General features: G+C 37.1%; 28 protein-coding genes across 34 annotated transcripts; 14 read left to right on the top strand and 14 right to left on the bottom strand.

Moving 5' to 3' along the window:
* The first annotated feature begins 556 nt into the window (after positions 1-556).
* On the top strand, positions 557-2,150 carry LOC106136079 (uncharacterized). Its single transcript, XM_013336516.2, has 3 exons — positions 557-768; positions 1,118-1,381; positions 1,919-2,150. The coding sequence occupies exons 1-3, from the start codon at positions 664-666 to the stop codon at positions 2,033-2,035; spliced, it is 486 nt and encodes a 161-aa protein (XP_013191970.1). The 5' UTR covers positions 557-663; the 3' UTR covers positions 2,036-2,150.
* A 545-nt stretch (positions 2,151-2,695) lies between these two features.
* Positions 2,696-3,481, top strand: LOC106136066 (uncharacterized). The gene is made up of 2 exons (XM_013336503.2): positions 2,696-2,863; positions 3,217-3,481. Exons 1-2 carry the CDS (start codon positions 2,739-2,741, stop codon positions 3,479-3,481), a joined length of 390 nt encoding a protein of 129 aa, XP_013191957.1. The 5' UTR covers positions 2,696-2,738.
* A 757-nt stretch (positions 3,482-4,238) lies between these two features.
* On the bottom strand, positions 4,239-5,221 carry LOC106136092 (uncharacterized). Its single transcript, XM_013336537.2, has 2 exons — positions 4,863-5,221; positions 4,239-4,594 (listed from the first exon to the last, which is right to left on the bottom strand). Exons 1-2 carry the CDS (start codon positions 5,074-5,076, stop codon positions 4,254-4,256), a joined length of 555 nt encoding a protein of 184 aa, XP_013191991.1. The 5' UTR covers positions 5,077-5,221; the 3' UTR covers positions 4,239-4,253.
* Positions 5,222-5,362: 141 nt separating this feature from the next.
* On the top strand, positions 5,363-8,542 carry LOC106136091 (replication termination factor 2). Its single transcript, XM_013336536.2, has 4 exons — positions 5,363-5,559; positions 6,353-6,532; positions 6,887-7,096; positions 7,584-8,542. Exons 1-4 carry the CDS (start codon positions 5,491-5,493, stop codon positions 8,085-8,087), a joined length of 963 nt encoding a protein of 320 aa, XP_013191990.1. The 5' UTR covers positions 5,363-5,490; the 3' UTR covers positions 8,088-8,542.
* Positions 8,286-20,911, bottom strand: LOC106136090 (protein pigeon). The gene is made up of 14 exons (XM_013336535.2): positions 20,659-20,911; positions 20,084-20,506; positions 17,762-17,901; positions 17,186-17,317; positions 16,140-16,310; positions 15,634-15,814; positions 15,105-15,409; positions 14,442-14,618; positions 13,798-13,998; positions 13,159-13,320; positions 11,523-11,743; positions 10,758-10,972; positions 10,173-10,379; positions 8,286-9,176 (listed from the first exon to the last, which is right to left on the bottom strand). The coding sequence occupies exons 1-14, from the start codon at positions 20,717-20,719 to the stop codon at positions 9,022-9,024; spliced, it is 2,751 nt and encodes a 916-aa protein (XP_013191989.1). The 5' UTR covers positions 20,720-20,911; the 3' UTR covers positions 8,286-9,021.
* A 444-nt stretch (positions 20,912-21,355) lies between these two features.
* On the top strand, positions 21,356-35,065 carry LOC106136104 (G1/S-specific cyclin-E1). 2 transcript variants are annotated; one of them, XM_013336552.2, is made up of 9 exons: positions 21,356-21,596; positions 22,371-22,424; positions 22,501-22,567; positions 22,653-22,933; positions 23,805-24,003; positions 29,511-29,622; positions 29,969-30,400; positions 30,913-31,118; positions 31,620-35,065. In XM_013336552.2, exons 2-9 carry the CDS (start codon positions 22,411-22,413, stop codon positions 31,794-31,796), a joined length of 1,488 nt encoding a protein of 495 aa, XP_013192006.2. In that variant the 5' UTR covers positions 21,356-21,596; positions 22,371-22,410; the 3' UTR covers positions 31,797-35,065. The 2 variants fall into 2 exon arrangements, with proteins under 2 accessions (XP_013192006.2, XP_060805770.1); XM_060949787.1 differs by lacking the exon at positions 21,356-21,596 and adding an exon at positions 21,906-22,298.
* A 63-nt stretch (positions 35,066-35,128) lies between these two features.
* On the bottom strand, positions 35,129-45,063 carry LOC106136107 (structural maintenance of chromosomes protein 6). Its single transcript, XM_060949773.1, has 18 exons — positions 44,690-45,063; positions 44,418-44,576; positions 43,815-44,056; positions 43,401-43,651; positions 43,089-43,286; positions 42,490-42,683; positions 42,164-42,310; positions 41,340-41,467; positions 41,027-41,222; positions 40,265-40,430; positions 39,731-39,950; positions 38,926-39,096; positions 38,407-38,594; positions 37,498-37,666; positions 37,128-37,238; positions 36,350-36,550; positions 35,572-35,705; positions 35,129-35,221 (listed from the first exon to the last, which is right to left on the bottom strand). The coding sequence occupies exons 1-18, from the start codon at positions 44,907-44,909 to the stop codon at positions 35,200-35,202; spliced, it is 3,117 nt and encodes a 1,038-aa protein (XP_060805756.1). The 5' UTR covers positions 44,910-45,063; the 3' UTR covers positions 35,129-35,199.
* A 2,084-nt stretch (positions 45,064-47,147) lies between these two features.
* On the bottom strand, positions 47,148-51,936 carry LOC132902892 (piggyBac transposable element-derived protein 4-like). Of its 3 annotated transcripts, XM_060949778.1 has the most exons (4): positions 51,645-51,936; positions 50,150-50,284; positions 49,984-50,070; positions 47,148-49,791 (listed from the first exon to the last, which is right to left on the bottom strand). In XM_060949778.1, the coding sequence occupies exon 4, from the start codon at positions 49,175-49,177 to the stop codon at positions 47,591-47,593; it is 1,587 nt and encodes a 528-aa protein (XP_060805761.1). In that variant the 5' UTR covers positions 49,178-49,791; positions 49,984-50,070; positions 50,150-50,284; positions 51,645-51,936; the 3' UTR covers positions 47,148-47,590. The 3 variants fall into 3 exon arrangements, with proteins under 3 accessions (XP_060805761.1, XP_060805759.1, XP_060805764.1); XM_060949776.1 differs by lacking the exon at positions 51,645-51,936 and having other exon boundaries at positions 50,150-50,493; XM_060949781.1 differs by lacking the exon at positions 51,645-51,936 and having other exon boundaries at positions 47,148-50,070; positions 50,150-50,494.
* Positions 51,937-52,015: 79 nt separating this feature from the next.
* LOC106136103 (cAMP-regulated phosphoprotein 19) lies at positions 52,016-57,761 on the top strand. Its single transcript, XM_013336551.2, has 5 exons — positions 52,016-52,210; positions 54,159-54,202; positions 54,435-54,551; positions 54,965-55,123; positions 55,758-57,761. Exons 2-5 carry the CDS (start codon positions 54,164-54,166, stop codon positions 55,788-55,790), a joined length of 348 nt encoding a protein of 115 aa, XP_013192005.1. The 5' UTR covers positions 52,016-52,210; positions 54,159-54,163; the 3' UTR covers positions 55,791-57,761.
* Positions 57,762-58,294: 533 nt separating this feature from the next.
* LOC106136101 (tubulin gamma-1 chain) lies at positions 58,295-64,621 on the bottom strand. Its single transcript, XM_060949792.1, has 10 exons — positions 64,421-64,621; positions 64,146-64,348; positions 63,700-63,846; positions 63,107-63,243; positions 62,748-62,942; positions 61,983-62,103; positions 61,044-61,175; positions 59,854-60,036; positions 59,077-59,263; positions 58,295-58,517 (listed from the first exon to the last, which is right to left on the bottom strand). The coding sequence occupies exons 1-10, from the start codon at positions 64,467-64,469 to the stop codon at positions 58,501-58,503; spliced, it is 1,371 nt and encodes a 456-aa protein (XP_060805775.1). The 5' UTR covers positions 64,470-64,621; the 3' UTR covers positions 58,295-58,500.
* A 416-nt stretch (positions 64,622-65,037) lies between these two features.
* Positions 65,038-71,960, top strand: LOC106136088 (arrestin domain-containing protein 4). 2 transcript variants are annotated; one of them, XM_013336533.2, is made up of 8 exons: positions 65,038-65,176; positions 65,492-65,651; positions 66,095-66,211; positions 66,906-67,123; positions 68,490-68,672; positions 69,162-69,347; positions 69,962-70,144; positions 70,652-71,960. In XM_013336533.2, exons 2-7 carry the CDS (start codon positions 65,531-65,533, stop codon positions 70,127-70,129), a joined length of 993 nt encoding a protein of 330 aa, XP_013191987.1. In that variant the 5' UTR covers positions 65,038-65,176; positions 65,492-65,530; the 3' UTR covers positions 70,130-70,144; positions 70,652-71,960. The 2 variants fall into 2 exon arrangements, with proteins under 2 accessions (XP_013191987.1, XP_013191986.1); XM_013336532.2 differs by having other exon boundaries at positions 69,962-71,960.
* Positions 71,961-71,993: 33 nt separating this feature from the next.
* Positions 71,994-85,826, bottom strand: LOC106136087 (COP9 signalosome complex subunit 2). Its single transcript, XM_013336531.2, has 9 exons — positions 85,672-85,826; positions 84,034-84,228; positions 83,575-83,700; positions 82,843-83,010; positions 81,917-82,091; positions 76,978-77,116; positions 75,354-75,500; positions 74,713-74,898; positions 71,994-73,711 (listed from the first exon to the last, which is right to left on the bottom strand). The coding sequence occupies exons 1-9, from the start codon at positions 85,723-85,725 to the stop codon at positions 73,567-73,569; spliced, it is 1,335 nt and encodes a 444-aa protein (XP_013191985.1). The 5' UTR covers positions 85,726-85,826; the 3' UTR covers positions 71,994-73,566.
* Positions 85,827-87,742: 1,916 nt separating this feature from the next.
* On the top strand, positions 87,743-92,378 carry LOC106136074 (ribonucleoside-diphosphate reductase subunit M2). Its single transcript, XM_013336511.2, has 6 exons — positions 87,743-87,852; positions 87,939-88,175; positions 88,381-88,616; positions 89,723-89,951; positions 90,335-90,553; positions 91,235-92,378. The coding sequence occupies exons 1-6, from the start codon at positions 87,793-87,795 to the stop codon at positions 91,385-91,387; spliced, it is 1,134 nt and encodes a 377-aa protein (XP_013191965.2). The 5' UTR covers positions 87,743-87,792; the 3' UTR covers positions 91,388-92,378.
* LOC106136105 (dolichyl-diphosphooligosaccharide--protein glycosyltransferase subunit 2) lies at positions 91,626-101,431 on the bottom strand. Of its 2 annotated transcripts, none has more exons than XM_060952457.1 (10): positions 101,279-101,431; positions 100,737-100,921; positions 99,906-100,174; positions 99,386-99,547; positions 98,768-98,915; positions 97,891-98,321; positions 97,269-97,410; positions 96,451-96,598; positions 93,619-93,825; positions 91,626-92,971 (listed from the first exon to the last, which is right to left on the bottom strand). In XM_060952457.1, exons 1-10 carry the CDS (start codon positions 101,289-101,291, stop codon positions 92,829-92,831), a joined length of 1,848 nt encoding a protein of 615 aa, XP_060808440.1. In that variant the 5' UTR covers positions 101,292-101,431; the 3' UTR covers positions 91,626-92,828. The 2 variants fall into 2 exon arrangements, with proteins under 2 accessions (XP_060808440.1, XP_013192007.2); XM_013336553.2 differs by having other exon boundaries at positions 93,619-93,828; positions 101,279-101,430.
* Positions 101,432-101,551: 120 nt separating this feature from the next.
* LOC106136071 (ATP synthase subunit g, mitochondrial) lies at positions 101,552-102,273 on the top strand. The gene is made up of 2 exons (XM_013336507.2): positions 101,552-101,712; positions 101,957-102,273. Exons 1-2 carry the CDS (start codon positions 101,676-101,678, stop codon positions 102,214-102,216), a joined length of 297 nt encoding a protein of 98 aa, XP_013191961.1. The 5' UTR covers positions 101,552-101,675; the 3' UTR covers positions 102,217-102,273.
* Positions 102,274-102,510: 237 nt separating this feature from the next.
* Positions 102,511-106,344, bottom strand: LOC106136070 (small ribosomal subunit protein mS29). The gene is made up of 8 exons (XM_013336506.2): positions 106,168-106,344; positions 105,433-105,646; positions 105,079-105,171; positions 104,645-104,790; positions 104,225-104,385; positions 103,440-103,581; positions 102,974-103,066; positions 102,511-102,740 (listed from the first exon to the last, which is right to left on the bottom strand). The coding sequence occupies exons 1-8, from the start codon at positions 106,234-106,236 to the stop codon at positions 102,552-102,554; spliced, it is 1,107 nt and encodes a 368-aa protein (XP_013191960.2). The 5' UTR covers positions 106,237-106,344; the 3' UTR covers positions 102,511-102,551.
* A 312-nt stretch (positions 106,345-106,656) lies between these two features.
* On the bottom strand, positions 106,657-138,716 carry LOC106136065 (NBAS subunit of NRZ tethering complex). The gene is made up of 42 exons (XM_060952486.1): positions 138,517-138,716; positions 138,074-138,171; positions 137,436-137,569; positions 136,990-137,123; positions 136,467-136,561; positions 135,482-135,656; positions 134,913-135,068; positions 134,351-134,581; positions 133,390-133,494; positions 132,713-132,799; positions 132,012-132,209; positions 131,489-131,614; positions 131,014-131,137; positions 130,476-130,615; positions 129,994-130,307; positions 129,394-129,715; positions 128,609-128,764; positions 127,986-128,122; positions 127,399-127,584; positions 126,296-126,398; positions 125,369-125,577; positions 123,884-123,996; positions 122,897-123,029; positions 122,024-122,167; positions 119,494-119,586; positions 118,791-118,908; positions 118,241-118,341; positions 117,740-117,963; positions 116,250-116,452; positions 115,133-115,320; positions 114,235-114,405; positions 113,397-113,557; positions 112,516-112,697; positions 111,995-112,128; positions 111,486-111,575; positions 110,813-110,941; positions 110,273-110,452; positions 109,651-109,907; positions 108,919-109,045; positions 108,263-108,380; positions 107,381-107,503; positions 106,657-106,960 (listed from the first exon to the last, which is right to left on the bottom strand). Exons 1-42 carry the CDS (start codon positions 138,589-138,591, stop codon positions 106,664-106,666), a joined length of 6,591 nt encoding a protein of 2,196 aa, XP_060808469.1. The 5' UTR covers positions 138,592-138,716; the 3' UTR covers positions 106,657-106,663.
* Positions 138,717-139,960: 1,244 nt separating this feature from the next.
* Positions 139,961-142,157, top strand: LOC106136064 (unconventional prefoldin RPB5 interactor). Its single transcript, XM_013336501.2, has 4 exons — positions 139,961-140,124; positions 140,222-140,465; positions 140,772-141,372; positions 141,657-142,157. Exons 1-4 carry the CDS (start codon positions 140,095-140,097, stop codon positions 142,135-142,137), a joined length of 1,356 nt encoding a protein of 451 aa, XP_013191955.1. The 5' UTR covers positions 139,961-140,094; the 3' UTR covers positions 142,138-142,157.
* Positions 142,158-142,593: 436 nt separating this feature from the next.
* LOC106136099 (small ribosomal subunit protein uS11m) lies at positions 142,594-144,417 on the top strand. Its single transcript, XM_013336544.2, has 4 exons — positions 142,594-142,880; positions 143,187-143,418; positions 144,105-144,170; positions 144,256-144,417. Exons 1-4 carry the CDS (start codon positions 142,711-142,713, stop codon positions 144,361-144,363), a joined length of 576 nt encoding a protein of 191 aa, XP_013191998.1. The 5' UTR covers positions 142,594-142,710; the 3' UTR covers positions 144,364-144,417.
* A 3-nt stretch (positions 144,418-144,420) lies between these two features.
* LOC106136097 (proline-rich protein PRCC) lies at positions 144,421-147,691 on the bottom strand. The gene is made up of 6 exons (XM_013336542.2): positions 147,387-147,691; positions 146,587-146,798; positions 146,165-146,218; positions 145,370-145,876; positions 144,850-145,065; positions 144,421-144,546 (listed from the first exon to the last, which is right to left on the bottom strand). The coding sequence occupies exons 1-6, from the start codon at positions 147,478-147,480 to the stop codon at positions 144,460-144,462; spliced, it is 1,170 nt and encodes a 389-aa protein (XP_013191996.2). The 5' UTR covers positions 147,481-147,691; the 3' UTR covers positions 144,421-144,459.
* A 127-nt stretch (positions 147,692-147,818) lies between these two features.
* On the top strand, positions 147,819-150,662 carry LOC106136098 (coiled-coil domain-containing protein 124). 2 transcript variants are annotated; one of them, XM_060949720.1, is made up of 5 exons: positions 147,819-147,976; positions 148,064-148,237; positions 148,660-148,848; positions 149,502-149,608; positions 149,897-150,662. In XM_060949720.1, the coding sequence occupies exons 2-5, from the start codon at positions 148,079-148,081 to the stop codon at positions 150,078-150,080; spliced, it is 639 nt and encodes a 212-aa protein (XP_060805703.1). In that variant the 5' UTR covers positions 147,819-147,976; positions 148,064-148,078; the 3' UTR covers positions 150,081-150,662. The 2 variants fall into 2 exon arrangements, with proteins under 2 accessions (XP_060805703.1, XP_013191997.1); XM_013336543.2 differs by having other exon boundaries at positions 147,820-147,980.
* LOC106136096 (2-(3-amino-3-carboxypropyl)histidine synthase subunit 2) lies at positions 150,643-153,724 on the bottom strand. Its single transcript, XM_013336540.2, has 6 exons — positions 153,471-153,724; positions 153,255-153,367; positions 152,831-153,051; positions 152,115-152,321; positions 151,585-151,844; positions 150,643-151,094 (listed from the first exon to the last, which is right to left on the bottom strand). Exons 1-6 carry the CDS (start codon positions 153,612-153,614, stop codon positions 150,660-150,662), a joined length of 1,380 nt encoding a protein of 459 aa, XP_013191994.2. The 5' UTR covers positions 153,615-153,724; the 3' UTR covers positions 150,643-150,659.
* Positions 153,725-154,985: 1,261 nt separating this feature from the next.
* LOC106136078 (14 kDa phosphohistidine phosphatase) lies at positions 154,986-156,290 on the bottom strand. The gene is made up of 3 exons (XM_013336515.2): positions 156,152-156,290; positions 155,875-156,080; positions 154,986-155,301 (listed from the first exon to the last, which is right to left on the bottom strand). Exons 1-3 carry the CDS (start codon positions 156,222-156,224, stop codon positions 155,107-155,109), a joined length of 474 nt encoding a protein of 157 aa, XP_013191969.2. The 5' UTR covers positions 156,225-156,290; the 3' UTR covers positions 154,986-155,106.
* Positions 156,291-157,986: 1,696 nt separating this feature from the next.
* On the top strand, positions 157,987-161,954 carry LOC106136073 (uncharacterized protein C19orf47 homolog). Its single transcript, XM_013336510.2, has 6 exons — positions 157,987-158,172; positions 158,308-158,479; positions 158,797-158,912; positions 159,856-159,955; positions 160,349-160,428; positions 160,678-161,954. Exons 1-6 carry the CDS (start codon positions 158,136-158,138, stop codon positions 161,217-161,219), a joined length of 1,047 nt encoding a protein of 348 aa, XP_013191964.2. The 5' UTR covers positions 157,987-158,135; the 3' UTR covers positions 161,220-161,954.
* A 3,870-nt stretch (positions 161,955-165,824) lies between these two features.
* On the top strand, positions 165,825-169,035 carry LOC106136063 (uncharacterized). The gene is made up of 2 exons (XM_013336500.2): positions 165,825-165,836; positions 166,108-169,035. The coding sequence occupies exons 1-2, from the start codon at positions 165,825-165,827 to the stop codon at positions 169,033-169,035; spliced, it is 2,940 nt and encodes a 979-aa protein (XP_013191954.2).
* Positions 169,036-169,994: 959 nt separating this feature from the next.
* Positions 169,995-177,827, bottom strand: LOC106136106 (carboxypeptidase N subunit 2). The gene is made up of 3 exons (XM_013336555.2): positions 177,752-177,827; positions 173,773-174,186; positions 169,995-172,221 (listed from the first exon to the last, which is right to left on the bottom strand). The coding sequence occupies exons 2-3, from the start codon at positions 174,153-174,155 to the stop codon at positions 170,367-170,369; spliced, it is 2,238 nt and encodes a 745-aa protein (XP_013192009.2). The 5' UTR covers positions 174,156-174,186; positions 177,752-177,827; the 3' UTR covers positions 169,995-170,366.
* A 523-nt stretch (positions 177,828-178,350) lies between these two features.
* Positions 178,351-183,618, top strand: LOC106136072 (immunoglobulin-binding protein 1). The gene is made up of 7 exons (XM_060952103.1): positions 178,351-178,594; positions 178,811-179,019; positions 179,798-179,918; positions 180,220-180,445; positions 181,056-181,212; positions 182,412-182,499; positions 182,995-183,618. The coding sequence occupies exons 1-7, from the start codon at positions 178,466-178,468 to the stop codon at positions 183,103-183,105; spliced, it is 1,041 nt and encodes a 346-aa protein (XP_060808086.1). The 5' UTR covers positions 178,351-178,465; the 3' UTR covers positions 183,106-183,618.
* An 8,587-nt stretch (positions 183,619-192,205) lies between these two features.
* On the bottom strand, positions 192,206-193,893 carry LOC106129371 (uncharacterized). Its single transcript, XM_013327910.2, has 2 exons — positions 193,646-193,893; positions 192,206-193,452 (listed from the first exon to the last, which is right to left on the bottom strand). Exons 1-2 carry the CDS (start codon positions 193,776-193,778, stop codon positions 192,206-192,208), a joined length of 1,380 nt encoding a protein of 459 aa, XP_013183364.2. The 5' UTR covers positions 193,779-193,893.
* Positions 193,894-223,317: the final 29,424 nt, after the last annotated feature.

The following is a 223,317-nucleotide window of genomic DNA, read 5'->3' as shown; positions in this document are numbered from 1 at the left end:
TACGGCTAGTAGCTAATAGGTACGGCTTGTTTTTTTAAACTTGCCCGCCAAAATGACCAGTTGAGTCGCGAAATATTGGGGACCTTGACCTAAAATATTAAACTGATCTATAGAGCATATTACTACAAGAGCTACCTCTATTTAATATAGAAACATGGAAAAACATTCGATCGTATCACTATGACTAAAGTAGGTACCTACTTACATGTCATAATAAAATTGTAACGGCGAAAAAACTGAATCTCAATTCGATCATTAAGCCATACACCTGAACGTGGTCTACCAGTCTATTTAGATTGTGGGCTCTGTCCACCCTGTAAGGGATAGAGACGTAACTTTGAATATGTATGTACGAATGTTCTTTTAAATTGCAATTTTTAATTACCGTAGTGACATCTGTTGTTGAATAGCGGAAATACTTAATAGGACTAAAGCTGTTCACTTTTTTTACTTACAATTATTAAGTCTATGCTCGGTCTATGCGCAAAATCATCAGGTACCAACTTAGCGATATTATTCAAAATCCATAGACGACTAAAAGCAAGACTGTCAATGTCAGCTCAAAAATAGATGTCAAATCGCAATATTTTGACGATGGTCAAAAAATGTCTTTTTGACTTGATTTGCCGATAAAATTATTAGAAATTAATTATTTTTCAGAACATGGGGGGTTCACAGAGTACTCGGAAAATAAGTGTTGATAATGAAAATGCCATACAAGTGTCTCAAGAAGCATTGGATCGGATACAGGCTCAGCTAAACGCCCAAGTAATAGTTTAAAAAATAACATTACATAATTTTAGATCAATGTCAAGTGTTGTTACTTCAAAATAAATAGCCGACCCATTTAAGTTTACATACAAAACTTGTTTAATAATTTACCGAGGCTCTTGAGTCTTTAAGCCTTATATTTTATGCGCAAATAACGTATATATTGACATCGCTTATAGGTTACATTTCTCACTATAATGTGTACACTGGAGCTTAATATCTGTCCAAACTCGCATTTTTACATTAAATTTTCCAAATTAGATGAAACTATGCTAGGTGCCAAATAATTGCCAGAAATAAAATCAATTCCACTGCATTAGTCCTGACTTACATTATAATTTTCCAGCAAGCAGAACAACCGCAACAGCCTACGCCACAGTATACACCTCCGCCTTTCTATGAGTCCCAAAAACGGCAGCAAGAAAACTCGGCAGAGGAAGCCTACTGGGCCCGGCGTATTGAGAACTTAAAGCGGGCACATGAGAAGATCAATGCCGGGATGCTTATAGAATATCAAAAGACATTAAAAGAAGCCAACGAATTGTTTGATGTGGCCCAAAAAGATAAAGTCGCTAGCAAGCTTCCACCATGTCAGGATGAGAAGGCAAAGGTATAAAAATTGTTTTTTTTTATGCATGTAGCTACATGGATTTATGCATTCATTTATTACATCAAGTAATAGAAACTGAAAAATATCTGTTTGTTCAAGCTTTTAGTTAAATTGCAATGTATGTAATTTTGTTCAGGTAGAATCTATTATACCTTCTAATTAATGATAATAAGCCTTGATACTACTTTTGGGGTTTTTCCCAATATTTAAATGATTTTACTATGTTCATGCCAGTAAGTAGCTGAGCTAAATAAAAATAAATGGCACTAGTTCAAAATATGATATTTTCTGATGGTTGCATCCCCTAGAGAGACTTTCGAGAAAAAGATTGTTTTTTTTTTCTTTTGGAATAAAAACAATATTAAGGTGTAGGTGTAGGTACCAACAGCATAAATTACCATATTTAACGGAATAGGTTGTGACACTTTTTGACTGAATCTTACCTTTAATTTGAAACTCATATTAATATCCCATGCCCAGATAAAGCGTTCATACCAAAATTAAACATCTAGCTAATATAACCCTATTGCATTCCAGGTCCTCGAATGCTACAGCTCAAATCCGGACAAGTCCTTAGTGTGTTCTGTGCTAGTAAGTGAGTTCAATGACTGTGTTTGCAAGAGCCGTATCGCAGCAGTGTCCGCGACGTCCTGAGTGTGTACAATGTAAATACCTAACGGATGATGTCAGCTTGGAATCGGGAACCGCTACAAACTTCTGGATAGTAGTTTTAATATTATTGCTGTATGAATAAACTGTTAATTTGATATTGATGTCTTTGAATTACATTTTGAAGAAGCTGCCACCCACGTAGGAAATAGGATGTAGATACATACATATAGTCGCGTCTTTATCCCTTGTGGGGTAGACGGAGCCAACAGTCTTGAAAAGACTTATAGGCCACATTCAGCTATATGGCTTGAAGATAGAATTGAGATTCAAATAGTGAAAAGTTGGAAAGCCATTGCCTAAAAGAAGATTCCCAAGTTTTTAAGCCTATCCCTAAGTCCTAAATTCCTGCGCTCGTAGCATTGCACGCGCGCCGCGATTTTATCGCGCGAAGAACTCGCTATCTCATTTCACGTCTAATAAAATGCGGGGGCAAAACCAAAAACCTAAAACAGAAACAAGTTGTCTCTTGACCGCAACAAAAAAAGGACATAAATGAAAGGTCCATTTTCCGAAAAAGAGTTGGGCTTCAATTATAAATCCTCTTTGATAAATAACAACACTTTCTTGACAAACTTTTCCATCACCATGGTAACACAGGTAGTAGCAATGGCACAATCTCAAGACCTTTCCTGACCTATTTCGGTTCATAGAATTTAATCAATATTGGTATTAACTGCAATCAAAGATGGCTCACAAGGAGGAGCCCCAAGAAGGCAAGAAGCGCCGGGTGCCGCTATACCCCGGCTTTCCTGAACTGGCCAGATCTGACGTCAGCATTTATCCTTCTTACTCAAAGTTGGCTTTAGCTTAGTAAGTACCGTTTGTAAAATTAACATTTAAAGGCAAACTCAACCTGGACTGACGCAACTGAAAAATTGTCTTTGCCTAACCTTCCGTAAAAGAGGCTTGATTTTAGATATATACTAGCTGTCCCAGCAAACGTTGTTTTACCATATAAACAATTTTTAGTTAAAAAAAATGTTTAGGGTGGACAACCCTTATTCCTAATAGTGACGCCACGCTCATGTTTCTTTAAACAACTGTTTATTTTACAATTCCATCATTAAAGCCATACAGCTGATCGCTTTCAGTCTACAGGACCGTTGATCTACCCCGTAAGGGGTGGAGACGTGATTATATGTATGAATGTATGTTTATTTCAGCCGAGTGGTATGCCGCCACCGTTACCACTTCGCCAAGGTAGCCCAGCGCAAGCAATTCATGAAGGAACTCCTCAGCTTCGAGAAACTCCAACCTAACGCCTTGGACGGCGTCCGCGTTCACCGGGAGTTCTCCCAAGGCATCCTATCTCATAAGATACCGCCGCGGAGGTACATACAGAAGTTGACGCCGGACCCCCTGAACTCGCATCAGAGAATGAGGGTGGAAGAGATTATAAGCGGACGAGTGGATTTCAGCCAGAAATAATGTTAATTATACTTAATCAAAGCAGTAATGAAATAATATTTTAAATCTGCCGCCAAAACTGTATTGTAGTTTGGGAGATTATGTTAAAAATGAAATATATTGTTTTTAATCTGAAGTAAAGAGATCAAAGATCGTGGCAAGTGGAAAGAGGTAGTCTCTGCATACCCCTCCGGGAAAGAGGCGTGATTTTATGTATGTATGTATACTCAATGATTGAGTATCAGCGATGCGATTGGTGAATTGAATTGAGGTGTTATCTAAAAGAAACACTTTGTTGTTGAGTGACAAGCCTGCCTAAGCAAGCTACAAGTTGCTAGCCCATCTCCTAAAAAGATTGATTTTCTACACTACCAGAGCACCATGTATCCTCACATTAAATCAATGTCCTTATTTAATGTAAGGTTACATCCTGGTCTTGATCCAGTTCGACTATCGAACTACTAGTAGGACTAGATGTCTCCTCATAACTTGCTTCTTTTGATATGAGTACTTTGTTCAAATATAAAGAAATATATTTTTATATCTGAACAAAGCAAGCATAGGAAATAGTTAGTGGTTCGACATAAAGTCCCAGGAACTACATATGTTGTAGATTGATGAGAAGTAGATATATCTGACTGCTTTGTTGGCTCTGTCTACCCCGCATGGGATATAGACGTGACCATATGTATGTATGTAGATATATCTGACTATGAAATTTACAACAATGGAAAATTTGTAACAAATTTGGCTCAAATTAAAAAACAACTGAAAATATTAATTTTAATAAAGTTTATTCATCAGGAGTGACCATTTTCTGTTTTTTTATCTTTTTACTCTTCTCAACATTACTCTGCAAATAATGGGCTTCTTTCTTAGCTTGTGATATCTCAGCCCGGAGTCTCTGCTTCATAGCGGCTCTCTCGTATGCCAGTTGCTCGCTTAAATGTATCCACTTGAACTTCGGGATGTATTTGATGTTCCACATCATGTCATAGTAGCGTGACCTCTTTCTTGTGCCTATTTTAGTGTTATTCAGTTTGAGTGCCACTTGTTTAGCAACCTTCTTCTTTTCAAACTCCACCCATCCTTCTGTGAACTGGTTTGGAACCCGCTTACGTTTTTCACCTATTTCTGAAATTGAATTATAGTATTAGAACCATAAAATTATAAAATTTGACATGTTTAGCTAGATAACTTTACGATTTGATATTTACGCAAGGGATGATGGCAGTGGCAGCCCATTATTTTAAAGAAGTTTATAAACCTGTCTCTTTGCATGCAAATACAAATATAGTTTATATAAAAACATATATGTAAAAATAAACCTACAAAAATATTCAAAAAGTACAGTAGTAGTAGCACAAAAGGAGAAACAATAACATAACCTCAAAATACATACTTCCACTTGGTTGAAGGAATATCCTTCCCACATCACCAAATTCGCTAAATATTTCACGGATCTTCGCCACATTCATAAACGGAGGTATTGTAGATAAGTAAACAACCCCTCGTTTTCTAGTTTTCTTAGTAGTTACTTTGTTTTTGCTGTCGGAGTCATTTGAATCGTATTGCGAGCCATTCTCGGGAACCCGCGAAAGTTCCGAAGCAGTCATTGGAAAGAGGAACTTTTCTTGCCACTATATTGAATTGGAAAATAATGTTAATTGAGTCAAATCCCAGAAAAATATGAAATGGTGAAACTCAAACACATGAAGTTAAAACTTTCTTTTCTTCCAGCAACACAATCATGACATAAGGACATTGACAGCTTTTATTACTTTAATAGGTATTGACAGGTAACAGAAAAGCTGTAGGCTACAAGCAATACAATACAAATTATATTTTCTTTATTAAAAAAAATCTGACATTTGGTTTGGCTGACAGTGATTTGACTGAATTTAATTTCGTATTTTGTTGATTCGTGGTTATTTATTTCTTTGTGTGAACGTAGTATCTATTTAGTTTGTGGTGTGAATTTTGATTGTAATTATACTATCTTCCGATCTTCCTTTTTCTTCATTGAAAAGATGGGTTGTGATGGCGGTACTATTCCACGTCGTGATGAACTTGTTCGAATGAAAAAGAAACCCGAACAGGTACATATTGTATTTATTGATGATCATACACTTCGACATCGATCAAATCATACATACAAAAATCACGCCTCTTTTCCGGAGAGGTAGGCAGAGACTACATATTTGCACTTGCCACCATCCTTACATACTTTTTTCGCTTCATCCACATTCAATGACTCTTCATGCAAGGTCGTCTGTTTCGTTTCGGGTACTCTTGACCTGACCTATGCTATAACGTCTCCTATTTGTTCAAGGTACGTTCGTCTCGGCCTTCCCAATTCACACTTCACCTCACAACTCCTTTTATTCATCCTCTCAACATAACCAAACCATCAAAACATTCCCTTTTCTATTCCTGCCACTTTATAACATTCCCTTATCATGCTGTTTCTTATTATGTCACTCAATTTTACACCAATCTTACTCCTAAGCACTCTCATTTTCACTTTATTAATTCTAATGCCTTTTTCTGATATACCCAACTTTCACTCCCATATGTAAGCACTTATTACTTATGCACCGCCACCGCTGCCAAGCATGGACAGCCACTAATTTGTCGCTCATATCAATAGTGATAAAATCTTTTGTTTATAGATATATGTAATAAAATCATCGCCTTTATATGAATCATCACATTTCTTGAGTTCACATTTCTATAATAATAGTCTATTGGCATTTTGTGTACAACCTACAATCTAAAAACCTATTTAAAAGTACAATACAAAGTTATTTATTTCACACCAATAAAGCTTTGAATGAAAATGGTTTCAAGTATTTCCATTTGTCATTTTTTCGAAATGTTTATAATTTACAGAAAGACAAAGATGCAGAGCGCTCATTTAAATGGAGGAACTGTGCATTATCACAGCAGCGGCTCCAGGAGCCAGTTGTGGCGTGTGGCCTCGGGCGACTCTACAGCAAAAGTTCTGTACTTGAAGCACTACTTGATAAGGAGACAAAGCCGGATTCTATCAAACACATCAAAAATTTGAAGGCAAGTTGATTTTAATAAGAGAGTTGTTAGCGTGATTTATTATTACTTGTGTGTTTTTTCCCAAAAATTCTTATTAACGCAATTTTACAGTTTATTTTCATTGGCATAAGCAAACACATGATCTTTAAATAAGAAAGTTCACAAGTGTTGTTTGTCGAAAAAATCTAAATCAGTTACGATTTTCAAAGGTGCTCTATATGAACAAGATTAAAAAGATAAGGACAAGATGAATTTTCGTTACACAGAAAAAGCACACATTTACCAAGGCATAGCTACTCTCAAATTAACTGGAGACTAAGTCGCCCTTTGTTATTTGTCCCGTATATTTATTTATAAATTTCAAATGTCTTACAGGACATCAAAGACCTGAAACTTGTGAAGAACCCTGCCTATGTAGAGACCGAGCATACCGATGGGGCCGTTGGCGAAGGCAATGCCCCATACATCTGTCCTATCAGCGGATTGGAAATGTCCGGGAAATGCCGCTTCATATTCCTTTGGAGCTGCGGCTGTGTTTTGGCTGAGCGAGCACTGAAAGAGGTGAAGCAGCATATCTGCCATATGGTATGTATATAATTTTGAATATAAGACCTGTTTGTTTTCCTTCTTACTATATTTTATCAAGTGTTTTACCAATGACTATTTTTGAAGTAATGTACTTTAGTTTGAATACCAACCGATGCTCTTACGGTGAGGTAAAATATCATGAAGGAACCTGCACATTCAGGCAACTGGATGTATAGCTATGATCAATCCCATACGGATTAGGTTTTCAAAGGTTGTGGAGGTCAAACGGGAGCTATTTCATGTAAAAACCTAACTTACCCAATCCAGAATCTATGGTCAAAGGCATACTAAAAGCAAAGAGGAAGATTTTAGCAAGTATTTTAACAATATTCATAAGCAAATTTATATATAGAAATGGTTGTGATGTTCAAGGAGCAGCTTGCCATTTTATTGATTTTATGCATACCCATAACAAAATTTCTAAAGTAGTATAATTTAAATAAGAAAAAAATATTTAATGTAATATTTTGTTATCTCTTTACAGTGTCAGCAACCCTTCACAGATGATGACGTTGTTGTTCTCAATGGAACAGATGAAGACATTGCAAAACTCCAGGAGAAGATGGCCATCAGGGTTGCCTCAAGAAAGACCAAGAAGCCCAAAGCAGAAAAAATTGATAAAGTGAAAGCCGAAGAGACAGAAGTTAAAATTGAACCCAGCACACCAAGAAATGACGACACAGCTAAGAAAGTCACAGAGGAACCCGAGGCTGGATGCAGTACTTCAGTTAAAAAAGAAATTGACACAATACCTTTGTCTCTGCCCAAATATAATCCTAACAAGCAAGCTAGGGGTCACTTCGGGTCAAATAAACGCGCCCCACATGCAGATCTAGATGACCCGTCGTACAAGAAGACTAAGAAGAACTACAGTGTAGCTAAGGACCCGCAGAGTAGTGAAGTGTACAAGTCGTTATTCACATCGCACAAGAGCGACCAAGAGCAGAATAGAGCGCATTGGGTCACATACAATCCATTTTACAACTAATGTTGTAATAGAGACTAACTAAAAAGATAACAGATCAAGTTTAAAAAAAAAACATTTTTTGGTAGAAAAATGAACACATGACATAAACTTTACAAATCAATCATTATGTACTTTTGCTTTTAAAAAGTTATCTGAATGTTATTTTTATACTTGATTTGTAGCCTTATTTAAATTTAAATTGTATAATAAAACACTATGTAATTTTTATAGTATTTATTACTATTGCTGACTTAGAAACGTAAGATTGCACCAACAAATATTGCACACAATAAAAAAAAAATACCATAAACAATTTTTGTGCTTTCTCTTTGGTACCAAACATCACAATTTAAACAATAATGGAATGATACTATAAAAGTATAATACTTACTCCACAAGTATAATCTAACAACAGCTACTAGGGTTAATATTCTAAGAATTATCCGACAATTCCCCGTTTACAACAGAAAGAAAAAGCGATGTTAAAAGAGTATTGTACACATTGTACTATAATTTCTTTTTATATTCCCAAGTCTTGCTATTACGTCTTGCGTGCTTGCTATTTACAACTACCAGACTACAACTTTTATAATAGTACCTAATCCAAATTAAGTATTTTCTGAACAAAGTTTAGGATAATCATCAATTTAAACAACATTAAAACGGAGCGAAAAGTTTAAGTGTCTTGTGGCGGGAGCTATGATTCGGCTCGACCGCCACCAAAGGGAAGATCTTCCGGCTAGGTGTGATGGGTAATCGCGCGATAGACAACGTTAAGTCGGAGGTTGTATATATGCTGCAATCCGGAAATCTTTATAATCGCGATTTTGGAATCTTCGCTGCTATTGGCTGAGCGCGTCATTTTCTTCGTTATGATTGGCAGATGGCGTGTGACGTCAGTGATGACGCCACAGTCTCATGGAGTTTCTTGGCAACGAATTCCCCGTTGTGAGGTTTAGACTGGGACCGGGTCGTCTTGTTGTAGTGACGCGAGCGTGGCTTCTATGATGAGGTTGAAGTCCAGCTCGTTGAGGCTCGCCTTGGCCGTCAGCAGCGCCAGGAATGTGTCCAGCGGAGACAGGCGGGAGCCTGACGGGAGGGCTGCTATACCTGCCACAATTCATTTTATAATTTTTATATCAATTACGTATGTGTCGCGAGAGCTTTTAAACAGTACCTACACGATTAATTGTAAAGTTAAATCATTAAATCACAAGGGTTGACTGAAAAACCGTTATCGAATTTAATTATGAAGTAAATTTTTGGACTGTTGCTTTAGTTTACAAAATAGAGCTCAAATCTGTAATCATGATTTAAGACAAGTTTAGATTTCCCTGCAAAGGTTGCGGGGGTCAGAAGTAATAAAATACAAATAAAATACAAATTCGCGCTCCTTTCCAGAAAGATAAAATATAACCGGGTCTAACACACACAGCCCATGTAGTACTTATACCGTGTAAGTAGGAAACTCGTGTCATGTGTGTGTTTGGAAATAAGCAACCTCTTTATGTTTGCAAATGGCCACAAAAAAGAGTTTTTCTTACAGAACATAAATAAAAAAAGTGACGATCGAGAGACAAGTTGAAGAGCAAATTGTTAACATATAAGTCCCGTTTGTATTTAATGTATAATGTAATTCTTTTAACAAAAAAACATACAGTTTTAAATTAGTTCAGGAAGAGTGGAGTTTTTGACATGGTGTTGACATAATTTGTACAGTGTGTACATATTATATTTTATCTTTATTTATTTGACGAAATATTCGTATTGAAATAACTAGTTCTACATTCATTCATGTTTTTAATGTAGACAATGTGTATTCGTCCATGATTTAGATTTAACAGATCTATATTTGTACATTGACGTCCGATGAAAATGCTGCAGTGTATTTTGTTCTGCCGCTTCTTCTACACATGCGCTTTGGAAGCGGTAGTAGTTATAATTAGATTTAAGTGATGTGACGTCAATAAGTGATACCTTGTATCCAATTTTGAAAATAAATCTATTCTATTCTGTTATTTTCATTTGTTTTAAAGTACATTTTTTCCCGTAGCATAACATTTTAAAGTGCATGAACAGTGTGCGTTGGATGTGTGTGCCTGTTACCGGTGTCCCTGACGGGGCGGTGCTCCAGGCGGCCGTCCCGGCGCGCGGCGCCGCCACTGAGCAGCGCGGCGGCGTGCTCGCGCGCGCGCAGCGCCAGCGCCGCTCTGTGCGGCCACGCGCACAGAGCGCGGCGCGCGCGGCCCTCACCCGCCAGTTGTATGAGCCGCAGTTTCTCGTTCACTGACCGTTTGCTGTCCTCGTCTTTTACTGCAATTTGGAATTAAGAGATAGTAGGTATATTAGTATTCAAATTAAATTAGCCCAGTTTAAAAGGTTAGGTGTTACTCTTTGTCATCATCATCATTTCAGCTGTGAAACGTTCAATGCTAAACATAGGCCTCCCCCAAGACTTCCACGTCGCTCCGTTATTCTTTGCGATGTGCCTTTTTGTCAGTTACTCAGTAACGGAAGAATTTCATATAAATTTTCTGAATAAAGATTTCGCAGAATTCAAATGCATTAATCAAATTGACTACTTAATATGCGTTCACCTTTATTGAACGATGCATGGAACGGCAACACTCGCAACGAGAACGAAGTAAATTCCGCAAAAGAGGTTTTCATAAAAGGTTACACTACACTCACCCGCTATAATGGCTTTCATAACGTCAATTTGCAATTCAAACACGTTCCTATGCACGTATTGAACGAACGCATGGAACGGCAACGCGCGGTATCCCAGATACGTGAAGAACGAAGTGAAGCCCGCGGGAAGCGGGAACGCGATAGATTCAGCAGAGAGGTAGTACTGTTCTAGCACTTTGAAGAGCAGGAACGCGTGTGTCGGATCCATTTCGTCGCTGAAAGGGTTAGGTTTTCGTACAATACTGTATATATATGTTTTGAATAGAACGGAATGTGTAAATTTTTGTACAAATAAAACTATTCTTCATCATCTTCTTGACAGGGTTAAGTTCCACTGTTGACAGAGTCGTTACATTGAAATCTTTATTACGAAGGTCAGAGCGGATTCGCTTTTATGTAATTGCTCAATCTTATTATAACTGTATCGTGGCTAAACGACCCCCATAACCCATCCACAGAAGGCGCAACTAGTACAAACCTCAGGATGAAAATATGATGAAGTAAATATCGACTGTAAGACACAAATGAAGTTATGGCTTAAATAATATTAATTCATTTCATATGTAAAATAATAAAACACACAATAGGTATGTACCAATAAAAAGCCCAACACTATAAACAAAATAAAATGAAAACCCAAAACGATGCCAACATAAAAAAAACAAACCTACCAAAAGAAAATCGAACCACACACGAACACATAACGAAAAAAAATAAATAAACGCCAGCTACACATCAATGAATTTCGAATTTCGAACGTCATACATGAAGGTGAATCCTCTTTGCTGGTTGTGTGTCGGCGTGGCGGCCATTGCCCGCGTGACTGCACGGCAAAGGGCACGTGACGCGTCGAGTTGAGCCGCGGCCCACCGTGTGGCTAAAGCGTGGACTCCACTCTCGAGGCCCCCAGAGTTGCCAGTGGCCCCGGTACCCACTTTTTTGTCGCCGCTTGACTTCATTAGGTGGACACTCACTTCGCGGAGATTCTGTTGTTATCAAAATGTTATGGGTCGAACGAAAAACTGGTATCATATTCTATGCAGAAAATTTTATGTTAGCAAACTGATTGAATATGAATTAAAAGTAAGCCTAATTACCGAGTGCGGACGTTGTGGAGACCTGTTTTAATGCACATTTACTGTATGAAAGCCGGTAGTACTGAATGAAAGCAGGATAGCTTTTTTGCTTAACCTTCAGCAAGAGCATCAGTGGCCTAATCGGTAAAATGTCCGGTTAAAATTCGTGATGCGCAAAAAAGGCACAAGTTTAAATTCCACCTCGGCCATGTACCGATGACTCTTTTCGCTTCGTGTAAAAACCTGACTCACACAATCCTGGATCCATGGTCAAAGGCACACCTCGGGCTCCTCTCCAGAGTGGTGTGGATGCAACCGGGACTAAAGCAAGGCGAAAAAGAATTACCTTCAGCAAGAGCATAAGTAGCTTTTTACCAGCTTACTTTTTTTTAGGCATCACTATTTTTGGGTTTGGTTTGAGATATATCTTTCTAAATTTACGTCGTTTAAAAAAAACGGTTCACTTTCGTTCGTTGCGCCGCTTCTTCTTCACTTGCTTTGGAAGCGTTAGTTACTTATCCTATATAAAACTTAATGCTACAATGACGTGTTTCCTCTTGTTATCAGTACTGACGTCGGCCCCGAAGAACGGTAGTAATTCATGTTGCCTTCAGAATTATTGTAGACATGGGAGCTACCATCACTGTCTTTAGCAGATCTATCTTCGTCATTATTAGTCATGTTTTATATCAATAAGTGAAGCTACATATATGTATATACTTACTGCTGCAATGACGTGTTCCTGCTTGCTGGCAGTACAGACGTTGACCTCGAAGAACGGTAGTAATTCATGTTGCCTTCAGAATTATTGTAGACATGGGCGCTACCATCACTGTCTTTAGCAGATCTATCTTCGTCATTATTAGTCATGTTTTATATCAATAACTGAAGCTACATATATATACTTACTGCTGCAATGACGTGTTCCTGCTTGCTGGCAGTACAGACGTTAACCTCGAAGAACGGTAGTAATTCATGTTGCCTTCAGAATTATTGTAGACATGGGCGCTACCATCACTGTCTTTAGCAGATCTATCTCCTTCATAATTAGTCATGTTTGATATCAATAACTGAAGCTACAGATATACTAACAGCTACAATGACGTGTTTCCTCTTGTTAACAGTACTGACGTCGGTCCCGAAGATCGGTAGCAAATCGTGTTGTCTACAGAGTCATCACTGTCTTTAGCAGATCTATCTCCTTCATAGTTACTTCTAACTCCTTCCTTTTTATTTTATTTTTATTTTTTTATAGTAAATCATGTTTGATATCAATAACTGATACTACTACACTATACTACTACTACTACTACAGATATACTTACTGCTGCAATGACGTGTTCCTGCTTGCTGGCAGTACAGACGTCGACCTCGAAGAACGGCAACATGTCATGCTGTACCAGCGACGAGCGACGCTGGGGTGCTCCAATCTGACCGCCCGGCGCTATCGGAGACATCGGGGTACTGCATCGTGACAGGGCTTCCGGCTGATGGAATGCGATTTGATTTTAGGTAAAGAAGGTTGTAAATTAATAAAAATATTATAGCCCTCAGTCACATAAAACAAACAATAAAAGGTATCAAGAACCGCGCAATATTTTTACAATAATTTACGCGCGCTTACTTAAATAACTTGTATGATTTAGAGGAGTGCCATGTGATTCCCAGTGCGGAGCGATGATTCGGCTCGACCGTCACCAAACGGAAGATCTTCCGCCAGGCTAGATGTGACGCCTGGGGAACCGCGCGACAGACGATGTTGTGTCGGAGGTTGTATATATGCTCCAATCCGTGAAATCCTGTTTCCGCGTTTTAGACTTTTCGCTGTTTTTGACTGTTAGCGTCGCGAGATTGGTTGTTGTGACTTGTCGCGTAGAGATGTCGCCACACCAGATTTTTTAATAATAGGTAGCTATACCTACAACAATGTTATCACTTTGCACACCGCGACCACCACCACCCACCTGGTAGCAGTGCAGGCTGACCCTCAGCTTGTCGAGCACGGCTGCGGGCCGCAGCCGCGCCGGCCGCGCGCCGCTGAGCGCCGCCCACAGCCGCGTCCACGCGTCCTCGGCGAACTGGCACACGCGCTGGCGCGGCGAGAGTACCACGGCCGCGCTGTTCCACAGCTTCTCTTGGGACACAGAGACGCACATGTCGCGGACCTGATGGAGTAATTAAAATGGTGAATTTAAATAAATAAATGTATATGGGGCATATTGAACTGTAATTAGGGGGCGTAAAGCATGAAATACTAGTATGAATTTAACTTAGTATTATGTTCTTATACTGCTGTATGCCATAGAACGGCACGTCTAATGACATCAAGGAAAATAATTCGTAATGTCACAGAATAACATCATTATTCACCCTAACAGCAGCAAAATTTAGATACAAAGTGAACGGTAACATTATCATTAGTCTGACAGTAGAGGCCGGTAACGCACGCGTTTTACAGCGCAACTTATGACGCACATCATATCAGAGCAAGAAAAAATCAAAAGGATGAATAGGATAACAATACATAAGAAATATTGACGGTCAACTAAAAAAAAAAACCCTAACGCATGTCATGTCATAAACAGAGCGGAATTAGGTGAATAATCACCTTGACATCAGCAAACTTGAGATGCAAAGTGAACGGCAACATCATCATCAAGCCGACAGCGGAGGCCGGTAACGCACGTCGCGTCAGAGCGTACGTGGTGCCCACTAGGTACTCCTGCATGACGCGTTGCAATGCGCCGATGCCGTCGCGTTGGTTGACGCACATCCATGATATCAGCTGTAAAGTAATTTTTTTTTTTATCTGCAGCCATTATATAAATTATATTCCATGGTCGGAACTTTGTGGCAATTTGGTTATATAATAATAAATCTTTATTTTTCCTCTCTCACAAAGAATTGCACAGTTAAAAAAAAATAAGAAGTAAGATGAACCATGCAGTTACAAAAAAATGTTATGTTATGTATATACACACGCGTCAACCAGCAAAATATAAAAGACTTCAAAGACTAGGGCCATCACCCGAGAAATAATACAGACTCATAAATAGAAAACATGTGGCCTTAGGCATATCATAGGCAGGACAATGTGACAATACGGTCTAGTACTGGCTCGCCACAGACGAAATAAGACAGATTTCTATAAACTGGGCCCATAACCCGAGATATAGGACATGCTTTTTCGCACAGAAAATAAGACGCACGCTGTCTTCCATTGGTTAAATACCCCACGATTTATGCAAAAAAAAAAAAAGAATTTCCTCACCTCTTCCGCCAACTCAATATTCCCTTCATGCTGTATCAAATAATGCATTATAGCTAACTTATTCTCCACGACCGACTGACTCTTGAACGTGGCTGCCAAATCCTTCTCAGCTACGCTCATAGTAATAACATCTAATGTGTTCAAGTCGACCATAACGTGGGGTCCCCAACCCAGCAGTGGGGCAAGGCTGGGTCCACTGTCAGACTCTTCCATGGGTAGGACGATGTGGCAACACGGCTCGTGGGATAGGCTGATGTCGATAAGGTGGGTGAACAGCATTGGTATGGTAACGAGAAGGTGGTTGTCTGAAAATGTAATTGTACTTATTTTTTTATGTAATAACAAGCGTCCCGCCCCGGCTTCGAACGGGTAGCATTTATACATATGACCTTCCTCTTGATTCACTCTATCTCCATTAAAAAGTGTAGTTTGGAAAATTATAGATAAAGACATAAAAGTGAAGAAAATTTCTTTGTAAATTCTCTTTGAAATATTTACTTAAAAATTGATCAATAAATAGGGATCTTACCTTCATAGAGCACATACGATGGTCTAAGAGACTTGGCTCGTATCCAAGGCAGGTCGGGTACGACGCAATGCACCACGCACCCGTGTTGGAGCAGCGTTATAGAGTACGCGAAGTTTACGCCAGAGTCCTTTAAATCCGCGCTGTCTTCCAGTACGAGGGACGTCGTGGAGTCGTCTAGAGGCTTTAAAAAAATAAAGAGACTTCGTTTTATGAAAATAATATTTACTGGCTGGCTACAAATACCGTCACCATTAAAAAATAACAACCTATTTTTCGCGGTAACATTTAAATTGAATTTGGAATCTGTTAATTCTTTGAGTTTTCTCATTAGCCGCGCTAATATTTTTGTAAACAATCCTTTTATTTTTTTATATTGACATATACAGTTTCATTAAACAAATCTTAAACTGATCGAGTTTTGGATTGGCCAAGACATATTTGTCTAAATAGTACGTATGAAAAACCAAAGTCATAGTCATACACACTATGTAGGTACACAAACTTACTTTATAAAGATAGTGATGGCAGATGCACAGTATCCCTCGCTGGTCGCACACGATCTGCAAGTCCAGACTGCAGTCGTGAATGCGCAATGGAACGGGATCATCTTCGTATGCACCGCAAGCCGCCCCCTCGCTCGAACTCGGCACGTGAGGGAGGTTCAATGGGATGTTTAGCTGTGAAACAAAAAAAAAATGTTTCTGAATAAAAAGTAAGGGAAGACGATGTATCAATAAATAAAGGTAAAAAATAATACTTCAAATTCAAAAATTTTATTCAATATTATGAGACTTATCAAACATCATATCCTTTGGTTTCACAACATGGGTTGATGTCAAATAAATAGCTTAAAACTAAGTTTACTGCCGCCTTCAAAGCGTCCATGCGAGGAAGAGCAAAACAAACTGCACTGCAGCATCTTCTTCAATAACCTCGACTCCCATAATTTCGGTAATATCATTTTTGACGAAGTTTTGCTTTTTGTTATTTAAACTTTTTCTATATGACGTATTGTTATCGAACAGCCACAACCACTAACTGAATGTCACTTGAATCTGCTAGAAAGTTATAAAGCTATTAGTATACCGCTGAGGAATTACTTTTGGGTGTTCCCGCGCGAACGGACTCTTCAGCTTGTTGGAAATCAACTTACAACTGTTTTATGATAGAAGGCTTTGCTGCGCGGAGAGTTTTGGAGACACGAGGTAAGGGGTAAGGGGGTTTTGGTTTTGGGGGGTTAGGGGTTGTGGTGGTGGTGAAGGGGACTTCACTTCTTTTTGGAAACCGGTGTAAATGTAGCACTTACATATGTACCTACATACACAGCACAGGTATCAAATAAACTAGATGTTTCGCACAGTAGTTGGTGTTGGTGCCTTTGGTACCGGGTTCATTTCCGGTCAGGTCATGATGGAAAACGAACTGTTTTTGGGGTCTTTGATCTATATAAGTTTTTGTAGGTATTTATTATTGTTATATCGTTAAGTATCTCATCAAAAAGTTTTCTTTGCCGAATTTCTTTGTTCTGTCTGGTTATAATAATTTAACTCACCACAGTCTCGTGTGGAAGATCTGCGTGGAACTGAAATGCGGACAGTGTGGGCGTCATCTCAGTCGGGGACTTGACTTCCTCCCCCTCCGCGAAGCTTTGAGTGGGGGCTCGATGGTGGATGTAGTGTAGGACCTGAATATCATAATACCAAGATTGATTCATTTATTCATACATACATACATACATATAATCACGTGTAAATCCCTTGCGGGGTAGAGAGAGTCAACAGTCTTGAAAATGCTAATAGGCAACGTTCAGCTGTTTGGCTTACTGATACAGGTTGTAAGCCCGTCGCCTAAAAGAACAATCTCAAGTTTATAAGCAGTCATAGGCAAGAGATGGTGTAGTCCTATTCTTCTTACTATTGGTGCCGGGAACCACACGGCATTTAATTTTCATCGATCATACTTATAAATGTGTGTAAGTTTGTCCGTCATTGAAGTCAAAACCACTGAACCGATTTTGAAATTGGGGAATGGGTTGGGACGTCTGAAGGAGTACTAAAAGAATTTCCCGAAATTCCCATAATTCTATTATGTTTTTTATTTTATTTAAAATTAAAAATTATGCTCTCACCTGATTGGCACAATCCCACTGCGCCCAAGAGAACACCTTGACAATGGTCTCGGGTTCTGTGTAGATGCCGTCGAACCCCCACTTCTCGGAACCGTCGTCGCATTCATTCAGAAACATTGGGGTGCGGTAAATTTTTATATCTGAAGTAAAGAAAAAACATACTTAATCACGTCTTTATCCTTTACGGGGTAGACAAAGCCAATAGTTGGAAAGACTAAGGACACCTGCGGCTTGATGATGGACTATCAAGTCACAGGTCCATACATACATATATACAATACACGTCTATATCCCTTGCGGGTAGAAAGAGCCAACAGTCTTGAAAAGACTAATGGCCACGTTCAGCTATTTGGCTTAATGATAGAATTGAGATTCAAATAGTGTCAGGTTGCTAGCCCATCGCCTAAAAAAAAAGTATCCCAAGTTTGTAAGATTTGGTTTGTAATTATGGTTTTCACCACTTTCTGTGAAAATGATAAAGAAAATATCTACCTAGTACTTAACTAATTATACGTGTCATTATAAATTACATCATTAGTAAATATCAGATAGTTGCGAATATTACTAAGCACATGGTCATTAATGAAATGTTTATATATTGCTCTGAAATCAAACAAATAACGACAGAAGTGTAGTGCGCGTTGGAGGCGACAGGACATTGTTCAATTATTCTTGAAACCTTTAAGAAGAATCTCTGTTAAGAGCCACATTATCCTACACGGAGGAATTGGAGGCAGTCGCCATGTCATACCGCGAGGTGGGTGCGACGCCCGGACACAAGGTAATATAATATTCTATTACTCATTCATTTATATAGCTACGTCTATATCCTTTTCGGGGTAGACAGAGCCAATAGTCTTGAAGAGACTGATAGGCCACGTTCAGCTGTTTGGTTTTAAGATAGAATTGAGATTCGATTAGTGACAGGTTGCTAGCCTATCGCCTAAAATAAGAGTCGCAAGTTTACCCTTAGTCACCTCTTACGACATCCAAGGGAAATGAGATGGAGTGGTCTTATTCTATTATCGTTGCCGAGAACCACACGGTAATAAAATATTCTATACTAGCTTTTAATTGGCTCAGGTCGCGTATAACGATATTCTTGACAAATACTATGGGATAATTTACTTTACGACCTTCCTTGATGTTGGAGTGGGAACTAGATGAATATTACTAGATCAAAGATTAAGAGTACCGGAAACTGATGAGCTTTAATGAAAAGAGTTCTTAATGTAGATGAAACGAAGGAAGAATTGTAGCAAGTGGAAAGTTATAGTCTCTGCCTACCCGTCTAAGAAAGAGACGTGATTCATGTATCACTACATAGTATAAAGCAAGGTCGCTTCCCGCGTCTGTCCCTCTGTAGGTTTGTATGCTTAGATTTTTAAAGGAGATACGATTGAGTTATTTAAGAGGAAGGGTTATATTTATAAATGCTAAGCTGGGGCGGATCGCTAGTTTAACAAATATATGCAAATTCATTTTCGCTTTTATATTTGTTGGGATAAATTTCTAATGATTTTTCTTAATATTATTTTATTTATTTTATTTTATTTGGAAAACATATAGTCATACATCTTGTACATTGACAGAATGAGAACCGAATGAAAACAAAATAGTAGTAAATTTAATTGTGGTCCCTAAATATTTCTTGCATAATGTCTAGACTAGAAAACAAGGACTACATAATCTGTCACAATGGTGATGTAGGCACTCATGGGAATTGTTGTTGATTATCCGATTTGGAGGATGGATGGATGTACCATTGCCAAACAAAGGGCATTGGATGTACTCCAGTGTACCATACCATACAGTGTGTATGTTTGGGCTTTATTTTATTTTAATGAATTCATACATATAGCCATGTCTATATATCCCTTATGCGGTAGACTGAGCCAACATTTATTTTAAGTAATATTAGTAATTATGAGGATTTTATGTTCAGTGTTATAAGTGTTAAAAATTTTGTAAATTTAAGTGAACAATAAAGGTCTGACCTTTTTTTTTGATTCGAAAATAAAAAAAAACATTTGCCAGGCATTTTTCGTATAGCAAATGTGAAGTATTTTTTATTTTACTTTATAGCTCGTGAAGTATAAAGTAAGTATAGTGTAAAATACTCGGAGCATCATAATGATAGTTGAATATATAAAATAATAGCCTTTTTCCTGGATGGGTAAGCAGAGACTACTTCTTTCCACTTGCCATGATCCCTGCCTACTTCTTTCACTTAATCCACATTGTAAATCCTTTTTATGGAAGCTCTTCAGTTTGAATACTCTTGACCTGACCTTTTTACAACACTTAGACAAAAAAACTTACATTCCAAATGCTTGAGCAGTAAAAAGCGATCATTTCTAATCCCAGGACTGTACTTGTTGCTCTTTCCATAAACATATTGGACCATTATCTGTTTCGTAGATCCATCTTCTATCGGTACAGGAGTTCTATCTTGGTCTGGTAGCAAGCATATCAAATATGGACAATACACTGGATCTTTAGCATCATTTTCTTCATTCGGCAGGACTTTGACAACATATACTAAGAGACTATGAGTGGCATTCACAGATGCTTGGACAATGTTCAATTTTTCATCAAAAGTATGAAGAGTCGATAATGTTTTGGTTTTGTTGGTGTATACACCAATGTTAAGTATTTCTTGATCTTCCTTTGCTGAGATCCAGGATAGTAGTTGAGAGCCGTCTTGCTCTTGTCCAAGGAGACGCCATTCTCGTGCTGTTACCTCTGTAAAAAGGAAATGTTTCTTATTTGCTGTGTTTTATTGCTTTACAAGAAAATGTTAATAGTGAATAAATGGTATTGATATTTTAATATTTTCTTTAAAAAATGAAAATTTAAAAACAAGTGATCTAAGTTTTATAATACAAATTATACACCTTTTTGTGTTTGTGCTTGCAAGACACCGCAAAGTTTTACTGCAATGTTTTGCACAGCCATTCTGTCAAAATATTTAATTACATTCAATAGTTTCACTTGACAAAACTAATAAACGTTTTACTGATTTTCGTATCTTTAACAAAGAACACTCCTGCCTTTTAAATGAGAAATATTGACTTTTCGTTTCTATTAATTTTCTATCCGTCAAATCAGCTGGCACTCAGCTGTATTACAACATGAAGTTATCTTTTTCAGGGAGTACCAATCGTGAAAAAACAAAAATTGTCTACAAGCTCCCATCCTGTGGCGCTAGTAGTGATAAATTTACCAATCACAAGTTAGCATTATTTTGATCTTATATTCCGTTTCGCATTGTCTATCAAAATCGTAATTTTTTGCTTTCATAATGTAAACATTATTAATTTCAACGAAAATAATTAAATTGTTTCTCATGTATGAAATTGACTAGTAATATTACTCAATTAAAAGTGTTTACTTCATTTGAGATATTACTAAAATGATAATAATTTTTATCGGTTCGTTCAATTAATTTAATAAATAAAATTTGGATATAATAGCGTTATGAGAGTCTTTCCATAATTATTGCGTAGAACGACACGTAAAATTAGTGACGTACAATTTCAGTAGAAACAAACGTGAAGTTAGTTTCATTTCCAGTTGAAGCAGCATCGAAGTTTTGCCGCGACATTTTCGCGCGGAAAGCCGGGCGTTATCGAGCCGTGAAAAGCTAAAATAATATGGTTTAATTGATATATCCTTAAAGTTTTACTATCTTTGAACTATTAAGTGTCTGTTTTATAACGTATAATAGAGAAATTACAAAAATCATTAGTAAATGTAACCAGATTGACAATTTCATAAATAGTGAACAAGAACATCTTATTTTGTGTATATTGAATTCATTGTGAATGATCAGGTATGTTTTATTTAATAAATAAGCATCTACATTATATTTCACTTCTAGATCATATGAAATATTGTATAATTAAATCTAATATAATGCTACAAATAGGTTAGAAATCATCGGAAGGCGATAAGCCAAGCCATCTACATTTGTACCGGTTTAGTAAAGTATGGCCCACATATTTTAGACATTTCGGTATTTTTTTAGTAAAATAGTATTTTGTAAGTCTTACGATATCACAAAAGATCTATTTTTACCAATGTCCAAAAGCGGATGGGCTTAGAAACCTAAGCTAGCGACGTGTCTAATGGCGCTGACGGAGGATTTCGCGCGCGATTGTGACGGATTCGTGGCATTTTTTTCGACAGCTGATTGATTTTAATCGACTATTTTATATTACTCAAGTAATATTAATGAACTTTAGTGATTATAAAATACGTTTAAAGTTCCAAAATAGTGTTATCTCGTTGCTAAAATCGTCTCTGAAAATTTTCTCCCGCGTAATCAGCAGGGGGCACGCTATGAATATAACGTCTCAGTTGGGGTCAAATACAGTTTAAAATATATTTATTCATGGCTTATTTCATTCAAATGTATTCCACTATGAAGTGAATACCTCAAATATTCCGTTGATATTGCGAATTTGGCTCAAATATGGTTGTCAAATGACATAACCCTATTTTTACTTTGGGCATGACATGCGGTCTTTTTCAGGTCAATAGTCCTTATTTTAATATGCATGTACATGGAATTAAGTTGTGATATTAATCGGGCACCATTTTCCAGGCATTGGCAGTGAGCTGGCAGCCGTGTCCCTGCTTCTACAATGGCTCTAAATGGGTAAGTAACCAGTGTCCCACTGCTGAGCTCTGTCGACCTTGGTGCTCTGTTTACTAAACTGTGACACCTGTTTTAGCTCTTCTAGTGAAGACACGGAGAGGCGTATGAATTTGAAAAGGAAAAGAAATTCAACTGATGATGAGGTTGGTGTTGAAATCCTTTTATGGGAAGAAAATTATTACAGAGCGTTGGAAGTGTGAGTTAGTAAAGTTATTTTTTCTGTTTTAGGTTGAGAATATGCCACCTGTGAAGATACAATCTACCATGGAGGAGGAACTAATAGATCAACCCGCCCACAATGTAGTGGTAGAGACATCTTGCTCTAGTGATGACGAGGGCTCTCAATATGGGGCCATAGAGCAGCCACAGAGTGTATTCACAGAGATAGATTATAATCCTGATAGTTTCCTAAGCCCACCGAGTATACCTGAATTAGCAAATTGTGTGCTGAGCCCCTTAGAAAATGTGGCTAGGGGCGAGTCCACACCACATTCTAATAAAAGACCTAGGTAAGATCCACTGAACTTTTGACACTAACTATATCACTATCTAACTTGAATATCAAATACCTTCACCAACCCTTTACACTCTTATACATTTAAAATAGTCTTTATACTTAAACTTCAAGGATATAATAAACATATTTGAAGCACCTCTGCCTACCCCTCCGGGAAAGAGGCGTGATTTAATGTATGTTTGTATGAAGCACCTATTTTATGCAATATTTTGGCATATAAAAGCTGTAGTGCTTACTGATCCAAAATTTAACACCAGCAAGGTCAAAGTGGAGGTCAGTAAGCTAAAATGCGGTCAATGAACTCGTCATAACTTAGAATAATTAGGGCTTTGCATAAGATATTTTTTATAGGAACTTGAATGGCTAGTGTATTAATAATACACTGGTACATATAGTTTGGTATGAAACAGCTGATCTTTGTTTTCATAGGATAGGGTTGGCACTGGATATTTATTTTGCACTTGTAAACTTAATTGCAAATGTAAACAATCACGAAGTATTAACTCTTTATATTTCATGGAATTAATCAAGTACAAATTAAAATCCGCTGTTCTTATTGATACTAATACAAACTATACTGCTAGTATTATTTTATTAGCAGTAAATAGGGTTTACAATATGGTCTTAATAATTAATATCATACAGATCTTAGAGCTAAATCTAAATAAAATGTATAAAACCTAGTTATAAAATAATCTTAAGGCTCACCTTTGTAAAGAGGAAAATAAACGTATTTTATTATTATTATTATAAAAAATGATATCAAATGCTCTTTTTCTGTTTAATCCGGAATTGGGTATCAAAAATAAATTATAGTGTTTCAATATTTAGACAGAATTTCTTATTCTAACATACAATTACAGCACCATCAAACCAGAAGTATCGCTGCCCAAACGGAAGTGCCCCCTCCCGGTGCTATCCTGGGCGGACCCCCAGGATGTGTGGAATGGGATGTGCGAGTGTGATGCTCGCTCGAGTAGCAACAAGAACCCAAACATGTTTGACAAACATCCCAACCTTCAGATAAGAATGAGGGCTATCCTACTGGACTGGCTCAATGAGGTATGTTATATTTTTATATAGTTTTTAACCACATTTATAAAAAGGTGATTCTCATTTTGACATGTATGTATGTGTGTTTGTCCGCAATCATCTCGCGTTTCGCTGAACCGATTTTGATGCCGGTTTCAGCAAAGTGTTTGTTATACTAAGAAGGTTTTAGAAAATCAACCCACTAAAAAAAATGAGAATATCGTTTGAAGGCGGTTCTTTTTTGACAGAGTACGTCCGCGTAATAAACAAATATTGTTCCTGCGGGATTTCGGGACATCATCTCTTAGTGCACCCCTAGATATAATACGTGCCTAATTACAAATCTCTAGACCCAGCTGTTTGGGATGTCCATTGTATATCAGTTAGTCACTCACAGATTATTAAGTAGGTACATATATTTAGAAGTATATAGATACTAATATAATAAAATATTATGATACTTTTTTCTATTTGTGCCGTGTACCTCCCAGCAACAATAGAAAAAAGAAAAGGATAGATAGATAGATAGATAAACACTTTATTGCACCAAAGAAAAAGAAGAACAGGAAAAAAAACACAGGTAGTCAATGAGGTACAAAGGCGGACTTATCGCTACAGCAATCTCTTCCAGTCAACCTTAGGGTGGAAGGAAATTAAAAATAATAAGGCGATTGGCGCAGTACATATAAAATAAAACGCAGAATATAAATATACCTAAACCTAATATAAACACAATATAAATACATACTACATTGAAATATACCTACATAAATAATAACTTACCAAATATGTCCCTACCAATGAAATACATAATTATGACAACCTACAAATATATACAATATATAATATAAATTAGGAAAGTGTAGAAAGATAGTGAGACTTAACTTGATTTTTGAAACTGCCTATAGTCTGGGCTTTTCGAATGTGAACACGAAGAGCATTCCACAGGCGGATAGCCACTGGGAAGGAGTGAGAAAAGAATTTAGTATGGAAAACAGGCAATCTAAGTCGGAAAGAAACCGTACTACGCAATCCACGTGTGGTGTCTTAAGCATCGCTGTAAAAACAGAAACGCTCCCTTAAGTAAGGTGGAAAACAAGGGTTAAATAAGATGAAGTACAGAATAGTCACAATGTGCAAGTTGCGACGTGACCTTTCAGTCTTTTCGAGGCTGTTGCCTCTGTCTACCCCGTAAGGGATATAGACGTGATTATATGTATGTATGTATAATATATGTACCTACAGTATAGGAACCTGTAATAAAGGAAAAGACAGTGAGTGTGGCTGCGCTATAATTATTACTTGAAAAGTGTGTGTAATCTGTACCAATGGAATGTCTATGGAAATATTGTTATCTTAAATCACACTGTCTATTGTGTACTTCCTAATATATTACCTGCTCATTATTTACAATGCTATTATTTAATTGTTTTTACTTATTATCTGTTACTAAGTAGTAATGACTGTCATTAAAATTAATTTCGTGTAAAATAATAATAGAATAGATATTATTGTATTTTTTATTATTGCACGCTGCATTATAGGGACAGATACAACAAGGTAAGTGAGTAAGATTATTGATGAGTTATATTTATTTATCCGCACTTGTAATAAAGATAAAATATTTTTGTTTGTTTGGTACGAATAAACTCAAAAACTACTGGACTAATGTTTACGAAATTTGACAAAGATATAGAATAGACCTAAGTGACATAGGCTTCTTTTTTCTAGAATTTTCCACGGGAGCCCCGCGAAATAACTAGTTTTATAATATAGATGAAAATAATATTTTTAGGCGGATAGGTAAGCAGCAACCTGTCACTGTTTAAAGCTCAATGCCATCATTCAGCCATACAATTGAATTGAACCTTTCAGACTTGCGAGACTATTGGCCCTGTCTACCCCGTATGGGATAAACACGTGATTATTGTTTGTATGTATAAAAATAATTAATGAAAGGCTGGTGTAATAGCGATGGAATGATGTTAAGATTTCCGGCATAGTGAATAAAAATGATCGTAGTAGAAAAGTAAGAACAAGTCGTGAGTATGCTACGTAGGTTCAGGGTACCTGAGCAATGCTTTATTAGGCGGACCCTGGGCTCCCCAGGTTGGGCGGAACAATAATTTTAACAGAGGCGATATGATTTCTTACACATATGTATTGATTTTTGATGATATTGGTGATATAGGGAAGTACCTACGCAAAATTGGGATCGATGACCCCTTTACCACTTTTGTCTAGCGTGTCATTGACCTAACAAAAACCAACTCGTTTTGTGGCACAGTTACTGAAACTTCAGTAATGAAATTAATTTTCTTTTATCTATGATATTTTCGGTGTGTGACTATTGACATTTAGAAAAAGATTCGTCTGACTCCGGAATCCAGACTGTTATTTGAGCTTTTTATGACTTATGAAACAACACATGGGTATGGGTTACTCCATATGCATATTTTGGCGGGTCACTGCACCATGTATATCGAGGACTCCTTGGAACAAATATTGTTTTTACCTTATAAGTACGACCTTAATTATTAAGCTTTTCATCCAGCGAGTATCAGTTCAACGGATACTGCATGCCATATTTCAGTAATGTTGTTATTTTTGAAAATCGAACACATTCATATAGTAATGAAATATCTTAAGTACTTCCACTTGCTTTGCATCCGGCTTATACATAGTAATCACGCGGAGCGATTTCTTTTTTTGTCATAATGGTTCAATAGCGAAATCTATAAAGCACGGAGGCCCATAGCGGGGTTCGTGGCCCGCGGCGTGAATAAAAAAAGCTCGTCTGCACTAATGATGTCCTAAAAATAACGCGTGATATTTGTGCCCGTGTTTCTTGACCGTGAAATTCCTTAATGTGCATAATTTCTCCTTTCAAAACCATATTAACCTTGTCCGCTCCCTTAAATTTTTTCATACAGTTTTTCGTGAAATTAATCCCATGTAACAAAAAAGTTTCTTCTTGTCCCATACAAGCGCTACCTTTTATTTAGTTTTTAAGATAAAAATGTTATTGGTCCACTCATGTTTTGAAATGCGGCTTCGGCATCCAAGTAACATAACCATTGACCAACTTCAACATCACTGCATATTGCATTGACAATGCACTATGCGGGGATATTAACGGTATATATGTACATGTGTATTTAAACTAAACATGTTCTAAGTTCTTACGAAACTTCTGAAATGATGGCATTGAATTATAGCGAACAACCACAAGTTATATACGAACTTCGAAGGTGATTGTAAAGTGACCTTTACAACTAGAATTGCCACAAAACATTCGATACTGAAGACACATCGAGACAGTGAGAGGCACAGACAGAATGAGAGGATACGACCCTGTGGCATGTAACGACTTCAGTCAGTTTGTGCATCTGTCGCGCACACCTCCAAAACTTTATCACCATCAGACATGTATCTACGAGTACATATCTCAGCAGAATGGCTTTGTGGTTTGTCGACATAGGTCACAAGTATACGCCCGTGTATAAAGAAAAATCCCGTCTATTTCCGTTCCCGCGGGAATTGCGGGAAATCTTCTCTCAGTGCACTCCAAGACTACATAAAGAACTTTCATGCCAAATTGGGCTGAGCGTTTATATGCGAATCATCTGATTTTACTTATAGAAAAAAAAACTAGCTGTCTCGGCAAACGTTGTTTTGCCATATAAATAATTTTTAAGTTATTTATATTTTTAAAAAAGTTGTTAAGAGTGGACAACCCTTATCACTAAGGGAGGTATAAAAAAATAGATATTGGCGGATTCTCAGACCTACTTAATATGTTCACAAAATAACATGAGAAATCGATCAAGCCGTTTCGGAAGAGTACGGGAACGAATATTGTGACACGAGAATTTTATTTATATAAGACTAGAGGCCGCCCGCGACTTCGTCCGCATGGAAACCCTATCAATCCCGCGGGAACTCTGGGATAAAAAGTAGCCTATGTGTTATTCTGGGTCTTCAGCTATCTACATACCAAATTTCATGGTAATCGGTTCAGTAGTTTTTGCGTGAAAGAGTAACAAACATCCATACATCCATACAAACTTTCGCCTTTATAATAGTAGTAGGATTACCCTCTTTCCTGCTTGACGTATAGGACCCGTAAACCTATATCTGAAAGCGATTATTATGTACCTATCCAACCTAGATTCCTTTACTTACAAATGAGTTTCATAATCTGTAAATGCTGTGCAATTTTCAATATGTGTTAGGAGGAAACATTATCGCCTCACGGCGTCAACTGATACGGACTTAAACACGCTGTATGTGTGCCAACAACTAAGCTTTTTTTCTTGATTTTTAATGGCAAATACTAAAGAGAGAAATAAGTTTGTAGTTGTTACGAATCGTCTCGATGATTTAGGACCAATTTTGATTAAAGACAGAGTCAACAATCTTAAAAATACTGATTGGCCACATACAACTGTTTGGCTTAATGATAGAATTTAGACACAAATAGTGACAGGTTGCTAGCCCATCGTAATAAAAAAAATTTCCTAAGTTAAGCCTATCCCTTAGTCGACTTTTGCGACATCCATAGGAAAGAGATGGAGTGGTCCTATTTTTGTATTGTATTAGTTGTTTTTTATTAGTGCCGGGAACCAAACGTCACCTGTCTACCCCGCACGGGATATAAACGAGACTAAATGTATATATGTAATTTTGACCTATACCACAGAGATAGAACTTCAAAGAACCAGATACGAGCGACATAAAAAGATTATGTTTCTTCGATTTTCCGTTAACGCGGGCATTATAGCTATCTATTAAGATTTAATTATTATTGATTAGCCAATAAAATTAAAAATGTAAAAACATGCATGCAAGCATGATATTATTGTACTACGACTATGTCTGAAAAAAAGTTATTGTCTTCTAGATATCACTTGACACAGATACTGTTGCTACATGTGTATGACCTAAATAATAATAATAGCCGTATTATCGTAATCATTGTGTCACATCGTGAAATTAGTCAGAAGACGGCAATTTTATTCCCTATAGGAAAAAATCATATCTTGATCAAATTAAGGACGTCCTGGTAAAGGGTCAGGTCAAAAGTACCCGAAACCGCCGAGCTTGCATTAAGAGAGTTATGAATGTGGATGAAGCAAAGGAAATATGCAGAGATCGTGGCAAGTGGAAAGAGGTAGTCTCTGCCTACCCCTCCGGGAAAGAGGCGTGATTTTATGTGTGTATGTAGGAAAAAATCTTCTTTAATTTAAGACCTAACTCTTGTCGGTGGAGTTCCTTCCTCCATTAATCTCTTTTGAAAGTCGTACAGACATACCTACCTATTTAAATATTGGTACTTCTTTCTCCCGAGAGTTGGCTAACAAAGAACTTCCACGTCCCAAGGATTCCTATCTAGGGCTTGTCAAGAACGGCATATGTCTCATAAGGGCTCTCCTATAAGATTAAGATTGAAGCTTTGTCAATTTTGTTTGAAAGTCCTACTGCCTTCACATACACTTATTACTATTTTGAATATAATTCTATTTTTTTGCCATCAGGTATGCGAAGTGTACAAACTGCACAGAGAAACGTTTCACCTGACAGTGGACTACATAGACCGGTACCTCACCAACACAGAAGACGTGCCGAAAGGCCGGCTACAACTTATAGGTAAGAAAGCTTTCGTTTTGAATTCCCTTCTTTGAGAGAATACAACAAGCATGTCTACTATCGAAGGACTAATTTTTGATCACGCCGAATTTTGGTGAAAAAGACAACACATGTTTCCACGCCAATTTCTTGATTCACACGCGGTTACTTTTTTTATAGTAGGAGGCTTTCGACTACATCGGCCTCGTGACTTTTATGCCTAACACATCAATTGGTCACTGACTCTGCTTTTAATTTTAAATGAATTTGATTAATTGTTTTCTTTTTCGTATGCAAAACGTAGCATCACCATTTTATCGATATTCCTGTCTACATGATGACAAAGCAATAACTTATCACATTCCAGGTATAACATGCTTATTCATAGCAGCAAAAGTAGAAGAAGTTTACCCACCGAAAATAGGCGAATTTGCGTACGTCACCGACGGAGCTTGCACCACCGAAGAAATACTACTAGAAGAGCTTCTTATCCTCAAAATATTATCGTGGAACATCACGCCGATAACCATAAACAGTTGGTTGAACATTTATATGCAGTTGGCTAGTGAAGGAAGAAGTGCTAAGCGACGGCTTTTAGGTGAAAGTGATATAGGAGCGAACGCTCTGAGAAGTTATACATTCGTGTTTCCCCAGTATTCGTCGCTGGAGTTTGTGATATGTGGACAGTTGATAGACTTAGCAGTGTTACATGTGGACGTTAACCTGTTTCCGTACAGTGCGGTCGCGGCGGCCGCTATGGCGCACTCGTTCAATAAGGAGCTGGCGTTGAGGGTGTCAGGTGAGATATTGTTTTTTTTTTTTGCCTATTCAAAGCTATATTTTACATATTGATAATGTAGATTACTTGGGAGAAAATATAGCATGTAGAATTGACAGAAGTGACGGTTAACAGATTGAGTAATTATGTAATTCTATTTTGTGTTAATCATTCGATTTGATTGCGTTTTCCCTAGCGACAACAGGGGAAACGCTTAGGACTGCGATTCATTAATGGGAATGTGAAGTAATTTTATCAATTCTATTTTATATATTTTTTATGCGCCATACATATGTATACTATACCCTCTCCCGTCTCTTTTTCCCGGAGGCGTAAACAGAGACATTGTTTCACTTCATCCATATTCGTTATTCTTTCCATGCAAGTTTGTCAATTAAGTACTCCTGACCTTCAAGTCATTACTGTAATATGTCGACACTAGCAATACCATCGTGCAGACTACAACTGGGAGGGGTTTGCCTATTCCTCTCGACCTTGAAGTGAGTGATTACTGTGAAGTAACATGCCCGCAGGCTACAGCTGGGAGGCCCTGGAGCCGTGCTACGCGTGGCTGGCGCCGTTCGTGGCGGCCGTGCGCGCGGCGGGCGCCGTGAGCGTGGTGCGCGGCGCCGACGGCGAGTTCGTGCAGAAGGCGGCCGGCCTCGACCTCATCTGCCCCGACGTCAACCTGGACGAGAGCCACCGGATACAGTCGCACAACGTCTCGCTCGATATGTTTGTGAGTGGGACGACTGTTGATTACCGATTCTTTCATATATACTTTTTGCGTACAATTGCTGCTGAATAATGTTCACTAAGAAAATATATATAGGACAAATTTTATAGATTGAGCTAGCTCCGAAGTAAGTTCGGGACTATATTTTATGAAAAATACTTTAAACAACAACACAGCGGTCAATCAAAAGTTTTTTATTCACCATGATTTGACCAGAGATCAAATCCGCGACCTAATGGTTCAGACGCGATCCAGTCAGCCAACACCAACCAAACTGTCACAATAATAGCACGTTAATAAAAAATGGTTGCCTACCGTGCTTCAGGATTCAGAATCAGCTTTCAGACACTGCCATCAAACATCTTGAGTTTCAATACCATATACTTCCATAACAGAACATATTCGATCTACACCACATGAAAATTTTAATAAGCAATCCTGCCCCAAGTACCAACCCCCCAAAGTATAGACAAATTCACCAACGCGTCTATTCCCTTTTTCCAGGATAAAGTGTACCAGCAAATGCTAGAGCAATCCCAGGAGGCGGGCGCGCACGCGTTCCCGCCCACGCCGCCGCAGTCGGGCCACAAGAGCCCCGCCGCGCTCGCCGCCACCCCCTCCACCACGCCCGCCGCCACGCCCTCCACCAGGCACCCGGCGGACGATCAACATCTACAATGAGCGGTATACAGCATGTTGTTACTTCTGATAGTGTATGTCACATGCCAGGCGGAGGAACGGAGGTGTATTTTATTGTTATGTTGTTGATCATACTGATAGTAGTTTATTACAGTAGGCGATGTTGAACGTCTAATCTCGGATTGGTAGAATGATCATATTTTTTGTTAGTCATCATTCAAATGTACAAAATCTTTTAAAAATTTAAACACCAATAAAAATATCAATAGTACTTTTCTTGTATGTATCTATCATTCAAGTTTATGTATAGATCAATGTGGATCTAAAGCTCCTTTGGATGACAACTCCAGGATGCTCCAGTATCATCTAAAAATAACATGTACCTCAGAAAGTGATGAGTTATCCCACCATAGATTTTCATCATTTCAATCGTTAACAGATACATGTTCTAAGGTATTCTTTAAAAAACATTTTTAATCATTGCAATTGTAGTATTACGGATAATTAAAACATGTCCGACGTCGTATTGAGAAATGATTTGAGATATTGTAAAAAAAATCGAATCACAATCTATATTGCAATCCGTCATATCATAATTCACCATCAGTATCAAACAAACCCTATAATCAAAAATTTTGAAACTTTTGGAAGTTTTTAAAGACCTTATTACGTATTTTTTACGTAACAGAAAGTACGAATTCTTATTGTGAGAACAAGCTTCAAAATTGACACAGAAATATAAAATTTGTAATTACATATTTAGTAAAAGTTCAGAATATAATTATCTCGCGTCCTCTCGACGTGCACTGCTGAATGGTAATTTGTGACAAATTTTATTTGTCTGTGTTTTTGAATCCCTTTTATTATATTCTTACTTAAACATCGATAAAGAAAATATTTTATTGGCGTACGGTCTAAGCGCCAACGTACACTGAACCCCCTGATTTGACAAATAAATGTTGCATTTAAACTTATGCTACTCATCAAGGAATTTAAATTCTCCATACTAAGAAGACGAGTGTACCATAACATTCAGAATGAAATAAAACGATGGAAATTTAATATTGTACTTGAAACAATAGGAATTATGTTATGATGATAAATCTTACATTCACCAATACTTACCACTTCTATAGTATTATCATTAATTATTTCTATTTCTACGAGTGTAAAAATAAATCGCAACAGCGCTGTTCACGTTTGTGCAGCACTCTTACAACATTCAAAATGACACGAAATAAAATGGACGGCTCGTTTAAATTGAAATTAAATTGCTCAGTCTAGAATGACTACGAAATATAAAAAAATCTAACCAACCTATTTGTTATGACTTTTGTTTGGATTTATCGGCGAATAAACCATTAATGATACTAACAGCTTAGCATGAAACTCACGTTATATTTAATAGTTATTCTAGATTGTGAAACCTACCTTACTGTAGTCGTTTTATGATTTTTAATATGATTTTACTGAAAAAACTTAACGAGACGCTTTTGATGTCTCAGATAGACATGTCATATGAAATCTTCGTTCCTACATAGGTATTTTAAGGTGAAAATTATACATTACATTTAATTAAATGCGATCCTGTACCGGATGTCGGCCTTTACATAATGTGATGAACATTCCATGCTCGTTGTTATTACATTTAAGTAAATTAACTAAACTGTACTTTTTTATTTGAATTAAACTTCGTCTCTTGCGTAATATCAATGTTTAGATATTTTTTATTGTTTTTTTACAGTCTTTATATAAGAAGAATGCATTTCAATTTAATCTGTCTCAATCAATATTTTGTATGGAATTAATTAAATATCAATGTAAGAGCGCAAAATGTAATGTACGCTTAAGAAATTAACGCAAAGTGGAAACCTTGCGCCGGTGTTTCTCAATTTATTGCATCGTCTCATTCATTTGAATCAATTGAAATCTGATCGCCCTGAAATCGAATGTGAACTATATTTCGTACTCTCATTAATAATTTAGTTATTTTTCTTTATTTATAAGCTTAGTTCTTCGTTTTGTCTAAATTAATTTTGTAAATAAATGTGATTGTAAATCTGTATTTATTGCCTGATAAATGAACGAATTGTTCATGAGACTGATTCGCGGACAATGCTCCGTTACGCTATGAAAATTATTATATGGTATATTTTAGCTGCACTTTTATTTAAACTTATTTTGAGAAGCATAGTAACCAAAGAATCTTGTCCTAAATCCTGAATAAATAATATCGCAGGCAGCACATCGCCGCGACGCTGGTCTATATATAAATACTCGTATCTTACTTGAAAGTCTATTATTTTGAACTGTATTTTTACTTTTCTGTGCCGAGCCTTGAACAAAAATCGCTTATGTTCTTCCATGTCTTTTTTTTCTGAAACGATCTTAAGCTCTTTGTTAAAATTAAAAAAATACCTATGCATCTAAAAATTATCAATGCCCAATGTTTTGATTTCCTTGCGTTACATGGGATTTATTTTAATTATAACAAAATAATCTACCATTCATTTTATACCGTTACAATTGAATAATAACTTTTATTTACCATCTTAGTAATTTTGTGAAATTACAACCTTATAGTATCAGTGATTTAAGCATACTTACTATGCATTTATGAATTCCCGATCAAACTTTAAAATTTGTGATTTTTTTAAATTTTATATCATTTTTATTTTAAATACCTAAATGACTTTTAAAAGGAACATTAAGTTAAAAACCTAGTATCGATTCAAAGATTTTTTGTATCATTAAAAAAAATTAAATGATTTTGTACGAGACACTAGTTTTGTAGCTAATGTAATAGTCACGTATAATTTAGTGACTGACCAAAAATTATAAATTGAAATATTTAATACTAGTATCTCTGCGAAATTTCTATTTTAATAAAGTGTGATTGTACTTTGTAGAACAAGTGGTCGATAAGATTAAATCCGAGTATTGTTTTCGTTTGAAAGATTGTAGATTAAGCTAGCATCGGAAAACATTACGCTTATGGTGAAAACTCGCCTTACTTAAGACTTTAATTGCTGTTAAATATAATTTAATAATTTTTCATAACAGAATAAAATATAGGTCATTATTAAGTAGGATATTTTTTATATAAAATGTATTGAGAACTAATATAAAACTTAATTTAGTCTTTTTTTTTGTCAAATTATATTCCATATGGTTTTTGAGTGATCTCGAGTACAGTACATAGGAATCAATGTGATGTTTGGTTCTGTTTGATGTCGTCACTTGTGCAATATAAAATGCATTGAACACTTATTGTACCTAATACATGTTGAGCAGGCTGTATTGAATAAATGGTGTCCATGAATTGATTGTTTTCTTTCCCTTGGTAATTTTTGTTATTAAAAATACTCGAAACAATTATCAGAAATTATTTTTATTATCACAATAATATAAATCTCACTGGATTGTATACAAAATATCTTAAGTTCTATGGTCGCGGATCAGCCATCCTGCAACAAAAAGAAACGGGTAAATGTTACATATTACATACAAATTGTACCAATAATGACACTTATACATTTATAAATACACACCAAAACATAACCTTAATGGCACAGTCGAGTATATTATACCAAATAACTATTATATTATTGCTATTGCGCGGAACTTCGCTCCTACGGGAAAATCCAGAAAAATAGCCTATGTCACTCCCGAAGGTCTATTTTATATCTGTGCCAAATATCGTAAAAAAATCAGTCCAGTATTTCAGTTTATTAATTATAAACACATACAAAAAAATCTTTTTATTTCAGTGTAAATAAAAAAACAGTAAATCTCTGCGAGATATATAGTAGTTTACCGGTGTATGCTGATCTGGGGGCCGGCAGTCACTGAGCTGGCGTCCTGCGGCGTGAGGAACACGAACTGGCGGCTCGTGTTCTTCAACGCGTGGTCTATGAGCAGCTCCATCACTATCTTGCGGTTCACGTTATCCTGTTGGGATAATAATAAAATTACCTATTATATTGTTATATAGACGACCTCTTATCCAGTATATATTTTGGTAAAACTTTTATGATCTTATCATAAACTTGATTAACTAGACGGAGCCTAATAGTAAGTACATCATGGTCCGTCTATGACAAATGCTTGCTAGTCTTTAATCTATGGATATTTTACATTTCCAACAAAAATTACTAAAATAACGCTCTGCCTTTTAACATCTTAGATTCTTAAAAAAAAGGCTATATTAATGTTTGTTAAGAATGTTTACCGTAAATAAATTTTACTCATCCATGAAGTAGAAAGGCAGCTCTATGCACCCCCACATCATCATTCATCTTCAGGGTTTCTTTTAATGCCATCCCCCCACCCCCCGAAAACATACTTTACGTTCATAAGTCACCATTTACAATATCTCCATACAAAATATTTCCCGTTGGCCACTTGCGAAAGAAAATTTCGACCGGACATTAATCTTCAGGGTATCTTTAACTGTAGTCATATCAAGGACACACTTAACCCTCAAAAAGCCCTATGTACGCCATGATTGAGTCTAAGCTAGAATAGGAGACCCCACCGCCCCCTTTCAAAGACAAATAACGTACATTAGTAATAGAAATAGCTAAAAATCTCACCATAAACACATCGAACTCGTCCATGAAGTAGAACGGCAGCTCTATGCACTCCCACAGCGCCATGATGAAGGCCACCGTGGAGTACGAGCGCTCTCCCCCCGACAGAGAGGAGGTCGTGCTCGCGTGCCGCTTCTCCCCGGAATCCCGGCCGGTGCATTTTATTTCTAAGGTGCCTTTTGTTATGTCTATCTCCATACTGCCCTGTAAACATACATACATAGTCATTGTGAGATTCTAAGTGACAGATTGCTAGACCATCGCCTATGAGAAGATTACAAAGTTTATTAGCCCTTCCCTTAGTCGCCTTTTACGACATCCACGGGTAAAATATGGATTTGTCCTATTGTAAGGTGCCGGGAACCACACGGCTGTTGGTAGTCTATCTAAGTAGTAAACTAAAGAAATTTTTCAGAGTTCAGAAATCCCCCGTCTAACCTAGAAGACTTAACGAGGTTCCTGTTTTTAAATAGGACGACTGTCATCTGACCTCTGCAACCCAAAAGTCTTATCTTACAAAACCCTAAAAAATCTGAGGTGACCAAACATTACTCTTGTAACCCAGAACTAAACGTGCATTCCGAAAAACAAAATATTTCTTTTTTAGATAGTCAGGAAGAAAACATGCATATTACTTGTTAAACTTTACTTATATCATGACATTCCAAACAAATATTAACAAGTAATCCTGACTGATCAATATCTTTAAGTTGAGAAGAAATTAAGGAATATTCTAGTTAAAAAAATGTCTTCCTACAAGTAGTATAAGCGTAAGACTTACTGAATAATTGCGAAGACTAAGCATGGACTGGAAGCAAAACTTAACTCTTCTTATAATATGTGTCTGCACGATCTGACAGATTTTCAAGTGCTTCTCTGTTGTCGATTTTACCTGGCAAAACAATATTCGTTATTTAATTTACCAATTAAAGAGAACAGAACTTTCAAAAGGGAGTCAAAATCACCTACAAAAAGCAACGAATTAAACGCCATCTACAAAAAGCGTGGAATTTTACGCCACCTACAGGTTTATCTCAAATGTTTCAGATCCTTTAATTTTTACCGGGATGAAAGGTAACACTATCCTTCTTCAGACTCTTTAATTATATAATTTTTTATTGGTGCCGGGAACCACACGACAGCAGTCTCACCTCGTCAATAAGCCGCTTGAGCCTGTTGAGAGTGTGCGTGGCGCGGCGGTAACGTTTCTCCACGTCTAATAACCGCTCGCCCACCTCCGCTTTAGACAGGCCATCGTCTCGGATGGAGCTTAGTTTCAACTGGGTCTTCTTCAGCTCTTGGGTCACTATGGCGCGGTCTCTGATCATGAAATAAAATGAAATTATCAATCACAAAATAAAGTTTGAAATCATTAATTTTTTGCTGATGATGGCTGTATAGTATAACCAACAGTCAAACAACTAGGCTAAAAATTCGTGATTGGATCTCTAAACCTAACCTTCTTCCCGGAAGATCAGCGTTGGCTGTGTAGCATATTGTTTACAGCCAGCATTATGCTGAGGGGGTACTCTTTCGGGGACACATGTAGAAACATGTCTATTTTTGTACATATTCTTGTTTGTACATATATTTTTTTATTGTATTTTTTTGCTATGGTGTTTTATGAATAATTCTTGTTACTTTACTTTAAACCAATTTACATTTCATGAAGAGTGTATATTTAGTAATTAAAAAAAAACACGACTAATTATCTGACATAATATCAACGCACAACCTAAACTGCTTGTTGTAGATTTGACATTTGGCATTTAGGTTTCCCATGCACAGAACTGATGCACTAAGAGATGATTTTCCGAAACTCGTGAAAAAAGATGAGAGAGAGAGTATTTGTTGAAGAAAATCTGCAGTGCAGTTTGTTACCGCTTCTTCTGCACTGACGCCTTGGAAGCGGCAGTAAACTTAGATTTAAGTAATTTATTTGACGTCAACCAATGTTGTGAAACCAGTCGTTTTGTCAATTATTAAGAGATATGAAGTATCCTATAATAATGAAAAACAATTTTGAATTTGAATTTGGAGTAAAAAAAGTTAATACATACCTGGCGTTCTCAACTCTAGGGCACAATTTGAGAGCCTCTTGCGTCAACTTATGGATGTTCGCGCGCTTCCCCTCCAGTATGACGTCCACCTGCGACAGTTTGCTCTCTTCTTCTTTGAGTTTCCGACTCAAGTTCTGCCGCTCGGTGGCCCCTTGCTCGATCTTCAACTTTTCTTGTTCTATTTCTTCCTAAATAAACAAAATAAGATTTATAATAAGGCATTGTGCTTGTGTGTTTTAGACAGTGTCGAATTTATAATTTGACAATTGCTGCACTCCTACTTACAATCAGTAGGTCGCATTTCAGTAAAACAGTGTAACTTATGGGCCGTTTGGTTCCCGGCACTATTAGAAAAAAAGAATAGGACCATTCCATCTCTTTCCCACGGATAAGCTACTTTTTATCCCGGAATTCTCGCGAAATTGATAGGGTTTCCATGCGGACGAAGTCGCGAGCGGCCTCTAGTTATGAAATATGCGTACAAATCTCAGTTATAAGCTAATATATCTATATTCTCACCACGAGAGCTCTTCCAGCCGTAGTGACGCTGGCGAGTCGTTTCTTCACGTCTCTCACCGCGACGTCCGACTGGTCTATTTTGTTCCTCAGCTCTTGCTCCTTGGCTTTTAAGGTCTCCATCTGATTGCTCAGAGTCTCCAACTTCTCTTTCGTGATGTTGAGTTCGTCGACCTGTGATAAATAATAAAAAGTATAATGTATTAAAATTTACGCACACCCATTTTTTTATGAGCCAGTTTGGAGTTGCCATGTTGAATAAGTACAAATCAAAATCAATATTTTATTCAGAAAATAGCTCTTCGCAGGCAATTATTCACGTCATTTTAAACTTCAATGAATTAAATAAATAATTGTCAAAAATTTACAAACTAAAGCACTAAACCCGCTTAAGGCTTGTATCCCTTTTAGAACAGAACGCGATTGTAGTCACAAGATTAATTTATCACCTGGGAAGACGCGATTGAGACGAGGTTCAGGAAAATACTGCATGATGCAGATATAAGGCTACAGCGGCTGCCCTCTTAACTTTTTCTGAGGTAAGTACAGATTTTAGTGACGCCACAAGCGCTTGATGCGCTCGCTTAGCACTTTGTAGCTCACAAATACTACATGATCAAAGCCTGATGCTAATCCAGTGCTGCAGCTATTGCCTTTTCTGCTTACTTTGCGTTATGTCTTGAAGCTTCAAGCACTTAAAGCGCACTCAAGAATGCTTCCTTATTGTCTCAAACAGTTAACTATCTTAATGTCTTTAATAAATATATTTATTCAGTCCATAGCAAGTGCAACATAGTCTTCAACTCACCAACACAGCATGGTGCGGCGCCTGATGCTGATCCAGCGCTTCAGCGGCTGCCCGCTCAGCCTCCTCGGCGTCATGTCGCGAAGCCACAAGCGCTTGAAGCGCTTGCGACGCCGCTCGCTCATCGTCTCGAGCGGTTCTCGCTTCGCTTTCCAATTCTTCCGCTTTCGCTTCGAGCGAGCGGAGTGTTGCCTCGGCTTCTTGGATTTCGGCTTTTAATTGCCTGGAATAAAAATATATTTAAAGTTCCGATTGCGTGAATATTTTTCTTGCAATGTGTGTGAGTTGAAAAAATACTTACATAAGCAAACTTTAAGCGGGAAAGTAAATTTGAAATTTTGCCGTAGACCGAGTATGCGAATTAAAAAAAAAACGGAATAACAAACATAGTTCAAACCACTGGGTCTCGACTTGAAAATTTGTCACGTAGATTCCTTGTGGTCTAGGGGTGCATTAAGAGAGGATTTTTGGAAATTCCCGCCGCAACTCTGCGCTTGTATCTCAACGTGGGTCACTTACTGTCCGCAGTATACTCACAGTTTCCTCTCGGCAGTGCTGGCCATGAGGTAGCGACAAGGTTTGGCAGAGCCGCCATAGCTGCGGTAGTTCGGAGCCGGGTAGTACTCCTTGTTGTCTCTGGTCACAATCTTACTGCAGTTTCGTGGCACGTTCTCGATTGGGTTCGATAGACGCATCGCGTCCTCTGTTATGACGAAAAAAACAGTTTATATTAATACCAGCAATTTTATCTGGTCAAGCGTATCTTGAAAGTATCTGAGGTAACCTGCAACTAGATGTGAATCCATGACCCAATACGGGTAAGTTTTCTCTGCAAAAGTTTCAAAGATCTGGTGGGAGTCGTTTCATGTAAAAAAAACACTCAATCTTGGAACAAAAGTCTCACTGGCTCCTCTCCAGTAAGGTGAGGATAGAATAGAAAAGAATAGATTTATTTTCAAAATTGGATACAAGGTATCGCTATTTGACGTCACTACATAACTTAAGTTTTATTACATCTACTACTGCTTCTAAAGCGCATGTGTAAAAGAAACGGCGGAACAAACTAAATTCCAGATATGTCACGGGACGTCAATTTACAAATATAGAACTCTAAAATCTAAATCGTGGACGTACTCACATTCCATGTCCATGATAAAAAAAATGAAAGCAAAAAAGCTGAAAATAGTAGAACAGCTAGGAGGATGAAGAAGAGAATAGTACGCTACTTGTAGGCAACCTTCTTGGTATACGCCATAGCAACGGTTGCCATGATGTTGTCTACACTACATATATACTGACTCTCGTCGTGCACCAGCAGTATGCGCTCGACGCCCACGCTGTCGATGAGGTAGTTGGCCACGGCGGGGTCGGCCGCGTGCAGCGCCGCCAGCGCGCTGCCGAAGCCGCCCGCGCGCACCTCGTGGCGGCTCACGTCGTGCGGCCGGGCCAGGAACTTGCTGCACGTCACCGCGGGCTTCGGATCCTTGCCGTACACCTGGTTGGTCATGTGGAGAGAATGAATCAAGCCGCATGATGGCGAGCGCGACGCTGTTATATGAAATGGTCCTTCGAGCCGGATATTTTTTTTAATGTACTGCGGCTCTCCTCTCACCTGGCCCATGATCTCGAACAGTTTCCTAGAATCCTCCGCGGAGTTGACGCAGAATGATGTGATGCCACCGCCGATAATGTGCTCTAGGGCGCCGCCCCATTCTTTCTGCTTCACCTTTATATATGCACCTGTGGACAACCATATACTATAACATCATCAACCTATAAATTTTACTTAAGCTTATAACTCTTTTAAGGAATATTATCGTTGAGTTAGTATCTCGTAACACAAATTTCGAACTTACTACGAAGCTTACTCAATCTGTGTTATTTAAAAAGGTAGATATTGCTTGGGAGACTAGGTACCCTAAGAGTTAGCCTGCTCGATACCATCGGTATAGCTTCGCTCAATGGCTTAAAGGAGTAATCATACGGCCCATCCAGCCTTCTACCCAGAAGGGAATCTAATTCGTGGTCTTAATATGTTGAAATGGTTCTCTGTGACATCTCAAACGTCACACGCCACCAAGTCTATCACAGCGCATATGCGAAATCGCGCAAGTGAAGATTTCACGGATTGGAGCATAAATGCAACCTCTGACTCAACGTCTTCGGAGCCGCGGTTCCCCAGCCATAAAACCTAGCCTAGCCGAAGAATGGTTGAAGAAATGATGTAACGATGGCTTGATTCTTAATAAGTTATATTTCAGAAAAAACTCATGTAATGATACAATGTCGGTGCAAAAACATATCGTCAATTGTTTTCCTAAGGCTCTGTCATATCCTTTTTTCACATTGACAAAATACAAAATTTATGACTCTATACAAAGTCAACAGCGTGGCCGTCGCTAACAGTGCTACTAAGAAGTCTTTGTAATAACTTACCAATAGGTCCTTTCGGTGGTGCGCTGAACTGATTTCTGGCAACAGCTTTTCGTACACGGTCACATAATTCCACCATCTTGCTACCGTACACCGCTAGGGAATCATTGCTCTGGGACTCCAAATCTTGGAGAAGACGCTTCAGTTTCTCTGTTGATAGTTGTAACAAATGTTAGCGGTTGAGCTAACCACGGAAGGATGAGATATAATAGAAATTATTGATTCGTGAATTTAAAAATAGTTATTTTGAGGCGTAACTGCTGCGGTTTTTTAAAAAATGTGTAAAATAATGGCGCAAGTATATTTGTAGTATGGTACAATATACGTACGCAGTTCCCCGCGCTGGCTACGCGCGCGCAGCTCGGCGTCGTCGGCGAGCGCGCGCGCGCGGGCGGCGGCGGCGCGCGCCTGCGCCGCGCCGTGCTGCGCCGTGCCGTAGCGCGCGCGCGCCGCCTCGCCCGCCGCCGCCGCCGCCCGCGCGCGCCGCTCCAGCTCCGCGCGCCGCGACGCCGCGTCGCCGGAGCTGGTGGGGATCACATCACAAACATTCAAAAGTAAACACAAACCACGTAAACAGACAGATACAGAGCGCACTTAGTCGCATACGACATTCATGGGTAAAATATTGAGTGGTACTATTTTAAAGTGCCAGAGGACACACTGCACAAGAAACATAAGTTTCTCTTACAGAATAAACAATAACAAGAGAGTGTGCCGCTGCGTGGGCGCACTCACCACGCGTTAATAAATGAAGCGCTTCCCACTCCTTTGGTCCACCTTAACTCACATATTTTTTGTTCACTGCACAGATTTCTGGATTCATGGCAACTATAATACATACATATAATTACGTCTAAATGACTTGCAAAATAGGCGTTCATCTGATGGCTTAATGATGAAACCGAGATTCAAATAAATTCAAACTCACTCAATATTGTGTATCTCCCGCTCAAGATCATTGACTTTTCTGGTCTCCCTGGCCAGCAGGTCACCCTGCTTGGTGACCTGCGCCCGCGCAGAACGGTGAGCTGTCTGTGTGTCCCGTACTTCAGCTTCCAAGTCACGGAGCTCTTGTTCCAAGGCAGCCTTCTCGAGGTTTTTCTCGTCCAATTGTGACTTCAAGGTCCTGTTAGGGTTAATCAATTACATTTTCAAAGTTTGTGACAAAATTGTTCTGGTTCAAATGTAGATGTGGCATGTTGAAAAATTGTTTTGTTTTTTATCAAATTAAAGCACTTACTCAATCAAGCCCTTATTGTTCCCAAAATTGTCAGCCATTTTAGCTAGCTTCTCTGTAAGCTTTTCAATCTTGAGCTTCTGCTTGTCATACTGAGCCTGCACTTGCTCTGCTTCTCGTTCGTAGTCGGCTATCTCGCTCCAATAATACTCATTCTGTAATGCCTGCTTCTTTGCTTCAATCTCATCTCTTGATTGTAACTGCTCATAACTCAATCGCCATTTTTTGTATTCCTTCTCTAGTTCTTGACAGGCCTAAAAAACAAAAAAAAAATCTATTTGAACCTCAATTTCATAAATAAGTCACCCGCTTTTGGCTTGGGGTATAGACATAATCATATAAATATTATGTATTTATGAATGAAAGTTAACAATAAAATAGAAACATAAGCTTTTGAAAGATTTTCTGTGATCTTACCTCATTTTTTCTGTTCCAAATATTGTGAGCCTTGTTACAGTTTTCTAATGCCCACATATAATTAGTTTCGGTTTGGTCCAAGTTTGTAGCCTTTCTGAACAAGGAGTACTTCTTCTTGGCATCAGATGCATGGAAACTCCTGGCGTCATCCTGATTCAGCACTGATATTGGATTGTCTACTTGTATGTCATGGGCAAGTATTATTGAATTGACTTCCTCAAACTTTGTTGATACTATTTCTCCTGTAAGTATTTACTTAACTTTACTGTTTGTAGCTCTTAATTATTGTTAATTTTGATTTCCTCGACACAGGCTTGCCTAGTGACGAAGTCATTGATGTTAAACAATGTTTTTTCGAAATCCTGTAATACTACTTATGCTGAAAATTACCATTTAAGTATGCAATTGTATATGTGTGGATGTATTGCAGTGACATAAATATTTTTATCTTATCTTTTATCTTTGAAATATTTGCCCTTTTTTATTTGCCCTGTAATATTTTGGCTTCATATTAAGCAAAGATAGACAGACTTGCTCTTCCTTAATTTGACTTATGTTTGCATTAAAAAATTGTTAGAAATAATAATGAAAAATGATAGGTACCTGAAGCAGATTTAACTTTGTAACCACCTCCACCAGAGGCATTTATAGTTCTCACTATAGTGATGTAGTCTCCATACTCATTGTGCTTATAGGCCCTGGGACTATTATTTTTTATTTTTATCTCAACTGTTGCTGAATTAGCACCTTTTTTAATGAAAGCTGAAAAGATAAAAGTAAAATGTATTTCTTGAGTTACTACTATTAAATGGGGCCAAATGCTTTGCTTTTTTAAAAGCATATAGAAAGCCCTGAGTGAGATCAATTGTACTTACAATGCAAGTTGTTTCCTCTGTTGGTGGCGGAGGCCCTGCCCCCTAATCCAACGACTAGCGCCGTCAATATAGCACTTTTACCACTACCGTTGCGTCCTATTATAAAATTTACATTCCTATTCAAGTTGATCTCTAAGTTATCGTGGCAGAAGAAATTGCGGACGTGAATACTGTGAATCGAACCATCTTTATCTTCCTCTATGATCTCTTCTTCATCCATTTTTTGTACATTAATCAAATATGTTATTAGCAAACAATTTGCGTTGCGTTGAATAAAATCAAAACCACAAAATACCGCTGGTCAGATAAAATTCGCGCGAAAAACGTTAAGAAACAACAAACAAAACAAGGGCAACGGAGAAAACTTATTTCCAAATGTGACATGGATTGGATTTGATTGACAGCTGTCTGACATGACATTGTTTTTTTGACATTGAATTTTGAATTTTGAGTCTTGCTTGCTTCACATTGACTTTTCTAGTAGGGTTACCCCTTAAATAAATCTGCTCAATCTTCATACTACAAATCAAAATTGAGTTCAAAAATTGCACCCGAACATATCTACCCATTATACTTACCCATACAGTATTGCAAGTTAATTATTAGCATGAAAAATTAACCCTTCAGCTGCGGCGGCTATACGCAAACTGCGCACCTCGTCTGCGGCGTTCAAGCGCCGCGGCGGACGGGCGCGCAGTGTCTTAGATTTTGTTGTATATCTGTATATAATTATTTGGGACCTACCCAAAAATTTATTTTTTTTTAAAGATATATAAATGAAGAATCATATGCAATAAATTTTGATGCGAAAAAACACTTGCGTTTATTATATTTAGGTCACTGAATTCAAAACTTACCGAAAAATTATCCATTGTAAATATTTTACTGATTTTGCAATTTACATCTTTCATATATTCTGTTTTTGTTTACTATTCCACAAAGTCCAATAATTGAGGAATTTAATGGTGCCAAAAAGTTATTATGTCCCAAGTAAAATTCTCTAAAATCGTCTTCACAAATAATCCAGTAAGAATCACGATTTCGCCATTTTGCAACTTCTACAACGCAAACTTTATACTTCTATTACCATGAAAATATTGAAATGTAGATTTATTTGAGGCATTGTAATCGTAAATAATGTATTTGGCTTCACAAAACAACAAGTAAAATGTATCTAAATGTCTTAAAATAGTATATTTCTACTAAAAACTGAAAACTTACCTAGAAAACTATCATTTTTTCAATTGGCTCGTTCATTCACTTACATTTGTCTTTGCTCAACTGTAAGGGCAGTGTGGCAAACACGAAAAATTGTAGTTTCGTTTTTATATCAGACATATATAGCTTGCCTAGAGAAAATGAGCGAAAAACCATAGCCAAAAACTAGAAAAATGTATGTCTGTGTGCGTGACTTGTTTGCCTTGCTTGTCTGCTGATGGCCGTATCTGGACAAAATGGCGGCATGTGGTTAACGCCTAACTGCTGATGGCCGTATCCGTCCACTGTCAATGTTTGTCTAACTGCTTTAGGTCGGATCTGGGCATATCTACAGGATGTTTGTTTTTAGTTGTGCACGTTAGTAATTTGGAAAAGAGTGTCTTGTAAAAATAAAAATAAAATGTTGATTAAAATGTTTCTTTTATTGGAATACAAAAATGTACAATGTTTATTGGTTTCCACTACTCTAAACCTATTCAATTCATAGTACATACTAGTAATTATTTTTACCAATGATTCATAGTACATACTAGGAATTATTTTTACCAATGAAAAAATAAAAATAAAATTACAATTTTGTAAAAATAATTACTGAACTGTTTTTGATAAGTTTTTTTTTTCAATAAATCTATAATGATAAGAACTATGTAATATATAAAGACTTATTGAAAAAAAATACTTTCATCAAAATCGGTTCAGTAATTTTTGAGATAGGGAATAGTGTTGAAGTCGGTTGTTTTGTAAAAAAAAATACTTATTTTTAATGAATTATGAATTCAAATTAAACAAAAAAATTTTGCGTAGGAATCGAAATTTTAGATTCCCATCATTTCACTTTACTGATAACAACAACGTTTTAAAAGGGTGTTATTTAAACAGTCTGCAGAATATTCATATGCAAAAAAGTTTACACAAATTCAGAAGCGCAAGTGAAGAATAGGATAACAGAAGAATAGGCACCAAACTGCACTGCAGCAGTGTCTCTAAATGACGTCAACTTAAATTTTAAACAAAGCATGTTTGGACTCAAAACACGCATGCGTTCGATCGAGCTCAAGCCGACTGTAACCAAACTCAAACGTTTATTCAGAAAATAGGCCTTTGTAGGCACTTTTTTACGTCAAATTACATGTAAAAATTATCGATTTAGATAAATTAAATAGATATGTATTCAAAACTCAAATTTAAAATTATTAATTCTTTCAAAGCTAAAGACTACTAGCGCTTCGTAACCGACCACTGCAAGAGAAGAAACGCCGAAAGAAACTCTTTTCAACAGTATTGGTCGCCTACTCGCCTGAAGGGCTTTGAATTTTTTTTTTTTTTATTTTATTTGTATATTCATTCTATGTATCTTATAACCCGTAGACCAAACCAGTGCAGTCCTAAGAAAGAAGGGATCAAAGAGAAAAAAGTATTTTTAAACAATAATCCTAATATTAATATTTAAAAATAAAATAATGTATACATAAATAGATAAACACCCAAGATCAGAAGTCAATATGAAAAAGATAATTTACCAACTTGACCTGACTGGGGATCGAACCCGAGACCTGGAAGTAGCAGTCTGGTGTGTTGACTACTACATCACACATTTTATATAAATATATAACTAATATAAATAAATAGATAATATTTAATTATATATTTTATATATATGTAACTACAGAAGTAATTTACAAACTATAGATTTTCTAAAGTATGATACTCAAGCCAACATTGGCCAACACAAATATACACCGTGCAATGACTGCACGCGATGTTACATTTTTGCCTGCATCTAACACAACGTCCCCTCTTAAATTTATCTTGTTTTTTGGTTCGCTCCTCGGTCACCTCATTATGAACAGGGAAATGATTAAAATCCCTGTTCAGCCTGCTACAGGTGGGGATGGGGACCTGGCGCGAACGTGAGGAGACGTTTTGTCCGAATTCTAAGCAGAGCTCTTCAGCAAGCTTGAAACGAAATTGGCGGTGAGTCATTTTTTTATGCTGGCCAATGTTAGCACAATATATAATATATGCATTTAAAATAGATATATTTAAAAGACGTCTAAAAACTTTAATATACCATTTGATTCCCCTCTTTCTTTCTAATAAATACATGCTTAGCTTTTGATCTTTGAGATCGACGCCTCCCATGTATTTATTATATTCATGGACCACGACTGGTTTGGAGCAGGGTTGGCCAGCCCTGTGCCCTGGAGCCATATCTGTTTTGTGGTAAGTAGATACAGTGGTGACAAGCTTCACATCTTTCCATGCTATGACGGATACATCACCACAGTGTCTACTTACCACACTACCCCTAGCCATCCTTTTATCCTGCAAATTTTGGATTTCTACGGGCGTGTCTTTTCGGCGACGGTTCAGAGTACCGACTACGTCAGTTTTATGTTTTTTTAGAAATTGGGTCAGAGGAACAGAATTATAAAAATTGTCCATGAACAGGGTATATCCCTTGCCTAAATAGTTCTTGAAAAGCTCAAGGACTATTTTGGCAGTGGATGTAGTAAACCCGTAAACCGTTTCTGCAGTTGTCGTGCCTTTGCCGGCATACAAAATTAAATTTACTACGTATCCAGTTACGGCCTCACAGAGTTCATAACTTTTGATACCGAATCGAGCTGCTTTGGAACGAATGCATTGTTTCCAGCTTAAATGACCCTTCCAAAGCAGCAACGATTCGTCTATCGATACTTCTCTGTGAGGCACGTAAATGGACTGGAATTTTTTATTTAAATAATCTATAATAGGTTTTATTTTAGCTATTTTCTTATCACGCCCCTGTACATGTATGTTGTTGTTATCAGTAAAGTGCAAAAATTTTAAGAGCATTACGTAATGATCCCTTGACATCAGTTTTCGAAACTCCGGCATACCCATCACACCCGTCATCCAATATTCCTCTAACCTACTTCTTACACATATTGACATAAATATCATCACACCTATAAGCCTATATAGTTCGGAAACCGAAGTTTCCACCCAGTCGTTCATGCGAGATTTACTTGGCATGGAGTCTCCGGTTTCAAAGAAACCGGTTATTGTTTCCCAAGCGTAATGATTCGTTTCGTGGACAATAGAATCCATCAGAGGCTGGTCCCAAATTTGAGTAAACAAGCCTAAAGGACTTGTTCCCTCAATTTTAGGACCAGCTTCTTCGTTGAAGTCCTCCCTGACCCCTCTAAATTCGTTAAAATCAGATGACCAAGTCAATGGCTCCTCACTAACTTCATCTTCAATAAAATCGTCATCTGATTCCAACATCTGCTGTAACTGATCGAGAGTCAATTCTTCCTCGGCATCCTCATCACTTCCAGAGTCGATGGCTAATTCTTCAGCCAGCTCAGGATCCAGTATGTCTTCATCCTATTAAAAAAACCAAACCCTAAACCACATGCAAGCATACACACAAACATAACAAAAGCGGGTATTGTTAGAGATGCCAACCACAATATTTTTATAAAAAGGAATAATTAGTGTATCCCAACGATGAACAGGAATAGAGATTCCTGTTCATTTTTATTCAATTAACTTTCAATATATTCATGCCATATTGCCAATTTCGCTGAATTACGTTATTGAGCATACACCAAACACCTTTATATCAATGAAGTTACAATACATTCATACCGCATTGCCAATTTTAGCAGAATTGTGTTATTGAAGCACAAACCAAACACCCTTAGTTACATTACCTTAGTTACTGGATGGACTAGATTTCTATCAGATAGTCCGGTGCACGATGAGAGCGGCAATAAATAAAAATCCCTTTCTCAATGCAAGTAATTTATACTTTCAAAGAGTGTTATGAAAATGAAACTTACAGGTTCTCGGCCAAAAAGATTACGCGGCTGACCTTTCGTACGTTCCTCTGGTACCTAAAAAATAATTATTTTGTAAATAACATTGCATGTTGTGATAATAGGTAATATTTTGTTTCGATAATCCTTACAATAGACATCAATAAGTGAGCAATAAGTTAGTATACATCTCGACATATTATTATCTTGGTAGTTAAAAAAAAGTTGAACATCTACTAAAGTTATCAAAAAAAAGAAAACCATTCTTACAGCAGCTACTTTTTCGCCGCCATGGACCAACTCATCCACGATCTCTATGGCTTCGCCTTCCACAGATAAATTTTGGGGCCGCCAAGGCTGTAATAAAATATACGAAATAATCAGTTTTTGTTTTTAAAGTAAAAGGGAAAGTTAACAAAACTGGAAAATAACATACTCTAATCCTCCCTGATCCAGATGTCTCCAAGACTACATCTCTGCCCCGAATAAGGGATCCCTGAGGAGTTCTAGTCACCTCCAAGCCGACAAACATGCTTCTGGAAGTACTTGGGGTTTGGGGTTCCATTTTAATCTGTCAATAAAATAAAATTATTAGCATGTATTCAAACCAGACATCGATGTCATCAGAAAGTGCTCACGGAGACAAAACTAACGAGCTAAAACACAGCGCGATACGAGTTACCGGAGCGTAGATCCTGTATACCACCTTCCGACTGCATCATCAGACCCTCGATGTCACTTCATCAGAAAGTGCTCACGGAGACAAAACTAACGAGCTAAAACACAGCGCGATACGAGTTACCGGAGCATAGATCCTGTATACTGTATACCACCTTCCGACTGCATCATCAGACCCTCGATGTCACTTCATCAGAAAGTGCTCACGGAGACAAAACTAACGAGCTAAAACACAGCGCGATACGAGTTACCGGAGCGTAGATCCTGTATACTGTATACCACCTTCCGACTGCATCATCAGACCCTCGATGTCACTTCATCAGAAAGTGCTCACTGAGACAAAACTGACGAGCTAAAACACAGCGCGATACGAGTTACCGGAGCGTAGATCCTGTATACCACCTTCCGACTGCATCATCAGACCCTCGATGTCACTTCATCAGAAAGTGCTCACGGAGACAAAACTAACGAGCTAAAACACAGCGCGATACGAGTTACCGGAGCATAGATCCTGTATACCACCTTCCGACTGCATCATCAGACCCTCGATGTCACTTCATCAGAAAGTGCTCACTGAGACAAAACTGACGAGCTAAAACACAGCGCGATACGAGTTACCGGAGCGTAGATCCTGTATACCACCTTCCGACTGCATCATCAGACCCTCGATGTCACTTCATCAGAAAGTGCTCACGGAGACAAAACTAACGAGCTAAAACACAGCGCGATACGAGTTACCGGAGCGTAGATCCTGTATACCATCTCCCAACTATCATGACATCATGTCATCAAAACCAAACGACATTTTGACTAAAACCAATAAAATAAATTTCGTAGATTTAGTTTCAATCAATGAATAAATCACAGAGGCTTTTGAAAGCATGCTGTATATTAGCGTCGCGATACAATACACAGACAGTGTACGACACAAGTAAGATGGCGGACATAGTGCGTATGTGTGCGTGTAACGGATTCTCAGTCTTGAAAAATATAAGATATTTACAAAATCCATGTATTTATTGTAAAAAAGTTAGTGTATTTCAATAGTATAATAAATTTACTATCTAAAACCAATTATATCCATTACAGAGGTATTGGATATAATGCATAAACTAACACGAAAGAAATATGTAACACACTCCATCTACTTTTGAAAAAGCTAAAATCCTTCTTTTTTTACTAAATCTATAAACTTTTACACGTAATTGCTTCGAAAGTAACTATATAATAACGAAATAAAAACATTTACATACCTGTTTGTAATTACAGCCAAAAAAGACGAGTTTTCTCACACGTTCTTCAGTCACTTTGCAACACAACGAAGTCACAATTTGAAATGACTTGGTTAGCTAAATGAACGGATGAAATTCATATTTGACAGTTGTCTATGACGGCTTCATTCGTTAGAAATACATTTCAAATAATAAAACACCTTATTTCTTGTTATTAGATATTATATTTGTGTAAAAACTACGACGAGTGCATTTGGACGGATCCGGAACAAAGCATTCCTAGTACATGCCCGGATACGGCCTAAAGCTTACGAAGGGTTAACGCATTCTTGAAAAATTTGGAAACAAAGAAAGGATGAAACTAGAAACGCTCCATAGTATTTGTCATGTTGTACTATGGCAACATTTATAAACGCCATTTTTGTAAAAATCAAGTTCAACAAGAATCAAAGAATTTTTCCATTCTCATTTATTTCAGTTTTCAGTTAAATATTTCTTCTTGTCTTGTGATATTGTGATTTTCTGCTCTGCGGCTATATTCCGTTATCGTTACTTAAAAAAAGAAGTACACAATCACCGACATCAAGGTAAACAACTTTTCAGTGCAAGTGGATAGGTAATCGAATTTAATTATTCAATTCTAAAATCATTCGCCGAATGTTAGGTACCTACGTGAATATTGATTGTTAACACAAAAAGTATATTTCGTAGAGGATGTAGGTTCTAAACTGTGAACTTGTCATTGTTTCATTTGTGTACCTATCATCAAAAAATTACTGTATCACATGTTTTGATTGGGTGAGGGTAAACATGAAAACATCCGATATAAACATTCGACTTTAATGCTATAGCTTTTATTCTTTATAACTTAGCATTTTGTCGTTTGTTCCTCTTTCCACAATCTCTTCATACTTATTTTGCTTCATCTGCATTCATAACTCCTCATGCAAGCAATTGTTTGGAGTACTCTTACTTGCAATGTTTCCTTTTGTTCTCTTACGTACCCTTTACGTATTAATAAAGAAGCAACTAAGCTTGTGGTTAGGGTATACGAAAGGGTGCGCACTTTTTGGGACTTAGAAAAATTTCGCCGATTTTTTTTTTGCCCTATTAAGCCCTATTTTTTATGATGCCAGGGCTTAGGTATGACCAAAAGCATCCCTTAAGGTCATATAAACTTTTGCGCTGCATGCGATATTTTCGGAGTTATACTCATTTTTTCGTCAATGGTTCTCAGGACAGAAAAATTTCGCCGATTTTTTATGCCCTATTAAGCCCTATTTTTTATGATGCCAGGGCTAAGATGCGACCAAAAGCATCCCCTAAGGTCATATGAAGTTTTTCGCTGCGGGTCATAGTTCCAGAGATATGGTCACTTCTTTTACATAATCCTTATTTAGGGGGTGAAGGGGGGGGTTTACAAAAAAGTGTCCCATACAAACGTTGCTGGCCAAGACCACGTCTATGCATTGGCGATGTAAAAATGGGGGCTCATCATGACATCGCAACCTTCGAAAATATGACTAAGTCCTGTGCACCCTTTGCTACAATAGCTCCGACGAGGCGACACTTAGAAAAAAAAAATGATTTTTTTTTACTTCTATTAAGACCTATTTTTTATGATGCCAGGGCTTAGAGGCGACCAAAAGCATCCCCTAAGGTCGTATGAAGTTTTTCGCTGCGGGTCATAGTTTCAGAGATATGGTCACTTCTTTTATATAATCCTTATTTAGGGGGTGAAGGGGGGGGGGGGGGTTTACAAAAAAGTGTCCCATACAAACGTTGCTGGCCAAGATCACGTCTATGCATTGGCGATGTAAAAATGGGGGCTCATCATGACATCGCAACCTTCGAAAATATGACAAGTCCTGTGCACCCTTTGCTACAATAGCTCCGACGAGACGACACTTAGAAAAAAAAAATGTTTTTTTTATGCCCTATTAAGCCCTATTTTTTATGATGCCAAGGCTTAGATATGACCAAAAGCATCCCTTAAGGTCATATGAACTTTATCGCTGCGGGTAATAGTTCCAGAGATATCGTTACTTCTTTTACGTTATCCTTATTTAAGGGGGTTTACAAAAAAAGTTCATAGGTCGGACCCTTAAAAATAATTTCTTTAACACCTATATAAACCTAACCTATCCTAACCTTTTTTGACTGAGTTCGATCGCTCCGCTCGCTCCGCTTTGTGTGGTTCATAGCCTAACCTAACCTAACCAACACAGTTGGGTTTGTGTCCCACAGTCCAAGTCCTAGTCCTGAGAACCATTGACGAAAAAATGAGTATAACTCCGAAAATATCGCATGCAGCGCAAAAGTTTATATGACTTTAAGGGATGCTTTTGGTCATACCTAAGCCCTGGCATCATAAAAAATAGGGCTTAATAGGGCAAAAAAAAATAGGTGAAATTTCCAAAAAGTCCCAAAAAAGTGCGCGCCCTTTCCGACACTCTGACCAAGCTTGTTTTGTATCACTGCTATTAAAAATCTACATATTTGATATTAAAATTAATATAATTTCTTTGTTTTCAGGAACAATGAGTGACTCGCCAGATCAAAATGAACCACCAAAAGATGTATGTACAAATGGAATTACACTCTTATGTGTGCAGTTGTTCTATAAGTGCTTTTGTGTTATGGGACTTTGTTCCCAGCACAATTTGTAAGACTAAAAGTAGCTTATGTTACTCCTGAATTCAAAACAAAGTTCATTAAATTCTAAAGTCTTGTATTGTAAATTTAAAATGTAATGTAATCTATGTTCTTTAAATTGAAATGTTACCTAAGCCTTTTTTACTAATTTTACAGCCAAAAGAATTGGAAAAGTTAGAAGAAGCAAAACTAAAGGCCAAATTCCCAAATGCAATGTTGGGAAGGGGTCCAGGAGGCCATTCGGCATTCCTTCAAAAGAGGCTTGCTAAAGGGGTAAGTTTCTTTATTTTAAACATAATTATAAACCTTTTTATTATATAATTTAATTGTACTTGTTCCTGTTTCTGAATAAATATTTTTTAATTTGTTAGTTATAAAGGTGTTACAGTACTTTTATATTTGATACTAGCAGCCCGCCCCTGATACACCCATGGTACATACATGGTTTATAACTTCCATAAATAATGAAACTTTTCAAGGTCATTTCAGTAAATCAAAGTTATGAACTTTACCTCTTTAAATATTAGTATAGATATTGGTAAATACTATATTTCTTGACCCTTAGTCATTTTCAAAAACTGCACTTCGCTTCATAGCCTTCATGCATCAAATGCAACAAAAAAAAACTACCAATCACATGGTACATACTTCGCAGTGCATCGTCTGATCAACACATAAATTTCCAGCAAAAATTCTTCGACTCTGGTGACTATCAGATGGCGAAGCAGCGGCCGGCGAACCTCGCGGCGCCGTTCAAAGCGCCCGCCGTCCCCGCCAAGATTCCCACCGGAGACGCCATCCCCACGCCCGACACAGTTCCCGTTAGAAAGACGTCTATCATACAGGTAGAGTTGTTATGTATTGGCATGTGAAATCTAATAGGTAAACCTAAAAATACTGAAAAATAGTGTAAAACAAATACTTGAAAGACTTTTATCTGGAAATTTGGTATTGGCTTTGCTTCACCTATCCTAACTTAAACTTCTGAACTCACAAAATATGTGTTAACCACCAGTGCTGTTTGTGGTTGTAATCAAGTTTGGCTCTAAAAGCCAAAATTTAAGCTTGAGGAGGTGTCAGAGACTACATAATTTCATTTTCGATTGATTGTGATAAAGCAAAAACTTTTTTGACAGCCTCTGTAGCACTAGCCATAGTGTGTTTGGTCAAACAGGTTCAACATACATACTCGTACATATAGTCACGTCTATATCCGTTGCGTGATCAAATAGTGACGGGTTACTAGCCCAATCGCCTTGAAGAGGAATCCCATGTTTATAAGCATATTCCTTGGTGGCCTTGTAAGAAATCCATGGGAAACCAAACAGCAAACAGGTACAAATTGATTGAAATGACATTTCCAATGGTCAAAATGCGCGCCCCAATCTCCACTCCAAAAAGGATAGGATGTAACAGGGATTAACCGTCATGACTAAGAGTATAAAGTCTTGAATTTATATAACTTGTTTTTATTTGCAGCCCAAGTTCCAGCCACCGAGCCAGACATCCTAGCCCGTCGCGGTGTCGGTTGGCGTCCGCACGCGCCTCTCATAATTACATATTATCATTTCGCTTACGCGTCGCATTACGACATGCTTTTCATTCTATCAATCGAGCATAAAAACCCCTATTTACAATGATCATTCATTTATATATATTTCAAGTAATATCAGCTATGTTTTTATTGATGAGTTCCATTAATCAAAGTTTTTAGAATAGAATTAAAACCACGTGACTTATAATTCGCCCAATGGCGTCGTACCACAGATACAAAATGATAACTTTTATTGGCGGAATAACGAGTCACGTGATGTTTTTTTATTCATCCACTTTTAAATAGCTACAAGTTTTGTGCATTGACACCTCATCCTTAAAGTGACTTGTATGTTTTTTTGTTATCTAGACATGTTTTCATTAAAACTATTAAGGCAACTTTGCAGTGCAGTCATAACTTCAAGCAACAAGGTAGGTTTTTATACTCATTATCGTATCAATGTCTGCACTCTATTGTAGTATTTGTGTTAGTTTAGTTTTCATCACGTATCTCCTTTAGAGCACAGAATGTTTTTGACCATGTGATTCACAATTATTTCGATGGTACATATAAATGTTCTATGTTGAAATTTTAACGAAACTTTTATAAAAACAACTGTTATATTAATGTATAAATTTAGATATAGTGAAGTGGGTGGGGATGTGTGTATTTCTGTTGTGCAAGTTACATTCGTTTGCCTAAACTGTTGTTGTCAATATGGATAGAAGTAATAGAGACGTGCTTACTTTGGAAAATTATTTATGCGTATTTTTCATTTTAATAAAAGATTTTATATCAAACTAACACATCTTGTTACTTCTCTTAAATTTAATTTTCTCCTTGTTGACGCCCAAGTTATAATACCTGCATTCAATATTTCATTGATATTTTTAATAAAATGAAAAACATTAATAAATTCCTCATAGCATATCCATTTCATGTAACTTCGCTGTACATACTCGTAAAATGTGTGTCCTTATAGAATCATTCGAAAATTATGAATTCATTGAATGTCATTGTAGTACATTAGGATCATATAAACTTGTATTGCATTATGATGATATCTCAAGGTTAATTTGAACTCATCCAGTTTTTGTATGCGATCTGTGATGTGCATTCTAGCATTGACCATTAATATAAATTGATTGCTTGTTTGTAATATCTTTATTGCACAGAAATTTACACAGTTCAAGAAATAGTAAATATTTATAAAAGAAATAAATCACTTACTTATTTTAACATTATCCAAAATTTCGTTTTTGGCCACACAAAGCTATGTTAACAATGAGTAATTTTTTTTAAATCCAGCACAATAACTGGATAAGTCTACATTAACTTTTATAATTGATTGTAAAGGCAGTATCACAAGGTCTCTGTACATAATTGCCATAAATAATAATTGATAATGTGTTTAAAGTAAGGCGATAAATTGTTAGTTCTCTAGTACAGCTGTGGGATGTATTTAGATAGATATTGACGTCATTGAAGAATTGACTTTATTTTTGTAATGAACGTAATATGTCGTTTTATTAGTATATGTTAATTGTTAAGAGCACTATTATTTTGGGTCAATATAAAGAACAGCATTACGCCAGTCATAAAACTTTCGCTAATATTGTCACAGAATTCAACGAAACACCGATTTATTACTACGCCTATTGGATGGGCCAGTACCCAGTGAACGTGCTAGGCGAGGCAAGGTGTCCTAAATCGGCCCAAACTTGAGAAAAAATTTTGTAAGCAGACAAGTCATTGTTGAACCTTATTCCATTGTAATTTATATCATTTTTCTTTATTATTGTCTTGTGTTAAATATAGCAATGATAGGTAAATCCCAAGTTGCACAGAGGCGTAAAATTGTTTCATGTGATCGCACAGGTGTGATATATGTACCGGAGTAAGGGAATGTCGGAGTTAGGGTGTATAATTAAAATAAATTCTTGGTATAAAAACAAAATGTTTTATTTTTATTACATCATAAATGGATAAACTGTCCACAGAAATCGGAATAATGTACAAAGTTCTACATATTTTTTTTTATTTCTTTCATTTGGTGAAACTAGAAAAAATATCTTAGATGATTTTTAACGTTGGATTTATTTAAAGTTAAATAAATTTACAACGAGGAAATTTGTAAAAATCTAGATAAGTTAATTACTATTTGGAATTGTATTTACAAGATACCTTTTTTGTTGATAATATTGATTGATGATACTGCTATAAAAAATAACACTAGCGGGAGCGATAGTTCGGGCTCAACAAAGGGTAGATCTTCTGCCAGGCTGGTGTGATGCCTGGAGAACCGCGCGACAGACGATGTCTCGGAGGTTGTAAATATGCTCCCATCCGTGAAATCTGCTTGCGCGATTTAGACTCTTCACTGTTATTAGAGATGTCGCCACAATCCTAAGCTGATTCCGCTAGTAGTTACAGATATGCACTCAAATCGCCAAAATAGGGGTTTTAGAATGAAAGAATAAACGAAAAATTACTGTTTTATTACGTTTTTAGTAATATATTCGAGCATTAACAATGTTATCGCATGATAATGATAACAAATTAAAATGGCACTTGTCTACACATAAATTAATAACGAGTGAGTTTACATCCTCCATTTTCCGGGCACCCGGCCCTGTTCATCTCGTGCTGAAGTTATAAACGTTATTCCGTTGTTCCGTTTACCGTTTGTTATATTTGGCTGCTCTCTGAAAAACGAAACAAATAACATAGTTTTAGGTCTTCTTTCTCCTGGCTTTTAGTCTCGGTTGCATCCTCACCGCTCTGGAGAGGAGCCCGGGGTATGCCTTTGACCATAGATCCTGGATTGGGTGAGTCAAATTTTTACACGAAGTATGTAGCTGTAGTATTTTATGTAGCTTTAGGTATTTGTCTATAAAGCACCAAATTCACGGTCATTTGCGTATCACGTTAGAGATATTGATTGGCGTAAATTTATGTTTTCGGGTATTTTTTTGTTATGAGGGGCGGAGCATACACCACGCCCACTCAGGGATACACCGCCATATTAAGCTGAATACATTTTTACAGATGTAAAGTTACATGTGTGTTACAGTCGTTAATCTGTGTACTCAATAAACGGGACAAATAACACAGATTGAGTTCGAAACTGAATCACCATCATCAAACCTGGTCTATAAGACAAAACAACATGTTTCTATTATAACTATGTACTTACTATTTTATGTTGTACTTGTTACTGTGTAAATTTCTATGCAATAAAGGTATCTATTACAAACAACTGACCCGGGCTCCAGTGCACGTAGTCGGGCGTGGCGGCGGCCTGGTACTCCTGCACCAGGTCGTCCACCACGCCGCGGGACTCGTCGAACTCCTCCAGCGACTCCTTGAACATCGGCTCCTTGCGGAACTGCTCCAGGAACGCCTCGCGCTTGCGCAGCTTGTCGTACTGCTGCAGGCAGCGGTCGAACAGCTGGAAACGGGTTTATTGGTGAGTGTCACACAGGGGGAAAAAATGTCGAAAACTCAATTAATGTAGGTGGGCGGAGATTTAAAAAAATTAAGAAGCTCTATACATATACAAGTATAATGAAGTTTCGTGGTTAACTCAATCTGTTTACTACAAACATACATAAATATAATCACGTCTATATCCCCTGCGACACCCTGTGCCACAGTCAAGACAGAAAGATACGACATGACATTAAAATAGTGACAGGTTGCTAGCACGTCGCCTAAAAGAAGATTCCCAAGTTTATAGGTAAGTCCCTATCCCTTAGTCGCTGTTAGTTGTTACCTTATTACTCTGTCCCATATAATAAATATTTTTATTCACTTACCGTGGGAAAACCTAGACGAACGTATCTTGATCAAATTAAGGACGTCCTGGTAAAGGGTCAGGTCAAAAGTACCCGAAACCGCCGAGCTTGCATGAAGAGAGTTATGAATGTGGATGAAGCGAAGGAAATATGCAGAGATCGTGGCAAGTGGAAAGAGGTAGTCTCTGCCTACCCCTCCGGGAAAGAGGCGTGATTTTATGTATGTATGTATGTATTCACTTACCGATGAAATATTGGTGTGGTTGGCCAGCAGCAGGCCGGAGACCTTGTGGGAGGCGTGCACGTAGGGCGAGCGGCGCGACAGAGCCACCTGGATGGAGGCGGGCCCCCACGGGATGAACGACGCCAGCTTCCGCTCGCGGATCCGCTGCAGCGACTTGTGAACCTGCGACGGGTCTACTTCACCCTGCACAATGGCCACTTGTTAGTCTGTTAACTTGCTGGTATAATATAGAACGCCTTACTAAGATTACGTGCACTCACATTTATATGTGCCGTGTGGCTCCCGGCACCAATACAAAAAAGAATAGGACCACTCCATCTCTTTCCCATGGATGTCGTAAAAGGCGACTAAGGGATAGGCTTACAAACTCGGGATTCTTTTTTAGGCGATGGGCTAGCAACCTGTCACTAGTTGAATCTCAATTCTATTGTTAAGCCAAATAGCTGAACCGGCTATTGTTAAGCCAAATAGCTGAACGTGGCCATTCAGTCTTTTCAACACTGTTGGCTCTGTCTACCCCGCAAGGGATATAGACGTGACCATATGTATGTATGTATGTATATTTATATTTATTGTTCATATTATTAGCATTATGGTACAGTTACACATGCTAGTTAGTAGCACGAAAGCATGCTACTTTTGAGCAATTGCTGCTTAGTAGTCCACGTATTGTACTTTGTGTGTGTTTGAGGCTAAATAAAATTTTAAACGAATAAAAAAGTTCAGAGATTTCTATTGAAATAAGTAGCACCTTTGTACTAGAATTACTGTATTAAATGCTCCTGCATATAATTTTGTGTACATAAATATGTATACACACACACATAAACCTATAATGCATATATGTACAAATCTACAACACACAAATAAAATGACAAACATAACATACATATAGTCACGTCTATATCCCTTGCGGGGTAGACGGAGCCAATAGTCCCGAAAAGACTGATAGGCCACGTTCAGCTTTTTGGCTTGATGATAGAATTGAGACCCAAATAGTGACAGGTTGCTAGCCCATCGTCTAAAAGAATCCCATGTTTAAAAGCCTATACCTTAGTCGCCTTTTACGACATCCATGAGAACGAGATGGAGTAGTCCTATTCATGTCATTTTATATTTATAAAAAAGAATACGACTATATTCTTTTTTATAAATATTAAATGACATCCTTGTCAATAATAATATTTTACCTGTATAATGTTGAGTATAGATATGTAACAGTGCTGATTGGTCCTGTCCGGGCTGAGGGACACCATCATGTTCTTTGGCTGCAGTAACCTTTGCATCACGTCCAATACTGTCGTTTTTCGGATCTTCGGCGCCTGAGAAAATAGCATTTTTTTTTTGTTTAGAACGAAACTATGATGTATGTAATGTATCATACATAATGATTCCGGCTTGCCCCGACCAAAGGGAAGATCTCCCTGTAGGCTGGTGGACCGCGCAACAGACGATGTTGTGTCGGAGGTTGTATACATATATACTCCATATCTGTAAAATCTTTGCTTGCGCGATTCAGGCTCTTCGCTGTTATTGGCTGATAGCGCCGCGTCATTGGCTGTTGTGACTTGTGGCGTAGAGACGTCGCCACAAATATAAGTTGATTTTGATTAAAAATCCTTCAAAATCTTTACAACATTGTTTATTTTGTATATGTACTTTCCAACTCTTGCGGGTTAGACAGAGCCAATAGTCTTGAAAAGACTAATAGCCCACGTTCAGCTGTATAACTTAATGATAGAATTGAGATTCGAATAGTGACAGGTTGCTAGTCCATCGCCTAAAAGAAGAATCCCAGATGGAGTAATCCCAGGTACATACATATGGTCCCGTCTATATCCCTTGTGGGGTAGGCAGAGCTTACAGTCTTGAAAAGACTAAATGGCCACGTTCAGCTTAATGATGGAATTGAGATTCAAATAGTGACTGGTTGCTAGCCCACCGCCTAAAAAATAATCCCAAGTTTGTAAACCTATACCATAGTCGCCTTTTACCACATCCATGGGAAAGAGATGGAGTGGTCCTATTCTTTTTTTTCAATGGTGCCGGGAACCACACGCCACCTAAATCCCAGGTAAGTGGGTGTAATGCATGGAATGAAGTTTTTGGAGTGTTTCTATAAAACTCACTGTATTAAGTTCATGGTCGGCCGTGAGCGGCGTGTACCCTGTCATCAGGAAGTGTAGCCGAGGAGTGGGGATGAGAGGCGCCACCAGGCTTATTAGGTCATTGTTCATGTACGATGGGTACCTGCAAACATAAATAAAATTTTAGAAGTTCCATGATGTGCTTTCAAGTAGTTAAAATGGAACCACTTCATATCTTTCCATGGATGTCGTTAAAGGCTACTAAGGATCTAACTTCTAAACCTGTCACTCTTTGAATCCATCATGGAGCCATGCAGCTGAGAGTACCTTCAATGAATTATATAGGATATCAGAAACAGCTCAACATTGTCCTTCAGACATTTCGAGAGTTCTTCGAGAGAAGTTCTGTCATTTTTGTGAGATAAGGTTAAAGACAGGACGGGACACTAGTAAAACTAATATCCAGAGAACCCAACTTTCGATTATATCAGTGATATATATGTATATTATAGGTAATTCAGTTATTACAAATCCCAATGTCTTTAAAATTGCAACAGCAGTTTATGAGTGGTCTTTTTTTAATACATACATACATAAAAATCACGCCTCTTTCCCGGAGGGGTAGGCAAAGACTACCTCTTTCCATTTGCCACGAACTCTGCATACTTCCTTCGCTTCATCCACATTCATAACTCTCTTCATGCAAGCTCGGCGGTTTTGGGTACTTTTGACCTGACCCTTTACCAGGACGTACTTAATTTTTTTTTATATGTGAATACAAATAAGAAAACACAAACAAAACCTTACCTTAGTGTAGCAGTGCTGGCACTCATAATAGTCGAGACAAGGGTATTGATTTGCGCGAACGAAGGATTCTGTATATGTAGCCGGTCGCTGGCGATCCTGTTCAAAGCAGTGTTATCCAGCACCATGACGCAGTCGGCGCTCTCTGTGAGCCGCTTCAGGGTGAGAAGCGAGTTGTAGGGCTGGACCACCACGTCACTGTAAGACAATTCATTTTTGACATTATATCAGACATTTCCAGAATGAAATGTTTAATTTTTGTGGCACCAGGCAGTTTGTTACCAGTGACTCGTATGGTGTACTCGATATGATAACCCCCTTTCTTGTTGTTGTTAAAAAGCTGGCAAGAAAGAAAGAAATACCTTATTTCGTCCAGGTTAGGGAACACACTGTAAGTTTGCACCAGCTTCTTGGGGAACCTGTCTGAGAGGTGCTCCAGTATGTAAGAACCCATGCCGGAGCCAGTGCCTCCGGCTATTGAGTGACACAGCACAAAGCCCTGAAAAGGAAAACAAGTGATGCAGTTCTTCACAACAGTTTTAACTGAAAAGAGTAATTAACACAAATCTACTCATCACTATTAAGTAGCCAAATTAAGTATTCAAATTAGCAATAAAAATTGTTTTTTCTTTTTCTGTAACAGAGTGGTACAATATAACCCAGTGTTTTGAGACTACATATTTGATTTCTAAAAACATAATAAACATAATATTTGACTTGTGTTGTATGTTAAACATCATGAGGAATCCTGCACATTCAGGCAACTGAATGTGTAACTATGAATCCAATACATAAGGCTTACCAAAGTTTGTGGAGGTCAGACTCACCCAATCCAGGATCTATGGTCACAGGCATACACGGGCCTTCCAGAGAGGTGAGGATGCAACTGGGATTAAAGCCAGTAGGAAGTAGACACAAGACTTTATAAAGAAATTCAATGAAGCTAGGTACATACTTCCAAATTATCACTGCCATCAGCTTCCCTGTTGATGATATCAAACACCTCCTCATTCAGTTTCTCCCCTTGAGCGAACCCTGAAGCCCAGTTGTTACCTGCTCCACCGCCATGCTTTGATAAGTATACATTTTCAGGGTTATACAGCTGAAATAAAATTTAAAGTTTAGCTGTATTATTAGTACTAATCTTATGTCAGATTACCCTGCATAGATCTATTTTAAAGTGGTAATAGAGGTAAATTAGCAGTGAATTTGATTGGATAGGTTTATATGCTGTCAACCATAGATACAATAATATGGATATGTGCAGGTAGATCTACTTACAGATTATACTGCTCAAAGAAAATCAAATCACTCATTAAATAGTCGTAATGTTAAGAAGAATGCAATGATCATGGAAAGTAGATGTATAGTTTCTCTCTGGAAAAGAGGTGTTATGTGTACCTTAGCATACGGGGAATTCATTATAGTATGAATAACACGAGGTTCCAAGTCCAACAAGACAGCGCGCGGGATGTAGTGATCATCGTCCGCTTGGTAGAAAAACACGTCCTTCCTATCAGAACCAGCGGACGCGAACTCCTCCAGGATACCCTCCGGAGATATCCCATGTTCTATGCATAGTTGCTTCCAAAACTCGAAGCCAACTGCAATAATGTAAAAAAAGAATTTAACGTTTGTTACTTTTTAGTAATAGATGCTAACGGTTTACAACTTACTTTGATTGCCGCACTGGCCAAGTTGGAGCGTTATCATTTCACTGGGCATTTTGATTCTAGTTCTCTGATTTTCCTAAATAGATAATATATAATATTTAAACCCTATTGTAAATGAACAAATATTTCCAACCGCCTTCACCGCCAATCAACAATTTGTTTTCATATTTTGCAGTTTGATTACTTTTGCTTTGGTTTGGAACTGACGCAACTGACTTATCGAATCGAAAAATTAACGACGTCAATGTCAAAATGGACTGTCATTTAGTAGACAAATGAAAACTAAGCTAAGTTTTGTTGAAAAACTCCAAAAAGAAACAATCTCGCGATTGCAGAGGTTCTTCTTTCTTTTCTATATTATGGCTTCCACCGGACAGAGTCAACATCTTTCTTTCTTTTTTTTGTACTATGGTTTGAAGAGACATGGTCGATGGACGGTTATATGAAAGGAGAAGGTTAACAAATGTACCTACAAACAAGAAAAAACAAACTTGTGTTTGTACATTTGTGAGTAGGTATTGTTAGTAAAAGAGGGACAACATCTTTGTTTATCCGGCCGATAAAAAATAATTACTGTCAGCTGCCAGACTCTCAATTGACAATTAATGAGAATTGTCAAAAGTTTGTTGCTTCTTTGTCGGAAGTTATATGTTTTATTAATTTTTAACTAGTTTTGTTATTTTCAAACATGAAATAAAGTGAATTATCTTGTTATTTTACAATAATCTACACCCAATATTCATTTCATTGTTTTTTAAGGTAAGTAATTCGTCCAACAAGTACTGCTTGTAGACATTACGACTAAGTTGATGGCCTTCGATACACATTATTTCTCAACTTTGTTGTCCGCAACCTACGGTCGCCGTGTGAGAAGTTTTACTAATAAGTTACCGTGGGTGGGACTTTCGTAACCACAAGGTTCTTTTAATTGTTTTATACCCATAAAAGACATTTTTCAGTCAAACTTGCAATTCTTAAAAATAGAAATTATCTATCTGCAATAACTTTTACACTAAAAATTCATCTTTGTTAATTAATCAAACTGAATAACTTCAATGTTGTATTATTCATCAGCATAAATAATACAGTCGGACGCGGTAATAGACAGTGAAAATGCCGAGAAAACTACTCAAGTTCCTTATCGTGTTTGACAACACTTCCTTACTCTACTTTCCTGGTCAGTTTTTATCAGGAAAAGTGTTGATGGAGCTACAAGACGACACACCTGTGTTAGGTAAGGTCAAAACTCTGCAAACATTACTCAAGTCACATATTTCATTACCTATTCTTATTTGGGTTTAATAATTTTTAAGAAATGTGCATTCTTAAGGTCTTATTATACAAACTTTCTGTGCCTTAACCATTCTTTGAATTTCTCACTAACTGAATTTATATGGAAGAGCTAACTTCCATACTATTAAGGTTTGCAATGTTCCACTATTTTTAAGCTATAATTATATTCTATAAGCCCAGAAATGCTGAAAATGTGAGTTTAGCAACCTAAGGCTCAGTCACAGATAAATATATTTATTATTATGCTCAGTCTACCCTGTTAGTGGCAAAGGGGTTGTTTACATTTGCCTTACCTTAATTGTCCTACAATAAAGGCAGAAAAAAAAATAAGTAGCACATTATGTCAGTTTTATCATAAATTTATAATGAGTTTTGTAATTGCAGGTCTCCATTTCCATGTGATTGGTGAGGGCGTTGTGAGGGTGGGGTCAGGTCGCCATGAACGACTTTATGATAAAGAAAATTATATTGACTTCAGGATGCGTCTGTTGGGAGAGCCTGGTAAGTGTATTATTTCCCTTTCATTATATTGCTGAACTTTAACTGGTTTACACAAATACAAATGCATTATTTGAAATTTTAACTAATATATTGTCAGGATGAGTGGGTACACCGCCTTAAAATTTAAGGATTGTCTGCTTGGTATCAATCCCGCGGGAACTCTGGGATAAAAAGTAGCCTATATGTTATTCTGGGTCTTCAGCTACCTACATACCAAATTTCATTGTAATCAGTTCAGTAGTTTTTGCGTGAAAGAGTAACAAACATCATGTTTTGCTGTTTGAACTACAATTATTTTATTTTCTACCCACTAAGTGTTCGATTTTATTTAAGTAAGCGCACTTTAACATTGTACATAAATGTTTGTTTTTTAAATGTTCTCATTGTATTGTGAATGTAATTCTTTATGAGAAATAAAGTTCTTAAACCACAACATCCATACTCACAAACTTTTGCATTTATAATATTAGTAGGATTTTAGAATGAAACTGTTTATTGCAGATTATTAATACATGTGCAATAAATTTATTAGTACCTGATGACTCTAAGCTAAGCATAGGTACAGTGTGCCACATAGAAAATTATACAAATATTTTTATAAGTCATCCATATTCAGATGCCTTAAAGAGGTATTTATTTTAAATTTTATTCACCAAAACCTAACTATTAACATACCAACATTCCTCCTCCACAGGTCATGGCACATCCATCCTCTCTCCAGGCATTCACAGCTTCCCGTTCAAGCTTGGTTTACCAATGGGCCTACCGTCCACATTCCTAGGCACCCACGGCTGGGTGCAGTACTACTGCAAGGCCGCATTGAGGGAACCCAACGGCCTGACGCACAAGAATCAACAAGTGTTTATAGTGATGAATCCAATTGATCTGAATATGGAGCCCCCTGTACTGTCTGTGAGTATTGAGATAGTGCAGATTTTTGTTTATAAAATGTATAGTTGACGGACTAATTAAATATTTATGGAACAGCTTCAGATAATTAGGATGATGTCATCTACATACATATGATCACGTCTTTATCCCTTACGGGGTAGACAGAGCCTTGAAAAGACTGATAGGCCACGTTCAGCTGTTTGGCTTAATGATAGAATTAAGATTCAAATAGTGACGGGTTGCTAGCCCATCGCCTAAAAGTAGAATCCCAAGTTTATAAGCCTATCCCTTAGTCGCCTTTTACGACATCCATGGGAACGAGATGGAGTGGTCCTATTCTTTTTTTTTTATTGGTGCTGGGAACCACACGGCACAGCCATGTGTAATGTCTGTCATCTACTAAAAAAAAAATTTCCTAAAAGAAGTAGGATAATTCTTTAAAAAATCATTTTGTTTTGGGAATTAAGCCAAAAATAAATTTAATTACAGGTTGTCTGAATGTGTAGAAATGATCATCAACTTTTTAAATAATTATGAAACTCCTTACCTCCTCATAGTTTTACTAAATTCATCAAAATAGTTAATTTAGTGTTAAAAAAGCTGGAAAATCAATTTATGATAAATTTTGAAATAAAATCTATAATTCCTTAACTTTACCTTCAGCTTCTCAAGAAATATATTTAGAACTATCTATGGGAAAAATTCTAAATAATATGTCAGATGTATGTCAGTTACCTCTTCATATATATAGAAGAACGAAATACTTTATAAAGAGTAAACAAACTCGCCCTTAAGTAGTAGGCCTTGAATGTCATTAGATCATGCTTAACTATTTAACACTATTCAACTGTATCTTACAACTGTTGTTTCTTTAAATTCAATATTTTATTCAATAGTTGTTTGCTTAATATATTCACTTTAGCTGTTTGGCTTTATTGTGAATTGAGGAAGAAGAGTACCAAGTTTATAAGCCTATCCCTTAGTCGCCTTTTACGACATCCAAGGGAAAGAGAGGTAGTAATCCTGTTCTTTTTTCTATTGGTACCGGAAACCACACAGCACTATACAAATACAAATAAACAAAATAGTTTCCTTATATTTGTATCAATATTTTATTAAATAATTGTAACAGAAAAGGTACCGGTTCTTAAATTGAAAATTTAAGTTTTTAAAGTTTATTGGTATGTAAGATTTTATTTTGAGCCTGCAATTTTGTGCTTTTGAACTTGCTGGTTGGTCACAGTGATACCTATAATTTTATTGTTGACCAATTTTTTTTTGTTTTTACCTGTGTTTCACAATAAAGATGTTTGATTTGATTTGATTTCAGTTCAGTAATTCTTATTGAGCGAGTATATAGTGAATTTATCCGTGTATTTTTTAACAGCAAGAGTTCGAGTGCAGCGTGGAGCACCGGCTGGGCGTGGGCTGCGTGGGCGGCGGCGCCGTGTCGTGCCGCGTGTCGCTGGACCGCGGCGCCTACGTGCCCGGCGAGACCGTGCTGCTCACCGCGCACCTCGTCAACAACTCCAAGACCACCATCAGGTCCACAAGGGCATCTCTGACCGAGGTGAGGTGATAGCTCTAACAGGAACGATGTTTTGAATAAGTCCGTGGAAACTTTGCTTGCGCGATTTGGAAACTGTGACGCTATTGGCCGGCTAATTGTGTCGATGTGTCCATTGTACAAGAGACTGTTACAAAGAAGTAGAAAATTTCACATAATGAGTCTGGTAAATGTAGATCTAAATTTTGGCCGTTGTAAACTAATCATAATGCGCAGCAATAGGTATTGATTCTCACTATCATTAAAAGAAGTATAAAAGTAGCTTCCCGCGTCCATTCCTTTCTCTAAAGGTATGAATCCGAAGAAAATGGATCAAAATCCGTTATGTTTTCTTTAAAACACAACGGATTTTGACGGATTAGATCAATTTTTTTTATTAGATAGAGTGATTCAAGAGATATGTCAATAAAATGTACGAATGCTACCTGTGCTAAGGCGTGGCGGGCCGCTAGTAGTTTATATGTATATGAACTATTTTTATTTTCATCACAGACCATCCAATACTCGGCCCACGGCAAAATAGCCGCGAAGGAGGTGCGGTCGCTGGCGGAGCTCCGCCACGGGAAGACGCGGCCCGGGGACAGCGACACGTGGCGGCGGGAGCTGCTGTACGTGCCGCCGCTGCCGCCCACCAACCTGCGCGGCTGCCACCTCATATCCGTGCAGTACGACGTGTTTGTGAGTACCCCTTGTTTGTTTGTTTGTTTGTTTGTTTGTAATATCTTTATTGCATAGAAATTTACACAGTAACAAGAAAATAGTACAAAGTTATAAAGTAAACAAATCACTAGCAATGGCAAAAGCCTCTTGTTTTATCTTCTTCTTGTTTTCATGATTCTGTGGGTAGTTTGGCACGCGCGACGCTGTTTGCATCGCGCTGTTTCGCTTTTTATTTATGAAGTGAAACGGGACGAAACGGTGTGAGTTCCGGTTATATCCTGTTCTCTTGAGACGAGCCTGGGATACGCCTTTATGATCATAATCCTGGCTTGGGTGAGTCAGGTTTTTACAGGAAGCGGACTCCCATCTGATCTCAACCGTTGCAGGGGAACTTATCCGTTTTAGATCATGGTAACACGTCCAATTGCCTGAATGTGCAGCTTTCCCCCACGATGTTTTCCCTCACCGTTAAAGTATCAGTTAGTAGTAATAGTAAGGTTAATTTAAAATGATTGTAATTGAGGCTAACGCCAGGAGGAAGAAGAAGAAGGGTGATCGATAAGTCAACCTAAAGCTGCACATTCACTGTGTGTTGTCCTAAGAAATGTATTCATACGCCTTCCTAATTCCAGTTCATAATCGAGCCGAAGAGTCTCGAGAAGGAAGTGAAGCTACAACTGCCTATCCTGCTGGGGACGTACCCGTTCAGAGACAACGACGACTCGCCGCATCCCCCCACTATTTATCCCAGTACATTGCCAATTTTCAGACCTTGGCTGCATGAGAAACCGGCCAATTGATGAAGATATGTTAAGGTAGAGATTTGATCTGAAATGTATAACTATTTAATTCGTTCGGATACTTAAGAATCTCTATATTTCTCTACCATTTACCCGAGTATACTGCCATCTTCAGATTTTGGTTACATGAGAAAACGGCCAATTGCTGAAGAAATTTTATGGTAGTGATGCGATCTGAAATGTAACACTAATTTAATACGTTCAGATACTAAGAAATCTCCGTACTTTACTACCATTTACCTGAGTATATTACCATATCTTCAAATCTTGGGTACATGAGAAACCAGCCAACTGATGAAGAGTTATTAAAGCAGGCCATGTAACACATAACTTTATTAGTTTGGGAGACTAAAGAATCTCTACTATTTTCCTTCCATTTACCCCAGTAAGCGGCCCATTTTAAAGACCTTGGTTGGTTAGATGAGAAACCGGCCAATAGGTGAAGAGTTAATTGTACATCTGAGTGTATTTTATTCATACAGATAATTATTAATCTCTGTATTTCTCTATTATGTACCCAAGTAAACTGCCATCTTCAGACTTTGACTGCACGAGAAAGAGGCCAGTTGATGAAGATCTACATACATACATAACATATAATCACGTCTAATTAATAAGTTATTAATTATGAAGAGCTAATTAGGTAACATCTCGGAATTCAATCAAAAGCTTAATACTTTAATGTACTCATTAAAGTATTAAGCTTTTCCCTGGACACGATCAATCATGGTTGAGGAAATAGGAGCATTGATCTACCACAAGCTTACATGCTTGTCTGAAATTGATTAAGAAAAACTTGTTAAAGATAGGCACCACAAGACCCCACCATCTCATCATCATCCCACTGGATTTGGTAGATTGTCCTCACAAAATAAACAAATCCATTGCAACATCATATTGTTAATGTATTCTAATGAAATGAAAGTCTAACTTGTGAAATTCTAGGATTAAGTAACTCTACATCTTCCAGAGTTGATATTAATCGTTGGAATAATTTTGTATTTAAACAATATTATGTGCCGAAACTCTATATAATAACTCTTGTATAGTAGAAATGGTATAATAGATGTAATTTTAATATAAAAGTATTTAGTTCTAAGCACTACTTTTTCATATTTTTATAGATATCTACTAAGTGATATCTAATAGGTCTTTAACAAGAAACTCACCCAGTTTTAAAAATTTACTATAAAATGTCAGTTTCGCAAGACGTCATGGAAAAATAGTATTTGCATAATATTTTATGCATTTTTATGCCATTATTATAAATGATAGTGGTTAGTATGGATTCGTGGAATTGTTATTTTCAAGGAAGAATAGTATATTAAAGTTTGTTATGGAAAACGAGGAAGGAATTGGAGAAGAAATAAATTAAACAAAATATGACCTTTTGCGAATCAGACATTCTGTGATGACATATATAGTAATTTTTTTTATATTATCTTATTTATATTTTTCTATGCTTTATGATGGTGTTTAAAAATTCGTATATTTATGAAATAGCTTTGAGGCTATTATTAAAAATTGTGTTCAATGATATAACACATATCAATGAGACATATCTAATTTTATCAAAAATGATATAGCTTATATCTTTTTCTAATATATTTAGTGCCATTTTGTATTTACTTGAACATTGTTCATAAAATTTCCTAAATGTATATTGATAAATCTTTGCAATAACTTATAATATGGAGTAGGTAAAACCTACTACAGATCCGAATTGACTTATTTTTTGTATTAATAATGATGAATATGAGACTAACCTGTGATATATCAGTCCGTCCAACTGTACATCGTCTATACAATGTTTACACAATAAAGACTATATTCATAATGGATGAGTTTTAATGAAACAAATATAATAAATTCATAGTATTGTATTTCCTGTATTTAATGTTCAAACATATTGGAGTTATATTATTTTTTACAATATTGCTGTTCTAAAAATATTTTACAAAAGTGATTAATTTAACGACATGACAATCGCTTACACTTATTTAACTGGGCGGTTACAACACAGTATCGCATTTACCGCACTACGATACGAAAAACGGCGTACTAAATTGCATATAGTAGCAAAATGCCATCTTGGAGTAAATAATCGCGAAATGCTATAAATTATTTTATTTTTATATTGTTATAAATGGTTAAGATTTCGTGAATGTTAAGAGGTTTTTCCATAGTGAAAAACTACTTATTTCACTCATTTAAAAGATGACATTTTGCGAAATTGGCATTTTAAACGAAACAGATTTTAAATTTTTACTTATTTTCACATTACACCTGTTTGTCGTACAACTATTTGTTATTAGTCAGTTGTGTGTCCCACTGGTAAGCAAAGGTCACGCCTTAGACATTTAAATTAATTAACATTGTATTTTTCATTCACGAAAGCAAAGAGAGGAGTAGGACTTTATAGGCCTAATCATGAATGTAAAAAATCTTCATAAAGTAATTTTCGCAATAACTTTATGAAGATTTACATTCAAATAGTCTCTTAATTAATGGTTTGAAACATGCAGTGGACTCAGGAAAACATCTCTTATCAGATGCTTATCAAAATTTACTTTAGATCTTGTAATAGTCACTTAATTGTTGGTATTTATCATTTTCAATACATTATAGACAATTTTTTTTAACTAAAATAAAACCGCTCAATGATAACCATCAATGAGCAGTTTTATTTATTTTCTCAAATTGACAAAATATACATTGTTCAACTTTGCGCCATTTGATTAAGCATTTAGTTATTGTTCACAGAAACGACTTTAATTACATCAAGAGTTTTTACATATGGAGACAAATAATTTGCCAAAGTCACGAATAGAGTTTTGGTGTCTTCATGTCACACCTGAAGTTTCTTAATATCTGTATATTTAAACGCATAGCGTATCTCTGGTTAGCTCATGAGTGACATGTTAATATTTTCGCGATGCAATGTTAGGGCTGTTTATTGTAGACAAGTATTTATCTTTTCGATGCCATTAATAATTTTAGTTGATGCTTCATCGGTTTTTTACTAAAAATAAAAGGTAGAATTTATTTTTAAGCCTTAAATGAAAGTGTATCATAAAAGTACATAGTATTATCTAGTATCACGTGTAAAAAAAATTCAGAATCCAGAAATATTTGAAATTTGCGATTTTTCTCTTTAATTTTGTAGTGTCTAGAGTGAAGGTGAGCTTACAAACATTTCAGCCTAACGTGAGAAACATCTAGACCTACGTCAACTTGTTGGCGTGGCTGTTTTGTTATTTTACCAGGTTAATAAATTAAGCATCGTTAAAAATCTTTTTAGGGTAGCAAATAAAATGATGAATGGTCGTAAATCAGCCGTAAATGTTGTAGTAGGGTGAATGTTATCAGCCTTGCACGTAGTATAGCTAACGTTTCGTCGCCGAGCGTCCCCCGCAGCGTCAATGTGGTGCCGTGCCCTAGGCCATCTTGGCGGCGAGGCTGTGGTGCAGCGCGGCGAGCTGCGCGGTCCACTTGTCCAGCGCGGAGTCGCGCGCCGCGCCGCCGCAGCCCGCCGACAGCTCCAGCACAGAGTTCACCTGGTCGATGCGCCCGCTGATCGTGCTGAACGTAGACACACACACACATTTTCATTCGAAGAGCCATTTCACGTTATTCAAACAAGGCAGTGCTAGTCCTCATTTGTAATAAATAATTTTATTTTAAAAAAGACAATGACATGTTACACAAGAAAGTTGTGTGGGAGGTTGCGTATGCTCCAATCCGTGAAATCTTTGCTAGCGCGATTAAGACTCTTCGCTGTTATTGAAAGCGTCGCGTGATTGACTAAGGTGACATACAGATGTCGCTACATCTGGTAATTTAATGTAGAACATTTTTAATTTTCGTCTTTGTTTTTTGATAAAATTATTTATTTAAATTGAGGACGGCACGAATGCGTTTGACCTTAAATAGTTAGATTTTGTATGGAGTCAAGAAAGGATGCGCTTAGAGAACAAACACGAGAGCAGCGCACGGAAGATTGGTAGAACCATGGGTGGTGGGTTATTCTGATGGTAAGCAAGATAAGTTCTATAGTATTAAATATTACGTTACATCCTCACCTAGAGAGGAGCCAGGGACGCCATTTAACTATGATACTGGATTGTTAGATCATAATCCTTGGAAGTTTTTACACGAAGAACCTCCAGACTGACCTCGGCAACCTTTACAGGGGAACCAAACCCATATTCTATCAAATCCAGTTGCCTAATTAAGTAGGTTTTCTCGAAATATATTAACATACATAAATAATAATACATATAATAATATTGTCACGTCTATATCCCTTGCGGGGTAGACAGAGCCAACAGTCTTGAAAAGACTGAATGGCCACGTTCAGCTATTTGGCTTTATGATAGAATTGAGAATCAAATAGTGACAGGTTGCTAGCCCATCGCGTAAAAAAAAGAATCCCAATTTTGTAAGCCTACCCCTTAGTCGCCTTTTACGACATCCATGGGAAAGAGATGGAGTGGTCCTATTCTTTTTTCATTGGTGCCGGGAACCACACGGTACAATTTACATGATGGAGTTATTTAATAATTATTTTTGTAACCACTCACTTGTCCAAAATGCATGTGACTAGTAGATTCTCGACCTCCTTCTCATCAATGTTAAGCTCCTTGGATATGAACGGGATGTGTATCCTGGTGTAGGGCCCGATCAGCTTGATCAGCACTTGCGTCCTGATGTTCCTGAGGAGGTCCTCGATGTGCTCCCGGATGAACGGGTCGTCCATTATGTTGTTCCTGAAAATGTTGACAAATGTTCATTTTAGAACTACAAAAATAAATCTGGAGGACGTCAGGTTGAAATATTTTTTTTTGCAGTCTTGCCTGATAGTGTATGTTTCCTCACGATGTTTTCCCTCAGCGTAAGAACATCGGTAAGTATAAAAACTAATGTACTTAACTTCGAAAACAGTCATCGAGGTGGGAATCGAACCTGGGCCCTTTTCACGCCACACGCATTTTAACCGGGCACCTTACCGATTCGACCATCGATACTCATACGTTCCCGGTTACTGTACCTATTATAATTCTCTCTAATTGACTTGTATTACGAAAATATCAATTATATAAAATATAAAATGAATAAGTTAATGCAAGTATACGGCAAGGTCTTACAATTCAAAAGTTAAAAACACGTTATTAACTTATATTCATATTAAGAACTTGTCTACAGCCCTAACAATACAACATACCTATTGTGTTTGAGTATAGATTCGAACTCGTTGATGTCGTTGTTCTGGTAGGCCGACACCAGGTTGGTCATGGCCAGGATCTCCGGGTCGTTCTTGTAGGGCTTCGCCTCTTGCGAGTCGAACGGGTTGATGCCGGATTTCATTAACCTGCAGACATTTTGAATTTTTTTTTTTTTTTGTAAAAGACGCAAAAAAAGTAAAAAAATAAAGAAAATAAAATGGATTTTGTTTGTGTGGTTAGAAAGGATTTATGGCTACTCGTCATAAATGCAAAATAAATGCGTAAAAAAAAGAAATTAAAATGGACTTTATACGTGTGGTTAGAAAGGATTTATGGCAACTCGTCAAAAATGCAAAGTCGTCACCAATGCGCAACTAATCAAAATCGCAACTCATCACGATTTATAATGTTAGTGTAAGTACTTACTCATAGTTTATGTATAAGTGCCGTGTGGTTCCAAGCATCAATATAATAATGAATAGGACCACTCCAACTCTTTCCCGTGAATGTCGTAAAAGGCGACTAATGGATAGGCTTATAAACTTGGGATTCTACTTTAAGGCGATGGGCTAGCAACCTGTCACTATCTGAATCTCAATCCTATCATTAGGCCAATTTCAAAGCTGCAGGCTCTGCCTACCCCGCAAGGTACCGCAAGGACGTGATTTTATGAATGAATGAATGAGACATGTAATAAGCATTTCGCATGACGAGTTGCGAATATGACGAATTGCGCATGCGCGACTAGTTGCGTTTATGACGAGTCTCTACCATTAGTAAAAGTAACCGTTATAAGCAGCATACGGATCTTAATACGTTGTATTATTTTTTAAACTGAATTACTTTGTACATACATAAAAATCACGCCTCTTTTCCGGACTAATTACTTTCACTAATCAATTTCACTCTTTCTTATTACTTTGTGGCGATATCTATAAGCCACAAGTCACGAAAATAAAAAATAATCACACAACGCATCACGCAGTCAAAAACAGCGAAAAAATCTAAATCGCACAAGCAAAGATTTCACGGATTGCAGCATATATACAACCTCCGACACAACATCGTGTGTCGCGCGGTTCCCCAGGCGTCACACCAGCCTACTGGAAGATCTTCCCTTTGGTGGCGGTCGAGCCGGATGCATCGCTCCCGCTACAACATACACAAAATCACGCCTCTTTTCGGTAGGCAGAGACTACCTCTTTCCACTTGCCACGATCTCTGCACACTTCCTTTGCTTCATTCACATTCATAACTCTCTTCATGCAAACTCAGCGGTTTCGGGTACTCTTGACCTGACCATTTACCAGGACGTCCTTAATTTGATCAAGATACGTTCGTCTAGGTCTTCCCACTCCGACTGTTCAATCTTATGAAACTTTATTTTTGTTTTTGGTCTACTAGATGGCGGTGTGCTTTATTATTACGGGCTATGGTTTGTCTCTTGTCATGCATATAGTGTTTTTGATAAGTGATGTCTGTTTTGGCCTAACTGTTTAAACCCATGCAATACACGGTCGTCTCAAATTGAAGTTTTATTTATTTCAGTTGAAACCTCTTTGTGTTTTTTGACAATCAGCAGATTGTACACCGACATTTCTTTCCCTCCACATCGACACTCACATGTTAGCTAGAACTAGATACTTCAGACAGGTGGTCCTCCTGGGGCTCCCGGACTCGTCGTAGTTCTTGAACGCCTCGAAGAAGTCCGTGTGCGCCTTCTCGAACTCGCCCTCACGCAAGTGCATCTTACCGCCGCACTCTGTAAGGAGATACCGAGTACATTTATTTTATGTATAACTAGCGACCCGCCCCGGCTTCGCACGGGTGCAAAATTATAAATGTTATTATACATAAAAACCTTCCTCTTGAATCACTCTACCTGTTACAAAAAACCGCATCAAAATCCGTTCCGTAATTTTAAAGATTTAAGCACACAGACAAACAGACTAAAATAGCGACTTTATTTTATACTATGCAGTGAAGGGCCGAACACACCAAACGCAGGTCACATGCAGCGCAATTTGAAAGTGGGACCGCAACAAGTTGTAATACAAGAATCACTTTGAACTCGTCACATCAAATTTAAACTCGAACTACTCTGCCGGTGCGGTGTAAGGACATTTAACATACATACAGGCATATAATCACGTCTACATCCCTTGCGGGGAACACAGAGCCAACAGTCTTGAAAATACTGATTTAACATTAAACTAATTTTTATATTACAATAGGGATGTGGACTGTACTCAAATAAGTGTAAAATTTTACGACGAAAAGGTAGTTTCTATAGTAAAAATAATAAAAAACACAATATTTTCCTGAATAAACAAGGGATTATTTTATATTTAATAAAATGTAATAAAATATTTCACCCTCAAGTCACGTGACAATGAACACCAATCAAAACGCGTGATGTCACGCGTTGCAATACAAGAATTTTCGCTGTCAAGTATTATGGTGTTTGTTGATATTTGGATCATATTGTTACCGTGATTTCCGTCCGATTATCTTTTTGAATAAATTTTTAAAGGGTTTCCCATAATGGAAAGTGGATATATCCGTGGCGCGCGGGAAGATCTTGACAACTAGACCTACATGTTTTTTTTTTATTGGTCCAAACGCTTTCTAAGCCTATTATTCACCTTGTCAAAAAAAAAACAGCCAGATTGGTAGAATAATTGCGGAGATATTGCATTTGGTAGTATGTGGATAACTCGATAATTAGGGTTTTTTTCTTGACAAGACTATATATCAATTTTCGAATTCTCAGAATTTTTGCGAAAATTATTACAAGTTGTTTTATCAACTTACGATCTGAAAACAAATGAGGTTCCTAATCTGATATGTGAATTTGTTCCTTTAGAAATTGTACCTCCTTGCCCGATGTAAACTGATAAAACGAATTAATCGGTTATACTCGATTTATATCATACGTACGTTACTTAATATTTTGATTAATACATTTAAAATTTATTTATTTTTTTACATAGTAAATTGATATATTCAGATAATTAGTTAATCTAACGCAAGTATAATTGTTTTCTAGTTTGGTAGGTACATAACTTTGATCAATCTCACAATATTTTTATATTTTAATAAATATTGACTTTCGTACTAGCTGTTGTCCAAAGCTTCGCCTGCGTAAAAAGAAACTCACATCAGGCTCCATCGAATACAATATACAATAAAAAGATTTTTACATTTGTAAGCATTTTTGTCACTAGCTTTTATTTTTAAGGAATATAAAAAAAGGAAAGATTTGGTTAAGAAAGCTGTGATTAGAAAGAAAAAAGAGTATAAAGAGGAATTTGATAAAAGGCTATCAGAAGACTTTCAGTCAAATCTGAAAGTATTCTGGAAATCCGTAAGGTCAGCCCGAGGAAAAACTATAACCAGAGAGCTGACTAGGATCCGATGCCAGGATGGTAGCGTTGTGAAAGGAGAAGAATGTGTGCTAAAGATATGGAAGGAATATTTTGAAAGTTTATTTGAAAAAAAAGGACATAATAACGATTTCTGCTATAGCGAAGAAAAAGAGAATGAGATGAAAGGCCAAATTGAAATTTTCGAAATTGTGGAAGCACTTAAGAGTATGAAAGCAGGCAAGGCTGCTGGGTATGATAGTGTCGGTCAAGATACTAAAAGCAGGAAAATGCGTAGTAGCTAGTCAGTTGTACTGCCTTTTCAATTTGTGTTGGAGAAGCGGCCGAGTACCTACCAAAAGATTGGTGTAAGGCTGTTATCGTACCACTTTACAAAGGAAAAGGGTCACAACTGGACTGCAAAAATTATCGTGGTATAAGCCTGCTTAGCGTCGTCGGCAAATTGTATGCTAAGGTATTGATTAATAGAGTCAGGAATGAAACTGATGATAAAATATGGGATGCTCAAGCGGGATTTCGAACGGGAATGGGATGTACTGATCAGGTCTTTTCTTTGCGGTGCATAGCCGAAAAGTTTTTGGCCAAGAGTCAAAAAGTCTATTGCACATTCGTAGATCTGGAAAAGGTCTATGACAGAGTTGTGAGGAATGAATTGTGGTCAGCACTTTCTATGCATGGGGTGAGCAGTCTCTCAATACGAGCACTGAAATCCTCATATGAGGATTCGAGTGCTTGTTTTAGGATAAACGGAGCGCACACTGAGTGGTTAAGATTGAGAAAGACGTTAGGCAAGGATGTGTTGCGTCACCGTGGCTGTTCCACCTATTTATGGATAGTTGTTTGACAGATTTGAAAGAGTCTGAAAGTGGATTAAGGATGAATGAGTTACTCGCCAAATGTCTGCTCTATGCCGACGATCAGGTTATACTGGCGTCATCAGCAGAAGAGTTAGTGGAGATGGTAAACTGTATGCATGAAGATTTAAAAGAGAAAGGAATGAAAGTGAACGTAAGTAAAACTAAAAAACAAAAGAAATGACAGCATATAATATTTTGATTGGAGGAGAAAAAGTTGAGCAAGTGAAAGAGTTTGTATATCTAGGATCAAAGTTTACATCAGATGGCAAGTGTGATAGTGATATTGAAAGGAGAGTGAACACGGGGAACATGGTAAATGGAGCTTTGCATGCCTTTATGAGCAGTCAGAAACTATCCAAAAAGGCTCGACTAGCTGTGCATGGCGTGTTGGTCCCGACATTAATGTATGGGAGTGAAAGTTGGGTATGGCAAAAGAAGCACGAAAGCAGAATAAATGCAGTGGAAATGAGAGCGTTAAGGAGTATGATGGGTGTGAAATTGAGTGACCGGATAAAGAACACGTGATAAGGGAATGTTGTGATGTGAAAGAAGATGTAGTTACAGGAATAGAAAAGGGTATGTTAAGATGGTTCGGTCATGTGGAGAGGATGAATTAAAGCAGGTTGACTAAGCAGATATACAAGGAGAGTGTGGAGGGAAAGGTCGGAGTGGGAAGGTGGGAGTGCTAAAGGGCCAGGTCAAAAGTACCCGAAACCGCCGAGCTTGCATGAAGAGAGTTATGAATGTGGATGAAGCGATGGAAGTATGCGGAGATCGTGGCAAATGGAAAGAGGTAGTCTATGCCTACCCCTCCGGGAAAGAGGCGTGATTTAATGTATGTACATATGTAGTAATAGAAATATGATGATACAATAGAAAATAATGTTCTGGGGGTACATTTTTAATAACAGCGGCCCAGTTTTCGCAAGCAAGTCAAGGTCGCAATGTATGCAGATGAAGTTGCTACCCATCCACCAAGGATTTTAATAACAGTTTTGGTTTAAAATTGTTGTTTACTACATAAAAGACGAAATATAATAGATGAAAAACTTGATAACTCATCTTTACATTCTGGAAAATATATTGATAAGTGGATAAGTCACTTGATAAGTCGTCGGTACGCATATTGACATGTCGATTATTTCAAAAACTAAGAAAAATTATGCAAATTACTGTACGTTATTCGAATCATCGTAAAAAGTTTACCTTAGATAAAGTATAAGTTATAAATGTAACAAACATATGCATTTTCCAGAGGAAGCCAAAGTTTAAAATGGCCGCCCTGTAAAATTGCTTTTTTCAACATGTCAAATTCTTCCCGCGGGGCACGGATATTAAGGCAGATATTTCAAATTTGCCAAGAATTGATTGCTTTACGGTGGCTAATTTCTTCGCAACAAATAGTAACTTCTGCTCTGCTGAATTTAGAAATGTGAAGACATCCATGTAAGTAATATACTTACTCAAGATACATTATTCTAGCAATAGTAGGTATTTTTAAATTATAAGGTAAAAACGAAATAATATGATTTTGCCATATCATTGCCCAACTATAATGAAAGAACGAAACATTGTTTACATTATTTCTAACCTAAAAATTCGAGTTATCGTCTTTGAAAACTTGAAGAGAAAAAATATTTTAATATGTACAAGTAAATGTAACAAATATTATCAAACTTACATCAAAATGATCCTCACAGAAATACATTTTACTTTGTGTAGATACAAGTGCCGGATCCCGACGGGCTAATTGAAGCCACTTTTTCCGCATTGTTTTTGTACGTGGAACGTGAATAAACAGTTTTCAGGTGTTTTAATAGTTGTACTTTTACACTGCGGCACAATGTTTATAAAATTTTGAATTCATATTATTATCACACAACTACGAAATAACTATTACATACATACAACTTCGACAATATTTTATAACGCGTGACGTCACAGCGGCCGTTTGACAGGTATCTGCGTTTTGGCGCGATATTTTAAATGGAATTTTAAATAAATTATTTTAAAGGAATTACTTGAAATAAAAAAATAATAATAAATAGTTTGGGTTATATTTGGTACTTATGCATGGTTTTAAACACTTTCCCAAAAATAGTCCACATCCCTATTGTGTCGACATCTCTACGCCTCAAGTCACACCAGGCAATCACGCGACGCTATCAGCCAATAACCTCGAAGAGTCTAAACCGCGCAAGCAAAGATATCACGGATTGGAGCATATGTATATACAACCTAAGACATTACTATGAAATGTATAATATTAAATTAACACTCTGTTACAGTAATCAAGTGACATTTTAAATATGTACTCACCTCTGATGACGCCCATGATCAGCGGGTGCGGTATGGCAGACTTGATGTGCAGCGACTGCTCGTACAGCGCCTTCAGTTTCTTGTTGTTCTTCTGCGCGGTGTACATCTGTATCTCCAGCGCGTATATCTCGAGCAGCTGCGTGCCCTTCTTCAGGTCATCCTCGCCGTCGTCTGTCTGTAAAAGATATTTCAATAGATACATCTCTGTGTGTCAATTTCATCATAAAGCCATACAGCTGAACGTGGCCTGTCAGTGTTTTCAAGACTGTTGGCACTGTCTACCCCGCAAGGGATATAGACGTGACCATATGTAGGTATGTATGGATGAACATCTGTGTAATCTACTTTATATATAAAAAAAAAAAAAAACAAGAGTAAGTGACTTATCAACACCCAATGTAAAGTACGGAAACTACAAACTTGAAATTTGGACAACAGCTTTATGATACCATGTAATGCTGAGGTTTTTGAAATTTAATCCATAAAGAGGTTGAAAATGTATATACTAAAAGACTGCCGTAATAAAAAATCGAAAAGCAACAGTTCTTGGTCTAGAATCTGTCAACCTTTGTTAACGCACCTTAACTCTCTCACGCAAATATAAAAGGTTACCTGTAAGAGATTGCAATAAAAAAAAAGAAACTAAATATTTTTCTATTTGACGGCCTCTGTGGCTCAGCGGTACTACGCTTGTCTGTGACACCGGAGGTCCTGGGTTCGAATCCCGGTCAAGGCATGATGAGAAAAGAACTTTTTCTGATTGTCCTGGGTCTTGGATGTTTATTTATATAAGTATTTATTATAAAATATAGTATCGTTGAGTTAGTATCTCGTAACACAAGTTTCGAACTTACTTCGAGGCTAACTCAATCAGTGTAATTTGTCCCGTATATATTTATTTATTTTTTTTTTATTTATTTCAATACCTGGCAGCTCTGATGCAGCTGCTTGAGGATCTTGGCCAGCTTGTTGAAGTCCCCCCGGTCGTAGTACAGCTTGCCCAGCTTCGTGTTGGTCTTGAACCACAACCTGTCGTTCTTCGCGTCCTTCAACGCTTCCAATGTGGTCTCGTAGAAATCTTGTAAGAGCTCCATCTGAAATTAAGTGATATTTTATCGCGCCTTAGTTAGGTTACATCTGATCTTCCAACTTTTCATTAGTATTATTATTTTTGTCCGATCTGATCCACTCTGTATATATACACATATGTATATATATATGATTTTGATTATTTGAGAATCTAATAAAAATTTATAAAAATATCCATCGGAACAGATCCACAAGAGTATAGATTTTGGCAATCAGATCGGAACAACTCGCGAATTTAAGTATAGGTTTTGTACCCTGTCCAAAACATAAATTACTTAGTCATCATCATCCTCGGAGGCCGGTTTAAGTCCTTATTTACTTTCAAAATTCACTTAACATAAAGTAAACCAAAGTAAAATGATTTGCAAAAAATTCATATATATTTTTTTTCTTATCCTTTATTTTTACGTTCACACACAGATAAATAAGTGACCATTTCCAACTGGGCAGGGTTTTTGTAATACATACATTGTAAACTTGTTGTCTGGAAATCATTTTATTCAGTAAATATCTCTCTACAAATAACAAAACAAAATATGGCACCAACTATTTATATGTAAATAACTTACATTTCTCGATGTGGAGATATAGTCTAATATAGAGTTGATTGATTTTTCAGAGTGATTCCGCGTGACTGCACTCTTGATGTATGTGAGCAGCTGTTTATACCGCACCATCATTTCTGTGAAGTTTCCCTGTAGAAATAAAATTTTATATTGAATTGAATTTAATGTACATTACTTCAAAAATAACCATTGGTGCATGGCTGAGGTGGGATTTGGACCAGTACCTTTGGAAGCACCTAGTATTTTAACCAGGCACCTTACCAGTTCAAACACCAATGCTCTAACTATACCACAATTTTTGAATTTGAATTGTTTGGTTTTAGCGACAAAACACTGCTGTTAACCCCAATTGTGTCCTCTCTGAAGAGCTCGGACTCCTAATTTTGACCATGTTCCCAAAGCAGATAACACAAGTAAAAATATAAAATAATCCCCGCCTGGCTAAGAGCACACTTCACTTACTAATTTAAAGTTAATCTTGATCATCTGCTTGAGCGCCTTGAAGCCCCACTCGCCCTTGTCACCACCTTCCAGCTCCAAGACCTTCTGGAAGCTGACCAGGGCGGCCTGAGGCTCGTCCTCCTTCAGCGCCTTGCTGTTGTAGTACTGGTTCTCCAGGTCCACATCTGGCTCAGAGTTACTGTCTTCTGAGTATTCCTGTAATGGAAATAAAAGTTAAGAAAAAAAGGTACCTTAATAATTTTTTTTTGTGTATAAAATAAACAGTCATATTCATGACTCAAAATTACTATCTTCTGAGTATTCGTATCAAGAAAAAAAATCTATACTAATATTATAAAGCTGAAGAGTGTGTTTGTTTGTTTGAAAGTGCTAATCTCAAGAACTACTGGTTCGAACTGAAAAATTCTTTTTGCATTGAATAGACCATTTATTAGGAAAGGAATTAGGCTAAATAACATCACACTGTACTTATGTATAAGGAGCAAAAAAATTATGGAATATGTGTAAAAACAGGGAAAATTATTCATCCTTGAATGCTTCAATGATGCCCAAAATAACAATTCCACGCAGACGAGGAAGCACAGCTAGTTAAGAATAAAAAAGGTAACAATAATTTTTTTTCATAGCAAGTTAATCTGAAAAATATTTATTGCTGTATCGGATCGTAAATCTATTAGGACAATTTTTTTAAATGTGGTATTTTGTATTGTTGGGCAAAGAGAAAATTTTTATGGATTGAAAAAAAGGCAAACTGTCTATTCAGCCATCTTTTGCTTAGAGACTGAGAAATTTAAAGGCACAATATTATAAGTTAAACTATTTTTTGGTGGTGATGCAAATGTTGAAACTTATGGAGAAAAGATTATCCCCCTCTTTTAGTACACATAACAAATTGTAGTAGACAAAAAAAATCAGATAATACAATTTTCAAGGTTCTGAACTAAACTACACATTAAAAAGCAGTGTACATACCTAAACAGATTAAACAAAAACAATTTAAGATATGATTATAATAATACTTCACAACTTTTAATGAAATAATATACTACTGATCTGATTAAGCTATGTATAATACATAGTTTATTTATTTATTTCTATCATAGAAATTGAGTGATCAGCTGATACAACTATGTACATACACCCTAATTTTTTTCATATCTATCATTGTTAGCAGTAAATATTTTTTAAGTAATAAAGTATTGCCAGATGACCCGAGCATATTCAGTAAAAATGTGTGACGCTGTGGTGCTGCACAGTGAATTCTTCATCCACTTAGTGCTCAACACCTCAAGCAATAAGGTTTGCGCCGAAAATTAATTCCTAGTCATTTACAACTCTAAGAGATGTAGAATAATAATTACAGGTAATAATGCTAATGAACTTTCGGTCAATATTAAATTTCGCTTCATAATTTATGACATATTTAGAGTAACAGAATTTAAATACAAATTAAATAAGGTTAGGTATAACTTAAAAAAATTATTTGCCAGAGTTGACACTAAAATTTATCTATGGTGATTAAATTAGTTACTTATGAAAGAAGTTAATATATCTAATGCCGTGATGCTCCTAAAAACTGTGAAGCACAAAGTTTAGCAGATACAAATTGTTTACGGTGGTAGTTTCATACGAACTTACCAAACCATAGTCCTCCTCCTCCTCGCACATATAGTCATCGTCATTATCAGACATGTTAATTTTTAATTATATCTTTAGTTTATTCCTCTATTTAATTAAAATAGGTATTTGTTATTTATTTCATAGCAGACGAGACGATTCTGAAATGACTAAAAGACTAAACTGATTTGACAATTGACTGACATTGACATTTGGCGAAAAGGTTGACGAATCCCAGAATACCAAGATAAATTTGAAACCAAAGAAATATAATATGCCTTAAATGTTATAGAGGAGAGATAAGCGAGCCAAAGTTATGACTCAAAAGTCTTACTTTTGAGTCATAACTTTGGAGTCATAAATTTATCTTGGTACTTTGTTTCTCAGACTGCATATGTGTTGACTACGTTGATCAGAAACTTAGTCGACATCGCCATAAACTTAAAAAGTGAATTATGTGACATGGCAAAAAAAGGACAAACATTAAAAAGCATAGCCCATGCATAACCCAACGCTATTACCAATAGTCCGTTTCTTAATTTCAGAAATAAAGGTAGGTAAACAATCTCGTAACGCTTAAACATTTATAGTCTCGGGGCGGATTATCGATCTCTAGCGACCATTTCATACGGAATCACATATATTATGGGAAAAACGAATTTCCTGAATGTGGGGCCCATCTAGATTAGGTATTTATTTATATGTAGATACTTAGTATGCTGTTGAAATCGCGCTGGTGGATTCGGATGGGGAGAGGCTGGTGCGTCGTGCAAACTCCTAGAATATGACACCCCGTGAAGGTTGAAAACGGCTTCACCTGCGACCCCAAAATACCAGTTTAGCTTAAAAAGCAGGACTATAAATCTGTCATTAGACCTGTCCTTTCATATGGTAGTGAGACATGGCCAGTGTTTGAGCGGCACAAGCAGGAGCAGTGTGTCACGGAGATTAACATAATGTGCTGGATGTGTTTCGTGTAGAGACCGCGTAAGGAACTTACTTACTTATTTTATATTCAGAATTATATTGTAAAGGTCATAGTACAAAATGACGATATAAGTCGTGAATCATGAATAGAATAAGGATCTCTCTCTCCTGCCAAAATTTATCGCCATTGGCTTAGTAGTTTTTTAGAATTCGTAATCAATAAGTGTGTTTTTTCGCTGTTATATACATACAAATAAACGAGTTTGGTAGGGCCGTCCCAACACTAATGTATTGGGAGAAAGTTGGGAACGGCAGATGAAGCACGAAAACATACACTGTTTTGATTGTTTGCCTACGTTTTTGTGTACCTAGTGTGAATAAGTAACGTGAATTTAGTGACCCTGCATGTAAAGATCTGCACTGTATGATCTACTGAGAAGTGAGGCGCCTCTTCCATTCAGTCTTATTAAATTCTGTGGTTTACTTTCTCTATCTGACGCACATAATCCTTTTATGAAACAAAAACGTTTATATGATTGGTCAATTTAAAATACCAATAGAATGAATGACACAATAAGGGAATTATTATAGCGCGAAACGAATTTTGCGTTATATGAATCGCAATTATTTTTTATATTGTTAACTTACTCATGTAATGTCTGCCTATATGAAATACAATTCTAGAATTGTTGCTTTTGTGAACTTTGCAAAGTTTTTTGTGATAGTTCTACTCGATAACTTTTACAAAAGGAAGGGATAGATATTTTCGCGCCATTATGTAAAAATTGCCACGATTGGTTGATAATCTTTATTTTTTAAATTTTGTTTTTTGTTCCGAGTGGCATCTTTGAACACCAATAATAAAATTAATATCAAGCGATTGAACCTAAGAAAGGGCACAATTAATTAATTAATTTATAAAGTAATTTTAAAGCAAAGATTTTTTTAATCAATATTCTGTAGTTGAATACAATATCTGTAAAATGTCACGTATTGTTATTGTTTTAAGTGTACCTAGAAATCATTTGGAACAGCAGTTTTTCCCGCCTTTTGTTGTTTACCAAAATTGCTCAGCTGTCAAGTCACTTGATTGCAAGTTTTAGTAAGGTCTTCATTATTTGTATTAATTATTTCGTGATTCTGTCTGGTCCACTTCAGCGTCGTCGAACCATAATTTTATTTCCTATATTTTCTGGATTAACTTAGTCAAACATAATGTCTCTAGTTAATGATAAAGAAAATATTACCAATGCAATTAATAGTGTTCACATTAAGGTTTGTATATAGGCAAATTTTGAAGCGGCTTTAGTTCGAATATTTTTGCGTTGTTTTTTCAATGTCTATAATTTATTTATTTACAGTCTCCCGTTAAAAATACTGTTTTAACTCCGCGTAACGGTAACGTGACCGAGGAGAAAATGGAAGTTGAGAAAAATGAAAACACCACGACGACGGAGTTTGATCCACAACTGGAACCATTGCTTCGGGACAACCCAAGACGATTTGTAATATTCCCCATTCAGTATCCCGACATATGGAAAATGTATAAGAAGGCAGAGGCATCATTTTGGACGGTGGAAGAAGTGGATTTATCAAAGGTAACAGTAGACATAACCTAATACCTGCACCTGTGCTGCGCCCAATGTTTTTACTACCCACTCACAGGCGAAAAAATAAAAACAGAATATTTGTTTGGAAGTTTGTGTTTCAATTTATATAGCTTTTTGGGATTGCATCATATTACAAACCTATTGCAATTCATTATAACAAATTTATTAACCTTAATACATTATTTGTACACAGGATTTATCAGACTGGGATACACTGAAAGACTGCGAACGACATTTCATCAAACATGTGCTAGCATTTTTCGCAGCGTCAGATGGAATAGTCAATGAAAACCTAGTAGAAAGATTCTCACAAGAGGTCCAAGTGACGGAAGCTAGATTTTTTTATGGGTTCCAGATTGCTATGGAAAATGTACATTCTGAGATGTACTCCTTACTTATTGACACATATATCAGGGACCCGAAAGAAAGGTAAGACTGACTATTAGATTAAAATTATGTGATGACTATAAGTGATGTGAAGCCTTGTAACCAATTTTCTACTAATAACATTTTATAGCCACATTTACATTGTTCCTTATTTGGTATGGAAGTAGCAGAGTATCCATGTAAGGTTACTCATGCTATCACTGCCCATGGCAATGCTCTTCTAGCACTCCCTCAATTGACGGTTTTTTTTTTTTCTGGTTCAGTCGGGATGGGCAACAAGCATGAGCAATTGATAATATTTACATTTTCACTCAATGTGTCGTAAAACTGTATAGCAGTTTTACGACACATTGAGTTTCTAGATATTTAATCAGAATGATTTAGATACTTATATAATGATAAGAATAGATTTGTATTTTTGTATGTGACAAGAAAAAATAAAATCAGGACCAATTTTGATAATATTTGGCAAAAGGACATATTCTTGAGGAATAGCATAGGCTGAAATTCTCTCCTCCCATCTTATAAGTTCAAGTATGTGGCATGGGACTGCTTTTGGGCGGAGTAGTAGAAGCTATGTATTTATGGGATTAAGTTTGATAAGATAGAGCATGTGGCGGCAGGCACGTAAGTGTTATCAGGGTGCTGTTATGAGTCATGCCACTATGCAGTATATGCATGCTATGTCTGCATTGGATAGGTACCAAATTCAAATTAAAATTCAAAATTTTTATTCATTATTATAGGATACTATATATCGCTTAATAATTGTCATATGGTTTAACAACATTGGTTGACGTCAAATAAATTACTTAAAAACTGCAGAAGAAGCGGTAACAAACATTAATAATATAATAAATCAAAGCATTCTATACAACAACCTATAGCAATATGCTTATGAACAATATCTAAGGGATAGGACTAGGATAAACTTGGGATTCTCCTTTTAGGCTATGGGCTAGCAACCTGTCACTATTTGTATCTCTATTCCATCATTATGCCTATCAGCTGTACATGGCCTGGCCATGGTATCAGCCTTTCAAGACTCCTGCTCTGTCCACCCTGTAAGGGATATAATATAGATGTGTCTGTGTGATGATATATGTGTGTGTGTATGTATAGTTAAGTAAAACAAGTAAATGCAACAGGGACTTCCTGTTCAATGCCATTGAGACCCTGCCCTGCGTGAAGAAGAAGGCCGACTGGGCATTGCAGTGGATCGCCAGCAAGACTGCCACATTCGGAGAACGCATTGTGGCTTTTGCAGCAGTCGAAGGCATCTTCTTCTCGGGCAGTTTTGCTTCCATCTTCTGGCTGAAGAAGAGGGGGCTCATGCCTGGGCTTACTTTCAGCAATGAACTGATTTCTAGAGATGAGGTGAGGTTCTGTTATGATATTAGCATCAAAGTGCCAGCTTCACACGGATAGATAGATACTTGTCTGTAATGTGGCCTATTATTAAATTATCAGATTACAGCTAAGTTTGCTAAAAATGTAACATTTTACTCTCTTTTTAACCGCCTTCATAAAAAAGGTGGTTCTCTATTTGACCTGTATGTTAGTTTGCGATTATCTCTCGTTTCGCGGAAACGATTTTGATGCTGTCTACAGAAAAATGCTTACTACACTTACGAGAACGTTTTAAAAATTAAACCAACTTCATAAAAGGAGGATATTATACAAAAGTTGTCCCTGGTCATTTACGTTATCGAAAATATGTTTATGATGAAATTTGATAATAATGAAAACATATTTAACAGGGTCTTCACACAGACTTTGCTTGCCTGATGTTCAAGCATTTGGTACAAAAGCCGAGCAAGGAGCATGTGCTGAAGATCATCAAAGATGCAGTGGTGATTGAGCAGGAGTTTCTCACAGACGCCCTGCCTGTTCGTCTGCTCGGCATGAACTGTGACCTGATGTCGGAGTACATAGAGTTTGTGGCTGACAGGCTGCTGGTAGATCTCATTGGGGAGAAGGTAAGCATTATATACATACATGCAATCACGTCTATATCCTTTGTGGGGTAGATAGGACAGTCTTAAAGACTGTAAGGTCACATCCTGCGTAATTAGGTTATTAGTCTTAAAAACAATAGCTTGGTTTATAGGCTAGTTCTATTTAAACTATACCTAAATAGTAACAGTTGAAAAACACATTGTGTGGTTAGGTTTTATTTTAAATAGCAGTATAACTTCTATTGTTCTTTGTAGGTATTTTTATGAAATCATCAACAAGAGGCTTTGTATTTTGTATGGAGGAATTGTAGCCTGGATTCTCTGAATTCGATAAGCACGCTTACTGAGTTGCTAGTTGTTTACATGTTTTAGGCCAAATGTTATCAAAAGTTTTAAATTTTATTAGGGCAGAAGATAAATTGTTGTTATCTTAAATTTTTTTAACGTAATCTTGCTCTACATAAACGTGCAAAGACAACTTTATACACGATCACTTGTTAGATTTCTATTAATCTTACATTAGCAATCCGCCCCGGCTTCGCATGGGTAGCTATAAACGTTCCTCTAAAACAGTATCTTTAAAAAAATCTGCATGTATCTGTTATGTAGATTTATAGATCCAAGCAAATATACATACAGACGCGGGAAACGGCTTTGCCTTTGAAATATGTAGTGACTATTCAATACTTCTTTATTTTGCAGCACTACAACACAAAGAACCCATTCGACTTCATGAACCTGATCTCCTTGGAAGGCAAGACAAACTTCTTTGAGAAGAAAGTGGGCGAGTATCAGAAGTGGGGGGTCATGGCTAACCGTATGGACAATGTGTTCACTCTGGACGCTGAATTTTAGATTCTAAGACAGTGCCTAGTCTGTGTTGACTGGACATTACAGTATTAACTATTCCAATGATAAAATAAGCGCTAAGATCTTTGTATCGGTTGAACCGAATATCATGTGACTATATACGTGTACCTGCAATCCATAGTGCCTGGAGGTGGATCAGAGAGGATTGATTGTGAATGACTGATTTAGACTACAATTTAATTCACAGTCAATAATTACGCCTTTGGACATTTTTCTTAAAATGAAAATGTATAAATAAAACTTAATTATACGAAATAATGAAACTTAATTTACAACAGAACAAAATTTTAAAAATTCACGAATATAAAATGCCAAGACATTATTTTTATTGCCATAATTTCTTTATTTTTGACCAATATATTTTCTTGACTTAGCCTTTCTGACACATTTTGCAACTACTTAAGATTATAGAGATATCTGTATTTTGATGAATTGATAAGGAATATCAATTAAATATAATTATATGCTTAATATGCATTTAAGTTTAAGATTTTGCAAGATTTTTTTAACTCTTTACGTTGTAAATTTAGATATAATCATTGGAGAATGATTTGTATTTGTGTGATAGTAACTATATGTAAGACAATAAACTTAATTTCAATCCTAAACAATTTGTTTCGTATTTCGCTAGTACCTGGGTGTACATTTGGGTCGTGAAAGGTTAAATAAAAAGAAAAAAATATAACAAATCAGTTTTTATTAATAGATATATCTTATTGCATAAAATGGTATTCTTTGTTACATACAGATTGGAAGGACCACTTTTATCACGTACTACGTAAAAGTGGACCTTTCAATGATTTAACACAAGTGTGGACAAATAAGTTTAAAACCGACATTCAAAACGTAGGTACAAATAATAGTTATCTCAAACTGACATTCTTTAGTAAATACCTACATCACTTAGAAGTAATTCACACACACCCTTTTCACATTGCATTCAAAGTCTAGGACCAGTCTTTCAAAATGTAGAAGTTGTAAAAAAAAATTGTGACAGTGTGAGCAATCCTTTCCGTAAAATAAAAGGAACAACTAAAAGTTAACTATCATTTGTCTAAATCCCAAATATTCAAAGTACAAGCCTTCAGCATTTTCATCATGTCTGCTGGATGAGTTTATTATATGAATAATTATTGGTAGATAAATATTAAAAATTGCATTTGCAAATAATGTTTTGGTGAAAAGTTGGGGACACTAAAACTGATTGGCTTACATTTTCTATCCCTCCAGTAAAGAGACTGTCGTTTTTACTATAAATATATTGAAATCCTTTTAGTAGAAAGATGTAGCCTCGGCCTAAGCTGCCTAATTATATGCATGTATGAAACCTTTACAATCACGTCAAAGCAAAGAACCTGCGGGATCTAGACTTAATATATCAACTGCTAGACTTATCATAACATGTCCCAGACTTTATTTCGGTCGCCTAGCGCGACTGCTTGTCGCGCACGAGCCGCCGCAGCAGCCGGTGGCCGGACAGGAAGCTGAGCGCGGCCAGCGGCAGCAGGTAGCGCACCGTGTCGAACATCGTCAGCCGCAGCCAGAACACGCCGTACAGCGATAGCGACGCTGCGGGGCGTTACCAAAACATTTATAAAGAGGACACATACGTATGGTCACGTCTATATCCTTTGCGGGGTAGACAGAGCCAACAGTCTTGAAAAGGCTGAATGGCCGCGTTCAGCTATTTGGCTTAATGATAGAATTGAGATTCAAATCGTGACAGGTTGCTAGTACATCGCCTAAAAATGAATCCCAAGTATGTAATCAAATCAAATCATCTTTATTGTGGTACACATGTTTTACATAGATCTATAGCCTAAGCCTATCCCTTAGTCGCCTTTTACGACATCCATGGGAAAGAGATGGAGTGGTCCTATTCTTTTTTGTATTGGTGCCGGGAACCACATTCCTACATTCTGGGCGTTAGTTGCGTCTTCATCTCTCAGACGGGATGAAAGACCGATTTTTACCTTTAAGTACTAATTCAATACGGGCAACTGGATAATCATGAACCAATATGGATTAGGTTTCTCATACGGAGGTTTATAGTTGATTCGTTTCGTGTAAAAATTGTGCTGAGGTCAAGATGTAATCAGGACTAGAAAAAGTTTTAAATTTTTACTTTCCGTCTTTGTTTTTAATATAGAATTCACCTCTGTAAACAAAAGACACGAGTAAAAATATGTCCATTAACAAATATCTCAACAGCTCACCTCCAAGCGACAAATGGAACACGAGCGCGCTGAGAGTGAGCGGGAAGTTGCCGAAGTTGATGCCGAGCCGCGCCCACAGCAGCAGCAGCAGCGCGAGCGGCGCCGCGCACGCCGCCGCGAACACGTCCGACACGGCGCGCGCCGGCCGCGGCGACGCCTCGCGGAACTGGTGCCGGATCTCCGGCAGCGGCCCGGCCGGGGAGCGGGCTGCTGTGGGATACATAAAAATTTTAAAATTATGTTTTGCAAGGGATTCAGATTCAAAGGCTTCGCCCGAGTTAATAAAAACCCGTTCCGTAGTCCTTTGAGGTTTTTCCATGATGCTAAAAAAGTCCATTTTATAAGAATTATGAATAAAGTAGCCTATGTCCTAGACAAATGTTCAATCTTAAGTTTCATAGGAAATATAGGATATATTTCACCATAGTGCGGCTTAAAAAGTAAATTTAAAATATTTAGCTGACAATATTTGTACAAACATAAGCATAACCCATCACTATTAAATAATCTGTCTTGCTTTTGTTTCCTTTTATTACGTATCTTCTATAACAAGTCTGTTTAAACACACATTAAATCACGCCTTTTCCCCGGAGGGGTGGTAGGCATAGTCTATTTTTTTACAATAAAGCACTATTGTCAAATCACATCACTAATATTGAACTTGACATAACTATTTGGTGTTGCTTACTATAGTAGAACCGCCTAAATGAGTCCTCGCCCGCGGAGTACAGGGGCGCGGGGGTATGACGACGAAGGGGACCGAGAGAGGTGCGGGCGGCGGGCGCATTCTTGTAAAAACTCAGTTCGCTCGCTACGCGGTTAGCGATCACACGTGTTGACAGTTGCGGACGCCTTGTGAAAATTATACATGAGATTACATTCTCAAGATGAGTCGAAATATTTTCGGACATAGAATTAATAGTCAGTGCAAACAAATGGCGTTTAACGTATATGAATATTTTAGAAAAAAGAAACTCGACCCAAATTCTGATGAATATAAACAAGATATACCTTTAAATAAAACTGTAGCAGAAGTTACTGGACTATCAGAAAAGACTGTATCTAGAATTGTACAACAAGGGAAAGCATTAAATGACAACGAGAGATTTAAATCACCGAGAAAACCAAAACAGGTTCGTAGAAAAAGAGTGGAAATAGACGATTTCACAAAAGGAGTGGTAAGAAGAAAAGTCACTCAGTTTTACACAATTTTCAAAAAAATACCTACTCTGAAAACTTTGAACGCTGTACTTAGAGAAGAGAATATATTACACTGCGGCAGGGAATATTTAAGGCTATTATTACATGATCTAGGTTTTAAATTTAAGAAATGCGGATCTAGAAGGAAACTCCTTATCGAACAGCCAAATATCACATCGTGGAGGTGGAAATACCTAAATACTATTAAAAAATATCGTAGAGAAGGAAGACATATTTTATACCTTGACGAAACTTATGTAAACGCGTCTCATAACGTTTCAAAATGTTGGCAATCAAAGGATGAACTTGGCGTTCTATCTCATATTGGTAAAGGGGACCGTTTGATCATCGTACATTGTGGAGGTCAAATTGGATTTGTAGACGGAGCCCTTGTGATATTCAAATCCAAATGTAAAACAGGTGATTATCACGATTCTATGAATTTCGCAAATTTCAGTAAATGGATAAATGAAAAGCTCATGCCTAATATACCGCAAAATTCTGTCATAGTAATGGACAACGCAGCTTATCATTCGGTTCGAGAAGAGAAAAAGCCAACTATGGCTTCTACCAAGCCAACTATGCAAGAATGGCTACGACGACATAACGTGCCTTTTGATGAAAAACTTAGAAAGGATGACTTATATAAATTAATTAAAAGTAATTTCACAGAAGATATTTACAAAATTGACGAGGTATTGAAAAGAAACGGACACGAAGTATTGCGTTTGCCTCCATATCACCCAGACCTGAACCCAATTGAGTTGGTCTGGGGTGATATCAAAGGACAATTAGCACAAAAAAGTATCGACTCTAATTTGGACCAGAAAAAAGAAATATTAGAGAGATTATTTGCTGAATATCCCAAAGAGAAATGGGAGAATTGTGTTAAACACGTGATTAAAATCGAAGACGAATATTGCAAACATGATGGAGTCCTAGATGAAGTTGTTGATTTTATTATTAATGTGCAAGACGATTCTGATGATTCTGATGATGGCTGTTGTGAAAGTGAAGAATCAAGTTCCAGTGATAGTGATATTATGGACATAAGTGATTGATTTATAATTTTGATAAATTTTGCATAAATAAATATTACATACATAACTTTATTACCTTTTTTTTACCTACATATCATACCTATATATCATAAAATCACATTTTTATCGAATTGTTTTGTATGAAAAATAAAAATTTGAAAATAACAATAATCGAAAAATGCTTATGCTATTTAATTCATGTACGTGGTCTCGTTGATACCATGGAGTTATGGGATAACAAAAGGAACACGTTGTATAGTTTACAGTTGTTTCATTCAAATTTTGTATAGCCATTATTATTTTTTTAATAAAAATCTTCACCTGTTTGCCGCTAACCACTATGACGTCACATATCTCAAGAAATGTCCAGTAACATTTCGCCCCTTGTATTACACGCTACGCTCGACCGCCGCCCGCACCTCTTTCGTTCCCCTTCGTCGTCATACCCCCGCGCCCCTGTACTCCGCGGGCGAGGACTCATTTAGGCGGTTCTACTATAGCCCTCATTGATATATCTGTTAAATTTCTGGCCAAGGTCAAGTATAAATTTGAAATTATTTTAGTAACTTTGGAAAATTAATACACTACTCACCGACGGCAGTGGGTTCCTTCTCGAACTTGAAGTGGATCTCCCCGAGGTCCCAGGCTATGGGGTTGGACACAGCGCTGTCTCCGAGGAAGATGCTGACCTGATAGGCGCCTGATTGATGACCTAGATGCTTGCCGATGGCGCCCACATTCTGGTATAAAAATTATAATAAAGATTGATTTTTATATTATTCTATTGATCTTTGCCCTTCTGTGTTCCACTAGGGAAAAGCCCAGAGACCGATCTATAATCAATTATCAAGGAATTGGTAAATCAGGTAATTACTGAAAGCAAATCATAACAAGGAAAACCCAGTCAGGCAGCCTGAAGGTATCTTGACGATGTTTTTCCACATTGATAAATCATCAACCAGCATTGAATAGCAGTCGTAACTTAGGAAAATGGCCGAAATAACATTTCAGCCGTTTAGGGTTCTTTGGTATAAAAAAAATTTCAAGTTTCTTTTTTCGGAATTCTTAGGTCGGTCCACAGATTTCGTAGAATGGACTTATTCTGGGTAGGGAACAGCCACTTGGCCCGTTTCTATTGCCAAATGCTCATCCCTTGAAGTTTTTCCATGATGCTAAAAAGTCAATTTTATAAGAAACAAGCTTTTACGCGATTCTTCACTATATTCGAATTTCAACAAAAAAATCCTTATTTCACTCTCAAAGATCTATTCTATATCAAAATTTCGTTATATAAAAAATCAGTCCAATATTTTTTTTAGTTTATTCTAATGAATAAACTCAAAAATCCAAAATCTTTTCTCTCTATTAATAGTATAAATAAACATCACAACACAATTAAAGGAGTCTCACCAGCTCGACCCTGTAGGCCTTCGCGTTGTCGGGCTCCGCCACGAACACGGCCTCGCGCCCGCGGTCCCCGACGCGCACGAACGCCTGCTGCACCGACACCGGCTTGCTCTGTCTATCCCGCACCGTGAACTTCAGCGACAGCCTGGATGGAGAACATTAAGGTTCCATAATATCCTACTTCACTATTACTACATAGTATAAAACAAAGTCGCTATTTCAGTCTGTTTGTCTGTATGCTTAAATCTTTAAAATTATGCAACGGATTTTGATTGTGTTTAACTTTCAACAATTCCACGCGAACAATGTCGCCTTGATGATGACACATTAAAATTGTTCATCCTTTACTCATATATTTATAAATGCTAAAGTCTGTCTGTCTGTTCCGCTTTCCGCAGCTAAACTGATGTACCGATTCGAATGAAATTTTGTGTGCGTTTAACTATACGTTTGTAACGTATTGTTAACTAACAACCCGCATTCTAACATAGGACATTATATATTATAAAATGGAAAGTTTTTATGAAATTTATCATTAATACGAGTAGCATTTAATAAATCATAATTTTATAGAATGCTATCAATGCGAAGCCGGGGCGAGTCGCTAGTAAATAAAGAAACTTACTTTTGCATATGATCCGCCTGCAGTTCATCTAGTAACTCTTCCGGATACGGCACATTAGTGATCTTCGGGCTCGTGGTGCCATCAACATCTCCCAAACCCACTTCACAATTCGTCACTTGAATCTCACCAAGCACCGCTACGTTCAAACTGGCAGTTTTACTCCCAGCACTTAAAGCAATTTTATATAAACCGTATTGAGACTTGATCTTGTTCAGATTCAGCACGAATGTGGTTGCATCTCTCTGGGTTAGTGGCTGTTTGGATAACACAACCACGTCGTCAGCTAATCGGGTGCCTGATTGGGCGATGACGTCCTCCGGTTTCAGGCCCTTGACGGGCCGCTGGAGTAGGTCCGTGATGGATATCTCGATGTTGTCTGTCTCGGCTGTCACGTACTTCTTGCCTTTGATTGTGATCGCGATTGGTGTGGGCTGTTGGAATTACGAAGGTAGTATGTCGATTTGAAACTTTCGCGTTGCGATACATTACATACATAATCAAGTAAGTAAGTAAATGCTTTATTGTTCACTAATGGAGTAATACAAATATAAACAGTACAGTACAAAGGCGGGCTTATCCCTAAGTGGGATTTCTTCCAACCAACCTGACAATAAGAAAATAAAAGTAGTTTAAACTTTGTCATTGGTCTAAATCCTCATTAGCGAAGACATAAGCGCTTTTTAACGCCAGAGCTCATACAAATGGAAAGAAGAAGAGTTGGAATAAACTACAATGCAGCATTTTATTCAGCAATGTCAAAGGTATCTTATGAAAAAATATTTTAAAATAATCTTGCTATAAGAAGAAACCAGTTGGGGCCTCTATCTATTTATCTCTATTATTTTTTAGGTCAATTATGAGTTAGTAGAAAACTGACCTCATCATTGGCAACGGCATAGGCCGCCTCTAGCAGCAGCGCAGCGCCCTTGGGCGAGTTGACGGAGCGCCGCGACAGCAGGTACTCTGCGAATTTCAGCTTCTGTTCCGCTGTCAATGGTGAAGGCTTCTTTTGGCTCTTGTAGGCTCTGGAACAGAGTATGTAATGTATTTCTCTTCGTATGGTCTTCAATCCGTTAGTCATTAAATTATGTAGTTTGTAAATTCTTTTTTCTTCCTCCTGGTGTTTAGTACCTGTTACATTCTCACTACTCTGGACAAGAGAATGAGGTGCACCTTTGATCATACATGGGGTGAGAATCAGGTTTTAACACTAAAGTGTCCATCCACCATCTCATCTCTCTCTAATTTTTACAGAGCAAATTAACCAGTATTGAATCATGATTATAGGCACAATTTTGAATGTGAAGCATTAGTTACCACTCAAACTATTGTATGGTTCAGAAAAAGTCATTGGTACATTTCAGTCATGATTGTAGTATGTAAAATATTTACCCTGGTTTTCTCACTCTATTAGAATGATTTTTGCGGACAGATATGATGATTTTGTGGGACAAGGATAAGATCACAAGCCAACAGGTTGATATTTTAAACTCACCTAGCAATAGTAGAGAGCAGCATTGAGGTGGCAGGCAGGCCTCCCTCGAAATGGAGTGCCTTGCCGTCGCTCTCGTCAGCTGCGAGCAGGACGCCCTCTGCGTGACTGGTGCTCCAGTCTCCGCAGCCCATGTGCTCGCATAGAGCAAACAGGTAGCCATAGCTGCAAATGATAATGAAATTATAAGGTTTCATCTTATGGTAAAATTACTATGTTACTGTAAGGTTCGCAAAAAAAACATTATAGGGAGATATAGTCACTGCATGACAAAACCCCTTTCTAATAATGAAGAATAAAAGAAAATAATAATTGATGATTTATTTTTATCAAACATCAACACAAATAATACATAGTGTAGAAAATTGAAACATTGTATACATTCTTAAGAGAGCATTAAGAATAATTTTCCAAAGTTCTAAACCACTGATTTAGGCAAGGCAAGGCAAAGGTAGACCAGAAAATATTATTTTTATTACAATCCTGTTTATACAGTTAATGAAAAAAAAAAAAGACTTCTTACTTTGCAGGAGAATCATCTTTCTTTAGCACTTGTATGAGATTCTTCAATCCATCTTCTTTGTCATAAATTGAACCTTTTCCGAGAGCCTTCAGGGAGTACACGGCATAATACAGCTCTTGAAGAGTGGCGTCCTTCTTGTCCAGGATTTGTGTGGGTGTGTTCATGACATCTGGTGTAAGGACGTTCTGGCAGCCGGAGAGAGCTGCCGCATTGGTCAGGTAGAACACTTGCTCTACACTCCTGAGGTCATATTTGGACCCTCTGATTTCCTAATAAGAAATAAAAATGATAATATTACAAGATGGAAGAGAGGAGCTTTTGGCTGTAATAGTTGGTAATGTACCATGATTAACAAGAACATAAGTGTATTATGGAAAAGGTATAAAGGTATATTTGAATAAAGGTAAATAAGTACAGTGGAGCGTCGATTATCCGAACGTCGCTCAACCGAACGACCGCTCATCCGAACATAGTACGCGCGGGTCAATGCCCCCACCTCTCACCCCCGCGTCAGTTTTCGCACACTTGTCGCGACTTGTTCACTTCGTTATTGTACGTCCTAGTAACTGCTAGGCGTTAATTTTAATTAGTAAACACTAATTAAAATTAACGCCTAGCAGCACTGTAAATAATATGGTTTTCATTTACCTGTACGTAAATTTGTATGACTGAATCAATATATATGTACATTAGTTTGATTATCCGAAAATACCAGTTTTCCAAACACCCACTTCCCCCAATTAGTTCGGATAATCGACGCTCTACTGTATAGGGAATAAATATAACTTATTATGGTGAATAAATAAAAATATTTTAAAACAGTACACTTACTTGGCAAACATTAGGGATTGCAACATTAATTGACTTTAACCCTTTGATAGAATAATAAAGGCTGACAATATCCTTTGATTTCAGGCCTTCCTGCAGGATTAACTGGAGCTTCTTCTCGTCAATGGTGCCTTGCAGGGTACTGGCATTGCTAAATGCTAATAAGCTTACAGCAAACAATAATAATCCTGAAAAAATAAACAAAATTATTGAATTTGACAGACTGAGACTACCTATTTTATAAATATTTACAAATATTTTGGGAGTCATGACGGTTCATAACATGATAAAACCAATAACCTAGGTGTAGGTGAAGATGCCGTAGAGTAGGCCGGTGCGGCGAAGCTATTGAATGACGTGTCCCAAAACATTTGAATTTTGAATGATTTATACCACATGTAATACAAAACCACACGAATTTCAGTACTTTAGATAATTTCTACATGATTATTTGATAAATAACAAAGGAAACATTGAAAAACATTAATATAATCACACCACGCTCTTGGTTTTAAAAACGTTGTAATATATAATTTTATACTCACCATAAAAATGCATTTTCTTAGGGTTTAAATTGAGGAAACTCTACTTCAAATATTTTTGTTTGAAACACTAGTAATACAACATATATTCATGAAATACCTTAAAATTAAAATGTATTTTGCAATGGACAGCCGGCCAATTTTGACAGAAAGCGATCGACGTAGCATATAATGTTGCCAGATAGGAAAAAAGTGTCAAAAGAAGTCCACTGGTTGTGGCTGTAAAACATAGTTTCTTGTGCATTACAAACAAATTGAGGGCTGTGACAATCACAATTTAATTGACAGATGTTATAGGAGCAGAAAGGGTGATTTCCGTCAAATCCGTCACTTGATTTCCATTCCAAAATTAAAATTTTGTGCTTTTCGGTTTAGAGCAAGTGTTTTCCGAAATACCAAAATGAGCGCCGCAGCTAAATTACCTTCACTTTTGAGCTGTAAGTATTTTTAACCTTTAAAATACCCACATAATAATACAAAATTATATAGTTTTATTACAAACCAATGCAGTTATGTAATTCATAATAAATCTTTTATCAAAACAGTATTCGGTATTTTACTTCTTATTTAAAAAAAAAAACCGAGCCAAATCAAAAAGCATCTGCTACAGTCTAATTCCAAATACATTTTCCAACTTTTCAGTCTGAACAAGTTTAAGGTTAACTGTTTTAATTTTTGCAGCGGCCGTTGCTCAAGCCAGGCCAAAATTCAACATTTTCATGAAATACGCTCGAGTGGAGTTGGCCCCACCTAAACTAAGTGAGATACCGCAAGTCAAAGCTGGTATTGCTAAGCTGCTGAACAGTGCAAAGACCGGAGCATGGAAACAGCTGACAGTAAAGCAAGCGACCTTGAACACCCTAGTTGGCGCAGAGGTCCTCTTCTGGTTCTATGTGGGAGAGTGCATCGGCAAACGCCACATTGTTGGATATAATGTTTAGGTTTTAAGAGCAACTTTGTAGATATTGTAATCAGTGAAATAAATTATTGAAACAAAACTCATCTTTAATAATAGTGTATGTTTTCTTTAATTTAACATATTAAATGATTTATAACATAAGAGAAAGAAAATGTTAGCATACATTTTTCTAAGACAGTTAATTTTCCCTCCCATAAATTTATTATTTTTTAAATCTATGGCTTTTGCATATTATGGATTTTGATTGTATAGAAGTCCAGATTTTTCTCATTGTATTTGGACAACCACCAAAACATTAAAATAAAACTGCTACAAATACTATAAACTATTTTATTAAAAACTATATTTGAACACTATTTACAATGGAGCACACTGTTCCATAAACCTATAAGGATTGCATGCACTGGTGAACTTCAATTCCATTTCGGTCTCTGGAGGTCCGCGCAGCCACAACCGATCCCTGTAGTAGGACGCACATGACAGGAACTCCTTTTCATTATACCTTGTAACTTCAATTGGGACAAAAGGATCTAGGTGCTCGAAACCCTGTAATAAAACACATAAACATAATATTAAAATTACTTACATACATACAGTATAGTCACGTCTATATGCCTTGCCGTAGACAGAACCAACAATCTTGAAAAGACCAAAAGGCGACATTCAGACGTATATCTATGATTTAACTAGGTTTTTAGGTGGGATAAAAGAGCCCTTATAAAAATTAACAAATAAAAGTGGGTGGCAGCAATGACAAATAAATTATATTTTACACTTACCTTTTTGTACAATAAATATTTTGGAAGGAAACTTTCTTGATGTTCATCTGGTACAGCCAATTGGTCTGCTGTCACCACAATCACTCCATTGTTCTGAAAATTGTCATTACTACATTAAAATCTTTGTAAATTACTATTCATATTATATTCGTCAGTTGAATGATGATTTTTATTTGGCGAGCGAAACTAATATTATAAATGCGAAAGTTAGTATGTTTGTTTGTTTTTACTTCACGCGTCACCTTTTGAACCAATCTTCTTGAAATTTCTCATATATATTAAGAATCTGGAGAAGAATATAGGATACCTTACATCCAGGTTAAAACTGTAGTTTCTTTGGGAATTGGTAAAACCTGTATTCCTTTGTAGGTGGCGGTAAATTCGTCGCTTTCATGTAGGTGGCGCTAAATTGCGATCAAAGCTGCGAGTAAAAGCTAGTAAATTCTATAAGTGTACTGTAACCCACCCAGTCACTCTTGGTTAATTCTAAGAAGGAGTTAGTGAGCGTGACTTCTTCCGGCTTCACCTTCCTCTTGGTGGGCGTGTTCAGGCGTGTCAGAGGGTAGAAGAAACCGTTGAAACCGTCGATGGCTACAAAGGTTTTGCATCTGTAATGAATAAATAAAAATATAGCTTAGTACTATTATCACGAACTTTGACGGCGCAGAATAGCGCGACTTACCTAAACGCGAAACTAAAACAAAATAAAATAATGACCTTATTACAAGTATGTTAAACTAGCTGTGCCCGCGACTTCGTCCGCGTGGAATAGTTATTTGGCATCATATTTATTTAAACATCCTCCTCGGCTTTATCAATTTGGCGGTCACGCGTATGAAACGCGTCAGAAAGAACGCTGGTTCGCCGTATTAAATGTTTCGCTGCAAATTGCTTATAACGACTATATCTCAAAACCTATTCGTCTGATTTATATACTGTAAATGGCAATTTTAGTCTACATGAAAAGCCGAAAGTAATAAACATATTAAAATTTATTTGGATAAGGATTAATACTGAATTTAAGAAAATTGGTTGGTTGACGTTTCCCGTAGGAAATCCGGGATAAAATGTAGCCTATAGCCTTCCTCGATAAATAGACTATCTAACAGTGAAAGAATTATTCAAATCGGTTCAGTAGTTTCTGAGATTAGCGCGTTTAAACAAACAAACAAACAAAACAAACTCTTCAGCTTTATAATATTAGTATAGATTTAAAATCCAAAAATAACTAGTCTGGTCTGGTCCACTCACTGTTTGGTGGTCGAAAGGTGTTTGAGCTCCTGCAGGAGAGCCTCGATGACGTCACAGGAGTACTTGACGCGGTTGATGCCGTGGTCCACGAGCTGCAGCAGCGGCGAGCCTGCTTCGGTGACCTCTCGCTTGCTCCACACATACTGCTTGGATGTCTTCAGCTGAAATTGAATATTATGCAATTGGTTATAATTATAAATAATTAAAAATTTGTATAAATAACACCCCTTATAATAATATTATACATAAATAATACAGGGATTCCATTCCCGTGAGTTGATCAAAGGCATAATGAATGTATATTTGTACCTATTATTATACTTATAGTAATTAAAATAATTGTTGTGTAAGTTTCTCCTAACATAAGTCTGAACTTACTTTGGACCTTTTTATACTTATGTATGTAATTTTATTACTTACAGTGTCAGCTTTAAGTAGAGTGTGGTTCTGACTCTTGAAGTGGAGCAGCCAGGCCGCCGCATCGAGGGGCAGGTCGACGAAGCCCTCTTTTGTCTGAGAATTGGACATCTCCTTCAGCCGCGTCACTCGCCGTAACCACTCGGACACTGAAATATTACCAATTATGCATTTTATTATATTGCATTGTTTAACTTTCAATCAACTATAATACTGCATTTAATTTATGAATCTATACATTTAACATATATTAATCTATTTTTGTTATTTATGCATGTTGGCTAGGCTCATAAGAGGATGTTATTTTGCTTGAGTGCTCTAGTAAGATCAATCTTATTTAAAAAGTTCAGACCATCACCATTAATTTCTTTGTAAATGTTGACATCTATGTAATGTGGTGAAAAATTACAGAAAATAATAAATTTAAATTCTCTTACCCCATGGCACGTGAACAATTAGGTATCCTTCTTCATGTGCAAAGTGCAATAAATGGGCCAGAGTCATAGATTTACCCACACCTTTCTCGCCATCTGAATTCATCATGTCAAGGAAATTCATCCCCAGGTCTTATCAAATATTTTTCATAACATGCTGATTTAGGTGTGGAGACATTAATTAACTACATATAACTCACAGTTCCGGATCTGGATTATAGTTTTCAATTACATTATTAACATAAATATTCAGGGGACAAATCACACAAATTGAGCTAGCCTCAAAGTAACATTGAAACTTGTGTTATATCATTATCATTTCAGCAATTAATAAAACATTCATATTAAAAAGGATACATAGGACATATCTGTTGACAGGTTTATTGAAATCTGTAGCCTTGATGCAGTCCATCAAGTCAAGAGCGGGCTGCCGCACCATTATGGTAGTCTCTGTGAATGTTTTCGTCTGTTTCATAAAACTCCTGGGAAATCCTCCATGACCATAGAGCTGCTTCACAAGGTCCTTGTCCAAGGAGTAGAACAAACCAATCTGTTTCTGGTTGTGTTGACCCTGACAATTTGATGTGGTTATTTAGTAAATTATTCATATACTTATTTGTCCATTTTCTTATGGGGAGGGAAAACATTGTGAGGAAACCTGCACATTCAGGCAACTGGATGTGTAACCACGGATTCAATTTCGGGTTAGGTCAGATGGGAGTCGGTTAGAGTGAAAACCTGACCTTATCTAGGATCCATGGCCAAAGGCATAGCCTAGACTCCTCTACAGAGAGGTGAGGAATCTGGACTTCAGCCAGGACGACTTATTTGCCCATTTTGGTCAAACAAAATCTGGACAAAAGTGGTAAATCTTTAGTAAGAGGCGGAAGCTCCACAACAATGTAGTTGTATGCAAGTTCTTTTCGAAGTTGGAATTCTTAAAGACCTTAAAAAACAAAAAACTAATTGGAATATTTGGAAATAATGAGTTAAATGTGAAATAAAATCTTAAATAACATTTCTACAAATTCTTTTCATACTCAATTTTTAGGCAATATTAATTTTACTCTGTCTATCTCAAAATTTACTCACTGGAGAAGTTTCAGAGGTACGAAATGTTGAATATCGCCGACATAAATGCCTCAAGTTGCGAGACATCATTTTGAGTAATTATCTAAGAGCACTGAAATAAGTAATAGTTATTGAATTGTTTTTCAAGAAAACATACAATTAGATTTATTACATTTAATCAAACTTCCAATTTCAATAAAAAAAAGAACTAACCCTTTAAAAAAATAACCTCAAAATTTATTTGTCAACAAGTATGACGGACGGACGCTGTCAATGTCATTTTAGATCTCTTGGCAAGCAAAGACATTTTATCATCATAACATGTTTAGAACAGTCAACATCATTTTCCTGTGGATATCGTAAGAGACGGGTATCGAAATAGTGGCCATTTATCTAGTGCCGTTGAATAAGTAATAAAATAAAACAATAAAACAAAAAACTTTTTCATTGACATATATTAATTTATATTTGATTATAATTCGTACACATAACACCTATTTATCGTTTCGCTTACACATTAGTTTTGAAGCATATTTTTGCAATACAGTATAGATTGTGTGAAGCCGCGCAAAGCCGAGGGCACGCCAATAGATAGGAGGTTAAGATGACCCGCTTCGGCTAAGTAGTTAGCGTTGAGTAGTTGACTAGTGGCCCATTCTACGGTGTATGGGTTCGGTTCAGGATCCCCAGCATGCGTTATGATGTAGCTGATGATGGAACAGTATACCGGTGTGGAAACTAGTTTCATAAACATTCCGCTGTCTAATAACTCTTTAATGAGTTCGTCGTCCATTTCTTGCTTCTGTTTTTTATCCTGGAACAAAATTAAATACCAGTAAAAAGAAGTCTTTTTTTTGATATAAAAAAAATAAATGAAAAGTTTTGCAGCTAGGAATTGTTAAGGAAAATACAAAAATTGAATGATTCTTTGAATATACGTACAGATAATCACGTCTCGTTCACTCCACGGGGTAAAAAGAGCCAACAGCCACGAAAAAACTCAAATGTCATGTTCTCCGTCACGTTCATCCCACGGGGTAAAAAGAGCCAACAGCCTCGAAAAAACTCAAATGTCATGTTCTGTATGGCTTAATAAGTAATCTTGACGTGACTCTTTATTTATGTCTTCCATAAATATTCCGTTTACAAGAGCAACACGATCACATAACACAGAACAAAAATTTAAAACATTTCGAATATAAAAACATTAAAAAAAATTTCTATAATTGAAAACCTTGTGTTGTTGCAGCAAATTCAAGACCATCTCCTGCATATTGTCTCCTTTGTTCAACAGGATTATCCAAAGAACGTTGATGATCGAATCTGAAGTAGCCTTTTCTGACAATGACTTCACCTCCTATAATGTAAAATAACACAATATGAAATGAGGTTTAGAAAAACAAGAGACAATCAGGTGAAGTCTTAAATTTTCACTCAGTTTTGTTATTTTTGAAACGGATTACAGGTTCCATATACTCCTCCCAATCCTTCGTGACAGCTTTCTTATTCTTTACTAGAGGCCGCCCGCGACTTCGTCCGCATGGAAACCCTATCAATCCCGCGGGAACTCTGGGATAAAAAGTAGCCTATGTGTTATTCTGGGTCTTCAGCTACCTACATACCAAATTTCATGGTAATCGGTTCAGTAGTTTTTGCGTGAAAGAGTAACAAACATCCATACAAACTTTCGCCTTTATAATAGTAGTGAGGCCGCCCGCGACTTCGTCCGCATGGAAACCCTATCAATCCCGCGGGAACTCTGGGATAAAAAGTAGCCTATGTGTTATTCTGGGTCTTCAGCTACCTACATACCAAATTTCATGGTAATCGGTTTAGTAGTTTTTGCGTGAAAGAGTAACAAACATCCATACAAACTTTCGCCTTTATAATAGTAGTAGGATTTCAGGCGAGAGTCGCCTGTCAATCAGTTGGCGGTACTTTAGTCGCCTCTTAAAACATCCAAAAAAAGTGATAGAGCGGTCCTATTTACTTGTTCGACATTTTGTTTCGTAATTTTCACAGCAGCAAACCACTTGATATGAAGTCGTTGGTGAGAACTATGTTTCTTGAGATGGATTCTCGTTAAATCATTCTAAATCCAGTAGTAGTGAGTTACCTCATCAGTGAGCACGGGACTTGTAAGCAAAAGCTTGATGAGCACCAAGTTCTGTTTCTGCTCGGCTGGATTCTTAAGCAGAGACTCCAGATGCTCGTACTGAATACTTTTACCGTTACTGTAATTATAAGCATAGTAAAATATCAATCATACTAGATTGGTGTAGTCCCTGCTTATTTCTATAGTAGAGAGTATCTGCTGGAAGAGATTTCTTTTGAAATAAGCAGAACCTTTGTAATTTTGTTTCTTGTGTTTATCAGTCTCGATGTTTTCTGTGTACATAAATTAGTAAAAAAAAGAGAGCAGTTCTGTGTAAAGTTTGTGAGCTTAGTACACGACGTAAAGTGACAACTAGGTTGCGTATGTTACTGACACCGACTCACTTATCAGTGCGTGTGTGAGTGAGGCAATCGTATTTTATAGCCTCCTCTTTAGAACCGGTAGTAGCACACAACCTATATTCCCAAACGGACGGTCAGGATCACAACGGTCGGTCAAATAAGGAAAGCGGAGCCGATATCTAAACACTAGAGACTGTATACTGAGCTGATGATATAACACTATCTCTGAATCTCAAACTCAATGCCATCCAAATAAACTTTGTCTCCACTATTGACTCTGTCTACCTCGTAAGGATGAAAGCCGTGATAAGTTACCTGTCTGGCTGGTGTGGCCAGCAGCTGAGCAGCTCAATAAGCGCTTTCTTCTGCTGCCACGAGGTGGCGCTAGCGCTGCAAGCCGCCACCGCCGAGCGGCGGCCTTCTTCCGTCATTAACATGTCATCTGGAATCAAATACATAGTCAAATATAATTATTTGCGTTTCAGATCTCGCTCATATGAGGCCGCATAGTATATTATAACTATCCTTGCAGCTTATTTAGGTCCTTAAATTTAGTCTAGATAATACCTTAGATGGTAGGTTCTGTAGAATACATAATTTGGTGGCAGAAGTGGGATCTTGCTTTTTGATAGGTAACTCTAGAGTTTTAAAGGAAATTAAAATACAAAAAATACTGATTCACCTATGGAGTGCTTTCATTGAGACATTGCGAACAATATTATACGACCCATCACATTACTGCCTCTCATATTAACCTATATTGTCGTGTGGTTCCCGGCACCAATACAAAAAAGAATAGGACCACTCCATCTCTTTCCCATGGATGTCGCAAAAGGCGACTAAGGGCTAGGCTTACAAACTTGGATTCTTTTTAGGCGATGGGCTAGCAACCTGTCACTATTTGAATCTCAATTCTATCATTAAGTCAAACAGCTGAACGTGGCCACTCAGTCTTTTCAAGACTGTCGTCTCTGTGTACCCCGCAAGGGATATAGACGTGACTATATATATATATGTATATTAACCTATACAGCCTATAGCACTGACCCGTGAGGTCCCTGACAAGCTCAAGGCCTGGCCACTGTGCGCGCAGCACGCCGGCGGAGAAGGCGGCCAGCGCGGGCGGCGCGGGCGCGGGCGCGCGGCGCGGGTCCCGCGGCCGCAGCGCCAGCAGCGCCAGCTGCGCGCCCGCCGGCAAGTCGGCCGAGGCCGCTTTGGCCGAGATCCGCTCGAGGAGGTCTACGGGGAATTTCGCGCCCTCCTTGTGGTATTGAATCATGCGGTCCACTAGGATTTGGAGTTCGCTGAAAATTTAAAACAGGTTTTATTTTTTTGGATCGTTATTTTTTTCGATCTTTATGATCTTCTTGTCTTGGGCGCGCTCTTATGTTATCATGAATATCTTGCGTTAAGGAAAAATAGCGTGTAGAAACCTGCGCATTTTGACCTTTGAACGCTTACATAATGGCGTTTGAACGTCAATGTTAGCATCTTCGCTAAATCGTTCAGATTGAAAAGCCTGTTGGTTCTCAACGTTATTATGTTTCAAGGTTTCAAATCTTTTGCGTTCACAACAATAATAAATTATTAAGTGAATTTTCGCGGATCAGATAAAGATGATTAGTGCTAATAAAATAAATAAATAAATGAACATTTAAATAATTCTTACTGAGGATCATCGACGGTTTCAGCGAGCCTTTCAAACACATACTCCACTGGGAAGTCGGCGTGGAGACAGTTCAGCAACGCGGTCAACACAGTGCGTCTCACTCCCCCCGGAGACGAGAGTAAGAGATGGCCGATCTCGAGCGACAGGCGCGAACGATCGCCGGAACTCATCTCGATGTCGCTGTTACAAAAATATATACAGGCTGGATTTAAGACAAATTATCAAAATAAAAAAAATTTTTATATATATGGGACATGAAAATTTCCAGTATTCACTTTTGGTCTTTCGAAAACGTCAAATGAAGAATTTCCGTATACAGCTGATCGCTCAATTTGTAAGGGTTGACAAGATTTTTCAATTACAATTTCTTTGTTAAGTTAATCAGATTTATTGAAATAAATTTGTTCAGAAATGTTTGGCTAGTATTTAAAAACAACCTTTAATTTCAACAATATTAGTATGACTTTATTTTGAAACATTAGAATAAAAATAAATAAAATGTCTGTCAGTTAAATTCATTGTAAAATGATGGATACTCACGGCCAAACAATCGAACGTGGCACGTCACTACTATCGATAATGTTCTGGACGGGGGGCGAATGAAAATTCTCCAGGAAACGAGCCCACAGACTCACTTCCTGGCCCACTTGGCTCCACCACGTCGGCTCACTGAAATTGAAAGTAAATTGTAAATGCTCTTCGGAATCGGTGAAATTAAAAAACTTTGAAACTTGTCTTACGAGATACTAACTCAACGATACTATATATTATAATAATATATTCTTATACTAGAGAGGCCGCCCGCGACTTTGTCCGCATGGAATCAATCCCGCGGGAATTCCGGGATTATTATATGCTTATATGCTGGTCTTCAGCTACCTACATACCTAATTTCATCGTAATCGGTTCAGTAGTATTTGCGTGAGAGTAACAAACATCCATACTGACATACTCACAAACTTTCACATTTATAATATTTGTAGGATATAGTAGATAAACATCCAAAACCCAGGCCAATTAGCAAATGTTCTTTTCTCATCATGCCTTAGCCGGGATCTGAACCCGGGAAGTGGGCGTGTGTCTCTCCTGTGCCACTGACTAGAGTACTACCATTGCGTCGTCTTATATGCCCTGTTCTGATTGTACAAGGTTTTAGTTAATGTATTATAAATGTTAAGTGCATGCATAAAAAATGTACACAGACATAACTGACCTTTTGCTGACCTTGATCTCGTGGTCATGCTCCTGCTGGCAGTAGTCCACCGCCTGCAGCAGCATCAGGTTGCGAGTGCTGGCGGGAATCCTGACAGTAAAAAAAGTGACATAAAACAAAGACATTATGACACGAAAATACATAAATACATATGGTCACATATCCCATGCGGGGTAGACAGAGCCAACAGTCTTGAAGACTAAATGGCCACGTTTAGCTATTTGGATTAATGATAGAATTGAGATTCAAATAGTGACAGGTTGCTAGCCCATCGCCTAAAAGAAGAATCCCAAGTTTATAAGCCTATCCCTTAATCGCCTTTTACGACATCCATGGGAAAGAGATGGAGTGGTCCTAATCTTTTTTGTATTGGTGCCGGGAACCACACGGCACGAAAATACATGAACCTGTAAAACATATCATAATAGTATTAGCACCTTTATAAGTTACACTGATGTGTCTGCGCAGAACATTAAGGGATATAAAAGTGTCTATACGTATGTATGTACCTCTCTATAGCTTCCTGCGAGAAACATGCCTTTCGCAAGAAACACAGCAGGTCGGCCTTGCTGAGCTTGTTGAAGTAGCTGGCGCACTGTCGGTACTGTTGCATCCACTTCTTGTTACTGGCGCCCTCGGGCACCTGAAAATTAATAATACAAATATATATATTATATATATATATATATACATTGGCCTGGATCTCAGATGATTACCTATATAAGTATTTATTATATAATATAGTATAATATCTCGTAACACATATCTCGAAATTAATTCGGGGCCCTTTCCGAAAGTAATCTTTCTTTTTCCTCTCTCTCCGTTTTTAAGGTCGAGAAGTGCTGCATTTATTTAATTTAATTAATTACGGAGCTACAAAATTGACAAGTGATCTCCAGTGTTGCCAGAGGCCATAAGATGTGAGAGAGACTATTAGGCTCTGTCTACCCCGTGAAAGATATAGACGTGCCATATGAGTGGATGAATATGGGCTGAAGAAGAAGAAGAAGTGAGTGAGGCAACAACTGACAGAGAACAAGTGTCGCGTGAGCCACTTGGCGTAGAGCTGGTTGGGCGGCAGGGGCGTAGCCACGGCGGCGGGGAGGGCGCGCAGGAACTTGCCCAGCATGCCCACCGTCTCCACTCGCATTATGTCCACCAGGTGGTCGGCCAGCGAGGGTGATTGTTCCATTAGCATCTTGTAGTCCAGTTCTGTAGAAGATCGAAAATATATGTTAATCATTGTACGAATATTTACGCCGAGCTTGCACGAAGAGAGTTATGAATGCGGATGAAGCGAAGGAAGTATGCAGAGATCGTGGCAAGTGGCAAGAGGTAGTCTCTGCCTACCCCTCCGGGAAAGACGTGATTTTATGTATGTATAATTACTTAAATAGCCTTTATTTTTTTATTTTGGTTTGGACGATGCAAAAAAGACTCTTTAAGGCAACCACAATAACATTGGAAATGATTATCGATTCATATTTTTTTTTAAAAGGAATAATTTTTATTCTTTATGTAATGTAATGAAGCTCTAACCTTTATTAAGCAAGAGCAGCTTTGTGCTTACTGGCTAATAAATGATAAGTAAATTCATATGTATAGGTATATAAAAGAACCGTTCCTCAGTAATTTTATAGTGTTTCTCGCCTAAATTCTCAATCCCTTGTACCCGTATGTCAAATAACATTCTCATATTTGCAGCACTTTTCACAAAATACTTTTAATTCAATTTCGGCGGCTAATCATTTCACAGTCTATATTTGGTCGTTCGTACACGTATAATACAATAAATATTTACAGTACATATTTACAATGCGCTCGCTATAAACGAAACAATTACACTGAGTTAGCCTCGAAGCATGTTAATGTAATAGTTAATAAACATTTTATCTATAACTATTTTATTACCTGTAGAAGCCGCCTTAGCCTTTTTAAGCAGCTTGATATGGTCTGCTGCAGTCAGGCCATATATAAGCGGTTTCTCGTCCACGCTGCGCAGAACTGAGAAGAAGCTGATCAAGGCCGAGTGGTCGTTGCCCCGTATCAGTGGCCATAGCGTGTCTTTTATACTGCAATCGATAAAAATAGAAGGTAATTCAAACAAATACTAAACAATGCCGTGTGGTTCCCGGCACCTATTAAAATACCAATGGGACCACTCCATTTCTTTCCTACAGATGTCTTTAAAAGGCAAATTAGGGATAGGCTTATAAACTTGAGATTCTTCTTGTAGGCGATGAGCTAGCAACCTGTCACTATTTGAATCTCAATTTTATCAATATTTTCAAGACTGTTGGCTGTTTGTCTATCCCGCAAGGGATTTAGACGTGATTATATGAATGTCATAAAATGTTTCTTTTTCTCCACTAGATTCAGGTTCCACTTATGACCACGATCTTGGCGTGGGTAATTGAAATAAGGCGATTCAATTTACGTTTACTCTCCACGACCCTGCAAAAGAACTTACCTTGAACCGTGAATCAATCGAGAGACGTTTTAATATATGTATATAAATCCTAACTAATAATAATTATTCCAAAGTAAGTTTATAAGTTGTCCCTTCACGTGTTATCTACTGAACCAATTTTCCTGAAATACATAATTAATAGGACAAGGACATAGGGTACCTTTAACCCTGGTAAAAAATATAGCTATCGTGGAATATGCGATGAAACTATATTATTTTGTAGATGGCGCTGTACTTGCGCGGGCGCAGCTTCGGGTGAAATCCTGTAAATTATCATACCGAGTGTGAGCATCGGGTCTGCTTGTAGGCAACACGTCGGCCGCCAAGTCAGCGAACGGCGGCGAGCCCTGCGCACTGGCGGCGGCGTGCTGCAGCCACAGCTCCACTTCGTCCAGCCCGTACTTGGTGCCGAGCGCGCGCGCAGTTCGGATGTGTTCCGGCTCCGTTGATCTGATAAACAAGTTTTTTTTTTATAAAATACATCTTGTAATTGAATTAATTCTTTAAATGTATATACTATATATCAATATTAATAAAATTTGTTAAACATAAAACAATAAAATGTCAATATATCATTTGTCAATAAGTCCGCCCCGAATCGTTAATGATGGGAAGGTAAGGTGCCCATGACACTGACAGCATTTTAAATTGCATACATACATACATATAATCACGTCTATATCCCTTGCGGGGTAGACAGATAGTTACACATCCAGTTGCTTGAATGTACAAGTTTCCTCGCGATTTTATCCCTCACCGTTAGAGCATTGGTTAGTATTTAAACTAATGAATGACTATTTTCAAAACTACGAGTATGTATGGCCGAGGTGGGATTCAAACCTGTACCTTTTTGCGTCACACGCATTTTTAACCAGACACCTTACCGATTCGACCACCGACGCTCTCATATAAGTAAAAGAGTATATGACATAAAATCACTCTCCTTTACTGGAGAGGTAGGCATAGACTTGCCGTGGCAAAGGACTGTGATCCCTGCATACTTCTTTCGATTCAACTAAATTCACAAATCTCTTCATGTAGCTCGTCGGTTAAGGGTACTCTCAACCTGAACTTCCACCAGGACGTACCGGATTTAATCAAGGTATGATCGCCTTAGCCTTCCTCTTCAACAATAAAAGAGTACAATTTAAAGAGTATCACTATACAAAACGTATACCTAGCGACCCTGTAAATCATCTCGTTTCGATAGTCCTCGTCAGCGTTGTACAGCAGTCCGTTGACTTGGAACCCGAGTCTCCGCAGCCGGTCTACCTCCCCCATGCCACTGAGCCGCGCTATACATTGCTTTATCACTTCCATTTGTTCTTCTGAAGCGTTCTTCTCTTTTAGGGTAGTGCGCGCCATCTGTTGAATAGGAATATATACATACAATCACTTCTATATCCCTTGCGGGGTAGACAGAGACAACAGTCTTCCTAAAGACTGAAAGGCTACTTTCAGCTGGTTGTCTTAATGATAGAATTGAGATTCCAATAGTGACAGGTTACAAGCCCATCGTCTAAAAAAAGAATCCCAAGTATATAAGCCAACTTTTTCTAGCAATGTTTTTAAACAGCTTTCTCGCGCACCGGAACTCTCTGTAAAACTGTCACTCTCCTTCAAAGGTTCCGATGAAAACACACTCCGTTCACAACATTTTAACTTTACTCAGATTTTTTTCTCACTCGAGATGGACTGATGACCTGGTGAAATCTGGGGAGAAACGTTAGATGCAAGTCGCCTCCAACAGAGCTAGATGGAAACCATTCGAATGATGACGGTCAGGTGTTAGTGACGTCACGCTGAGCTGTAACTGCTGCACGTGCTACATCACCTCGGCCGGCCTCGCGAGGTACACGTAGTCGCGGAGCTCGGGCGCGTTGCAGCGCACCAGCGGCCGGCTGCTGTGACGTCACGCTGAGCTGTAACTGCTGCACGTGCTACATCACCTCGGCCGGCCTCGCGAGGTACACGTAGTCGCGGAGCTCGGGCGCGTTGCAGCGCACCAGCGGCCGGCTGCTGTGACGTCACGCTGAGCTGTAACTGCTGCACGTGCTACATCACCTCGGCCGGCCTCGCGAGGTACACGTAGTCGCGGAGCTCGGGCGCGTTGCAGCGCACCAGCGGCCGGCTGCTGTGACGTCACGCTGAGCTGTAACTGCTGCACGTGCTACATCACCTCGGCCGGCCTCGCGAGGTACACGTAGTCGCGGAGCTCGGGCGCGTTGCAGCGCACCAGCGGCCGGCTGCTGTGACGTCACGCTGAGCTGTAACTGCTGCACGTGCTACATCACCTCGGCCGGCCTCGCGAGGTACACGTAGTCGCGGAGCTCGGGCGCGTTGCAGCGCACCAGCGCGGCGTACAGCGCGGCGGCGGCCGGCTGCTGTGACGTCACCAGCGCGCTCATGGCGGCCGGCGTCTGAGCGCTGCGCAGCAGGCACGCAATGCTCAGAGGGGTGTCCTTGTACAGCAACTCCTCGGCGCACTTTTGGACCACTGTGGAGGTAATGTTCAATCATTAATACAAAAAGGGTTAAAAAGTAAGTGAGACTTTCTCTTTGAAGTACCACTAATCATTTATCTAACATGATGTTCTTACGGTGAGGCTAAGCATCTTGAGGAAACAAGTTGCCTGAATGTTTAGGTTTCCAATCCAATACGGGTTAGGTTTATCTGCAAAGGTTACGGAGGTTAGATGACAGTCGCTTCTTGTAAAAAACTGTCCCAATCCAGGATTTATAGTAAAAAGCATACACCGCGCTCCTCTCCTGAGTGATGAGGATGTAATCGAGACAAAAGCCAGGAGGAGGAAATCATTTATATAACACTCTTAGTTGGTTCAAAGTCTTTTTCGTTTGCCAGAGCACTCAATTCAGTTCTTTTTTCATTACAACCAATGTACCATTTGAAGGCGGCGTGGTGAGTACTCGCGTCGCCGCTGTCGGGGATCAAGAACCGACCGTAGCCGTAGTAAGAAGTTGAAACATCACGTGAAGCTCTAGGGAGAAATATGTCCAACATTGACTCAATTACCTTCAATTTCGTCCTGAGCGTATTCACCGTCTTCTAGACAGTTCTGGATGTAGTACCACTTGAGCGCGGCGTGACCCGAACTCGCAGCGCCGCTGTCGGGAATCGAGAACCGACCGTAGCCGTAGTAAGAAGTTGAAACGTCACGTGAAGCTCTATGGGAGAAATATGTCCAACATTGACTCAATTACCTTCAATTTCATCCTGAGCGTATTCACCGTCTTCCAGACAGTTCTGGATGTAGTACCACTTGAGCGCGGCGTGGCCAGAACTCGCGTCGCCGCTGTCGGGGATCGAGAACCGATCGTAGCCGTAGTAAAAAGTTGAAACATCACGTGAAGCTCTAGGGAGAAATATGTCCAACATTGACTCAATTACCTTCAATTTCGTCCTGAGCGTATTCACCGTCTTCCAGACAGTTCTGGATGTAGTACCACTTGAGCGCGGCGTGACCCGAACTCGCAGCGCCGCTGTCGGGAATCGAGAACCGACCGTAGCCGTAGTAAGAAGTTGAAACGTCACGTGAAGCTCTATGGGAGAAATATGTCCAACATTGACTCAATTACCTTCAATTTCATCCTGAGCGTATTCACCGTCTTCCAGACAGTTCTGGATGTAGTACCACTTGAGCGCGGCGTGACCCGAACTCGCGTCGCCGCTGTCGGGGATCGAGAACCGATCGTAGCCGTAGTAAGAAGTTGAAACGTCACGTGAAGTTCTGGGGAGAAATATGTCCAACATTGACTCAATTACCTTCAATTTCGTCCTGAGCGTATTCACCGTCTTCTAGACAGTTCTGGATGTAGTACCACTTGAGCGCGGCGTGGCCAGAACTCGCGTCGCCGCTGTCGGGGATCGAGAACCGATCGTAGCCATAGTACGAAGTGGAAACGTCGTGGGACGGGTATAATGAGCGGTAGAATTCTTGCACGTGAACTGAACGCTCGGTCTGGTCTGGGCTTGAGCTCTTGTTTTCGCTGAAATAAAGAGTTAAGTTTTAATTACAATGCCTAGACAAGTATATGCGAAATAATCCAGCTGATTAGCGATTGATCAGATAAGGAAGGTAGTTAGAAAAAAAGAAGCAAACTTATTGTAACTTAAATAAAGCGCCAAAAAATAAGAAACCAGTAAAGACATAGCAAATTTTACAGCTCACTAACATTATAGAAAGAAAGTGTGATTCGCTACTAGCTATAAACTTGTCCTATAAAAACCATCTACTATACTTACCGTATATATTTAAGATATTACCTTTGATAGAACTTGCTTTGGAATGTATCGAGCAAATAATTGAACAGAGGCTTCTTCTCCGGCTCATCAGGAGCTACCAAATCTTTTTTCTCGATGATAGGCTGTAACAAACACGGCCTAATTAATTATTATATTTTTCAAAGACAAATTAAATGTTACTACAAAGTAAAAGATTGGAATACGTCGGTTGGTATAAAAAAAATACTATTTGAATTAGCATCAGTCCATTTTAGTCTTCAAAGATAAACAAGATGACTCGTGATGTAAATTTTGTCGGGGTACTGTACATAGCAAAGAATACTCTGTAATCATTATTTGAAACATACATATACACAAAAAACGCATAATTTTGTCTGTTCATGGAAAGAATGTGAGAATGTGTCATGGAAAGAAAATGAGATACCACGATAAACATACACATATACATACAATCACGTCTGCCTTCAGTAGACAGAACCAAAGGTCTTCAAAAGACTGTAAGGGCATGTCCAGCTTTATGACTCAATGATGGAATTGAGATTTATAAACACATAAAACATTGCAAAATTACCGTGGTGATGGCATCGGCGAAGTCGTCATCGGTGGACGGCCACCGGTGATCCTCCAGCCGACCCTGCTCCTTCAGCGCGGCTCCCATTTGGTAAAGGCCTTCAAGTTCTAGTTCCAACCTAAAAGATAAAATGGCGCCATTTTGTCGTGGTGATACTAGTTTTTGAGTTTTGATAAGACAGTGAGGAGAGGATAAAATCTGACACTCATTCAGATTTCTATGTTTCTCACTCTCTCTGTTAAAATCAAAATGTCTTACGGCCTTGTAACCAGACAAACTTTTTTTGGGTAATAATTTTATTAATTCATACAAAAATCAATTTGTTTTATTTAAGAAGGAAGTTCTGTAAATATGAACGATTATCATGATTTTGAACACCAGGCCCTTAGCCAAATGTCAAACGCTCGAAAGCGTTTCTGTTATGAGCCACTAACGTCTTAGATAAATACCACATTAGATACCGCGTAGCAGTTTTAATAAAAACCATTACCCGCATTTTGAAGCGATGATTGTATAGTATTACTCCATCTAGTGATAAATTTATCTATGGCTATCTCTTTGACGCTGCTCTTTCGTTTGTCGATTGACATTTAGCTACTGGGATGTTCATCCGAATTATAATTACCAGAGGCTCTATATATCAATGTGAAAGAGTTTCGAGATACATCTATATGTAAATGGTCATTGCAAGTAGCCATGTTACCTGCCGCGCAGCACAAACTCGATAGCTTCAGGTGGCGCGTGCGCAGCCGACGCGGCCAGCAGCTTCCTGATTGAGGCGCGATCTGTGCCGCCCCTGATAACATTACAACAGTTTTCAACATGAACACTAATTGATGATTAATCGCGCGAACCGTAAAATACAAATCAACTTGGAGCGAACACAAATTTTTGTATATTATTTATATAAAGTACATATTGTTTTTAAAGCGATGTTCGAACTGTATGTCTGATTTTGATCAAATTTAAAACATATAAAGGATCTTCTAATAAAATTTTGGACTTCGTGGGCCATCGAAATCGGTTAAGTCGTTTTCGAAGCTTATCGCTTCCGCGAACCAAATCACGCTACAGAGAAATTGAAACGCGCTACTTTCGTAACACATGCAAATTATCTACGCACCTGGCAGCGACGCTGGCCATGAGATCAGCGGGTGTTTGTTTGCGGGCGGACGTCATTTCTAGTTAACCTTTAGTTCTACATTACTTATAACATTAACCTCCTATCGTCACTGATTTTTAACAGGGGGCCAACGGACGCCTGTAACTCATATCCTTGTAAACTTACGGTATAATATTTACGGAACCACCTTGGCCATGAGTGATAATACTCGTAATGCCATGAGTGATAATAAACGTGAGAGTGCCGTGTGGTTCCTGGCACTCATACAAAAAAAGAATAGGACCACTCCATCTCTTTCCCATGGATGTCGTAAAAAGCGACTAAGGGATAGGCTTACAAACTTGGGATTCTTTTTTAGGCGATGGGCTATCGACCTGTCACTATTTGAATCTCAATTCTATCATTCAGCCAAATAGCTGAACGTGGCCTATCAGTCTTTTCAAGACTGGCTCTGTCTATCCCGCAAGGGATATAGACGTGACCATATGTATGTATGTATAACGTGAGAAATTTTCGAGGCAGACGTCCGTATCTCACTCCGTAGACAAGTAATTCAGTGCAGCAGCAAGCAGAGCAAGTAAGCAGTATAGGTACATGTATCTAGTGCATGTGTCTAGTCGTGTCATCATCATCACCTGGCCGCGACAGTCCAGCAGTTCGTGTATCACCTGGCGGCGACCCTGGCCAGCGGTGTATGTTATACATTCAGTCAGAAAAGTATCGGGAATGGATTATTTATTTATGGTTCCAAATTCAAATTTTTGTTTTTTTTGTTGTTGTTAGATTGGCACAACTGTTTTCCATTTTGGCGCGGAGTTTGAGTTGCATCTGTTGTTTACATTAAATACAGTGCTAATTTTAGTTATATCATATCTAGTGTGTATTGCTAATTTCATAATGGATAAAAACATCGAACAAAGAGTTTGTCTTAAATTTTGCATTGCCAATGGAATATCGTGTTCGGAGTCACTGAAAATGTTACAGAAGGCTTACGGTGAATCGACTTTATCAAAAACTCGTGCTTATGAGTGGTACAAAGCGTTCAAAAGCGGTCGAGATGTGATGGAAGATTTGCCTCGCTCTGGTAGGCCATCAACGTCTGCAACTGAAGTTAACATCGCAAAAGTGAAGGAAATAGTGACTGAAAATCCTCATTCAACTTTGAGAGAGATAGCCACCGAACTTTCTGTATCTCACGAGTCGATCCGTACCATTTTAACTAATAATTTGGGTATGAAACATGTTGCCGCTCGGCTAGTCCCAAAAGACCTGAATTTTTTTCAAAAACTCAATCGCATGAGAGTCGCTGAGGACATGCTAGAACGAGTCAATTCCGACCCAACATTCATGAAACGCATTGTTACTGGTGACGAGACGTGGGTTTACGAGTTTGACATGCAAACTAGTCAACAAGCTTCGGAGTGGCGCCTTCCAACTGAACCGAAACCGAAAAAACCACGCCAAAGTCGTTCAAAAGTCAAAGTCATGTTGACTGTTTTCTTTGACTATCGCGGTGTTGTGCACTCGGAATTCTTGCCGGAAGGTCAAACGGTAAATAAGGAATATTATTTGAGTGTTATGCGGCGTTTAAGAGAGCAAATCCGACGAAAAAGGCCAGATTTGTGGAAAGAAAATTCTTGGATTTTGCACCATGATAATGCACCTTCGCACAAGGCCATCATTGTGAACGAATTTTTAACCAAACACTCAACAAATACCATCGAGCAACCACCATATTCACCAGATATGGCTCCAGCCGACTTTTTTCTTTTTCCTAAACTCAAATTACCACTTCGTGGCACCCGTTTTCAATCGGTAGAAGACATAAAAGAGAATTCGCGGCGAGAACTGACCTCAATTCCGGAAACAGCGTTTAAAAAATGTTTTGATGATTGGATTATTCGTTGGCGTAAGTGTATCGTTTCTAAAGGAGCATATTTTGAAGGTGATAAAATAAATTTGGATGAATAACAAACAGTTTGTGTATTATTGATCTTTTCCTGCTACTTTCTTGACAGAGTAGTATGTACATGTATCTGTTTGTGTATCACCTGGCGGCGACCCTGGCCAGCGGTGTGGTGTTATGTACATGTATCTGTTCGTGTATCACCTGGCGGCGACCCTGGCCATGAGGTCGGCGGCGGGCGCGTACCGCAGCGCGGCCAGCCGGTGCGCGGCGTCGGCGGCCGCGCCCCGCCCCGCGCGCCCCGCCTGCAGCGCGTACTCCCCGACCAGCACCAGCACTTGGCCCTCGCTGGGGGGGAATATGGTGGCTAACGTCAGTGTAGATAGCAATTAAAATTATGATCGCCATCAACTAACTAGGTATACAATATTAAAATATCTAAATAACTTTATGAAAATAAACTTACTTATAAAAAAAAAACGATTACATACTATTACATATACATATGTATATATAAATTAAATTTAGAAATTGTACAGTCCCTACATAGAAGTTGATGATTGCCATATACTTTACAATATATAATATCTAAACGACTTAATGATTACAAAGTAAAAAAAGATGATAACATATTAAAATTTTATTTACAAATTGTACAGTCCCTGAATAGCATCAACTTGCGGGAGTGTGCCCAGAAGGCTGACAGCATTGCCATTTCAAATGGGAAAAAATGCCATAACACTGGTTTCAGAGCCACATGTTTGATCATTACACATTAATTAAGTGCAACTTTTACCATGATTCAATATGCTTTGCATCCTTTATATCCTCTGCAAAGATCTCGGAGGACAGACGGGAGTCACTTCGTTTAAAAACATGAAAAATTTATGTGAAACAACTACAAAGCAATGGTTTATACATTTTTGATTTTTAAACACTAATATTTACATTTATGTAAAATAAATGTCGGTGAGAAACCCGAGAAACATGCGAGAAACATATCGTATAAACCTATATATAACAATAATTTTTATTTTTTATTTAAGATATATTGTATCAAATGGAAAGTTCACTCACCGAGTTTGTTCATCATCGCCGGCGATTTTCAGCAACTTTGCCAATTTCAAAAGTTTGTGACTGGCGAGGTACGCGTTCGAGTCCGCCTTGAGACAGTCTTCTATCAAACTCATTCTGTCTTCGCACAGACGGACTGGAACCAAGATAATGTATTGTTATATTAATATTTCTAACTAGATGTGCCCACGACTTCGTCCGCGTGGAATAGTTATTTGTGGCATCATTGAAGCCCTCAAGGATAAATAATTCTCCCCGATTTTTTTCACATTTTCCATTACTTCTTCGCTCCTAATAGTTGCAGCGTGATGATATATAGCCTAAAGCCTTCCTAGATAATTGGTCCATTCAACGCAAAAATATTTTTTCAATTAGAACCAGTAGTTTCTAAGATTAGCGTGTTCAAACAAACAAACAAACTCTTCTGCTTTATAATATTAGTATAGATTTGAAGTTATCCAGACGCTTCGTCAGTGTCTATAAGAATACAATACAATCATTTGAGCGTCGGTGGTCAAATAGTTATGTGGCACGACTAAAATGCGTAAATTATGCGCCTGGAGACACAGGTTTACATCCTATCTCGGCCATGTACCAATGACTCTATCGGAATTATGTATACTAGTTTTAGTAAATATAACTTTTTATTATACACCTATTGATAGTTGATAGTGTATAACGTACATACATCTAAGCACGCCTATATCCTTTGCGGGGTAGACAGAGCCAACAGTCTTGAAAAGACTCGATAGGCCACGTTCAGCTGTTTGGCTAAATAATAGAATTGAGATTCAAACACTGATAGGTCGCAGCCCATTGCATTGAAGAAGAATCCCAAGATTATAAGCCTATCCCTTAGTCGCCTTTTACGACATCCATGGGGAAAAGATGGATTGGTCTATTCTTCTTTCTATTGATGCCGCGAACCACACGGTGAAGATAGTGTTCAGATATTTAACAATACGTGCTAAAAAAACACATATTACTTACCTTGAATAGGGAGTAGGGTCAATTCGAAGGAGTTCAATATTTGTAACGCCGCAATGAGATCCAATTCTTCTTCTATTTCCGCATTCCCGTCTTTTATGAGCGACAAACAGCATCTGAAAATTATTCATTTTTATAATTTATAGTTTAAATAACGCCTCTTTCTCGGACGAACAGACAGACAATCCTATTCATATTATAAATGTGAAAGTTTGTGAGTATGTCAGGATGTCAGTATGGATGTTTGTTACTCTTTCACGCAAAAACTACTGAACCGATTACCATGAAATTTGGTATGTAGGTAGCTGAAGACCCAGAATAACACATAGGCTACTTTTTAGCCCGGAGTTCCCGCGGGATTAATAGGGTTTCCATGCGGACGAAGTCGCGGACAGCCTCTAGTTATTTACAATAATTTAATAACTAAAAATTTTATTCACCAATTATATCGTACAGGCCCCTTAACCTTAAGTACCTAACATTACATGGACGGCCTCTGTGGCTCAGCGGTAGTACGCTTGTCTGCGACACCGGAGGTCCCGGGTTCGAATCCCGGTCAGGGCATGATGAGAAAAGAACTTTTTCTAATTGGCCTGGGTCTTGGATGTTTATCTATATAAGTATTTATTATAAAATATAGTATCGTTGAGTTAGTATCTCGTAACACAAGTTTCGAACTTACTTCGAGGCTAACTCGATCAGTGTAATTTGTCCCATATATATTTATTTATTTATTTATTTATTACAAAAAAAAAATTCCCGATTTTATCAAGTTGTAGTATAGTCTAGTTATAAGTGTGAGATATAAATTTAATTGTAGTAACTAAGCAAGTGTCAGAGCAGGTTCGGACAGTGAGGAAGCAGAATTGAAGTATTCCTTGGAAGCAGCTGTCGCAAGTTGCACGCTCCGCTCATAAGAAACTTGTGGGCCGTTGCGCCTCGGCTCGCGGTTATCAGTACTATATGTACATTAACCGATAGAATCATCTATCATACACCCCTCTTCATCGGACCGGCAGAGAGCGCCTACACCTTCCTACTTGCAACAATCCCTGCTTACTTATTTTGCTTCATTCAAATAGTCTTCTCATGCGAGTTGATACTTCCCTAGAAGACATTGTCGATATAAATTCACTTACTTGGCGAGTTCCAGGGCCGGGTCGGACAGTGAAGACGCAGAATTGAAGTATTCCTTGGAAGCAGCTGTCGCAAGTTGCACGCTCCGCTCGTAAGAAACTTGTGGGCCGTTGCGCCTTGGCTCGCGGTCATTAAAACTATATGTACATTAACCGATAGAATAGTTTAACATAAATACACCCCTCTTCTTTGGACCGGCAGAGAGCGCCTACACCTTCCTACTTGCAACAATCCCCGCTTACTTATTTTGTTTCATTCAAATCTATCAGTCTTCTCATGCGAGTACGTAAGTTCACGGTTCTCTTGACCTGACATTTCCCTAGAAGACATTGTCGATATAAATTCACCTACTTGGCGAGTTCCAGGGCCGGGTCGGACAGTGAAGACGCAGAATTGAAGTATTCCTTGGAAGCAGCTGTCGCGAGTTGTACGCTCCGCTCGTAAGGGACTTGTGGGCCGTTGCGCCTCGGCTCGCGGTTATCAGTACTACACGTGAGAACATCGGCAGCTAAACGAATACTGTTCGCATCGCCCGATGTCAGCAGGGATGACGCGTAGATCTAGAATTGTATATGAGAAAATGACATAGGATATTTAGGTTTAGATAGAAATAATACATACATACATATGGTCACGTCTATATCCCTTGCGGGGTAGACAGAGCCACCAGTCTTAAAAAAATTGAATGGCCACGGTCAGCTATTTGGCTTAATGTTAGAATTGAGATTCAAATAGTGGCAGGTTGCTGGCCCATCGCCTAAAAAAGAATACTAAGTTTGTAAACCTATACCTCAGTCGCCTATTACGAAATCCATGGGAATGAGATGGAGTGGTCCCGTTCTTTTTTGTATTGGTGCCGGGAACCACACGGCGCTGATATAAATAAAAGTAAACTAAAGTAAAAAATCTTTTATTTCCCCCAACCAACAATCGTACCTGAAAAATACATAGGTATATAATAAATTGTTGTTACCAACACCAATTGATAGAGACTGGAGACTGATGAAGGCAAGGCCTGTGTTACAGAAGTCCAGTGAACAAGCCAGAAGAATAAATATTTTTGATCCAATTTCCTTTTCATAATTCTGCTGTAAAAACTACATACATACATACATAAGATCACGCCTCTTTCCCGAAGGGGTAGGCAGAGACTACCTCTTTCGACTTGCCACGATCTCTGCATACTTAAAAACTAAAGAAATCTCATATAATGGTACTAAGTTTTCATAGACGAAATTCAATATCATTTCAATTATAATCTTATATTCTAGTACACACCTCATAACATTCTTCTTTAGTGACGCAAGTTAACAGTGTCGATTGTAATTCAAGAATATCTTTGAGCAGCTCGGCCCAGTCTTGTGGTGTAGGTTTTTCATCTCTAAAAGCAAAACATTTTTAAATTAGACAAAGATCCACATTACGCTAGGGACAATGTTGTTGGTTCTTCAGAAAAATTGTAATAACATATTAGCGGTAAAAAATATATTCAAAATATACCTTTTTTTGACTACCAATAGCAGGACAGTATTTTGAGTTATAAAAATATCTGAATTATCACTTATTGACTTCACATCACTTAAATCTAATTATAACTACCACCGCTTCCGAAGCGCATGTGTAAAAGAAGCGACAGAATAAAACTACACTGCAGCATTTTCACCGGACGTCAATTTACAAATATAGATCTCTTAAATCTATCTATATCATTATAATATGTTAACAAGAACATACATACATAAAATGACGCCTCTTTCCCGGAGGGGTAGGCAGAGACTACCCCTTTCCCCTTGTCACGATCTCTGCACACTTCCTTCGCTTCATCCACATTCATAACTCTCTTCATGCAAGCTCTTCGTTTTTGGGTACACTTGACCTGACCCTTTACCAGGACGTCCTTAATTTGATCAAGATACGTTCGTCTAGGTCATCCCACTCCGACTTTTCCCTCCACACTCTCCTTGTATATCTGCTTAGTCAACCTGCTTTCATTCATTCTCTCCACATGATGCGGTTTCGAGTACACTTGACCTCACCCTTTGCCAGGACGTCCTAAACAAGAACATTCCAAATTCTGCGTAGTGAAGCTATAGAAGATATATGTGAAAGCTACAAGCTAAGAGATAGGCTTATAAAATTGCGATCCTTTTTTTTAGGCGATGGCAATTCCATCATTAAGCCGAGCAGCTGAACGTGGCCATTCAGTCTTTTCTGGACTATTAGCTCTGTCTACCCCGTAAGGGATATAGACGTGACTATATGTATGTATGTATGTACAAGCTAAGAGAAGTGAGTGGACACTCACCCCTTGGCCCGGCTCCTGGCGAGCTTCGTCAGCAGCTGCGCGGCCAAGAGAAGAAGAAGAAGAGAAGGACACTCACCCCTTGGCCCGGCTCCTGGCGAGCCTGGTCAGCAGCTGCGCGGCGTCGTGGTGCTCCCGAGCGGTGGCCCGCAGCGCGGCCAGCGGCACTCGCAGCCCGCGGCGCGCCAGGCGCCCGCACGCCGCCACCAGCCGCTCCAGCTCCCCGACGCGGCGCACCAGCTCGCTGCTGGATATGCTGCCGTCGCTGCGGGCAAACGTTTGGTGGTGATGAGGGATCCTGGTACGGTCGCAGTGTAGACATCGTCCAGAGTGTAAAATACATGTATATATGTACATAAGCAGTGTAGACATCGTAAATACATACATACATATGTATGTATTTACGATGTCTACACTGCTTGAATGGCCACCTTCAGCTATTATTAGGCTTAATGATAGAATTGAGATTTAAATAGTGACAGATTGCTAGCCCATCGCCTAAAAAAGAATGCCAAGTGTGTAAGCCTATCCCTTAGTCGCTTTTTACTACATCCATGGGAAAGAGATGGAGTGGTCCTATTCTTTTTTGTATTGGTGCCGGGAGCCACACGGCATCCTCTAAGGAAACATTAATTTATATCCTAGACGTAAGGCAAGTCAACTCACGTCTCCTTGAGAATGGTGTCGAGAAGGTCGCAAGCGGCCGACAGTTGCGCAGTGGAGGTGTGCGCAAGCAGGCATCGCTCAGCCAGTTCTAGATGAGTTCGCACGTCCAATTCAAATTCACTTGGCGATTGGAGTACCTGGGTATTGATACAGTAATAGAAAGATAGATAGATAGACTCTTTATTGCACCATAAGAAAAAGAAAAACAGAAAAAAAAACACAGGTAATGAGGTACAAAGGCGGACTTATCGCTAAAGCAATCTCTTCCAGTCAACCTTAGGGTGGGAGGAAATTAAAATAGGAAGGTGATTGGTGCAATACATATAAAATAAAATGCAAAGTATATTTATACTTTGCATTATTTATTTTATATTGTATTGGTGCCAGGAACCACACGGCCATATTTATGGCCGTGTGGTTCCTGGCACCAATACAAAAAAGAATAGGACCACTCCATCTCTTTTCCATGGATGTCGTAAAAGGCGACTAAGGGACTAGTTGAATCTCAATTCTATTGTGGCCATTCAGTCTTTTCAATACTGTTGGCTCTCTCTACCCCGCAAGGGATATAGACGTGACCATATGTATGTACGTATTATATGTAAGTATATATGTAACCTCACCAACAAAATAGAAGAGAGATCATCAACACTGACGCTCTCGAGGTAGTCGGTAAGGCCGTTGATGCAGGACTCCGCCCGCTTGGTGAGGTTCTCGTAGCGTTTCAGGAACGGGATCACGAACTGTTTGAGGTCCGCTACGAATGTTGCCGGCGTTGACTGCGATAGTAATGAATAAATAAATATATAGGGGACAAATTACACAGATTGAGTTAGCCTCGAAGTAAGTTCGAGATTTGTGTTACGAGATACTTAGTCAACGATACTATATTTTATAATAAATACTTAGATACTTAGATAGATAAACATCCAAGACCCAGACCAATCAGAGAAAGTTCGTTTCTCATCATGCTCTGACCGGGAATCGAACCCGGGACCTCCGGTGTCACAGACAAGCGTATTACCGCTGCGCCACAGAGGCCGTCAAATAGGATACATCTTAAAATATTTGAACGAATATAGAATAGGCAAATGAAGAAATCCATCGTAACTATAATTCATGTACCTCTATCTATCAAGTGAAATAATTTTAAGAATTTTATTGTTGCTACTTAAAAAAATAATAATAACAATATCAAACTAACTATCGGAAGCGTCCATTTATTTACCGAAGAAGGTTATTTTATTGGTATCTCGGATGTCGTTCGTCATGTTTAGGCTTGACTCCTTATCACAAATCTCCATAGTCAGGCTGTATTTCAAACTAGAATATGTCAATATGTTCTCCTTTGAGAAAATATAGTTAAACGGTAACAAGAAACACACATCTTAATATCAAAAATACTAACCATTTTCATCAACATGGTGCAAGTTTCCAATATAGACATGGACTCTATATCTGCAAGGGTCACGCCTTCCACGTTGATGTCGTAAATAAGTGTGTCCAATGTCAGCAGATGGAACATCAGCGTATCCAATCCTGGTACGGCCCCGCCCACTGTTGCTATGGTAACCAGAGTTAAAGCATGCGAAGCTAAGCCACTCCTTTGTTCTATTTCTTTGGCTCGTTTCGTATACCAAATGGCGAAATCTTCACTGGCGTCTGGCATATCTGATGCTGTCTCAGTTTCTGGAGTCGTGTCCTCGGACCAATTGGAGTTCCATATGGATCTATTGGAAAGTTTAGTTTCGTGTACAGCCTTCGATAAAGTTGGTGCATAGTTATAATTAAATTTGATTGAAATGTGTCATGAAATGTTATGAGCAAGACACAAAGCTTAATTAATTTGAGATAAATAAGTATCGACTATTACTAAAGAAACAGTAAAAAAAAAGTTTCCATTTGTCTTTCTGTGGAGCACCACAAGGCTATGTACTACTCTACAAAAATAAAAAAGAAATGACGATATTTTTTTATGATTTTACTTATTACATAACTTAATAATTACCTAAAGATCTCCTTTCTGCACCAATCATTCTCATGTTCAGCCGGCTTTATTTTTATGGGTGATTTCTTTTCAAACCATTGCAGCGGCTGTTTAGTTGGCAGCAAATGCTGATAGTCCAGCGGGTTTATTGTTTCTGGCAATTTCTCCAGTACTGCCAACTGCATGGGAATAGTTTTTATATTCGGCCATAGACAAGTCAATGCCTCTATGCGACCTTCTTTAGCGATCTCCATGGAAGTGTGGACGATGCTGTTACTGCGAAGGCGGTCGTACTCGTCTTTCACGTATGTCGATTTCTCGCATCTAAGGATTGCCTAAAAAGGTATTCAAATTGTTAGCTATGTAGAAGTATCGTCTTGTATAAGGACAAAAATGGTAGTTGAACCAAACGCAGGTTAACACGCTTTTGGAAAAAACTGTCATCATAAAACGGATTTCGATCAACGACTGATTGACAAAATGTTTTTACAATAAATCTTTACCTCATACAACCTAAGTCTTTCCTTATAGAAAAGCATGACATGCCGACATCGCAGCAGTTCACTAGTGTACGCGTTCAGATCCTCCAGTGTGATGTCGTCTGGATCTTTCAGGGTATTTTCATCACGATCCTTATTGATCTCTGCAAAAAAAATTATCCAAAGGTGCTTATGGGATTATATCACTATGAAACAACAACTTTATTGATAATTTAGAAAGCCCATTATAGATTATTTCTACTATAACGCTACATATTGAAAGCGACTATAATTTTAAAACACATACATACATAAAATCTGTAGGCAGAGAATACATCTTTCCACTTTACATCAGAACAGGCTTAATGTTAATAACTCAAAATTTAGTTTGGTCCGTAGTCACTTAACTCACTCCCACCAAAGCGTATTCTCAGTTGCATTTTGAATATACAAAAAAGAAAGATATATGACTCACTTCTGAATAAATTTAACTCAATTTGAAGAAAGAATTTGAAATTCTTTGTCAGTGAAGGTCCTGAGAAAATTAAGAGAAAATACTTACCATCTAAAATTCTCTCATTAGTTAGAGTTAGGCCAAACTGCAGGAGTTGTTTGGCGGCTGGGAGAGTTTCAGGGAGCCGGTCCACACACTGATGCACCGCCCAGATCTTGTGAGATACTTTGCTCTGTAAGAAATCGGCTTGTGAATTTCTGAACCAGCTCGATGGTGTATTAAACTTTATTTTCATCAAAACGCAGTTGTTGGTAGTAGATAAAAATGATGGAAGTCATAAAATAAACAGAATAAAATCATTATATCCCTTATTTATGGGAGGTCCGATGGCCATAAACGAACGAACGTCTTGAATTAATCAGAAATCGACATCAATAAACATTAACCAAATTATTCATGTAGGTGAAATTGTTTATTCATCATTGGTACATTTCGATCTTAACTTAATAATTGTCCTTGACCAGATCGGAGATCGCAGCTTAGCTTATTTCTGGTTCAGAGTGACTACAGTACCAACACGTACCAGGTATTTCTCGATAGCTTCAGACGAAACCGGCGTCCTCCTCCATTGTTGCTGGTAGACAAGGTCACTATCCAGATTGAAGGCCTCGGCCAACGCTAGGGCTTCAGTGTAGTTGCCGCTCTCGATCTGATCGAAAAAATGAGTTGTGAGCACTCTTCTAATACTTTATCTTAGATATGTTTCTTGACAATAAAAAGCAATAACGTGTAACACTAAGCGAGAAACACTCAATTATTTAATTGCATATTTTTGAGAAATACGGGCTTCATATTTCTCAACTACGTTTCTCGTGAATAATGCAATTTAATCAGCATTTATTTTTTGCTACGGCCTTCGCCAACGAGCAGTACAGCTATTTTGCGCTAAAAACATTGGCTTTGCAATTTATGTAGGGTCGATAAAAGAGCTCGCATACATGGACAGACATTATCGACGCACCGTCGATTTGTTGAACAAAAAAAAAAAAAAGTTTTTTGTTTGTCTTGAGTATGGCATGAAAAAGAAAGCTGTTCTAATAACATACCTTTCTAGAAAACAGTTCCTCCGGAGTGGTGCTCTTCAGCGCCAGAAGCCGGTACACCCGCGACATCACGGTGATGGTCTTGGGCCGAGGCTGGAACGTCTCCATGTCCGTGATGCCGTATAGCACCCATTTGATGAGCTCCTTCACCGCTTCGTAAGTGGATTCCTCTTGCTCCGACTCCACTTTCACTACTTCCAACTGTAAATAAAGGTTAGTTTTAATTTAATTTTTAAAATTTCATTGTACGATATCAGGTCGTATGTGCGATTGGGAGGCGATAGAAGAAAGCGTCGTATGGTCAAACTTGATCTAAGTATCTTTGAAGTGTCATCAAACATATAATCACGTCTATTTCCCTTACGGGGTAGACAGAGACATCAGTCTTGGTATGACAGATAGGCCACGTTCAGCTGTTTGGCGTAATAATAGAATGAATGTGTCAATGTAGTAATGCAATAAATATAAAACATACTGACAGCACGTTTTACCTAAACGTTACACACTTTTCTCTTTGACAGCTGCAACGTCTTCACCCGTGTGAGTTCCACGTTAGATCCATTATAAATGGACCATCGATCTTCCGCAACCAAGACAAACACCAGAATATTGAAGTAGCTCTTAAAAGTAAAGCAACCAAAAGATGAGTATACATTAAATAAACTGAAACTAATATATTTTTATTGATAAACATTATAACTTACACTCTCATCACTTCTAGATTTCCTCGCGGGCAGAACATTCGATTCACACTCCAAAGCCATAAACGCACCGTCCTGAGCTCGGGTAACCTGATAAAAAAAATAATGTACCGTGAATTGTGAAATGTCTATCCCGTAAGAGAGAGACGTAATACTTTATTGAACATACATATATAGTCACGTCTATATCTCTTGCGGGGTAGACAGAGCCAATGGTCTTAAAGAGATTAAAAGGCCACGTTCATCTGTGCGGCTTAAGATGGAATTGAGAACCAAATAGTGACAGATTAACAGAGGAATCCCCAAATTTATTAGTCTTTCCCTTAGTCGCCTTTTACGACATCCCAGGGAAAGTTATAGAGTGATCCTATTCTAAAGTGCCGGGAACCACACGGCGATAAAATAAAATTAATGTAATGATTTCCTAAAAGAAATCAAATTTTGAATAGAATAGAATAACTCATTCAGCTAAACTTATGTTTTTAATGCGAAAAACGTATTATTTCAATAAAACGTAACAGGCAACTAAATGACCAAAGCAGAAAGAGTGACAGACAAACAGAACTTCAGCTATACATTTTCACGGTCATTTCCATACACAAGTTTTGATAATTTTGATTTAGATAATCATTTTTCAATTTCTTCCAAGTTATGTAGCAAATGAGTGGCCTCTCACAAACCTTAGGAGCGCCCTGGAAGAATTCCGGCTTCTTTCCGAGTATGTTGACCATGTCTGCTATGTTGCATATCGACACAGCGCCGCTGAAGCGAGACACTATCAGCTCCTGAAGAAAAATAATGCTAATTTATAGTTTTTTTTTTTATTTGATAAAGATTAAGGACTGATTTAATTCTGCATACTTTATACCTAAAAACGATAAAAATTATGTATGTATTACAAGTTATTTTTGAACGTAGTCTATTTTGTCGTCACGAATTGATCACCCAGGTGATTTGCTATTAGGTGATTTCAGTACACAAAAATGTGGAATTTGAAAACAAAAGTGGAATAAACCGAATGTGAAGTTCATTTTAACATGTACGATTTTTCGGTAATGTCATTTGGGGGCGGAGTCTCGGCCACCAAATGACATCAGTCGTGTAGAAACTCAACTTATGGTGTTTCTCGCCTGCCGACGCTGTTTGCAAAGCACTGAGGAAACTACTTTAATTTATCTCCATATCGGGTAGTGCATTAACTGAAGTCAAAATTGATTGTTTCTCAAATTATAAATAAGACACAGTTAAGTGAGAAATGTATTACTTCAATGCACCACCAATCGACACTGTATACAAAAAGCTAAAAAGGTACTAACATTCATACATGTCCATATTGAGTAGAAAATACAAGTATAGTATCATGTAGGCGACTAATAACTAATTTGATTGTTTCTCACAGTACCTATATTAGACAGAATAACACAGCTTATAAGACCACCAGTTGACATCGGGACTCGTGCAGTTTCTCGGCATATTATGTATGTATATAGTAACCTGTCGACGATTTACTAAAGAGGGTCAAATTAGATTGTTTCTCACTGTGAAAATATAATAACCTGTCAACGACTTACAAAAGAGGGTCAAATTCGATTGTTTCTCACTGTGAACACTAAAATAAAATGTAAAGTAAGAAACACGCACCTCATTAGACCACCAATTAACATCTGCGGCGTAGAAACTAGCCTCGTGCAGTTTCCCGGCAGGCGGCGCTTTGTGCAAAGGGCTGAGGAGGTCGTGTTGCGGCTGGCTGCTCAACGGGTGGCGGTACAAAAGGCTGAGCAAAGGCAGGCGCCATATTGACACATCTCCATTACAATGCAGACAGACCATCTTGCTACTGTCCGGCGATATCACTATACGCACCACGTACGCCTGTAGAAGAGAAGTTACTCAATATATTTAACAGAAATGTAGTATTCCAAAATTGATCTTAATGCACTGGAATAAAACACACAATCGGACGAATTTATTTGTTTCTGATACTTTTTCACCTAGATTGTGATTCTAAAGATAGTACTTTAAACTATAGTGAATCTATAAATAATCTATAAGGTAGGCAATAAAGTGTCATAAGATGGCGCCCGCATTAATTTCTCATTAACGATTTTTCCCCCGCATAGACAATACAATGCTTTATTTCCAAAACACTTATAGAAACGCCGGGTTAACCTAGTTTACAAATACTAACGCAATAAAAACTTACCAAATTCTTATTAGTCACAAAGGGAATGTAAAGTTGGAATGGTTCCTTAGCCAGCTGCGCCTCGAACTGATCCGAGACAACAGACAACTTGTAGTAGGGGTCGTCGTTGAGAAGCCTCCAGGCTGTTATCCCGTAACTAAGCGGAGAGGACAAGTCCTGGGGAAATAACATAATGTCAGTAAAAGAGGGTATACGCGTCAACATTGCGCACTTTTGATAATTTCGAATGGTAAGGAAATAATTTTCCAAGAATGCTAATTTTAAAGAAATGCTCGTAGCACGCTGTACCAACAAACACACACGCACATCCGCGCTAGCGCCCAGCGCCGCCTGACGAATTTCCGATCAGGTCACGTGTCAGTACAAGCTGCAGTGTAGTTTATTCCGCCGCTTCTTTTACACACGCGCTTTGGAAGCGGTAGTAGTTATAATTAAATTTAAGTGATGTGACGTCAATAAGTGATATCTTGTATCCAATTTTGATAATAAATCTATTCTCGTACACGATAGCTCTTTCACCACGTAGTTCCCGATCATTATTGACTAGGAACCAGATACGTCACCCGTACCTTGCCCGCCCTAGGTACGCCCGCGTGCAGAAGCATAGAGAAGTGCGGGCAGTAGGCGACCGCGGACGCGCCCCCCGGCGCGGGGAACGTGTGCCGCAGCTTGCAGCCCTCCGTCTGGGACACCACGTACCCGCGGATGTTGCCGTCGTACGTCACCACTATCACCTCCCAGTTCCTGGGGAGAAACGGGTGGTTTTTTTTCTTCTAAAATTGCGAATCTGAAACACCAGTGTGTTTTCAGACAGTCAACTTGATTCACATACATACATAATTTTTCGTCTTAATTTAATTATAAGGCGAAAAATTATAATCGTAAATATTTGAAGTTGCCGTGTGGTTCCCGGCACCAATACAAAAAAAAAATAGGACCACTCCATTTCTTTCCTATGGATGTCGTAAAAAGCGACTAAGGGATAGGCCTACAAACTTGGGATTCTTTTTTTAGGCGATGGGTTAGCAACCTGTCACTATTTGAATCTCAATTCTATCATTAAGCCAAATAGCTGAACGTGGCCATTCAATCTTTTCAAGACTGTTGGCTCTGTCTACCCCGCAAGATATATAGCTTGGCGTGCGCCCGATTCACATACATACATAATGTTTCGTCTTATTTAATTAAATTTAATTATAAAACGGAACTTATAATCGTTCATCTTTGAAAATTTTAATGTTGATGAAGAAAAATAATGTTTTAGAACTATTCAAAAGTCAATTCAAGCAAAAGGCCTTTCAGAGAACAGTTTCAGTTAAAGACTCAAAAGCCGGCCAAGTTCGAGTCGGACTCGCAAAAAGATGCCATCATATTTCATATATTTTTTTATTATTTCTCATATACTTCTCCATCGAATTGGTCAAACCAATTTTACTTTTAATTTTATATGGAATCAATGTATCCAAATTTTTCACAATTTAATTTTATTAATTGTTTTAGCAATCTTCATACTATTTACAAATACCAAAAAAAAATTGTATGAAAATCACCTACCACTTGGTATCTCTGACGTGCAGCGGCGTAAATATAATATCGACAACCGCGTGAGTATTATCTGTGCATTCTAAACCACCAGGCTTGGAGCAGTCCTACAAATAATAACACAATTAAGAATTAAAAATAAAGAAACAAATTCAATCTATCAGACTTTTCGAGGCTGTTGGCTCTGTCTGCCCCGCAGGGGATGTAGCAGTGAATATATGTATGTATGTTGAATTTGTATCAAAACGAGTGTAATTTTACGCCCATCCTACTTTGATAAATCATTGTATCCTGTTTTCGCAAATAATATGATATTGATTGATAAATTTGCGAAACAAATAAACTGAATGAAAATCAAAAAGATAGGTCTGATTAATTTTGAATACAATTGAATATTAAGAAGTACATATTATTTCAAAAGTTTTGAGACCCTTAAGCTTGGAAATTATGCTTTTTTGTATTTCTAGAATATGTAGGTAAAAAGTAATCTTTTGTATTCTATTGAATATATCTTTTTATCTCAAAGTATACTCACAATAGGTATATTAAACAGAACTGTCGCAGATAGATCAAAGAAACTGATCATTCCATTCCCGTAGGCCAGCACTAAGAACAGGCAGTCTGGACTCCAGACTAACTTACGCCATTGAGGATAGGGATCTCGGTTCACTGAAAACAATACTAAGTGTTTAACTTATACCCATAATATTATGTCTTTGTGGCAAACAAGGTAGAACCAATAGTGTTGAAAAAGACTTGAAGACCAGTCTCAGCTGAACTACCTAATAATGTAATTGACATTGCTATCTCACCACCTAAAAGAAGGATACCAAATTTATCAAACTTTTCCTTGATTACTTTTACAATATCAAAAGCATCTGGCGCACATTAGATGAATGTGATTTTTGTTTAGTCACCTTTACAATATCATAGCTGAACACTATTGCATATTTTTTATTAAATATGACAACAAGTACAAACCTGTAGTTCTAGCAGCTATGGTAGCATACTCTGATCTTTTGGTGCGAATCTCTAATATGTTATCTGTGAGTATGGCTATCACCTTTCCCTCATCCCCAAGGGCTATGTGCCACTTCTGCTGACGATCTATATGACTGAAATTCAATAACATATTAATACATTTAATTTTGAATGATTGTAAATTTCCAATCAAACTAGGAAACTTTCATATGAAAAAATTTTATACAGACAAAAAATATATACCAAACATAACATACTGGTGCATATTATGCTAAGTATAAAAAATATACACTTATTTTATTTCTAAATAGAAGAATAATAAAAGTGCCTTTTTTGTATGAATGAATAATACATACATACATACATATGATCACGTCTATATCCCTTGCGGGGTAGACAGAGCCAACAGTCTTGAAAAGACTGAATGGCCACGTTCAGCTATTTGGCTTAATGATAGAACCGAGATTCAAATAGTGACAGGTTGCTAGCCCATCGCCTAAAAGAGGAATCCTAAGTTTATAAGCCTATCCCTTAGTCGCCTTTTACGACATCCATGGGAAAGAGATGGAGTGGTCCTATTCTTTTTTGTAATAGTGCCGGGAACCACACGGCATGACGACACAATGAATAATACTTACGCAGAAATGCTGTCAATCAAACTTTTCTTTGGTCCAAAAAAATTTAACCATCTCCACAAAGCCGATAAGTTTTCAGGCAAAATACCATCTGGTTTTTGCTAAAAAATAATAGATAAAAAAAATATAAAGTTTTTGTTGCATATATAGTTAAGTAGTATTTTTTATAAACAAGTTTGTTAATGATTTTTATAACTTTTTTGTTTGCAATCTTATTTAACTCTTCTATGGATAATATTAAAATATTTATAATATTAATATTATAAAGCGAAAGAGTATTTTTTAATGTAAATAGTGAACTCTTAAATTACTGCATTAATTGTGACGAAGTGTGGCACAGAGATGGAAAAAAGCGAACCCAATGCAAAAGAACCAACTTTCGTTTCCCGGTTTTGCTCGGTGTATAAAAAAGTTATAAGCAAAAAGGCAAAATCCCAAAAACTTACAATGTATTCAGGTTCTGGTTTCCATTCACAATAAACATACAATTCGTGTAAAATGGACTTCATCGACTCTTCCATTTTTCCTGTGTTCTTTTTAACAGTTCATTCGCCAGGATTTGTATTGTATTACTTAACTCCAATAATTTTATTCAAACTAGATCTTGTTCTGTTTATCGACCCATGTTTTGATGATTTTGGTTTGGTTGGCAAATCTGTCTGACAGGTGACAAACAGCTGGCATTCCACCGTCATGAATATAAGTGCGCTGGACTAAATGTTTCTTGTGCGAAACCCCCTACCAAGTACCAGGTACAAGGTAGGTACTCAGTACCTAGTTTTTATTCTAAACTAGCTGACCCGCGCAACTTCGTTTGCGTGTATCCCGCTACTTCGACAAATACAGTCAACGCACCAACACATATTGGATACTAATTTTCAATTCACAATAACTTCTCTTTCCCTTAACCGCGTTTAAAATATTAAAATGTTTTTTGGTTTCTGTGACTCTTCTTTGATCGCCCCCCTATCAGTTTTTGGAAAAAATATTTAAGTAATGTACAGATTTTTTTTTATAGGGACGCTGCCCCCGCCGCCGCGGCCGGCCCGTACCGTGCCGCAATACTAATATCGTGATATCTCCTAAACTATATGTCTAAATAACACACTGTAAACTGCAAAAATAATCTAAATTAAATGCTCGTGATGATGAACTTACTTATTTTGATAAGGATATATGTATTATTAGTTATATCACCAGTTAAACATCACCCAACGAATTAAATGTTTTTTTAATACAGAAAAGTAGTTTTTGTGACTTAAATAAAAAAGCTGGATATATGTCATCGCGGACTTTTTTGTAGAACTAATAAAGACCAATGTTTTTGCGATACATTGTTCTTACTTGTATCCAACGGTATAAGCGGCGCACGCACAAATGCAATCTTCAATTAGATTTTGTTCTGACTTCTTGGACATAAATCGCTATAACTCAGCTAATATAGTTTCAATGTATTTCAATTATATATAAAAACCTGTCGGAGAAAACACTCTTTCTATTAGTGAAAACCGCATCAAAATCCGTTGCGTAGTTTTAAAGTTTTATGCATACGAAGGGACTACAGACAAAATGGGCGACTTTGTTTTATACTATGTAGTGATGATGAAAAATTTAAAATAACACTTACTTTTTGTGCCTTAATTAATATAATTTGTGTTCAAAACGCGTTGTGGAATTACATTCCACAATTATTTTTAAGTTCGTTCATGCCAATAGCGTACATAACTTAGCTCCAAATGGCGAATGTTTTAAAAGTGGTCATTTTAATTTTGCTTATCTTCATAAGACGTTTGCTATAAGACGATCTAGCAGATTGCATTAATGGTCAATGTCTTGTTCGAATTGTCATTTTAATAATGTTAATACAACTTTGACAGTGACAGCAATGCATGTTCGGTTTGTTTTGTTGATGTTATCATAATTAATCACGTCGTGATTATATTATAAGGTTAAGTTTTATAGTTTCTTTATACAGATAATTTTTAAGTTAAAGCTCGTAAAGCTAACTAATAAGAGAACTTGAAATGAATATTCTCAACGAAGCTTATCAGAAGGTAAGGCATCGACGGCGCGAATAACTCCATTTTATTTTTCCTTCAACAAACTATCATCACTATATCTACAATATTTATCAAAAATCATAAATTTCAGTGTGTGTCGAATAATGAAAGGAACCTGCGCTTCTGGGAAGAATATGTTAACAGTTTGAGCTCGCTAGACTTCAGTGTGTTCAGTGACAGGTTAACTGTGCCTGCACTGGTCCCTATCGGCAACCGTATCTTCTTCAGAGGCGAACTGAAACATACCAACGAGGTGACAGTGGCTCTTGGTGCAGATTACTTTGTGAAATGTTCCTTGAAACAGGCTGAGGTGCTGAGGCAACATAGAATCAAAGGTAAGTTGTTGATTAAATATGCAGATTTTACAATGATAAAATGAAGAAGAAATCAACCAAATTATATTGTAATTCATCATCTGTTAAAAGTAAAGCTTCTCTTTAAATGGGTGGTATGTGGTTTATGTAGCCAAGATTATTGCTTAAAGAAGACAATGTAGCAAAAAAAATATCCACAATTCTTTTTTTTTATCAGTTACATTCACAACAATAGATAATTAATTTATCTTTTTTACTATACACAGTTTATGTATAAATCATATTGTGCTACTTATAACAAAACCAAATCAATATTTTATTTTTCAGATGCACAATCTAAACTGGAAATTTACAGAAAAGAAAAAGAATATCTTGAAAATCAGCTATCATTTAGCAAGGAAAATGTTTATGATAACTTGGGACAAGAGATAGTGGAGATGTGTACAGAAGAGGAGGATAGAGTATGGAGAGAAAAGCACAGAGAAAACATGAGACAGTATAAATTAAATAGTAAAGTAGAGTATGAAACATCAGCTGCTGAAGTAATAGATGAAGAACTGTGGAATAGATTAGAGGAATTGGAATTGCAGGAAGAACTAGAAAATGAATTGTCTAATGTTAAAAGTGATGCATATTTAGAACATGAAAAGAATATCAATACATTTATTGTCCCAGAACCAGATGTGCCACAAGTAAAAAAAGATAAGGAAACAGAAAATTCTAAAAGAAAGTCACAAGAAATTACAACTTCACCACAAACATCAAAATTTGAATTGCTACAGCATGTAATTGAAAAACAAAATGAACTGGAACATAAATTAAATGAATTGAGATTCAAAGAGAAAAATCAAACGAAAACTGAAGAAGAATTATTATCACGGTTGGATGAAATGGAAGAATTGGATGAATTAGAAGATGAAATGGACCGGTCAGTATTTCTAATGTTTCAAGGAATTATATCTTTCAACACTAAAGCAAATAAGTTTCAACAAGACCAAGTTGTTGAAACTTATTTTTTTTAGTTACTAGGTTACAAATTTATTAAGTTAAGGACAGAACTGATTGGAATGTCCAATATAGTTATGTATAAAAAATTGCTATAAATACTAATTAATACATATAACATGTCCTTTTTTAAGACATTTTGAAATTTAATCCTCAAGAACCAAGTAAGTAATAAGTTTGCACACTAAAACAACCTTGTTATTACAGATTAGAAGATATCTTGCAAACTGAAGATGTAGAAAGTACAGATGAAGATTCATCATCGAGGCAGTCTTCAATAACTAAAAGAGGGGTCACTTTTGCTGATGAAGATGATGATGAAACCGTAGAAATAATTTATAAACACAGTGCTGTTGAACCTTCCACTGAACCATATGATCCAGATAAAGGAATAACAAAACCCAGTGACATTTACGAAGCATATTCAAATCTTTTTAAAGAAACTACATCCATACTAAAGAAAACAAAGTATGAAAATAATGAAAATGTAGTAGAAAAGACAAAAACAAAGAATTTGAAAAATGTTAAAACTGTTAATGAATCTGATAGTTATGATTTCAATGATGTGAATAGAACTATAGTAATTAAGGATATTATTGAAAAATCTGATGGAAATGTATTGAAACAAGAAAATAGTGAAAGTAGACCTATCAGTCTCTTCAAAAAACAAAGACTTCAAAAGAAATAAAATTTATTTTTTATACTGTCTTTTTGAAAATTTTATTCCTGTCTCATCTCTAAACTAAGATAACGGTAACGTAATTTTAATTTGATGACGTGTGCCTCATTAGAGGACCTCAGTGTACTTACTTACTTTAGTTTAATCTGTAGGGATGTATGGTATGCTCATTCAGATTTTCACATCTTTTTGCATGGTACTTATAGTTAGACAAATTATTTTTCCCGCGAGGTAGGTACATACATTGTAGATAAATTTAATTCTGAAATGATTTTTTTTTCTAAATTCATTCAAAATTACGCATTGCTTACCTAGTGTGACATGCAAAGATTATCTTTTGCACACGCCGCTTTTACTTTCACGTTTTATTTCAACGTTCTTTTCTATCTAACACTTCATAATGCTATCCTAGACGTGATGTCACTGTTTAACTTGTATTCTTGTGCCTTTCATGAGAAAATAATAAAAAAACAGTAATGTCGATGTCAAATTCTGTAAGTTAGGTTACATTACCATTCTTTCAAATTTTCTTAGAAATAAATAAAGTTCATCAAAAATTTTTACCTAAATGAAATAACCAAAATGCTAAGTGCCTTAAGAAATTCATTAAGAGTCCCTGCAATTAGCTTGGGAAGGTTGTTCCAAACGACAGCTCCGACATCTTCGGACAAATTTGATCACAAAAGAATCCCTCAAAACGATGAAGGAGTGCAAGGGGAGAAAGTCGTAGATCTAGATTCTGTGTTGAAATCGTAAGTCTCAAATCATAAAAAGATGATCGATTATCTTGATTATTTAACTTCCGTTACGTAGGCACTGTCGTGTATTCGGTTGCGCCCTCCACAGTAGTTTTTCGGCCCGCCTTTCGAGTGTATGACTTACGTTATTACTTCTTAAAAACCGAAAGAAAATTTTTGGGTTCAGTCTGCTAAATTTTACTCACACTTCCATCTATGATATTGCAGATATCTGTGTTATATCTACCTGGTAACAAAATATACTGCAACTTTAATCTGTAATGGTTAAATAAATTTTGAACTAATTAGCTATTTTTTTAGGAAGCAAAATCTATTCCCAACCCTTGAATCAGACAATATACTGTTTGACGGAGTTCCTTATAAGGATCTCCCTATTTGTAATATTAGAGTAAGCCACAACAACACAATATTCACGCTGACGGATGCTGCGGGGAATGTTAAAGTAATCAAATCATGTGGTATCGAAGGCTTCAAGAACACAAAGAAGGGTACAAATATTGCAGCACAGACAACTGCCATTAGTTTCGCTGCCGTAAGTTTGTAATTAATCTTTGAACTAGCTTTTGCATGTGACTTAGCTCTCATGGATCTCATCCATAAAAAAGTAGCCTTTATCACTCCTAAAGGATCTGTGCTAAATTTAGTGAAAATTGGTCTGTTAGTTTGAGTTTATTCATTACGAAAATACGAATCTGTTTTTGTAATGAATAAACCATGTCTGTCTCATTATTAATAGTGTGAATTGGTGTTGGAGTGTGTTTGACTTAATCTGAGTTAATACTTACATGCACACTCAAATATTGCCTATTCACTTTTACCTTGTAAATCCCTAATCTGTAGGAATGATGAACAGAGAAGCTGGAATATTCTCTATATTTCCTGCTGCTTGCTTCAAATTTTTCATCTTCTAAAAAGTGGTTGATTTTTAAGCTAATTAAAGTTATAAGTTAGGTATGAAAGTAAGATTTATAATAGTTAAGTTCCACCATGGGAGAAATCTAAAAAATATCCAAATGAAAAAAGGGACTTCAAAGTAGTGAAATTCTGGTGTGAACTTTGCTTATGGGAGTGAGAGTTTATGTTTGTTATATTTTTATGTTTTTCAGTTTTATAATATTTACATATAGAAGTTTAAAATTACAATTATTTTTATTTTTATGGAAACTCATGCATTGTTTAATTCAATTTTTATCTCTATTTTAAACATTTTCTTTTTAGAAAGCCATTGACAGAGGCTTGAAGAATATCAGAGTGAAAGTCAGAGGATTGGGACCAGGTAGATTGGTAAGATACATTTTAATGTACTATACATTAAAAAAAAAAATTAAAAAAATATTTCAGAGATGAATAAATTAAATATTTTTTTCAGGCTGCTGTCAAGGGCTTGCAAATGGGTGGCCTACAAGTAATATCAATTACAGATAATACACTTGTTTCCTGGAATCCTCCTCGACCGAGAAAAGCAAGAAGATTGTAATAGTCATAATTTTATTGTAATTTAGTAAATAAATAAATACTATGTAGAAAAACATTAGAGATTTTATTATTTACAATTGTTTGTACTTAAAATATGTTAGAAACCATATTTCGATTGAGTTTGTCGTTTTGACATTCTGTTGTTTGCCCATTGGTTCTGCAGTTCCACTTCATTCGCCTTCGCCTGTAAAGGGAAATTTGAAATTGTAGTCTTCAGTTATTATTCAAATGAATGCTAATTTAGCTATGACTCATGGCAATTTAATCAAAGGAATTATTCTTTTTTAGTTGATAAACTCAAAAAAGAACAACACAGTGCCAGATGAGAAAATCGCCTAAAAGAATAATTCGAATTCAATAAATTTATATTTTATTTTATTTACCTATTACATATTTTATGCGTCTTGCTCTGCCGCAGAGTCATATTTTTTTACCTGTATTGCCTATTGCCAGACTAAAAAATTACTATTCTTTATCAAGTAATTACCTGATGCGCCAAGTAGGTGATTTGGTGTTTCCTCTTTTGCTGATGCGTGGGTTCGTTGCCCCGCTTCTTGCTGGCGGAGACCCGTTTGCTGGTATCGTCCATGAGCCCCTTGAGGAGCCACTCCTTGGCGTCAGCCAGGACCTCTTGCTGGTTCACATTCACTATTTGAATCTCCTCTCGCTTGCGTTTGCCTCGGGCGCCACATAGCTTCATGATCTGATAAAAGGATAATTAATGCATATCTCGAGGACATAGACCTGAGGAAAGGTCTCGGAGGAAAAAGCTACAATTTTGACAGTTTTTTTTCAGTGCGAAGCAAAATTCTGCATTAAAGACTCAGTTCATACTTAAAAAAAAAAAGCGACGGAAGCGTGATATAAAATGTAGCACTGGCGTCGCGTTCGCGTCTTGTCTGTTAGATCTAATGATGCCTGATTAAAATGTGTACTACGCATGGAGGCACAGGTTAAATCGGTAGGTTTTGGTTGAGCATGCAAACAAAAAACCTCAATGTACTTACAGCTTCATCATCCAATACAACATCTCCATTAGACTGACTTTCAACAACCTCGTGACTACTATAACTCGAACTTGACGCTTCACTGCCATATTCACTACCGCCTGCTACTCCATTCATCTCCTCATCGGCATCTTGTTTGAAATATGATTGAATATTTTGAACTTGTCTGTGATTGGTTGGAATTGTTGTGGGTACAGTTTTGACTGCTTTGGGCTTAACGTCAATATCTAGTGGTATATCTTCAACAGGTGGCAATTCTACGGGTTTGTTTATCGAGAAAAAGTCATTTTGAATCTCATCATCATTATCGCTATCATCTGAATATTCTGCTAATAATTTTGTAACAGTCTTAGCCTTTTTCATTGGTGATGGCAGTGGATCTTTTTTCTTTGCTGTAGTATCTGGTTTTTTTGTGAGCACATGTGGTATTAATGTCTTTGTGGTGGCTTTAGTTGTCAACGCTGCATTTTTGGGCTGAGGCAATATGCTTAGTAGACCTGATTTTTTCTGAAATTTTTTATCATAATTCATGTAAAGAAATTTATTATTAACACAATTCTTAACAGTTCAAGAGAAAAATTCGCTAGATTGTACTATGGGGCTTGCATGGCATGAGCGACGACGCTTTTTTTTTAACTTTCGCAGTCCCGTTTCACATCATAATAAAAAGCGAAACAGCAGTATGTTATTGAGCAATAAAATGGGCGTCGCGCGTGCTACGCTAGCCCTCCGAGCAGAGTATAGTGTGTACAAATTTAATGTACAATAAGTAAAAAGAAGAATAATTTTGCTTACCCCATTAGCTGTTTTAGATTTCACACTGGGTGCCACATGATCCACATCTTTGAACTATAAATAAAGAACATTTTTATTTGGATGATGTTAAACATTACGGTTCTTTTTTATGAAATAGACTTTCATAGTCCTGCTTCAAAGAAACAAATATTTAATTTACTTCCTGCATAGCAGCAAAGCCTTGAACAAAAGCAGTAAAGTAAATAAATAAGTCATCATAACAATGACAACAAACCAAAAATTTATATTGCATGGACGGCTTCATTATATGTTTCATATCTGGGCCATTTTTATAAACAGGTACAAAAATAAAAACAAAATCCTCTCATCCCATAGTATCTATTTTTCTGATGAATACTGATAAAAAACATTGGTGTCATAAGTTGACCAATATTCATATAATTCGTCAAATCACCACTCACATCATCCAGTGAAGGCACCATGATCTTAGCCTTAGGTTTAGTTATATTAGTGCTCTCTTTCTTATGTAGAAATTCATCATCTTCCTCTATTGTGACTGGCTTTTTGTTTGTCGGTTGAGGTAGGAGGTTGAAGAGATTTTGACCAGAATCAGAGTTCGACGTTGCGGGGTTTTCTTCTGCTGTGACCTGCTTGGAATCAGGTTTCAGTGGCACTGTAACAAAAAATATTATATAATCTTCTTGATTAATTAACAAAAAAATTTAATGTAAATGCTGTGTGGTTCCAAGCACTAATAGAAACAAGAATAAGATCTCTCCTACTCTTTCCCATGGATGTTGGCAAAGGTGACTAAGGTATAGGTTTATAAAACCTATACCTTAGTCACCTCACTTGGGATCCTTCATTTAGGCAATGGGCTAGCAACCTGTAGCTATACGAATCTCAACTAAGTTGTAAAGTTATTAAGTAATACAGCTGAACATAGTCTTACAGTTTTTCAAGGCTTTCTAACCGTGATATCTATAAAAAAAATCATGTCCATTATCCACTAGTGTGGAATTCATTCAATGATAGATTAAAGAAAATAAATTAAAAATTCCTACTGAACAGGGACAGTGGTCCCACAAAACTACTACTAAACACTGAGAGATCATGTTAACCATAATAGCGAGGTTTAAATAGGTTGCTAGCCTATCAATGGTGAAGGAGCCCTACAAACCTTATGCCATAAAGAAAATTGGTCTTGGCTACACAAGATAAGAAAGAGAGACGTTCGACACAAATGTACTAAGTATAATACCTTTTACGTTTGTGTTTAGAGTAACAACTGTGGTATTATCTTCTGTATCGTCTTCATATTCACTGTCGCTGTTCTCGTAAGCAACTAATGCCATTTTTACGAGCTGAAGAAAATTTGTTTCATTGATTGAATCTACGTGTTGGGAAAGGGCACTTATTATTTTATTTGAACATTAACGAAGATTACAGCCGAAACGAAAGAAAATGTTGCAAATTGAAATCACAAATAATAATAAAAAAATATCTAAGAATTGCAATTCCTGCAATGCGAGCAACCCGTTAGCAATAAATACCCAATTATTGACAATTTGACATTGACAACATAGACATTGATTGGACATGGACACAAGATTGACATTTGTTTCACTATGATACTAGGCTTCGATTGTTTTTTTAATGACAATCTATGTACCTACTAATAACTGTGATGACAATGTCAAAAACTATTAACTGTCAAAACCAAAACATTGCAATTTGCAGAATTTGCAACTGGAGTTGGAAAACAAAATACCTACCCATGAATTTATTAAAGTCACTGGCTTTCTCAAATCTATAAGCTGAATAAAAAATTCATCGATTACACTAGAAGGAGTAGGTATGTCCAATTTATAAAGATTTAATAAAAAGAACCTACTTTGTAAACTCATAACCTAAACCTAATAATAATTAATTTTTTAGCTGTGTTCTACCAAGATGCCTAAGAAATTCGCTGGTGAAAATAGCAAAGCGGTTGCCGCTCGTCAACGCAAAGAAGATCAGAAGCAGGAGAAAGAACAGAAGATGAAGAAAATGATAGAAGACGCACAATGGGAAGACAATGATGATAAACTTAAAAAGAAACAACAGAAAAAGGTTAGCACTTTACTCACCAGAAACATTGAGTGTCAAAACGGAAATATTATTTTGGGTTAAATTACTCTTTCTGTAACTCATAACATAGCATATTGCTTAGTGTATTTATTCTTCCTTGATGATTCTATGATATTGGACATAGCTTCACAAACAATATCAAATTTGCTTCTTTTTATCAACACCATACTTCTGTGATTCAAGTATTCTCATAGGACAGAAGAAACATAATCTATACTTATAATACTTTTTTTTATTTTAAGTTTCCACTGAAAACTAGTGACATGACATAAAGGCCAGTGGTTTTTTCTTTTTCATATATCCTGTCAAAAACAGTGATTTGTTCAAGAACATTTAGCTGTTTCTCTGTCTGACCATTGTCTGGTAAAAAAGCAGAGGTCAAATTCTTTGTTTTATTTTTTAAGGAAGATCAAGAGAAGAAACGTCAAGAGCAGCTCCAAAAGAAAGCTGAGGCGAAGGCTTTACTGGAAAAAGAAATGGAGTCTATAAAAGCTCCTACTAAGACCGCTCCTCCGCCACCTAAAATTACAAGAGCCCAAATTTCTCTCATGAAGGAGAAGACAATTAATAAACAGGAGCCTGTCAAACCTGTGGTAAGTCTAAATGGATTTTAATAATGTACTTCACTCTTTTCCAAATTAATTAAACAGTATAAATATAGCAAACAAATTGTACAGATTGAGCAAGCCCAATTATTCATCAAAATCTGATTCAAACCAATAGAGGTGGTTAATAAAAAAGGTTTTATAAAAAAGTTCGACATTTTATAAAAACCTTTTACCAGGGTGTACGCTAATGTGTGTTTTGGGTCAAAGGAATATCATATGTATGCATGACAACAAACTACCTTTTGTTAGGCTAACAGTATTTCAAATTTAAACCCTTTCAGTTTAGAATGTACAGTTCTCATAATGTGTTAATTCTTTTTTTTTATTGGTGTCGTGTGGTTCCTGGCACCAATACAAAAAAGAATAAGACCACTCCATCTCTTACCCATGGATGTCGTGAAAGGCGACTAAGGGATAGGCTTATAAACTTGGGATTCTTATTTAGGCCATAGGCTAGCAACCTGTCACTATTTGAATCTCAATTCTATTATTAAACCAAATAGCTCAATGTGGCCATTCAGTCTTTTCAAGACTGTTGGCTCTGTCTACCCCGCAAGGGCAATAGACGTGACCATATGTATGTATGTTAGATCATAATAATACAGGTTTCTCATGCTTTCTGTTTATGTAATTTTCAGCCTTCCCGAGTAGTTGTGGAGCAACCACCTCTAGAGGAGAATCTCAATAGGCTACAACTGGATGGTGAAGTGGCACAATCTGTGGAAGAGGCTATTTCTATTCTGAGGTATGACACAATTAATTTCTTCTGTTGCAAAAAGTTTATATAAATAGGTGATCTATATACACTTAAGTCTATGGATATCTACTGCCTTTTGCCATGTAGTTTAACTTACTGGGATGAAACTTTATTTTGTTTGATAACTAATCTTGTCACTTAGTTTAGTTACCAAACAAAAAATCATAAACTTTTGAAATGGCTTCAAGATTACCGAAACAATATGCATGTATAAATAAATATACTTAACTTGTATAAAGAATGAGAACAGTTCATTATTTACGCCTTTTCTTGCAGTGATAAAAATGAAGTGGACAGGCATCCCGAAAAGCGATTGAAAGCAGCATACACCGCATTCGAAGAAGCAAACCTGCCGATCTTGAAAGCTGAGAACCCTTCGCTCAGGCTGTCACAACTGAAGCAGATGCTGAGAAAAGAGTGGCTCAAGTCTCCACAGAATCCTATCAACCAGAAAGTTTGAAATGATTTATTTTAGTCTATGGTAGACTTTATTGTTATCTAATTGGCATGAACTTGGTGGCAATGTGTATTTTATTCATACATACAAACATACAGTCATGTCGACATCCCTTGCGGATAAGTCTTAACAGTCTCGAAACCAACCAATAGGCCACGCTCACCTACATGACGGAATTGAGTTTCTCAAGTAATATCATAATACATTATGCCAGTGATTTATATCCTTAGTTGTACTATTTCATATTTAAGTCTTCTACTTATGTAACGCGGGTCAACATCAATCGAGTCGACGCAATAAATGCGCCGGTCATTTCAAAGCTGTTGCTTGGGGTTGTGGTCAAACAGTCCTGCTCAGCTACTGGTCAGTGTGTGTTCAGGAACACTTGAGAACCCATCTGTTCCACGCGTAAATAGTGTTCAGAGAGTAAAACTCATATAGTTACCAAGTTCATGCCAATATGTTTGTTTGGAAAAGTAAAATTTGTAACTGATGTCATGTGTAAAGTATTTATCGAAAATCCGTACATAGTAGGGACTTCGTATGAGTAATTAAAAAATGTAAATAAATGCAATGATTTTTTTATTCTGGTTCATTTTTATACTGTAAAGGTATCCCTTGTCGCCCCTGCTCAGCTTTCTTGACTTCAGTCTCTCCTAATTTCTGCTCTAGTCCTCTCCAAGTTTTATTTTGAAGATTTGAACCAATATTTTCGAGTGCCCAATTTTGTTTAGCCACTAAGTCGGTACTGTCGCCGGCTTTTAGTCCTAGTTTTGTTTCTCTTATCATTCCAGTCACAAGACTGACATCGCCACCTTCCGCAAGATGTTCTATGTCACAGTAATGTCTTTTCCCTGGTAAGAGTTCATCGTAATCTGTGACATGGGTTGTGAAATATGGTTCCCTTTTCGAATTTATCGCTACTTCAAGTTCATATGGATAAACTATTGGTTTGTAGAAATCTCTGCTGCTGTACAGATCATTCTCGGGACAGGCTATCATCACGTAAATGTCGATCTGAAATGATGGGGAACATAATGAATGATTAAACTATTTATTGCACACAAAAAAAGAATAATATTGTGGAAATAGCAAATATCTAGATGTAGTACAATGGGCGGTCATATCGCTTAAAGCGATTTAAAAATTCGTGTAAAACGTCATTTTCAAAACGATTGGAGAATACTTTGTTTCTGTAAGATTGATTTTAATTGATCAAAGACGAATTTATAAAATTTTTAATTAACACATGTTAACACCATATTCAAAATAATTAAAAAATTATATTTTATTCAAAATCAATGCCAGCTGCACGCCCAAAGACAGTAGCTCAACAAAATAGACAAAAAAAGACTGTGTCAAAGAGGATACAGTGTCCTGACTTCATCAAGTAATATTAAACACCATTTATTTGTAATACTCTAGTAAAGCCAAGTAATTTTGTACTCAAACTTCAAATCCAACTACCAACAGACAGACATAATATTAAAGGCATAACATAACTTACTTCTGGGAAATTCGCCAGCTTAGCAACATTTGGTTTGCCAACAGACACTATATAGCTTTTCTTTCCGTTAACACGACACAGTTGTTTCATCCTGCTTATAATGTCTTTCGTTTGGTCTCCCGCAAGCTTACAGACCAGGATTCCGACAACATTTGCATCTTTACACTTCTCAATAAGGAATCTCCTCCGTTTAAACCATGGTGTTTCTTCCATGAGTTCTAACTTTTGTTGATCTGGGTCTAGTAAATACCATTCTTTAGCTGAAACAGGAGGGTTCTGAACTTAATGTCACCAAATGTTTTGTCAACAAAAATGTTGATTGACACTGATTACAACAATTAAAGGCTCAAATATATAACAATACGTAGCAGACAGATTGTTCATAAGACATACAGATTATACATAATAGAATATATTAAACAGATTATATACTAAGACATATTGCCCTGCAAAAATCTTCAACAGTGGATAGATTTAAGAAGAGATGTAGATAGATGTAGATAGGCAAGTACTTTACATTGAATGCTTACCTGGTACAGATATAGTATAATTAAAAACAGTTTGGCCTCTGGAACCAATGTGGATACAGATGTAGTCTTTTAATTTCTCTAGCGGGAGGACTTCTTCTAATGCATTTCTTAACAGTCTTCCGGAGAACCTGTGCTGTTTTTCCTCTTGTTCAATATATGCTATACAGCTTCGGGGGTAATGTTTGAACCAGCATTTGGATAATTCATCTGAAGAAAACAATATATATTTTTTTTTATTTTAATTTAAACATAAATTGACATAGGTACATATTGATATAATAAAAATATGTTAATGGACTATTTATTACTTTGAATGATTATGTTAAGGTGTTCAATTGAAGCCCTAATTTTGTTATCTGGGTTAATGGCAGAGCACCCTCCCGAGTTGATTTTGTTCACAGTATTTGTTTTAATTGTGACTTAAATTAGTGTTCTAGTTAACTGATACTCTGACAGTGAGGGTAAAATTTCAACTTAAATGTGCACATGGTTTAGGTTCAGAGAGGTAAGGATACAGCCAAGACTAATGCCAGAGGAGTTGTGGGCCATACCCTGCCACTGTATTTGCTTGGCTTCCCTTGTAATTGATCAAAGTAAAAAAAATTGACCTGACAGTTCTCCTCACAGACCAATAACCAGTAGAATAATAAAGAAGCATCAAATAATGACAAACAATTATGATGAATAATCATGTAAATTTTTGAGAAAACAAATACCTTTACAATGTTCAAATTCAGCATCATAAAAGAGACACAGTCTGACATCATCATCAGAAATAAAGTTATCTTTCAGAGTTTTCATAACACCATCTAGATCAAGAGGCCTCTTTGGTAAGACAATGAATACGGGTAGGTTAGTCTTTGAGAAGCAGGTGTGGCCATAATGTACAACTGCATCAGCTTGGACATGCATAGCTGCTACAGTGTCTACGCAACAGCTGGAATTTAAAAATTATTTCAGTCTATAATAAATGGAATGAGTTGTTTATCACAAAAGGAAGCAGAGTGTCTTTTTCACTATGTTAAAGAGTTCATTTTGTTTTAAAAAATTTATTGGTTTCAAACTTCACTCACAGGAGTAAAGTTTTGATCCCAGTAATTTTTCAAATGACTGGTTCATTTAGAAACGTACATTACATACCTGGCATATGATGTGTCACCCATAATGTACAAGTCTACCTCAACTCTCTTTTTTATTTCTTCATAAATTTTTGCGCTTACACCAAGTAATTCATCAGGAAACTGAAGGCAGACCTAAAATATTAACGATGATAAATTGTCAATATCATTCACAAAATATAGATGAGAAATCATGAGCGACGCCTCTAGATAAATTTTAAAACGAAAACCTACATACCTTAAGAAAGTCTTTATCCCTAATCCAAGTGCATGTTTTATCAACATCGAAATGTTCAACAATATCGTCTATATTTTCTTCAACATTCGCCAAAGACACCTCACGATCTATACATATTTTAGCATCAGTTGTGAAATTGGCCATATTGCTGCACAAATTAGAGTTACAAAAAGAACTTATTCTATGAGTATATTAATTCTTCAGAATAAAATAAACACGTATATTTTTGATTTAATCTCAAAAATATACGTATTTTAGAATAAAAATACACGACGTGACGTGACTCATTAATTTCTGACAGTGATTGACAAATTCATAATAACTTTTATTGTGTAGCAAAGATATTCAGTGCAACTCACATAATTTTAATATCAGTTGTCTATACTATACTTACTATACTAATATTATAAAGCTGAAGAGTTTGTTTTGTTTGTTTGTTTGTTTAAACGCGCTAATCTCAGAAACTACTGAACCGATTTGAATAATTCTTTCACTGTTAGATAGTCTATTTATCGAGGAAGGCTATAGGCTACATTTTATCCCGGATTTCCTACGGGAAACGTCAACAATGCAGGTGAAAGTTGAATGAGTCAGCCATCTGCGAGCTTTCCACGCGAACGCTGCGCAAACCAACAAAGATATAGTAAAACAATGTACTAAAGATGTGAAGTACTCATTTTTTGCCACAAAAAAGTCCGCGAGAGCATATATCTATCTCTTAAGGTTTACTTACAATAACCACTTTTATGTTCATTTTTTAAGATTATTTTTTCATTATAAACATAAGTTATTTTGAAACCAATTTTCTTTAATTCAGTATTAATCCTTATCCAAATAAATGTGTTTATTACTTTCGGCTTTTCATGTAGACTAAAATTGCTATTTACAGTATATAAATCAGACGAATAGGTTTTGAGATATAGTCGTTATAAGCAATTTGCAGCGATATATTTAATACGGCGAACCAGCGTTCTTTCTAATATGCGTGACCGCCTGTAAGATCCCACTACTGGGCAAAGGCCTCTCATCTCACTATACGGTCTCCGTTCCGTCGCGGGTAATGATGTGGGCCAAGTCATCGCCAAGTCGCATAACAATTAGCAGCTATAATTGATAAAGCCGAGGAGGATGTTTACAAAAATAAATATGATGCCCAAAATAACTGTTCCACGCGGACAAAGTCGCGGGCACAGCTAGTTAGTTATAATAATAAATGGTTATGATACCTGCAATTTCGCGTCTGTTTTTTTCTACATGGGAAACTAAATTTTGGTAATAAGAAACCCCCATCTGGAGTCATTATTTGAATCTCAATTCTATCATCAAGCCAAAAAGCTGAACGTGGCTTATCAGTCTTTTCAAGATTGTTGGCTGTCTTTCCCGCAAGGGATAAAGACGTGACTGTATACATGGATACAGCATGTATCCATTGCATATTCTTTTGAGTACAAGCTGATAATATCAGGTTAAATAAACAGAGTCAAGTCAATGATGGCTATTCAAAACAACTTCTAAGAGACATAAAGGGCTATGCTTTATTAACCATAAAAATATACATATATTAATTACATTGACACATTTAGATCGATTTATTAAGAATAAAATACATCAACACATTTAGATATAATATCTTGAGCTAATAACCTTCATCGCTGATAGTTATATAGTATCCAGGGTATGCCTCCTTGACAAGTTTAGCAGTTATTTCATGATCAGCTTTACCATAACCTTGAGAGTAACCATAGATATGAATCTTTTTGTGGTCAGGGTCATGAGATATCCTTCCTCCACCCATTGGCTCACAGTCTAGAGGCTCCAGCTTAGTTTGTACCTAAAAATTATAATTTATTATAACAAATATTGTTGTTAAGTTTTCTACTAAAATTTCTTACAAATTTGTAAAATAAAATGATTTAAGTTTGAACACATCCTTGCTTGAATGGAATGAAGCATTTAAAATTGTACTGTATGCTATGTTAGATGTATATTTTTTTACTAAAAATAAATTATAGTAAGTATCCACAAAACATAGCTTTGCATGAATCCAAATGTATCAGTTATTCATTATAACTGATACAATATTTGGATTCATACTCTTGAACATACTATATCCAAAAAATATTAATATATATAAATATTAAGGAATTTGTAACCAAAATACCTGCACAATTTTTATATAAAATTGTGCAAGGAAGTAGATACTTAATGTGGCAATGTGTATGTATGTTGTCCAAGAAATCTTTCTTGGACAAAGACTTTTTCAAAAAACATGCGGGGTAGATAGAGCCACCAGAGTCTTACCAGAGAATTAAGGTTCAAATAGTGACAGGTCGCTAGCTCATCGCCTACAAAAAGAATCCCAAGTTTACTTGGATAACACTGGACACACTCTTAGACAACATACCTCTTCATAAATATCTGAGTGGTAATTACACCTTCTATACCCTCTGACAATGGTAACAAATACTTCATCATCCTCTTTCCCTTTTTCATGTACTCTCAATAATATGTATTTAAAAACTCCTTCGGGATCTATGTCCACTTTAGGAATCGCTGCCAGCGCCGGGCAAACGCAGCTCATGTTTCTGGAGGATGGATTAGATGCTTTAGCTGTAAGAAAGTATTTCGGTTACTATCGAAATTATATACCGACAATTTCAGCAAGATGTTAAATTCTGTACCAAAAGTCAGCTGTTTAGCTAAACAAGCACATTTATTTTTGGCTACTGAAAGAGCCTTAGAAATTGCTGACATTGTTAAAATAATACTTAGATTCGCAATGCAACGTGATTAAAATTACTATGACCGACCGAGTTCTTCGTGTTATCCCTTTGAATTGAACAGAATCCGAAACCGACCTCCTACTCCTACCTCCTACTTTCCTTGAAACAAACAAACAAACCTAGAAAGAAAATCGATACTTGAAATGTCAAATGTCAAATCAATTTAGAGTTCAGTTCAGTAGAAAATACAGAACCAACACAATGCTGTGACGGGCGTGTCTCTATATGAGTGGTTATTCATGCTTCTTCTTCTTTGTTTCTTAAATTCATGGGTTAGTAACGGATTAGGTACCTATTAAAAGTTAACGAGAATTTGAAGCAAAAATGCAATATTTCACTTTTACTCATATTCTTTTAGATAAAAAAACAGAAATCAATGTAATTGAAGAACATAATACAGTGCAGATTTCTTTGCTGTGTCTATCAATGTAGGAAATATACCTACTTTAAAATAAATTTCATTTATTTCAGACAACAAAGATCCATATACAATTTTCAATAAAATCAAATAGATAAAATTAAATCAATATTAAATTAAAAATCGAATCGCAATCAAAATTTAAAAATAAAAATCAATCTATACTTAAATAAATTAATTAACCTTAATATAAAAATACAAATAAAATAAGTTAAAATAAAATAATAATAAATTCAAATGTCAACTTTACTGTGTCGTAATATTTTAGCTTTTTAAATGAGGGACAGGTAAGAGACCTGTCCCTAATTTTAAATAGAGAATAGGGTAGATTCCAGTTGACTGTCCAAAGTGTCTGATTTATATAACACCATCAGTCACTATCACCTAAATTTGAATTAATTACTTGTTATAAAAATCTTTGCTTATTTGTTTTTATAATTACTCCATGTAGACTATTTGGCAAAGTATTAATGCAGATAAAATAAAATCAAATACACCTTTTTCCTTCAAGTGAGATTTAATAATTTTTTTAAATAAAAGTTAGTTCAGGGACTAAAGTTTTCTTTATTAAGTGAAAATCAAAAATAACCAAACAATAAGTAAGTACCTATGTAACATCCTAACGATTTACACGTGTTATGTATGTATTATGTGAAAAGTTATTATATGTAAGTTAAAACGTACGGATCCTTTAATGGAGAACAGGCTCGCACATGTTTATTCTTGGCTGAGCGTCGGTGTTGCCAAGTTAATTAATTTTGACGCTAGAGACTGTGCTGTGCCTTATAAATTTGCAAATTCTTTCTGTGTGATTAAAATAAAAGTTTAATGCTTCTAGGAAATTACCTAGAAGTCTAGAACTAAGTAGTTTTTAAAAAGAACTATAAATTCAGTACTTTATTATTCTAAAGTGCTGTGTGGTTTCCAGTATATAAGAATAGGACCACTCCATTTCATTCCCATGAACGTCCTAAAAGACGACTAAGAAAAATAAAAATTTATGTAGTCATGGTACAAAAAAGCAGTGTAGGTCAATTTAGGTCCTGCTCTGCGTATTCTCAACACGGTTTTGCATAAAATAATTTGAGACACCCTTTCACCAAAAGTATACATAAAAAGGTATACATTTCGTTTGCGAAAAAAACTACACTGTCTGCCTAATAAAAAATTATTAGCCAATAAAAGAAATTGGTGCTTTTTTTATTATCAAGATTATAATGAACGCTTACCGCGTTGTCATGAACAACTGTTAGCAACACTGAAGTTTTTGTGAATTAGCTGTCAATCAATGTCAAAACGGATTTACGAAGTGAAAAAATATTATCTCTGTTTAGTTTGTGGTGAAAAAATCTAATGTCGGTACACGATATAGATTAAATTTATTTTAGGATTTTGCACATCTTGTATAAAATTTTGTTGAAAAAGCTAAAATTTGATATTTTAGCTTTGATACCATAACGTATAATGAGTGGATTAAATAAAATGGATTCTCATTTAACTGGTAAGCGAAAATAAACGACTTGTCTCAAGGTTGTTTTGCACCAAAATTATCTTTTTATTTTAGCCATTTGTGTCATAAAATATCATTCAAATATGATGTTATGTATCATTTTAATTCAAGTTTTTGCCCAAACAGGGATGTGGGTTAGCTTTTTCACCGCAGCTGGCATTCCGTCGGACGTCAGTGCTACATATGCCCTAACGTTTACGGAGAACCGAATCCAGAATGATATGCTTCTGGACCTCAACAAGGAATATCTTCGAGACATGGGCATTACACGAATGGGTGATGTCATTGCAATTCTAAGGTATGTATACAATATTTTATCCGTAAGTTCTTATAATCCATACTCAATCATTTATTGCCTAATTATCATATATCTTAATATGTTCCTTAATATGGCCTTTCAATCTTTTCAAGCTTATCTACACAAGACAGGTTGCTGGTAGGACACGATGTAGTGTAGCAGGCAAAAACCAGAATGGGAACGATTAAAGGAGGCCTTTGCCGACTGGCAAACACATTATCAGAAGAATACACGCAAAACACAAATTATAGAATGAAGTTTTAACAATTGCAATGAAAATCGGAATAAGGGCTTATAAATTTATTATTATTTTTCAGACATGCCAAACAAGTCCACGAGAACACAGCCCGAGACAGGGTTCTCAGCACGGCAGCCCCGAAAGTGCCCGTCGCCGCAGTCACCGGCAGAGCCACAGTCGCACAGCCATCCTCACGTAAGTGTTTGTGAGCTAGTGTGAAAAAATTGCTTTCTATTGTCTATGCCCTTTGATTCTCAACATCCCAACAAAATGTTGAAACAGTCCCTATATTTAATTGGTTCTTATGTGTCATCTTATTGCTTTAAAGTGGAGATTTGTAAATTACTTTGTTTTTAATAAGCTCGCAAATGAATAAATATAGGATTGGCAGGTTACCACACAGTACCAGGTTTGTGTTTGTAGATAGCCTTAGTGCCCGTGCAGCGTGCCACCGACACCAGTCCCTAGTTGTCGGACGGTGGCACTCTAAACTGCGTCGTTTAATAGAATAGAATAGATTTATTTTCAAAATTGGATACATCACTTACTGAATTACAGGGTTTCCCTAAGAAAATAGCAAACAGATAAATAATCTGGTGTCAAATTAAGGAGTGAAAAAAAAACTCATGTTTTATTCATAGACATACATAAATAAGAATATACATAAATATTATTGACATGTGTAGGAGATGATGAATCATTCCGCCATTTGCTTTCAGAAGAAGAGAAAATGTAATTTTAATCAGACCTCAGAGATCTCCCGTGTGGTTCCGGTACCAATACAAAAAAGAATAGGACCACTCCATCTCTTTCCCATGGATGTCGTAAAAGGCGACTAAGGGATGGGCTTGCAAACTTGCGATTCTTTTTTAGGCAATGGGCTAGCAACCTGTCACTATTTGAATCTCAATTCTATCATTAAGTCAAATAGCTGAGCATGGCCATTCAGTCCTTTCAAGATTCTGGCTCTGTCTACCCCGCAAGGGATATAGACGTGAACATATGTATGTATGTATGTATCATTAATTATGCCTGTTGGTTATCCATCTGAGGTCTCTGGGTAAGGCATTCCAGAGTCTTACAGTTTTTAGTAGTGTTGTTAAATAATTTTTGTTATAAATAACATTTGTGTATCCAGCGGCCTCCCGCATGTTGGAGCACTACACGCGGCAGTCTCCCAGCTCCCCCTCACAGAGTAATTCCGCACCACAAGCCAAGAGGAAACTTGCAGACACTGGGTAAGTCGATATATTCTTAATTTAGACTTTGTAATACATGCATACCTATAATAAACGCAAAAACTATTCGACTGTTGTTCACTCCCGCCTCAATTTTGTATGCGATCCTCTTAATGTCAGGTTGGTTGGAAGAGATCCCACTTAGGGATAAGCCCGCCTTTGTATTGTTCTACTGTTTTATATTTGTAATGGAGTACATTAAGTAAACAATAAAGCATTTACTTACCAATTTGTCAAATTTTCCTACAGAGATCTTCAAGTGTAAAATAGGGTACTTATATTTCATCTTTTATTTCGGAAAAACTACTATTCCCATGAGATTTGCAAAGGTAAAGAATATCGGAAAATTACTTTATTTAAAATGGCAATGACAAACACATTTTTTTTCTTTAGGATCCAATCACATGACAGCAACATTAAGAAGTCTCGTCTAATACGCTTCGCGTCCCCCCCGCAGCTTACTGTGAAAGAAGGTTGGTATTTGTAATACATTTGGTTGGTATTAGTATCTCCTAACAAAAGTTTCGAACTAACTCTGAAGACTCAATCTGTGTAATCTGACCTGGATATATTTATTTAATTAATACTTTAAACTTCTATATAATATAAGATAAACAGATTGGTTATTTATTCATTAACATTGCTTCATATAAACAATAGTTAAACTAACTTAAATACCACGTTGATTTCCCTCAAATAAATTACTTTTTCTTTCATTACAGCAACTTCAAACAAAACCACAGTATTTTCTCGGCTCGGTAACTCTGAGCTACCCAAAGCCGCGCCAGCGAAAGCCTCCGTCAAGCCGATATACGAGCGGCTCGGCTCCAAGCCCGCCGCGAAACCGCAGGACTCTGTCATACCCGTCCCTAAAGACGCGCTGAAGTACGAAGGCATACTGAAAAGTACAGCAGTAGTCAAGAAAGTAGTAACAGTCACCACAACGAAGAATGAACGGAAAATAGCCGTCGGGTGCACCATGAGAGCGGACGAAACGCCGCTAAGCGCCAAAGAAAAATTGGCGTTACCGAAATCGAAATCAGTGAAGTTCTCTAACCAAGTGCAGTACAAAGAAATTGAATCTAATCAAAGTGTTGTCAATAAAACAAAGGCTTTCGCGCCAAAAACAGGCGTAGTGTTCAACAAGCCGGAGAGGAGATTGTCTATGCCCGAACCGGAGGGAGTCAAGGCTAGGTTAGGTACAAAGAATGCTAATAATTTCACTATAACTAGGAACGTTTTTAATAGGCTAGGTGATCATTAGGAGTGTTTTAGTTTTAATATGTGTTTTTTCGAACTTCAATAATGATATTATCAGATCTGCATAATGTTAATTTGATATTTCTTGGTTTGTATGGAAGACGCTGAAGTGATTGTGCTTGGGTGAATGTATGTGACTCAACAGTTTTTTTCCTTGACATGTTTCTTTATATATTTTGATGATAAATTACTTTTGAATGTATTTCATTATAAACATTATTTTTTAAATTGTAAGGACATTTCAAATAAAAAATGGTAACTGTTACCGGGCCTGTGAAAATTATCTGATAAATAAGGCATCTACCTCATCTTTATGACTTTATAATCTAAATGACATTAAAAAGTAACTCTGAAGTCTACACTATTTATTGTGATCATGATATCAGAAATCTACAATATACAAGTTTATATTTATATACAAGTTACATTATTGTTTCGTATTTACCCTTAATTTTGGGCGTGAAGAAACACACAAACAAAACATTCGTAAAAATGTATAAGAAGAAAGTAGTATCGAAAAGACTGAAACGTTCACCTGGATGGCAGTTATTATATATGGTGCATAATACAGTTTTTTTTTTAAAGTTGCAAGTACTTTCAATTTTATTTTATTTTAAATGAATGTGTGGTACTAATGCATTAATTTTATAATTGTTATGCTTAAGTTAGAATAGTCAAAGGACATGTGAATGCATGCCAATATATTTAATAGAGAAATAACATTGTAAATATTGTTTTTTAATAAATTAATTACATTAATAACTTAGGATTTTTATTTGGCAAAACAATGACTCTGAAATTGGAAATCAAAAATTTATCGAAATGGTACCCATAGCAATCAGAACAATATAGACAGGTATTCTGGTTTAATGGTAATTTCCATTTTTGTTGCCAGAATGGGTATCAGCATCTCATCAAACTTTAAACAGAGCGTCGGTAGTCGAATCTCTTAGGAATCCGGTTAAAACGAGTGTTGCGTACAAAGGCACCGGTTCGAATCCCACCCGGTCCAGGATCCAAGGTCACAGGCACATCCCGGGCTCCTCTCCAGAGTGGAGAGGATGCAACCGGGACTATAGCCAGGAGGAAGAATGTGGGTATCTTTATTTAAATATTTTATATGTAGATATACCTTATGTAATTTAGATACATACATACATATGGTAACGTCTATATCCCTTGCGGGGTAGACAGAGCCAACAGTCTTGAAAAGACTGAATGGCCAGGTTCAGCTATTCGGCTTAACGATAGAATTGAGATTCAACTAGTGACAGGTTGCTAGCCCATCGCCTAAAAAAGAATCCCAAGTTTGTTAGCCTATCCCTTAGTCGCCTTTTACGACATCCATGGGAAAGATATGGAGTGGTCCTATTCTTTTTTGTATTGGTGCCGGGAGCCACGCGGCACACGGTAATTTAGATTTTAGCGATTGCTTTTAAGGTATCTATTTATCTTTCGGTTCGGTCGCGAGTTAGGTGACAAAATGAAGTTTGCACAGACCGATGCTATTTGAGCGTGCAGCAAATTACTATTCGATGTAACCATAATTGAGGATTTAGCAATACTTAGGTACGCCCGGTTGACAGTTTTGCGGTCAATTATCTTTATATCTATTTGATATTGCAATATTATTCGATACTACGCATTCCTGGCACAAAATATGGTCTAAAACGATTGTACGGTTAGAGTTTAAACTTAGCATTTTAGAAAAGCACAATTCCTTTTTGTTTTCGGTGGTTAAGAGAATATATGTACATGCAACCACCGTGCTCTAAGGATCGTGGCAATTGGTAAGAAGTAGTCTGTTACCCCAACGGGAAAGAGGCGTGATACAAATTCAATTCAAATATTAATTTTTTTTTCAATGTTATGGGACTGTTCAAACATCACATCTTTCACTTCATATCTTTTGATTTCACAACATTGGTTGACGTCTATAATATATCTTACACTAAAGTACTTAGTTAAAGTATAAACAAATTCATCTTTTCCCTTAATTGTAGCTGTACTGCGTCAAATGGGTAAATCCGTGAAATATCTATACTTATAGACGTTTCACTGATTTGTATGTTTATAAACTTTACTATGCGTGTCTTGGTATCTTTACACGCGAAGTTATTCGATCTTTATATGGTCACTGACAAAAGAATATCTTCCGCGGTTACTTTTATCGTAATATTTCATCGGCTTATAAACTTCGTTTCCTTGGCATAGCGGCCTATAAACCGTGTTTTGGCATGACCCCGGTGTAAAGTGCATGGGCACCACAAAACGCAAATTATAATACCACACTAACGTCGATGTTTTGAAATTGGTAGGTTAACATATTATTTATTTATTTAAAACTTTACAATAGGTGAACTTACCTACTAATTCAAATTATGGCCATTCAAATTATTTTCTGGATCTTATAAAACGGGGTTAATACCTGCAGTCAATGATCCATGGTCAAAGGCATACCCTGGGCCCCTCTCCAGAGACGTGAGGATGCAACTGGGACTAAAGTCAGGAGGATAGATACTGGCGTGGAGAAATACTGGCTACAATTTCAAAGTCCAAAAACAATTCAAGAAGAGTAAAGATATTTGATATCCATTAATAAGAGAACACACAGGATTTGTAAAACGATTTTCAGGTACGTAGTTGCGGTCGGGCTGACTCTTAAATCTTTTCACGCCCTTTATAACCTGCTGCTGTCAAGAAATATACTGCGCAATGCCATCAGTAACGCCTCCCGTCGCAATGCAAGCTATTTTTAGTAGCGTTTCTGTTGCAGTGATAAATTATGTATGCTCATTTTAGGGTTCCTAAGAGAAACTTCCGAATTGTCAAGATGTTTTTTTGTGGTCGACACTAACTTTACAATGTAGGTACCTATGGCTCCTTTAAATCCTGATGTTGGGCACTATTTTTGGTAGGTATAAGTACTAGACCTTATCCAGGTTGAACTCCCAACGAAATGCTTCGGACTTCGGGATCCGGGGTCCATCTACAGACTTTATTCTCCACATTTTTCGGTCCAATTAAAATTTTAGCTATTTATATTACATCAGTACTCTAATAATTTGAATGATAACATAGTCACGTATACGAGTATATCCCTTGCAGCGTAGATAGAGCCAACAGTTTTGCAAAGACTTAAAGGCCACGTTTAGTATGACTTTATGATGGAATTGAGATTCATATAGTGACAGGTTGCTTGACCATCGCCTAGAAGAGGAATCCCAAGTTTATAAGAGGTTCAGGGGAAAGATATGGAGTCCTATTTGAAAGTACCTACGGGAAAGTATTGGGTTTAATAAACATTGTTACGAAAAGTAGACTTTAAGTTTAGACGGTGGAGGTGGAGGAGTCAGGGTTGTCGTGAAGAGAACTAACAATATTTTCCGACTGTGACCGAGCTAAGAAAGTTAGCAAGGTATGAAGTGCGAAGTGATGTCAACTGTTACTTCTAATTATTAGCAGCTAAGTGAACAACTCGGTTACATTACCTATGATCAATTGCAGTAATTAATCTGTTGTAGACATGTCTTAAGTTAAAATATGTCGATTTAAACACAAGTAGGTATATTTTTACATTATTCTGCAAATCGCCAATAATGAAAAGAAATTCTAATGAAAATACAATTTGAAAAATAAAATTTTTGAGACAGACGTTAGGTAATAGGCAATATTTTTTAATTTGTCCCTCGAAGAGTTGAACTTAGATACTCAAAGAGTTGAACATGCACAATCATAATAATTATTTTGGTAGCTGGCTCAGAATTTTTTTTTTATTGATTCAACGAAAGTGCTTTCATAGTTTAGAAATCTTTTGAATTTAAGTATAATTCCGATTTATATTAAGGATAAAATAAACATACATAAAATATTTTTTGTTTATTTTTCACAGATTTCTGCCGCAACAAAACAAAAAAAATAACGGTATCTTTGAAGTATCAATTAATGAATGGATTTGCAATTGATTTTCCTTTGTCGAAATCCCGCAATCTGACGCCATGATCAACGTTGCAACGTCTTTGGCGGTAAACCTATTCCATCTACCGTGAAAATCCATTTTGCTTTGCGAGTTTGCAACTCGTGTGTTTCAGAATCGTATAACTTTAGGACCGGTTTATAAACAATAGTATTTATAAGCAGAATTTTCTTCGACGGTTTGATAATTATGAAAAGATATTTTTTATTTCTCATCTGTTTGTTTATTTTTATTATTTTAAAGCAAGATTTTTAAACTGTTCCTTTTGAAATTGACGACGATAGCTAGAAATGTAATCGGCATGGAATTGGTTTATATAGAGAGGTGTAATAAATGACCAAAAAAATTATCAATTAAAAAATTTTCGCCTATTACGATCATTTCGATGGTGATATAACTTTATTGTCCACATTCTTTGCCGAAGGAACCGGCCGGAAGCAATTTGTTTATTTAATTCATTCAGTGATTGACTGCTACTGAAAAGTAAAATAAATAACTGTGATTTGAGATGATATAATGGTGTCTGTAAAGTCGGCGGGCTTTGCGTAGCGGCACCTTCCGTGGATAATATATAAGCGAATCGGGGCGCCGCGCCGCTCAGTGCGCCTCCCACTGTCTCCGACGTAGCCCACAATGGGGAGACAGGTAAATATTGCCTTTTATTTCCCAAATAGGTACCAAGATATCTCCAATCAATTTCCATGAATCGATATTAAGATGTTATAAAGTTTGTTTATTTGTTTATGCCAGATATATTGTCTCTCCCTACCCCTCCGGCAGAGTGACGTGATTTTATGTATGTAAATATATTATGTATGTGTATTGTGTGTGATATACACTTAAGAATTTACAAGATCCGTATCCAGGATCAATCAGTAGATAGATACTTAAACTAAATCGAGTGTTTTGTTCACAGGCGTTATTGGTGGTTCTATGCTGGCTGAAGTTCAGTGAATCGTTAGGAGAGGCAGAGCAGACTACTCAAAGTTTAGTCATTAAAGACAATGTGAGTGAAGAAAGTGCTCCACGACTCTACGGCAATGTGCCCGTTGGTGTGTACGCGAGCGCAGTGCCCTACCCAGCTGTCTCCTACCGCTTCCCCGCATTTGCATCCGGGCTTCTACCGGCCGCGTCGCGCGTTATCCCGGTCAAGGAAGAAGTAGTTCTGCATAACTCCAACGCTTACTTGAAGGACTCATATGGAAATCGTTTTGTGGGTAGTCCCTATTCGGCTTCATACAGGGCCGCGATCCCTCAACAGTTCGTCCAATTACAAGAATTACCCGCGCATTTAACGAAACCATTAACTGTTGCGGCTCCTAACTACCAATTCAAACCATTCGGAACACAGTTTACGTTGGGAACTCCGTTCAGAATACCGACAGTGCAAGCAGCTTCTCCGACTCCTCTAAGTCGTTTCTCCGGTTCGTCACATCCTGTGGTGTATGCTCAAAATATAAGAAGCTTGGCGCCTCCAGCTCCGCAATCTCAACCCCAACAGCAACAGTTGCAGTCGCCGCAGCAGCAGTCAAGTAGTAATCAAGCCGTGTACGCGGATACACATTCGGCACAAAAGTACGGTAATTACCAAAGTGAACCTAAATTTCAACGTTTAGAAGAGAAGCCTTTCACTACATATGGAAACGTTCCAGTAGCCAACACGAAAAATGTGAAACAGGAGATTATTCATGAACAATCTCAAATAAAAGCGAGTCCTGATACGCAAACATACACAACAATCGTTAACGGCAAAAAAACTGTTGTACAGATAGACACAAATCCACCCATTCCTCTATTAGACCTAACATTGTTGGAACCTTTGACATTCGACAATCCTTCACCTGTTGTTCCTCAGATTGCACAATATTTACCTAAAATAAATCAAGCAACATACAAGAAATTACCCGAATTTCACAAACAAAAGAAAAATAATAGTGGGCATAAAATACAAGGTGACGTAGAAGTAATTAAAGGACGACCAAAGGCTAAACCAAAAAAGAAATCGAAGAAACCAAATGTACACGAAATTGACAATACTCACACAAAGGTACCTGTAGAAGCAACTTATGAAGGTAATCCAAATGAGGGTCCAGAACTTTCGTACGAAATAAATAAGCCTAACTATAGGGAAACTTATAAGGAAAAAACTGTGAAATACAATAAAGAGACAAAGAAGGATCCTGTAAGCTACAGTTACGATCATAAAGAAGAGAAAGACCCTGTGAGTTATAGTTACGGCAACATTGTGCAAAAAGAGCCTGTGGTTTACAGTATCATCCACAACTCAAAAAATCCCGGTGATTTCAAACAGGTGCAGCATCAAATTAATGAACAGCCTAAACAACTGATATATAACTTTAAACCGGAGGAACAAAAAGAAAGCGAAGAAAGTAGCGATGGTCCTCCACAATCACCTCCTCAAAGAGAATCAGATGAATCAAGTTCAGCTGAGGTATCAGACGATGACCGACCGCCACATTCACCTTCTCAGTATCATGAAAATAATAGGGAATCCTCGAGGGAACAAAATCATCATGAATATCATGAACAGCCAAGGCCTGTACATCATGAGGTGCAATATTATCAAAGGCCACTAGAGGTCGAACATAGACAACGGCCGCAAGAAGAATATCATAGCGAGAGGCATGCTCAAAAACCTCATTATGATCAAAGACCTCATCATGTGCAGCAGTCTTCACATGAACATGAAAGACCATCTCATCGCAATCAACAACCAATAAAAGTACCAGTTATTTATCAAGAAGAATTACGGCCTATAACACATGAATATGAAGAAGATATCAAATTACTGCCAAATCCTAATTCAGCCGCCATAAAAGTTGATCCTAATCAACATATCCAGCGAGAAGGGCAAAATCCACATCCTTCAGCTCACCCTTATACATCTAACGACAGCAATGAAGATTTTGTTAGCCAGCAGCCACGTCAAAATCATCAGACGCATCAGGAATCATATGGACCTCAACAGGGCCCTATAGTTCGCGAAAAATCTAAGCACATTATTATTCAAGAAGAATCGCCCAATGAAATGCATTCTCATAGAGAAAAAATGGTAGCTGAAATGCTGGAACGTGAAGAAAACAACGAGGAAGATTTCGAGAAAGCCTACAAAAATGCGGCATTTGGTTTTCCAGCTTTTCACAAGAAACCTGAAGATATAGAAAAAGATATCTATAGTCCTGATAGTTATGGTGAATCGCACAATGAGGGTTTTAGTTTTGACCATCGTCCCTTTGAACAGTACCAAGCGCAAGGAGATGAATTTCCAAAATCCGCGCGATTGACTTATAAAGACGCCAATGAAAACAATAAGGAGGATTACTTTTTGGATTACGCTGTAAACAAGCCGACTAGTTTGAGAGATCGCCACAAGAAAAAACAGGAATATTTTAAATTATACGACAGTTATAAACCGGAGAAATACTTCGGTGGAGAAAATAAACAAAAGGAAAAAGAAAAGTATATTGTTTCTCCTTCCTATGTGTATGTGACTGACCCAGAACCAAAAAAGACTTCATTTTTCGCAAGATATAAGGCTGCTCCTCCAAAATTTACTTATACATTTAAAAAGCAAAATCCCCGTGACAGTTCGGCGTTTTCCTCTCGCCCCTACCAAAGTTACACGAGGAAAACAAACTTCGTAGAACCACAATTCCAATACGGCTTTGAACCTATAGCATTACCGCGTCTCCTCGATAGTGAGCTATCGGCGATGGCGAGTAACGATAGTCCTGAAAGTGAGAAGCCAGCGTTGAGGAAAAAAGTCTACAAAGAAAACTGGTATATTAAGAAAACTAGAACGGCAGGCGGTGATGCTAGTTGATACTAGATACATAAGTATAGGTATTTATTACATCGTTATGGTTAGTTGTCATGTAGTATTAAGCGTCTGTTGTAATAAAGTATAGTTTTCTAAAGGTGTATTATTTCAATTGAGTTTTTCTCAAGATGTTAGCTTCTTGCGCAACACCACTTTCCCTATCTATAAGATATATTACGTGACGACATTTTTTTGTACCCAATTTGTGATCCATAGAAATAAAAAGGTGGTTATCGAAATCAGTAAGCGTGGCAGCAAAAAGTTCTGATTTAGCATGCTCTTTGCAAGCGAGCGGATACAGACATTTTGTTCTGCAATACTGAGGAAATACAATTTTCAAAATCTGTAGCAAAAAACATGATTTACTTTTTTGTATCGCCTGAACCGTGAAAATTTAATAGATCTATATTGTTTTTACAATAAAACTATTGCATCAACGAGAGACCAATTTTATTTATGGCTTGGTTAAAAGATTTTGCTTTGTTTGTCATATTGGTAAATTTACCTTATGAACAGTATATTGTTCGGAAGTAACTTCCACATTTCATTACGTGTCGATGGAAAGGCAATAATTAAACTACTTCATAGATGACCGACTCCGAGGAAATAGACAGGCATCCACTTGGTCAGTCGGTCACGCAATCATTTGCATCAGTTTTTGACACGCTTTTATTGAATTTATTTAGCGTAGAAAAATACATGTTTTATTGTTTTCTTAGCTTTTGGTCTCTATTGCGTCATCGCCTTCTGGCGAGGAGAAGAGCTCAAGGAAATATGTGTTATTAGTAGAGTCTCAATTCTATCATCAAGCCTAACAGCTGATCGTGTCCTTTCAGTCTTTCAAGACTGCAGGCATTCTACTCCGCAAGGGATATAGACGTGATTATATTAATGAATGATAAAATATCTGAAAGGGAATAACTAAAATGAGAAAATCTGAGCGGAAAATTAAATAACAAATGTCAGATATTTACAGTTTATTATCACTTTTGGGGACGCTGCTGGTTCGGTGAACTTAGGTACCTATGAATACTGATAGGATTAAATTAATTACACAGTGTATTTATTTGAAAGTTACACCTTCAAATTAAGTTTAACTAAACTAATTAATTATTGTGTAAGACTAGCTAACCAAATCTAATGTAATTGTTTAAACACTAAATCCTTATAGTATTATTTTAAATACGTCACTGGGTGAAAATATAAAAAACTTTATACTTAGTAGAAACAATATATAACCATTAATTTTACAACCTCGCCTAAGCGGCCTTGGGTTTCGATTAACGATTTCACTTAAAATTCTTCATGCAACTTTAATTTGTTTTCATTTTTTGCTATCTCACTTTTCTATTTGTCTCTGTGTCCACTTCTGTTCTTTTCTGGCGTCTGAATAATCTTATCGTCATTGCGAGAGTCATAACACCTAAAGCCAAAGCTAGCATAAGCAGCACTACAGCTCCTGCAGACATGTGACCATCGTGAGCATCAAACAGATCAGCGACGAGCGCTACAGGTCGCAATATCTTCACCACTGGCTCGCAGCCCGATTCTCTCACGTATTTGGCCCAAGTTCTGTTAGCGAACGTCAATTCTCTAGGCTTCATGAATGGCCTCCTACCAGGAACTGTCTTGTTAACGGCTAGAGTCAAATTGCGCAACTGGGTTTCATTGTAATGACAAAACAGATGCTTCTTTTTCTTATTGCCCTTCACGACGATATCTTTTTCAGCACTCTTGGCACCGATTAGAACTTCTAAGTTACCTTTTATCATATTCGCCCAGTCCCACATTTCAGCAATCTTGCAATTGCAAACAAATGGATTGCCAATTAAGTTCAAAGAATGTATTTTAGGATTGTTGACGAACACTTGAGGGTCGATCGTTGTTAAATTATTATTGCTCAAATCGAGCCTCTCTAGCTGGCGTAATCGGTCCAAAAATTCCAAGCTACCGTCTACAGATTTAATTCTATTTCCTGCTAAATTCAGCTCCGTAATATTTTCTGTATTCTTGAAAGCATCTGAATTGAGGCTTGTAATGTTACAGTTACTAAGATCAAGTTTTGTTACTTGCGACAGTTGTTTAGGAAAGACTGGCCCTGCTGCTGGAATGACCAGAGGATTTCCACCAAGCCTGATTTCACGTAAATCCATATAGGTTAAATTCTTGAAGAACGCGTTCGCATTCAATGGTCTTTTCAATCCACAAAATTCGAGTTCCAACGTTGTTAATTGAGTCAAGTTTCCGAAAAGACCGGCTTCTAGTGATAAGAGATCATTCCCGGATAGAACAAGTCTTTTCATCGATGTCATTTTTGAGAAACTGTCAGGCCCTATGTAAGATAGATTACTGTATCCCATGTTAAGATATTCCAAGTGTTCCAACGGGGCTAGTAATTTAGTGAAAACATTAACAAGCGGATTGTGTGATATATCCAGCTCTTGTAGATTATCAAAAACGTTGAAATTGTCTGGAAGGTTTCGTAAACCACAATTACTTAAGAAGAGCCGTTCTAATTTTGGCAGAGGAGCTAATGCTTCTTGTAAATCTGGAGCAAACAATGGATTACCAGAAAGATAAAGACTTTTTAGCCTAGTTGCGTTGGCAAACGCTTCGCCTGCAATAGGGCCCTGTATCTTACAGTTCGATAGATCTAATAACTCTAAATTATTGACACTGTTAACTAATGTAGCTGCGACATCCAAGTCGCGTAATTCATTGTCAGCTAAAATAAGTGTGACCAGGTTAGTGCAATTAGAGAATGTATCTTCAGAAAGTGATGTTATACCCGTCTTTCTAATGTTCAAGTATTGAAGCCTGGTCAGTTTGCCAAGCAACTCCGTCCAGTCAGTATCGGTAAGTTGGTTACCCGCTAATTCAAGATTTTTCAAGTTGCTTAGCGTTGAAAAAATATTTTCATTTATAGAAGTAAGTTTACAGTCATTAAGTTTTAACGTATCTAAACTTGTTAACACATCAAAGATTCCTGCGTCCAAAGTGTTGAGTGGGTTGTTGGAGAGATCGACGGTGGTGAGCGCCGTAATGTTGTCGAAGAATTGAGTGTTGATGGTAGACAGGTTGCAAGAGCTAAGGTCGAGGAACTGCAGAGTGGGTGAGACCAGGAATGGGCCTTCGACTACGCTGATTGGGTTGTTCTGTAGCTCAACATTCAGGAGTCCTCGTGAATCTCTGAAAATTAAAGATCATGCGATAAAATATTTTTATTTACTCAGCTTGGATGATATTATTTTGTTTCTCCATTTAGTTAGGGCTAATAGGTTGATTTTAATTGCTATTTACAATGTGTCATTAGTTATATACCTTACTCTTCAATCGCATTTCTAAAGCAGAATGTTTGTCTGCTATATCGTTATGCAAAATTACGGTACTTAATGCACTATAAATAGCTGCATTTGGATCTAGAATCAAGTTGTAAAACGCTAAGCGAACGCTGTACTTCCTTATTGCGTCTAGCCTATCCCAACGTATAGCAGTCCTATGAAAATTGACATTTAGGCGCTGAATTCAATTTGCATTCGTTGTGTGACCATTATCTAATATTGGCATTACGAGTGGAGTCAATTTGCCGTGGTCCTGACGGTGGTCAACAAGTTCAAAAGTAATTGGAACAATTTTATCATCCGCTTTTGTGCCTTCGGATAAATGATGTGTTTGTTCGCAAACAATGACCGTTCTGTGGGAAAATAAGCCTAATGTGAAACGTAGTAAGAATGAATCATTTAATAATCATGGCAGGAGGTATTTGACAGGCGCCGTGATCGATTGAACATAACCATAACAAAAATGATCGTCAATTATCATTTACAACTCGTAACAATGGTGTTATTCATTTGTACTTAGTCGAATCATAAAATTATAATCATTTCAATAAGTTCTTTTTCTAATTTGTTATTCATATCCTTAGTAAGTAGGTACGTATATGACATGAGGTAAATCGCATTTAAATAAAAGTTTAATTGAATTTTAAGAAAATGCGATTTACTTTTATTAGGAAACTTTTGTTGTCATTTCACGATCTTCACGCGAACGTGACTCAGTGGCTCACAACAATAAACGCACGTCGCGAAGAATTTCATAATTCAATTTATTTGGCAAATTAATTAACGATTTCTTTGGTGCCAGACATTCTATTATTACAAAGTTTCGGTTCAATTACCACTAAGTAGTTATAATTTTATGAAGCCATAAAATTCTGGCACGGTCGTCGCAATCGATGTTTCAGTAAAAGTGACGGTCAAGTTCGAGCCAAATTACGCAGTAGACTAGTAGTATCTTTACTACTCGTCTACTGTGTAATTTGGCTTGAATATTTTTTTATATTCAAATCAACATCGCAGTTAATGGTTTCTTTTTTAAATTTGACTAACTACTTACAAACCTCAAAAAACAAAGCAGAATTTAAAATTATAACATATACATAAGAGCCTTGTAAAGTATAATTTAAAGTTTATTCATTCATCCATATAATCACGTCTATATCCCTCAAGGGTTCAACAGAGCCAGCAGTCTTGAAAGACTGAATGGCCACGTTCAGCTGTTAGGCTCAATGATAGAATTGAGATTCAAATAGTGACAGGTTGCTTGCCCATCGCCTAAAAGAAGAATGCCAAGTTTATAAACCTATCCCTTAGTCGCCTTTTACAACATCCATTTGAAAGAGATGGAATGGATGTATTATTTTTTATATTGGTGCACGGAATAAACTCAGTAACTACTTACAGGAATGCTTCGGGATCCACGTAAGTAATGTTATTCCCAGAGAGGTCCACATCGATGAGATACTCCAAACCCTTGAAGGCTTCTCTGTCGACCCTCGTGAGCCTGTTCTCGGCGATCTGCAGTCGCCTCATCTTGATATCAGGCGGGAAAGCCTTGAGCGTCGTTATATTGTTGCCGTTCAAATCCAGTATATACACGCTCATGCTCAACTCCTCGTAAGGCACCTCAGTGAGATTGCTCTCGGAGCAGTCTGTCACCCAGTTGATTCGGAAATAGTGGCAGTCGCACTCGTCGGGACATTCCAACTCGAAACTGTCCCCATTGAATCCGTAGGTGAAGGAAATTACCGCCAAGTTGATAAACAGTGTCAAAATTCGCGCCATTCTCGTTTGTATTTAGAACCCCATGATGTTTCTGTAAAAAAAATAGAAGTAGATCAATTAAGGGCATGGACCTTAAGATAAACATTCATTCATTCGTATATCCCTTATACATTATAGATTTTATGAGATTATTAGACAGAGCCAGCAGTCTTGAAAGACTGAAAGGCCACGTTTCGCTGTAAGGTTTAATGATAGAATTGAGATTCAAATAGTGCCTGGTTGATAGCCCATCGCCTAAAAGAAGATACATACTATTGTAGTATATATTTATGTAGAGATAGTCTCAGGGATTGGATGGACTGTACATACAATTCGTACGTCGTAAATACGTCTATATCCATTGCGGGGTAGACAGAGTTAACAGTGTCGATAGTAAGCATATTTAAAAAAAGATTTACAATATTTGTGATGATTAACAACTGGCTGAAGGCTCCTGGGCCAATCATTACTGTAAATAAACAGCACGATGTATCGATTACTCGACTGATTATGATCGTAAAGATAATTAAACTGTAAACATTTGCGAACACATGTGAATTCGTTCGTTGTATAAACTTGTAAGGTGTCGTTGTAAACATGCGAGATTGAGATAGAGTAGGTACTTAATTGGCATGAGGTCAATAATATTATTTTTTTATTTTAGAAGTTTGTGATACTGTGTGTTCTGTAACCAATTTTTGATTTTCTTCAAATGTAAAGCTAGAGGCCGCCCGCGACTTCGTCCGCATGGAAACCCTATCAGTCCCACGGGAACTCTGGGATAAAAAGTAGCCTATGTGTTATTCTGGGTCTTTAGCTACCCACATACCAAATTTCATCGGTTCAGTAGTTTTTGCGTGAAAGAGTAACGTCCATACTGACATACAAACTTTCGCATTTATAATATTAGTAGGATGTACTAGGAGTACCTACCTAACCATAATTAAATACCTAATACAGTATTTGATTTTTATCTCAAGTAATAATAACGACAAGGGACAAGATAGATCGAAATTTTCGATCAAGATTTTCGAAATAAGTATGTAAATAACGATTTTCGTTGTTATTTTAAAATAATGTTGCCAGCCTTTTGAGCACAGTCCCACAAATTGATACTATGTAGGGATTGTACAATTTACAAAAAAGAACATATTTTGTACTTGTATAGGTAGGTACTATGAGTTGGTAGGTATTTTAAAGAGTGCATAATGATAAAGACATAAGTGCTTTTTGTTTTTTTAACATTTCAATGGATGAACAGCGTTGGTAATTGCTTGTTTGCATTGGTGAGCGCTAGGTAAATCAATGATTTAGCTAATGAAAATGATATAACATTATCTATACTTAATGAAACGGGCTAGTCCGAGGCCATTCTCGACAATTCTCGAATTAAACAGCCATTGTGTAATCTGGACTGCTGTGACGACAATCAGTGTAATAGCCGCCATCCTGCGGTCGCCGGTGGCAGCCGTTTCCCGCCAGAATTTTCCAGAATTGTTGAGCTATTAATTTGTCATCGGGCCGTACCAATCTTACACTGATTTCATATTAAAAGCCAAAGCCTTTTCTATACAAGGTTCCACTGAAAATCAGCCTATATTGTAACCCTAATTAGTACACATGCAAATGCTGAGTGGAAACCCTCTTTAGTCGCTTAAGAATGTAATATTTGTTCTTTGGTTTTATTTTAAAAGTTACCTACAAAAAAATACGTATTTTTATCAACAGCTATGCTGTTGCGGCCGCGCGAATACGCCACATACCCGTGCAAAGGAAGCGCCACCTACACGCAAGAATTAAGCGCCACCTACAAAAGTTATTGCCATGTTTTTATTATTTTTTATGGTTTTTATGACGTCCACCGAGCACCGCTCGGTCACCCAGGTATTTGTCATCTCATAGGTACGTTAATTCGAGATTTCATTTTTTATTATTTCTGCTTAATGGTGCGGTAAGGAAATCAAGAAATAGAATCATTGCCCATTCCTTTGAATAATTATAATTTTGTAGCCAGTTCGTTATATTTATTATCGTGATTCCTCGTAACAGTTTGTTTTCTTTCTCCTGGTAAATGACTCGCGCTGTCTTCATAAGTCTGTAGATTGTTAGTGGGAAATTGTTGCGAAATCCGGAATAAATATTTCCGACGTATATTGCCTGCTCTATATGATAATGTCACTGTATTATTATCAATCAATTCATCCAGAAGCTTCTGATACGGGTATTATTATTACAGACTAGTTATTATTACAGATATTGTGATAAGAAGCTAAGCGGGGAGTTGTTCTAACGAGTTTATTAAGCGCGTTTTTCGGAAAATTAGAATTGAGGGATTAGTGCGAGTTTTACTCGCTCAAAACGAGTCAATCCAGCTAACGCGAATTTGTTTTGTCTTTTAGAGGATTGTAGATACCATTCCAAGCATTTATTTATTTCGTCTACTTACCTAAATATTTCTGGTAAAGAAATATAAATAGTACTAGAGGCCGCCCGCGACTTCGTCCGACACTAGGACCGACTATAAAGTGATCTGAAGATCGTTAATTCATATTACGTTTTTATCCCTTACGGGGTAGACAGAGTAAAAAGTTTCGAAAAAGACAATCGGTCCACGGGTTATTTTATCAAGATGGTGGATCAGTGCCATTTGTCTTGTTCTTACAAAGACTCATCGCATCAAGTTTGACCCGTGATATTTACCTCCAGTTACATAGGTACTGTGATCCACCCATGCCTTATGGATATATGGAAATTTTAATAATTGCAGAATATATATACTTAGTACTGGTGAGATGAACTGTCGGAAATAATTACGTTGTCGAGAATAACGCGGCTTGCTCATTCTTGGGTTTGAGTCACTGCTTGATTTCGATGTAAGTACCTACATGAATCCAGCCAGGAAGACTTTGTTAAACTGGGAGTTATTGTTTTATGTTAGTTCAACTTCAGTAGGTAGGTACTTTTTTTGTTCAAAAAAAGGCTTGTATGGAGCCCTGTTTAGGGGGAATCTTAAAAGTTTAACGAGAGATTAACCGTCTCTAGAAGAATAGTGGATTCGTTTAAAATGTAACGATACTCTTAAGTAAGTATGTTTTTTTGTCGCTTAATACAGACAGAGTCAATTTAAGTACCTATTAGGTTCACTCACAAAATTAAAAATCTTAATGGTTATTATTTTGATAATTGTATAATTTTACTATAATGGCATCACTTCAACTAGCCAAACAATTAACTGTAACGATTTTGTCCTAGTAAACCCAGGGGACAAGTGACACTATCGAAATCTCATGAACTTAATAGGTTTACCTATTAGTAAGTTTCATAAAGGAAAAAAGTTCCAAACACTTACAGGTAAAGAGTATTCAGTATAAAAAGAGCGCATACATCAACATTTAGGTAATAGACTCATGAGCATAACAAGGTAAAATAGCCAAACTGTGTAAAGTTTCGCATAATCAAAACATAACGACTTCCCAAATTGTTGAAACTCTGAATAACTGCATAATAAATGTCAACATCGCAATTTCAATGGACAAAAACAAAGATCTTCATGTGATACGGCACGAAGGCCGCCCACGTTACGGGCCGGTGCTTACGAAGTAAATCAATGTACTTACACGAGACTTGGTTGTACGTGCTGCCCTGGCGAACTCTCTTGCTCCACTGGGGGCATCGGAGGTCGGAGGCTGACGTGCGTAGGGCCGCGTCATGTGAGGAGTATCGACTCGATAGCTTTTTTGATGACATGTTTTTAGCCTAGCCTTCTTTACTTACATCATTTGCATGGTCTGATGTCTGATGGATATGAAACAGACACCAATGTAATAGGTAGGTAGTTTGGGGTGTTTAGCCGAGTGATGAGGAAGTGGAACCACTGCGTCTTTCTTTAGCTTTTAAACCATTCGTGGACTGTCCTACTAATAACATGAATGTGAAAGTTTGTATGTATGTGTGGATGTTTGTTACTGAAGACCCAGAATAACATATAGACTACTTTTTATCCTGAAGTTCCCACGCAATTGATTCCTTATAGAAAATAGATACATTTATCGCGGGCGGCCTCTTGTGCCTTGTGTAATATAAGTGCTTATATATCTTTCATGATTAGTATATTATATAGTTATAGTTAGTTACACTGATAATTGCCTTTGTTTGCCTTGGCTTTTACATTACATAATTTTATTTAAAGTCATTGTCAAAATGTCATCCAATCAGTCAGTGTCAGATGAGAGTGTCAGTCTATAATAAAACGAAAACAGAGTTGTTTTGCTGGTTATTCTATCTATTTCTAGCAATTCTAGCGAGTTCTTGCGAGTAGTTTTACAAAAAATATGTCTCAAAACGAAGCGGGTCAATCTACAGACGATCGAGAACCTTTAAAACAAATTTTCGACGATGCTATGAAATTGTTTGACACCATTGAAAATGGAAAAGAAGCCACTAACAGCGACCCGGTTCAGGTACACACGGCTCAGGAGATACTTGGACCACCTCGCGTAAACTTATCAAGGCGAGGTGGCACAGATATGTTCTGAGCCAAGCGTAGGCAATACCAAGTTTTGCTTATTATGACGTTCGTTTATTTTGGTACGGTTATGGTTACGGTTTTGTTTTTTCTCCAATCATGATTAAAACAACCTTAACACAGGCCAAGTTTTTGATTATTGCCATTACAGACCAGTATAAAAGCAGCGATATCGAAGTTCGAGAAGGCTACAAACATGGTGTCCATGTTGGGGCTGTTCAGCAAGAACGAGAGCCTGGAAGAGCTGCCCACTGAGACACTGCAGTACCTCTTGCTACCTGCTTTGCTGGGGACGCTCACTTTGAAGCTGTGCAGCCAGCATCGGAAGGAAATTATTGATGTTGCTGAAATTTATTTTAGGTATGTACTCCAGTTAGAAAGTATATACCAAAGTTTGCTTGTAAACTCTTTATTGCACAAAAAAAGAAATAAAACAAATCACAAAACAGTGCCGTGTGGTTCCCGGCACTATTACAAAAAAGAATAGGACCACTCCATCTCTTTCCCATGGATGTCGTAAAAGGCGACTAAGGGATAGGCTTATAAACTTAGGATTCCTCTTTTAGGCGATGGGCTAGCAACCTGTCACTATTTGAATCTCGGTTCTATCATTAAGCCAAATAGCTGAACGTGGCCATTCAGTCTTTTCAAGACTGTTGGCTCTGTCTACCCCGCAAGGGATATAGACGTGATCATATGTATGTATGTATGTATGCACAAAACAGTCATTGGATTAAGAAGAATATGTACAATGGTGGACTTATCCCAATCGGCATTTCGGGGAAAATTAATAATCAAAGAAAAATGATCAATCAATTTTAATTTTTTTCAAAACTATAAGTAAAAGATAAGATAATCTGTTATATAATACCCAAAGTATGATTTATGTCCAGCTTTAGATTTTGTATCTCTGTTTGGAAATAGCTATTGAATCCGTAAGTGTTTTTAGAGATCTTATTTATCCTTTCAAACCCAATACTGTGGCGACATCTATACACCAAAAATATAAATGTGCAATTGAAATTTCTTGACAAAAGAGTTTTATTTATTTTTTATTGAAATATTTATGTTCCAATACAAACAAAAAACCAGAGAACTTATACTAAAGGTGTCGATCATCTTTAAAATTTGATTTCAGAGACTTCCTCCAGAGGTGCAAGGACTATGGCGTGACAGATGTTGAGGTGCCCCAACCCAGCGCTAACGGTGAAGGCACCATCAGCAGAGTGCAGAGCGAACAGGCCAAAATAGCAACTATGGTATATAAATAACTACTTTTCACAATTTTTATTAAATTTGATGTTCCTAAGAACATACAGTAAAGCATATGAAGCATAAAATCTTTATTTGTTCTTCACAGTCTTACAACAAAATGAAATAAAGGCATGGTACAACCATTTGTTACATATTTTATGATTGTGAGAGACAGGCAACAAGAAAGTCCCTCACTTGGAGTAAACTAACATTAAGCATTATTTACTTAATATATCTTTTAAGTTCCAATAACCAAATGAAGTCACCAGAACAGTATTTTTAATAGAAACTATTTTAACGTTACAGGTTATGACAAGGGAAGCTAAAATCAAAAGGTACAAAGAGCAGAAGGAGTTGAAAGATAAACTGAGCACGCTCTCCAAAGCGATGACGTCATACAACGTAGATGACGAGACCAAACGACAATACTTCACCACACTATTGCTGAACTATGTGAACGAGGCTCTTGATGAACTGGCCAGCATCGAGCAGGAGAGGCCGATATTGGAGTATATGGAGAAACATGCTGGAGGTAACATTATACTAAAAATATTAACCTAGAATGAATGTATCTTTGTTTAACCTGACAGTTCATGTGTTTAGTTGAAAGGCTGCAGAACCTTGCGTGTATTGTTTCCCAATTACTTTGACTTTTTTTTGTTATTGTAGGGGAAATCCCTTTTATGAAAGATCCCCTGGGAGACTGTGGGACTCCCAGGACAGTGTTGGACTCCCGGCACCCACTATGCCGCCATATACATGCTAAAACCCCTCTGTGCGCCCTTTTTGCCATTTTGAAGGCATCACGAGGTCGCCGGCGTCACCACGATGCCCTCTGGCCGCCTATGCTGCCGGCTAAACTTCAGCAACAAAATATCTTATACATACATATAATCACGTCCATATCCCTTGCGGGGTAGACAGAGCCAACAGTCTTAAAAAGACTGATAGGCCACGTTAAGCTGTTTGGCTTAATGATAGAATTGAGATTCAAATAGTTACAGGTTTAAGCCTATCCCTTAGTCGCCTTTTACGACATCCATGGGAAAGAGATGGAGTGGTCCTGTTGCACATTTGAACGTGTTTACAAGATACATTTGTACTTTTGTAGTCTTTAATTTTTTTTTTTCTCTTGCTTTTAGAACCTAAACCGCACACAGACAGGCCCCGGCCGCCCCCACTGAAGCCGGTCATCATCACCAAGGACGCCGTTCAGAAGGCGGTGTTCGGGCTCGGCTACCCGTCCATACCCGCCATGACAGTAGAGGAGTTCTACGATCAGAGGGTCAGGGAGGGAATGTGAGTATGGAAAACATACATACATACATATAGTCACGTCTATATCACTTACCTGGCCACATTCAGCTGCTCGGCTTAATGATGGAATTCAGATCCAAATAGTGACAGGTTGCTAGCCTATCGCCTAAAAAAAGGATCGCAATTTTATAAGCCTATCCCTTAGTCGCCTTGTACGACATCCATGGGAAAGAGATGGAGTGGTCCTATTCTTTTTGTATTGGTGCCGGGAACCACACGGCACGAGTATGGAAAATAATAAAATATTTTGCTTTTGCTAAAGAAAAGATGATGCACGCTCAAAATAGACTGTCATTTATTTTTCTTATTTTAAATTACAAAATGTTTGTCCTTTACAAAGGAGTTCGGAACACTCTAAGGAGTTCGTAACAGTGAGTTTGTTGTTTCATGAAACCAGGACATTGAAATGTGCCGTGTGGTTCCTGGCACCACTAAAAAAAAGAATAGGACCACTCCATCTGTTTCCTATGGATGTCGTAAAAGGTGACTATGCGATAGGCTTATAAACTTGTGATTTTTTTAGGCGATGGGCTAGCAACCTGTCACTATTTCAATCTCAATTCTATCATTAAGCCAAATAGCTGAACGTGGCCTATCAGTTTTTTCAAGACTGTCGGACCATTCTACTCTGCATAGTATATAGACATGATTGTATGTATGCTGAACAGTTTTATTATTTCAAGATTCATGCAATGTACGTAGGATGAGAAAAGACAGCACACTTTATTTTTTCTTTGCTACCAAACCAGCAAGTTAGTTTGTTTGTGAATTCTTTATTTCACATAAATAGAGATATAACTAAATATAAAACAGTCATTGGATTGACAAGAATATGTACTATAGCGGACTTAAATTAGCGTATTGTTCTATAGCAATAAATTCGTTGAGTTGTGACCTTTTTGTATTGCTGCAACTCACACCCTAATTAATTTGTATTCCATATTATGAAATTGTAAATTGTTTATAGCAAATCAAATAAATGAGTTATCTATCTATATATCTACTTATCCCAATTGGGATTTCTTCTAGTCAATCAAAATAAAAAGGAAAATCCAGAATCAAAGAGGCAGCGCACATTAAAAACAAGAATAGGAAGTCTTACAATAATCAATTAGTGTTAGATAAGGATTCTAAATTTTAATAAATTCTTGTAAAAAAATTAGTCCTTATTTTTTTTATAGATTTCCCGGCGGCAACAGCTCCAACATCCCGCACACCACTCTACAGAACGCTGAGACCGACGGGGACGAAGCTGACAAAATACAGAAGGTATGGTGTCATTGTGATTTTTATAAAAATTCGTAAAAAATAAATAAAAAAAACGTGCAAAACCGGGACTGGTCACTAGTAGCGAGCCGACCCAGCTTTGCACGGGAGCATTTATACTTTCATAGAGACCTTCCTATTGAATCACTCTATCAATAATAAAAAAATCTGATTAAAATTTCCGTTGTGTAGTTTTAAAGACCTAAGGCTAAATACATACATACAAAGGGCGGGAAGCGACTTTGTTTTATACTATTTAGTAATAATTCTGGTATTTATGTTTGCTCCTTTATTGAGGTGGGGAGGACCCTGGGTCTGTCTATGACCACGTACATACCAAACGAAGAAAGATAAAAAAAGCGTCTGTTATGTACCGCATTAAAAGTTACTCTACATGGAACTCTATGGCGCTGTAATAGAAGCCAATTTGAGTAATTCGATGTGTTGTTGACTGTACTATGTTTTTATTTGTTAATTAAATGTTTTTCCTAACACCAGGAGCAACTGGAAGAGGAGGATGATCCAGAAGAGTTGGCGCGCAAACGCAATATGGACGAATACAAGGACGACCATCGTCGAGGCTGGGGCAACAGATATAATAGGAGTTAATGTAGGCAATATGTGCCGGCGTAACATTGCCTTTCTTTTGTGACAGGCGCATGTTTATTGTAAAGACATTTTGGTGCGAACGCCATTTTGTATGTGCTGTAATATTTTTCCGAAATTTTTGTTTTATCGGATATTAATGTTTAAAATGTGGATATATCTGTATTTGTATCAAGTGGAACACAGAGAACAATAAACAAGTGAGAATATTAAAATGCACACAAAACAATGTACAGTTAATACTAACAACTTCGATCATTAAATACTTGGTGAGTTAAGTGCCTACCTCTTGTTTTGGAAATCGTAAATTTATGAGAGCAATATCTATTGCAAGATTGCTTTTATTTTATTTTACTTATTGAAAGGGCATTTTCATAGGGGAAATTGTCACTTTCCGTCTTTTCAAGAATCTTTGACTTGATGATAGAATTGAGATCAGATCAGAAGACATCTTAATGTACGTTGTACATAATTCATGTAACTGGATTCTATTAAATACATATTGTTTGTATACTCGTGATATGTATGAAGTCATATTTAATTAAATAAATACATATTTAAATGTATACATAATGTATGTGCATTTTATTTACTTTTTCGCTTCCGTAGGAAAAGAAGATTCTGTGTTATAAGGAACAACCAGCCAGGCCGGCCCTATACTTTTTTTAAAGAAAATAAATAGTTAGCCAAGATATAAGGTTAGCCAAAGCTAGGTATAATAGGAAACTATTGCGTTACTAGTGTCTTAGTGTAGAAAAACCCTATCCCACCAAGTCGTAGGAAGATGTCCTGTAATTCCCACGGGAAATAGAAAAGACAGTATTAAATCAACTGCGATGATGCGTGTAATATAGAGTATTATAAAAGTTCTCTAATATTATTGCTGTTCTCACCCGCAGCTATCTATCTATCTAAGTATATATCTATGCTTCGGAGCCTGGGATCTACTTTCCGACTTTTTGTCCGGTATGCAAGTCTTCAAGACTATTTTTGGATCTCAACTATTTACATTAGCTTATTTCGTATGTAATGTATGGTGTATTGATCAATGCACGCCACAGATGCGCCTGCGCACCTGCCGCGCTTTCACTGCCGCCGGCCGACGAAATCGAAAGTGCGTGATAACGTATTGTGAGGCTGTGATTATGGGTTTTGAGCCGGCTATGGACAGCAAATGAGATTGATTGTCACTTCCTGATTGATTTATTTTAATACGCGAGTGAAATGTTTCGGACATGGAGGTAACAACATAAACAGGCGTATGGATAACACAAAATTACTCATGTATCCGGTAATTGATTCGCCACTAAGACCACGGGTCACCTTCATCTTCTTATCGTTCTCGATTGAAGCTCGGATCCATCTATAACCAAGATTTAGGCGGGTAAAAAAGGTAATTACGTTGTGACTTCCGACATCATTATCATGAATGGAGTGATCCCGTTCTGAAGTGCTAGTAAACCGTGATTGTTTCTAGTTAGTCACTCCAATATCGTGGTCACAGAAAAACCCTGGGAGGTGTTCTAAGTCTTAAGAAATTAGAATGTAGAAAGTATACATTATACCTTTATTGCTATCACGAATATAAGAGTTCAATCAAATAGCTGACCATGTATGGCGTAAAGGGAGCAAGCTGTCCTAGCGAAGCGCCTTCCGTGACGTCTGGTTATGGGCTGCGCGCGCGCCGCCGGAAGCCCTTAGAGCCGCCTTTTCCGTTCATTCATGGACTTGGGTACAAGGATTTAGGATACAATGGATGTGGCGTTTTGTAGGTTCCAAAATATCATCTGCTTAAAATTTATTGTTTAAAATAAGAATTGTTCCTTCGTCCTCTTTAAATGGGAAGAAATTAGATAAATGAAAAACCAAAATTAAAATGAACTTTATATATTTAATGGTATCGCTTGGTTCTCTACCGCATTTAGGAATACCTACTATATACAAATGTTTCAATAAGGGTCAGTTAACATTCAACACCGATGTAAGACGCGACACAACATGATAATGATAAAAAGCATCGCATCGGATGTTTTTTTTTACCTTAAGATTACGTGTAATAGAAGTCTTTACCTGATGTTAGTATGTATTTGTATTAAATAAAGTTTAATTTTGTGTCGTTCTATCTCTATTAAAATGTCGCGTTGCCTTAACCTTTAATGTACTACATCAAAGACAGAACTACATTAAGTGTAGGGTACACTGCACCACAAGATGAATGAATGAATGAATGGATGAACACTAACGGACTCTCGCGCCAGCGCTAATCGCACTCTCATTTGCATATCTAGTTCCGAAGTGGCTGAAATGTTATCTATGTGATGTGAGGAAATGTATAGATACTGTGTGCTAATGTGCTTCTACTTCCTAGTAGTATGTTTAACAACCTTGTTGATAATGTTTCTTTTGTTACTTGATTTTAAAATTAAATGTAAGCTAAAAAATAATATTCCTACCTACCAATGAACCATCTTTAACATGTCTGCTGTTGACTACGAGCTAGGAGTGTGTTAGTTAGGTTAGATTTTCTTTGATAAGATTGACAGTTTGCGTGTGACGTAAGTGATGTCGCCAAAACATCATGCTGTGCTTATCTCAATATAATACATACATACATACATACATAAAATCACGCCTCTTTCCCGGAGGGGTAGGCAGAGACTACCTCTTTCCACTTGCCACGATCTCTGCATACTTCTTTCGCTTCGTCCACATTCATAACTCTCTTCATACAAGCTCGGCGGTTTCGGGTACTTTTGACCTGACCCTTTACCAGGACGTCCTTAATTTGATCAAGATACGTTCGTCTAGGTCTTCCGGAGTCTTGTTTGGACATCGGACGAACACGGTCGTGTCCAGCACAATAGACTGCCACATCTGTTGGCCACTTGCAGTGCCGGTTGCAATTAGGCTACTTTGGCGGGAAATTACAAACCTTATAATATTATATAAAGGTTTGCATAAACTGTATTGTGTTGTGTGAAGTGTTGTGTTGTGATGTGTGAGATTAGCTGATTATACGTGCGTTCGTGTGGCAGAAAACCCGGTGAGATCTTTCCTTTTTCCATTGGCTTTCGTCGTACAAAGCAGCCAAAAACAAGCGTCAGATGATAACAATATCTAAAATTCATCTATAGCTGCATAAAGCCAAAAATAATATCACCACTTGATATCGCTTAAGTAATTCTATTCAAGGACGTACCTATAAGATATATTTTATCTATACGTAAGTATATGCTTCTATTTTCTATCTTGAAGACACTTAACGGGTATATTTATTACTAAGACTAACTAGGTTGTTTAAAAACAATTCTGTATGCCCAATCCCCTGATACCGTTACCACGTGGGCTTCATGAACCTAAAATCTTCATATTAAAAATCATAACTAAATCCAAACAATACTAAAATACAAGGCCGCTTGGGCAGTTGGTCAAATAGAAAGTTCCCCTATCCCATTCCAGCTACCTGCTCCACAATGCCAAGGGACGAAAAATCACATCTGGCAAAAACAATAGAAGCTGGGATCATTACAAAAAATCGGTTCTTAGACCGTTTACTAAATTGCGTTTTGTTTTTCAGATTGCACAAGATTAATTATACTAATGCATTTATATTTCCAGACAACTTTCCTTCCACAGATCTTACGAACCCTTAAAGAACACATTATATAAAATAAAACCAACAACACACACACATCATCATCACCGATTATAAAATAATAAAATTAATCTGGACCATCTGCTGCATGGAACCTTTATATAAATTCAAAACCAACGGTCGCCCCGTAGCGGATGGAAACATGACATACCTACCATACATAGTATATAATATTGAATATGATGATAAAACAAATGAAATAGAGACCAAATATTAAGAAAAACAAAAAAAGATAAAGGCGTATCAGAATGGTTAGGTATAATCCTAGCAAGACGCGACAGAAAACACAAAAAGGCAGATCGCGTCAATCTACGCAGCAAGCAAATGTAGTGCGAGCTGAAGAAAATCAACACATCAAAATCAATGCTGGAATCTGGAGGAAATACGACATGAATCAAAATTGAGTGCTGAAAAAAAAATTTAGGACAAATGGAGTATTGAAATCAGTACTAAGAACTGGAGAAGTTAGATTGGAATCAACGCCATGATCTATGATCTGGAGGAAATACTGAAAACCGATGTATATGAACGAATGCTGCGAACTCCAGAAAACAAGACTATTATTAAATCAATGCCTCGAATTTAAGAAAACACGACGTATTGGAATCAAGGCTGTGAATTCGAGAAATCATCATGTATTTTTATAAATGCCACGAACTGATAGAGGTATTGGAGTCAATGCTGCGAACCTGAGGGTACACAACGTATTGGTATCAAGACTACGAATTCGAGAAAAATGATGTATTGGAACTAATGCTGAAAACTGATAGAGGTCATATTGGAATCAATGCTGCGAACCTGAGGACACACAACGTATTGGTATCAGGACTACGAATTCGAGAAAAATGATGCATTGGAACTAATGCTGTAAACTGATAGAGGTCATATTGGGATCAATGCTGCGAACCTGAGGACATACAACGTATTGGTATCAGGACTACGAATTCGAGAAAAATGATGTATTGGAACTAATGCTGTAAACTGATAGAGGTCATATTGGGATCAATGCTGCGAACCTGAGGACATACAACGTATTGGTATCAGGACTACGAATTCGAGAAAAATGATGTATTGGAACTAATGCTGTAAACTGATAAGAGGTCATATTGGAATCAATGCTGCGAACATGAGGAAATACAACGAATTGGTATCAAGACTACGAATTCGAGAAAAATGATGTACTGGAACGTATGTTGTAAACTGATAGAAGTCATATTGGAATCAACGCTGCTAACGTGAGGAAACATGATGTATTAGAATTAATGCTGCGAACTGATGGAGGTCATATTGGAATCAATGCTGCGAACCTGAGGACATACAACGAATTGGTATCAAGACTACGAATTCGAGAAAAATGATGTACTGGAACGTATGTTGTAAACTGATGGAAGTCATATTGGAATCAACGCTGCTAACGTGAGGAAACATGATGTATTAGAATTAATGCTGCGAACTGATGGAGGTCATATTGGAATCAATGCTGCGAACCTGAGGACATACAACGAATTGGTATCAAGACTACGAATTCGAGAAAAATGATGTACTGGAACGTATGTTGTAAACTGATAGAAGTCATATTGGAATCAACGCTGCGAACGTGAGGAAACATGATGTATTAGAATTAATGCTGCAAACTGATGGAGGTCATATTGGAATCAATGCTGCGAACCTGAGGACACATGACTTATTGGAATTAATGCTGCGAACTGATAGAGGTCATATTGGAATCAATGCTGCGAACCTGAGAAAACGCAACGTAGGTATGGAAATCAAAAGATTAAATCCGAGGAAACACGATATATTGGAATCAATGCAGCGAACTGATGGAAATTATATTGGTAGCAATGCTGCAAATCAGAGGAATCATGACGTATTGGAATCAAGACTGCGAATTCGAGAAAACATTTTGTATTGGAATTAATGCTGCGAACTAATAGAGGTCATTTTGTAATTAATACTGCAAACCTGAGGACACACAATAAATTGGAATCAAGAGCATGAATTCGAGAAAACATGATGTACTAGAGTTAATACTGCGAACTGATAGATATCATATTGGAACCTGAGGAAACACGGGCATTGGAGGCGAAAATGAGATCTGGAAAACTACGGTAAGAGAATATACAGACGGCATTGAAACTAGGGCGGTGAACTAGAGGAAATAACATCGGAATCAATGCTACTAATTGGAAAAACATGACGCATAGGCTCCAATGCTGCAACTGGAAGTGCACATACAAGAGACGCGACACATTAGAAACAACACTACAAGCTGAATCAACACCTCAAACTGGAAGAACTCATATTGGACACAACGCGGCCAACTTGAGAGAAAGCCACAGGCAAATTTGGATGACAAGAATAAAGGCTTGAAGGTGGCGCAAGAAATGACTTGGAGAGTGCAGATCTGAAACAGCCGACCGAACCGAACCACAAAAACTATCAAAACGGGGATAATATTCCTACATAATTTATTAAGAAGGCCTCATGAAATCCTGCACTACATATTCTTCAGAATGGGCAGACATCGCGACAAATAACAAATTCATTACAGCAGCATTCCTACGAAATAAATGAAACTGACAACGAACCATTAAAAGAAGAATTAGAAAATAAGAAAGAAGGATAGACGCAACACATCAACGCTCTCCTCCGTCGCAATACCCGTCTTCCTCATTTCCTATATTGGCTATAGGCTGTATAGTCGGTCGATTGTGGTCGACTGGTTGCGGTTGGTCGGCCTTCCTCTCCCATCCCTGAGCGTGTCACTCCCTATAAAATCTGTGCCCCCTGGTGTATCCAGCTAGACTGGGTCAGGCTTTGCTTGGCTGGGGTGGTACCAATGTTCATGTTCATGTTCATGTTGATACGTTCGTCTAGGTCTTCCCACTCCGACCTTTCCCTCCACACTCTCCTTGTATATCTGCTTAGTCAACCTGCTTTCATTCATCCTCTCCACATGACCGAACCATCTTAACATACCCTTTTCTATTCCTGTAACTACATCTTCTTTCACATCACAACATTCCCTTATCACGCTGTTCCTTATCCTGTCACTCAATTTCACACCCATCATACTCCTTAACGCTCTCATTTCCACTGCATTTATTCTGCTTTCATGCTTCTTTTGCCATACCCAACTTTCACTCCCATACATTAATGTCGGGACCAACACGCCCCTGTGCACAGCCAGTCGAGCCTTTTTGGATAGTTTCTGACTGCTCATAAAGGCATGCAAAGCTCCATTCACCATGTTCCCCGCGTTCACTCTCCTTTCAATATCACTATCATACTTGCCATCTGATGTAAACTTTGATCCTAGATATACAAACTCTTTCACTTGCTCCACTTTTTCTCCTCCAATCAAAATATTACATGCTGTCATTTCTTTCTTAATTTCAAAAACCAGTGTTTTAGTTTTACTTACGTTCACTTTCATTCCTTTCTCTTTTAAAGCTTCATGCATACAGTTTACCATCTCCTGTAACTCCTCCGCTGATGACGCCAGTATAACCTGATCGTCGCCATAGAGCAGACATTTGACGAGTAACTCATTCATCCTTAATCCACTTTTAGACTCTTGCAAATCTGTCAAACAGCTATCCATAAATAGGTTGAACAGCCACGGTGACGCAACACATCCTTGCCTAACGCCTTTCTCAATCTTAAACCACTCAGTGTGCGCTCCGTTTATCCTGACACAAGCACTCGAATCCTCATATAAGGATTTCAGTGCTCGTATTAAGAGACTGCTCACCCCATGCATAGAAAGTGCTGACCACAATTCATTCCTCTCAACTCTGTCATAGGCCTTTTCCAGATCTACGAATGTGCAATAGACTTTTTGACTCTTGGCCAAAAACTTTTCGGCTATGCACCGCAAGGAAAAGACCTGATCAGTACATCCCATTCCCTTTCGAAATCCCGCTTGAGCATCCCATATTTTGTCATCAGTTTCATTCCTGACTCTATTAATCAATACCTTAGCATACAATTTGCCGACGACGCTAAGCAGGCTTATACCACGATAATTTTTGCAGTCCAGCTGTGACCCTTTTCCTTTGTAAAGTGGCACGATAACAGCCTTACACCAATCTTTTGGTACTCGGCCGCTTCTCCAACACAAATTGAAAAGGCAGTACAACTGTCTAGCTACGACGCCTTTTCCTGCTTTAAGCATCTCGACCGACACTCTATCACACCCAGCAGCCTTTCCCGCTTTCATACTCTTAAGTGCTTCCACAATTTCGAACATTTCAATTTCGCCTTCCATCTCATTCTCTTTTTCTTCGCTATAGCAGAAATCTTTCTTATTTCCTTCCTTTTTTTCAAATAAACTTTCAAAATAGTCCTTCCATATCTTTAGTACACATTCTTCTCCTTTCACAACGCTACCATCCTGGCATCTGATCCTAGTCAGCTCTCTGGTTATAGTATTTCCTCGGGCTGACCTTACGGATTTCCAGAATACTTTCAGATTTGACTGAAAGTCTCAATATAATGCTGTAATTAATCTAAATTCTCATCAAGTCAAACAGCTGAACGTAGCCTTTCAGTCTTCTCAAGACTGTTGGTTCTGTCCCCTGCAAGGGATATAGACGTGATCATATGTTTGTATGTATGCTGTGATACTTTCCCCGTTCCGTGGCAAATAAGTAATTTTTTTTTAATTCAAATGCAAAATTCAATTTTTTTATTCATTCTTATAGGATACTTCATATCGCTTAATAATTGTCAAATCTTTTGGTTTCACAACATTGGTTGACGTCAAATAAATTACTTAAAACTAAGTTTACTGCCGCTTCCTTGCCTTTTGCAGAAATAGCGGTAACAAACTGCACTGCAGCATTTTCTTCAACAACGTCAACTTCACAACTATCCAAACTTAGAATAGAAATGTGGACGAGAGAATACATTGTTCAGATTAATTTATTTATATGATATTTTAATAATAAATTAAAAAAATATATATACGAATTATGTAGAGTGTACTGAATTTTGATGTAGGTTCAAATCAAACTACAATTCATTACGAGCTTCCTGTGCCAAGGTCAAGCCAGAAGTTTATCAATCGGATCAGAATTTTTAAGTTTATATTCATTTACAAACGTCTTTGCACTTTTTAATGTTGGCATGTTGCGTTCAGACAGTAAACAGTACAGTCCGTTCATCATAAGTTGTCCCCTGACTTCTGAATTGGCAGCATTGTCTACGGTGTTGCCGACAGTATATGTACCATTTACCCCCATTGTCTAAACATGTATTTACCCACTACAAATTAATATCGTTTTACTTGCATAATTTTAAATAAGACTTACCATCACGTCTATTTATCCGCAAAGAGGTAGGTAGAGGTGAGAAATCTCACTCACTCTTTAAATAACACACATTTATAAAACTAAGGAGGTCGTAAATGAAGACAGTTCTTAATTTAAATTATTTATTATTTTAATTTATTCTGACAGAGTAATTATGGTCTAAAGGGACGATTCCAGACAAATCACTATCACTTGTACTAACATCATCATCTGACGCATCCGAATCTGTGCTGCTATCGTTTCCTACTTCAATTATGAAACTATCAGTAACATTGTCCATACAACCATCACGTTCATAAAATTTATCTTCTATATTTTTGACGTGTTGACACTGTTTTTGCCAATCATGGGGGGTTATAGATAAAAAAGCTTCTTCAGTTAGTTTCACAATATTCCCAGCTTCTTGTCTGACATTATTAGAAGCTACTCGTCTCTTTAAAAGGCTCCACATAAGCTCTATAGCATTTAAGTCACAGTGGTAAGGGGGCAACCTTACCACTTGATGGCCGTGACTTATAAATAATTGGTCAGCCTCATAAATTGGTGCTTCTTTGTGCTCTTTTATAATTTGATAGAGTTCTGCTTTCAACATTGTTGGTAAATATGACAATCCCTTATTTGTAATCCAATTTTGCATTTGCAGTTTTGACGAACTCATAGTAGGTGCTCTATTCACTTGTACGGTGTGATAGGGAGCATTATCCATGACGACTAAGGAGTTTGGAGGCAAATTGGGTACAAGTTTCTCTGAAAGCCACTTCATGAAATTAGTCCTGTTCATATCGTCATGGTAATCCCCGGATTTACTCTGTGATTTAAAAATCAATTGAGCATTAGGAATAAATCCTATTTCTCCACCTGCATTAACAATAATCCATCGCGTTCCAGCAGAATCATTTGTTAGTACTCCGTCCTCGCCATCTTTTTGCCAACATTTTTTCACTGCATATGATGCATGAATGTATGTTTCGTCTAAGAAAACTATTGGCCGTCCGTCTATACGATTTTTCCTCATGGTATCGATATATTTTCGTCTCCATGCAACTATGTCGTGTCTTTCCATTAAAATTTTCCGTTTCGAACCACATTTTTTGTACTGAAATCCAAGCTGTTTTAAAATTTTCCACAAAGTCGTTCGGCCCCCAACAAAATTGATGTCATTCTTTAATTCTACAAGTAATTTATTTAAGGTAGGAACAACTTTTCTTACAGTATACATTTCATGAACTTTATTTCTTATAGCGCATAAATCGAAATCATCAAGTTCCACTGTTTTACGTTTCAGACGATGTTTTCCAGGAGACTTCAGTTTTTGTGAGGTAGAGGCAGCAATTTCACCTTCTTTAGTAATTCTACTTACGGTTTTCTCCGACATTCCTGAAATAGACACATAACATTTGTATTCTTTTATAAAATTTAGTTTTTATTTAAACAGAAATAAGGAGAATATCATAACGAGATAAATTAAATTCGTTGAGATATGTACTTTTTAAATTATTTTAGTCTATAAATTATTATTACCCATAATAGAGGCATTGGTGTCTAGAGCTGGTATCCCTGTTTTACTAACCTGTCATGGCGGCGACTCGAGATCGCACTTGATTGAGTGGAATTAACGGGGCTTGGTTTGCCTTTTCTCTCTCACAAAAGGCACGCACCTTCAACACAATCTCTCTTGCACTGCTTTTAAATGACTTCGGCATGATTAAGTCGATAATTATCAAATAATAACACAAAAACGTGGCGAACACTTCACAATACGACAAACTGACAACAACAGATTGACAAGCAATAGTGCCAACATGAGGGGAGGAAACTCAGGGGACAACTTATGGTGAACGGTCTGTAAGTAATAACTGACACCAATAAAACCCGCCCTGAGGAGTGGAATGCACCGGTTGCAATCAGTGCAAACTAGATGCAATTACTATGCAGATCCGTTAGTTTAGTTGCGAGCGAGGATTAGCATTACAAGTGGTCTATGTGGGCCAGTGGAGACACCTTGTGTTTAGTGCGAAAGTGCTTGATGTATGCACGGTTAAGGAAGGCGCATGTCCTGGAATGATACCGGAGTAGGTATTACATACATATAATCACGTCTATATCCCTTGCGGGGTAGACAGAGCCTACAGTCTTATAAAGACTGATAGGCCATGTTCAGCTATTTGGCTTTAAGATAGGATTGAGATTCAAATAGTGACAGGTTGCTAGCTCATCGCCTAAAAGAAGAATCCCAAGTTTATAAGCCTACCCCTTAGTCGCCTTTTACGACATCCATGGGAAAGAGGTGGAGTGGTCCTATTCTTTTTTTGTATTGGTGCCGGGAACCAAACTGCGCACGGTTTCATATGTAGAAGGACCATTATTCGACATGGATGATATGATCTTCAGGTAATGATCCAGCAAATACCGGTAATTCCTCGTAGAGACTATTCAGTTTGGTGCTAAGCCATATTGAAACAATGGAGTTATATAATTACCCCGTGCGTAGAATGATGAGTAAGATTACGCGATCTTACATCATAAGCTCTCTTTTACGCAACTGGCCAACAAAAGGAGGGTCGTGTTTTAAAATGCTTGGTCGATTTCTTTTTTTACCGTGGATATCTTAAAAAACTATTAAGGGTCAGGCTAACGAACTTGGGATTCTTCTTTTAGGCGATGGGATAGCAAACTGACCCTGATAGATGACAGATAGAAAGACTGTCAGTTGATGAATTGAAGCTAGCAGCAAAAGATTTAGATTAAAGTAACTTACTTCTCTACTCTGATATTGGATTTTATGAATTATCTGAAAATTATAACGATAATGTACCTAATTGAAATTAATTTACAATGAATGAAAGCAGGTTGACTAAGCAGATATACAAGGAGAGTGTGGAGGGAAAGGTCGGGGTGGGAGCGTATCTTGATGAAATTAAGGACGTCTTGGCAAAGAGTCAGGTCAAGAGTACCCAAAACCGCCGAGCTTGCATGAAGAGAGTTATGAATGTGGATGAAGCGAGGGAAGTGTGCAGAGATCGTGGCAAGTAGAAAGATGTAGTCTCTGCCTACCCCTCCGGGAAAAAGGCGTGATTTTATGTATGTATGTATAATATAATAAAAAAAAAATCTTTTGGATCTGGATAATAGTAAAATTAAGAAACGGTAATTTTTGTATTTTAGGGTCCTGAAAAAACTTAAATGTTTGTCAATTATAACAGTTACTCATGGTACCACGGATTTAGATTACAACCCAGATAACCTACCTTACCCCTTGCTTACGAGTCTCATTACCTACTCCCTTTGGAACCTATTTTAAAAATAGTTCTCAATTAAGACGCACTCTATGTATCATAATATTACTACAGCTGTACATAGTACATACAAACACGGAAGGTAAACTAATGACAGGAAGCGGTTTCACTCGTATCATTGTCATGGAGTGTGTGTGATAATGGCGAGTACTAATTCGATATTCTGCAGCTTGCTTTTGTGATCGATGTCTATTTTATAGCTGGAAGAAAATTTCCGTGCCGTGAGGTTCCCTGCTATTTAGCGCAGGAGCATTCCATATTTTTCTCATGGATGTTGTAAAAGGCGACTAAGGGACGGGCTAATACGCGTTATTATTATTCTTGTAGGCGCAATTGGCAAACTGTCACTATTCGAATCTCAATTCCATCACTTAAGTCATTCAGTTGAACGTAGCCTTTCAGTTTTTTTCAAGAATGTTGGCTACCCTGCAAGGCATATAGACGTGATTATATGTACGTTTGTAAGAAAAAAATACAGAAAATCAACGTACAGTGTAATTCTGACATATAGGTAAGCTATACTTATTAATTTGCAAAATTTCATATTTGTTCAGTTAATAATTCAAAACCAAACACTTTTTGTAAGTGCAATCGTGGGTAACAAATCATATGAAACCTCTTCTTAGTCCCGTCAAAACTTTTTTTTTGTTATAAGTTACTTGATTTAAAATAGATTTTATTTGAATCTCTTTATGTAATTAAGATTTGGCTGCACACTCATACTCGTAGTAGTTCCACTGACGTGTGTTTAGAGATGGCCAAATGCCCGAGCATTTAAGGCAAATTGGAAAAATTCCCAATAAATGCCCATAGGGAAGGAATATATGGGCATCTATTGAGAATTTTCCCAATTTGCCTTAAATGCCCGGGCATTTGGCCATCTCTAATTCCATTAAAAGCTTTTTCGTTACATAAGCTTGTCTTTTTGTAAATGCAAATTTCCTGTGATTTCAATATACATGATATCTATTCTATATGTTCTAAGAATCACTAAACAAGTACACGACATCTCCCGGATGAAGGTGTGTGTCATACCGCTTTCCACTCGTAGATATAAAATATTCAAAATCATTTCTAAGACTTACTCATCTTAACTATATAAGACTGCTTATCAGAATTTTAAGAATCTCAGTACCCTTTTTTGAAAGAAGTGAAAGTTTTATTAAAATCGGTACAGCAGTTTAGCCTTGAAAGCGACACAGACATACAGAGAGAACATATGTTAATACATTTTGGGAACTAAAAAACTAACTCAGTGTGTTCGCGCGACAGTCACCGTAAGTATACAGCTAGCTTAACATAAAGGCTTGACATAAAGCTATCTTGATATATCGTAAAAGGCGACTAAGGGAGAGGCTTATAAACTTGGGTTTCTTCTTTTAGGTGATTGGCTAGCAACCTGTCACTATTTGAATCTCAATTCTAGGCCTATAAGTCTTATCAAGACTGTTGGCTTTGCCAACTCCGCAAGGGATATAGACGTGATAATATGTAAGTACATTCAGTCAGAAAAGTATCGGGAATGGATTATTTATTTATGGTTCCAAATTCAAATTTTTGTTTTTTTTGTTGTTGTTAGATTGGCACAACTGTTTTCCATTTTGGCGCGGAGTTTGAGTTGCATCTGTTGTTTACATTAAATACAGTGCTATTTTTAGTTATATCATATCTAGTGTGTATTGCTAATTTCATAATGGATAAAAACATCGAACAAAGAGTTTGTCTTAAATTTTGCATTGCCAATGGAATATCGTGTTCGGAGTCACTGAAAATGTTACAGAAGGCTTACGGTGAATCGACTTTATCAAAAACTCGTGCTTATGAGTGGTACAAAGCGTTCAAAAGCGGTCGAGATGTGATGGAAGATTTGCCTCGCTCTGGTAGGCCATCAACGTCTGCAACTGAAGTTAACATCGCAAAAGTGAAGGAAATAGTGACTGAAAATCCTCATTCAACTTTGAGAGAGATAGCCACCGAACTTTCTGTATCTCACGAGTCGATCCGTACCATTTTAACTAATAATTTGGGTATGAAACATGTTGCCGCTCGGCTAGTCCCAAAAGACCTGAATTTTTTTCAAAAACTCAATCGCATGAGAGTCGCTGAGGACATGCTAGAACGACTCAATTCCGACCCAACATTCATGAAACGCATTGTTACTGGTGACGAGACGTGGGTTTACGAGTTTGACATGCAAACTAGTCAACAAGCTTCGGAGTGGCGCCTTCCAACTGAACCGAAACCGAAAAAACTACGCCAAAGTCGTTCAAAAGTCAAAGTCATGTTGACTGTTTTCTTTGACTATCGCGGTGTTGTGCACTCGGAATTCTTGCCGGAAGGTCAAACGGTAAATAAGGAATATTATTTGAGTGTTATGCGGCGTTTAAGAGAGCAAATCCGACGAAAAAGGCCAGATTTGTGGAAAGAAAATTCTTGGATTTTGCACCATGATAATGCACCTTCGCACAAGGCCATCATTGTGAACGAATTTTTAACCAAACACTCAACAAATACCATCGAGCAACCACCATATTCACCAGATATGGCTCCAGCCGACTTTTTTCTTTTTCCTAAACTCAAATTACCACTTCGTGGCATCCGTTTTCAATCGGTAGAAGACATAAAAGAGAATTCGCGGCGAGAACTGACCTCAATTCCGGAAACAGCGTTTAAAAAATGTTTTGATGATTGGATTATTCGTTGGCGTAAGTATATCGTTTCTAAAGGAGCATATTTTGAAGGTGATAAAATAAATTTGGATGAATAACAAACAGTTTGTGTATTATTGATCTTTTCCCGCTACTTTCTTGACAGAGTAGTATGTTGTGTTTTATTTTATTTATATTCAATAGTTCGTTTTTAAACAAAAATGACGCTCTACACAGTCTAACTTACAATCTAGGATCACGGTCCTCGGCCGGTTGTATCCGGACGCCTGCTAATCGTTGTTTATACAGTGTGTACGCAGCTTAAGGTGTAAGGTCTATAATAGGCAGAGACAATGCTAATTTACATTGTGTTTATAGCTCGAAATTACGTCAACATAGAAAGCGCGCGCGATCGCTATTTCAATTTTTATAGGACCGGTTTAGACGTGTTTGTTTATTTATTTTTACAATGTTAGGGTGTGAATAGAATAGTAACGATCATCTTTTTGATTATTTGTATTCGACATAATACTAGTAATGTAATACTAATGTAATACTAGAGGCCGCCCGCGACTTCGTCCGCATGGAAACCCTATGAATCCCGCGAAAACTCCGGGATAAAAAGTAGCCTATATGTTATTATGGGTCTTCAGCTACCTACGTACCATTTCATCGTAATCGGTTCAGTTGTTTTTGCGTGAAAGAGTAACAAACATCCATACTAACATACACACAAACTTTCGCATTTATGATATTAGCAGGATTACATATAGGACACGCACAATGCATTACGTAAATTAGATGTTCTCGAGATATGAGCATTGACAAGCGTGACATCATTTTGAGTGGATCGAAAGAAACAAACCAGAGGAAATTATCTCAAAATTTTGAATATGAAGTATACCTACGTACTGCGCTAATCGCCTTTCTATTTTTTTCGTTTCCTCCCACCCTAAGGTTGACTGGAAGAGATTGCTTTAGCTATAAGTCCGCCTTTGTACCTCATAACCTGTTTCTTTTTCATATACATATACTCGTATATACACTCATAGGTAGGTTACATACATACATACATACATATGGTCACGTCTATATCCCTTGCGGAGTAGACAGAGCCAACAGTCTTGAAAAGACTGAATGGCCACGTTCAGCTATTTGGCTTAATGATAGAATTGAGATTTAAATAGTGACAGGTTGCTAGCCCATCGCCTAAAAAGGAATCCCAAGTTTGTAAGCCTATCCCTTAGTCACCTTTTACGACATCCATGGGAAAGAGATGGAGTGGTCCTATTCTTTTTTGTATTGGTGCCAGGAACCACACGGCACATAGGTAGGTTGATTGTATTAATTTTGAGAAAAGGCTATTGGTCCAAAAGAAGTTTATGGAAGAATTCCAAATTTGCATGGCTTGTCCAAGATCTGTTAGTGTTTTTAAAAATTCCTATGGGACTTTATGCCGACGTGATGGCTTGTCCGGGATCAGTTAGTTTTTTGGATATTTCTATGGGACCTGACGCCGAAGTGATTAAGTAAAACTTGAGCTACAATGGCAGTTACAAAATTGAGAATTAGCTTAACAATGATATTATTTCAAACACGCAAATCAGTGGCTATTGTTGTTTACAACTGACACATATAATCACATAGTTTCTAAATTGCAAAACAAAGCTTTTATGAACAAAACAATATTGTTTTTATACCAAACAATGGACGAACTCAAAATGTCACTAAGAAATCTAATTCTTTTCTTGTAGTGCGCTTGCAACATATTTAAATTTGCAGTTGGTTTAAAAATATTTTAAGACTTTAAGTCTTATATTAAGAGATTTAAAGATTAAAAACAGATGATGTTAAATATTTGTATGAATTGTAAAGTGGTAATTTAAAGAAAGATACATATGGCGAGTTTATCGGCGAGTAGTTTTCGCTCAAGAGTCGATCTTACATAAGTAGGTACCTACTTATTTCTTTTACATTTTTTTTCTTGCTTATACCGTCCGAAGGGTTGATGCAACTAATTTAATACCTGATCTAGGTATACATATATTGCTTAAATAATATTTACTATACACTTTAAAACTTACTATTTGAATCTCAATTCCATTATGAAGCCATACAGCTGAACGTGGCCTTTCAGTCTTTAGAGACTATTGGTTTTGTCTACCCCGCAAGGGATATAGACATGTATGTATTTAAAACCAGAAAAGATGCAGAATGTTTTGACTTTTAGTTAAATTAAAAACTAGAAATACCTTACTTACTAGAATACTAACTAAAAACATCTCTTCATGTGATGATTTTGCATGATCTTGCATCTATTATATCATGCATCTTTTATATTTTGTTTCATATTATAAGTATCTAAAGTTACAACAAAGTAACAATTTAATCATAATTTTACTTGCTCGCCACCTGTTTTCCTCAATCTGAACGAGATTTCTTGCAATAAACTGGTGTTTCCTATGCGTTATTCGCTACTAGCCGAGTTGCTCTGATTGTGGTGATAAATACATTACGTTTTGGTGATTTTGTAATAAACTTGAAAGTGTGATGCGAGAGACAAACGACTATGTATTCTGGATGTTGATGAGGAGGTAAGGTTTTCGTGACGTAACTGCCCGCAGAATTGGTATGAATCGGTATTTCAACCCGAAAATGTCTTAAAGCAAAGCTTTCATATCCTATATTTATATAAACTTTTTCGGATTTTTTTAATAACGATATTGTTGAAATTTAAAATATAGGTGCATATATTATTTACTATAGTTATTGATGTTTATTTATTTAAACTTTATTGTACAAAATACTTAATGTATAGCACAATTAGCGGACTTAATGCTAGAAGCATTATCTACCAGTCAACCAATGGATCTGACAGAGAACTTTATGTGGTTGATAGTAATGTTTGCAAAAAAATGGCAGCAAAAGCTATTTAAAAATCATAAATAATACGATTTGTTGTTTAAGACCAATAAATACAGTTGTCTTGGCACCCAGTACGAGTTCGTACCGTTTGGTGTCGAGACACTTGGTCCTTGGGGCAAGGGCGCGCGGGAGCTCCACAAGGCGCTCAGCAAACGCCTGAGGGAGGCAACAGGAGACCCTCGCGCGGGCAGCTTTCTTGCGCAGCGTATTGCTATTGCAATACAGCGCGGGAATGCTGCCTGCGTGATGGGAACCCTTCCTAGGGGTCAAAATTTAAACAATAATGTTTTTGGCTTGTAATTTAGAATAGTTTTTTTTTATTATTATAAAATAATTAATATTAGTTTAAATTATTTAATTAGGTATATTTATTATTAGTACTTTTCTGATTAATTATAAACAATTGTATGTAATATTTATAAACAAATAAACTTAATAAGATTTGTTGTTTAACTTTATATCTCACATGTGGTAAGTGCTCAAACTTTGAAATCAAAACAGATGAATGAAAATTGCGTGACAATTTTGCGTGTTTACAATTGGGTAATAAATAAATAGGTAGCAGGGGTACAGAAAAACATGTTGTAACAAAAAATGCGTAAACTTTTGATTGCGCAAACGACGAAAATGGTGAGTTCAAGGAACATTATTTGGCCGAAAAGTGGCAGGTTGACTTTAACCTGTTCTTGAAGACTGGATACAACGCCTACATTATTAGACCTGATTCTGGTTTTGTACATACATACATATAATCACGTCTATATACGGTCAAGAGTCAACAGTTTTGAAAAGGGCCACGTTCAGTTGAAGTCCGGGCTCCTCTTCAGTGGTGAGGATGCAACCGGGACTAAAGCCAGGAGGTAGAAAAGTGTTCCTCCTGGAAGAAATTTCTTCAGATATAAGTAATGCATTGCACAGTTTCTCCTCATTTGAATTTCTAGTTGTATATTTATTTCTTGATACATACATAGGTACATGCCATCACGCCTGTTTCCCATTGGGGTAGGCAGATGCTATAGAATTCCATTTGCTACGATAAAAATACATAAAAAATATTTTTATATTTTTACTATTTCTTGATGTACATAAATAAATAAACAAATAAGGTCCAGTTGTGTGTTTTATACTCACAAATCTTTCCGTTAATGGTAAAACCCATACTGTATGCACAGGCGAGACAACTAAAGGAAGATTTTAAGCGCATTAAATATTTATGACTTTGAGAATATTGACACAGTGTTGTGGAATGTGCGGTGTGCATACATTTGCAAAGATCCAACTTATACTTAAATGACACATTGGATGAACGGTTGGGAAAAACATCGTGAGGAAACCTGCTCAGGCCTCAGGCCATGATCCAATATGACTTGGGTCCCTTGCAAAGGTTGCGGAGGACAGACGGGTGTCTTTGCTTGTTAAAAGCTGACAAACCCATTCCACCTCATGTTAACAAGTGAACCACGGGCTCTTCTCTAGAAAGGCGGAGATGAGGTAACAAATAATCAAAAAATAATCACGCTTGATTGAAACTAAATTTAACTATTTTTATTTGATCAGGACTGCGATGGGATGACATTATTTTATACCTTCAACCAAAAGCATATTCAATGCATTCATAAAATTACACAACGTCTTTAGCGAACACACTTACGGCCATATAAATTTTAATACTATTCAGTTTACAATGCTGTTAGCTCTTCCTAATATGGTTTAAATTGTAAACGAGTAGTTGCGATGCACGGACAAACAACATTATAATACCAGCGAGTATTTATACATGCGAACGAGTATTTGCATAACAATTTGCAAGGATGCGAAGTGCGGAGTACAGGGAAAAATTTAAGAGAACACAGAAGAATCCTACTAGGTACTATTATAAAGGCGAAAGTTTATATGGATGTATGGATGTTTGTTACTCTTTCACGCAAAAACTACTGAACTGATTACCATGAAATTTGGTATGTAGGTAGCTGAAGACCCAGAATAACACATAGGCTACTTTTTATCCCAGAGTTCCCGCGGGATTGATAGGGTTTCCATGCGGACGAAGTCGCGGGCGGCCTCTAGTAACTCTTATAAATTCTTCTACCTCCTGGCGTTAGTCTGTACATCCTCACTTTTCTGGAGAGGAGCCCGGGGTGCGCTTTTACGACCATAATCCTGGATTGGACGAGTCAGGTTTTCACACGAAGCGAGTACCATCTGACCTCCGCAAACTTTGCAGGAGAACCTAATTTATATTGGATCATGGTAACACATTCAGTTGCCCGAATGTGCAGGTTTTCTCACGATGTTGTCCCTCACCGTAAGAGCATCGGTGAGCACTCAAATAACTGTTATAAGTTGTTCTAGTTTATGCCTGCAGCTCCATCCGCGGAATACAAGAACTTTTTTTTTTACTTTATCATACCATACATACATACATATAATCACGTCTATATCCCTCGGGGGGTAGACAGAGCCCACAGTCTAAAAAAAAAAACCAATAGGCCACGTTCGGCTGCTTGGCTTAATGACAGAATTGAGATTCAAATAGTGATAGGTTGCTAGCTTGTCGCCTAAAGAATCCCAAGTTTATAAGCCTATCCCTTAGTCGCCTTTTACGACATCCACGGAAAAGAGATGGAGTGGTCCTCTTCTTTTTCCTATTGGTGCCGGAAACCACACAACACTTTATCATACCTACTGTGACTAATCAGCTAATCCACAGATTTGTATGGGAGAGTTAAAACCTACATAGTTTCAATGTCCAAACAAACATGCTGTGAAAATATTCACTTCATATTCACAAAACATAATAGTGCCAAATCTGTGCCTTATATATTTAATACTGCGTGGACCGACACATGCCAAGTTAATATTTATCGACCAGTCATGAACATGTCTACCTATAACTCTTTAACTCTTTGTCTCAAGAATAAGACAAAAGGCTTGATCGTTCAAGGCCATGTAATATCATCATTATTTAAGTGCATCTATAAGCATTAAAGATGTGACGAGTGAAAACGTCACAGGTAAGAGTAATGAGAGATAATTTTAATATCCATAGAATAACTTCAACCTTTATAAGGACTAGTTTTGAAATTAGACTGAAATGAATTATGTTCAGCTGTATGGCTAAAGTTCAAGATGGAACTGAGATACAAATAGCGACAGATTTGTAACCTACAAAAGGAATCCTAAGTTTATAAGCCGATCCCTTTGTCATCTTTTACGACATTCATAGAAAATATACGGAGAGTTTCAATGCTAGTGTCGGAGACCACACGGCATGAATATCATACTGATAAATATCATGCCTCATGTGGTAGCCAACAGTCTCAAAAGACTGGGAAAGGCCAGATTCAGCTGGAAGGTTTATAACAATAATATAATGGCGGATGGAAGCTATGATCGAATGAAGCTCGAATACCTCTTTGCGTATAGGGTCCGATATTTTCCTGCTATTTCATGCAGAAAAGAAAGAAAGAAAAAATGTTAATTTGGTACATAATAATATATCAAGAACAGAAACCTTAATCTATAATAACTTTTGTACCAAAATGGGCCCCCCCTCAGCATTTGTCGTGGTATATACCACAACGCTGGTCTTCCGTGGGCACTAACGTGGAAAATAAAAATTAATTGGGGAACTATGTATATATGTAAATATACATCACCCAATATAAATACTATGAAGACTAGTTACCAGTAGTAATATAATGAAGCTATGTTAGCTACTTTCCTATAAGCGCAAAAAGTACATATGGTCACGTCTATATCCCTTGCGGGGTAGACAGAGCCAACAGTCTTGAAAAGACTGAATTTGGCTCAATGACAGAGTTGAGATTCAAATAGTTTTGTTGCAAACAGGTTGCTTACCCATCGCCTAAAAAAGAATCCCAAGTTTGTAAGCCTAGCCCTTAGTCGCCTTTCACGACATCCATGGGAAAGATATGGAGTGGTCCTATTCTTTTTTGTATTGGTGCCGGGAACCACACGGCACATTAGGTACATTACATTACATTGCGAAATGCAAACGTCATTAGGCACTCGATCACTAACATCATTGTCAGTTTTCATGCTCCAAATCTGAAAAGATTGATCTAGCTCAGATACTAGATGACCGATGACGATTTGATAAAATGACGATTCATAAATAGTTTCATATTTTTAGCTTTTGATGTTTTTTTTTGTCTTAGAAAGTTAGGCTAGGATATACAAAATAGGAAAAAAAAATCGCGGGAAAACCTGCACATTCAGGCAACTGGATGTCTTATCTGCCAATATGGGTAAGTACACTTTGAGCCAGTGTTGAAAACTTGCAAAATTCGTTCTTTGTCACGATTCAAATCTTCGAACCTTTTGGTTTTTCATGCATCTAGATTAATTGAACCTTTGGAGATATAGAGTCACTTGGTCTTACATACCCCGGAGGAAATTTTAAAAACTTTTAACACAAGCTCATCGGTCAAATTACTGGGAGCTGCAATTTGGCGTTTAACTTCTTTGAGGAGTGTAAATAAGCACTAAGAGGGATTTCTCGAAATTCCCATGGGAATGGGAATGAACGGGATTTTTCGTTTTACGCGGGCGGAGGCGCGGACGTCCTCTAGTTAATTTGCAGAGAAACAAACAAAATAAGTACATATACTTCACCAAAATACTTGTGTACCTACAACGATAAGTTTATTACAAAAACTTAAAAAAAATGCCGTGCCATAATGATTGAATAATCCACAAAGTTTTAATGATCATTATTACAAAATGTATGTAATTTGTGCAGAATCTAATTCCGTCCACGCGTATGATAATTGTAATGCCGTAACTTCGCGTAAGTGATAACAATCGAATTATGCAATATAATGGACTTGCTACACACCCAATGTTATATTTAAATAAAGAATGACTAAATATCGTATATTACCATAATACTCATTGAAAATTAAGGCTTGTCCCTTGTTTAAATGAATGTTATGGTGCTTTGAAAATTATTATGAAAATCGCTGTCTGTCCAACTAGGCCTATTGAGTTGTTACCGATGAATCCAAGGTTAAACTCTTGTAAAAACTTTCAGAAATTAAAATAATAAAAACCAGAAGTAAGCGTCTTTTATTATTTAATTTTTATGGTTTAAACATGCCATGGGAATAGTAGCTTCCTGTAGTTTCGGCTGTACTGTAATGTTAATGTATAGTCAATTAGCTAATAATAGCTTTATTTAAATCGATTGTTTGTTATTCCTGGACGACGTGACAAAACGGATTTTCCATAAATATTCATCATAATTCTGAAATAATATTATCTAGTTTCATTGAAATTTCAAAAGGAATACAGTTTAAAATTAATATGGTTCTATATTATTCTGAATTATACTTACATCTACCTCATATAATTTTTAAAAGCCGATGTGAAAGCAGCTTTACCCGAGCGGGCCAGACATTCGGACTCGAGATTTTTTTCTAATTGGCTTCACTTCCGATGCCCTACTTATAAACTGTATTTAAGAAAAGGCAGTTTATAAATTAACACATACTTAATAATTCAATTTAAGATTGCACCGCTGCGTTTAATTTGCACAATGTTATGTCATTTTCGAGAAATTACTTTGTGCATAATATGTGAAAATTAATTAATAAGAATTCAACAGAAGGTGCTTACTTAATATTTTATGCAGTTTAATATATCCGTATCGACAGCTAAATATAATATCAAAAGTAGTTTTTTTTAATATTTTAATATGTTAATGAAACTTACAAATTTTACGTTATTAGAGTCAGCAGTGCTCCTTTTGACCATGTTTGAGATTTTAATAGTACCTAATACTTTATGTTTGAGTACATACCACTTACAATTAAAAGTAAACAATATAATTAATTTAAAATTTAATAACAACAGAAAATTTAATAAAAATGGCCGTATTTATAATGTCATCTAAAAATAAAGTACCTAACCTCTAAAACTTTAAAAAAATTAAACCATAATCCCTATGACTGTTCTTCGTTTTACTTTCGGTCATATTAAAAATTACGTAAAAATGTATCAACCTATTATTTTCAAAATCTGAGGTAGCAGTGGAATATGTATTAAGAGTACATAATTATCACATGCGAGACAAATAACAAATAAGTTACTTAACTCATGTAGATTCAACTAAGACTTCCTAGTACGAATGATGAATATAAAGCATCATACAAATGGCGTCTGTGTAATAATAACAACAATGGCGATCTTTTTCCACAGAACATTTGAAGAATTTTAACATTTTGTTCGCATATTTTATGCAACATCTATACTAATAATATAACATACATACATACATATGGTCACGTCTTTATCCCTTGCGGGGTAGACAGATCCAACAGTCTTTTCAAGACTGTTGGCAGTTCAGCTATTTGGCTTAATGATATATGTATATATATATAATATTATAAAGCTGAAGAATTTGTTTGTTTGAGCGCGCTAATCTCAGGAACTACTGGGTCGAATTGAAAAATTATTTTAGCGTTGAATATACCATTTATCGAGGAAGGCTATATAACATCACGCTGCAACTAGTAAGGAGCAAAGAAATAATGGAAAATGTGAAAAAAAACGGGCAAAATTACGGGCACAACTAGCCAGAAATATGTATGTATTTGTATGATCGTTGAAACATTTTATGTCATTGGCAACTTCGTGCCATAATCTTGTTTCATCATCAATTGAAGTCTTCCATCAATTTTGGATTGACAAAAGTAAGGAATTGGTTTTTTTTTAATAATTTGAATAAGTTTAAAAAGTATTTGAACCTGCGCAAGCATTTTTTATTCGAAAGATAACTTCTGTATATGTACAAGATAACAGAAATGGGACTGCTTGTTTATAAGTGTCGTAAGATGTCTAAAACCAGGTGCATCGCTTATTTCACGTGTTATGCTGTTCAGTCATGTAGGTCGACCGATTAGATATACATACATACATAAAATCACGCCTTTTTTCCGGAGGGGTAAGAAGAGACTACATTTTTCCACTTGCCACGATCTTTGCATACTTCCTTCGTTTCGTCCACATTCATAACTCTCTTCATGCAAGCTCGGCGGTTTCGGGTACTCTTGACCTGACTCTTTGCCAGGACGTCCTTAATTTGCTTAAGAAACGTTCGTATTAAGGATTAGATATGGGCATAGTTATTAATTAATTTTATTAAACGATATACTGATACTATGAATGTCAGTTGTATAAAGCGTCAAGGCGCACCTCGTCCTAAACGTCTCGTATCACGACGGTAATCTTAACTAAAACTAAGAAAATGTTTGAATTACAAGTATGAATGGATGTTATAGCAAGTTGAACCACTTTCTATCATCACACGGCTCATCTTATTCATATTGACAACATTACAGACTGACATATATGCACGTGAGCGGCTTGCTACTCGTATGATGGACAAGAATATCATAAAAACTACAACAAATAGAAAGTTATTGCAAAAAGGTGTCATATTTTTTATCATTATCATCCTTTTTATGATTAAAAGAGAAAGAAGTATGCAGGGATCGTAGCAAGTGGTGTCTTGAAGTGTCGCTTATTATTTTTGGGATTTGTAAAATAAAAATACGGAGCTGTTTTTGAATAAAATTTTGACTAAAATTCGTAAATCGAAAAGTAAAAACAAAACACAATCGGACGTGTGCATAGCGTCAATGCGGCTCAAAAGAGGATGGATATGAGCTTCAACAAGTGGAAAGATGTAGTCTCTGCCTACTCCTCCGAGAAAGGGGCGTGTACCTTTATATTTAAAATGCATTCTTACAAAGTGAATATATATTATATCAAAGAAATCATATGAATACCAGGGTGATTACGTCAGAATAGGGATTTACTTGTTTGCATACAATATCTATATTATACCATAAAAGGTGCGCCTGCGCAAACCTCAAGTTAATAAAAATAAACAGCCTGATTCATCCTGATTAGCAGATGTGTGCATCTGATTAGCGGAGCACGTTTGACCAAGAACCTAAAACCTTGTGGAGTTAGCTGTATGCGCAGAATAATCAAATATCTTTCTAATTATTATTTTTATTTTATTTAAAGGCGATCTCAGTCTTATAACCGTAGTAATAAGTCATACATACGAGTGTAAGTGTATAAATAATAAAGGTTATTTGATATTTGTGTCTGTAGGTTTGTATCATGGTATCGTTAATGCCGTCATTATGTATTAGGCCATAGCTTTAGTTCAATGGGATTATTAACGAACTTATGGCGATAAGAAAGATTAATTTCACTTATATTCATCCTCTCGCTCTATTTGTGAGTTAAAGAGAGAGAGAGAGAGAGAGAAGATAAGACATATCTTGTGAAGGTTTGTAATCTGGTCGCATCGCACCCAAACCGATGGCATCTGTTTCTCGAAATTAAAGAAAATCACAAAAGTTTTAAAGCCCAGTCACCAACAGCTTCATGCAATATACATAATTTGTTTAAAATTCTTGATTTATGAAATCGATTGCTTTCGCAGCTCCTAGTTCAGGTCATCAATATTTATCACAGTACGCACTTCCAATTTATAATACCATGACCTCGCTCTAGGGAAGCAGGTAAATCTTTTCCGCGTTCCATTTTGTTCTCAGAATGGTTGTTGAAATTGGCATATTTTTTTTTTAATAGTTTGATTCCTTCATTCTTTCGGCTTTCAGTTTTTTAATACTTCCTTGTAATAGGCTGTCGGATTAATATAATGTATGATATTAATTGTTTGAAGGTAAACCATGCTAGTACAAAAACAAAAAAGAAAAAGTTTAACTTAGGGGCTAGCTGAATCGGTGTGATATGTATTTATTTACTTACTATCTGTTACCCGCGTTTTTTCTCTTTTCCTTCGTTTTTTTTTCTTTTTTTGTAAAACTTTCGTTCGCTTTAAAACAAAATCTGTGTGGCATTAGTACCTAAGGAATGACCATGTAATACCCCCTTGTAAATTGGGGGACAAATATTTGTATGAAAGAAAATCGCATTCAAAATTGAGCGATAGTTTTCGCGTGATGTAAGCACAAACATTCAGACAGAGTGAAATTAACAAATCACATTTGTGGCTTCTGTTGTTCAAAAATAGAACGATAGAAACCCCAATTCAAGTTTTTATTTAAAAAAAAAACATTATAAATGATGGATATGGATTTTTGCTGAGATCCAAACAGGTCAAATTAAAGTTTACAGTATGAGACACGTTTTATTTTAACTCAATTATTCGTTGCACCTACATAGGTACATTGTATTTTTAAACGCCCTTTGAAGACATAGTGGCACGTCCCATCCCGAAATAATGACAATGAATGATGGCTTCCTACGTGTTCTGTGTTCAGAATAATTATCAGCAACAGTTCTATAGTTCGTTATACATAGCTACATACATACCTACATAAAATCACGCCTCTTTCCCTGAGGGATAGGCAGAGACTACTTCTTTCCACTTACCACGATCTCTGCATACTTAGTTCGTTATGTTGCATTAATTTTCAATTTACATTTTTGCCTTCTTACTAAGCCTGGAAATTATTCGAGAAACAAGTGTGTGGCTATGCCGCCTCCATCGAGCCGAGGTAGAAGGGTCAGGCCTAGTAAATCATGGCTACATGTCGCGGAAGATGATATAGAAGCCTAGTAGCGATAGCGGAAAGCGAAAGCAGGGTAACCCTAAGCCTAGCCAGGGTATAATCATGTCGAATTAATTTAAAATTAGCATTTGCATGTAGCATACAGAAATATACTCACGTCTTTATTCCTTGCGGGGTAGACAGAGCCAACAAACAGTCTTGAAAAGACTGTAAGGCCACCTTCAGCTGTTTGGCTTAATGATAGAATTGAGATTCAAATAGTGACCGGTTGCTAGCCCATCGCCTAAAAAAGAATCCCAAGCCTTGTCGCCTTTTACGACATCCTCGGGAAAGAGATGGAGTGGTCCTATTCTTTTTTGTATTAGTTCTGGTAACCACACGGCACTTAAAATTAGCTTTTCTTCTATTTGGTCGAGTATTAAAGTCGTGCCCCATTCGGTGGAACCGACGAGCTGCTTCCGCGCCAACCTGTCAGCTTGACAGAACGCTATAGCAACATAGCAACCTAGTATATCCTTTCTGTATCAGACATCATTCTCCAAGTCTCATTCCTTCTACTTTGCCCACAAAAACTAGTTAACCCAGGTTGTGTGACGCCAAAAAAGGTGAGCACTCTCAATTTTCAAACAATTTTAATATTAAGCGAGCATTCATCCACTTGTGGAGTATTTTATAAAGTTTTTTACTGAAGTAAGTATTTGTTAATTGTTAAATTACAATCAATGCCATTAATTACTGACGCGCACACATTGATAACATAACTTCAGTCGCGTACTGGATACGTAGAAACAAAAGTGAAAATGAGCAATAATGTCAGAAACTAGAACACTTTCAATCATCTATAATAAGTGGACGATAAACAATTTATAATTAGTTGCGAGCTCTCGCCGCAAATCGCTCTGAGAGCGTCAATGACATGTAAGTAAATAGACAATACATAGGATTTGGTACTTGAAAATCAAAAATATGTCAGTGGAACCATTTCTTCGCTCTGATGGATGATTTAGCCCGTTCAGAAAATCAACGATATACACATTTTGTATTTGTCAACTAATAGCTGTTTTACATTTACATCATTTAAGTGACTGGTATAGACGCCAAAAAAAAAAAAAATATTTGCAGGGACAAGGTTTAAGGCGTGCCAACGGAACAGTTACTGAAACGCTATTGAAACTTTGACTATAGGTGATAAGCACTTTCAAATCTGTGATTATTACAGTATAATTAAAACCCAGATTCAAAGTAGATTACGATTTCGACAGATGAAAAGTATCTTTTTTTTAAATATTCTATTCTTGCTATTCTCAATTATTTGTGTCAAATGATTTTTTAATCATTCTAGGATATGAAAGTATTGCCAATGTTGATGTGATTTTTTTTATACAATTTTAAACATTATGCGGCTAAATTGAGTTTCAATTAATTGCGATTTATGAATAAAGTATATTATTTATATTAATCAAAATAAATTTTGTAATACCCAGGTTTGAAACTCACATTCGCACCATATTACGTCATCTATTCTGATGATGTCTTTGCTTAGCGTCCCGAGTTCGCGACAGCGCTGTGCGCACGCGCACGGTGCGCTTTCACGCCACTTTCACGAATTTAGCATTCGGCGCGGGTACCGGCGCCGGCGCAGGAGGGCCGTATGCCGTGTTACGTCAACTGCTCTGTGACATCTTTTTTGATTTTTAGGGCTGAGCTGCCTGACACTATTTACTACCTTTTCTTAATTTTTGCCTAGTCTTTTCAAGCTCCCTTGCTGTCCTGGTAGTGTACAAAAATAAAGTGTCTTGTACCAGTTAGCCTTTCCGCGTAATTTAAACTTAGGAGCGCCTGTCACTATGTGAATCTCAATTCCATCACTGAGCTATCCAGCCAAACGTGGCTTTTGGATCTTTTAGAACCATCGGTACTGACTACCACGGTAGGGGTCACGACGTGGCATATGTACTGTAGTATATTACAAACAGATCAATCTGTGCAAGTTTGTATATTCGTTAAATGAATGCCACATTGTAGGACGAAGAGATTTAGTGCTAGACTTGTGATAGACAGACAAGTTAAGCTAGATTACATTGTCTTTGTTTAGCTTTTTATGAGCTGTATAACAAACATGTTTGATGATTAATCACGTCTTTATACATTACGGGGTAGACAGAGCGAACAGTCTCGCCAAGAATGAATGGCTACGTTTAGCTGTATGGCTTAACGATTTAATTGAGTTTAAATAGTGACAGGTTGCTAGCCTATCGCCTAAAAAGAGAATCTCAAGTTTGTTAGCCTATCCCTTAGTTGCCTTTTACGACATCCGTGGGAAAGAGAGGGAGTGGTGGTAATTTGAAAGCTCGCTCGTTCACCTGGACGGCCCCGATTTGATCAAGGGAGTTCTATGCCTTCCCCTTAATTCGAGACAGTTGGCTCTGTCTATCCCGTAAGGGAAAAGACGAGATTGTATGTTTGTAAGTATATTAAAAAAATATATTTGTATGTCCCGTACTCAAAACAACACGAATTAGTTATAAGTACCTACCATTAAAACTGCTGTCTACGTTTGTCGAGAACGCAAACCCATCATTAGAGTGCAATTATCGGATGTGCTTACCATCATGTTAGGCCGCCGTCCCTCATTTGTAGGTTATGTGGACGGTCATGACCTTTGCCGGTCAAGGCTGTGAACAGAGATGCATAGTTTTCGATAAACAGAGGATACGATTAATAGATCCACCATGGAAATTGTAAGTCTGTTTCCTGTTTTAACATAAATACATATTATCACATCAGTAGACAGAGCCAACAGTCTTTAAAATTAATTAATTCATTCATATAATCATTTATAAATAATTTCGTCTATATGCCTTGCGGGGTACACAGAGCCAGCAGTCTTGAAAGGCTGACTTGCTACGTTCAGCTGTAATGCTGAGTGATAAAATTGAGATTTTAATAGTGACAGGTTGCTAGCCCATCGCTTTAAACAAGAATCCCAAGTTTTTAAGCTCATCGCATTGTCGCCTTTCACGTCATCCATGGGAAAGAGACGGAGTGGTCCTATTCTTTTTTTATATTGGTGCCGGGAACCACAATGCATTTGAAAAGATTAAAATAAAAAGTAATCAAATAGCCCATCGCCTACAAGAAGAATTGCTAAAAAACTGTTGGCTCTGTTTACTCCGAAAGGGACAAGGCGTGATTATATGTATTTATTTATTTTATTAAGCTTTTATTTTGCGTGGATTTAATTGTAATTTCTAAATTCATACTTATCTATCTATGCTTACAAAATTTATTAGAATCTGCGTCTTACATTATGTTAATATATCTTCGCCTCCGCAAAGATGGCTTCCACGTTAAGATGACAAGTCCGGGCATTGTATGCTAATAGATTTGCAGGTATCAAATGAGCATTCCTAAGCAAGAAATCTATGGTAATTGAATTTAGAAAATTTGCTCATTTTCTAAGAAATATTTTTTATGAATTCCAAGTTTGAATACGAACTTTTATCTTAAGCATTTTATAAATCCGTCTTTGTTGTAGTAGGTGAATTTATTCAAAGGTAAATTGATTATATTCATAGCTTGTTTCATATAGGAATTTATGAAATAAAACACATTCGAGCTTCGGTTGCATGATGACGCCATCTCAAACTGTTTTATTGTATGTCCGTTACAAACTGTTAGTGTATCTCTCTTGACAATGACATTGACACTCACAGATAATAAACATATGACACAGCTATGTGATCTATAATTTATCAATATTCGATAGTTAGTTATAGGAGTTGTAACTCGAGAGAAATGCACTCCTAGAAGTTCTTGTTCTTTATATTTCTTAATTACGTAGTTAATACTTTAAAAAAAAATATTTATAAATTGTGTTATCCCTGTATATCTTTCACCCGAGGCAACGTGCCCTGAAGGATTTAGTTGCATTGATTCTATATGGTAGGTAGTTTAAGTTTAGCGCGCAAATTTAGCGCCACCAGCAAAACGCAACGAATTTAGCGCCACCCTGTTTAGTTTTTCAGATACAGAGATGACAGGTACCCTATGTCTTTCTTCAGACTATTAATTTCAGAAATATTTAATTGCATTATCAAGATTAGCTTCAAGCAACAACATTTTCAATCTCACCAACACGTACGGACGGACATTTTCTCCGCTAGTTATCCGATTATCTCTGGTCTTACTTTTGCTCATTAGCGGACGTTTCAATCAATTAATGTGATTTGTGATTTCTCTTTGGATTTAATTCACTCAGAACACTTTACCACACTTTCGAGTTTACGACAGGGGAGAATAGGACCACTTTGTCTATGATTGTTGTAAGAGGTGACTTAACTGTACATAAAACATGTGCTTAATCTTATATCCCTTGCGGTGTAGACAGAGTTAAAATTTTTGAAATTACTGAAAAGCCACGTTACCTTGGCGTCTTGCGCCAATTCGAGACCAATTCAACATTCAACTAATTTGGCCTTCAGTCTATCCCGCAAGGGATTAAGACGTGTTATCTGTACGTTGTTAGACACATGAGGATGAAAGTTAGTGATATAGACTAACACGACTGATTTACGGCAATCATTTGTCCAGAAAGCGTTGCAACGATCTTTATAGCCCGATTTTCGTCTAACAACTTGTAAAAAGTGTGAGTTATAGATGTGAGCTAAATATTCCGTTTAATTAGCTATGAGAAAAATGTTTATTGGTCTAAAAGTGAGACGACTTTCAGGGCCGGATCAAGTAGAGGCCTTATAAATATTTTTTCGGAAATATAAATAAGATATATAATATTTAATATAATAATAATAAGATATAATATTTAGACATTTTTTTAAAGGAAGACCAAAAGCTTTATTTGATAACTTGACTTGGAACCAGTTAGTCAAAGCCAAGTGGCCAATTAGGTTGCGTTTTTCACCAAAGAAGTAGAAGGAGTACAAAAATGGATCCTTATGTATGTATTTCCTCCCCGCAAGGCAAGAGTGAATATGCATTGTTTGAGCTTGCGTGCACCACCTTAGGCCTCTTCTTGCTTACCACCAGGCGGATTAAAATCAAATGCACTGATATTAAAAAAAAAAAGTATCGCCGAGCTGTAAAAAACTATGCGAATTCTCAGTGTCCATATAGATCATGCGCATAACTACATAAACCAAACTGATCATATATATAAAATTCTCGTGTCACAATGTCGTTCCCGTACTCGTCCGAAGCGGTTTGACTGATTCTCATGATTTTTTGTGAGCATATTGAGTAGGTCTGAGAATCGGCCAACATCTATTTTTCATACGTTCCGTTACGTTATCTAACTTTAACATTTTTTTTTAACTAGAAATAACCTAAAATATATTTATATGGCAAAACAACGATTGCCGGGACAGCTAGTAGTCTATAAAATATAGCTCGATCGTTGGGTCTGATGAAGGACTTAATATAAGGAAAACTCTGATTTTATAGAGCTACAGCTTGGAATTGAACCTAAATACGTGCCTGTATTCGTTCTTACTTCCAACCCTGACGACAGTCTAGGTTGTATCTCAAAACCAACAAGCGGAACAATATTCGTGCTTCACTTTCTTGATGATTTTGACATTATCACGCTTGGTCTGCTTATCTTGGCTGTCTCTAATTCACATGTAAATTATGAATTACTAGCCTTCGCCCGCGGATCCGCCCTCGAGATATGTAAGTTCTTTCTCCGCACTACATTTTCATGAAAGACGAACAAATTAATACACTTTGATATTTATATCTGGATGGATGACGCATCTAGTTAATAGAGGATTTAAATGAAGCAAACGATAAATTACTTTCTGAGCTATGTACTGACCTTATTTACAGGCCTGTGTTAGCAAAAATTACAATAAATCAAATTTACAATAAAAACTCTTCAACAGGACAATTGACAAAGGAATTTGAATAAAAGTAACAGTCATTCAGTGTGTCATGAAATTCCCATTCATCTTTCGCCGAATTAACGGTCTTTCGCAACTGTGAGAATATATTTACTGGAGAATTCATACCGAGGTTAACGCTTACTAATACTGGATTTTATTATCAACAAGTAAATATTACTGACAAAAAAGTATTTTAAAGCATATTTCACTGTAACTTAAACAATTGTAAAAAAAATATGTACTTATCTAAACGAAAATGCTAGATAATGCTATAAAATCGCCTATTGTACTTTACAAATTGTAATTGTTACAATAAAGAATTAATTGTAATAAATAAAAAAATCAGCATAATCAAAAATTCCTACATACTTTTTCGTTTCATCCATATTCTTCACACTCTTGCAAGTTCCCTTCATCTACAGGTTTAATTTGACAAAGGTACATTCTTAACAGCCTTTGGTTCTTTCATTGGTTGTCCGGATAAGATTGTAATCTTTTATATTATCTTACTGTAAATAGGTTTTGAATGGCAACTCAATGGGAGGGCGTAGACCTAGAGGAAGACTTTGTAGAAATTGGAGGGACGACATCGACATGAAGCTTTATGGGAAAAAGAAATGTTTTTGGAATAATTGTATTCCAAAATCATTTTATTTTGGTTTGTAAACCTACTCCATTAACTTTATTCTCCATGTTCGCAAATATGGCAATTCGGTCTAAAACTCGACAATGCCACTATGCAATTTCCTCTAATTGGCACGAATGCGTACCTTGACACTTTGACCCACAATAAACTGAGTATGATTATACAAAAATACTCTAATGCGAACGACATAAGGATTGAGTTTGACTACCTTTAATAGCAATTAGATGGGACATGAAGAATTTATAAACATTTATGGGCAATCTGCGTAATATACAAGGTACTGAATTAACATTACGACGGATTTACATTACGACGGATAAATTAAATTATGGTTTTGTTGGTATATGAATATTTTTATTATTTGAATGTTTTTGATGCATTTTAAAAGTTGGTTAGTTTTTCGTGTATGAGTTGTAACGGTAACGTCTCCAAATCACTAGCTTCCGTTTTTATTCTCGGCGCGGCTAAGATAAAATGATTTATTTTAATAAGAAATTTTAATCTATAAATAAAATAAATTCCCATCAATAAGCCGCACCTATAGATAAACGTGGCCTTTCAGCCGTTTTAAGACTATTAGCTCTCTCTTCCATTGGGGATTTGGTCAAATGTACATATGTATGAATTTTTACAACAATTAGTTGAAGAATAAATTCGTAGAGCAAAAGTTAAAAAGTTCATCGTCTCATAGGTCATCGTCGCATTAGGTCAGTGTTTAAGACCTCCTGAATGGACTGGAAATTATATTTATTTATCAACATTGCTCAAGATAATAATGGTATCTGTAAACATCACGAATGTCCTGTTATATGTATGTTTGAAAACATCATTGTACGAAAACCGTGTTGTAAACCTTCAGAGGTTTCTGCTGACTTTATATTCAATGTTCTTTTGGACGTCACTACATGTAAAAGATATTTTCCATTTTTATGAACATACTTCTTCTCAATTAAGAACATGAACAATGTTTCTCACATTTGTTTCTTTTACAGTAATACTTATCATTATTTATCAGTTTTTCAGTTCAGTGTTTCGGTTCAAACTAATATAAGTATAAATACAAAGCTAAGTTTACACAATGTCCAGCTTTTTGCAATTACATATCATATAAATACAATTGATAATTTAATTTTGTAGTACTTAAATAGAACTCAGTGTAACCACATAAAATATATCAACAATAAGTAAACCATTGTTATAATCTGTGTGGAAGCAACATTCTACAGGTAAATTAAACTTAATGTCAACATTATAAAACACTAGATTTTACCCATAACCGCGAATTTGGCGCCATCTACAATAGAATACCATTAGAATACAGGTTTTTTTTACAAATCAGACGGGAGATATAATTTTTCAAAGTTTATTGGAACTCTTATTTATACACAAAGAAGATTCACGCATGAAGAGGCAACAAACAAACTTGCTTTAATATATAGAATACTAGCTGTCCCGGCAAGCGTTGTTTTGCCATATAAAAAAATATTAAGTAATTTCTATTTTAAAAAAATGTTAAGAGTGGGCAACCCTTATCACTAAGCCGTATGAGAAATAGATGTTGGCCGATTCTCAGACCTACTCAATATGCTCACAAATTTTATGAGAATCAGTCAAGCCGTTTCGGAGGAGTACGGGAACGAACATTGTGACACGAGAATTTTATTTATAAGATAAGTTGGGATCATATAGCTTCGTACGCCAGCCGTTAACTTCGGAGTAAGGTCTTTGATTTTTTGTTATAACATTAGCGAATTGAATCGGCGGATGCTTTAGTCCGTTTTTCCATGAGATGCCGAAGCCAACGACCAAGGGTTCAACCGAGGTTGATTTTCAGCCTTACTCAAGTCAATTCGGGCTGAACAAAGGCGTGAAGGCTATACAATGAGCGGAAGCCAATAAATTATTCCCGTTTGTGTGAGAATTGAAAAATAATATATAGGTTTTGAGCTCAGTAAAATGGAAACAATTTTATACGGACCATGGGACCATCTTGTAAAGTATGAGCTCAAAGCATGCTCAAAGTCACCAAGAAAATGTTTAGATAAAAATATTAAGAATAATAAATAAATTGGTTGATTACCTATAAATATTGAATGGCTAAGGAGTTTTTTCTTCCCGTCAAAATCGCAACATCCTGCTGCATTCTCATCTCAAAATTCGGGATCAGCTAAAGAAAAAATGTTATTGTGATACTCTGCCGTAACCGGAGAAAAGATTCGAAGACTCCTTCTCAGGAGCTCATGTTAGATCATGGCTACACATCCAGTTGCCTGACAGTGCAGGTTACTCACGATGTTTTTCCTCATAGTCCCTCATCGGGAAGCCATTAAATGTACGGAACTACATACATAAATATATTTATTGTAGTTTGTATGTTTATAACAATTATATTATTTTGTATGTGCCGTGTGGTTCCCGGCACTTATAAAAAAATAATAGGACCACTCCATCTCGTTCCCATGGATGTCGTAATAGGGATAGGCTATAAGCCTAGCTAGGAATTCTTTTTTTCGGGCGATGGGCTAGCAACCTGTCACTATTTGAATCTCAATTCTATCACTGAGCCAAACAGCTGAACGCGGCTTATCAGTCTTTTCAAGACTGTTGGCTTTGTCTAGCCTGTGCATCATAACTTTTATTCGGACGCCATTAGCCTTCGACCACTGGACACCCTTTTTCTTTGTCCCTCATTTTCCTTGGAATTATTTTTCAATGTGGTTTCACAAGGAAAAAATTCCTCTCATTTTATGGCCACTGTCAAACTGGTCTTGTTTGTTCTTGGAATCAATTATTTTGCTTCATGAAGGTTTAATGACTTTTGGCGGCAAAAAACCACAAAAATGGCGTCCATGTCCGTAACACTACGTAACAACATTCAGTGCAATATTCATTATATCGATATCAAATTGAGCGTGTCGACGGCGACTACTTCATTTATTCTTAAAAGTGGGACTTTCATCTATTGAATGTTTGTCGATGGGTATTTATGATTGTATTTTTCTTCTACATAATCTGCCGTGTGGTTACCAGCACTTTATGTAGAATAGGACCACTCCATATCTTACCCATGGATGTCGTATAAGGATAAGGTATAGGCTTATAAACTTGGGATTCCTCTTGAAGGCGATGGGTTTGCAACCTGTCACTATATGAATCTCAATTCCATCATAAAGCCATACAGCTGAGCGTGGCCTTTCAGTCTTTTTAAGACTATTCTGTCTACCTGTATGTATGTATTTTTCTTGATATCACAAATTTTCTTCATTAATTTTCTTCATTTATCAACAAACAAACTAATGAGTCCTATTGCCTAAATAAAAGATTTTGTTGTTGCCCCAGAAATATTATTTAATCGAAATACATATATTAATTAGATTTCTTGTAATCGTAAGTGTACTGGTGTAGGGAGAGACTATAATCATCTCAACTACCATAATCTTCTGCTAGAAGAATTTAATCCATCACTAGCCATCTCAATACTCACAGCTTTTCTACTCATGCCAACCTTCAAACTATCCACATCTGCCTTTATCGGTCTTCCCCTATTTCTTCAACCTTTCACCTCCCATTTTAGGCCCTCTTAGAATTAAGGCTTTTCCCTCAATTGGTCTGTCCAACCAAGATGTAAATCACTTTCATAATATGCTTGTGAAGGTGATTTACATCTTGGTTGGACAGACCAATTGAGGGATAAGCCTTAATTTCAAGAGTGCCTAAAATGGGAAAAGAAATTTATATTGGATAATCGGTTACTCGAGCCTGCGACGTCTTATCAGAACTGAACACCATCACAGGTGCCTGGGATTCCCTGATGACAGTCACCGACGAGGCCGTTAAATAGCAGAACATTATAAGAGGGTAGTAGCATTAGCACAGGTGAAGTGGACGTCGGATTAATCTTACAATTAAGGCAACTCTTATTTTTTACTTTAAATAAGTACTTAAGTGTAAGATATAATTGGGTAATGCTAATAAACTTTAATTCATTCATTAAATCGTGCGAAAGGTAGGGAGGAGGAATCAACTACGCGTTGGACCGACCAAATAAAGTCTATTGCGGGCCAGTCCACTGTGCCAACAAGTGCAGTAGAATGACTTCGAGCAGAGAAAAATGGCGAAGCATCGTGCGGAGTGTTTCATCGTAGAAATGGAGGTCCATTTCTACGACTACATGATGACCACGACCACTCTCTCAAGCGTATCAATGAAGAAGACTATTTGACTATTTGATTGTCGTTAGAGGGATTATCGAGATGCCGTGAAGGAGAACTTAACTACTCCAACGCAAATAATCTAACTTAATGCTAGTTGCACATGCAAACTGAATCAATGAACGCATGACTAATCAGAGTAACAATTTCGATCAGTGAAAAGTGTTAATTATGGACCATATGGACATGAATAATGCAACAGCAGTAAATGGGTAAGTAGGCTGCAGTCTTCTAAATATAGATGGACACGCAAACCTGCATGCCTGAAGCAAGCTGCACCCCCTGAGACTCCACACGGTATATTAAACAGATGCGGATAATACCTTGTGAAATCTTCCTGTATTGATCCCAACTTAATGTTATAAAAAGGTACAAAAATGATTGCTTTTTACCTCTTCACGCGTAATTTACTAAATCTTTTTGCAATTGATTATATACGAGTACATATAATTAGGATACTTGGAGAAGGACATGTGGTATTTTTTATCCTGGGAATAACAATAGTTCCCGTGGGATTGGCGAAAAAACTATATTCTTTTGTAGGTGGCGCTAAATTCGCGCGGGCGAAGGTGCAGGTAAAAGCTAGTATATTTTTTGATGATGTACTTGTATCAACTATTAATTAATGATATCATCTAAAAACTATAATATTCCTTCTTGTGCTGTAAGAAGGAAGATTATATGAATCTGTGGTGGATTTTCCAAAGAAAGTTACTTTATCTATTTCATAGTATGATGCTGTTGTAGTAAAAGTAACTATAAGGATTTATAATAAGTATAAGGGAGTAACGGTTGTTGAAGTTGATACTAACATAGATATATATACTAATAATTAAGCTACTTTGCTCTTGTTTTCTGGGAGAATTCTCAAAGTAAGCACCAGTTATCTATCTATATTAACTTTATAAAGATGAAGAGTTTGTTAGTTTGTTTAAACGCGCTAATTTCAGGAACTACTGGTTCGAAATGCAAAAATATTTTTGCGTTGAATAGACCATTTATCGAGGAAGGGTTTAGGCTATATAACATCACGCTCCAACTATAAGGAGCAAAGAAATAATCGAAAATGTGAAAAAACATCCTTGAGGGCTTCAATAACTATTCCACGTAGACGAAGTCGCGGGCACAGCTAGTAAATATAAGTTTAATATAGTTTAAATGAATCTTGTGGTGATTCAGGACGCCCTCTCAATTGCATCAGTGACATTCAGACAACAATCATAAAATTTCCCAAGATAATGTCACTGAACGAACACTCAATGAAATCCAAGATAATCTTCATTAATCCAAGAACGGGAAGTTTCACAAGCGCGCTATCATCGTAAAATGTTGTATCTACAAAACAATTGGTCACTGTTCTGCTCAAGATTGTCATGAGTTAAACAGTATGAGAATATCAGTCATTTTATTTAGTCACGTGCAGAAACCGTCTCAGATTTATCTTAAATTTGATGCCAATGGAAAAGTTTTTTCAACTATTACGTCAAGCTGATGAATTTGAACGATATGCGTATTCTTATGTCACAATATTCATAATCACATGTTTATTTAGGTTGTTGTTGCTATTTTTATATAAAAATTTGCTTCTCATGACGTCTGAGTAGGACAAATATGATTTTGATTCATCACAATTTTCAGCATCATTATATCGAAAATCACTTCTCAACATTTTAAATTGTGGTCCAAATTGCCTGCAATTATTATTGCTCCATACGTGACTAGTCATTCTTATAAACATGATTTTGAATTGCTTATTTTAAGCATACCTACCATGAGTCATTGTTAATTCAAGTGTTATTACTTCTATCTCCTTCGTTTTATTCTTTTGTTATTGTACGGGCTCGCTCTAAATGAATTGTTTTTGTTTGATCTGAATTCATTCAACTAGTTCTATTGTTTCGGCTATCTAATCTATCTGTGCCTCCGGCATAAAATTTAGAGACTTCAAATTTAGGGTGTATTGATATTACATTGAAATTTTAATGTTTATACTAATAACTTACGTTAAAAACTTATTTAAAATGGTCTTGTTTAA

The sequence above is a fragment of the Amyelois transitella genome, chromosome 3 (assembly GCF_032362555.1).
Source record: "Amyelois transitella isolate CPQ chromosome 3, ilAmyTran1.1, whole genome shotgun sequence".
NCBI lineage: Eukaryota > Metazoa > Arthropoda > Insecta > Lepidoptera > Pyralidae > Amyelois > Amyelois transitella.
Note: the sequence above shows the minus strand (reverse complement) of the source record. Positions and strands in the feature narration are given on the sequence as shown.

Bases quoted from the DNA above. Each gene is read 5' to 3' on its own strand.
- LOC106136070 (XM_013336506.2), bottom strand. From the start codon at position 106,236: ATGATGTCTCGCAACTTGAGGCATTTATGTCGGCGATATTCAACATTT. The intron at 105,172-105,432 runs GTATCCTTTTTA...TGATGAATTCAG, and splicing joins TGTCAACAGATATGTCCTAT to ATGGCGAGAAAGGTGTGGGT. The intron at 103,067-103,439 runs GTGGGTTACAGT...GACAATTTTCAG, and splicing joins AATTAACCAAGAGTGACTGG to AACAATGGAGTGATTGTGGT.
- LOC106136107 (XM_060949773.1), bottom strand. From the start codon at position 44,909: ATGGATGAAGAAGAGATCATAGAGGAAGATAAAGATGGTTCGATTCAC. The intron at 43,287-43,400 runs GTAAGTGCTTTA...TAACCCTAACAG, and splicing joins AACAATAAGGGCTTGATTGA to GACCTTGAAGTCACAATTGG. The intron at 35,222-35,571 runs GTAAACTACTAT...TTTTTGTTGCAG, and splicing joins CCCCAGATCAGCATACACCG to GATGGCTGATCCGCGACCAT.
- LOC106136098 (XM_060949720.1), top strand. From the start codon at position 148,079: ATGCCTAAGAAATTCGCTGGTGAAAATAGCAAAGCGGTTGCCGCTCGT. The intron at 148,238-148,659 runs GTTAGCACTTTA...TTATTTTTTAAG, and splicing joins AAAAGAAACAACAGAAAAAG to GAAGATCAAGAGAAGAAACG. The intron at 149,609-149,896 runs GTATGACACAAT...CTTTTCTTGCAG, and splicing joins GAGGCTATTTCTATTCTGAG to TGATAAAAATGAAGTGGACA.
- LOC106136105 (XM_013336553.2), bottom strand. The intron at 98,916-99,385 runs GTGAGTTTAAAA...ACTCTGTTCCAG, and splicing joins CTGCTCTCTACTATTGCTAG to AGCCTACAAGAGCCAAAAGA. The intron at 92,972-93,618 runs GTGAGCTGTTGA...AACGCCCCGCAG, and splicing joins GTTCCATTTGTCGCTTGGAG to CGTCGCTATCGCTGTACGGC.
- LOC106136073 (XM_013336510.2), top strand. From the start codon at position 158,136: ATGAGTGGATTAAATAAAATGGATTCTCATTTAACTG. The intron at 158,173-158,307 runs GTAAGCGAAAAT...TTGCCCAAACAG, and splicing joins AATGGATTCTCATTTAACTG to GGATGTGGGTTAGCTTTTTC. The intron at 159,956-160,348 runs GTAAGTCGATAT...TTTTTTCTTTAG, and splicing joins AGGAAACTTGCAGACACTGG to GATCCAATCACATGACAGCA.
- LOC106136104 (XM_013336552.2), top strand. The intron at 24,004-29,510 runs GTATGTTATATT...TTTTGCCATCAG, and splicing joins TACTGGACTGGCTCAATGAG to GTATGCGAAGTGTACAAACT. The intron at 31,119-31,619 runs GTGAGTGGGACG...CCCTTTTTCCAG, and splicing joins ACGTCTCGCTCGATATGTTT to GATAAAGTGTACCAGCAAAT.
- LOC106136103 (XM_013336551.2), top strand. From the start codon at position 54,164: ATGAGTGACTCGCCAGATCAAAATGAACCACCAAAAGAT. The intron at 54,552-54,964 runs GTAAGTTTCTTT...ATAAATTTCCAG, and splicing joins AAAAGAGGCTTGCTAAAGGG to CAAAAATTCTTCGACTCTGG. The intron at 55,124-55,757 runs GTAGAGTTGTTA...TTTTATTTGCAG, and splicing joins GAAAGACGTCTATCATACAG to CCCAAGTTCCAGCCACCGAG.
- LOC106136079 (XM_013336516.2), top strand. From the start codon at position 664: ATGGGGGGTTCACAGAGTACTCGGAAAATAAGTGTTGATAATGAAAAT. The intron at 769-1,117 runs GTAATAGTTTAA...ATAATTTTCCAG, and splicing joins AGGCTCAGCTAAACGCCCAA to CAAGCAGAACAACCGCAACA. The intron at 1,382-1,918 runs GTATAAAAATTG...ATTGCATTCCAG, and splicing joins GTCAGGATGAGAAGGCAAAG to GTCCTCGAATGCTACAGCTC.
- LOC132902892 (XM_060949778.1), bottom strand. From the start codon at position 49,177: ATGTTGGAATCAGATGACGATTTTATTGAAGATGAAGTTAGTGAGGAG.
- LOC106136106 (XM_013336555.2), bottom strand. From the start codon at position 174,155: ATGGCGCGAATTTTGACACTGTTTATCAACTTGGCGGTAATTTCCTTC. The intron at 172,222-173,772 runs GTAAGTAGTTAC...TTTAATTTTCAG, and splicing joins GTGGATCCCGAAGCATTCCT to AGATTCACGAGGACTCCTGA.
- LOC106136090 (XM_013336535.2), bottom strand. From the start codon at position 20,719: ATGGCTGTGCAAAACATTGCAGTAAAACTTTGCGGTGTCTTGCAAGCA. The intron at 13,999-14,441 runs GTGATTATTCAC...TTACTCCATCAG, and splicing joins TCAAGTTTGCTGATGTCAAG to GTCCGCGACATGTGCGTCTC. The intron at 11,744-13,158 runs GTAAGTATATCT...TGATAACAACAG, and splicing joins AGGAACACGTCATTGCAGCA to AATCTCCGCGAAGTGAGTGT.
- LOC106136065 (XM_060952486.1), bottom strand. From the start codon at position 138,591: ATGGAAGAGTCGATGAAGTCCATTTTACACGAATTGTATGTTTATTGT. The intron at 132,210-132,712 runs GTAAGTTATAAT...CTTTATTTACAG, and splicing joins AATCTAGAAGTGATGAGAGT to TTGGAAGTAGTGAAAGTGGA. The intron at 131,138-131,488 runs GTACGTGTTGGT...GATTTCTTACAG, and splicing joins AAGCTATCGAGAAATACCTG to AGCAAAGTATCTCACAAGAT.
- LOC106136087 (XM_013336531.2), bottom strand. From the start codon at position 85,725: ATGTCTGATAATGACGATGACTATATGTGCGAGGAGGAGGAGGACTAT. The intron at 83,011-83,574 runs GTAAGTTATTTA...ACTTAATTTCAG, and splicing joins ATATCTCCACATCGAGAAAT to ATGGAGCTCTTACAAGATTT. The intron at 77,117-81,916 runs GTGAGTACATAT...ATCTCCTTACAG, and splicing joins GATCATGGGCGTCATCAGAG to AGTGCGGCGGTAAGATGCAC.
- LOC106136092 (XM_013336537.2), bottom strand. From the start codon at position 5,076: ATGACTGCTTCGGAACTTTCGCGGGTTCCCGAGAATGGCTCGCAATAC. The intron at 4,595-4,862 runs GTATGTATTTTG...ATTCAATTTCAG, and splicing joins ATTCCTTCAACCAAGTGGAA to AAATAGGTGAAAAACGTAAG.
- LOC106136099 (XM_013336544.2), top strand. From the start codon at position 142,711: ATGCTAAGTGCCTTAAGAAATTCATTAAGAGTCCCTGCAATTAGCTTG. The intron at 142,881-143,186 runs GTAAGTCTCAAA...CTATTTTTTTAG, and splicing joins CTAGATTCTGTGTTGAAATC to GAAGCAAAATCTATTCCCAA. The intron at 143,419-144,104 runs GTAAGTTTGTAA...TTTTCTTTTTAG, and splicing joins CTGCCATTAGTTTCGCTGCC to AAAGCCATTGACAGAGGCTT.
- LOC106136064 (XM_013336501.2), top strand. From the start codon at position 140,095: ATGAATATTCTCAACGAAGCTTATCAGAAG. The intron at 140,125-140,221 runs GTAAGGCATCGA...CATAAATTTCAG, and splicing joins TCAACGAAGCTTATCAGAAG to TGTGTGTCGAATAATGAAAG. The intron at 140,466-140,771 runs GTAAGTTGTTGA...TTTATTTTTCAG, and splicing joins GAGGCAACATAGAATCAAAG to ATGCACAATCTAAACTGGAA.
- LOC106136088 (XM_013336533.2), top strand. From the start codon at position 65,531: ATGCCGAGAAAACTACTCAAGTTCCTTATCGTGTTTGACAACACTTCC. The intron at 67,124-68,489 runs GTGAGTATTGAG...ATTTTTTAACAG, and splicing joins TGGAGCCCCCTGTACTGTCT to CAAGAGTTCGAGTGCAGCGT. The intron at 68,673-69,161 runs GTGAGGTGATAG...TTTTCATCACAG, and splicing joins CAAGGGCATCTCTGACCGAG to ACCATCCAATACTCGGCCCA.
- LOC106136096 (XM_013336540.2), bottom strand. From the start codon at position 153,614: ATGGCCAATTTCACAACTGATGCTAAAATATGTATAGATCGTGAGGTG. The intron at 153,052-153,254 runs GTATGTAATGTA...TTTAAATTCCAG, and splicing joins GGTGACACATCATATGCCAG to CTGTTGCGTAGACACTGTAG. The intron at 151,095-151,584 runs GTAAGTTATGTT...CCATCATTTCAG, and splicing joins AGCTGGCGAATTTCCCAGAA to ATCGACATTTACGTGATGAT.
- LOC106136074 (XM_013336511.2), top strand. From the start codon at position 87,793: ATGTCTCTAGTTAATGATAAAGAAAATATTACCAATGCAATTAATAGT. The intron at 88,617-89,722 runs GTAAGACTGACT...TAAATGCAACAG, and splicing joins ATCAGGGACCCGAAAGAAAG to GGACTTCCTGTTCAATGCCA. The intron at 90,554-91,234 runs GTAAGCATTATA...TTTATTTTGCAG, and splicing joins TAGATCTCATTGGGGAGAAG to CACTACAACACAAAGAACCC.
- LOC106136091 (XM_013336536.2), top strand. From the start codon at position 5,491: ATGGGTTGTGATGGCGGTACTATTCCACGTCGTGATGAACTTGTTCGA. The intron at 5,560-6,352 runs GTACATATTGTA...TATAATTTACAG, and splicing joins TGAAAAAGAAACCCGAACAG to AAAGACAAAGATGCAGAGCG. The intron at 7,097-7,583 runs GTATGTATATAA...ATCTCTTTACAG, and splicing joins AGCAGCATATCTGCCATATG to TGTCAGCAACCCTTCACAGA.
- LOC106129371 (XM_013327910.2), bottom strand. From the start codon at position 193,778: ATGCCGAAGTCATTTAAAAGCAGTGCAAGAGAGATTGTGTTGAAGGTG. The intron at 193,453-193,645 runs GTTAGTAAAACA...TGTCTATTTCAG, and splicing joins TCGAGTCGCCGCCATGACAG to GAATGTCGGAGAAAACCGTA.
- LOC106136066 (XM_013336503.2), top strand. From the start codon at position 2,739: ATGGCTCACAAGGAGGAGCCCCAAGAAGGCAAGAAGCGCCGGGTGCCG. The intron at 2,864-3,216 runs GTAAGTACCGTT...TGTTTATTTCAG, and splicing joins TCAAAGTTGGCTTTAGCTTA to CCGAGTGGTATGCCGCCACC.
- LOC106136078 (XM_013336515.2), bottom strand. From the start codon at position 156,224: ATGTCAGCAATTTCTAAGGCTCTTTCAGTAGCCAAAAATAAATGTGCT. The intron at 156,081-156,151 runs GTACAGAATTTA...ACTTTCTTACAG, and splicing joins AGCTAAACAGCTGACTTTTG to CTAAAGCATCTAATCCATCC. The intron at 155,302-155,874 runs GTATGTTGTCTA...TATAATTTTTAG, and splicing joins ACTCAGATATTTATGAAGAG to GTACAAACTAAGCTGGAGCC.
- LOC106136101 (XM_060949792.1), bottom strand. From the start codon at position 64,469: ATGCCCAGTGAAATGATAACGCTCCAACTTGGCCAGTGCGGCAATCAA. The intron at 64,349-64,420 runs GTAAGTTGTAAA...ACATTATTGCAG, and splicing joins TGGCCAGTGCGGCAATCAAA to TTGGCTTCGAGTTTTGGAAG. The intron at 63,847-64,145 runs GTACACATAACA...ATTTTATTTCAG, and splicing joins TGAATTCCCCGTATGCTAAG to CTGTATAACCCTGAAAATGT.
- LOC106136097 (XM_013336542.2), bottom strand. From the start codon at position 147,480: ATGGCATTAGTTGCTTACGAGAACAGCGACAGTGAATATGAAGACGAT. The intron at 146,219-146,586 runs GTGAGTGGTGAT...CTTTATTTATAG, and splicing joins TGGTGCCTTCACTGGATGAT to TTCAAAGATGTGGATCATGT. The intron at 145,066-145,369 runs GTAAGTACATTG...TCCTTTTATCAG, and splicing joins TTGTATTGGATGATGAAGCT to ATCATGAAGCTATGTGGCGC.
- LOC106136071 (XM_013336507.2), top strand. From the start codon at position 101,676: ATGAGCGCCGCAGCTAAATTACCTTCACTTTTGAGCT. The intron at 101,713-101,956 runs GTAAGTATTTTT...TAATTTTTGCAG, and splicing joins ATTACCTTCACTTTTGAGCT to CGGCCGTTGCTCAAGCCAGG.
- LOC106136072 (XM_060952103.1), top strand. From the start codon at position 178,466: ATGTCTCAAAACGAAGCGGGTCAATCTACAGACGATCGAGAACCTTTA. The intron at 178,595-178,810 runs GTACACACGGCT...TTGCCATTACAG, and splicing joins CTAACAGCGACCCGGTTCAG to ACCAGTATAAAAGCAGCGAT. The intron at 180,446-181,055 runs GTAACATTATAC...TCTTGCTTTTAG, and splicing joins TATGGAGAAACATGCTGGAG to AACCTAAACCGCACACAGAC.